Raw genomic sequence first — 288,358 nt, forward strand, 5'->3', positions numbered from 1 at the left:
ACAATGATACATGAGTCACTGAGCACCTTACCTTCTTCTCCGAAACGATCATAGATGTCTTTTTTCTTCGGGTCGCTCAAAACGTCATAGGCTTCTGCAATTTCTTTAAATTTCTCCTCAGCTTCTGGCGCTTTGTTTTTGTCCGGATGGTAGCGTAGCGCCTGCTTACGATATGCTTTCTTGATGTCGTCTTCCGAAGCTCCTTTCTTAATTCCCAAAATGTCATAATAGTCTTTGCCCATCTTGACCATGGACCAGGCTGCCGTCGACTGTCACCAACTTCTAAAGTGCGTCCTTGCCGCTGATAAATATTACAAGTCAGTCCGCAGCAAGTTGTCGTGGTCCGTCCTCCTCCTCGGCACTGGGCGCTTCTCCTCCGTCTCAGTGCCCGGCCATTTTATTTAGCAGCAGCGTGGAAAGTTCCAGACTTTTCCATCAGCATCGCGAACAGTTTGAACTGTGACAGCCCGAGTGACGCTCCGGCCCACAGACCAGCACGCCTATTGTTGTGTCATGTGCCGCCTTCAGGTGCTGTCGGAACTGTCACAATGAAGTCGTAAAAGAGCACATAAAGTACCCACAAGAGGGTAAATATAATATTTCCACGGGTTCAAAAACAGAGGCACAGTTGTCAATATGTGCCAAAATGACGAATTTATAAGGACAGTTTTACTGGCGTACATGCAGGTCTTTGGCACTGCAAATACGCTTTAAAATACTTTTAAATACGCAAGTTTCCATGTTTACTAGTTTTTTTGTTTCCATGCTTTTACGAAAACGTTTAGGCAATAATGTGGTGAAAACATAAGTTTTCACTCTCTTTGGCTGCCTTTGTAGCTCCGTGTTGCTTGATTTGAGTTAAAACAGTCACCAAAAAAAAAAAAAAAAAGTCGTAAAAAAAGAACCGAGGAGTAGCAAAGGCAGCAGTGCGGCTTTTCACAATCCGAGCTGCAGCCTACGCCCCTGGCAAGCAGCAGTCTACCTGAATGTCACAGTGTTGTAGGTGTGTTCACTCTGAGACCGGTGGGAAACAGCTAACACAACTGCAAAGACTTTATCAAGCTCACTACAGCAAGTGTTTCAGTGAGCATTTTTAGTGGGAATTACTTTATTTTATTTTATTTTATTATTTGGTTGCCTCATCTGGTGTTTTCACGCTTTTTACATGCTTCCTATCTGTCAAAATGCATAACCTGTTTTTCAGGTATGAGAGCGTGTGTTGCCAGTTTGAACAAGCCGCATGTATACATTTTAGACAGTAGAGTAAAAGTCAAAGTCAATTTGGAGATCCAGTAATGGCTTTTTTAAGACGTGAGGTCCAGGCATATTATCCCTGTATGGCCTATACCACTGCACAACGATTGAGAAAGAGGAGACGGAGATGTGCTTAAGTAGCTGTTCTTGAACTAATTTATAGCCTGACAGCTTCCATATAGACTCAAAGGACGCCACGTGGTTTGAGATATGGGCCTATAAAAGTCAACACCAGGCCTGGTATCTGTTGGGCTATTTATGCAAGGCTACGTGTCATTTTGTGTAATTAAGTAAAATGTTTTACGGTTTGAAAAGCCAGCAATAGGAAAACAGTACTCAAAATGGAAAAACTTTTTTTTTTTTTTTTCTTGTGGTGAGTGAACCTGAGGTGAATGCCCCGTCTAAGACAACACTTTTCCCCACAAAAAGTGCAGTTTTGGAGGAAAAAAATAACAACGCCATAGTTTATTGTCACCAATTGAATCCATGAGCCCGCACATCAGACAGAGCAACTATTCAAAGTCCATTAAATCCACTGAGCCTGTCCCAGGCCTCACCGTTTGCTCAAATCTCATTGGCTGCCATGCTGACATTTGGGGCGTGTTCGCCCGACGGTCGGCAGCTCTGATTGGCTGCAGCGCGACCGAGATAAACCCCTTAGCACGCTCCTCTTGTTCCTGCGATTGGAGGCTGCAGCCGTCACACCGCCTGGATGAGAGGAAGCGACTGCAAACTGCCAGGATGAAGCACTACGAGGTAAGTACTGTCCATGAAACTCTATACCGTCAATGGAAATTATCGTCTCCAGACGGATTGTTTGAATTATCACGGAGTTTCCTGCGCTCTCTCACGCATAAACACAGCCGGAGGGGTCAAACGAGGCGCTTCAGCCCTCGCAGTGTTGATCTCATGCTGTGGGCACTCCGCCTGTCCTGCACTGGATGCTAGGGTCTGCTTTTGTGGCCTCAAGCTCGGGGTTTAACTAGTTCATTAGTGCGGGTAACACAGAAGTAAAGCCGCGTCTGCATTTACCAAGAACTATAAATGCGTTGTGTGCTCGTTAGATTCTCGATATAAGCCGCGTGTTTTTGCCAGATAAGGAGATTCCTCTCTGTGTGTGGAGACAATGGATGTCATCATCGCCACCTCTGGTTAGAGCGAGTCACTAGCGCTCTTATCTCGTTATTACCCAATAATGCGGGTGAACAGTCAAGTGCGCAATCTTAACTTGTCCGTCTGTGATTTTGACCTTAGCTGCTAGGGTGTGATTTAATTGCACCAATCGCAGCCAGTTGTCTTGAGCTGACTGCTGAGCGGGGCAAAATTTAACAGGCTTCATCCCCCCATCTGAGAGAAAGACTAATGTCCGTGTTTTCCCCAAAGATGTGATTGTACGTCGACATGCACATCCCGTTTTGTTCTCCTCTTTTCCCTCACATGATCGTAAAAGCACTCACAGTTTCTGTGAATTTGAAAAAAAGCAAACAGAGTTTCATAACCAAAACCCATCAGACAGGATCTGAGGCAGCCTGACAGAAACTGCCCCAGCCAGTGGCTTCTTTCCACATTACCTCCAACTGCCTTTCAGCTTATATAAAAAGCTTATATCATGATTTGGAAAAAAGAGTAGTCTGTCAACGCATTAACAACCTAAAATCATTTATTTTCTAAAACACCCAAAGTTTTGGTCTTCTACACATTTTAAAGAGCAAAGCTGTTTGAGGGTGGAAAAGAGAAGCATTTATATTAAGAAGCTGGGCCTAAAGATATTTCTGATAAACAGTTATTAGTAATGTGGATATGATGACCAAGCAGGTAGATGCAAATAACAGAACAGCAACAACAGTTTAATAATAAGTTCAGGAAATGCCATCTCTTCACTGTTGCAGCCTGTAAAGCCAAGACAAGGGAACACTTATGTGGGATCAGAGTTGCAGTTTCCCTGTATGTACACCAGGCAGCGCCAGAGAGCTACATCACCTTGACAGTGACACTTGCTGCCTTGCGTACTAACTTGAGCACTGGATGGTGGTGTAGAGAAAATCTCCCTCAGAACAGAGATCTGTCATCTAATTGTCATTTGATCTATAAAAACTGAAAGGTCTCTTACCCCAAATGCAGTCAGGACACACAGGCGGCCACAGTGTTTTTCTGCCATATGGAAGCCCACTGTGAGAATAAGTTTTTGTCCTCCCAACTTCACTCTCAACTCAGAGTGCTTTACTAGAGCAGGCTGTCACTGCTTGCCCTGCTAGACAGGGGCTTTATATAGACAAGATGGGGGAGGTCCAGGGCAAATAGGTAGGACTGGCACTTAGAGAGGAGGGCACTGAGATGAGCACAGAAAATAGAAATGAACACAGGACACAGAAATGATCTCATTTAAAAAAAAAAAAAAAAAAAAAAGTATTACAAGTGCAATGGGTGTAAATCTCAAGTTGCCTCACTGATCATTAGATTGCTATATCTATCCAGATCGATGGATTGTTGCACCCCTAGAAAGTACAGAGCACAGAAAAACATGATGGAAATTACTTTGTTGGGCAGATGAGATTTTTCAAAAAGTAAATGAATAAAAAGGGAGTTGATGAAAACATATCAAAACAAACCGGAGACAGGAACATACAAACAAATAGAACAGAATTGTGTACATATATGTGTGTTTGTGTGTGTGTGTGTGTGTGTGTGTGTGTGTGTGTGTGTGTGGGGTTGGGGGGTCTGGCTTCACTGAGGGGAATGCCCTGACTAAGCCATTAGAGCCTTGAGTATTATCACCCTAGTGTGCAAGGAGAGACCGTCTCCCCATGCTTGTGGGAGAGTGATTGGGATTTTCCATTCGGTGTCAAGGCACCGCAGGCTGTAAAAGGCAGGTTGGTTCTGTTTAGGAGACCCTAACCTAGTTCAGTCCAGCGTCTCAGGACTGCAGCTGGAGCTATGGCGGGTACAGGTGACTAGAGGCCAGGGGTAGCACAGGGAGAGATGTTGAGGAAGTGCAGAGACAAGTTCACTGACTGAATGACAGAATGAGCTGATGACATCACTACCACGGGGCCAAGGGTGGGGGGAGGGGTCAGCAGGGAGAGGGCTGGTTGTGCCGAGCCAGCAGTAGATGTTTATATTTAGCCAGGGAGAGGAAAAGAGGGGGTCAAACTAGAGAGAGGTGGGGGATCTGTTTGTCATAATGCCTTACCTCCTGCGTCCATCAGGGGTTGAGGGCTCCTCAGGTATCTTTTTTGGGGTAGGGTCATATGTCAAACCAAGCTGCTGCAGCACTGAAGTGTAGATATTAGGGATCAATGTTCTAGAGATGTCCTTTGTCAGATAGAATAAGATAATCTGCTATAAATAATGTGCCAGCAGAATCAGACATTCCTATGTATGTGACAGTGCACACACACAGCGTGTTGCATGCCCCCACGCTGCAGGGCTCGGCTGGCAGTTAAATAAAGCAGCATGCCACAAGTGAAGGAATGAGAGAGAGGCAAAGAGGGAAGGGAGGGTGAGAGAATGACAGAAAGGAGGAAGAGGGAGGGGCAGAGGTGCGGGGGAGGGAGAGGAGATTTATTTCCACAGCTGAGTGCTGCCCCTCTCCTCTCTGCCTTTGCGTGGATCTGGGCTAGACGGCTGAGAGGCGGAGAGTGAGGAGACAACCAAGGTGAATAGTGAGGGGAAGAAGGGAATAAACTGAGTCCAGGAGGAGGAGTGCTGATATGGATGCTTTAGCTCTAGAGGCCACCAGCCCGAAGAAGGCGGCTAACGGGGCAGCGGGTGCCGCCCCGCCGCCGTCCGCCACCCCTGCCAAGCGTAAGCCTGCTAAGAAAGCTAAAAAAGCTGTTGTTTTCTTTGAGGTGGAGATACTGGATGCCAAGACTAAGGACAAGCTCTGCTTCCTGGACAAGGTAAGAACTCCCTTCACTTCTTCATTTGCCAGTAAGAACCTTCATCCTCATGTCAGATCAAGCATGCCCACAGACTCTACTAACATCTGCTCATCCAAAAGTCTTTACAGTGACTGTATGTGCACATTTAACTGTCCTTGGGCCTGTGCTGTGCGTCTGTATGTTTACCAAATGCAACAGGTGCAATTTGGCTGGGCCCAGGCCCTATAATACTGTAAAACATCTCCCAGCGCTGTGTGCATGTGAGAGGGGCCTTTTCTGGAACACGCAGAGCCGCTGCAGCTACGGCATTCGCTATCAGTCAGCCTTGTGAGTGGAGCTGTGCAACAGACATCTACACCGAGACTGATATGGAGAAGGCAACAGAGGCTGTTATGCAGATTTAGAACAACAACAACAACAACAACAACATGTCTGGCTCTTTGCACCAGAAGACTTTCAGTGAGGATAAATTTATACAGGCAGGGTATAAATAGAGCAAATAATTTTGCTTGAGTGTCAACCACAGTATCATTAGGTTGGGGTGCTGTCTATTATTTATTTTTTTGTTTGTTTGTTTGTTTTCTTTCCAGATAAATACAATAAAAAAAAAATAAAAATATTTGGTACCTGAAGAGTCAGTTGACCTGTAACGGTAGTGTCTGTCAGTGACTCTGGGTAATGGAACTCTGATTGCACATGGAATATCAGTTTTAGAACCTTTATCGACTCAAAATGTGTCATGGTGATGATGATGATCATTTGCGATTTATTGTAGTGCCAGCCAAATCAAAACTAAGCAGAGGGTTTACACTGTTATTTTAGTCAGGTGTATTTATGTAGTCGTAGGCCTGTTGCTGCATTAGGCCCCTTTGGTTTATTGTTAGTGCTTGGTCTGTAAATTGTGACTGTGGAGTTAGGCGGGCTTAATTTGTTAGTACAAGGCCTGTAAGTGTTGTATTAAGCACATTGTACTTAGTTTAGTGTCAGTGCTCAGCCTGTCGGGTGACAGCGCTGCATTAGCCAGGCTTACAGTGGTGTTACCAGGGCAGGCTCAGCCTATCAAAGGCTGCTCCTCAGGACCCTGAGATATCAGGTGCCATACTTCCTGGATTGCTGTGGCTCTCTACCCTGTTATCAGCTTGGCAGGGTTTCCATGGCGATGGCATTCGTGATCTTAACACCTGGTGAGATGCAATTTCACAGATTTGACAGAGAGATCTAGATCCGGACAGAGGCCTCTGTGGGGGAATGCTTTCATAAAGTAGGTTAGCTCGGCTGAAGTGGCACTTCAGTTAGAGTTAGAAATATCATGTCTGGGTCAGGTTTATGGGACAGACTTGATTAATTTCAACACTAAACAATGCATTTTATTGAGAAAAAAGAGGGCTGGAGAAAGCTTGAGGCTCAGTGATGCCATCAGCCTGAAAGGCTGAGTTACCTACCTGAACTATCAGCCCTGTCTGTACTTTGAGTGAGGCTGAAAATGGCCTGGGATGTCCTCATCAGTTAGCTACATAAGGTCTCCTCAATCTGCTAGATGTATACATGACATTCACACATCGTCTGTGAGGACTTTGTTTGGGATTCAGCTACAAGTTCCAGGTTAGAGACCAACAAGCACAGCATTTTGGGGTAGAGATCAATAGGAAAATTGTTCTAGCCTATAAAAATTTAATTCTTTCCAAATGCTTAATGACATTGCAATGGGGTGACCATGAACAAAATATCTGTAGTTCTTTTTTGTAGTTATTTTATTAGAGCATTATATTGGCGAACAAATGCAATTACCGGTGTTTCATTTCTTCTTTTTTCCCCTCTCCCTCCCCTCATAACAGCTTTGCCTCCCACAACTAAGCTGCGTGTATGTAGAATAATACAAGTTAAAATAATTTCTTGCATCTCAGTATGCAAATAGAAACATTGAGTTTCAATTTGACTGTTGGATAAAAAATAAATTATAAACTCAATCATGGAAAATTAAATTGAACTGGGTATGCTGGATGAAAGAAACCAGAACAAGAGCATCAAACACAACAGAAAAAAATATCTGTAGTTCTCTAGCTGGTTACCCCGACTTCCAGAAAGTGTCCCAAAATGGATATGCTTCTATTTTTTGTTGAACACAAGTGATAGGTAGATAGATAGATAGATAGATAGATAGATAGTTAAAATACAGTTGAATAGAACAAGATTATTTACAAGATTGTGTCACTATGTTCATTGGCACAGTGTTAAATAAATGGGTGACTTATTACTGGGCCTTCGATTATTCCACCTTCTGAAAGCTAATGCCCTCCTGCGAACATCAAATTTACAGATTCAGTCCTGTGTCTCAAATTCTCCTGAGGTTCAAAAGGTCCAGTGGTTCAATAACAGTTTGTTAATGAATGCATTAACCACAGTACATCGCCATTGGGGCCTTTACACACCTTGCATTGTAAGCTCAGCTGGACTGCTATAGAATAACACACAGTTATAATGCTTCTTCTTGGTTTAATCCGATCATGTGACATCACATTAGGGTATACATTTCCTAAAAGCATCTTTCTGCCATTCCATACTGACATACAAGATAAGCCTTTTGTGGAACTTGTCACTGAAGTCATAAATAACGAGGGCCTGAGAGAATTTTGATGCAGATGCCTGTGATGCTGTAACGGTCTCTAATAAGCACCTAACACAACGTATAGGATGTCATAATCTGAGGGTTTGTTTTCAGGTTAATAGGTTAGCACTGAATTTGTTCTGAGTTGTCAAACCCAGCACAGTTACCATGTTCCTGCTGTAGAGCTAAAGAATAAAATTAGTATTTGTTGATGAAATATTTTGCCCTTCAGTAAAATTGTTATATCAGTTGTTATTTGTGTATCTTCATAGTCTGTCATAAGATATACATGGATTGTGGGTTTGATAGCTCTGATACCTGTTAAATAACAGTAAGTCAGGCAGCCTTGTACTCCTTGTACTGCCTCAGAACGAGCGTCATCAGAGTTGAACTCTCGAGGAGGCGGACTGAAATGCCAAAAAACACTGGAAAGACAGCCTGATAATAACATATTAATCTGGTGATGTGATGATGTTGCATGTTTCAAGCAAAACAGCACAGGATGCTTAATTTGATATTTATTCATGGCTATGAATAGAATATGAAAAATTTCAAGTGTTTTTGATCCCAAGGAAATTGACAGCTTTAAAGAAAATGCTGCTGCTAATCATACTCATAACTCCCACATGCAAATCACCAAATGGGTCAGATCACAGCGGCTGCCAGGAACAGATTAATTTCTGATTAAATCAATCAAAAGTAGATATCCACCTGCTGGTAAACAGTGGTTTTGTTTGTCTCAGGGGAATGTTCAGTGTAAGCCACTTCAACCCACATGGACAAGGCCATTTGATCAGATAATGACGATGTTGTTATGACTTCAAATCACTTGACTCAACCACAATCCTGGGGGTTTCATTGCTCCAATTCCCCCTGCCTGTAATAGCTGTGTGTTTTCCTCTGTGTGTCTGTTTATGTGTCTATGTATGTTTGTGATTTGTTGTCATTATATTTGGGGTAGTTTTGGCAGTCCGGTGCAAGGTCGGGTGTTTTGGCTAAGTGTGGGCTCATGCATGCATGCTTAGGCACTCTGAAGCCTCTAATACCAGCTGTTAAATGTCTGATGTCTATGGGGTGTGGGCACAGCCAGAGCTAAATATACCGCTAATCACTGACATGAATGGAAAACTGGAGCATTATCTATTCCTTTGTGTGCAAGTTTATGTGCATGCATGTGTCCCCCGACTTATTTGCTTGTTATTTGCAGGTTGAGCCAAATGCCACCATCGGGGAGATCAAGTCTATGTTCCACAAGAGCCGTGAGTGTCATCTCTCTGCAGGCGTTCAGAACCTCATAAATAAGATTTACGATCATGCAAATCCTTTAAACATCACAGTCAACATGGAAAAATTGATTCAGTGTCCTGTCTTCTCTCTCCCAGATCCTCAGTGGTACCCAGCCAGACAGTCCATTCGCCTTGACCCCAGTAAGTTGGCTGAAGTCAGATGTTTTCCAAATGAGGACATTGTCAGCTCAGTGATTAGGGCATCATTTACTGTATACAAATTTAAATTAAAAAGTGTGTGTGTAAATGTGTTCCAGAGGGAAAGTCTCTGAAGGATGAAGACGTTCTCCAGAATCTCCCTGTGGGAACCACTGCAACCTTCTACTTCAGAGACCTTGGAGCCCAGATCAGCTGGGTCACGGTGAGTAAACACACAACCAAAGACAGGAAGATTAGGCTGAAGAGCTGCGGTCTCGACAAGGTAAATAAAATCAGCGTGTGTCTCGGGAGACCAGGTTGAGCTATACTGAGATTTCCCGCCGGGCAAGAAAAGAGTGCACTGGGGAAAAGTTTGCTCTTGACCCTGAAGTTAACTTGCCATGGAGAGTTGCACTGTCATGTTTACTCAAGTGGGAACTGGAGGAGGCACAGGAAGTGGCAGGTAGGTACCGAGGGAGAGACAGAACAAGGGCAGGTAAGATGGTGAGGGGACAGGACGAAAGGAAAGATTGCATGACAACGGGGTCAGAGCAGGCGTCTGTCAGAGGAGAGAAAGTGTTAGAGGGAGATATATTTATCTTTCTTACATGCTGGCAAGCCAGTTCATCAACAGCATGCCTGGATGGGTAGAGGGGGCCACTGAAAGCATAAAAGGAATACAGACATAAGATCAGGATTTGCACTTGAACCAACCTGAAAGTTCAAGGCTGCGGGAGGGGATACATAACAAACTGTTAACTGTAGCTTCTGTCCTTTGTTCTCTCTTTTTCTCAGGTCTTCCTGACAGAGTACACTGGTCCTTTGCTCATCTATCTGATGTTTTACTTCCGGGTTCCCTTCATCTACGCACCCAAATATGACTTCACCACCAGTAAACACTGGGTCGTACAGTGAGTGTCTCCGACACACTGGAATTATCACTGAGATTCTCCAGCAGAAGACTCATTTAAGCATCCAGGCTAATGAGTGCACTGCAGGATGTGTAAAACCGTCATCATCATGGATACTTTTTTTATGTGACTGCATCCTTTTTTTTCAATGGTTTGGATGCAGCAGTTGAGCATCTCTTTATTAACAGCTCACACTTTTGACATAGTACATTTTGGGACACCCCCCCGGTCTCTCCATGTTGAACATGTCAACTGTAGCCACATGGTGAATTATATGAAAGCAAAAATAGCCCTTGAAACCCTATCTAGGCAGCGTTCTTAGACATGATGACAAAGGTCTCCATGTTCTATTCTCCTTAGGAGGATGTCATGCACCCAGTCCACATTTCAAAATGAACTTTCTTTCGTCCGTTTTTTTACTTTCAACAATGTTATCCCTTTGTCACTTCAGGTTAGCTGGCTAAAGATAATTAGATAGTCATATTGTGTGCTTTTATCTTGCAAAGCTTCACATCCTTCTTGTTCTGATATATGATCATGGCCCAATGTAGCTGCTTCTGCTTTTTTTTTTCCAGTCTGGCTTGTATGTGTCACTCCTTCCACTACGTAAAGAGGCTGCTGGAGACGCTCTTTGTCCATCGCTTCTCTCATGGCACCATGCCACTGCGCAACATCTTTAAGGTGAGAAATGTTCTCTGTCTCTCTCCCACTCAATCTGTCACTGCTGCGCTCACTCTGACACACATGGCCTGTGGGTAAACCCTCCTTCCAGACAGTAATTCCAGCCTGACGTTAGCGGCCTAATGACTCCAATGACAGAGTCTGGCAGCAGCTGCTTTGAGGCACTGATTGATTCTGTCCCTTCCCATCCCACTCTCTGACTCAGATCTCACCTGGCTGAAACATTGTAAATCGGTGCTGTCGTGTGCATGCCACTGAGCTGACACAAATGCAGTCTAGGTCGAATGAAATAAAACTTAATAAGCTGAGTCTGTGACTGGAAAACCTAAATGTGGCCTCACAAGGAAGCTTTGGTGATGTGACACGAGCAGGTGATGTTGCTGCAGTTTCTTTACCGCCCTGAACCTTTGTGTGTTTCAGAACTGCAGCTACTACTGGGGCTTTGCTGCATGGATGGCCTACTATATCAACCACCCGCTGTACACACCGCCCAGTAAGTAGGAATGCATCTACTCCTGCCTGCACGCTCAGACACACATGCTGCAGCCACTTCTCATTTTATACTCCTTTTCATTGATATTTATGTTAACTGTGAGTGGTTTTTTTTGCAGTATATGGGGAGCAACAAATAAGACTGGCCCTCATCATATTCTTGGTAAGAATCTTTTCTCTTCTTGTGCATTATAAATAGATAACATGTGACTAAATATGCCGTTAGTGCTACATGGCCATTGCAATGGTTGTTGGCTACTGGTTTATATCTTTTTGTATCCTCAAAAGCAGGAATGCCTTGAAGAATGTCTCTGACCGAAAGCTTGCTTAATAAAATATTTACATAGACATGAGTGTGCGGATGCTCAATTCCCTTGAAGCTATTATTTGATTAGCTCCGGCATCTCAGCGAAGCCCTAACTGGGTGAGCGGTGTGTTGTTCTCATGTCATTCTCAAAAGCAGTCATTCAGCTGCTGTCAAGAGCTGTTTCAGGGAGAAGCTTTGATTTCCAATTTCAATATTTTACTCCGCAAGCACTCAGTATCTACCTCTTCACCGGATACCCAAAATTAACAATGTTTTCATCCTCAGTTCTGTCAGATCGGCAACTTCTCTATCCACATTGCTCTGCGGAACCTCCGTCCACCAGGTACACGCAGCACCTGTCACACATGCACATACAGTAAACACATAATCCTTTTGTAGCATACTTCCAGCCACATGAATTTTAACCCAGTTTCCAGTGGGCCCTTCCAAAAGTTAAAGTGGATTTTTGAATTCTGTTATCAGAGAAACAATTATCATACAACAAGTTTCCTTACTAGTAGACACCATTCACTTTCATTCAGTTCCAAACAATGTCAAAATGAAATTTCTAAGATGGCAATTGAAGTGTAGTAACAATGTGGGTGCCTGCAAAAGTTTCTCCAGGCCTTGACTCATCAAGCCTTGAACCGAAGGAAAAGTAGTTTCAGTTGTTTGGACATTCTTGAGTTAATGGTTATTTAAGAGGCCCTCCTTGGAGGAATGGGGCAAAAACAGACCTATAATTAAACCACAGTAACTCTCATCGGAACAATGTTGTCCCATATCAGATGGTGTAGAACAAGATGTCTTCAACATGTCAACAAACAAATCAGGTGGACCAAATCATTTCTTGCCATGAGAACTATTGTAGAATTTAGAAAATTGAGGTTACTTTTGCAGATGAAGGCCATCTGAGAAAACTAGATACTTCTTGCTGCAGTTTACCACAGGAATTTCATAAGGGAGAAAGGGCAGTCTGGAGAATGGGCTCAGGATTCGCCATGGACCTTCGTCCTCTCCCAAATCAAACACATAAATCAAAATTCTGACTCAGTGCGTCCTCACTCTCTGTAACTCTGTCCTTCCCTCTCACTTCATCTCTTCCTCCAGGTTCGAAGACAAGGAAGATTCCCTATCCAACTAAGAATCCTTTCACCTGGATCTTCCTCCTGGTCTCCTGCCCCAACTACACTTACGAGGTAAGAATCACATTACTGAACGTGGTGAGCAGCTGATAATTTGTTTTCTTTAATGGCATAAGGAGGACATAAATGCCTAGAGGGAAAATGGGAGGAGTGCACTGTTGTCACATTTAGTCCAAAATGGAGACACCAACACAGTTATGTGTTTTACCCAATTAACAGGAAATTGTCCCGCTTTGGTCTGCAACAGCTTGTAGTTGAAGTGTACACTGTAGGTCAGCGGTTCTCAACCTGTGGTCTTGGGAATCCCAGGGTTGATATTCTATTAGGGAAATTTTTAATTTCACTATTATTTCATTCGATAGAATTTAACCCTATAAAAGAATGTGTAAGAATACCTATTCAGTCTATAGGTTTCACACTCTTCACTGTTAATCTGCTAATCTACAGTATAGACAATTATGGAAGAACTAAATCTTATCAGATGGGGATCCCTGACACCTCACCTTACCAAATACACAGCCTGATATGTATCAGTTTGGGGGTACTTGACATCAAAAAGGTTGAGAACCACTGCTGTACACTTTGTTAGTGTTTGGTGCAGCTGCTGCCCTCTGGTGGTAACAGTCTGCATGTACCATCTCTCCTCTCTCGCAGCTGGGCTCTTGGCTTGGCTTCACACTGATGACCCAGTGCGTGCCCGTGGCGTTCTTCACCCTGGTGGGTTTCATCCAGATGACCGTGTGGGCCAAGGGGAAGCACCGCAGCTACCTGAAGGAGTTCCGCGACTACCCTCCCCTCCGCTCACCAATCCTGCCCTTCATTTTGTAGAGGACTACATGGCAACTCCCTTGTCCCATCTAATTTACCCCAGTTTATAGGAGCCAAGTTCACCAACCCTTCCACCCAAACCCCAACCAATCTTTTCCCCTCAAAAGGAAGAGCATTCCTTCACTTTTCCCTTCCCCCAGCATTTACACTGGAACTGATCAGACTGACTGGGAATGAATCCAACCATCCCTTTTTTTTCCTGTACCCACTTCTTCTGTACTTCACTTCCCAAGCCCTCAATCCCAGTCATGTTGAGGAGAAAGGTACAACACTAAACATTTGCTCTGATTATTATCATTATTATTTTTTTTTCCTTAAATTGCTAATGAAGAACCCCCTCTGATTGGCTGTAATGACTTATCTGTGTCTGAGCTTCCAGGAGTCTTTTTATCTCCCAGGCTTTACAATATAATTCTGCTCTTGAATGACAGGCAGAACAGAGTGGGAAAGATGTCCAACCACTCTGATCCCATCTAGCGCTGTTTTTTGTTTGTTTTGGGGCTGAATCTTCATCTAGTGAAGAAATAATCTATATGTATTGAGTTTTGTTGTCCACAAATCCAAATTTGAAAATACGACAACTTCATGGTTGTCTTTTCTTTTGCAACTTGAATTTTGTTGATGTCTGACAAAGTAATTTATTAAAAAAAAGTTAACCAAAATGCCGGCGCCTCACTCAGTTTTGTACTCACATCGTAAAGGAGTCAGAATCAGAAATACTTTATTGATCCCAGAGGGAAAGCTGAGTCAGTGTGGTTAACAGCAGTATCCTCTTCTCAAGGTGAGTCCTCCACTCTCAAACCAGCAAGTCCAGTAGCTGAACGGGACTGGGATCTTGAAATGGATGTTGAGAACACTATAGTAACAAAAAAAATATTAAATAAAAATAAACCTCTGTGTGTTGTCACATGTACAGTTGGTTCTTTGTGCTGTTCTGAATTTAGGGTTAGGGTTATTTAACCTTTTTGCTCTTGAGAAAAGTATTACCCCCAAATTAATAATTAAGCATAGATGTGCATGTCCATTAACTCCATTAATGGAGGCTTCTGTTGCAGACACAAAGAGGATTTTTACAAACCAAAGAAGAGAGTTTGAAAATATGGAAGAGGATCAGAGCCACGTGTGGAAAAAACGAGTTATGAGGGAAAAGAATCCTCACTTCAAAAGTCTGAAAGTGGACCTTTTCTCTGATGATAATAATAATGATGAAGAAAACAATAACTAAAAAAAAAAAATCTATTAACTGATGCTACTGCAAAGAAAACATAAAATTTCAAGTCTTAGTTGAGTAACAATGGGCACCAAGAGCAGAAAAACATGGCAAGAAATGACAGTTGTGAGTGCAGTATCTAAACCCTGCACATCTGATGGAATAAAACATGGTTTGGTTAAATTAGATTTGAGGATAAGTAGTGCGTCTTAGTTGCTTTGTCTGTTGTCTTCAGATAGCCTGTACATCCTAACATTCATGATTATCAGTTTCCGTTGCCAAATTTTTAAAATTGGCTCACACATAACAATATAGAAAAATCAGAGAAAATCTTAATCTGTTCATGAGGCCCAGTGTTTTAAAGAAATCCTAATAAAATGACTGGTGTATTGCAATGTGTTGATAATTCGTATTAATATTAGTAATACTAAAACACAGGACAACAATGGACAAACATTTTACTGTCAACAGTTGTTTTGTTTTGATTTTTAGCTTCAACTAACACCTGAAGTGTTCCACCTCATAGGAGGTGTGTGGAGCAGGTGATTTCAAGGGATGAATCAGTCTGATTTCTTTTTACGAAACAATTTGTTGTCAGCTAAGAGGTATTAATGAGCTCAATACTGCTTCCCTTAAATTTGAACTTTACATCGGTTGTGATGTCATGTTAGTAATTTCAACATTTCCATCTCATTGGCTCCCTCCACTGAAGGTTTTGGGAGATTGACAGACAAGAGGATCACTGGATGTCTTGACATCAATAAAACTCTGAGTGGTTGGGGTTCAAATATGACTGTTTATTGTGGACAGCAGCAGGTATATACAGAAAGGAAGAAAAGTCAGACATGGTCATGGTCATGATCATGCAGCCTGAGCCTGGGCCTCGATCCTCTTCTTCCTCAGCTGGAGCCTCCTCTCCCTCTCATACTCCTTCATACGCATCACATAACTGTGAACAAAAACACACATGGGATGTGATTAATAACACACACGGGACCTGAAGGTGGGTGCACATCACAGTGATCTGACCAGATTTAGCCTCAGCTAACCTTGAAAACTAAACTGAGGACCCTGGGTTAATTAAGTGACCTGTGGTTTGGTGATAGTCAAGTTACAATGCTTTTGGTCAGCTGTGGTCAAAAAACTGACATACAGAAAATTTTAAAAATCATAATTAAGCTTATGAGAAGATGCCAGCTGTTTTTTTCTCTTGGCCACTGGATGTCAATTATGTAGAACTCAGATTAACTAAGAGAGTGCCGGTCCTGTCAGAGGGCTGCTTGTGTCTCTGAGATTATTTTCCACAAAAGGAATGCTTTTATATGAGCATCTCTTACTGACTGACTTCATGGTGAACCACAACAATACCAGCAACTTCTGGAAGTCTAACGACTGAAAACCAAACCTGACAGACATAAGGCTGGGTATTGATATGAGTCAATAGGGTGTATATTAGGGGAGTAATGGAACAATAAATTCATGGTTGGGTTTGTATTGTGGTTTTTGCGTCATGATTTCAGTTTCAACTTGTTTTAATCTGTTTAATCATGCCTGACATGTGTCTCCCCTCTTAACAATACTTGGCATGTGCTTCCCCATCTATAATTCAGCCAAATCTCTGAGCGCTTCATTTTACTGAACTCCACCTTGTCTGTCTGTGCTATGCGTGCAGGTTTCCCACTTGCTGCTTGTCTATATAAGATCTGCATATCCATGTCAGTCAGGTCACATCACATGTGGACGCAAAACACAAAATATAATGACAAAACACAAACCTGAGAGTTGATTATAGCAACTGATAAGTGAAATGTGTTTCGTTGTGTTTCGCGATGTTGGAACCAGTTCTTCTAGTTCCATTTCTGCCCAGCACTGTGCACAAACACAAATCTGAAGTAAGATCCCACTTACTCCTGGTGCTCGCAGTAGTCCCAGTCATGTCTCTCATGCTTGCAGGCCAGGAAGTTGGGCCAGTTGTCCCTCTTACACTTCATGAGTTTGAGGAGGTAATGAGCGCAGTAGTCCCTCTGCTCCACTGGTAACTGGGCCAGGTTCATCTGCTCCTGGGTCGCCACCATCTCTGTAAGGCATAATTACAGAACATGCTGTAGAGGTTCACAATTACATTTGCAAAGGGGTCACAGCGCTGGAAAATAAATCACTGTCAGAAGTTGTGGCTGTAAGGAGATCATGAAAAAACAGGGCACTTCTGTGAGATGTCAGTGATGCTATTCATGCTGGCAGATAACAAAACATTGTAAAAGTCAAAGAAAGCGGAGTGTGATTAGTAGGGCTGGGTGATGTGAACAAAATCAAATACGATATATCTGAGCAACTACCTGAATATAGATTTTATTTCTTTATTTTTTGTCATTTATTTGGATCCCCATTAGTCACTACCAAGGTAAAAACTACTCTTGCTGGGGTCCACACAAGTAAATATTACCCCATAACACAAAACACTACATCCTAATGCAAAAAACTAAGTAACAATTGCTAAAAACACAAAAACAAACAATATAAACCCATAAAAGCAATGAATCAAAGACAATAAACCTCTCAGTAATAATTATTACAACAATAACAAAGCACCCACACTTCTTCAAGACCTTATCCATATTTAGCCAGTAAAACATCTGTTACAGCTCAAAAATAATATTTTACCACTAAAACATTGTTTACAGTGACCGAGAAAATAAAATGACCACACACGTTCCTTGTTATTGATCATATACCTTGACATTATGTGTATGTATGGAGAGGGGCTGGTGCTCTGAGCCATGAGGTATTTCTTTAACCTCTCTCTTCAAACTGTTTTGCTCATATGTGTAAAGTCTGATGGCAGAGCATTTCATATTTTCATTCCTCTGTACACCACTGTACGCTGCCTTGCATTACTTTTTGAGACGGGAAGTGGAAAACAACCTCTTGATGCATGCCTAGTATTAAAGTTATGGCCATTTCTACTACAAAGCATTGGAGATTTTAGACGATAAAACATTTCTTATAAAACAGAGCAGAGATATTACCGTCCTGCCCTTCACCAATGACCGAGCTAAGGTTGTGTTCTCAGTTATAATGTGAGACACTGTGACAACAGACTGACAGGATGACCAGACTGACAGGATGACCAGACTGACAGGATGACCAGACTGGATCTACAGTCATGGGTGATATGGATCTGGTGAGGAGGCGGCGGGGCCAATAAGAGAACAGCGAGGACAGTCAGTCCAGGAAACTATACTCCTTTACAGCAGTGCAGCCTTGCAAACAGGAGGAGACAACATTAATATTACACTTCTATCTGGCTGACTGAACACATTGACTTTGCCCAGCTTGCGGCAGCCTTGCCTTCAGCAGCTCGGGGCTGACTCCGCGGCTAGCGTGCTGCTAGCACCCATATGCTAGCACCGCTCGGCTAGCTCAGCTGTCACACCGGACAGGACATCACCGGAGTGAAAATATGAATTGAACACAGGTAGCAGTGTATCTGCCGACTCATTTAACCAGTGACGAACCTCTCTCTTTCCTGTCCGGGAAGCCGAACTCCGGGTCGAACGGGCTCTTCTTGGCCGGGTCAGGCTCCGTGTCCCGCTCCGTGATGTACCGTCTTCCGAGGTGAGCTCCCATGCTGCCGACGATAGCTACACACTGTTACCAGAAACTGTGATGGCGTATGCACCGTGCTAATCTGATATTTTCACAGTTATTCTGCTATCTGCCATTCGGTCACCTCCACAAGTTACCTTACACTGTTTCCGCTCCTCAGCGGAAATAAACAGTGGGGCAGTGCTGCCGAGAAACACGTCCCCTGCTGCCAGGTGACAATGGTTCCGCTGCTCGGCTCTTGGGGGGGCGGTGTTGTGAGATGTAAGACCGGGGTTTGAAGATTTTCATGTACCGCTGTGCTCTTAAATGAAGAAGTATTCAATACTGAATATTGACTGTTTGACTGTTTGACGTACTTTTATTTTAAAATTCTAATTCAAACTGTCACTATGTTGTTAATATCCTTATTCCCTTATGAAAACTTTTTAAACATATATAGAAATGTAGAAATTTAGTGGGTCATTCAATTTGATAAATATAAACTGAAAAAAAAAAAAAAATCCTAACATTAGAGGCTTCAAGAATATTAAGTTTTAAAAAAGAGTCAGTTTTTTTTTTCTCTTTTCTTTTTTTTTTAAATTTCTGCTATATTGTTTGTTTGATTGTGAAAGTTATTCTTCTGTTTTGAACATATTGTCACATACAGATTGCTGTGATATATATGTGTATATATATACAAGAAAAACGAGAGTCATGCCATGGAAAATTGACATGGTAAGTCAGAATGGCAAATGAAATGTAAAAAGCTCTCAATAAAATTATTAATTTAAAAAAAAAAATAAAAAAGAGTCAAAAAGTGTGTATTTATGTATTTTTTTTTCTTTTTTGGTTATTTGATGTTCTTTATTATTGTTCTTACTTTTACTTTCTCTGTCAGCTAATGGTACATAGCTAAGTGCCACTGTACTCTTTGTACTGTGGAAAAATGTTTTATAGCTTTCTTTGCCGTAAAATAAATAAATAAATAAATGCATAAAAAAAAAAAAAAAAAAAAAAAAATCATGTTCCGTGCTGCTGTGGAGCCTCTTGTAATAGCTTATGCTCTGATTTATGCTCGTGGATTTAGTGTTTTGAGGAGGCTCTTGAGTGGCCTACCAATGCAGGATACACAGTGCTTTTCATATTGAATGCATACTTGGGTTTTTATGGAGGCACACACATCCTTTATTCATACAAAAAATAGCATTTGCCATTACATGATGAGCCACATAACAGTTATTATTGTAACGGATGTCATACAAACCTCTCATCATATTTTTATTACACACACACACACACACACACACACACACACACACACACACACACACACACACATACACACTTATACAAGTTTAATACAACAAGCTATGCAGCTTACAGTTCAGCTTTGCAGGATAGAAATATAGAACTTAGTGCAACTGTGTTACATATTTAATGCTTTTTTTTTTACTCCAAAATTTTAAATATGACTAGAGCAGAATAGCCATAAATGTTTTCTCTTTCACTGTTCCTTTGCCTCCTGTGTTTTTCTACACACTATCTGTTTCCATTTGTTCAAGCAGGGCGGACGCAGCTGGGCAACGGGGATCTTGACTGTAAGTTTTTGTCACTGATAGAGATCATCCTCGCCTTCATCTCTGTAGAGGTTTGATCCGCCCGCTCCAGGACCTGACCCCTGACCTCCAGACTGGGAACCAGAAGGAAACCTAAATAGAGAGAGAAACTAGATGAGACTGACTACATTTTCAGCGGTGAGTTACTTCTATAAATGTGTTTGTGTACATACCTAAAGTTTCCGAAACCTCGGCTCTGCTGCAGAGTCTGAGCAAACATCTCATACTTGCGGATGTCATTATCGCTCACGGAGCGGCGAGCAAATCGCATGGCCTCTTCAAAGTGATCCCTCCTGATCTCTGGGACTGGATCATAGTCTTCATCCTGTGGACCGAGACCAAAATGATGTGAACTCATTGTGGAAACATATGGATGTGTGTGTGTGTGTGTGTGTGTGTGTGTTCCCTGTCCAAAGGCTGAAAGTTACAGAACACCCAGCCGCCCTTTAGGGAACTGTTTTATCTTCCACAGTCTTTTTCTGTACCAAGCACACACAGCCTGGTACCGGTTCAAGGAGTGGAATGTATGTGTGTGTTTGTGTGTGTGTGTGTGTCTCAGGGAGAGAGAGACAGACAGAGGGAGCCCAAAACGGCGTCCCATTTTTTATACTGTATGGCATATATACACAGGGATGCAGTGTAGTATCAGTAGCAGCAGAGGGAGCCGGCTGTCTGACCATGGGTATGCCCGGTCTGCTCTGCCTCTGGCGCTCAGCCTTGATCTCTGCCTCGATGGCCTCACGGATGGCGAGCTTGCAGGCGCGCTGGCAGATCTCTGTCAGGTCGGCTCCAGAGAATCCCTCCGTTATGCCAGACAGGTACTCCAGATCCACATCCTGCAGGGAGTCAAAGAGAGGAGGAGAGGAAAGAGGGCAGTGTGATGTGTTGCTGTGGAAAGTGGTGCTGCAGGACGGTGTGTGTGTTTCTGTTACAAAGGCTGGGAGTTAATGAACACAATGTCTCTTTTAAGGACTGTTGGATATTAAGCACACACTGCTTATTTCAGCCTCTGAGGAGTTGAATCTGCTTATGGACACGGACAGAACAACTTTACATCTTCTGTTCTTACTATTAAATGCAGGAAAGAGGGATGGAGGGACACAGAGAAATTGGTCTTTATCTGCATGTGCATGTCTTTTTGTGTGTATGTATCACTGACGCGTGCAACAGGAGACTTGCGCAGGTTGGCATTTAGGATTGCCGTGCGTGAGGGCTTGTCCGGGAGGGGGATGTAGATGAGCTGGTCCAAACGGCCCGGACGCAGGATGGCAGGGTCTATGATGTCTGGTCTGTTTGGACAAGATGGCAGAGGAAAAGTGAGATGAAGAGGACCGTGCACTGGCTGCACTGGAAACTTGTGTCTATTATTTCATCTGAATCGGAAAGACAACAGTTTCACTTCCCCAAAATGTGTTGTGTCCCTTTAACATTCCCCCGTGCACACCTGTTTGTGGCACCTATGATAAAAACATTCTTCTTGTTGGTCATGCCATCCATCTCTGTGAGTATCTGGTTGATGACTCTGTCGGCCGCCCCTCCTGCGTCTCCAGCCCCGCCCCCTCTGGATTTGGCAATGGAGTCTAGCTCGTCAAAGAACAAGATGCAGGGGGCCGCCTGCCTGGCCTGAGGAGGAGGACAAGAGGTCAGGTGGAAAACATACCATGAGCAGCAGATGAGAAGATAAATCCACTTTACCACCTAACTTTTGCCCACAACTCTCAGAGCCTGTCTATTACAATCCTTTGTTTAATTCCTCCATGCTAACCTTATCAAACACATCTCTGACATTGGCCTCTGACTCTCCAAACCACATGGTGAGCATTTCAGGTCCTTTAATGGAAACAAAGTTTGCTTGGCACTCGTTGGCAATGGCCTTAGCCAGCAGGGTCTTCCCACAACCTGGGGGGCCATAGAACAACACTCCCCGGGACGGGGTCATCCCAAACTTCAGGAACTTATCTGGATACTCGACTGGGTACTGGGGAGAGCAAGACAAAGATTCACGGATTGTCAATGAGTCTTGAGTTTGTGGTCATGTGAAGAGGAAGTGGCTTATGTGCTGCCATGCTGGTATGCATGTTTGTCGGCGCTTCTTCCACCTGCACAAGCTCCTGCAGCTCTCTCTTGACCTCCGACAGTCCTCCGATGTCGTCCCAGCTGACCTGAGGTACCTCTGCTGTGGTCTCTCTCAGAGCTGAGGGGTTACTCTGTCCTAGTGCCCACTGAGGGAGTGATAAGGGAGAGAAAAGGAAAGGAAATGCATCCTCCTTCATTCATTATTTTTTTTAAAAATACAGACAGGTGACAAATTGAAGGAAAAATCAGATTGAATGAGTGGAGACACAAAGGAAGTGTAACAAAGCTTCACTGAATGGTTTGATGAGAATGGAAATGATGAAAATCACGATGCTATGACCTTCACAGTCACCACATCTCGTCCCAGGCGAAAACCTGTCGGAGATTTTGGATTGATGTGTTAGGCAGTGCTCTCCACCACCATCATCAAAACATCAAATAAAGGAATATCTTTTGGGAGAATGGTGCTCCATACCTCCAATAGATTTCCAGAAACTTTGAGAGTCTATGCCAAGTAGCACTGAAGCTGCACTGGCAACTTGTGGTGGTACCACACTCTAATAAGACCCTAGATGTTGTTTTTTCCTTTAATTTGCCTCCTATCTTTATTTCTAATGTGTATAGGCTGTAGTCCAATGAGTGCAACAGGACACACAGCTGTCATTTTAGGGACTTTTTGCACCATGTATTTTACTTAACGCTCAGTCCCAATAACCAAGAACTTGTGTATGTGTGTGTGCATGTGTGTGTGCATGCATTTACTTTGAAGTCATCCATGGTGACAGCCAATGAGTTGAGCAGGTCAGCATCGATGGAGTCGTCCTCTAAGTCTATGAGAGTCATCTTCTTGCGGATGGCTTGCAGAGCAGCTTCTGAGCACAGGGCAGCTAGGTCGGCCCCCACATGGCCGTGGGTCTCTGCCGCGATCTGGGATACATGGAGAAACATAAATATTGAAATGAGTGTACACACAGCACACATGCATGTCAGGATTGTGCATATGACAAATTCTCATGTAACGGGGATCTGTGGCTTACTGTGTGCCAGTCTAGAGGATCTATAACATAAAGACCTTGAGAGTCCCTGATTTAAAAGATTACCACAGAAGTTAAACATTGTGTTTGGCTTGGCTCCTCCTCTCCTCCGCTGCCTCACCCTCTCCAGGTCCACATCTTCGGCCAGTTTCATGTTTTTCGTGTGGATCTGCAGGACTTCCAGTCTGCCAGTTGAATCTGGGATTCCAATGTCTATCTCACGGTCGAACCTGCCTGGATAACGACACTACACATGCAGTCACCATGTTTGTGTGTGTGCTTGTATGTGCGTGCATGCGTGTGTGACTTGGTACATGAGTGTTCGGCTGCCCTAACCAAAGCGTCTTAGAGCAGGATCCACGCTGTTGGGTCGGTTTGTGGCTCCCATGACAACAACATGAGCTCTTTGCTTGAGGCCATCCATCAGAGTCAGGAGCTGGGAAACTATCCGCCTCTCCACCTCACCGTGTGTCTGTACACACAAACACATACACACACAGTCACACACATTCATTTGACAGCATACACAGGAAATACACAAGTATAAAAGGAGGGAGTCATCAGCCAGATCTCACTTCATATTCCTGAGAGGCAGTTCAGTCTCCGCACACAAGTCTACCCTCATCTGACAAGATTAGACTGTTCACACACTTAATACTATAAATGTGACACAGTTATCATATAGTGTGTTCAAAACAATACAGCACCAACGGGCAAATTCTCCCTTTTCTCTGCAACTTGTTCTCTGTCCTTTACCTTCTCTCTCTTGGGTGCAATGGCGTCCAGCTCATCAATAAAGATGATGGCTGGGGCGTTTTTCTCTGCTTCTTCAAAAGCTTTCCTCAGGTTGCTCTCTGACTCTCCTGCCAGCTTACTCATGATCTCGGGACCTTGGCGGGGAGAAGTGCACAACATGAGAAAAAACATTTACACTGTACAGTTCAATATGAAAAGCAATTAGAAAATGAAAATTTCACTCTCATCTATGGACTTAAGTCTACAGATTGTCTTTAGATGTCTTCAGTTTCACTCATTCCATCAGAGCAGGCCTCAACTAGTTTCACGAATATGCTATTGTGTACAAACCAGAGGGCCTCACCATTGATAAGGAAGAAGAAGGCACCAGTTTCGTTGGCCACAGCCCGGGCCACAAGGGTTTTTCCAGTGCCTGGGGGGCCATATAGCAGGATTCCCCTTGGAGGCTGAGGGACAGGAGAGAGAGGGATGGGGAGAGACCAGATTGGTGACGGCACATTAATTGAACGATTGTTATGTGAGAATGGATGGACACAAGACTGGCAGATGGACGGATCTGTGAGTCACCTTAACTCCGATAGCCTTGAAGAGGGCAGGGTGTCTGAGAGGCAGCTCCACCATCTCTTTGATCTGGGCCAGCTGCTTTCGACAACCTCCGATGTCATCATAGCCGATGTCATTAAGACTCTCCTCTTCATCCTATCTCAGGACAAACCAGCAAAAAATGTGTGGCTAAAAATATGCAAACAGTGGATGGGTTCCACCTCATGATAGCCAAAACAGGATGAGTGAAGAGGAAGAATATTAATTGTTTCTAATTCCAGTTTCTTTTGCAACATGCTCATGGCACAGTGAGAATTTGCATTAATACGTGGACCCATTCTTTCTTGTGTCTTGTGTCTGCTGGTGGTGGTGTCATGGTGTGGTGATTTTTTCTTGGCACATATTAGGCTCACATTACCAAATGGGCATTGTTTGAATGCTGATTAGCCTACCTAAGACTTATTGCTGACCAAGAGAGCATCCCTTCATGCCCTCTTTGTACTCTGTCTCAAAAGGATTTCTTCAGAAAAGATAATGCACCAGCACCTCGGGACAAATCAGGTTCCAGGAACATGACAGTGACTTTGGTTTACTTCAATAGCCTCCATAGTACCTAGATCTCAACCCAACAGAGCATCTTTGGGATGAGATATAAGAGGATGTTCACAGTATGAATAACACTGCTGAAATCAACAGAAACTGTATCAAGTCAGTTTTGACTGAGATCACTCTGGAACCTTTCCAGCATTTTGTTTCATCCAGGCCACAGAGAATTCAAGGTGTTCTTCAGGCAAAGGGAGGCCCTACCCACTACTAGCTTGATTTGCCCAAAAAGTGGCCACTGAGTGCATTGAAACTGACAATATGTTCCTCATAAAGTTGTCTAAACTGCTTGGGACTGATGATTCCCAGCATAGGAGTCCCACTAAAGATTGCTTTGAACTACAGATTGCTTTGAACTACCTGGCCCCTTGTTGACTAACCTGCCTGGTGCACAAATGACCTAATGAATCTGTTCTCTCACAACACATCCATCTGTCACTCACTGACCTCTCTTTTGATTGGCTCTCCTTCACAGTGGATGATGGTGTCTGGGGCAACAATGCAGTGAGGGGTAGGGTCAGTTTCCACCACCTTGAATTCCACCGCTCGCATGCCCCCTCGCACCAGGAAGATGTCACCTGGCAACACAGATGACAAGCCACTAATACAGGAGGCTTAGACATCCAGTCATGTTCAGGATACAACTGCATTAGTGATGGAGCTTTTCTGCATGCCATTAAACCAAAAATAGTGGCATTTTTCCAGTGATAAAATGAGCAAAGGTTGGTTTTCTTTGTCTTATCTGATAATCATTAGGCCTTACTGGAGCATACTCTGAATAAAGCTGCTTTATTATGGAATGATGAAGCATTTCTGTGGCTGAGCTGTTGGAGTACCTTTGTGTACAGGTCGGTAAGCCTCCAGGAAGTACGGTTTGAGGAAGACCTCGAAGAGGTTCCCTGTCAGACCCACAATGGTGTCATCTATAGGGAGGACATGGATCCGCTTCCCATACTTCACATCAGGACAGGCATGGATACTGCAGTATCACACATGTAAAACACATAGGGACACATATTTAATACTTGGTTTAAGGTTCTACAGTTGTGGATAGACACACCAGCAGCTATCAACTGATTATTCTTGATTATTTTACATGATGAGCTCAACCTGATGATATCACCAAGCCGGACACGCAAGTTGTTGCGTATCACACGGTTCATGCGGATCCGCTCATCTGCACAGCTGTCATCAGTCAGAACGATGCACACTGTTTGGCGACGCTTCCGCCCCCGCAACACCACTGTGTCCCCCCGGAAGAGTTGCAGCTCCTCCGTCTTATTCTGGTAGGGACACACACAGAGACATGAACACACTCATTTTAGGACAAATTCAAACATGAGAGGAGTACATCTCGCACACAAACACACACCTGGGATAAGCTGACAATGCTGTTGTCTTCATTTAGAGCTTCATCCACAATAAGTCTGTTGGGCCTGTGTTTCTGCTTCAGGATAGCAGTCGAGAAATCTTCTCCCTTTGGACTTACAAACAAGAGCCACAATATGACACTCAAGTTTATCCACATCTAGATCTGATTTCCTCATGTGACCCCGGTCTGTATTTAGACCTTGTTTTGCTCTGCACATAGCAACGATCAGAATTTGTCACTGGGACAAATATATTTTAAACAGTTAGTTTACATTACCTACAATTTGGTGTGACTGAAAAAAATTAGGTGTGATTGTAACTTGACATTATCATCAAATCAAGATACAATTTGCACAATTTATTAAAAATACTAAAATTAAGATACCATGTTCCATCTCCAGCCATCTACAAAATGTACATGTTGGCATATGCATGAGGAAGCATGCACGCATATACTCTCTCTCACACACACAAACACACGTACATACACACACACAGGCATGCACAGCCGTTGTACTCACTCCGTCCCTCCTGAGGCAGGCATGTCGACTCTCCTTTGCGCCTTTCCAACAGCTCCAGGGGTTCGAGCTAATTTGGACTCTTCTGGTCCAAATAATCTGGTTTCTACACAGTCTGGATCTTGTAGCTCACTACCGTCTGCAGTTGTTCACAGAGGTGTAGCAGCTCTTGCACTGTATAATTTTCTCAGACCTGTGACAGAGGTTTCAGGTTCTGTCTGATCTCAGCTACCCTGCTGTGCCTTGTTGTTAACTGGAGCCCAGGAGGCTTCTACCTGGTTCTTTGAAACACCATGTCTGTGGATCCTGCAGCCTGTCTGTTTGTCTGTGTGGGTATAAATATAACCATCTGCTTCTGTGTCTTATTTACCACCAACACCACCACCCCGCCTCCACACAAACACACACACACACACACACACACACACGCACACACACACACACAGATACTGTACAGTCTAAGCCACTTACCCTGGAGAGCGTCCCAGTACAGATATAGTACGATACCTCCCCCTCCCCCTGCAGCTATCCCGCACACGTAAGCACAACCCTGTAGCTGGTTATGAAGAATAGTTCCCGACTTACCTGTTGTGCAATACTTACGGGTAAGAATATACACTGTAGAGAAAATTTTCCTGAAGAATATAGAAAATGTTGAGGTCATTGTTGTAACCGCTAAGTTCTGATTTGTCTCTTTCATGTTACGCCTTTCTTTTCTAAAAGATGGCGCAGTCTCTGTCCCTTCGACTCTGTCCTAGTGACTAAGAGGAGCTGCTGTTGTGACACTCGTCTTTCTCTTTCCTGCGCAGCTGCTCTCAACCCTTGGTGGATTCCATACATGCCGTCTCTCACACAAATTGCATATGCACATATGTGGCTGGCATACAAACACACATAAACACACAAAGCATGAACACAAATGTGCACACACTGACTACACTGCAAAATTAAAACAAGACTGACTAGGCGATCTCTCTGTCTGTATTGTATTTTCTGAAGCAACGTGTTTAAACTCAGGGCAAAAATGTTGGAGTGGTTTAATTTACACTTTTATTAGAAAAGTTATTCTTTAACAAACCACAGGAGACAAGCAATAAGGGCATAAATGTACAATCCCCTCGAGAGAATCCAAACACTAGACACTAAATACTGTGGTCTTCTCCTACAGAGTCAACAAATCTGAATTAAAAGGATGGGCAAATGCAAAACAGCTCCCTTTTGACCATTAGTGTGCCGAGCACCATAACACACACCTTTACCCAACTGTGGTAGACCTGCAAAATGATGTTCACATGTACAAACTATTTTTGTTTTAACTGTAGTTACTGAAAATGTATTAAAAAAAAAACCTTGATAGCCTTGATAGAATAAGGCAAGGAGGAGGATAGGAGGAGGAAATAAAGGAATAATAAAAAAGAAAGCAAAGAATTAGGGAGAGGCAAGACTAAAGGACAGGTCTGAATGTACATAAAAAAATAGTTGGGTCTGATTTATAATCAGTGTGCAAATATTCATAAAATGAAATCAATATTCTGGAAACGTGAACATATAAATACAAATAAAGTTATAACAGTCACTTCTGGAAATGCAGAACGAAGACCTGTAATGCTTACAGAGGAGACGAGTGACAGTACAGCATTGTCAATGAAGTATCGTGGAGCTACAGAGACGCCCTGGCCAACAAGTCATATTGTCCAGACGTAAAAAACATGATGGTTTGGCTTAGACCCCAGCAGAAATCACATCATTCTCATAGTACTAATTTTTTCCACTTAAAATGAAAATTATGACGGAAAAATGATCACTCCAATCGATAAAACTGCAAATATTATCACAACTGCAGTATCTGTCAAAATAATCTCAGTACATTTTCTACCACATCGTGCAACCCTAGTTGGGCAACATTATTTGGTTTCTAAGGTGTGACCAGTCACCATTAAAAAATGCTGGTGGTATGAGACTAATTGATTGATTGACTCAGTTTACCCTGCATTAACATCTTTCAGTTAAATCACTGTTTTTCAAGAACATTACAAATGTAGATTAATGTACTCGATGAACTATTTTTTCAGTCTATTTACATATTCTGTCTTCTGTAAGTCTATTTGTCAGTTGATTGTTCTGCTCAGTTCACTACTCCAGTCCATTTCGGTTCGCTGGTGTACAACAACAGTGGGCATAAACAGGAGCTGGTCCAGTACGCATACAGTGGCTGCAGAAAGGATTCAGACCCCTTCAAAATGGATGAAAAGTATTATTTTTGCCATCAGTCTGCACATAGTACACCATACTGTGAAAGCAAATACATATTTTGAGAAATTTTTAGCAAATGCATTTATAAAAAACAAAAAAAGTAAAGTCATTTGTAATGTAAGACCTTTTATTCAGTCCTTTGTAGAAGCACCTTTGGCAGTGATTAGAGCATCAAATCTTAGATATGCCTCCACTAGTTTTGAATACTTGGATTTGGTCAGTTTCTCCTGGTATTTCTTGCAAATCCTCTCAAGCTCTTGTCAAAATGGTGGGGTGCCTTGGTGGTCCCTGATCTTCAAGTCTCTCCACTGATTTTTAATAAGGTTCAAGTCCAGGCTTTGGCCGGGCCTCTCGATGACGTTCAGCAACTTGTCCCGAAGCCACTCCTTCGTTGTCTTTGCTGTGTGGTTTGGGCTGTTGTCGTACTGAAAGGTGACTCTCCTGTGGTGCAAGTCCTCTGCAAGGACCTTTCTGTATCTGGCTCTGTTTATTTGTCTTTCGGTCCTGACTCCCTGCTGCTGAGGAGTATCTTCATAGCATGATGCTGCCACCACCATGCTTCACAACAGGGATGGCGCCTTATTTGCCACGTGCTGAGCAGCACTTCATGTTAGCCAGACGTACCATTTGGTACTCAGACCAAAGAGTGTTTTTTTTCCTCATACTCCCCTGTTAACTTTCTCCTCTCTCCTTTCAGTGTACCTCAAGGTGAGTTTTCATAGCTTTTTACTCAGGAGTGGCTTTTGTCTAGCCACTCCATCATAAATTCATGATTGATGAAGTGCTGCAGAGATGATTACCCTTCTGGCAGTTTCTCTCATCTCTGCACAGGCACTCTGAAGCTCTATTATAGCCCTTTTCCACCAGAGGAACTGTTCCCAGAACACAGGAACTCTTCTGAGAAACCGATAACCCTCACCCCTGTTTCGTCTAGCGGAGTCAGTCCTTCTTTTGCCCTTGAGGTTGAGTTCTTGCGCCCCAAAATGGATCGTGAAACCATGGTAGTACTCTCCGAGTTTAATATTTTCAGGTCTTACTTTTCTAGCATTCTCATTTTCCACCTCTGTGTGTCTCTTCTACACAACCAAGTAAGAGGCACAGCAGTAGTCCTTGAGGTGTGGTGGAAAACACACACAAACACACTTGGAGTTTAGAGAACTAATTTTGCCCCCGGAGCCTCCCTCCAACGGCAAAACCCAAGACCTTTGCCCTTAAAAGTTTTGGTGGAGAACGAGCAATAAGAGTGGTAACCTCACTGATCAATGCCTTTCTTGTTAGGTTACTGAGTTTGGCCAGACCACCAGCTCTTGGAATAGTCTTGGTGGTTGAAAACTTCTTCCACTGTGCTCCTGGGAATTTTCAATGCTTTGGCAAATTTTTCACACCATTCCCCAGATCCATGCCGCGACAGACTTTCATTTCAGAGTTCCATTTCATGGCTTCATTTCTGTCCTGACAGATGTGACAGATGTATACAAAACAGATGTGTGACTAAATCATGTCCAATCGATTAAATTTTTCCACAGGTGGACAACATTCAAGTTCTAGAGACATCTCAAGGATGATCCACAGAAACAGGATGATTCTGAGCTCAGTTTGGAGTGTCACAGCCATGATTCTGCATACTTGTGTAAATTAGAAATTTTGATTATGATTTTTAATACATTTTCAAACATAGCATTGAATTTTCTACAACACAATAAAGTGTGGAAAAAGTGAAGGCGTCTGAATACTTTTCCAAGCCACTGCATTCAGTCTAATCAGAGATGGTGACGCATAGGACAGAGCAGATCGTGAATACCTCTTTGTGGAGAAAAAAACACCTTTAAACCTGGTATACACCAAAGATTTTTATCAGGACGTTCTGTAATATTATGCTGTTAGGCTGCGCAAAATCAAGCCGTCTAAATAACCAATGAAAAATTTTGGGACAGTTATCGCCTTATTGCTTTGACCAACAACCATTTGAAGAAGCCCAAGGTAGATGAACAAAACCTGCACTTTGGGGTTGCACAGTTGAAGCACAGGGTCGCTGTCTGAGAGACGACAGTCGAGACTACAGTGGGTCAGCAGCAGTTAAAGGGAATAAAATCATCATTCACACATTTTGGATTGCAGTAACCTGACCAACTCAGACTAAGAATGAAGACTAAAGTTATTTCCTGAATGTCCTTGCTGTCCTTTCCAAACTGCACTGTCATGCCCTCTCTCTCTCTCTCTCTCTCACACACACACACACACACACACACAAACAAACAAGCACATGGTAGTTACATCACAGCCTAAAAAATAAAAAACAGCATTCACACACACAGTCACTGCAGCCTCCGTCAAAGTACAGATGTGCATAAAGATCAACGCAATATAACCGTGCCAATGGGGAGGCCCATCTTGGAGTTTCATTGAAAAGTTGCAAAGTGCTCGCTCATGACTGTGGAAAAGACAAAATTGCATGACTGTTTTGAACCTCTGCAAACTTAAATGTCTGTTTTCTGTCGTTTTTCTATTGTTCACCATTTCTCCTTCAATCCTTTGTGCTCTATTTGGTAGAAAATCCATACTGTCCAGGAAATCAAGTCACTTTTATGTCTGTCCTACTGGGACCAGGGCAGATTAAAGAGGAGCAAGAGCAATAGAGAGGAATGGAGGTGTGTGTATTTCTTTGTATTGTATGACATGAGATGAATGAGTAGAGAGGTGTTCATCATACATGCATTATTTTACGCTTATTTAGCTATATCTGAATATAGGCATAACTGTGTGTGTGTTCGTGTGTGTGTGTGTGTGTGTGTGTGTGTGTGTGTGTGTGTGAGTGTGTGTTTTATGCATATGTGTGTAGTTAGCAGTCATCATCCTCAAAGTGTGTTTTCTGCAGAACTTTTACATGGCGCTCATAGATCTTGAGGGCGGGGCCAAGCCTGATTGACAGGCCAGTCAAAACATCATTACGCTGCATCAGGAGAAGAGACTTTCCATCAATTTCCTATTGGAGAAAGAATGAGAGAGTGTGTGTGAGGGAGAAGGGACGAGATAAAGGCAAGCCATGTAGGTAGGCAGATAACAACTGAGAGGCTTTCAGGAATTATTGATATGAGTGGAAACTGTTTAGTCATTAACCCTGCGTATGGCGCTCTCTTGTGGTCGTTAAAGGGGATGCAGGCTTACCTGAGTCCGGAAGGCAACGGCCTGCTCAGGGAATCCTGCAGCTGTGAAATAACTGACCACATCAGACACTGTCCAGTCCACTGGGCTTACACTGACCCCCTCAGCCTTCATAAACCTAAAGACATGGGAAGAAGGTACATTATCTGTGTACAGCTGCAGAAACACAGTGGCATGAAGGGAAAAGAAGTTGGGAGATGCTGAAATAGTCGATAAACCACTGATGCCTATATCTCAGTGGTGGTGTAGAAAAGGGTACTTTCATTTTCTAATGAATCAGGAAACAATTAATTAATCAGTTAATGAATTAATTAATTAAACACACACACACACACACGAACAATTGAGACATCATCAGTCTGCCACTAACTCTCCTTGTCTTCCTCTCTACCCCTCTCTTTCTCTATTCTTCTCTCTGTACCATAGTGGACACATAAAACAAGGTGGGAAAAACCTTGAAACCTTCAAACAAACAAACAAATAAAATAAAATGCAACAGACACCATAATGGTTGGGACCAAACCTCTTTCTTCTCCTACTTGTTCTCTGCTGTGCTTTCATTCTTGACAAAGTACATAAAATACAATAAAGTTTCCATCTTTTTCATTTTTACATGACACCAAAATGTGAAAAATGGTTCCCTGTAGGACTCGGACTCACCGGGTGAATTTTTTTTCTTTCATCTGAACATAGTCATAAAATGAAGATCCCATGTCTTCATTGCTTTCTAAAAAATATACTCTCCACAGGGATCATAATAATACATGTATGTATCTCTGTGTGGTCAGACTTATTCCTACATAAGCGTCACATGCAACATGAGGGCAGCAGTGTCCACTGGCGGCTGGCGACATAAGAAGACACCAGCATCAGCGACAAACAGCGTCAGAGTGACACCAAGCAAGGCCACCGGGCAAAGTTGGAAAATGTTAAACATTATCTAAATGTGCTGTGACATGTATGTGCAACAACTCAAACCAACCAATCAGAGCGCTTGTCTGTGACACAGTTTGATTCATGGCATGGACTGTGCTATCCTTCCTGTGTCTCTCCACTGTGCCTCTCTAATAAAAGCAGATTCCACCAAAAATCTAACAAACAAAAAACTGCATGCCTGGCTAGCTCCAGCTGGCTATCTGCTGTCTGTGAAGGCAATAACTTTAGCTGTGTTTTTAGCATCAGAAGCTACACGGCATCAGCACTTTACCCTAAGGGAGTTTGGGTAATGTACTCATGAATTCTCATGAATCCATCCACCACTGTGTGTATGTTAGCTAGTGTGTTTTCTATGGCATCCACATGAGACACAGGCATGCAGCAAAAGAAGTGGACAGGGGAAAAATGTAATGTAGGGAGAAATTTCTATTGATGCATGAAATCTTTTCATAGTTTCCTGTACTCAGCACATTGTTGCTTATTTACTAATGCTTTCCTCTCTCCTGTTTTTCTCTCTTTTTGTATAAGTCTCTCATTGTTAACATAATCAATTTTTCTCTAACCATCTCCAGGATCTTTGCAATACTCACACTCCTCTGTTAACTCCCCCATTTAGCCCTCGTTCTTCAGAGAAAGTGGAGTCTCTCGGGGAGGCAGTGGGTGTGAGCAGACAGGAGGACACACCTACTGCCTTACAGTCCAAAACTAAGAGGGGAAAAATGCATTTTTTAGACACACTATGCCTCAGAACCCAAATACACACACACACACACACACGCACAGATATATTTAGAAACCGAATGCAAAGTGGAACTCACTGTTGAAGCCTGAGGAGGTATGGCTCCTTCCCTCGTGTTGCATCTGATCCTGTGTCGGGGAGGGGAATCATGCAAAACAATGACATGAGAAAAGTAAGATCTGGATTCCCTGGAATGAGTTACTAAAAAACAAAACAAGAAGTGACAGGTACAGATGTAAAATCATTTTGCAAGTTCAGTGCATCAGGGTGATGCTACTTTTACCGCTGCAGCAGGACACCAGGAGCAATATGAGAGGAAAATCTGTGCCGTGACACATTATGACACAAGTGTAAAGGCTGCAAACATCCATGTTCATGTTCAGTCTCTCTCTCTCTCACTCTCACTCACACACACACACACACACACACACAAGTTGAATTTTAGATACTGGAAGAACACAGTCATAAGAGCAACAGCAGTCATTGTGAAAATGTAAATCGTGATAAACAGGATGGGGGTGGGGTGGGGGACTAAATGTGTGACCAAATTTATTAGTCACATTGAGACTCCCAATGTCATCCACTGTGTCATGGTTGTAGAGAATATTAGACAAAGTAAAATACAGTAACACTACTTGAACTGTTACTCATGAGGCCTTGCACAGCTGCGAGGGAGTAATGCTTACATGACATGGCTCTGAACCGTGGACACCTCAATGTCGGCTGCTTGCAATCCTGGCAATCTAGTGATTTAAGCCTGTTCTGATTTAGCAGTTACTTGCTTGGGACATGAGCTTTAAGTCCCCTCAAATGTCAATTACTGTCAAGGTGCAACTGAGCCGAGGCACTTCTGGCAATTTCCAATGTTGGCCTCAGTTTCCTCGTGTTTTGAAACCTGGACCACGGACTGTGTTCAAAATTTTGTCTGGGAATTTATTTTGCATTATCTGTAGTATTAACTGAAATGTGGTGTGCCTTTCTGACTTTGTCTCTTAGTCCAAAATATTAGTCAACAGAAGCATTTTTATTTAGAATATGGTAGGGCTGGGCGATATTGATTTTGACTTAACACCTCAATATCGATATTGTGATGATATTGTGGGTGATATTTTGACCACTGGTGCTTTTACAAAATATTTACTTAGTGAGATTTTGATAACTTATTAGTAAATCCTATATAATAACTAACAGGGTAAAGGCAAATGTGAGAACAGCAAGAACAGTCATTTAAGTTTTGAACTGAAGAAGCCTCTTGGATGAGAAGTGAAACGTCTTCAAGAATCTACAAACAGACCAGCTGACCACTCTATGCGGATAACCATGACCTGGATGTCTGAGAGCCAACACAGACAGTCATTTAAGTTCAGAAAATTACATCCCTTTACTGTAATGCAGCCTTTAAAACCAGGAAAAGCCAACACTTATCACAATAACATTTAATAACACTTATCACAAAGCCATATCATGATTACAATATCCAAAATCCCAGACGATATCTAGTCTCATATCACGACAGCGATGTAACACTGATACATTGCCCAGCCCTAGAATATAGTGGATTAAAATATTGTTTATGTGACTGTGGCATTGTTGCTGACAGTTTATGCTCAGTTTTGATGGTTAACCATTAATGTGCACATTGTAAAAATCAGCCATTATCAGGGTGATCTAACCAATCACAGTGGATCCCACAAGTACAACAGGTTAATCATGGGGGTGGATAAGTTGTGCCAGCTGTCTGTAGGTAGTTGTGTATCTCCATTTTTCCAGGTGAACAATGATTTAGTTGCAAAGTAGCGGAGGAGATATAATTCCACCTGTTGCACCATGTGAGGCTCATTTTGGTGATGATCACACATCACTGAACTGTTCTATGAAGAGCTCTGAAAACTCACATCATGAAATCAGTGGAGAGTGGTTTTAATTTTCATGCCTGTGGAAGTTATTTTTCCATACTGCACGGAAATCAAGGGCAGCAAATGGCTTCTTCCAAGGGAAGGAAAATAAGCCATATCACTAAGTATGCTGACTACGTGCAGACACCATCAGGAATAATGATGACTGATGATTTGCATAAAATAACAGAGAGTGATATATATGAAATTTTACACAAATGGCTTGAATGGCTTGAATGTTTTTTTGTGCATACTGCAACGACCTGCAAAATTAATGGCACCTGGTTCTCACAGTGGCATCAAGCTGCCAAAAATGGTCAGAGACAGGGGTAATAAGAGTTTGACCTCAAAATAACTGTGGGAAATATATCAGTCCTTTAATTAAAAGATTACAAATGAATCGATGTAGTCAAGCAATACAAAATCGTTTTTTTGTTGTTGTTTTTTTTTCTTTACTATTGAAGGATAAAAGCATGCAACCTCTTTAAAGATAAGCATATATTTATTCAGATGTACCATTTTAAACTTTTAAACTTTTAGTTGATCAAATCTACTACATAGTTCATTTGTGAAAGGACTGAGGAAAAAGGATTAGGCCTCTTGTCAGTTTTACCCAGAGGTCCCTTTCACTCTCCATTTTCACAGAAAAACAAGAGTGAATGTATTTCAGTAAGATTATTAAACTTTGGTTTAAGTCAATAATAAATAAACTGTATGTTTTCTGAGAAAAAAATTCAAACAGCTCTTGACAGCAGACCCAAGGCTTAGGTAATTCAAACCCACTGAATTAAAAATTTAATGTGATTTTAATGGGATTGAGTCTCTCCATCAGTTTAGATGTGGTGGTACAACTTTTAAAGCTATAGTTTAAGTGTTTGAGCTATAAATAAATGTTTGTTACATCTGTCTAATGCCAAACAAGTTCACACACTGATGTGTGAACTATCACCATCTGATAAAGCTCCCTGCATTTTTCATAATTCTGGACATTGCAAAGCTGCTGAGGAGCTGTCTGTGTTACGGCCACGGGGACCAGGGTCAAAATGTAATTCTGGGACAGGCTAGGGACTTTTGAAATGCCCAGGAACTCTGGGGTGGTTGGGCTTGCCGCGCAACATTTCTGATTGGTCAAACACACAGCGACGCCTCCTTCAACTTATGTGCCATTTCATTCAAGGGTAGTAATACAGTATGGATTTAGGACCAGTTCAGGACAAGGGGAGGACATTTCTCTTTGTTTGATAATATTATAGTAAAGACTGGCTTTGCTGTGGGCTTCCTGACTCATTAAAAAAAAATGATGAGAGAAAAAGTGAAATAGACAGCACAATCAGCGCAGCGTTGTGGATGAGAAGCCAATGTAACCATGTATGGGAGAAATAACCATTATTTTCTGATTGTTTCACGGCGGTTACGTTCTAAAGTACAAATGAACCATCAAACACTAAACAGATTTACTCTGGAGACAGACACTCTTAGTTTTGTCGTCTGCATCACTTTCAGACACACACACACAGCTGCAGGACTCGTCTTTTCTCCAGTAGTCAGGAAAAAGCAGGGCTGCTCGCCAGAGAAAACTGACACTGTAAAAAGTGTCAATAATCTGTCAACAAGGGGGTTAGAATAGGTTAAAGAGCCTGATGCTCATGAATGTAAAAAATAATGGGTGAAACAGCTGTCGCGGTTTGTCAGCCAACTATCGCGGGGTTTTAGACCGCTGTGGAAATGCAGACAGCAAGAGGTTGAGGGAACATTTTAGTTCATTGAAAAGTTACCCTGGTAATACTTTACCCAGGTAATTTGGGTGGAAAACCGGCTGAAGTGTATTTTTCAAGGAGGACTTAATTTACTGCCACAAGGAGTGAAATCGCACAAAACTGGAAAGACTGCAGGTTTAAAGGTTTAACAAGTAAGCTTTTAAAATGATGAAGTTATGACATTTCATAATCATAAGGTCAAAGGTCAACTTCACTGTGACATTACAATGGTCTGCAAAAAAGACTTTTCTGGCCATTATTGAACACCATAAGTCAGCATTTTCACTTCACTTGCCCTCACTGGAAATATTGCGATAACTTCCAATTTCTTCTCTCATCAGAGAAATCACATTTGTTTGTGGAGAGAACAAGGTGGCATGAACTCACTACAAGTCACCGAGGAAGCATTTAGCAGGAGGAGGACTGGTTTCACTCAAAGACTTCATGGTGAGAGACTGACTTGCACTATAATCAGCACCTGTCCGCTTTGTGAAACATGACTGCCATGTGCAACGTCTCCTTTAATGACACTTAAATTACATTACATGCAATTACCACCAGCATAGCCTCTCACTGGGTGCTGTTGCGCTTATCATAGGTTGAGGACAGCAGGAACACAGACAAGGAGGAGAGAGACAGACAGCCAAAGGAGGACAGCAGCCACGTCATATAGTACATGTTTTAAGGCATTTACTACACTGCACGCATATCCTACATTACAGCCTGTGTGTGTGTGTGTGTGTGTGTGTGTGTGTGTGTGTGTGTGTGTGTGTGTGTGTGTGTGTCTGTGTGTCTGTGTGTGTGTGTGTGTGTCATTTTTGAACCTACTTAAAAAATGATCTGCTGGTCAGTAAATTTGTGCCCAAGTTTACAATTCATGAATGATTGACTTTTGAGATTTGGTAGCCAGACTGCCACCTGCTGGCAAGTGGGGCCTAAAGATGTCCGTGTTGGTCTATCCATCCATTCCACCTTGAACTCCAAGGCAACATATCTTGACATGTATTGAGTGTATTGCCATGGCACAATCATGCTTCCCAAAACACGCACCCCACTTGATTCAGTGACCCCATGACCTCTAGCACCACCCTCTGGTAAAAATGTGAACTTGTATAAGTCTGGGATGTATAAATGTGTAAGTATATCTTTTATATTATACTTACAGACTTATACATCCCACAGAATGAACTCTGTTGATTTTGGTGAAACTGTATCCCTGTCCACCACAGCATGTAATTAAAATAGGTACATCCCCTTGGGGAACAATAAAGTATTTTTTGATTCTGATTCTGTATTTCTGATGAAATTTTGTAACTACATTCACACTCCCACAACTTGGTTTCCCCCTTCATATACCAGTGCAGCGATGTGATGCATGAGTAGTGAAAGCCGTGCTTGTTTAAAGCTAGAAGAAGCCAAACACACATCACCCTTTTAATAAACTCAACGTTTGCTTATTATTTTGTCGTCTGGTTTTGATTTTCGTACCAAGTACCATGAATGCAGTGCTGTTTGAGAACCAACTTTGAATTCTTGGATGTCAGAGCCTCCCACCGGCATGTGAATGCACCAGAGGGCATGTAGACTGTTTACTGAGATGGATTACCTATCTTGCCCATAGTTGGCAGCGTGGAAAGAAGGTAAAAACGTATTCAAAAAGCTAAAAAGAAGTACAGTATGCTTAGGAAAATGTTCAATAGTAATGTCGAGAAAAGGTGTTATGAAGTACTGTTTGCAAACATTTTTGGTGGACAATTTCAAGACATTTTTGATGGTGCTGTGAGTTTCCCCTCTTCAAAAAGGATTTATGATAGTTTTCAAGATGAAATTGGGTACCATGTTGGATTTAGTTGAAGGCTATCAAGGTGTTTCTTGTCACCAAAATTAATGTTGAGGCTGTACTCTCTGCTGTTACAAATAATGAGTATCAAAATTTTCATACGCACTGGGCTGAAAATGATCAAAACTGTCTTTCAATACCCAAACAAAAAAGGCTATTAACCAGTGCAACTGATGCACTTATATGGGATCAACTGGTTCACAACTATAAGCACTATGGGAATACAAAGCTCAAATTTTAAAGTCTAATATTGTTCAAAACTGTTTTGTCCTCTTTTCCTTTTCATATTTAAGCATTTTGTTATTTTATCTAATGGCTGAGTGTGAAAATATTGTCTTCATTTGAAAATCATGTGACTCTGTCATTTTGATTTAGGGTGCCTCAGGGCTGCCAATCTAAATTTGGATGCCCAAAAGTGAATAATCACTCCCACTCACAATGTTTCATTTTTCAGCATATCTTTACAAAACCAAAAAGCCAACCCTCAGATGATATGGTCAGCAACAACACAGGTAACTGTGTTAAAAATCTAAAACAAAACAAAATGCAAAAAAGAGCAAAACACATGCAGAACCTAATGGACTAGGACATACCCCATGGAATAACATCCAGAGGTATTAATCTTTATTTTGCCTACCACAGAGATTGTAACACTGTTGCCATGGAAATCACGATTCTGTGAATGAAACTGGAGTTATTTTGCTAGTACTGCATTCTGTAATTTTACGTACTACTACATCTCCCTGGAGTGTCCATGGAAACAAATTCAGGCATAGATGCAAAGAGCATAGAAGGAATATAAAGTAATGAAGCTCAGGTTTACTAAGACACCAGTGTATTCCCTTTCTCTCTCTCTCTCTCTCTCTCTCTCACACACACACACACACACACACACACAGATGAACATTTGATTATAGCTGTGCAGCTGCGCATTTCGACAAGTCTGGTAGACTACTGAATCCAATGTATAAAAGTTATAACTGAATGCAAGACAAGGTAAAAATTCAATAGCAGTGTGTTACAATGCAGCATCTAATGATGGTTTTTGTCTCTCCTCCTCACTCTCTGGATCTCCCTCTGCTTTTCTCTTCTATAACCTTTGCACTGTGTTGATCACTCTGCTGATCAGCCTCATTTGTCTCCCACTCCTTCCTCTCTGCAATGGTCATCAGCCACCTCTTCAGTGCCTGAGACTGGGTAGCTCTCTTCTAAAACAAACATTTGCTATGTCTACTGGATTCTTCTTCATGTTTCGCTTACATACACAAAACCAGTGATATGCCTGCATCAACACTGTTTTATAATCATGTTAAATAGCTTTTTTTTTGTTATTGTTTTTTATTTATGTATGTATCATTAAAAATTGAAAAACAATCAACACAATGATCTCCCTCCATACATAAAATACATTATATAGCAGACAAGAAACAAAAAAAAAAAAAAAAAAAAAAAATCAAACCAACAAACAAACACCCCCAACCCCCCTCCCTCTTCCTCTGGGACCAACCACACCGCAACATCATTCTTTGTATCACATTTGTGCCATACCAACATGTACACAGATGCAACACATATGCACATACACCTGCACATGCACATACACCACATACAAATACACATCAACACAGCCAAGCCTAAGAATAACACCCTACAAGGTCAAGCACCGTTCAAAATATGCTCTTGGAGCACCTCTATGACCTGAGACCATGCATTAATGTTCTTCTCACTTGCACCGTGTAGTCGGGCCATCGAGAGTTCCATATATGCAATGTCTAAGAAAGTAAGAGCCCATTGTTGAAATGTTAAGGTATGAGGGGTTTTCCATCTCATAGCCACAATTTTCTTCGCTGCTGTTAATCCGGCAAAGAAAATGCATTTCTGTGTACACTTCAAATGCAGTTGGGATATATCATTTAATAAAAATATGGTTGGGGATGATATAATGTCAATAGTTAGAAGCAATGAGAGTTTTGTAGCAACCATCCTCCAAAACTCTAAAACCTCTTGGCATTCCCAAATCATATGGAAGAAAGTACCAAGAGCATTGGACGTACACAGAGTGCTCATGTTAAATAGCTCTGTGATCCTACCACGCTTAGATAAGGTACTGGAAAATGAAATCAGTACTTTCTAAACATGTTAATGAACTAAGAAACAATTGTGAAATCACAAATTAAGTCACATGGTCAATGATCACCTCTGTCAAGGAGTCTACTCTGGTCAAGTTGGTAAACTGGCAGAATGTAGACAGTCCCACACTCTAAAGCTGCCTGTTTTACGTTGCGGTCATTTTATTGTAGAATTTGCCACTTAACAAGATACTGTTTTGCTGCTCTAAAAATTATTTTTACAGTGGCATGGCCAAGGTGGCTACCCCTGGCCGCCCACTTGGTCTGTGCCTGCAGAGCTCACAAAGACTCTGAACATGGAAAAATATGTACCAGTCCTTTTTAGCTTATATCAGTGTCACATTTGTTCACCAAGGAAAATAACATAACACATACATAACAAACAGCATATTTTATGTTCTTGTGCTTGAGTCATCAAATATATTTTTTTAACCTGAAAGCCACAACATGAAACTTTTTTACTTGAGTCAGCAAAGTCTATCGTTAGTCCTGCTCTCCTTCCTTCAGGTGAGCAAGTTCATGCCCCAACACTTGTCACTCATCTTGATAAAATGTCTGCCTTGAAATGGCATCTCGCCTGCAGCTGAAGTAACCAGCATCTGTGAAGCCACCACAGATGTTAAAGAAAGAAAATGCTCGCCTGTGTTTTTGTAGCGTTCTTGTCTGCTTAATGTTCAGGTTCACTGTTCATTTGTGTCTATTTTCCACTATGGTTGCTTTTGCCTTGACTTTCTTGTGCTGTGCCAGGTCTACCTCGACAGCCACAACTCAGCTTGCCACCAACAGCCCAAAACATCCTAAATGATTTAACAGGCAATTAGGGCAAATGGCTGGCGCAGGCTGATACAATATAATAAATCCTATTTATTTATTATTATTTAGATGTCAAAATGCTACAGATTGAATATAATGCATTTTTTAGTAAATGCTTAATAGCTGGATTTTCACTCAAGATTTTGTGTAGCTATTGATTACAGAGCCTTTTCATACTTTGTGCTCCCATACATCAAATTACATTCTGAAAGCAAAATCGCTGGAATATATGAATAGTTAATTACCCAAGAAAAATACATTTTACACCATGGAAATAAATCACTGCATCAAGTTTTTCCACTCCACATCTCTAAAATATAGAGGGTTGAGTCCATAAAAATGTGCTAGCATTTTATCAACCAAGGACATCAATATTTAGTTCAATGATTTTCATTCAATTAGGACTAACTTGCTTAATGATTTTCTAATGTCTGGAGTCCTATGCTGTCTTTTTTAAACAGTTCATGTTTTAGTGCCCTTCAGTAACTGTCCTTATGCAATCCTGTATTAAATTACGTGTCATGGTGAAAAGAAAACAACAACAACAACAACAACAAAAGATCACCTTTTACATGAGCATGCAACTTTATGATCTTAGAATATTATCAGATACTTGGGCTATGGCTGGGTATTACACACACACACACACAAACACACACACACACACACACACACACACACACTATATATATATATATATATATATATATATATATATATATATATAAATACATACATACACATGTATGTATGTATGTATATATGTATGTGTGTGTATATATATATATATATATATATATATAGAGAGAGAGAGAGAGAGAGAGAGAGAGAGAGAGAGAGAGAGAGAGAGAGAGATACATATACATATATATACACACACACACCGCATGTATTTATCCTACAGTAAAAAAAAGTAAAAAAAAAAAAAAAAAAAAAAAAAAAAAACAACTTACATGTGCATCTATGTGTAGCTGATCAGGAGGTGTAGCACTTTCCTCCAAGTGTGCACTCTTACAGTTTGACAGCGAACCTCCCTGAACTGGTGGACACGACACACTGGTGTGGGAGTTCAGCCCCGACACACCTGGGAGACAGACAGCACAAGAGGGGGAGGGAAGCAGGGAATATTGGTGAAATTAAAAGAGAGCAGAAAAACAGTTACTACTTAACTACTCAAAATGCACCAGGGACTCCATAAATAGCTACATCTATATCATCATTATTATTTTATATTATTATTTATTAGTGGTATAATCGTAATATCAGTGGTAACTAGAGCAGTAGTGTTTTTTCTTTCAATTTACAACCACTTCTTTCACACACGCACATATGCACACACACACACACACACACACACACACACACACACACACACACACACACACACACACCTTTGCCATAATGGTGCTGATGTTCGGGGCTCTCCTTTGATGCTGTCTGGATTTCAGCATCTTCTGTGCTTTTACCATTGAGGTCTGGTTCGGTTGTCATGGCTACCAGGGATAGTCCTCCCTCCTCATCGGAACTCTGGGGATCATCCTCCTCTTCCTCATTCTCTTCCTGGTCCTCTTCACTTTCTGTTTCCACTGGCTCATTCTCCTAGGAAGAGAGGAATGACGGCTGTACTGATATAAAGTTGTACCTCTCCTCACAAAATTTCATTAAAGGGGGGGTGGACGTGGCAATGAGGCAGTCACAGCTCATTCTTGCCTCCCCCTTCTGTTCATCACAAATGACTGGGCAGTAGCTGAATTGATCGGAGTGTATCACCAAGTTCTCTTTAAGCGCGGCTCACTGTACAGTATCTGAAATTGAGCTTTAAAGGCCATGTTAAACCTTTGGAACATCTAAGCGGGTCACTGAAACCTCCCACTTAAGAAAATACTACACAAATATCAGAAATAAATATAGCCGCCTACTAGCCTACCCGAGCCTGCACCCACAAGGGAAGCAGAGAGGGAGGAGAGTATGCTGTCAAAAATGATACAAAGGATTTAATGAGGCACGAAGCCTGAGAGGCGGGGATAACGAGGGGGAGAGAAAAACGACAGAAGTAACCTACTGGCCTATGCGCACTGAGAAACGCGACTAGGAACACACCAAATTTAATATCCATGACCAAAGTAAGCCATGGTGCTCGACTGTTTGGGCTTAGTCGTCCAGCCGGCCTGCACGACAGAGCTGCGCTCACAAGACAGCAGCACGCATTAAGTTTAGACAGACACCGCCTATTGGAGCGACGAGCCCGCGCAACCCTCGCTCCGTCCTAGACAGCTAAAGTTCCTGTGAGCAAAATTATATGTAAATGGCCCCAAGCAGTGATATGACGCTGAATCCAGAGCCTGCTCGTGCTCGCGCCAGAGTCGCTCCGATGGTGCGCGCACTCCTCCTGTGTGCGTGTTTTAGGAGCCGCTCCGGAGCTGTCTGCTCCCATAACCCGCACCTTTTGTGCAGGAAGCAAAGCCACACACACACACACACACACACACACACACACACACACACACACACACACACACACACACACACACACACACACACACTTGCGTACAGAGGACAAACGCAACGCGGGTATGTTCGCACCAAGCTGACAGCAACACAGAGAGAAAAACAATAGTTGGTCCCAAATGTGGGGAAATGTCCCCAGACACTTTTGCATTTGAATTAACGAGGTTAAACAAGAGACAATAATGTCAAGCCAGAGCCAGTCGAGTGCGTCCCGTCTGCGCGGCTTTAACGAATGATCATTAATTCATCAGTCAAGCCGTCAAGCCGACGCCGTTCAGCCCGCTCTGTAAAACCGGGACGTGTTGGAAATATTAAGTTAGCATCGCCCACCTTTTTCACAGTGTGCCTGTCCTGCAGTGCGCTCTTCACAAGTCTGTCAGCGGACGCATCCTTCGGCATCGGCTCATCCACCACCATCCCCCTCAGAGGAAGAGTGATGTTCCCGCAGCGGGTCCTGCGCAGCCTGCCCCTCGCCACCTCCTTCTCCAGGACCACTTTGACTTTGCCTCGCGTCAGCTTCTCCTCCGAGAGTCGCTCCTGGCTGCTCAGATAGCCCAAAATCTCCTTCAGCCCAAGCGGTTTCATGTGGCCTCTGGCCGCGGCAGCGCAGCCCCCCCGGAGGCTCCTTTCGGACAGGCTGCGAACAGAAGCCACCAATCTGTCGCCCAGGTCGGAGTTGGCTTGGTTCCCCGCTGCTCTGGTTCCCCCTCCTCCGACTCGGAGTTTGGGTTTGAGCGGCACTGTGTGCTTCTGCCTTTGAGGGAGGCTGCTGTCGTTGGAGATGACGCTCCCGGGGCAAGTTTTGTTCTTCGTGTCAGCCCCTGATAAGCCCGTTTCTTTTACTCCTCGAATCGCATTGCTTTTGCTTGATGTTACTCTACTGGCAACACCGTCGTCGTGTGCGCTTATTCTGTGACCGTGACTGGGCGACGGGCAGTCACCCCCTGCCTGGTGTCCTAATCCCTTGTCTCTCGATGCACTTGCTTTCTCCTCTCTACAGCCGCTCCCGACAGCGCAGCCCGTTGTTGCGCCACAACTGAGGCACCCGTTTCCGCTACTCGGGCTGGAGGGGAGCTTGTGTTTCTTGCCGGTGGTGCTGGCTGATGTTTGTGTCTGGGGATCTGGGCTGGGCTCCCCCTCCTCTCCCTCCTCTTGGTCCGTGAAGCTGTGCGCACTGTCGCCGTTGTTGTGCAGATGGTCGTGTTTGGTCCGCTCCCTCGCTGCCTCCGCGCCGCTGCTGCCAGCGGCCGTAAACTCACTCTTCTTTCTGCTTTTCCTCTGCACCTTCGCCGCGTTTCGATAGGATATGGACCCCTTGTAGCTAACTTTGAGCACCGTCTGCTCCTGAATCAGTTTTTCCAGTTCTGTCCTGGTTCGGTCCGGGTCTGACCCATGTCGTCTCCGGACCATTCGGCAAATTCTCTCGAGGTCCGGACGGGCTTTTCTTGAGCGAAGAGAGTCAATTGTTTCAAGGATCCAGTCTCGGTACTTGGGCTCGGACATCTTCTCCTAGTGCTGCGGATGGGTTTGGCCCAAGTGCGTCTTTTCCTCTGTTGTTTCTGAAGTGACGCTGTGTCAAAGCCGGGAACCAGAGTGCGAACCCCGGCTGGAGAATGAGGACGGAAGCCTGGCTGGTACGCTTGCGTTCGTTGGCCACATTGTGCGCTTAAGGTGGACCGAAGATGGCGCCCAGGTCTCCACTATAGACGCAAATGGCATTTAAGGTGGAATTGGCTCGCTTCTTGCGCATCAAAGCTTTGTTCTTTGTTCGCAGTCAATGACCGTTCAAGCAGCAGTTTAGAACATCCGCGTTTACTATAAATGTCGTTGGATACTCCGTACAGTTTGTAAACGAAATAAATCATTGTCCTAATTTAGGTAAGGCCTATATCATTATGGCGAATCACATGCAGGCTGTTTACAGGGCGGACGGTCAACAGATGGGTGGATGACGCTCCATTCCGCATCAAGCGGCACTGATGAATGTCTGACCTCTGGGTTGTAATACTCATTTCCACCCAGAGCACTACTGTTAAAAAGATCTTACATGCCTGTGCTCAGATTCAACTTACAGCCGCTGAACTTTCCAAGAAATGTACACAGCACACATTCATGGGTACATCAGCTGGTTAGAATTTTACAAGTAAAACTTTATTGGAATGATACTCATGTTGCAAAATATTACACTCCGTGTTTTCTCGTCACTGTCTCTGTGACTTCAGACGCTTCCCTTTGCAGTGTGTGTGTGTGTGTGTTGGGGGGGGGGGGATGGGGGGGGTAACATGGTTTACACTGGGGTCTCATTTCCCTAAAAAGTGCGACAGTATGTACCAGCATTGTGCCTGCATCAAGAGGAAGTTGTATCACCGCAAAAACATCGAGGAGACACAGAATAATATTGTATTATAACTTCAAACATTTGTCCATGATGATATCGTTAACATTAAACTTGACATGAATGAAATACAGTGAACGTGGAGTCTCAACAAGTGGTTTACAACAATACAATAATAATAATAATAATAATAATAATAATAATAATCAGTTGTTTGTAAATGAGTCCATTATAACCAGTAGGCCTGCTTCTACAAGTAGGCATGTAACCACGCTGCACTTCCTCCTGAACCACTATCTGTTCCATTCCCACGCATCATGCCTTTGTCTTGAGTGGTCAACAAAATTTTGAGTCTTTAAACCATTTCACTTCTTTGTGAATGAGAGCAACACTTGGGCTGACTCAACAGTCTAACACTGTTGATGATACTTGGTGTTGGCCAAGTAAATGTAATGGGCAGAAGAGAGGCAACACAGGGAGAGCTGGCAGGTAAGATGCACCCTTGGTTCATGTTTGTAACGTGGTTGCCTTGCAAGTGATATGAACTCCTTTCATAGGTACACAGTCATTGAGTGGCAACATCCTAATTAGCAGTGCTTACATGTAGGCTGTTTACAATGGAGGCGAGGTTTGACTAAAGGTTGCAGGTTTTTCATCTGAAAGAGATAATCTAGACCTACACTGCAAATTACTTGACGGTAGGGTACAGTATGTGCCATTTAGTATCATCCTAAATGTATAATTCTAACAAAAGTTCTAGCTGTATTTCCCAGTAATGTCTTGGAAACGAAGGACTCATTTTATTCAAAGACAGCTATAGAGGTTAAAATAATGAGAGGGAAAAACCAAGGCACCATTCATTCTGTACTAAACAAGTTAAAATACCTTATTTATGGTGGCACATTAAAATAAAGCTATAAAGAAGGCATTTTAATGTTTGAAACAGACACCAGTGTCACTTGGTTTATTTCATCAATTTCAAATTAACAATCCCTACACCATCTCAGGCTAATTGCCGCTATAGCTAAGGAGCTACAGAGGCACTGAACAGCTGAAGTGCTATGTACTGTGTGTAATAAACAGGCAAGTTGTACACCCTGCACAAAACAGTTTTGCCTCTTCCTTCTCATTACAAGCTCCATCTACCTCCAGGTGGACCACCTTTTCCAAACTCACTGAAAGGAATGCCAGTCATCATTACATCATTATCAATATCGCATAAAAATAATAAATAAAACAAAAACAGTGCAAGTGGTTGAAACACAGACATGGGGATGAATTTAACAGTAAGACTGTCACACGGAATGTGGTGTAACTGAGGAGGTGACATGAGAAGAGGGCTGGGTGCTGGGGAGATGAACACAGACGCAGGTTTCTATAAAACACCTTAAGGCCAAAGCACACCATACAGACCACCACTGATGACTGGTCAAAGTGCTTTGGTGACTGACAGCCGCAAGCAGTTTGAGGTAGTCTGCCTCAGATGGTCTCTGTCGATGGGAGTTGGCAAGGGCCAAATGGCTGATTCAACATGCAGAATCAACATCAGTAGTCAATGAACTCTGGGCAGAGCCAGCCAGTCATCCAAGTGTTTTTAAGACCAAACAGAGTTGTCGAGCTAGCAAAACCAAATCTACACTATGGGGGTGGGAGGAGGAGTGGAAGACACTAACAAAAAGTCTAAATTTTCTCAAAATTCCCTTTTAATTATGCCCATATGTTTATATTCCCAGATCTGTATCCTACGTGTGTTATGCACAAACTCTTTATCTGCTTTGCCTAATGCTTCATATATATGTAGAACGTCTATATTTGATATGTTCAAACCTGAGATACCATTTTGTTATGGTGTGCCATCACATCACCATTAAAACTGAGATATTTCGGTCCCCTATCCATGTTTCCTCGTTAGTAAGCGTAACACAATATCATTGGAAACACTGGAATCTCTAATAACATTTAAAAGTGAGCGCTGTAGGTATGCATAAAGTCTGGCTATGCTTATAGTGCCTTCACCGAGAATAAGTACAGACAGAATTAAACTGTAAACTTAACTATAATTGAATTTACTTTCCTCTCAAGTTTCCTTATAATTTCTTGAAAGGCAAGAAAAGTAACTGTCTGCATTTCAAGTCCTTTTCAGGTATATATTCTTTAACTGCAGACTGTAATGCTTCATTTTAGCTGTGGCATGTTCACGAGTGCTGTGTATGCACACCTGAGATGCCACTTTGTTGACTGCACAAGACAAGATGCCTGAAACTGTGGCAGCGTCTTTAAAAATAAAGGCCAACCTATAGATAATTTTCCTCAACTGTCTCTGACTGAAAATACTTTGAGCATACAATACATGACATCATTTGTATGTTGTTGTTTTTTTAACAGCCTTTTGGCTCAACTTGGCCAAGTGTGCCAATGAGGGCACTGTCTAGAGTTTATAAGGTAAAGGGTTAAACAGTTGATGATGGCAGATCAAACTGCTTTAGCAAAGGCCAAAGCAATTTGAACTCATGTTGGATAATGTTTGGTACATCAAACTGATTCACTTCAATTTTTATTTTAATGGGAATAGTTGCTCCCCTGGAAAGGAGCAAGCCAGCTTAGATCATGGTTTTTAATGTTGTCAAAAGCTTTTTGTGGACCGAGACCAAAACTCATATAAGAGTTGGTGGGCTTCATGAAACGACCGATCCATTGCAGCAGGCTGGAACAGATGGACTGATTTCCCTATCTTGTGTTGCAAGTGTGGATAAAAGAAAGAATAAAGGAGTAGGGAAGGTCTTGAGTGAAAAGATGTAGAGGCAACTCTAAATAACAGGGGTTCTCAACACCCATGAATCTCAAATACACCTTCATTGCAAAGGGATTCATAAATAAGACAGTATAATAAATAAAATACAAAAAATGCAACAGAAAAGGCAACACTGCTGGTTATCAGTCCCACCCCCCACCCCCCATCCCATTTTTCCTCTCTCCGTCGCTGGTGCTTGTGATTGGACAGGAGACAGCACTCTCTCCTTATATCTCCCTCTTGACCAGCCTTTCTCTGACTCTCCCTGTTTTCCTCCCCCTCTCCTTACACTCTAGAACTCAGCAAACTCCTTGGCACATTTCTCAGTGAAGGAGATGCGGATCTCCTCTTCCTCATAGTCGTCAAAGTTGCTGGTGTCGCCTGGACCTTTAAACTTGGGGACGAAGGGAGCCTCCACCTACACACAAAAATAACAAAAAATCTGTTAACATAAGCAGGATTAAACACATTCTTTTGAGGAATTCAAAGAAAAAAAGCGCTTCTGAGATATGGAGCAAGCAAGAACATATAGCCTGATCAGAAATTAATTTATTATCGAAAACTATGTGAAATATATTCTGCCCAAGAGGAAAAGTTGTTTATGTGCCAAAATTAGATCTGGCATACTGGCACTATTGGTAGTATGGGTCTGTCCTGTATAATTTTGAGATCTGGAAGTGAAATATAACTGTCTGTTGTAATGTTGTGTCATGTGGATAGACCACTAAGTGGTATGATGTAAATATTCGTTCATTCAGTCAATTATTCATTCATTCATTCAATAAGAAGTTTAACTTGTTGCAAAACACTCAACATTGGGGCAGTCGCAAATCTAAATCACACATACACACCTTTCTCTGGTAGATGGCAATCCAGTCAGTGGTTGCAAACCACTTGTGTCCCTTGATGTCGTTGACCCCATTTTTGAGGTTTCCATAACGTTTTGTGAGATCCACCTGTAACACCAATACACTTCCTTCACTTTTACATTCCAACAAAACAGAGCATAATGCTAGAAAATGGTAAGCCTTAAGTGAAAATGGCTGATATAAGACAGTGTTTGTTGGTTTGTTTTTTTCACCTGTAGCAGATTCCTCAGGAGGTCCTTCAGGTCTGAACTGAAGTGAGATGGGAAACGCACCTGAGAGAGAAAAGATGTTCAAGGAAAGGAAGGAGGCAGCATAACATAAAGGTCTGAGATAAGGCAATGTAACCAGCAGTTTGCTGTTTTTAACCCCAGTGCAAGCTGGAAAATCTCTTTTCATGTCCCTCAATCACAGGACAGTCGCAGGCTGTGATTGTGTGGAACAAAATCAATTTACTGATACTGATGCACAAGAGTAAAGGCAGTGCTGAAGCTTAGTTAATTTGTTGACTGACAGAAGATTAATTGATCAACTTAATTTTTTTTTTTTTGCTGGTTTCAGCTTCACAAATTCTAAGATTTGCTTGCTTTTCTCCATTTCATTTTCTCGTAAAATGAAAACTGTGGGAATTTTTTTGGGCTGCTGGTAAGACTAAGAAAGCATTTTCAGAATGTGGTGTTGCACATGGCAACTTGTAATAGGCATTTGTTCTGATTTATTGATGTAATCATTTATCACTTAATCAAAAAATAGCCAATAAGTCAACAATGAAAACACTTGTGACTTGTAGCCCTAGCAGAGCTGGAAAGTGACCAAGTTTATTTACTCAGGTATAGTAATGTAATTAAAGTAATTAAAGTACTGGAACTGTACTAGAATGTTTTTGTGGGACTTAAAACTTTTATTCTGTTAGATTTCATAGGGAAATACTGTAGTTTTTACTCCACTGCATTTATGTGACAGCTGTAGTTAAACTAGATACTTTGCAGAATAAGGGTTTACATGCAAAATGAAAAATATGATGCACCGAGTACAGAATAGCCAACAGTATAGTGCGTGGAGCCAGGACATTAAAACACTTTTTACAAGTGAATACATGAATAGTTTAACACTCTGAAACTCTGGCACCATTCTCCACAATGACTGCTTTTACTTTTCATACATAAGTATATTTTACTGGACCCTCCAGGCCTCTGCAATTCTGGAATCAGGCCACTCCACAGAAAAAGTTCAGTGGTCAATGAATTAGTCAAAGTTGCGTCTAGATGTCGCTTGGGTATTAAAGTAGTAGGACCCACTGACTGGTCTCACAAGTGCTGCGCATGATGGAGTGCTATTTATGTCCCTCAGATATAAATCTGGCCAAATTAGAAAACATCTCTATGGCTCAGAGGGCATCATCTCATAGAGACTGTCATGAGGAGTTCAGGTCAGTTTTAATGAACACATATAATTTATACATTTATTACCTGAACCCTTTAAAGATGCAAATTTATGTCATGAATGTTTTACTGCTTTTCAGTTAGGGTATAAATATGAAAAAGGGCATTATCAAAGAAGAACCAGTGGATTTATGGATCAATGGATCATCCTTCTTTTCTGATGTGTACTGTTTTCAATGGAAAACTTTGTAGACAGCAAGATGTGATCACAAATAATGTTACTGCTTGTTTACGTTGTACATATGCATACCTGCTGAGACCGGGAATCAAAATGAGCCATTTAGCTACATCTCTGTACAGGACGCCAAACTCCTTATTTGTTATATGTTTTTAACTGTATGCGGTCCCTATGAAATAAATGATGATGATAATAAATAAATAAATAAATAACCATGTCTAAAGAACGTATTCTGTTACATCCCCTTGTTTGGTCGTATATTATAAAGTATTACAAAGATGTTATGCATTGGCACACAGATTTTAACTGAATCAGGATACGGATGAATGAAAAAGGTTTTATTTTTAGGCTGTTTTTCCTCATGTTCAGAGAATATAAAATTAAAGTCACAGAATTACTGTGGGAATTTGGGATTTTAGTCCACTGAATCACTCCTTTAATTTAAGCAACATTTTTAATGCAGGAGGTTTACTTTTAATGTAGATTTTTTTTTTTATTGTGGTACTGGTACTTTTACTTCAGTGAAGGTTTTGGGTACTTTGTCTGCTACTGTAAAGGAGTAACCATGCTCAGTTAACTACTTCCTGAATTACAATATACAGGTAGGGGGCTGTGCTGGCCCGACCCATCCCTAGCAATGTTTAATGCTGCCACCTGGAGGATCCAGGATCTCATTTCTGAAAAAAGTCAGTCAGAAGCTGTGTCCCAAAAGCAAACTACAGACTGCAACTAAACAGTGTCTATAGTATACTCATTTCCATACTATCTTGATTTGGCAGTTAGTATGACAGAAGTTCAACATACTGCACTGTATTTTACTGGCAGGAAATGATGTAACATGTTAGCTGACAGTGGGGTCATGTGATCTACATCTGACCATCTTCTGCTGCCTTCCAACTTCAATTTTCCAAAACAGAGAGCGCTCAAACACAAAAAAATCTCAAGTCTATCTCAACTGATATTCCAGTTTGAATTTAGTTTTTATGAACTTCTGATTTACTGTTTCCCTTGAGTTGCTCCTCCCCTCCCACAATGCACTATATTGTGGGTAAATAGTCTGCTGACTACACCGTCAGAATACTGACCCAGTTGAGTGTGTATGTTGACACTCTTGAGTGTTGTGCATTTTCATATGTTTGCAAGGTGAACACACTACATAGTTAAAACTTGGCTAGAATGAGAGTGTAGTATGCTTTTGGGGCACAGCTGGTAAGTCATTCAGTCACTGAGTGACACCAGCTGTATGGTGTCAGTATGGTCTAGAGATATCTGCTCCTCACAGAGGAAGTTTGATTATGTAGACATACATCATTCTGATTTGATCTACAGTTTATAACCTGGACTATGAGATAGCTGCCTGGCAAAGCTGTTAGCCTGTTTACATCTGTAAAGCTTAGGAATTACATCACACTTTTTGCTAGTGTGATTTCTCTGGAATGATCTAGAAATTGCTGATTAATTTCTTTTGTATAATACACATAAGACACACTGGGACAGCAGCACCAAAGATAGTCAGACCACACCCAAAAATTGCAAAATTCAAAGCTGCAGGCGTAGTTCATGAGGCAGCAGAAATGAAAATGACACATGACCAAGGATGAAAAAAAGGGTTTTTTTTTGTTTGTTTGTTTTCTTTACACTCTTTTATCTTCCAGTATTCTGAAGTTCCAAACCAAAAATTGCAATGAAATACCTAAAGCAAGGTCCATGGATAGTTTAATTTTACTTTACATGCTCCTACAGAAACTAAAACTTTATCAACACATAATGTAAGGAAAACAATCAGAGTGGCAAATTAACCCTTTGGTTTATCTGTGTAGTGTCACATGGATGCTCAAATATTTTACCAGAAACTTTTCGGTATGAAGTAATTTTTTTCGATAATAATTGCCCACTTGGCACCCACTGCACTCCGGCTTGCTTGAAAGGGGTTTCCCTCTGTCTGTGATCCTTCCTGCAATTTCTTCCATTTTCACACTTTTTGGCTTTGGGGTTCTTTTGGTCTTTTTTCTTACACACTGAGGGTTTCAACAAAGGGTGCCATTTTGTTTTCTAGTGTGGACTTATAAAGCCCTTTGAGACTGTAACCGTGATTACGGGCTTTAAACAAATTTGAACTTAATAATAGGAGGCAGAATGTCTCCATAAGATGTTTTTAATGTTCAAGCACATAAATTCTGTGATTGTTATAAAAACTACAAATAAATCTGATGAATTGTTAATACAACTCTGAAAAATAGGTAATAGAAAAAAAGTCATATCTTCTACATCCCCACTCAGCTTTTCTGGTCTCATTGTTCGTACACAGGCCACCACCCTGAGACATTTTGTGGTCTTTAATTGCCTTTTGTTTCATGTTTTTGGTTTTTGCACAGAAATTGCCCACCCTTTCTCAGAAGTAAATCTATGACAAGTTGAACAGGACATTATGTCCTTCTGAGATACAAAACGGATCATTCTCAGGTTTTGTTTTTTCACCCTCTCTCATTAAAAATGTATCATTTTTTTGGCATGTATCTTTCATTTTTATTTATTTATTTATTTTTTTTACATTTTTTTTTTTTTTTGGACTGGTTTGGCTATTGCTTTGTTGGCTACCATTTTGGGGTCATACCCAGTCATTATCAATGATGGGGAATGTTATTTTCAAAAGGTAATATATTACTACTCCTTATTAATAGTAGTGTGATTATGTTATATAATTCTTTCTGTACACAGTAATTTGCGCCATTACTTATTACATTACTTTAATATTACATTCACTATTTGTGAGTTATATTGACAAGTCCAACAAGTGGAATGCTGTTGAAATTATACAAACAAACACAAAATAATGTTTATGAACTCTTTATCTTTAAGAGACAAAACAGTCTCTTAAAAAAACATATCTACGTAATGATTTTTAAAATAGCAGCATATACTAAAAGAAACTACTACTACTACTACCACCACCAATAACAGCAACAACAACAACAACAACAACAATAATAATAGCTGAATGCCTACAAGCTTACAGCAGAAACTGTTAAAAAAAAAAAAAAAAAAAATGTGTAGGCCAAATTATTTTTACAGCTGCTTATTGAAAAAACACAACCCATTAAAGTTAAATTCTGGCCATCATTTAAGACAAAACATCTTGCAGTCAGCGCTTCAACAACATAATGACCAGGCTCAGATGCTCAAAAATAATTAAATTAAGGGAAAAAACATCTCAATGTAGTCAACCTTGAGGATGAATAAATGTGCCACTTTCTGATCCTCAGTCAGTTGTATTGCAGTATCAGTTGTATCAGAGGCTTTTTGAAAATTTTGTCTGACAAGTACAATTACATTACTCCATTTTAAAGAATACTTTTTACACTACTGTTACTTAACTAATTAATAATATTATGTAATGTGTAAAGTTATGTAACTCATTACCCCTAACACTGATCAAAATTAGAAACAGGTACAGTGAATCTTGTTGTGGAACATTTTTTATCGTTTAATTTAACCTGCAAATACGGCAGAAAATGAAAGAAAAAAAAAAAGAAAAAAGAAAAAAACATGTATGTGACTGTCTGACCCCACAAGATGCAAATATTGAACAATGACCACTGTATATAAGAGATATATACAGCAGAGAATGAAAATGCTCTAAAAAGGACAATGTCACTGCCATGAAAATAGGTTTCTATTTAAGATAAGCCGATTCAAGTTAATATAACAAAAACCTAACAATCATTAAGAAGAATTTAATGTGGGACTGATGTAGACAGATATGCTTCCTGAAGAGGGAAAACTCCCAAGGCAAACAGGAGAAAAATATATATTACACAGGAGTAATTGGTAAGAGTAACACTTACCTTCCCCGATACGATCTTTTCATAGATCTGAATGGGCTGGTCAGCAAAGAAAGGAGGGTACCCTGCTGCCATCTCGTAGATGAGCACGCCCAGCGCCCACCAGTCTACAGCCTTGTTATAACCCTGGTGGACAGAGAGGTGGTGCAGAGGAAAAGAGAAGAGAGGAAGACTGAGATGTCTCACAACAACACTACCACTACTACAACTATCACTAACAATAATAATAATAATAATGATAAAGTAGTTTATGCACCACTTACAGTGCGTAACAAATTGGTACAATTTAAAAAACTGAGAAAAAAGAAAAAAGGCAGAATAAAGCATTTCAAGCCAAATTATGCAGCAGTTTTTGTATGTACAGATTTTTGGAAGAATGGGACCAGCTTTAAAAGTTGTCATTAAAATTCTGAAAGAATCAAAACCTGACACGCAACAGATGTAGGGATGCCGAGCAGGGTGTAATATGTTGTCTGAGTCTTGGTCAAAAGCCTTGCTGTGGCATTTGAACAATCTGGAGCCTTGCCATGGTTTGTTGGTTAAAAAAGGAAAATAGGGTAATCAAAATGAGAGGGTTTAAAAGCATGTATGATTTGCTCTGTGTTGCTGAAAGACAAGGCTGATCTAATTTTGGAAATATTCTTCCACTGGAGAAAACATGACTGATTAAGCTTTTTGGAATGTTGTTCAGGGCTTACACTTGTATCAAAGATGACACATTTTTATACACAGCCTTGGCATTATCTGCTGAAGAGGTAATCAACCTGGTACCAAAGATCAGTCAATTGCAGATGACAATTTCAGTAGCGTTTTTTTTAACCATTAGATGTCAGGCTTTACACAGATTTAGGTTTGGGGTTTAGGTACTCTTTAAAAGACCAAAGAACTGCTGAACTTGTCTTCAAATACAGTCAAGATCAATAAAAAGACCTTCAGTTTTGTCAGAGTTTAATTGCAGCAAGTTGCGAGACATCAGCAACGCTATCCTGGTGGCTGCGGTGCCAAGTGGCAAGAGTGTGTAAAGCTAAACTTGATATTCTTGATTCACACCACTTCAGGAGATCTTTATTGCTATGTTGCTGGAAAACTCTTGTTTCTTTTTTCATATATTTTCATATTTTTTTTAATCTTAACAATGTCGTTTTTCGTTTGTTTGTTTGTTTGTTTTGGGGGGGAGGGGGGGTTCGGAGGGGGAACTTCTGTGGACATCATATAGACAAACTCACCTGTGAGTGTATCATTCAGGTCATTATCACTTTGAGGCGTTGACAGATTTTACAGTAATTCAAATTATTTAGGGTGATAATAGCAATCCATAACTAAAAAGACATTTTTTTAGGTTTGGGGAACCAGACTAATTGTAGACATGGTCATAGTGCAGGTCCAGAGGTGATGTAAATTTTGTTGGCACCTGTTTTATGTGAATATTGGTGAATGTGGGAACTTCGCTCCTATGTGCCATTCAGGCACAAATTTGTTTGTACAAGTAATTCTTGCATGAGATCTAATGTCTCTTTCAATGATCATTAAGTGTTACTTTTTGACTACTTTCTACCAATTGTAGATAAAAGACAACTTTTAACTGCTAATTTTACAAGTGGAGAATATTACATTTTGAAAGAAAACACTAACATATTCTTATGGTCAGCTGGTAGTACACACAAATATAACAGGGCTTCAAAGGTTGCTCACTTTGCTGAGAATAATCTCCGGGGCCAGATATTCTGGGGTACCACACAGTGTCCAGGTCCGCCCCTTTACACGTTTGGCGAAGCCAAAATCTGTCACCTGACAGAGAAAAAAAGGCCAAAGACAAGCAGGGAGAAGGAGAGCGAGAGAGGGGGAGACAGAAAGACAAATAAGCAGACCTTCTCACATTCAGAGTGTTGTAACTGTAAGAGACAGACACAAAGAGACAATTTTGGCAGAACAGAAGAATCTTGAATCTTTCCACGTTTTGTTATTTCACTGTTCACCACTGGAGGCCAGCAGAGCCTTCCTTTAGTCCAGTGCCAGTGTGCCAAATGCTATTCTGCAAGTCCTGATAATATTGGAACAATCAAAGTCCCAGCATGACAGTTGCACTTTATAGTTGCTGGATAGATTTTGATAGATGACACGTATATGATGTGCAAACAGTCTTTTATATTGTTTTTGTTTTTTGGAGACAGTACTGAACATTCACCAGTATAGCCCACAATGTCCAAAGGCACAGCAACTGTGCATTTTAAAACAAAAATGTGGTGGGTTTGAATCTTAACCCTGTTCCTTTCCGTGCAGAGTTTGCATCTTTCTCTCTGTGTTTGACGCCTCCTACTGGCCAAAGACCTGCAGGTCAGGTGAACTAAGGACACTAAATCACACATAGGTGTGAGTAGTTGTGTGTCACTCCTTGTCTAGACCCCACACGTCTCAGATGCGTTTTTAACATGCATATGAAACTGATATGCTCTCATTTTAATCTATGGTACTGTCCACACGAATGTTCAACGTCTCAGCTCTGTCTCACACACGATGTTGTATTAAATCGAGCAGATCTACTCGAATCTCTAAAGTGAGGTGTGTTGCTGCACCACAGCAAGAGGCTCCACTGTCCGCACACAAAGATAGAGGCATAGGTTAAATCAACGTTATTTATTTATTTATTTTTTTAATGAACCAGCCCAATCCGACCTGCAGAAAAACAAAAAATTCCACTGGAACAGAATTGCGGAAAAATGATTTAAAAAATACAAGCCGATCCACCCCAAACATGACAGGCTGCAGCAGGTCGCGACTGGTCTGACGGGTCCCCTCGGGTTCAGGCTGACTATGAGAATTTTATACTGCAGAAAGATTAGCTGCTCCTTTCCTGCTCAATTCATGCTTTGAAATGCACCCAACAACCGGATGAAACTGGCATAGACAGTCGCTTCGGTCTCACACGGACTCTGTCTTGTGAACACAATGCTGACGTGACACTTGCAGTCTAGACAAGCGGTTAGGCATATGATGCGACGCATCCTGGGTGTTTCCCTGCCTTCTGCCAGGTGCATGTTTGGAGAGGCTCCACCCCCTTGTGACTCTACTGAGGGATATGTGGGTATGGAAGTTGGCTTGAATTTAGTGGTATTGCACCTTTGGTTTTTTGGACCATTTTGGCTAAACCTCTGAACTGGCGGTTATTTACCTGTATGTAGCCCTGTTGGTCTATGAGCAGGTTCTCAGGTTTCAGGTCTCTGTAGATCAGGTCCAAAGCGTGCAGGTACTCAAACGTCAGAACAATCTGAGCTGCGTAAAACCGAGCATGAGGCTCACTGCACACAAACAGAAACATGGACAGAGAAAGAGTAACTCAGTCAAATGTACAGAAGCAAATATAACAGAATATGGCAGAACAGTACAGAGAATAGAAGTGGAGAAAAAACACTAGAATACAATACAATAGAAGTGAACAGAACAGGATAGAATAGAAGTGAATAGAATAGAATAGAACAGAACAGAATACAACAGAATAGAAGTGCATAATAGAATACAACACAACAGAAGTGAACAGCATAGAAGAGGACACAAAGGAAAAGCACAGAATAGAATAGAGTAGAATGGAATAGAAGAGAATGGAGAACATAATGCTTGATACATAGTAGACAAGGCCAGCTGTAACCAGTTGACTTCTCTGTGTGAATACAAAATACTTCTGTGCTGTACAGTCCACTGCATACACACCTAAATCTGCCAATTCTCCGTAGATGAGAGAACATCTCTCCACCTGGGACATATTCCATCACCATGTATAAGTTAGTGTTATCCTGGGGAAGACAGAGGACCTGTTAGTGGCACACACACACGCACGCACGCACGCACACACACACACACGTACACACACATGCAAACAAAACCTGGGCAACTGTACACCTGGGATCACAGTGAAGTACACTGAAGGACGAAGGCAATTCCCAGGCAATTAAAGTTTGACTTTGAATTTAGAGCTCCAGTTTGGAACTCTTACTCATAAACAAGCATTTGTTCTTTTCGGTGAAATGTCAAATGAGTTGGCACAATGGGGATTAAGCCAGGTACCCACTGATAAAACTCCCTACATTTTATATTACTGCAGACATTGCATCACACATCCCTGTGCTGGTGCACAGTTGACATTTAGTGACACGTTTTATACTAGCCATGATGATTCCATGACACTCTCAGTATTTTTTATGTTTTTTTTTTTTTTTCTTTTTTCAGTTTTTCTTTGGAGGTAGTGAAGATGGAAAGATATTCCCCTGAGCAATCAGCATTTGATTTACTGCCAGAAGAGGGAGACAAATCATACAGAGTTGTAAAGTTTCCTCCTGCAGCTTTAAATATAATGTTCTATGACTATATTGCAAGGTATTTTAACCCTACTCCCATTTGTATAAAATTATGAATGAGTTTATCAGTAATCCATAAGACTGAAAAATCCTCAAACTTTTTTTTTTATAAATAAAAATATTTATTATTTATATAAATGAAGCCCATAATGTCAGCTTTTCATTTTATAAAGGAGAATACCATTCTTAACCTTGTTTGCCAAGCAACCTGGTTTTAGGTCAGCATATGTACTGTAAACAGGCAAGCACATAGTGTTCTTGTTTCCTGGTGAACTGTTCCATCTGCAGGCAGGATCACACAGGTGGACAGGAAAATTCTGTTAATTGGTTTACTTGTGGTAGCAGGGATACTCAATCCCAGGGCATCAAAGGTGAATGCAAACAGCTTAACCTGAATAAGGCCTTAACTGGAGTATAGCCAACAGCTGGATTTCTCTGTGTAGAGAAATATAGCCATGGAAGAAGTTGGGACTTGAAAACGGGCAAGGGTGGCAAGGTTTATGTATGCATGACAGAAGTGTGCATAAAAAAGCTTTTCCTGTAGTTAGTCTCTGCCCCTAAAAGCACTGCTTTGTAATTCTCATACTTTCTCAGTTACGAAGTTATAAAGTAATGCTCCAGTCAAGTCTCTTTTACCCAGTGTAATGCATATTTGATACGACATAAAGTTGCAACACTTAGCATGTTAATGCACAAATAACACAGATGTGAGACATTTTAAAGCCAGCCATCACAACACACTCAATGCGTCAACTGCGCACTTGCAGTAGAAAATTAAATAAAATAAAAAGGCCATTTGAAAGTTAGTATTGGTAGCTTGTGTTGAATTTGGTGATGGAGAGGACGATGATAAGTGGATGAGGTGAATCCAGCCAATCACTCATTCTTTACACACACCCACACACAGGCCTGTACACATAGTTTAAAATCCTCAGTACCTTGAAGGAGTACTCTACTCGCACCAGAAAAGGGAAGCTGACCGCCTGTAGGATCCTCTTCTCATTCAGAGTGTGTTCTATCTGCTTGAGCTTCACCACCTGAAAGAGAGAGAGAGAGAGAGAGAGAGAGAGAGAGAGAGAGAGAGAGAGAGAGAGAGAGAGAGAGAGATCAATTTAGAGACAAGGTGAGAATGTGTCTAAATATATATCTAAAATAAGTATGTGTTCTCCCAATTCCAACTGCAATTTCAAAATGCTCTGAAATCTTACAGTTTGTCCCCCATCGGACACAACAGTGCCTGTATACCAATCTTTCACAATATTCATCTTAGTAGCATATAGCTCATGGCCAGCAGCTGGTAATCAGTGATCAAATGTTGCATTTTTTGGTGAGTAGCTCATCGTTATTTATTTAGCATGGTACTGTTATGACTTGATCTTCCAGCAGTCAGACTTCACATTAGACACTGAAGATAAGATACTGAACAGACAGCCATGACATTTCCACAACACTCAAGACATGTTTCATTTTCCATAAATGTCTCAGGCCTGGAAAACACAATTTTCAAACCGATGACATTTCCACATTCCATGGCCACAGGCACAGTGATTGTGCCTGTTACCTTGGTAGAGTGGTGTTGAGTTTCCAGTTCCTCACAGACATCTTTTAATCACCCCCCATCCCACTGTGATGACCTCCTGACCCGAGCTGACCTTCTGCTTGTTGAGGATCTTCATGGCATAATGCTGCCCTGTTTCTCTGTGCTTCACCAACATGACGCGGCCGAACGAGCCAGTGCCAAGGGTTTTCAACCTCTCAAACTGTTCCAGGCAAGCAGTGTTCTGAACACACACACACAAGACAAAGAGGGTTAGCTTATTTTTGTGAAATTGGGTCAGGTGGCGAAAGGGCTCTGACACTCGGTCCAAGATAACATAGTGAAGATTGGACTTAACTTTTCATGTCTATGTATTTGTACATATCCATCTGTGTGTATATTTGTGTATACATGGGTGCACAATTAACTGTAATGATAAAGTGTATGATACATATGTTCAAACACATAAATAGTAGGTAATATATGCTATGTGAAGGGCATATTCATAGATGGATGAATGGATGGATTTATCCATCCATATGGATGGATTTCATGGATTTATCGTTAATTTATACAAAATACTGATATACTGAAGACGACATCCCAACCTGTAAATCTGGCATTCATATCCACCCTTGTGTGGAGACATACAAAGACCTATGAGCAGGCTGCATAAGCACACATGATGAAAGAAAACATGCTACATGCCTGTCCCCCCTCGCACATGAATCTAAATGAAATTGTCATCTTTGGTCAAATTATCCTTTTCACATTAAAGTAGCCTGTATACATTACAACACATGCAAAGAAGCTGATTATTACACAAACATGGTGAGTCTTCTCACTTGTTTTTAATAATTACAAATAGAATCTATTTTCTAACACCTCACACAGTGCCAAAAGCTCACAATGCCATCCTACTGGATGCACAAATGCCTTAAGTCACACACAAACACACACACAATACACACACTGACCTGTGCAGGGTTCTCCCACTTCTTGAGGAAGTCCTCTTTGGCTTTAGCAAGGAACTCCTTGACTGTGAAAGAAGCGCAATGTTTACAGAAGACAGTTTATCAGTGTGTTTGTGTGCATGTGTGTGTAGGAGGAAAGTGACGAACAGACCAGAAGATTGTAGAATATTACCTACATTTTGTGGACTCCATTGTAGAAAACTGAATATTAGGCCTAAGCTATTTAAAGGGGAAGTCCACTGTTTCCAATCCCTCATCAGTTTTGCAATACACACCGACATGTTTTTTTTTTTTTTTAAGATCACTTTGGGGGATTTTTTTCCTTTATTTGACAGATACGCTGATACAGTAGACACAGATGGAAAACAGAAAAAGAGAGCCAGTGAGAGATACTGTATGTGGGTGTGCAGGGGAGGGTGACAATAAAGTTTGTAAGGCGACATTTTTTTTGAGCTTGGCCAATTTTCAAGTCTGTAGAGGTTGTTTTTCATACTGTACAGGAACAAAGTGGCAAATTGCTTCTTCAGAAAGTAGGAAAACAGAACCTACCAATATTTTTCAGTGTGCAAACACCACCAGGAATAATGTGAGGAAGACACTGGTTCTTTTTTTTTTTTTTAAACTTAACTCATATGAAGTGAAAGTATGAGGTCTGGGCTAATAGTCAGTCCTCCAACTTTACTCTGACAGTTTGCCAGTTCAAATGGTAAATGAATGAGTTAACACTCTGTCCTCCCTAAAAAACTACTTGCCTTTAAGCAAGGCACTAAATCTTCACTTGCTGCAGCAAGCAGCTTCCAATTCTATTATTTTGTGTATCTCTTCCTCCATCTCTATCTCTCCCTCCATCTCTATCTCTCAACACAATACTTTCATAAACTTTCTTATTGTCTCTTTTTGGAGTCCATGTAACAAGGGTCAGCCTGAAAGGACATAGTAGTCGTGCTGTTACAATATACACAAACGTATACAAACTAACATGGTGACAGTGGCTATATTCTGGTTCATTTGAATGTGAGATACACATACAAACACGCAGATTCATGCAAATGCAAGACGGAATTAAGAGTCTTAAAATAGCATTTTTCTGTGTAACTGAAGCCAGGAATGGAAGATAAGTCTGTATTCCAACACAAATCCTGGTCAAAAGCAAAAAGCTAAGCAAATAACTCCACCAAATGGATAAATCCGATGGCCTTTGACATCAGAAAACTCCCAGGCTTCTACATGACAGATTCTCCACTAATGGTGTAGCCATCCTTGTACTGGACTCACAGTGATTTAGACATTTTCAAGCAAGTTCTGCACAGATGATTTACTGGTTTGGGACGCCCCGCCAATAAACTCCCAGTTACATGTCCCCACTGCCTCTTGGTTTAAAGTTCACCCACATTAAGTTTCAGAAACAACTCTGTACAAAGCAGTGGCACAAAGGGCCTTGAGTGCTTTGAAAACGCGAGACAGATGCATTGTGATCTTGCCATTATTTCAATGAATGGAGTACAGTAGGCCTGGGCTTCTTACCCAAATAAAGTGATTCTGGATTTTTTTTTTAAATTGATTTTGTTATTATTGTTATTATTTATTTATTTTAGCTCAGAGTGATGCCATGCCATTTCTACGATGAACAAAGACTCATTTTACAACTATACATCTGATGTGACTGCTAGGCCTGTTATAGTAGCCTTGTACTTCCCACTCGAAAATATGTGCGCTATTGCATTTGACTTGATGATATCCAGGTTCTTAGCAGTGTGAAAAGCCCAAGCCGGACTGTATGTACGAAGCAGCAGCCGTGGACAGACACAAATGGATTTAAAGTAATTAGGAAAACCAGACTACATATAAACAGAGCTCTTTACTTAACAGTCTTCAGTGCATGACTTAGTACTGGCTGTAATGAAATGAGGGCATTGCAATTGGTGCCGTAATAGATCTCATACAGGTTACGGCATTCCTAAGGGGCTGTAGTGTCGTGCCGATGCTGCTCTGGTACCCACCGCTTTCCATCTCGCTGCCCTTCCTGGCTGTGGGCGCGTTGCCCATGATGACAACCTGTCGACGGGCGATCCGTGGCTCTCTCACCCGCCCTCCACGCTCCACAAGCCGGTCCGTGCACGATCTGCTGTGGACGTGGTTTCCTAAATCCAAGCGGTGTGCAGCGTTTGAGCTCTGTATTCCTTAACAGGCTGACAGCTGTTGTTGATGAGACAAGGAGGGCGAGATGGGATACCGTGCAGTGGACTCACTCAACCGCTCGCTCGCTCGCTCCCTCACTCATTCCACAGTCACCAACAACCGGCTACTGATTCCAAATTTTTAAAAAATGGAAAAAAAAAAAAAAAAAAAAAAAAAAAAAAAGCAGAGTGACCCGAGCTCGCAATCATGCGAAGGTACCAGGGAGCTCCTGGTATCTCGATGGCTGGGGCTCCTCTGGACTGTCAGGCCGAGTTCAGCGGAGCTAGCCTGACGCGGATCCAGCCTTCGCCTATCCCTCCTTGCAGCCCCCGACGAGGCCCCCCGGCTGCCCACCTCTCCCCAGCCCAAAAACACGTACCGACGGCGGGAAGGCAATGCTCTCTACTGAAAGCTGGCCACCTTACACTCCGGAGCCAGGCTTTAAAAAATTAAATGTCAGAGGGCCTGACGACGGCGGTAAATCGCCTAAATCAACACTGGCCCCCTGTAGCCTCGGAGACAAGCAAGATGACGGAACTACAGCCGACCGTACGTCCCGCCCCCCATCCAAAAATCGGTGCTGACTGACGGTTGGAGCAAGAGCACGGATTGGCCGCTTATCCACAGAGGTGTTCGACGGAGCGCTGTGATTGGCCATTGGCAATCTATCAACAACGAGAGCCTCCCGCCCAACAAAAAGGAAGCAAGGGACGTCACCGATTATTTTCCCCCCGACGACGTACGCGCCCACTTTCTTGTTCTCTCCTCCATTGGCTTGGCGCGACTGAACCGTGGGAATCTCGGCGGATGCGAGGATGTCTATTGGCTGTCCGCGGTTGACAGGAATGGCATCGAGCGCGACAACCCCCCCACCCCCCCGACACACACACACACACACACACACACACACACACACACACACACACACACACACACGCCATCACCACCACCACCACCACCACCACCACTCCACCTCCCCAACTCGAGCGACTGATACACGTTTGGGTGAGTGACGTCAACCGCGAGCTATTTTTAGGAATGTTGGTCAGAATGTAATGCATGCCCGGTGTACTTCCAAACAGAACCGAGACAGGGATGCACGGAGGAGTTCGTCTGGTGCCGGTGCGAAAGGAAGATGCATTACAGCAAGTGAGACGATCAGATTCAATCGGCGTTGGCTGAAAACACACAAGGCCACAGTCTGGCTCTGCACGGTCAGAGTCCTTACATAGTGGATGGAAAAGGCTCACCCATCCCACTGTAATATGCAATGGACAAGTGATTCATATACTGATCCTTATTTGTTGACATATAAGGGTGCACTGTTTACATGCCACTACAACCACGAGTGGTGTATCCTCAGCTGTGGTCATGACCATTTACTCAACCAGGGGAGAAGCAGAACCTGTGGAGAAAGATGGAGGGAACAGATGGATGGAAGACTGGAGGAGTTGGTTCCTTCAAATGAGAAGGTATAGGATGAGAGAGCAGACAAGTCCCCCTGCTTTTCTCACTGCAGTTGCCTAGCAACATGAGACTAGAGTGAAAATGGTTGAGTGATGCTGCTGCATTTTATGAATGAAATTGAGAAAAAAAAAAAAAAGCCAGAGAGGAAGGGGGGCACACACACTAACAGTCTCACCATTTCTGAGCTTCCTTCACCACCTTCCTGACTAGTCAAGGTAGAAGGTAGTTTTAGGTAAGCTGTAGTAAGTTAATTGCAAACAGCACAAGTTTCACAAAAACAAAACAAACTTTATTATCACCACCACCACTGTTACAAATATTTTGAGGCAGTTAATATAGGGAACGTACAAAAAGAATATAGGACCTAATCTTGAATGCAAAATAAGTGCGAGAGAAATATTATTTACAGATGGTCTACGTTGTCAGTTCAAATGAACTGCAACTTTACCTTTTGTCTCCCTTACCCACAGCTTCTGTGAGCAACTGGATGATTAGAGCCAATGCCATTTATGATGCACATCCAGTGTAATGCTGTATCAAATCCTACCATGCTGAATACAGTCAATTCGAAATGCATAGCACTGTTCTGGTTAGACAAACTGAGCAGCACAGTATGGTACCATGCAATTCAAAGACATGTGATTAGGAGTTGTAAGCTGTTGGATATGGAGGTCATGTCTGATGTGCATCCCCACACCAATGAATCAGGCGTTTTCTTGGCTTAGCTTATAGATCATCCAAGACAGAAATTATGGTAAAGTAAGGCAATACTGGCGTGTGTGTGTGTGTTTGTGTGTGTGAGAGAGAAAGGGAGTATGAGAAAGTTGGTATACCATTCCAGATCCAAACCATTTGTGCATTCATCACAAAGAGTCTGCTGTCCATGTCCACATTTTAAGTATGTACATCCATGCATTATTCTGCGTTGTGTCCTTGTTCAAGTGTATGTGTGTGTTCATATGTAAGAAGCGATTCTTGTCCATGGGCAGGTGCATGTGTATGAAACTCATGACTCCTACATGCAGTCCATGGAGTTGTCTGGCATCAGTCCGAGAGGCGGGACCTTTCCTGGTATGCAGGATGGTGGGAGCATGCCACTGATGTTGGGGGCGGGGTCGACGTTCTCACTGTCCTCCATCCTGTCTGCAGAGCCCTCCCAGTTGATATGGAAACGGGTGACACGGGGGTTGGAGGCCAAAATATTCCTCTGGAGCTAAGAGAAAGGGAGAAGGGAAAAGTAGCACAAATTCGTCTGAAATCAAAAGTGCATGACTTTTCTTTTTATGTTTTAGCACCATCTACTGGACTACAAGAGAGGCTGCAAAGGTAGAGCTATTTAAAGCTTAGAATGGATTTCTTGGGTTCTGCGGGTGTGGTTACAGCAAGTGTGCAGGGTTGGCATGGCCTGGGATGGTGGAGCCTAATGATATATATTTGAATGAGGCCCAAAGTCACTGGCAGTGTCCCTTGGATAGGTGTGCCATTTGTTTTAGCCTGCTAACAGCAGACTCTGTCACCTCACACTGCCCAATGCAGGCATGACGGGGAGAGCAGCCAGCCCCAAAACAAAACAAAGCACCAGACCGGGTTGGCTGTTTTCAAAGCTTGAAATCTCAGCAGTAATCACAGTAACAGAAGATTGAATAATATTGATCGGCAACACTTGTGAACCCCTGGTTCTGCATTATGATCATTTGTACATTTGCACAAGGAAAATACTGCATATTGTGCCTTTAAAGGTTAACATTTTGTCCTGGAAGGCATATTTAGAAATTCCTTAAAGAAAGAGTACAGCAACATCTTTTACATTCAATCTAATGCCAAACAAGTTCACACAATGTTGATCAAGCCTAAGAGCAACCATTAAAGCCGCCTGCATTTTGCATAACCCCCGGACGATGTGCCTGTTGTGACATTACTGTGCTGGTGCACAACTGACTTTCAGCATACATCTTCAGCATTAGGCTCACTTGAAATCAGAAGACTGACAGTGGGGAAAAATAAAGAAAAACAAATAAAAATAAATGAATAAATAGAAACAAGTCGGCCAAAATGGATCTCTATCAGGTGAATATTAAGTGCACTTCCTCCTATGCACGGTACATACTGTTTGAATTTACAGTCATATGACCACTGCAATTTTGCACTGAAAATCTAGAGGCAAATTCAGGTCAGACAGTCAAGTCTGGGGCACCTTCCCTCTCTGTACCTGTGCACTATAACATCTTGTCACCGTCTGTTCCTTATTCCAATAAAGTATGTATAGGAAGTTGATGAGGTATATTGTAAAAGTTTGACTTCAACTATTGCTCTTCACACATTGGCTGCATATATTCACAAAATGTACACCACAAAGAAATGCCATAGAGTTGCAACTTGGAATCTAGAGGAAGGGAAGAGAGTACTATATGTAAAGTGCAGTCAACTCTGAGTGTGTGTGTGTGTTACCTGAGTGTAATCAGGTTTCAGAGGTGGGTTCTCTCGCAGTTCAGGGTCTGTGTATTCATTGTTGACATAGTAGCCAATGCGGATGAATTCCTGTCCGCGGTAGGTGCAGGTTATAAGAACTACAGTCACCCCGACAGCATCACTCTCTGGAATCAGCCCTGTGTTAGGAGCATCGGCCTGATGGCAAAGACAAGAATGCAGAAGAGGAAACGAGATCAAAATATAGCGGAAGGGGTCGATGATAGTAACAACAACAGCATGACAGAGCCAAAGGAGAGCTGTACAACAATTGTGATTTGGTAAGTGTACCTTTATGCCCACTTAAATCTGTTCTGATATTTTAAATATATTTTGCCTTGATCTGTAACGGGATCACCTAGATGAAGTGGAGGACTGATGTCTCATTTGAAATTGTATTAATTAGTTCATGTAGATTTTAACTTTTAAAATAAAAATATATTAAGAAATAAGTGAAAAGTTCAGCATGAGCTTATCTGGTACCATGGCACCAGTTGTGTCCAATAAGCACACATCCTGATTTATTGATAAAAATATACAATTTCAGTGACTCCAAATGGTTTAAAACGACAACAAATACATTCCTTAAAATGTTAAGTACACAAAATTAACATTTGTCCCCTTTACCATCATTTTTAGTACAGTACCAGCTCTGTTGTTCCTGGTGAGCCTCTCCTCTGACCTCAGCCTTCACCTTCTACCTCAAAGATTTTCTGTCCACTCGGAATTTCTTTCAAAGTCCAGATATGTTTTTTTCCCATTGTGCCCTCATTTTAAAGGCAACATGCCTCTGACATTTTTGGACAGGCGGTGTTTTTCTGTCTATTGTCATTTTTCTCATTGAAAACAAAAGCTAATGATGAACAGTAGCTGATATTTATATTAGATGCAGCAGTCATTAAGAGTATCTAGTCAATAATGTATAGGGTAAATAACATATGTATCTAAATATAGTTGTAGATATCAGTGAAGTAAAAAAACTACAACTAAATGTTATTATACAACACCTTCACCTAACAGTGCAGTGAAAATGGATCAAAGTTCATAATGAGAACTCTTCATTGAAACACATTGAAGTGGACTTAAAAGAACTGGGCTTCAATCATACCACAGCATTTAACAAAAAAGTAAGAAAGTATTACTTTCTACATTCTCAAAAATCATTCATGAGTTTAGGTATAACATTTAGACTGAACTTCACACTTCACACTCACAGCATGCTTTTTGTAGTGTGGTGCTATTTAAGCCCACCTGAAGAAAAAGGCAAAAAAAATTCAAATATGAGGTTCTCTAAAACTATTTATTTTTATAATAATGCAATATGCATCAGAAAACATTCAGTGCGCACACTTTGCTTGTGGAATTTATGGAAATGCACCACTCACTGACCCTGATGTTAGCTCTGTCCACTAGCTCATAACACTCATCGACATACTGTCATTTCCAAATATACAAAAAACCAAATGATAAACACCAAAAAAAAAAAAAAAACAAGTTTTCCTGTGACTTTGTGTGAGGTCCCCTGTGACTGCTTGCGCATCAGTGGGCCTGACTCAATATTGTCTACAATCATGATTAGCTTGCAATATAATTGTTTTAAAAAAAACATTTAAGTAACAAAAAGCTGTATTGTTTAGATCAATTGATGGCACAAAATACTGGTCTCTCTTTTTTCTCTATTTCACTTCAGAAAGTGGGCTCATGGGTTTAACTGGTACACCTACCCTGTATTATTAAAGTGTGTCATGCTGTCAGTGAAAACAGGGGCCTAGAACAACCAAAACCAAGAAATGTCCATCAAATACACACCCAACCTTTCTGTCTGGTCCTAGTGTTTTGTAGCTTCTCAGGTTCTATTTTGTAGCATGTCAGACGGTCCTTTGGTAGACTCATACAAACTGCTTTATAAATTATCCATGAAGGAAAATGTAAATGCAATATGTTGTATGTGTGTATGTATGTGAAAAATAGCCTTCTGTGTATGTGTAGTGTGGGCTGACGGTGAGTGTCACTCACCTGGAAAACAAACATGTGCCTTCCTGCCGGTACCGGACCAACGAGCACAGAGTCGAGGGTCTGGTCGTATTCCTCACTCTCGGCTGAGCCCACATAGATGATCTTCCACTCCAGATCTAACCGCACGCAAGGGAACAGTACCAACTCACTTCAAATATTTTCCGTAGACAAAATGTATTACACTGAGTAAGAGGTGGTTGTTCAGTTTGTTTTGCCCTTTTCACATTTTTTTTAAACAGCCTCTGATGTGGCTCTTTAAGGAAAAAGCAAACTAAATATATCCTGCACAACATAACCTGAACCTGGTAATAACTGTGAGGCAACCAACCACAAATACAAATACAAGTTAAGTTCCTTAGTAAAGCAGTGTTTTTGTTTACACAACCGGCAATGCTCTCATACAGCTGTCAGTGTTTTGGTGCCATTTAGTAAGATAAATGACAACTATTACTGATCAGCAAATAGTAAGTGAGGGTAAAACGAGCATTTCTGTCCATAAATAATTTCAAGTTATTTCCATTAGTCAATGCATCGCCTTTGCTGTCTCGGGTTGAACCCAAATCTTTATTTGAAGGCATAAACATCGAGGATAAGCTTGCTTACAGATACATGATGCATTAACACAAAACATAAAGTAGTATAAAAGAGAGAAAAATACAGCTAAAACAAACCGAAGCTAACGAAAACAAACAAAAAACGCCAGTGTATGGCATTACTCACTTAAAGCCCTCGAAACTATCGCACATATTCATTGTTTTGGTCGCTTCTCTTGTTTTGTGGGGAGGAAATCGTTGACGTGTACTGTTCCATTTCCTTTATGAATACAAAGAATTGAGTTTTTTGTTGTTGTTGTTTTGTAAATACTTTCCTGCTGTAGAGTCACAACCCGCCGCGATTTCCCGCAACGCACTTCGAGCTTGCCTGTTGCTACAGTAACATGTGACTAACCAATCGGCGGCTCGCAAAAACGCCGCAGAACGCCCCGGGCATGAAGAACGATCCAATCCGCGGAGGGAGGAGGCGGGGCGTCCAGTGCAAACCGCGGCGCCAAATTTCAACAACTTGTCAAATATGGCCATGTTAGCATATCGTTCACCGCCTTTATACTCGATCGAACCTACGCGCCACCGTTAAATGTGAGCAGTGTGTACTATTAAATCAAAGTGCAAACAGAAAAAGTAGCGTTTAATGGCTAAGATAGCATAAATACTAAGGTGGCAAATTAAGGAGGATGTTATCGTGAGCTGCTAACAATACCCACCTTCAGGCAAATCCTCCATGCACTCAAACGTGATCTCAAATTGAAAGGGGTTTCCAAACGGGCTCGGATTGTCCAGCACGGCGACATTCAACACTTGCACCTTGGCCATCGTGTTATTTCCCGCGGTGGCTCAACCCAGTGAAGTAATTCGCTTAATCGCTTTTGACAAACCAAGTGTTGCAAGTTACTCCGCACGTTCCTGCCGTGATGTTGTCCAGCTGCCGTTCTCCACAGATGTAAGTTAAAGTCAAACTCTTCACAGACAGCTCCGAGACGACACCGACATTACTCTGTGGTGGTGCTCTCAGGCGGAAGTACGTCACCACAAAGGGGACTCTCTTTTTCAGCTGTGGGGTTTAGCTTTCGAGCTGTGCTTTTTCGCCATCTACTGCACAACAGTAGGTATTACGCTGAAATAGATGTTAATGTTCAACCAGTGTCTTCCAGATACACCCTGTGATGACCATCAAGCGCACATCCACTGCTATAAACAAAAGACAACAATATTTTCAGTTTATATAATATTTTCATTTATAAATATGTGCTTTCCTCATGATTTACAGCAGCTTGATATTGCAATTTATGATGTACACTAAATTATTATACATTTGTGTTAAACAGGTCAGGGTTCAGTGCCAGTTTTAATCCGTTCAAGGTGCCTATCACAAAGGCAATTACAGACTTTTTGAAAATGTTTTTCCAGGCCAGAGAGACTTTGTAGCTTCAACCCGACAACAGTAACTTGAAGTTGTCTCCAAGAGGGGGTGGGGGTTTTGGCTGTTGGGGGCTGGAGGGGGTTTGGCTATGAATCAGTGAGCGTCTATCACACAGTGGCATAACTTCCAAAAAGAAGCTCGATTTTACACCAAATTTATAGGAAAAGTAGGTCGTGGGCTAAGGAATAAATATTGAAGTTTTGTCCAAAAGGTGGCATGGAAGTTTGTCATGCCATGTCATGTCATGGCCACAGAAGACATGAAGAAGAAGACATGCACAGGCCATTCAGTGAAAAGGGGGTGTGGCATACCACAAAATTGAATATAACTTCCTAACCGATAAGTGGACCACCACAAGGTATGTTTGGGCTACGGAACAACAGCTGTATCTCAATTCAGAGTCACTTCAGTGGATGGAATTTATGAAAATGTGGCCCTTGGTGGACACAAGGTTCGACAGGCTACACCTCCCAGCAGGGTTGCTAATTGGGATAGTCGACTGAGACAGTGCAAAATGAATTATGGAATACGGAAGGATGGCAAAGGATATAGCCTACCTGTGGTATCCTCCACATTTTGCTAAAAAGGAGGCTGCAAATCTGGGCCGCATTCAGAGGACACTTTCGGTTGGGACAGAGTTTTCAAGCGAGTATGACAATTGCAGTCTGGAAATGCAACCTGCAAAGGAGGCAGCCCCTGAATTGAGACACAGCCATTAACTTCTCCCACTGATTGGGTCATGCCCACTTCTCTCTGGTTGTACCTACTTTGTTTTTTGCAGTGAAGGGGCACCGTGGGTTACCACTAAAGCATTCAGCGTCTTCTGCTGAATCTAGCAGTCCTAAGTGTTAAGCAAACTTACGGGTACTTTTGACGTAAGCCAAGGAGGCCCCTTTGCGCAATACAAAGTCAGTTGAGAGGAGTGAATTGTTTTCCCTTTGTGGATGGGCGTGACTTCATTGCACTCTGTCTCTAGTTTACACACCCACTTCTGGCTGTGATCTAAAATGACAGATTCAGGAGCAGAAACATTAGCTCTACTGAGTTTAATTACATTCCTTCATTTATTTATGTGTTCACTCGCATCATGTATTGCACTTCACTACATTTTATATCATATCCATGACAGAGAACAAATGATCAATGACAGATTGTGGAAAGTTTCACAGTGAACGCCCAGTCAGTAAAGATGAGGTCCATAGCATCTCTTTCCAAAAGCCGGCAAAAAGTGTGTCGATGTCGAAGTGTGTGTGTGTGTGTGTGTGTGTGTGTGTGTGTGTGTGTGTTTACTTGTTTTAGCTCAGTAATCTTCTATAGACAAGCACTATGAATTAAGTAAAATGTTATCAAAATAACATGAGTGCAATAGTCTTTCTATTTTTTCATAGGCCAACAGCTGCTTCAGAGCACTTTTCATAAATATTGCACTATTCCTCAATTTTACAGTATAAGTGAGGAGGAGGATTTTACATTCTATTCTAGATTTTACAGGGAGCCAGTGCAGAGAGGCTGATATCGGAGTAATATGATCGCTCTTTTTAGTTGCAGTCAATACACATGCAGCAGCTTTCTGAATCAGCTGCAGAGTCTTTAGAAACTTGTTGGGGCAGCCTAAGAGTAAGGAGTTGCAGCAATCCAGCCTGGGAGTAACAAATGCATGGACTAATTTCTCTGCATCTTTTCAAGAAGGGAAGTCCCTGATTTTTGCAATATTGCATGGGTGAAAAAAGTCACACTTAGAAGTGTGTTTAATGTGGGAGTTAAATGACATATTCTGGTCAAAAATAACTCTGAGATTCCTTGTGGTGGTGCTGGAGGCCAGTGCGATACTATCTAAGGTAACTGTATGATTAGATATTGCATTTCTAAGGTGTTTAGTTTTAAGCAGTTTATTTAGTATTATTTAGTAGTAGAAAATTGCAGGTCATCCATCTTTATGTCCTTCAAGACATGCTTGAAGTTTAGCCAACTGATTGATTTCATCTCGTTTCACTGATAGATATAATTACATATCATCTGCACAACAATGAAAATGGTTGTTTCCTGATAATAGGCATACAAGATGAATAGTAAAGGCATACAAGATGAATAGTAAAGGTCCAAGCACGGAGCCTTGTGGAACTCCATGTAGAACTTCTGTGTGCATGGAGGATTCATCAACATGTACAAATTGAAGGCAATCTGATAGATAGGAAGTGAAGTCAATCCTATCCATCTGTATTTCCTGTTATACACACACACACACACACACACACACTACTCACAAAAAGTTAGGGATATTCGGCTTTCGGGTGAAATTTCAGGATGAACCTAAAATGCATTATAACCTTTACAGGTGAACTTAATGTGACCTTCTGTAAACTTTTGAATGCACATGTCCAACTGTTCAGTGTTTCAGTACTTTTTGCACAAGTTGCTGTTCTCTAACAAGGAGTTTAACGGCAAAATTCACATCAGGTGTTTGATGCTCCAGCTCATCGAGGTCGTATCATTAGGGAATGGCTGCTCCCATAGAATCCTATGGGATCAGCTGAGTCGCCGTGTAGAGGCTCGGAGCTCTGTACCCCAGAACCTCAATGTCCTGAGGGCCGTCCTTCAAGAAGAGTGGGATGCCATGCCTCAGCAGACAATAAGTCGACTTGTGAACAGCATGAGACGTCGTTGTCAAGCTGTAATTGATGCTCAAGGGCACATGACAAGTTATTGACACTGACATTTTTTGTTGTGGTATACCCACCACTGTTGTTGGCTTTTGTTTCAAGAAATTGTTTGAGATGAGGAAATCACCAGTGTATGCTTCTACTTAAATGCCCTACTTTCATGATATAATATCACTGTAGCGTGAACATTTTACATTTTCCATAAATTTCACCCAAAAGCCAAATATCCCTAACTTTTTGTGAGTAGTGTATATATATATATATATATATATATATATATGTGTGTGTGTGTGTGTGTGTGTGTGAATATTGGTGTCTTCTCGTATATGTGACGTCTGCCTTGGCAATACAAACGCGTAATTTTCATGAGGTGCTTTCACGGGGAGTCTGACCGCGGAATACGCCTCTTCTAAATTTGTAACCATGGCGATAACGTCGTGCTCACGATGTAACCTCGGCAGTTAGCAATTTTGTAATGAGGAGGAAATTCTTACTTTCTTTTATGGAAAATACTAAGGAAGAGAGAGTCCATTTGTCTGAGCTGAAAAGTCGTGTTGGCGAGATTTTATACATGATACTCTGACATCCCAGTCATATGAAGGCAGCATAGAGCCACGCTAACGGCAATAGCGTGTGCGATTTGTGTTGGCGCTATTTGAGTTTGGATACCCTCAGTGACAAGGAGAAAGATCGAGAAAAGGCCAAAAAAAAAAAAAAAAAAAAAAAAAAAAAACAGTCTAGTTTGTTGAATTTCTTAAAGCCAGTCAGATCCTAAGCAGCCAAAGTCATGTCGGCGGATCAACAGGGTGGCGATAATAGCAGCACAGGTAGCAAAAACATGGATAGTAGCAGCGATGCTAGCACAGTGGCACCTTTTAGCGAACATAACCAGCAGGTGGAACAAGAGGAGAGGTGCGAGGAGAACTTGGAAACCGAGGGAGAGGATGATGGAGATGAAGGGGACTCGAGTATAGCTCGTGAGGAGACTTGGAGTGGGGAAATTTGGGTCCACTTGTTGGACCACCACTGACCCAATTCAACTCCATTTCATCCAAATTTGGTCCACTTGTTGGACCACCGCTGACCCAATTCAACTCCATTTCATATGTGAAGTCTGGGATTACCAAAGGACGTAGAATGGCCCGAGACTCGAGAAGAGTAAAGTAAGAAGCAGGAGGCTGGAGCTCTGTGGATGTTTTGTGGGCTGCTGTGGATAGATAAACAGAAAGGTAAGCACGTGTTTTATTACTGTTCTCCGCTGTGTAGTGCTAATGATTGATTCGGAAGGTGGTGACGTGTGACGATGATGATGATTAATAGGTCAGTTAATTGGGAATGCCAGCCCCACATATACCGATAGATGCACTGTATGCTGGCAAGTGGTTTAATGTTTTTGTTTCTAATATTTTGGCATATGAATAGTGTAAGTCCTCACAGCACAAAGGCGCCCTAAGCAAGGGTTAGGGTTAGCTCAGGAGCTTTATAGTTCCTATATTATTTTCATATTCTCATGTCATATACATTGTACATGAGACACAGACCATATAACAAGGTCAACTGCACTTTAATAAACAATGCTGCATTATGACATTTGCAAAACTCTCATCCTGAATACATGTCACATTTACAGCCTTCAAATTTTGACATTTGCAAAAAAAAAAAAGAAAGACAAAAAAAAAATCATGTTCTTTGAGTACACTACTGCTGACATCCAAAGATTGTGTACTGTTCGACCAGCTTCTCCATGCCCAAACACACTGGTCGGTACTCATCAGTCTGGCACTCTGCCTCTGAGGGCCAGTGCTCAATCCACATCCTCTCACCTAGAATATACCGATACCTAGACAGAACAACACAGAAAAAAAAACGATTGGTTTAAATGTCACCAGTTACCTGAATGTAGGGAAACATACGGTAGTTCTTTGAATCTACATCTTGACAGTCAGTGTATTCCCTTAAGCAATTTTACATTGTTAAAATGTTTGTCAAGTAAAAAATAAAAAAAAATAACAAGAACATTATGACAAGCATACTCTGAAAAGATGTATTGTGTAATTTTGAACATCACACACACACACACACACACACACACACACACACACACACACACACACGTGCACAACCAAACAAAACTCACCCTCCAGTCTCGTCATCTCTATACATATCTCTGGACGTGCCCATGATAAGGTAGGTTTTGTCTTCCTTCAGATTTAAAGACTCCCTACAGTGCTGATAACTTAGGAACTCACGCAGGCCCCCCTGTGCACCCACATCATAACTTCCTGTAATGAAATATGAAAAAGACATTTAAAGATATCTGCAGATATACAGATGTTGCTGCTGTACATCTACACATTTGATGCGAAGATGGCCACCAGTTGCAGTTACTATTTTCCCATCTACCTGGAAACACTGTGGGAAGGATGGGGTTTGTGTTTGGGTTAGGGTCAAAGTTCCTATATGCACGAGCACACAATTCCAACTGAGATACATTTGTGTCAATAAATAACAAACCACATTGTCTTATTACTTTTAACAATTTATTTTAGTTTATTTTTAGTTCTGAAATTAAACCGTAAATGTTGTCAACTTGAAGGTTTTTGAGCGGAAACATGAAGGGAAAGTTTAAATTCAGTTGTTCAGAATAGTTGAAGGTATAAAGGAGATGAATACCCACCTTCCTTGATGACCTCCTCTATCCGCATCTTGTAAATGTCAGTGGCTATATCAGCTTCAAATTTTTCCAGTCTCACTTTGTACACTGAGGACAGACAGGTTGTACGCTGTTAGCATGATTTGTTTGTATGCTTAATCTCACACACGCACACACACGCACGCACACACACACACAGATTTACCGTAATCTATTTTGCTGTCATGTTCAACCTCACAAGCCTTAGCAGTACGCTCTTCATTGTCAATTTTGCCCTTCTTCTGCATGCTGCAATTCTCTGGAAAAACACCATAGAAAAGCACAAAATCAGTACACTGCAAATGACTGAATCAAATAAGCATTTGTGTGTGTGTGTGTGTGTGTGTGTGTGTGTGTATGTGTGTGTGTGAGAGAGAGAGAGAGAGAGAGAGAGAATGGGTTGGTGGGTTGGTGTAGCTTTACATGATTCTGTGGGGGGCTTCAGCCTTGTGCTCCACAGTTAGTAAAGAATCTTTTTCTTAGTAATTTAATCTGTTGGGATACTTTTGATCGTTGCTGTGGTCCTAAAGTGAACACCTGTTTCCTGAGGTGGAGAATTCTTGACACACAGTTAAGATGTGGCTCTGGGTTTTCTTGGAATGAGATCAACTCACTCCCTTAGATGGCAAGGTAAAGATCAGTGACTATGAAGCCATTCTGAGTGTTTGACAGGAATCACAGTCGGATTGACATCTCCCACAATGATAAAAAAAAAAAATCCATCTTCAGGATATGATTGATCAGTGAGTATCTTGATGAGCATGAAACCAATTTTAACCATCTGATTCACTAAGTCATAATCCGAATGAACACTTCCACACAGCACATGACAAGTTGTACCAATACAACTCAGGAATCAGGAGAATGTAATACTGTTTACCTTCGGCACATATGCATTCGTCCTTTTGACAGAGTTGAAGCAGCTCGCCACCTCTCCTCTGTGGGTGGTAGAATTTCACACATGGTGTCTCTACAAAAAGAGGGAAAAATATATTTGCAAGCTATTTTGAGCCAAATAAAGGCAGGAGTAGAGTATTTAGGCCTATATGAAGGTGCATCCAACACCCTCAGCTTGATTGAGGGTGTTGCTAGCAATGATGAATAAATCCTCAAGCTAAAGGATGGAAAACCTAGATCCCCAATACACCTGATACTAACACGTATCTTAGGTGGTTGCATAGCAATAGGATAGTGCTTGACCACATAAAAATAGACATAAATGATCCAGTCGTCCAAGCCACTTCTTTTGGTGATTTGTATGTGCGTGCATGCGTTTTGACTGCATTGAACATAAGTGTAAAAGCAGATGTGTCTTTAGGTAGGTAGGTAGGTAGGTAGGTAGGTAGATACTTTATTCATCCCGCAGGAAATTCACATTTTTTCAGCAGTATCCACAGATTACAGATTAAGTAAATAAAAAAATAGAAATAAAGAATAAGATCTAAGTATAACAGAATAAGATCTGAGTACAACAGAATAACCTAAGTACAACCCAGTGTGCAAAAAGCAATGTGCAACAAAAAAAAAAAAAAACAGAAAAAACCGTGTGCATGGGTGTATAAAATGTGCATAGAGGTAGGTCAATGTGCAAATTTAGAAGAAATATACAGTATACACATGATAAATAGCAGTAAGCAATATAAACACTATGAACAAGGATTATAAAAGGAATCCACATCCTGCAAATACGTAGGTGTAAATATGGATGCTAACAATCTTTAAAATAACCGGCTCACTGGCATGCAAAGTAAGAGCAGGAGTCACTGGGTAACTCGCGATACAATGCTATCACAATATTTTACCCCCAAAAAACAATGATATCAATATACAGACAATTCTGAGTTGTGTTGTAAGATCATCAGCTATGATACATCATGATATCTGTAATTGAAGAGGAAAAAATACCCTGGAAAAGGCCACATTTTATTGAATAAGCAGGAAAAAAATCATGTTTTCCAGTGTTTTAATATGTACGGCTCCTGCATCATGTATAGGGCCCTATAAAATCCGTTTTATTTTTTCCCAAATTCCGTTTTTTCTGTGTTTTTTTTTTGGAAATTCCGTTTTTTTCTGTTTTAATTTTTGGGAATTCCGTTTTTTACCTTTTACTTTTATTTTACTACCAAAAAAGAGTGTGTTTTTAATGTTAATGACTAAAATGCGCACAAATGAAATAGAAATTACCTTAAATTAATTGAGGTAACAAATAAACAACATTTTATTTATTTATTTAACAATTACGTTGTTATAGCAATAAAGGGTGAAAATGATATGTTATTAATGATTCAACAATATGTTAAATTATTATTTGCTTTAAAAATGTAAATTACTTATCAAACAGACCTAACAATTCAGCTACCAATGAATGAGCAGCAGTACGCATGTGATAACATAGATTGAAAAATAAGCCGAAGTGATACCTCTTCTCTCAACAGACAAGCTAAGTCAGTGTGCTGCTGTTAGCCAGTGAAAATAGAGCAGAGTGGCAACTCTTCGCTTTGTTACACAATCTATGTCAGTGCGCTGCTGTAGCTGGAAAGTTCTCTTTCTTAGCATTCGTTTCGTGTCTCACATTGGGAACGCCCTCAGCGTGACCTCATCAGAAGCTCCTGTAGCACTCTGCCAGCCAGGATTGGCTGGGACTGAAGCGTCAGTGACTAGAGGGACAGAGACCCTCCTCCTATAAGAGGGCTTGTCACTGCGCTGTTGGTCATTCAAAAACCTCTTCTCGCTACGAGCAGAAGTTCATTCACTCTCTCGAGTACTTGCGTCCCGAAACAAAGCTCAACTGTCCACTGACGCGAGCGAAACCTCGGTCACCGGACGCTTTGCTGTCGGTCCGCACAGCTGCTCGAGAGCTACGGCTAACTGTCCGAGTAGCAATACTCCGAACAGTTGGCTAGCTAAGTGGCAACACTTCCCGGTAGAAATACCACATCTAGTAGAAATACTTAACACCCTACCATGGGCTTGCTAGTTAATGTTAGCTCTTCTTCGAGTAGCAATCCTCCCTATACATACCACCTGGAAGTCGCAAAACTCCCAGTCAGTATAGCTAACTTCCCTGCTTGATTGTCCCACTGGCCATCATGACCGATGCTAAGGCTTCAGCAGAGGAAAAGATATCAGCGCGAGTGTGTCCCTGCGGGAATACTATCTCAATCGGAGACACTCACCTGTTGTGCACCATGTGTCTGGGGCTGGAACACGCTCAAGCCGCCTTTGAATCGGAGGATTGCTCTCACTGTAGCAAGCTAACCCTCAAGGCGCTTCGCCGTCGGCTGACTCGTTTGTCTAATTTGTCGGGCAACGATCCAGTCCTGGCATCCTCGACTACGACCCAGGAGCCCATGCAGCTCTCTGAGGTGATAGCCTCCGCCGCCCAAGCCGTAACGAGCTGGGGGGATCAGCCCGATCTCCTCGACCCACTGCACCCGGTGTTTTCCGGCACAGCGGGTCCACTCGATTACCTGACTGAGCAGGAGGACTGTGGCTCGGTGGGTGGGTTGGAACTCCTCATGTCCGACGACGAGGAAGACGACGACACTTCCTTGTCATGGTTGCACCGGGTTGAAAAACCCAGACTCCCAACGGAGGCTGCGGCTAGCGGGGACCAGTCTTCCTCAGGTCAGGACCTGGACTTGCTGGAGGTGTGCAAATGCGCAGCCGAGAAGCTGCAAATTCAGTGGCCTGAGGTCCAAGTTGAGGGGACGCGGTCTCTCTTTGATGGGAAGAGGCTTCCCAAAATGAGGAGGACGGGAAAACAACTCCTGCCGGTTCTCCTGGAGTTACTGGAGGAGCTGTCTTTCTCTTGGCGCAGCAAGCCATATAGGGAGAAACACCCTGTGGCGGGCAGCTCCATCCTGGATTGTGAGGGCATGGAAAACAACGGCCTCCGCAACATCCCAACGGTGGAACAGGTGGTGGCTGCGCATCTCCACCCGAAGACATCCCTGGCTTCGCCGGGCGCGGGCGCGCTTCCATCCAAAGCGGACCGTTTCCAGTCCAGCCTGACTGAAAAGGCTTACAGGGCGGCTGCTTTGTCAGTCCGGGCTCTCAATGCCAGCACCCTCCTTATGGCATATCAAGCCGAGCTGGAGGAGGGAATGTCGGCTCCACCGAATAGGGTGTTATGGGACGAAGTGTGTGCTATCACCAACCACTGTCTCCATTTACACAAGGTGGCAATCCAGGCACATGGCAGAGCCATGGGGCTTATGGTCCTGCAAGAGCGGGCTCGGTGGTTGAACCTCACTACCTTATCGACCAAGGACAAGGAAGACCTCCTTGACACCCCCATAACGCCTCAGGGCCTCTTCGGTACGGCGGTTACGTCTATGCAGGAGAGGTGTGAGGAGAAAAAGAAGGGAGACGAGGCGCTGAAGTTGTGCCTTCCACGTAAGGCTCCAGCAGCCCCCCCTCCGGCCCAACGCCAATCTTTTGCCCGGGCGGCGACACGAGCCCCGCCCTCGTTCAGGATTCTCACGTTGGCCAGAACTCAAGCAGCATCCCAGCCTCCTCCGAGGGCTTCTGCTTCGAGGGGCCCGTGGCTTAAGAAGTCTTCTCCTCAGGAGGCGACTCGGACTGACCAACCACCTCCCACCTCCACCCACAGGGTGAGGGCGAAAAAGCGGTCGGCCTAACAACCTCCCTGGACGAGGTGAGCGTGATGGCACTGCCCCCCACTCTGGCTCCGCTCACCCCATCGTTCTCGTTAACGAGCAGGTTCACACAGCTGGGTCGTGTTTGGCGCATGGACAGCGGGATATTCGACCCGTCCCAGAGCCCCCTGGAGAGAAGCAGAGACAATGTTCAGCAAACGGTTTGCCCCAGCGGCACCGGGGAATGTCTCATAAGCACTTCTCTTTATTACACAAAAACAAAAGTTCTCACCGCTGTTGCATCCAGGCAAATTGCCAAGGACACAGCTAAGTGCAATGAAAAACAAAAACAAAATGTTGCAAAACAATTTGGTTTCCTACTTCCCAGAGGGATTAACACCTCTCTCGGGAATGAACCAGGTGTGTCGTGTAAACGTCATGTCCCCCGTGGCTGTGACGTTACGCGCACGCGCAGTAGCCAACAGGCAGTGCTGCACTCCTCTACCAAAAGAGGGTGCCCTCACTCCATGTATCGACTGGCCTGTCAGTCCTCTGTCACTGAGACTGGAGAGCTGGTCAAAATGCACAGCATCAGAGTGGGTGTTAAAAACACTAAGCAGGGGGTACAGACTGCAGTTCGCTGCAAAGTGACTTGTGACTGTAATTCAGTCACAAGCTGTAGGCGAAGCCGCTCATTTTTTACAGGAGGAGATTTCCTCTCTGTTAGAGAAGGGAGCGATAAAAATTGTCCCCCCCTCAGACAGCAAGAACGGATATTATTCCAGATATTTTCTGGTCAAAAAGAAGGGGGGGAAACGGCATTCGGGCGATTTTAGATCTCAGAGATCTAAACAAGCACCTCAGGAAATACAAATTTCGAATGCTAACACATGCGTCTCTACTGCGTTTCCTGCGCGCGGGGGATTGGTTCACATCAATCGACCTCAAGGACACTTATTTCCACATCCCAATATATCCGCCACACAGAAAGTATCTCAGATTTGCCTTTCAGGGGACCAGTTACGAATACTTAGTGCTCCCCTTCGGCCTCTCATTAAGCCCAAGAGTGTTTGTAAAATGCACGGAAGCGGCAGTTACACCGCTCAGGAGGCAGGGCGTCAGAATAGCGACATATATAGACGACTGGCTCATTGCGGCATCCTCCCACCAGGAGGCAGCAGACCACACGAGGTTGCTCACAGAACACTTGGGGAATCTAGGTTTCAGAATAAATCTAGAAAAGAGTGTTCTTCTCCCTTGTCAGACCATCTCCTTCATAGACTCAGCTCAGGCCAGAGTGAAGCTGACTGGAGAGAGGTTGCAGGCCTTCAGGGACTGTTTAGACCTGTTTCAAAGGGGAAAGTTTGTGTCCTTCAGACTCTGCCACAGGCTGCTGGGGTTGATGGCTTCAGCCTTGGTGGTGGTTCTGATGGGACGGTTATACATGAAGGGAATACAGCGTTGGGTGGCTTCTCACCGATTAGACCCACGCCGTCAGGGATCTCACAGAGTGAGGGTTTTGGTGGATTGCACAGCAGCCCTAATCCCATGGAGGAAGAGGGGTTTCCTAACACAGGGAGTGCCTATGGGAGTTGTTCTGTGCAGGAAAGTAATCACAACAGACGCCTCCTTAGTCGGCTGGGGGGGCGTGTGCGAAGGGAGAGCTGTGAATGGGACCTGGGAGCCCCACATGCTCTCGTTCCACATAAATTATCTGGAACTGTTAGCGGTCTACCTGTCGCTGAAACATTTCCTACCTTTTCTGACGGGACAGCATGTGTTAGTTCGAACAGACAACACCACAGTAGTGGCTTATATCAACAGACAGGGGGGCCTGAGGTCCCTTCAATTACACACACTGGCACACAGACTGATTGTCTGGAGCAGCAATCATTTTCTGTTCCTGAAAGCCACTCATGTGCCTGGGGTTCTGAACCATGGAGCAGATCTTCTGTCCAGGGGAAACCCCCTTTATGCAGAATGGAGACTGCATCCGAGTGTGGTGAATCTGGTCTGGGAGCGGTACGGGCAGCCATCAGTAGACCTCTTTGCAACAGGGGAGAACTCTCAGTGTCCCCTGTTCTTCTCCCTTCACGATCAGAATGCACCCTTGGGGGTGGATGCATTTGCTCATCAGTGGCCTCACGTCCTGCTGTATGCATTTCCCCCCATAGCATTGATATCTTCGACTCTAGCCAGGGTACAGAAAGATGGCCTGTCGATGATTCTTATAGCTCCTTACTGGCCGTCGAAGCACTGGCTGGCAGAGATAACTCGGCTCCTTTACAGAGAGCCGTGGCCTCTGCCGATACGCAGAGACCTGTTGACACAGGCGCACGGACAGATATTTCATCCTCACCCAGAGAGGCTGGCTCTGTGGGCCTGGCCCGTGAGTGGTTTAACTTAAGGTCTGTGGGTCTCCCTCAGAATGTGATTGAGACCATCCAGAGCGCTAGGGCTCCCTCTACGAGGTCAGTCTATGGGAATAAGTGGGCAGTTTTTGAAAAATGGTGCTCAAACTTACAAGAGGTTCCCTTTCAGTGTTCTGTAGCCGTGATTTTGGCTTTTCTGCAGGACATGGTAGAGAAGAGAAAGGCTTTTCCTACCATTAAGGTGTATTTGGCGGCCATCTCGGCATGCCATATTGGTTTTGAGGGCAAAACTGTGGGACAGCATCCCTTGATTTGCCGCTTCATGAAGGGAGCACGTTGCAGGCTTCCGGTATCTAAATCCTTGGCTCCATCGTGGGACCTTCCCACTGTGTTGGATGCCCTTTCAGTTTCACCTTTTGAACCAATGGATCGGATAGACTTAAAAATGGTGACTCTTAAGACGGTTTTGCTGCTGGCTCTCGCCTCGGCCAAACGGGTGGGGGAGATCCATGCTCTTTAGTACACCAGGCGTGTACGAAGTTCTCTTCAGGGGGGGAAAAGGTGACTTTGCGTCCTAACCCCGCCTTTACACCTAAGGTGTTAGGGGCATGTTCTCCTATTGACTTGGTGTCCTTCTATCCACCACCTTTCTTCTCAGAGGAACATCAGCGGTTGCATATGTTGTGCCCAGTCCGAGCCTTACGTATCTACTTGGATAGGACTGGGGGCTGCAGGAAGAGTGACCAGCTTTTTGTATCATGGGCCAAGAACAGTCTGGGAAAGCCAGTCTCAAAGCAGCGGCTCTCATGCTGGATTGTAGGGGCTATCGCCTTGGCCTATAACTCCAGGGGTCTACAGCCACCGGAGGGACTACGTGCACATTCCACTAGAGGTCTTACCACCTCGTGGGCTCTTTTCAGGGGGATCTCTATTGAGGAGATCTGTGCGGCGGCGAGTTGGGCTTCCCCGCACACCTTCACCAGGTTCTATAGGCTTGACGTTACAGCCCCCCAATTAGCCCATTCGGTGCTTAGTGTGGTTGCATCCACATAGGTTTAATTGGTTGTGTGGACATTTGGTCCCTTTGTAACATCTGCACAGCAATCCGGGAGTCAGTATTTTCCCAATGTGAGACATGAAACGAATGCTATGAAAGAGAACTTTAGGTTACTTGCGTAACCCCGGTTCTCTAAGTAGCATGAGTGAGTGTCTCACCAGACCACCCTCCTTGCTCTCTCGTAGCGAGGAAGAGGTGCTCGTTTTTTGAATGACCAACAGCGCAGTGACAAGCCCTCTTATAGGAGGAGGGTCTCTGTCCCTCTAGTGCTATAGGAGCTTCTGATGAGGTCACGCCGAGGGCGTTCCCAATGTGAGACACTCACTCATGCTACTTAGAGAACCGGGGTTACGCAAGTAACCTAAAGTTTCTTTGCCTTTTGGACTACGGTGTCGGTGCAGTTGTTGTAATTTTTTTTCTTGGTGGTGCAGGTGCAGGTGAAACAACTGGAGGGCCACCCAGATTTGCTTCCCTCCATGTAATTTTCCCCAGACATACGTTCATATTCCACACAAAAACATAATTTCATTCAAATTATGTCAAATTCTGCGATATTCCGTGTTAAAAATACATTCCGTTTTATTTGGCTAATTCCGTGATTCCGTCCGCGATTCCGTGATCGCGGAAATTATAGGGCCCTACATGTACATGTTAAACAGGGGCAGAGCTACGTGGTCACTCTCCGGCCATCCCCATGCCTGGGGGAAATTTGACAAAACGCGGCTCTGTGGTGCAGAACTTTAGTTCCGCCTAACCGCCGTTTCCGCACGGATGCATTTCACAGCAGGACACAACTTTCCGTAGAATAGAGAGCAGAATTAGCAGAGCTGCCTAATGTCTGGAGGAGCTGTGATTGAAACCGCGTCTCACCCTGGCCACCCCAATGAAAAATTTCTGGCTCCGCCACTGATGTTAAATGTCTAAAGACAGGGAAGAACTATACTTCATCGTACCTCAAATGTGTTATCTGTGCAAATTAAGTTGAAAACTCAAGTAATGACACTTGCCACAATCATATGTAGATACAATCTGGATATGAAACACATTATCAGGTGTAAAAGGGGTCTTATAATCTGTTTGTGTGTGTGTATATGTGCAAAGCATGTTTGCATGTCTGTGGCACAGGGTGCGTCTTGAGGTCTCTTTGGGACTCACGGTCGTAGTACTCATAGACAGACACGGCTGCTGGTTGTAAGACGCCCACTTTCATTGTCTGGGTGATCCTAAAAGCGATCTCATCTGGCCGTTTGTGGGACACCTATGGAGGGTTGACAAATCAAAGTGAATCAGAGATAGACAGAGACAGGTGTGAGACAGAGACACACACACAGGAGTGGCTTTACCTTGTCCAAGTAGATGATGAGTGAGCCTCTTTCTGACAGGACTGTGTTCATCTCATACTTTGAAATAGTGCGGTCACGACCTTTGGATAGCTACACAAACAGAAAAGATGCATACACAGATTGAGAAAACTAATCACAATATCAAATATTAAAAATGCATCTTTTTTCTAAGAAACTTGAACATTGGTCTTCACAGTCTGTATGCATGGGTGGGAGTGTTTAGGCTCTTACTAAGTCCAGGTCATCTGTATTAACAGTGAAGCCGGTTAGCAAGCCAATATCCAAGATTGACATGGTTGCATCTCTGTCTTTATCCATATACCTATATACAGAGAATGGACAAAATCAGTAAAAGAAAATTAAGGACAACAAGCAGATCAAGAAGAGTTACTTGCCCTCTGTCAAATATTGAATTCACTAACTTTTATAAAGCTTTCATACTTTTCAAATACAGCTGAACCAAAAGGAAAATGAGGGCAAAGTGGAGGACAAGGACTCTTTGCTACAAGGAATCATTGAGTACGTTTACATGCAGACCATATTCCTGTTTTAACCAGAATATTCGCAATATTCCGGTTGTGCATGTGTCATGTAAACATGTACCGAACCCGATTAAGGTCATATTCCGGTTGGAAAGAATTCTGAATCAGACCTCTGGCATATGCCTGTTCCTACCGGAATACTGTGGCATGTAAACACCTTAGTCGGAAAATGCCCTGAACTGGAATATTCAATCGTGTCTGCACATGCTCGACTCACAATGAATCCTGGGGTGTCTTTGTTGCTATGGTTACTGCAAGCGGGGAGAACGACGTGGCGAACAACATAGCAAACAGCAGCAAGAGTCAACATTTTTGGAGTGAGGAGGAGACTGCAGTCTGCCTTCACCTAATGAAAGATTTTAATATCATGGAGTATATCAATGGGAGAAAACACTGAAATAGTGAGAGCTTCTTCTTCTACTGCTCCTTCTTCTTCTGTGTTTCCGGCAGACCAGACGCATACACGTGTGCTGCTGCCCCCCGCGGCTGAGTGTCGCATTACGTAAGAGAGTGGAATACGCCGAAACACGGGAACGTGCCAAGTGACATGTAAACGGAATATTCCAGTTGCTGCAGCGCAGTTACCCGAACCGGAATATTCACCCAAACCAGAATATGGTGTGCATGTAAACGGAATCATTCAATCATTCACTCATTTTCATTACTGTTCATCCTAATCAGGGTCACATGGGGCTGGAGCCTATCTCAGCATGCATCAGGCAGAGGGAAACATCCTGGACAGGTCACCAATCCATCAAGGAGCAGATATTCAGACTAAATACAGTCACACACATTCGCACCTACGGGCAACTTAGAGCCTGCTCACATTGGCAAGTTTGATCCACGGCCAAGCACGTTTGCCCCTAAAATCCGGATTCTTTGACCAGTGTGATCGCTCCGTATCGTGCTTGAATACAGTACTTCCCCCGCTCTGGCACGGTTGGAAGGGGTGTGCTTCTGCACGGTATGGGCGCGTACATGAGCACATGCACGATCACGCAGGCAGCGCACGAATGTGGATACGATGTAAATCATGCAACTTTCCTCCTGCCTCTGCAAAATTGTTTAATGTGCGCAGCGTGATTACAGGTGAATGGCCACGTTGCACAATCAATAATCAACCATGTTGTCTGTGTCACTGTCCGTTGTGCTGCTGCAACCGCATACAAACAAGTCGGTTTATAATGAAAGTACAGCAGTCTGTGTGCGCGGCGCACTTCAGATCCGGCAGACCGGGTGCCACGGCTGGTGCCAGCACTTGATCTGACAAGTGCGCGGCACACTTGTCAGATCCGGCAGCTCCGGCCAGCACCGCGCAGGCACCGGCTGCAGCACCAGGGGGTGGGGGTTTGGCTTTAGCACGGTAAGGGGCCAAACTTGCCAATGTGAGCAAGCCCTTAGAGTCTCAATTTCCCAAACTTGCATGTCTTTGGACTGTGGGAGGAAACCCACACAAACACGAGAACATGTTAACTCCATACAGAAAGGACCCTGGCCGGCTGCGGTTCAAACCCTCTTGCTGTGATGCTAATCACTGAGTGCCACCCAGTATGTCAAGATACTGAAATACATTTTAAAAAAGCATGACTTATGTTTTGTTATAACGCCAAGCACATCTTGTGACAAATGTGTGCAAAGGAGCACTGAGTTACAATGTGTTGAAGGTGAAAATCACGGTAATGATTGTTAGGATGACATCTTGACATCTCCAATACTTACAAAATCTCTATTTTAAGCTTGTATATCTTCTCATTTTCATCCGTTTTCTCTGGAGGAGCAGAACATTGGATGAACAGAGCATTAGGATTTAATAGTATAAGAAAAAAATATAAACAGGCTCTGAGATTGATAGATAGACAGATGGATAAACTGACTTGCAGGCAGTTAACCAAACAGATACACACAAAATAGACAAGTAGAAAAAGCAACAGATAAAGGCTAACAGAGTCAGTGGAAGACAGACGGATGGCACCAACTCACCTGGGAGCATCTGAACAGAGAGGTTAAACCTCTGACAGTCACTCTCCTTTTCTTTAGGCAGAGCATAATACAGCGACACCAGCTGCCACATAGACAAAGACACAGAGTCCATAATATTATTACATACTGCCATCTGCACTGCGTCTCTTAAAAGCATAATTTGTCACAGCTCATATACATCATAAATTGTGAGCAATGTTGAGAGCCAGGTAACAAGTTACAGATTACTTTTCTGACATAACAAGTAATGAAAACATTTGTTCAGTCTCAGCCTCAGTTGCATCAATAAACTGAAATGAAAGTTTTAACTTGCTAATGAATTCATGTAACAGGGATCACATACAGTTAAAACCCAAAACAACAGAAGTTTAATGCATTGTACAGAGATAAAGGCTAGCAAAGCAGCTACTTTTCATCCCCAGTTCTTTGGATGGCAAAAGCAGGTGCTGTACACACCCAAAATTATATTTTTATGAAGTTTTCAATTCAAGACAGTATATATTAGAAAATAAGGATGATCTGTTGGTCCATGAAATATTTAGAAGATAGCTACAGTATGAGTATTTTGCCAGTAATGGTTTTGGGTTGAGTTGATACTGCATGCAGTAATGGTTTCTTTCTCAACAGCAGTGATGATATCAAATGCATATTTAAAAAGCCTTCTTTAATGTACTTAAAAGTATTCCAATGAGTTATTTTTAATAAGGAGTTACTAAGTAACCAATTAATTGCAATTCAATTCAATTTTAGCTGTGTAGAGTCAAATAATAAGAGATGTTAGCTTCATAGAGATCCAACAATTTTTGTAGCTGCTGTTAGAGGCAGTTATCAGGAAATTCATAAAGTTGATAACATGTCAAAAGGTTAAAATTAATTTTATGTTTTGATTAAAATAGAATAATAAATAATGTTGACAGTATTATATTTCTATTAAAAGTGTAAATGAGTCAATATCAGTATAGAGTGCCATTGAGACTTCCCAATGTCACACAAAAAAAGATGAGATTTTCCACTGAACTCCATATCCATTGTATAAAGTAGACCTTAAGCTGTTAGAAATGCATGTTGGTCAAGCTCCTGCACTTTTTATAAATTGACTGCAAGCATAGAAAGTACAAGCAAATTGCAAAATGTGTCCACGCTGTCATGGGACAATTTCTAAATAGAGTAAATATGTTCTAATCATATATTGATTACAAAATGTACATTTTCAGAAAGGTATTTGGTCCCTCGTTCAGGAATATATTTTAGTTTCTGGAAAACATCTCTCAAAAATACAGAAATTATGGAAAAATATGTTTGTATATGTAAAATCTGTGAAAGTTGTACTTTCTTTTCTGAATAAACTCTATAAATAAAGGTATCTGGTCAAACTTTGAAATAATACTGTTTGGCCCTAATCTCTTCAGAGCAAAATCACACAAAAGGTTTTGATAACTTGTGAAAATAATTATTTATTCACATAAAACATGAACATGACGGGGTGGACAATGACATGACGGGGTGGACCTTGGCATGACAGGGTGGACAATAGTGAAGTGCCTCATATATATTTAAAGGAAACAATGTTATGGTTTTCTCAACAAATGTTTTTTGTCAAAACATGACTTTTTTCACCTACTGTATTTTGAATTGTGCACAGGTAGGCTACATCTGGAAATGACACTAAACAACAGCAAAAATAAATAAATAAAACCTTCAACTAGACGAAAAAACAAGATTGATATAAACAAAACAAAAACCATTGGTCCCTAAATGTAGGCCTACCACAAAAAGTAGAAACATAGGTATCCTTTCAAATGGTTTCTTTCTCTGCATATGTTTTGTACTCCACTTGATGTCTGAAACACTGAAAAACTTATAAAACTGTTATAAAACTAGACTTGATGACGGGGTGGACAATGACAGGGAGGACGTTTCTGGCTGAAGTTTGCATTTAATGAGCACATGTTGGGCCATTAGCTAGCAACATGTATCAGTTAGGAAGGTGACTGTGTATACTTTAACAAACATATTTTGAATTTCTGAAAAGCATTTATATAGATTAATATTTTGCAATGACAGGGTGGACACATTAAGATTGAACACATTCAAGTTCAATCATAAAATGATGAAAATGTCAAAATATAAATGTTGATATGTACTCTCTCTGCAGGAGCTATTCTTCACTCCATTTGTAAAAGACAAAGCAGTGGTAGTGATGTCACTGATTACAGCAGGTGGTTTCTTATAGTGGCAGTAACCACCTAATGACGGGGTGGACAGCAAATCCAGGGACACATGCAAAACGTTTATTATTATTATGAAATTAGACCATAAATGATCCAATTGACTCATTTTATTCAAGTACTTGATGAGAGCAACAAGAGCATGTAAAAGGTTTGTACATTGTATATCATTTATCTACTTATTACACTCGGTGAAGTTAGTAGAGAGGAGTTTGGGACATGGCAAAATCACATGCATCTAATCATAGAACATTTTTTTAAATATGAAAAACACCCTTTTAAAAATGTATCTCTGTACCAATGTGTGTTTAAATGTTTGGCCATTTATAATAAACCCTCAGAGTTTTGTTATTTTGCAAATTTTTCATGAAAAGTGAGTGATTTCTGCCCGGGACACCAAATGGTACCCTATATTGATATTGACTCAAATAGAATTAAAAACATGGTTATAAGAGGTTCTAATTACAGGCAGAACTTATATTAAGGCGCTGCAATGCGGTACGACCTCTTTTTTATTGCTACACCGCTAGTCACCCGAGAGAGCACAGCGCATAGATGCCTGCTAGAGCCACGGAGGAAGTTTGTTGCTGTTTTTTGTTTGTTTTTTCATCAAGATACAGAGTTGTAAGCTGCCGATACAAGCATTCTAAGAGCTGAAGAAAGCTGAAGATTTTTTGTTCACTCCGCGAGTTAATGCGGCCAATGAGGTATGCTGTTAGCTGTATGCTTTGTACTGACTTATCATTTATGTAGTATGCTAACAAGCGAGCATGCGGCTACTATGCTTCGGTTAACAGTAATTAAATGATAGACCCATTTATGTTGCGGTGAATGTTATATGCTGTAAGGATAATTTTTTCCTATCAGAATAAGAGCTTATAGCTGCGAAGATGGTTTGTATTTTTGACCATTTTGACCAATTGTATTTTGTTTATTTAATTGTTTGATACTTTTTGATACTCTACGAGAATCCATTGTATGGGACTAATTTAAGTTTGTATTTATTTATTTGTATTCAGTTCTCACAGCATTGGAAATGAAAGTAAATGCCCGTTAAAACCCAAGAACGCCTTGTGTCCGTGATTCAACTCCGGGGAGTTACAATTTTGGCACATCCCATTAAGCAAAATTTCCCCCATGAGCTAGCACATAGCAACAGTGGTGAGGAAAAAGCCCTTTACTATTTACCAGTTACTATTTAGGAGAAGTAACTTAGTAAAGTAACTAGTTACTCTTGACAAGTACACTGTTTGGGAGTAACTATTACAAATGTGTAGTACTCACTGTCAGTGTTGCTTCTCCTGTTCCTGTGGCATTTATTTTCACATCCTGGTTTATATCATTGACCTGTGGGTATTCACACACACACACACACACACACACACACACTACCATATAAAAGTGATCAATCCTGTCCATCTTTGTTATTTCCTGGGTACATACAAGCATACGTGTGTGTGTGTGTGTGTGTGTGTGTGTGTGTGTGTGTGTGTGTGTGTGAGCGAGAGAGAGTTTGTGTGAGATCTCACCTTGGACGTTCTAGTAGCATAGTAGTTTTCCCTGTTAAAATGGTAACGGTCAGGTTTGGCTTTGCCTGGTAAAAAGATGTCCACGTTCAGCTCATAATCTACTTCTTTAGCATTAGTCCAATACTCAGATATTGCCTGGTACACAATCATGGTAGCCTAGAGAGAGAAAGTGAGAGCAAGAGTGAGAGAGAGAAAGAGAAAGAGAGAATGAGAGTGACAGTGACTGAACCCACAGTACCAAAACCAACACATAAATGTGAGCTTGGTTGAGATTAGGGATGTCACGATTATAGATTTTCTTGGTACGATTATTGTCAGAGAAATAATCACGATTTTACGATTATTATATATTAATTACTTTCACACTATAAATGTATAAAATCACACGAACACTCCTTATAGATATTCACGTTTCATTTATTTCCATGCCAACATAACAAAAATAATATTTAGCTGCCCTTTGAAAAATAAATAACACTGTAACAGTGAAAATAAATTACAATGTTACATGCTTTTTATGGTTGTAGAATTGTGCAATGAGTGAGTGCTTTCCGATGCACTCCATCGGAAAGCTCCGGTTCTCTGCTTTCAGAAACTGTCTGAATTTTTTCGATCGCACCATTGGTTCAGGAGTTACGGTACTGATTGGACGGTCGAAGTGTCAGTAGTCCTACGGAGTTACCGTAATGGTACTGTATATAGGCGCAAAGCTCCGTTTCTCCGGTTTCCGACGTTTTTTTTTTAAGTTTCTGTATGTCATAAACGGTCTAGGAGATAAAGATATGTAGAGTAGGCATGCCGAATCCTGTCGGCTCCGACATCATCGGTTTAAGAGACATCTTTGCTGTCTTCCCCGGGCTTCATTAACCTGCAGTCCATCCTGTGGGTTGCAGTGCGTCACCATAGACATACCGGTATATGTCTGTGTGTGTCACTGAAGGCTAACGAGGCTCACTTTCGACGGCACATGAAGCGCCTGATTGTCAACAACCAAGTCCCGCCCCCGCCCTACTTCTGATTGGCTAGTAGGCCTATGTTAATGTGGTTGAGAACGAAAGCTGCACTTCTATTGGATCCAGAGAAATGTCTGTTAGATAAATCTGGGCGGACCCAGATTTTTTTTTTTCGCAGTTTGCAGTTGTTTTGGTTCCGTGCGACTTGCGCTGCCTTTGGTTCCGCGTCCGGCATGATCTTAGGAAAGTGACGGTGTTTAGGAACCTTCACGAATAATTAACCGTGGCGTTTAAAATCGCGGATATTCGTGAAATCAAATAATCCTGACATCCCTAGTGTATTACCTGAGTGGATCCATAGCCGCCGCCCACTTTCTTCTGTTTGTTGAACCATCTGACAATAGGTCTGGCATCTTCAAAAGCCTTTGATCACACAGTCAATGAGATACAATGGATGGTAACTGTATTGTACATTTTAACTGTGCTGCATAAGCTAGTGAATCACGTGAAGTGGATATTCTCACCTTCACCTTGACCAAGGCCAGAAGAGCATAAGCTGTGGCCTCCAGTGTGAAAGCATCTCCTCCAGCAGGCACAAGCCAGTGGGTGTCTAAGGACCACACACACACACACACACACACACACACACACACAAAGTTAATAACCTTCAATCCCTGAGCACAGTTATATTCATATGGCTGCATCTATAAATGTGCAGTATTTTTTTTTTTTTTTTACTTTTTATCTATTGACTCTGCATGTAGATATTCTGATTATGTGTAGGAATGAGGTCATATGCGAAACCTGAGGTTGCAAAGCGGTCGAGGATCTCCCGGTTTAGTTTGTTTTCATTGGCCAAGGCATAGGATGTAATGGCAACAGCATATGGGTTGGTGAGGCTGGGCAGACGCCTTTCCAGGTAACCAACTGATTTGTCTATACTGCCAGGAAGACTCTGGACACATGGAAAAGATACATTAGGAGACTTTAACAGTGTGATTTTATTTATATTATATGTAATTTCTGTTGAGAATTGAAAATGTGTGGAGAAAAAGAAAGAGATGGGATGTAGAGCAAAGATCAAAACACGGGCATCACAAGTTAGAAAGGGGGTCAATAAAAAGTCCCATTAAAAATTAAAGTGCATTGACCTTATGCACGTCAACCATTTTCACCTTATAGCACAGATACAAACTACTGTGGATAAATCCCAAACTAAATAAACGAATACATGGGCAAAAACGAGTACCCTGCTTATTGTTCTTGTAATAAAATTAACTCATTAACTTTAAAGAGAAAAAAAGTGACTGATTTTTGTTACTTTGTCCTGTTTTTCTGCATGACTGTGATGTATAGGCTAGGCCAAGCTTCATTAATCTTTATTAATATTAGAGGGGAGAGGGCAGCTGGCAAAGCAAGGGGAGAGATGGAAATGAACAGATGAAGAAATGAAGGTAAGAGACAACAGTGTGTGTGGGTTAGTTATACTCACATTAACAGTGGCAGCACATAGAGTGCGTGACTCTTGCATAGCTATGACTATGAAGGCTGTCAAAGAGACATCAAAATCTCTGCCATCTCCCTACACACACACACACACACACACGTCACCCTCATCAACATCATCAATCACTTATCTGCTTTTCTTTTAAAAAAACAGGAAATGTTATCATCTTCATTAGTTTTTTTGGCATTGAACTTACAGTCATCAGTCCATCGTATACAAATCCAAGTTCATTAAAAACACCATCAGGCTGTTGTCTTTTGAGAATCAGCCACTTGATGGCATCACAGAGCACATTGTTTTGCACTGCAACCAGATTATTGGCCATGGCAAACACCTTGGCTACATAGGCTGTCAGCCTTGGAGAGGAGAGGAGAGGAGAGGAGAGGAGAAGAGAGGAGAGGAGAGGAGAGGAGAGGAAAGGATGTGCAACAGTTTCATTAGCTTTGATTTAATTAATTACCGCATGAGATACATCCTAAATCCTTGCATTGACTTCTAAGATAAAAAAGTAAAAGACGTGAGCAGGAATGCCTCACCAAGTGCTGCTTTTTCGGTGTTCCCACACAGCAAAAGACCCATCATCCTTGCGGTAGTTAAGCTGGTTCTGGTAACCTGGCCAGATTCAAAAACACACAACCTGTGTATTTACAGCAAGACATTTCTGCACTGAATCTTATCCAGTATGAGCCAGTTTGTAGACATGGATAGAACCCTTTAAATGGGTCTCCTCAAACTAAATTTAGTCTGGGACCTCAGTAAGGCTTTAGCCAGGCCAAAATGTGGCTGTGTTTGTCTACCTGTCTTGATGTGTCGAAGGGCTTCATCACGTTTATCAAAGCCCACAGCTTCCCACTGGTTGGTTTTGTCCAAATATGTGGCAGCAATGACAGGTAAGGCTGTGCTGTGCATGTTCTGTTCTCCACATCCATAGGGAGTTCGAATCAGACTGCCCATAGAGTTCCCACTGACCGCACTCTCCACCAGCGTGCCCATCTGTGTTCCTCCTAGCATGCACACACACGGAAACACATGAACACACCCACACACACAAACGCTGACATTTGGGGTCAGACAGTGGTTAATTACAGTAATTATATTTTAAAGCTGCAAAGGCACTTGTAGAGGCACTCAACACACTGACATGTGAAAATATAAAGTTGTGTCTCACCATTCACAGAGATCTCTGTGCTGGTAGGTGTGTTTGGGACCAGATCTTTTTTAGGAATTGCACTGTTGATAGTTTCCTCTTGTCTACCACCTGAAACAAAGTGGTAGTTAGCAAATCAGAGGTTAACAAAAGAAAAATTGTACTTTCAATAATTACTGCTTTTTCATAATTCAGTTATTAATGTATTAAACTCACCGTGTTCACTGGGGTTTAAGGTTACATTCTTTGGAGTTTTTATCAGAACTCCTTCAGGCTGATGAAATAAATAAGTAAACAAACAAACAAACAAATAAGTATCATAATCATCACAACTACTTTTAATTATGCCATATGTAGTTCCAATCTCATATTTTTATGAGACTGATGAGTGCCAGTTTCACGTTGTACTGGCTCTCAGGCCACACCTATGTATATGTATCACTGTGCCATGTTTACTTTAGATATCTCTACAGGAGCTAACTCAAAGTGACGGTTGATGACTGTAGCAGCTGATACTCAGTAACAGTCATATAAATGGAAGTATTTTGCTTTGTGGAGTAATTTTCTAGGCAGCTAACCGTAAAAAATAACTATAAACATTCAATAAAGAAGCTGTGGTATAATCACAATAATACACCCAAGGTCATGCTACAACGTGCAATATTAGCTCTGGTCTGCCATATTATAGCTTTTAAAGGTGCAATGTGCAAAATTGAGGGCTGATCGAAGTAAGGACGTGTTTAGACTCAACTGACAAAAAAACATGGCATACAGTCAGTGTGATATTTATCAGTGAGTTAGGCTGAATCACCCTCTGAATTTTATGCTTATTCAGCTTTTGTTTTTTTTCTGGGTTAGTTCATGGGTCCGATGATGAGGACCACATAGACTCAACTATCAATTTTCATGCTTAACCCATGTTTGTTATTTGAGTGTAAAGGGTTTTCACTTTCACAAGTTTTCACAAGTCTACATAATGTAGCTTTAAGTAAATGTAAATGTTTTACATTCTTTTGCAACACATGACTTATTATCAGCTCTATTTGAGAAGCTCTATGCACACAGGAAACAAATTGAGACAAACACCAAAAAAAATCAGATTGTAAATTATTATCATTACAACTATAACTTGAATTTCACCCTCAAATTAGTGGCTAACTAGTCTTTCTTATATGTATTCACTGCAATGGGAGACCAACAGTGTACAAACTACAGATTATCTTTCCTTGATGTAATCCCATGATAATAATCCACTATTGGAGTCTGTCTCTCTTACCACCACTAGCAGCATCTTCATGATTCCATCGTTGAGAGATGAGTCCTTGACAGCTGCTTTGACCTCAATACGAACTCTCCCCTCCTTCATGGGAATAATAATAAAGGGCACCGCCCGTGTAGAGTCAGGTCCAACTTTGATCTCCTGACGATATCTTCCACGCTTCAAGGCTGAACTGCACACATGCTCTTCCTCAAGCAGATCAACACGTACCTTTAAAAAGTGACAGAGATGGAGAGATGGCAAGAGAGAGAGTGAAAGACAGAAAGAGATAAGAGTGGATAAGATTTTCATGAAATACATTGTTAATTCTAGGGCCAGATTTACTAAGAGAGATGCATAATTAGCGTAAATTACCTATTTAGCACCCTATCTAGGCAATCTATTTTAAGTGAGTGTACCCTCTACAGCAGGGGTGTCCAATCATGGGCCAAGAGGCTGCAGATTTTCATTCCAACCAAGACCTTTACCAGGTGATTTCACTGATTAGTTCCTCCTTTCTGATACAAGGTGAGGTGAAGTCACCTGGTGGAGGTCTTGGTTGGAATGAAAACCTGCAGCCTCTTGGCCCTCTGTGGCACATGATTGGACACCCCTGCTCGACAGATTCTGTGTCTGGTGGAGTGCCTCATGGCTCAGCCTTTGGCCCCCTGATTTTTCTATTTACTGCTTGGTTACAATACACTTTACACAATATTAGCTTCCATTTTTGTGCGAATGGCACACAGCTTTATTTCTCTTTTGACCTTAGAAGCAATATCCAGTTTGTCATTCTCCAGACATGCCTAAATGAGGTTAAAATCTGTTTGATGTACCGTTTTGCATTAACGGCGTTGACAACTTTTTGATAAAAAAACAATTTTGTATTCTCAAAAAGGCTTTATATGAAGAATGAAATACAAATTCTTTTTACTCCTGACAGTAAGAAAGAGCAACAATATCTAATACAACAAGCTCCATAGATCAGTCATGACAGAGCTTGATGGACCTCAGCACTGGACAGCACTCATTTCTGGCTTATTCTCCCTATACAATTGTATTAACTGATGAGGGATAAAATCATTTTTAATTTGTTTCTTCTTTATTTTGGTATTATGTAGGCCCACTTAAATCACCTTTTTTTAAAGATGAGTCTTTATTAAAAGTAATGTGTGTTTGGTTTAAAGTAAAAATGTGAAAAACAGAAAACATAACTGTGTGCAGAGGACAACATCTGTGAGACAGATCAGACATGTCCTTAAGACAGATGCCACCATATTTGCAAAGAAGCAAAACCTCAAAACTGAAGCTTGGTCAAGATCTTTGCTGCTGCAGCAATTGCATGGCTCCTTTTAGGTGATAAGTTTGCACAACATTTTGTTTGGTGATCATAAATAACCTCTCTGTTCTGAAAGGCTATCTCTATAGCCATGCATGTCTCACGTGTGCAATGCAGCTGCAGCTTTCTGTTCCTAAAATAAGATATAGCTTTTACAGGTATTAAATAGAGCCTGCAATTACCAAGGCATGAACTACCGTCAGGTTTCATAGAGGTCATTTTGACTCACTCACTCTCCACCCAGAATTTTTTCTCTTTTAGATAGACACCTACAAATGCATATATATTAAGATCAAAGCACAAAAGATGAGTCACCCCTCCTTATGATGCACATAAAAGTAGTGCTGGGCGGTATACCGGTTCATACCGAATACCATACCCCAATACCTGTGTGTGTGTGTGTGTGTGTGTGTGTGTGTGTGTGTGTGTGTGTGTGTGTGTGTGTGTGTGTGTGTGTGTGTGTGTGTGTGTGTGTGTGTGTGTGTGTGTGTGTGTGTGGAGCACACATAATGTTGGGAACAGCACGTGGAACGTAGCGCCGCGGGACATCGTTGGAGGGGTAACTGTTTTTGCAGTTGCACTCACTAAGCAGTGGGGACTCAGAAAATGTGAAGCTGAAGAACTTTTACCAAAAAGAGGAGCTGTATCGGCTGTTTGGAAGTTCTTCGGCTTCACAAAATGCGTCTGACAAAAGCAAAGAAAACTTTCCAGGCTACAGCAGCGCACTGACATAGATTGTGTAACAAAGTGAAGAGTTGCCACTCCGCTCTATTTTCACTGGCTAACAGCAGCACACTGGCTTAGCTTGTCTATTCAGAGAAGAGGTAACACTTTGGCTTATTTTTCAATCTATGTTATCACATGCATACTATTGCTCATTCATTGGTAGCTGAATTGTTAGGTCTATTTGATAAGTAATTCACATTTTTAAAATAATAATAATAATTTAACATATTGTTAAATCAGTCAAATCAGTCTGCATATTAATGCAAGTGGCCTTAAATTTGCATATTAAAAATGTTCTGTATTTTGAAAGCAACTGTCATACATTCTGATTCCTTCACTTCATTATAATCATGAGTGCCACCTCTCCGCATCATTTTATGTTGCCATGTAAACCTGTATTAATACTAGGGTGGACAACTTGGACATTAATGTCCAGTTGTCTGGACATTAATGTCCAGTATTCATTCCTCATGACAGTAAAATAGGTCATTCTAAGTTAATTTACTGCAGTAATTCTTCTCTAAATAATTAGAAAATGTGGTTAACACCCAGTCGTGCATGAAAAAAGAAAATACCGTCATATACCGTGAAACCGTTATAATTTTGAAAAATACCGTGATATACATTTTTGGTCATACTGCCCAGCACTACATAAAAGAGCCATTGGAACCCATAAATTGATCAGTACCAGTGCTAAAACAAGGTTTGTTATACCGTGAAACATGAGTAAATCTGGCCCACAGTGGCCAGACATTATTGTACTCAATGTAGTATCATTTTAAGTGTGGAAAATTTGCATCAACTGAAAAATAAAACAATATCACCAAAAAACTGCAGCAACTGGAACAGTTTTTAATTGGCATTTCAGTTTAGCGCAATCTAATTTGTGGTCTTTTGCAAATTTAGTTTCTTTGGCACCTGCATAGAAAGGTGCAGACGTGTATAGTTTTGCTAAAATTTACAACTTTTCTTCTGTTGTGCTTTGTTCAATACTGAAAAGTTACGTTCATATTTAGGTAACAACCTGTTGCCAGCTATTGTTGTCAGGGACAAAGGATTTGTTGTGTAAGGCTAAGCTATGTGAAAACAACAACACAGAAATCACCAACAGCACTGTGAATAACTTCAATCACTTGAACACACATCACCAAGTAAGAGGTGTTGTGTTGGCAGTGCGCTCTGAATAGCAGGAGTCGATTAACCCAGACTTACAGTGGCAAGATCAGGGCTGTAGTTGTGTAGGATTGCCTTAACTTCCAGTTGCTCTCCACGGACAGCTGAGTAGGGCAGCCTGAGATCAATGAAGAACTGTTTCCGAACGATTACCTCTAATGGATCGGCCACACAGATACCTTCAGGACAGGAGGAGAGACACAACCAAGGGGTGAGACAGAAGAGAGGAAAACAGGGCAAAGGATGGGTGAGGGGACAGGGGAAAGGAAGTGGAAATATAAGAAAACAGAAGAGGGTCGATTTTCAGAAAAAGAGGCACACGCAGAAGCTCTTCCACATAGAAAAGTCCAAACTGCCATGGGTAATGTGTGAGATTTTTTTGTCGTGCAGAGAAGCAGAATCCTCACCGTTAGTGCTAGACAGGCTGATGCCAGTGAATTGCCAGGTTGTGATTGAGTCTTGCAGAGGGATGTTTTTCACTACTGATGTGGTTTCACTGAAACAGGGAAGCAAAGGCAGACAGGTAAAATGTAGCTTTTAATTCTAGTGGTGGTGTGAATACAGTATCTTTACGTTTATGTTTTTAAGTTTCAGTTGCCTCACCAGTTAGGGCAGTTTGGCAGTATGACATCCGACCACAGCCAGCTCTCAGGAAACTTAGTACGAGAAACAATCTCACTGCTGTCCATGTAACTTCTATCATCTTCCTCACCTAAAGTTTTAAAAGGAAAAGTGTGAGTTGCAGTCACCATTCTAGTTTCTCTCTCTCCTGTCCACTAAACCTCTCTCTTCTCCTTCCAGATCTCTCCTCTATTGTGCCTTCAAGCCTGTTATGGTCAGCAGCTCCGCCAGTTCCTCTGGTATTTCAAATTCTTCTCTCAAAACCTGCAAACTTTCAGAATTTTATGTCAAAAACTGTTTGTGAAATTTGTGAAAATGATTTGATTTCTGCCCTTATGGAACAAATTGCAATCAGTGGTAAGCAGAGCAACTTTGAATATCAGTGTTTGGTTTATGGAGCATTTAGTCTTTATCCAAAAACAAATTTCTATGTTGTCTCATAAAATACACAAATTTGGGAATTTTATCTTGAAATTGCCTTTTGACATGAGTTTGAAACCAGCGATAAAGGCAGTTTCAAATGGGAGGACACACCACCTTGTTTACTAATGTAAAGAATAGGATGGTAGAAGGATAATACTTAAATGTCTACAAAATCCTGTTATATCAAATATACACAAAAAGATAAACAGTGGAGTAAAATATCCTTATATTTTTAGTCATGATGGGGTAAAATAGTTGTTCTAAATGGATAAGGCATTTATAAGTTATGTTCTTTTACAACATCATTATACAGTAGTGGGCCCTCCCCTTTGGAAATAGGCTACATAGTCTGACTTAAATATGACTAGACTATTGTTATCATGCACACAGGTGGCTGCCTTCCTTGTAAAGCCAAGCCACTCAGAAAAAGGATCATCAAGATCTCAACTTAGCATTGCCCTCCAAAAACTGACTTCAAATGCATGAAAAGACACAACACTTGTCAAATAGTTTCAGTCAACAACACTCACAAAATTTGGGAACAGATGGTCCAGATAGTGGCACAATAGCAGTGATTTATAGTTTTAAATCATAAAAAAATCATCAGTATGCTGAAGCTATGTTTTTGCCTCAAACAAGACAAAAATTTCAACAACTTTCCAATTTCACACTTGTACCTCTATTACTAATTACAAGGTCAACTATTCAATTTTGATTGAAAACATTTTTGTTGGTCAGTCTCTTTTAGCTGGCCGAAGATAGCACCTCACTTTAATACCAACATGGGCACTCAGATGGGTACAAGTCCTTTTGCTATTTACACAGTGTACACACTGGATGGGACAATGACAACTGCACCAGGTGGACAGTAGCAAAGACACCCAGGTCTTTGCTACTGTCCTTTGACGCATTAACTCTCAAATTAAATACATTTGTACAACACGGTTTTTGGTATATCTACTGTAGCTTTAGTATATGTGATGTCATGGGCATAATAAATCTGTTTGCCTCTTCTTCTCTTCTTCCTCTGGCCATTCATGACTGCTTGCAGTTCTCGTTCTACTTTGGTTCTTCCTTTCCTTTCCTTTCTATTTTTTTTTTTTTATTTAGCATTTCTGCTTTATTTGATAGTGCCAATAGAAACAAAAATGGCAGAGGAGAGAGAGGGGATGATATTCAGTAAAAGGCTCAGCTTGGCCACTGTGGTAAGCACTTAGCCTTGATATGTGGTACAGTAAACGCTCTACTGGATGCCCCTGTTTCTTACTCCGAGCCAGGATGAGACTGTCATGTTTCATTTCAGCTCGTTGCCTGGCCAGCTCCTGGCAGCAGTGTAAGAACGCCTCAACGCAGGCTGCGCCGTCCGTGATGTACTCGCTGCGACGCTCGCAGTTGTATGATAGTGGGGTGTCCTTCATGCCATCCACACAGCACTGGCGCTGCAGCTTCTCTTGGAAGTGACTCGCTAGAAGAGACAGGGAAGGGTATTTAAGATTTTTCCTGATAAGATAAGATATAAGATAGCCTTTATTGTCATTGTACAGTCGCCCTATACAACGAAATTGGAGGTGCCACAACTGAGGGTGCATTTGTATAAGAAAAAAACAACAACACAAAGACAAGAATAAATAAATGTTATGACAAGACAGGCACAACAGATGTCATAAATAAAAGTCAGTGCAACACTGTTTTAATATAGGACTACACTCCTGATCAAAATTTTAAGACCAGTTGAGAAATTGCAAGAATTTACATTTTGCACTGTTGGAGTAGAGCTTCAAAATGCAAAAAGAAGAAATGGAAGTGAGACAAAAAAAAATTTTGAGGAAGACATTTATTGCAAACAGCCATTAAACTGAAATAGCCTGTTCATCAGCTGATCAAAAGTTTAAGACCACAGCCTTTAAAAGCCCAAATCTTCGCAAAAATGTGGATTCAGTGTCATTTTCTGATAGGTATCCACACTGTCATGACCTCCTGATGGCAAAGGCAAAAAAGCTAAAAATACAGTCAGACACACTACATTTGGTACATACATTTTGGATAGGCGGGGCTGTGAGGAGTTATTTGATGGTTTGAGCTCTTACCTAGGGTGGTTCTGACATCCAGAATAGTGGTGGCTCGTCTTCTCCTGCTGACGACTGGACACTTCAATTCTGGAGACAAAACACAGCAAGGTTAGATCCAGACTTGGAAGGTCAGTTGAATAACCACAGATGGTCCTGATCATATTCCAGTCACACTAATGTGAACACAGCAGTCACATTTCTAGTTTAACAGCTGCTTCAGTCCACATTAAACCAAATTTCAGATAATACAGGTATGCGAGATCTTAAATTAATTTTAATTTTGTAATATTGTAGTTACATACACATGCTGATATCAGTGATATTGTGGTATTAAGTGTGTGGATGATGTGGCTAGTTTGATGCAGGGAGTGGGTGTAGGCAGAATTGATCTACATGAAATGGCACAGATTTTTTTTTTGTAGTCATTAGGGCTGGGTTAAAAAAAAACAATGTAATTGATTTTCATCGATTTCCATTTTAATGGTGCGACATGAATTCATAAAATCAAAAAATCAATCTTTTAATTTAACTATTTTTTTTCTGCTTCGGATGTATGGTGCAAAGAAGCAGCCTGTGGTATCAACCCAGCTAGTCCCGTGTGACCGTGATTCTCTCCGTTTCAGTGGAAATACAAGAGATCTGACGTTAATTAGTCCTTGTCAGCCAGCCAGCTTGGGCTTATCATGCTTTCTAGACATTGTGATTCCCCAAAACTGAATAAATACCACAAATAGCAACACAAAACTGCTTTGCTAGCTCAATCATGTTGTAACTACAATATCCGCTGGAAAAAATATTTTTTCATGGACTGATAGTTACACTTCTGCCGACTTCTCAGTCATTTTTAATCTAACAGGTTCCGTGACAGCGACTCAGCAGCACAGCTGATCTTTATCTACAATGAACTTATATTTATATATATATTTAAATATAGGCTACTGCTTTCCATTGTTGGCACCAGAAAAAACATATATTTTTTAATATTTGATGACCCAAGATGTTGCCCGGCCGTACCGGCTTCATTTCCTGACCTCTCCAGCTCATCCAGCACTTCACTCGTCACTCTCACATATCTCGGCTTTTTCTGTTCTGTCTTGTCTTCCTTGTTCAGCCATTTATGCAAACTTAGGTCGCCAAATAAATCAAAATTGACAACAAAACAGTCCATTATGCAGGCGAAAAAAGTTGACCGCGACAGAAGATCACTGAGGCTGTTGCTATTTTTATATGAAGGGACATACGACCGTACAGCGTTGTTGAAATCGATGGTTTCCGAAGCCTCATTAAAATTCTGGAGCCATGCATTATTTCTCTGATTTTTTTATATCCAAGTAAAACTGGTATTTTAACTGAAATATCCCTGAATGAATCGATATCGAATCGAATTGAATTGGAACCTTGTAATATTGAATCAAATCGATCTGGAAAATCTGAATCGATACCCAGCCCTAGTAGTCATGGCAGAGCCCATTTTGCAACTGCATTTAAAAAAAGAAAAAAAAAATAGCTGAAGTGAATTCTTTAGCCCGCTTGCCACAGGATGGGACCAAAGCCAGCACAAGACTATACTGTATACACAGGAAATGTTTATATGCCTTAGCAATTGATATATTCATGCAAATAAAAAGAGACATAATTAACTATCAAGTATGCTCTTCATGAGTTGTTGAAGCTGAAATCATCCTGTGCCAAATGCAAAATTAACTAAGAGTTCAACTGATGGGAAAGAGAAAAATTAAGAGACATTATTGTATGTTTTTCATTGGACATTTAATATGTCCAATGAAATAAGACCAGTACGAGTAGAAAAATGGACAGAGGACAGGAGTGAAGTGTTGTCACCTAGTCTGTCGGCAGTCCCTGAGGCCATGCTGCTCTTAAATATCAGCCCGGCATCATAAAACACAGCCATGCTGTCCTGCCCTCCACCTGGTGTGCAACCTGTGTCATACTGCTCCACTATGTCCCATACCTGAGTGAGTGGGATAACACACATAGACATGCATACAAACTGGTGAGCACAAATACAGACAAATTGGTAACTCACATGAAGAATTCCATCATGAAATGTCAGGAGCAACTTCTGAAAATAAACATCACCTGCCTGTTCTAACTTCTGTTGAAAAGACGAACATAATGTGTTGCCCTGAGAGATACTGCTACATATAGCTTTTTGACTGAACCCCCAACCAAAAAACTAAAACAAATAAAGGAAATGCCTTTTTCTGAGTGAGGCGATGCTTGTTGTTGAGGACGTAGACGCCTTTGTCAACCGCCACCAGTCCCACTGTGGCACCTGGGTCTCCTGTGATCCTCAGACCAAACAATTTCCGAGGCTCAAAGGACGGAACAGCTCTGGTTGATTCCAGCTTCAGCTAAAAATTGAGGAAAAGCAAGTGTGTATCAGATGCCAGGTGCCATAGTAAACAAGAATTTGTTCTTAATGACTTGCCTGGTTAAATAAAAGTTAAACATAGGTTAAATAATGTTGTGTTGTCAGGGTTGTGTGTCTTACCGAGCCCATACAGGAGTCTGTGACATCCACCCAAATGGAGTCTGATACCACCTCTTCATTCACATGGTAATAGGCTACAATGCGGAATGATGGTAGCATCTCCTTGGTAACGAGCTCTATCAGGGTTATCAGTACTTGCCCTTGTGCCCTGTGATGGCCAGATTTCACCAGCTGTCCTCTGCTCAAGATCTGAGAGAGATTTCCGTATCAGAGCCCATTCAATATAACACATACCACACATACATACACACACTATACACTTGTGTGGGAAGCAGCAGAAACACATGCACACACTAGGGATGAGCGAGTACACCACTATGTGTATCTGTATCTGTATCTTTTTAACCATCTACATTATCCGTATCTGTATCCGTACTCGGAGTGAGCGGGGCCGAAACCAGAAGTTGGTGGTGTTTGACCGGAAATGGGTGGGGCTTAACCGGTATGTTATTTTAAGCCTGAAATTGATACGAGTTGATCAGAAGTTGCTATATTTATTGTTTGCTGGAAAACTATTTTCAGAACAGCCTCAGACTGTGACTCTGCACCACGTCTGGTATGAGCAAAGTTTTCCAACTGACTTCATAGCAACACAGTCGGTTGATATCAAAACAGTTGGTAAGAGCTAGCAGATGGTAGGAAAAAAAAACCAAAAGCGGTGTGTCAGCGGTGAGAGACGCGATGCAAGTCGCATTCAGCCTGTCTGTTCAAAAGCACTGCGTCTGTTACCACTCAAGTTTAGCAGAAACTCTACTGACTATCAGTGATTACAAAGGTAAGAGCTAGCTGAAAAAAACCTGACAGGTACTGAAGAGAGACGCGACGTGATCTGCCACACCTGTGTGAGTGACAGCTGAGGTTGTCCCTGTGTGCGTGTGTGTGTGTGTGTGTGTGTGTGTGTGTGTGTGTGTGTGTGTGTGTGTGTGCGGCGCACACGGCAGAGGGGAGGGGCGCTGTGTGTGACTAGCCTATCACACAATGTGGACACAGTCAGCTACCCAATGAGGATTTTCATTCATCACGAGCACAGATATTGACTCATATTACTCGGATCATACTCATACTCGGCAAAAGTGCTTTATCCGTGTAGTAGTGTGGCAGGGTCTAAGCTGCAGGCCAGGTCACCTACTTGTTTGGGCGCCAGGAAAAGTGTAAGAGGCAGGCCATCGTGACCTGTAGCCTACTGGCACCGAACAAGGCAAGTACAGGAAAGGTGTGATAGCCAAGCCATTGTGATCAGTACTGTCACCAAAACAAGGCAAGTATAGGCTAAGAACATGAGTAGGAAACTGGAGATTCTGGGAAATAGGCAAGCACACCACACACAAACTCATGATGTGGAGTAATCAGAGGAAACTGGTTGGAGTCCAAGTTAAGCGAGGTCGAGAGATGTTCCCACATTAATGAGAAGTTAGGTCTGCCAAAATGTTATGAGATACTGTCCAAAACAACGCATAACCAATACACACCCAGGGTATAAAAAGTGATGGCATGATCTGTAATGGGGGCTTTTTGGAAGAATTGTCTCTGATCTACGTTGTTAGTAGAGCCGCTGTAAATGAAGAGATTCCCCATCTGAATGCCTGTGTCCCGACCATCTGATTCCTTTTTGAACCACCACTTTCTGCCACGACATCCGTACCGGATGCTCGTTTCAGCCGAGTATCCGGCTCAACCCTAGCACACACACACACAAAGCTTAACTCACCAGGTATGTGATGTCGTGATTACCCTGCTTGTTGAGAATGAGGTTTATTTTCAGGTTGTCTCCTAAGTTCACCTCAGATGTGTCCACCCCTGTAATGTCACAGCCCTCAGTTACTTCTAGATATTGAAGAGATCTTGAGCATGCATCAGAATCAGAGATACAGGAACTAGCACTACAATCAATAGCCAGTGTTGATGGTAATGCGTTACTGTAATTTATTACTTTTAGCAATAACAAAGTAATAGAAGGAGCTTCTAATATGATTTGAGTAAAATTATTGCAGTTACCATGTCAAGTAACATGTACCTCTGCCACACACAGGAAAAGCTAACTAAATGGGGAAGACAGACTCTCACTTTTCTGTTTGAGCTTGAGATTCTATATTTTAATGCATAGTTGTATTCATGCGTTTATTTTGGTGAAAGTTATGCAGAAGTTATGTAATCAATAACACACTACTTCCCACAGATAGTAATAGTGTAAAGTAAGTTGTTACTTTCAAATGAAAGTAACTAGTAGCCTAATATGTAATTCATTATATATTTTAAGTGAAAGTAACTAGTGATATGTAGTTACATTTTGAAAGTAACTTCCCCAACACTGTCAATAGCATCATCAGCAGCAGTTAAGATTTACATATAATAGAGTAATTTTATTTAAAAAATTCATTACCTATGTGGAGGTAGTTGCTGCTACTGGTGGCATATGGCTTGGCAGTCATAGTGGCTACAGCCTGCTTATCTTCTGCAATGTTTGGATCATTGGTCTTTGCCTGGAATAGCACACACAAACAAATGCACATACAAACACACATGCACACACCCCCACACACACACATATACGCACACGTTATATGTATGTGTATGTACAGGTTATTTGTATATACAGTCATGAAAACTGCTTGTCACATTGCATCTTGTCTCAACTCAGCATCACCCTACCCATTTATTGTGCCATAAGAGAAATTTGGTTTGCAGACTGGATAAAATAGTTTTAAAGAAAAAACAACATATGCACAATGAAATGAAAACAGCTCAAACTGCTCTGTGAGTGAGAAAGCATACCTGTCAGTGCCTGTCAGAGATTACCTCTGCTGGTCTGTTATTATCATCTATCCTCATTCTGTTTTTGCTGCATGAAAGGACCATACCAGTTATCTTGATTGTTTGGCCCATTTACTACAGTTTACCCACATTTTACAGTACAGCTAGCCATTTTGCAAGTCTTGTTGCGATACTAAAGATTTCATAACAAATAACCAAAATCCCTTGATTTTCAAACATGAATTTTTTGGTTGAAATACCCACCTTAGCCCTCACCTGTGGCTAACAAAGACATCTCCATTCATAAACCACAGAACTGATTAGTGGTCATTATCTCCTGGCAGAGGGGCTGTTTCACTGCACCCAGTTGCAAGTCATCAAAACTCAACAATTGTACTGTTTTTAGGAAAACTAAGATTGATGACTTTGTTATGGTGATGGAATATTGGTGTGAAGAAAGTTTGAAGTCTCTCAATGTTTTTTTTTTTTCATAACATAGTACAATATACAGTTAGGTCCATAGGCATTTGGACAGTGGTACAATATTTATGATTTTCTCCTTGTACACCACCACAATGGACTTGAAATGGAGCAATCAAGACATGATTGACGTGCAGCCTTTCAGCTTTACAAGGGCTTGAACAAACATTTACAGCCAGTTTTATATCTTTTCGCGCCATTTTTAGAGGCTCAAAAGTAATTGGACAAACTATACATAACATATATAACTACATTTATAAGGATTATATTCAATATTCAATATTTGCAGTCTATGAATACCTGAAGTCTGGAACCCATGAACAACATCACCAAATTATGCATTTCCTCCATTGAGATGCTCTGCCAAGCTTTTACTGCTGCTGCCTTCAGCTGCTGCTTGTTTGTGGGTCTTTCTGCCTTCAGTTTGCTTTTCAGCAAGTGAAAAGCAGCTCAGCTGGGTTGAGGTCTGGGCACTGACTTGGCCATTGAAGAATATTTCACTTCTTTGCTTTCAGTAACTCTTAAGTTGCTTTTGCAGTATGTTTTGGATCATTGTCCATCTGCACTGTGGAGCGCTGTCCTATCAGTTTTGTGGCATTTGGCTGAATCTAAGCAGATAGTAGAGCCCTATAAACATCAGAATTCTTCTTGCTACGTCCATTTGTAGTCACATCATCAATAAACACCAGTGAGCCAGTTCCATTGGCTGCCATACATGCCCATGCCATAACACTGCCTCCACCATGCTGGACAGATGAAGTGCTCCGCTTTGGGTCATGAGCTGTTCCTTTCATTCTCCACACTTTTCTCTTCCCATCATTCTGGTACAAGTTAATCTTCGTTTCATTTGTCCATAGAATCTTGTTCCCGAATTGGGCAGGCTTTTGTCTTGCAAAGTCTAATCTGGCCTTCCTGTTCTTGAGAGACACCAGTGGTTTGCACTTTGCTGTATACCGTATTTATTTATTTGCAAACATCTCTTGACTGTAGATTTGGACAGTGATACGCCTACTTCCTCGAGAATGTTTTTGACTTCCCCAGATGTTGTGAATGGCTTTTTCTTCACCAGTGAAAGAATTCTTCTCTCATCTACTTGAGATGTTCTCTGTGGCCTTCGGGTGTTTTAGTGTTGCTGAGCTCACCAGTCAATTTCTTCTTTTTCAGGATACAAATTGTTGATTTGGCTACTCCTAAAGTTGTTGCTGTCTGTCTGATAGATTTTTTTCTTGCTTTTTGAGCTGAATGATGGCCTCCCTCACCTACACCTGAACCTCTTTGGATCACATGTTGAGGGTTCTGAGAAACAAATGCAAAAGCAAACATTTGAAATTAACTCCAGACCTTTTATTTTCTTGATTGGTCATGTAATAATGAGGAAAAAGGCCACTCCTGGCCATGAAACTTCTTTTCAGTCAAGTGTCCAATTACTTTTAAGCCTCTGAAAATGGGGTGACATTGTATAAAACTGTCTGTTATTCCTTAACAGTTAATGCCATATTTTTGTGCAAGCCCTTAAATTAAAGCTGAAAGTCTGTACTTCAGTCACATCTTGATTATTCCATTTCCGATCCACAGTGTTGGTGTACAAGGGCAAAATTATTATATTGTGCCACTGTCCAGTACTTATGGACCTAACTCTGTGGAAACCAATGACTCAATAAAAGGCAGGAAAAATTATATTGGAGGTGTAAAATATGACTGCTTGCCTTGAACAAAGATGAATATATATATGAAGTATATTAATTTTGTAGATATTAGGCTTAACATACAAAAACACTAGCATGGGTGTAGCCAGAAATTTTTCACTGCAGTTGCTTAGTAGTTGCTATACAATTGTACGGAGCTGCTTGATAATTTACTACAATGCCAATTAAACAGCTTAAATAAGGATATGGATGTCATTATTGGCCTACTTATTCAAATCAGGGCCGTCTGGGAGAAATGTGCGCACACCATGAAACAGATAAACATTATGGTGTAGGCCTAGGCCTGTCAAAATCAATTTGAAGTTCGTTGTTGATAATTTAACTGCTGGTATATGCCGCTTTTTCATGGCAGTGAGAAATGCACATAATAGCCCTAGCCTACAAACCATCTAACAATAACCTGTTTTTGAGTTAATTGAATGGCAAAATGCGAAAGAATAGCGCACAGAAAAGAACTGCATTATAAAACATGCCTTATAAAACAGGTGCTTCCCATCCTTAAATGTGATTGGCTGAGCCGCGTTCCATGCCGTTGTAAAACCAATGTAACCCACTGCATTCTGAGGCAGACCGCAGCACAAAATATCCCCGTGCCAGTGTAAATAGACAGCATTGCTTGGCAACCAACTACTCAGTAGCGGTTTTAGGCACGGGCGAAGTGGGCAGCCGCCCGGGGCGGCATTTTTTCATGTCACGTGGGGGGCGGCATGAGAGCAAAAAAAAAAAAAATCATCCTCGCTGCAAAGCAGTTTTCTATTACCGTATTCATCTGAATATAAGACGATATTTTTTCCATTGAAAAAAAAAAAAAACTTGCATATGTAAACCAGTAGGTAGGCTCGCCTGATGCCACGATTACCGGCGAATGGCCGCATTGCGCAGTCAATAATCAACCATGTTGTCTGTGTCATTGTCCGTTGTGCTGCTGCAGCCACGTATGAACAAAAGTTGATTTATAATGAAAGGTATATATGGCAGTATGTGTGCGCCGCTCACCTGTCAGATCCGACAGACCTGACTGGGTGGGCGCGGCACCGGTAGGCATCAGGCCGGTGCCACGGCTGGCCCGCCTGATGGCGGCCGGTGGCTTTTTTTTTATGCAAACAAAATTTTGTATAAGAAGTATTTTTCCCAAAAGGTATTTGTGCAGGTGCTGGAGCCCCTGCTGTGGGAGGGGCTCCAGAGGGGATGGGTAGTAACATGGAAGGGCGCAAGGCAGTAATTTCGCCCAGGGCGGCAACATGGGCAGAACGCCACTGCAACCCCTATGCACTCAACTTGATCATTACATTTGGAACTTAATCATTACATTTGTTGCGAGAAATGAACTGTGAAACAAACTCTGTGGTCTGTTCGCTGCTTTCAGAGCTGGTGTGAGGAGAAGAAAGAGACTGTTGATTTTCACCCAATCACAACATCTGTGTTGCTTGGCAACTAGGGCTGTGACAACGAACTTCGAAATTCGATATTAATTCGAACTGGAGGGAGGGATATAACGTTCGATTGCTGAAATTCACGTTCGAATGTGTGTGTGTGTGTGTGTGTGTGTGTGTGTGTGTGTGTGTGTGTGTGTCTTTGTTTACGTTGCGTAACGACGCAAATCAACGTTACGCGTGATCGTGCGCGGGATAAAAAAGTGTGGGCATGCATCAGTGCAGCGCGCACCTGTAGGAAGTTTACAGCATGGCTGAAAACAATGCAGCAGCAGAACCGGTCCCGGAGACTGAAATCACAGCTCCTGATCATCTCAAAAGTATTGAGTGAGAGTTGAAGTGCATTAGTTATCTTGCGTGCTTATTAAAATACGATCGTAAATACATCCAGATTATCATTATTAATGTTGTGCCTTTCAGAAGGAAAGCGCTTGTTAATATGGTTGAAACGCCCTCTGGCGGACAGACCGTAAATGACACCCATATTGTACATATCAATAGGCTAAACAATAGACTAAAATTGACCCTAAAAATTCGAACATAATTCGATATTTGACATTATAGGGCAATCGAAATTCGAAATTTATTTTGGAGGAAAGTCACAGCCCTATTGGCAACCATAACAAAATAATACAAATTATAACAAAAACACATGAAATGTTTCATTAAATGGTCACCATTTTTTTTTTAGAACACTACTAAAAAAAAATAGCATTTTAGTTTTCAGCCTTGGGGTTGCTTTGCGGTTGCTGGGCCACATTTTGGTATTGCAGCAGCAACTGCTACGCGCCTGATCACTAGTGTTGTCCTTTAAGCTTCAAACCTCTGAATATTCAAAAAGAAGATTTAATAATACATTCCTACAATTCCAGAAACTTACGTTGATATTCAGGTTTGAATCTCCTGCTACCGTGTTGATTGTAAGCTTGGCCATGCCGTTGGCTCCAGTTTGGCCCGCCACATCACCTGGACCCACCACCACTGGAATCCCAGATGCCGGAGTATCATCAGGATTCAAAACATGGAGCTACAATTGAGGAGATAAACAGCCAAGCCTTCACATTACATCAAAATATCCCAATAAAAACATGTCTAAGAGCCAACGAACTCACAATCTCTGAGACCAAGGACCACCTTTTATCTCTGTGAGCTAATTGGCAAGGGTCAATTCATGTGAGGCTTCACAAATTGACTAAGCCAGTCACATGATAGCAGCCACCTATACACGGAAAAGCAGATTTCAAACTGTAAAAAAAAAAAAAAAAATCAGTCATCAAGACAAAATTCTGAAAATACACATACACTCCTGATCAAAATTTTAAGACCAGTTGAAAAATTGCAAGAATTTACATTTTGCACTGTTGGATCTTAAGAAGGTTCTAAGTAGAGCTTCAAAATGCAAAATGAAGAAATGGGAATGAGACTAAAAAAAAAAAAAATTGAGTAAGCAATTTATTGCAAACAACCATTAAACTGAAATAGGCTGTTCATCAGCTGATCAAAAGGTTAAGACCACAGTCTTTAAAAGCCCAAATCTTCGCAAAAATGTGGATTCAGTGTCATTTTCTGTCAGGTATCCACACTGTCATGACCTCCTGATGGCAAAGGCAAAAAAGCTTTCTCTCCTTGAATGCGGTTGGATTGTTGAGCTGCATAAGCAAGGCTTCTCGCAGTGTGCCATTGCTGCTGAGGTTGGACGCAGTAAGACAGTCATTTTAAACTTCTTAAAAGATCCTGAGGGTTATGGAACAAAAAGCTCAAATGGAACAAAAAGGTCAATTTCACCGGCCCTGAGCCGGAGGATCCAATTGGCTGTAATTTGTTTTTAACAATGATTGAGTTGCTCTACAAAGGTTTCTTTGGTATTGGGGCTACATTTGGATGAAAGTTGCAAAGCTGTAGCACATATGGTTGCTTTATTATAAATTTTCAAAGTTTTGAAATTTAGAGGCTTGCTGTAGTGCCACCATCAGGACTATTGGCTTGTGTTTGCAGCTGAGGAAATCTGGCATGGGACTGGACCTTTGTGCAAAGTTTGGTGATTTTTCGCACATGGGAATGTTGCACAAACTGAGGCTTGAACTTGCAATTTTCGACACCGAGGACTGGCCTTTATCTCACTGAGCTAAAACCTCACATGTAGCTTCACAAATGGACTAAGCCAATCGCTGACCTGCAGGACAGCAGCCATCCATGCATGGAAAGGCAGATTTTAAACAACTGTCAAAAATTAAGACAAAAATCTGAAAATATACATATTGCATCTAGACAGCATGGAGATGTTGATCTTTTTTTTTTTTTTTTTTTTTTTAACAATGATTGATATGATTGATTCCATAAGTGAAAAACTGATGTTTAAAAATGCCAGTCTTGCATTGACTCCAATTGTTCATATGAGAGCAAAATTCAAAATGCTGTCAAAAATTGAGCTTTTGAGATAATCATCATCTACCATGTCCTGCAAAATTTTGTCAATTTTTTTCATGAACATTGAAGATTTATTTACCAAGAATTTGCAAGTGTATGTTTACAGTACCATTTACAGTCAAACATTTTGATGCACTGTAGGCTCAATTTTTGATAAATCAAAAATCTGTGTGGATCGTTTGTGTAGGACAGTCTGAAGATGCTCTGTAGCAAGTTTGGCGACATTTGAGCAAAAGTTGTGGGAGGAGATAGATTAAATAAGTTTTACAGTTTTTGAAAAAACAGAGTGATGAATTTCATAATTTGCAATAGGTTTGCAAAAGTGCACAAAACTTTCTTCAGTATTGGGGCTACATTTTGGTGAAAGTTGCAAAGCTGTAGCACATATGGTTGATTTGTTATGAATTTTCAAAGTTTTGAAATTTAGAGGCTTGCTATAGGGCCACCATCAGGACTATTGGCTTGAGTTTGCATCTGAGGTAATCTGGCATGGGACTGCACATTTGTGCAAAATTTGGTGATTTTTGACGCATGGGAAGTAGGACTTCCTCGGAAGAAAGATAGAAAGAAAGAAGAACGTGCAGGAATACAAGAGGCATCTGGCAGCTTAGGCTCCCTGGTCCCTACTACTTGGTCTCAACTGCTTTGATGTAGTTAAGCTACATTTTGTCATTGTGGGGAGCTTCAGTGCAGTGAAGCTTCATTTAATGTACAGTAACTGGTAGCTTAGCTCACTACATTTTACAAGTAGCTTGCCCAACACTGCATCTTGCTAGGGATATCAACAGTTAAAATAAAAGCCCTGTGTGTATATATATAAATTAAAAAATGTACTTTACCGTGACATCAAAGGACATTCCTGGTTTGAAATATTTGGGCGTCCTCTTGAAGTGGATGGTGTAAGGAGATGTGACAATTTGGATACCTCTCAACTCTGCCTCCACCATTTCACTGCCTGTAAGAGGACATGCGCACACACACACACACACACACACACACACACACACACACACACACGCACGCGCACACACACAAGTGCGCACACACACAAGTGCGCACACACAAACCAATAATGATACATGCATTTTCACATCACTACAAGGTCTTACTCTAACACCTCCCCCTTGCATCCACATGTCCTGTATAGAGAAAAACAGACCCTAACCCTCTGCTTACCGGTTTCTGTCAGCACACTGACAGCTACAAATATGGAATATCCCTCTAGTTCACGGATGTTACTGAAGGTCTTTGTGATGTGCTCTCTCAGCAGTTTGACCTCTCCAACACCATTTCTCACCTGGAGACATGGGAATCAACAAATATTCATTCAAAGGCAAAAGTTGACTTAAACTATTTAAAACAAATATTTTCAGTATATTTATTAATTTACCAGCTAAGTGTGTGGGTAGATGGTTCTCATACAGTAGATGTATGAGAACCATAATCATTGTTACATTTCTTAGATATCACTCGATGCTTTAGGTCTATGTGCTGAATTAATTATATGAACGGTATCAAGAGCCACACAGCTGTGCATAATAACAGCTGGTATGGCTGTTGGAGAACACAGCACAATCTGTAAAACAGTTTTTATTTCCCATTTATTTAACTGACAAGTATAAAGACTGGTAGAGCAGGTGGCAGACTGATATAAAAACGGCTGGTTTTGTCTTCATACATTTGTGGTCAATTGTGGGAGTGGAAAAGAGGCTGCTACACCATATACAAGTCTTCAGTGACCAAGTTTGATAAAACACAATGATGCGTATGCACAGTTAAATATTTTGTCACTTTGGAAAGGCAGCCTATAAGGTCCTATAGGTGTTTCTGCAGGTATTTGCACGTGTTTGTGTGCATGTGACTGAAAGAAAGAGAAAATAAGTGTGAGAGAGGAAAGAGAAAGATCAAGAAAGCCAGTGAGAAAGAGAAAAGAGAGGTGAAGACAGAAGACTGACCAACCAAGTGCCCAACAGATAGACAGAGATAAAGCTAAAATGTGCTGACCGGTATTCTCTGAAGAGAGGCAGGAAAGCTTTTCTTCTGATCCTTGTGCACCATATGCACCACCCCAAATACCACATATGCAGTCCCATCCACATTTTCACCAAACAGATACCTAAAACCACAAGTAAGAGGATTCTTAACACCAGAATAAGGTAGACCATAATAATCAAAAAGGGAGTGGCGAAAAAGCAACACCACCACCAGAAAACATCACCTACGTGGCTTTGATGTTGATGATGAGCTCTTGGGTGTCCACATAGAAGAAGGCTTTCTGAGAAGTTAGTTTAACTTCAAAACTAGGCAGCACTGGAGGATGGAGGTAATTTCATTTAGTGACAACCTTAAGATGGTAACCTTTGTTGTACAGGCTTTTATTAATAATTCAGTTACCAAGGGCCTCTTACTTACCATATTCTTTGACCTCAACCTCAGCAGAGTAGCTCAGCTGTGGGTTGCTTTGGAACTTGGCCACCACCTTCCACAACCCAGGACTGCACACACACACACACACACACACACACACACACACACACACACACACACACACACACACCAACTCATTGATTTAACAGAACCATAGTAAATCTATGACCACTATAGTTAGTTTGTTAGTCAGTGGTTACTTACACAGTGAGAAAATCTGTGTCTTTAATATTAACATCAGTTGCTTTGCCAAACTGCTTGCCAGCTTGGCTTTGGCTTAGTTAGCAACTAGCAAAGCCAGCTATAGCCGATGTCTTGGGATTGAGCCTGCTCTTTTCAGGGACTAAGATCAAACAGTGCTCACGTGTTATAGGGTGGATTGTTCCTTTAAATGTACATCATCCTAGTTGCTGTGTGCAACTCCAGGATTGGAATTAGTGGTGAGGAGTTGTGCAGGTAAAAGCACATACTCAGAGCAGCAGAGTCAAGGTCCGAATCAGGCCCCAGGAGAGTATAATTACAAAAAGCTGGCAAAATAAAAACTCACCTGGCAATTTCAGGAAGTTTGTAATGTCCTGAGTGGATCCCTGATTTCAGAGATACCGTGTCATGTGGAAAAATGATGCCATCAGGGGTCTAAAAATAAACAATATTGAAAAACAGACATCAACTGTGAATATTGCCAATTAGCCCAACCAATTAACAGCAGTCCTTAAATGATTATCTTCTGTCTATCATCAGTTCATTTCTTTGGTTGTTCAACATCTTATTTTATTGTCCCTCTCTTCCTGTCAAGGAGGAGGACAACATTTACAAAAATTGCACATATTTTCACAGTGGTCCCCTGGGAAAAGTGTCCTGTGTGCAGCCTGCAGTATTCAATAAATGAAGCCGTGGAGTGGCCATCTCTTGTACTGTTTTGGGTGTGTGTTGCACTGTGGGGGCATGTTGTACTTCTCTGCAGGCTGCCATCAGTAGTGATGAATGTGGACTGAGCATCCAAGAGACCAAGGTGTAGCAAATCAAGCCAAAAAGGTCAAACATGGGAATCAATTAAGGAGCCAAATGATGAAGAAAGAAAGAAAAGGATCATCAATGTAATTTCCTGTGAAGGATTAATAAAGTACTCATCTCATCATCATCATCTGTTATGATTTCACAAATGTCCCAGGAAGCTGATTCCTTGTAATATTACTTAAATAAACATAAAAGCAGCCAGTAGTGCTGTGACTTTGACAGTGCTTTTTTTTGGCAGTTTGTTCATTGGTGTTTCCTGCTGTCTCCTAGTATCCTGTTGCATTACTACCATTCTGTGTAAAATCTGTCTCTGTTCTCTAATAGCATACAATGTTTTGCCTTTGAATTATGCTCTACCTGAATCTCAATAGCAATGGAAGCATCATGTTGGCCGTCATCATTCCTCTCAACAGGTTTCATGCCAGGTGTCACAGCAAACATCCTATAATGGACTGAGTGTGAGAGAGAGGGGGACATGATTTTTTTTGTTGTTGTTGTTGTTGAAGGTGGTGGTTTGGTCATGTGACAAACATATCATGCCTATGTCATACCCTCTAAAATTCTACTCTTGTTAGATAATATCTTCCAAATAGCCAAATAGCTACAATTATATAAGGCAAGGTGTCAAATTTTTTAGCAAGCCTTTTTGCTTGATGGATTTCTGGACTCACTTTTGCTGTTTGGAGTGTACAGGGTCTTGTCGGTCTGTATGAAAATGTAACCAGACTGGAAGGAGACCAAGACCACCTTCTCCAGCACCCGGTCAGGGAATTTAGCTTGCAGGTACACGTACTGCTTCAGGGTAGGATCCCTGTCAAAGTCTGCAGCAGGGAGCTGAAACCAATAAGGCAAAACAGGAGGGGTGCAAGGGGAAGAGCATTTAAAAATACATAAAAATCTGGATTTCTATACTTAGAAGGTATATTTTTAGACAAGTTTAGTAATAGTTTATCTCCAAATTTAGCTCTCCTGATGATCCAGTCACTGTAACTTTAAATTTGATAGCAGTTTTTATGGATAAGTCTGCAGTATTTTTATCGTACCGTGATTTCGCTGAGTGCCTGGAAGTTATTTTGACTGGTAAGGGTCTCAACTTTGTGGGCCAGCCTTTTGGATTTAGTTGGATGGTTCATAACACTGATTTCCACATTGATGTCTGAACCAGAGCAATCCTGACATTCCACAAAGATCTTCTCTGGTGTTCCCACCCGCAGCAAGTTAGGGGCAGACAACACCTGCCTGGAAAATGGTAGTGATGGGGAAAGACATTCATGTATATCCTTGAACAGCTCACAGAAGGAAATGCACTGCTGCTCATTATACCAGTATATTAGTATATCAGTATTTCAACACTATAAAAAACATGAGTATATACAGATGAACAAGGTTATATCAATTGAAGTATTTTTAGGTACTTGCATATGATGATATGCACACTGATATCTTACAATGGCTTTCTTATGGTCTAAGGGCACTATCTTACACCCAGTGCAAAGAAGCACATTGCATGTGTCTTTGCTAGTTTACAACTAGTGGAGTTGTCATTTTCTCTGCCACCAAACTTTCTATGCAGGAAAAACCCTGTTGTTATCTAGAAAATGTGCTGTCATAATCTGCCATGGTGCAAGAGCACAGCTTTTAAAGGGAAAGGAAGTTGGCACTCTGATTCATGGTGCAACGACCCTTTTCTCTGCTGTTAAAATCGCTAGAATAGACTTGGAAACACCCTAAATCCACTTGCACCATGCCCTTCAGACTGTGTGCTTAGATCATTAAAATAGAGCCTTTTATGTTAATACACCAAAGTGTAGGGGTGGAGAGAGTAAATCAGAGGAGAGGAGGAAGGTCATCTGTGTCTGATCTGCATGAACCTTACACATAATGACTAACCCATTGATTATCTTGAACAAGATCCTGTTTTGGTTCAATGAAATATTTCAACATTGCTCTGGATTCTGTTTGTCATGTCTGATGCAATGTCTTTCTGTGTAAACCCAGGACAAAATTAGGACCAACTAAATGTCCTGATTTAAAAGGTGAAAGGTGACCCACTGGTGGACTCAAAAGTGGCAATAAGCTGGGCTAATGTCTTATTAGGCCAACTTATTGCCACTTATTGACTTTTTACTATTTTGATGTGATGTCTGATATAATCTGCACTGTCCCTGTTATTGTATTTTTCAAAGTAGCCTTCAGATTAGTTGTTAAAACTTCCATCAATTCCACCTGTACAGGTTTTCAGTTTTAGCCACAGCCCCTTTCCACTGTTCAGAGCTCAGAGATGCTCACACAGTCTGAGCTGTAACCCTGCATCCTGCTGCAGCACACTGTCTTCAAGTTGGAAACTTCCACCCATTACCAACAGTGTTGGGTACACGCGTTACTACTACCACCAACATCAAAATCCGAAATAAATAAGCTTGTTGCCTCGTACGTAGTAGAATAAATGTTACCTCTTTCTACCGTCGAATCGCCGTCTTTTCGAAAGATAATCGGCAAAATACTGATAGCAGGGAGAGACCAGCTGTTTTCCGACAGGAAAACCTTTGCGATGTACCTGGATAAATGTTACGCTATGATTGAAAGTGAGCTGAAGAAAATGTTTATGCATGCAACAAATACACTTGTTGCATGCATACCTATACCAGTATTGGCAAGGCCAGTCTGTTGTTGGTGTAATAAAAACTTTAAAGAACACTCCTCCTTTGTCTGTTCTCCCTCCATCTGATGCATCTCAGGCAAATATAGAGTAATTAAGAAAAAAAATGTAACTAGTAATATAACTAGTTACTTTCTCCAGGGAGTAATAAAGTAACGTAAGGCATTACTTTTTTTGAGAGTAATATGTAATATGTAATGTATTACTTTTTTGAGTAACTAGCCCCAACACTGATTACTAATTACCAAAAAATGTGCACTGCAACTGATTTTATAGATAGCTCTATCACATTTTAGCCTAGATGCTTAGCTAAGGAGCTAACTAACTCATCAGGTACCTACAGGGTTCGTACGGGTGCTTGAAAACCTTGAAAATGCTTGGATTTTAATGTTATGTTTTCAAGGTTTGAAAAATGCTTGAATTTTGGGTAACGTGCTTGTAAATGCTTGAATGCTTGAAATTGTTACCATATTTCTGGTCTGACTAAATGGACCACTTATTAAATGGAGAGAAATAAAATAAGTCGGATTAAAAATGACGCCTTCACAGCTCACGCTCTGATGGGTTTCTCAAGAGCTGGATTGATTGTCATGTGTCACGCCCCCAACAAGAGGGCAGTGCAGCAGCATTCGACCAACGTGCCGGGAGGTTGCCGTTTTAATGAACGTTGGCTGGGTAATGAAAAGTAGAAACAGTGGATAAAACATGGACCAAATCCACGTGTAGCATGCTGCAAAATATGCAAAAAGAAGCTTCAACTTTTCGCTATGGGAGAGTCAGCACTCTCGAGTCATGAAAAGTAAGTCACAGAGATGACTAGCCCTACATGTGTGATTTGTTGGCTAACCAGTGGTGTAGTCTACGTGATACGCAGGTATACTGCGTATACCCACTAGAAAAGGTCCCGCATTTCCGTATAACCACTTAAAATGCGCAAAGATACGTATCAGTATGTTTTTTTGACATAACGTTCACTTTCCCGTTCATAATGTCGCCTTCTCTGTGTTACGAAGCGGCTCTTTTTGACCATTTTTCGGGGGACACTACAGCTGGAGCTAACGTTAACATTTCAGAAAGGGAGCCTGTGTGTGTGTGTGTGTGTGTGTGTGTGTGTGTGTGTGTGTGTGTGTGTGTGTGTGTGTGTGTGTGTGTGTGTGTGTGTGTGTGTGTGTGTGTGTGTGTGTGTGTGTGTGTGTGTGTGTGCGCGCGCGCATACCCACTAGAATAAACTAGACTACACCACTGTGGCTAACCATTAGCTGCATGCTAGACCTAAATGTAGAAGCACTATGTGATGTGTCTGAATGGCAGTGTCAATTAGTGACAATTATTAAGGGCTAAGTTAAGAACAAAGCCCGCGTTTCTCAACAGTAAACTGCAGGAACTTCCCACAACTTAGAATTGAAGCACAGCTGATGTTAGCCCATAAGATGATAGACATAAGAGTAGACCGCTTGGCTACTGGAGCGCAAGACGTATACCAAAGCAGCAAGCTCTCTCTCTCTCTCTCTCTCTCTCTCTCTCTCTCTCTCTCTCTCTCTCTCTCTCTCTCTCTCTCTCTATTTTTATGCTATCTATCTATGAACCATATTGATACAGTATATTAATAATATATATGAATTATATTGACATATTTATTGTTGTTATTATTATTATTATTATTATTATATTCTTAAATGGTTTTCTTGTTCATTTAATGTAATCTATTTTTTTTAATCTTATTTTACTTATGCAATTGTTATGTCAATTTTGAATTTTCCCTTAGGGGGATCTACCTATACCCTACATCTACTGTATAAGGAGAGGGCAGACTAAATACTTCTAGCTGTAGAAGCTGTTTTCTTTTTTCCCTCTGTTTTTTTTTCTGTTTTTCTGATTTTTAATACTGCATACCTGTATTTCCTGTATGCAGTATTAAAAAAAACAAAACAAAGGATATATATATATACCGGATTTCTCCTTTAATGGTACTGGAAAACCTGAAAAAATTTACCTTGAAAGTCCTTGAAAAGTGCTTGAATTTGACCATGAAAAAAGTGTATGAACCCTGTACCTAACTTAGCTGATTCTATGCTAACCTCAATTTGGAAATCAAGCAGAAATGTGAAAATCCCTTCCTAAGGGAAGGAGTTTTACATTCCAAACAAAAGTGCTGTCAAGTCAACTGTTGTTCTCTGTGCTGCATTGCTGGTATCAGTATGGGTTCTGGTCAACTCACGCACTTCTCTCTCTGTGGATTGACATTGGCATCGTGTGTTGTGTTGCAAGCATGGGTGGACTGGCCATCGGGCACACCGGGCATTTGCCCGGTGGGCCGATGTGCTACGTGGGCCAACAGTCCCCCGACACTTTTTTTTTTTTTTTTTTTAATTATTATTTAAATAGCTGACCGGCCCATACAGCCAGTAGATCAGTGCCCAATCACATTGCTAAACAACCCTTTTGCGTAGTTTGGTCTCACCTGCATAATGATATCGGCAAATAAAGTCATTGCAAGAGTTTGTTTACTAACCACCGGGCCGGCCCTTGAGACACGCTGCTCTGCGGCCCATTGGCTATTTTTCTTCACTGACATGGGGCTGGCCCAATCATATCACGAGCCTGTGGCTCGGTGCGCCGGTGTGCAGTGCAACGTGGGTCGAACGTTATCTCATAGGATCTACTGAGATGGAGAGAAAACGCAAAGGTGGTGCAGAGAAACTGCGAGAAAAAAAAAAGCAGCTGTCAATTTTCAAACCGATCGGACTTTTTCACTTTCGGAGTTTTTCGTAATTTATGAGCATGAATGAAGCATAAGCCCAGACGATTCAAAAGGGACACAATCCCCAATAGCAAAGCGGATAGTGTCTCCGTCTGCCATGCAGGAGACTAGGGGTTCAATTCCCCACTAGACAGGAGTGCAGTTTTACTTTAATACCTTACTTTGTTGTTAACCATGACAATGAAGTGATTCTTATTATTCTGCCTGTCACTGGCTAGATGACACACACAGTGGCATTTAGGGTTTCTGTAATTTTCATTTCTGTACTCTTTGTGAATTTGTTTTGTAACCCAGGTGCTAAATTATTATTATCATTATTATTATTGTTATTATTATTTTGCCTTGTTTTGTTTGTTTGTTTGTTTGTTTTTGCCTTTTTTAATGCCCTGTTCTAACTTTATGGGGATATATATATATATATATATATATATATAAATATATAGATAGATAGATAGATAGATAAATAGATAGATAGATATATACCAATCGAATCAGATTCAGATTTAAACAAGGATTTGTGTGGTATACTTTGTTTGTCGCCATGACCTTCCTATGTGCAGTCTGGGCTGATTCTCCATTCATGTTGATAGGCGTGGGCTGGTCTGGTCCAAAATGCCCGGGCCAATTTTTTGTCCCAGTCCGCCCCTGGTTGCAAGTGACACAAAAGACACCTGAAATCTTATTTGAGTGGCCAGAATGTCTGAAGTGGCACATCTGTAGAAATCTGATTGGAATTGCATTTTGAACCATTTTCAGATGTGGGTTGGAGGATTTGATTTGGGGAAAAAAAAAAAAAAAAAGTGTCATGTGATTTTTTTGCTCTCCAGACTTTCTAAAATCTATCTGGATACAATCTGAATATGACAAAAACTGGATTTGGGCTGGCAGTCTGAACAAGGCCCCAGGGATGCTAACCAGCACAAAATCCGTGACATAATTAAGTTGGTCATCATGATAAATTCTGATGGGAATGTTTGAGGCATTCTGAAATCATTTTTGTAGTGCGCTTTATTTTGAACTCAGCTGTGTTCATTCATATCATGTTCACTCTTTCCTCTCATTATCAGCAACTTTCCTGCAACAGCTGCTTTTCCCTGCCTCCCTCTCTCTCTCTGTCTTCCATAAGCTACTCCACCTCATCTTATCTCTGATATGAAAGCAGAGTTTGTCATTGTGTTTTCTTTTGTTAATTTGATTTGTGTTTTTTGTCATGTTTTGTTATTGTAGTTGTGTTTAGTGAATTGTTGCTATGTTTTGCTATTTGCTGTGTTCTGTTTATTTGTTGTTGTGATTTCTCATATGCCAATGTGTTTTCCTATTTGTCGTTGCAGTGTTTTCCAGTGTTTGAGAATTTACTTGTGGTGGGTGGTGCAGCATGGCAAGTGAGGAACAGGTTCATTAATAAACTAAGCAAACAAAAAGTTATCAAATAATCCATTTATTGCAAATTCATCACCACTCAAAAGAAGTATCTTAAGTCAACATAAGTAACTATTAAGAAATAGATAAGATATAAGGTATTTACAAATTTAAATAAATTCTCATTTGTGAACGAATAATCACTCAATCTTATTTCAACATAAATAACTCTTAATAAATAACTATTTACATAGTAAAATACATTTCCATTTTAAAATATATTACAGTATTTCTCTTTAATACCCTGCTTTAGTACCTGCCCAGGTACTCTCCTTTAAGCTTGCTCCTTTGGTCAGTTTCGACCTGAGGCAGAAACAAACTTACATAACAATTTTGAAAGACAGCGCAACAGAAAATTTACAGAAAATTTACACATCGTGCCCTCTTTCTTGGTTGAAAATCTCTTACCCTGTTCATTGCTTAGAAGTCTCTGAGTATTTGCATGTCACCTGTGCAGCTCCGTGGCTCTCTTCATCTTCCTCGTGCTTTCTTTTTTACTGAAAATTATGTTCAGTTGGCTTCATGGCTAACGAAACAGGGAAAAAAACATTAGTTCATCTGATTATGTTCTACGAGGGGACTGCCTGCAGTTCTGACGGCCCATTATGCTGAAAGGCCAGTAGTCCAAAAAATGTCCCGTTGGACCGAAAGCCCATTGCTCCCTGTTGTCCCGAAAAAGAAGGCCACTGTTACGAAATCCCATCAGTCCGAAAGCCCGTTATGGTTATGACTGGGGTTAGGGTGGCTGTTGGATTAATGGGCATTGGGATATTGGGCTTTTGGTCCAGCAGGACATTTTTCGGAATAATTGGCCGTCAGAATCGACATGCCGCCACATGCGGCTTTCCGATCGGTTAGCTAGCTAACAGATGTATCCATACACCACTATAAGTAGCCAGTCCAGCTAGCTACACACCATTAACACATATGCTTTACTTTTATAGGTTTAATACAAATCAAACTGCAAGGATTGCTGATTTTTACTATCGAGTTAGGAAAAAAATTACTTACCTCAGAAACTCAGACGTGGCCAGTCTCCTTCAAAATCAAGCTTGTCTACTGAATTGCCGCGTTACGCACGTCTAGCCTGCGAATTTTCCTGAGAAGGCTCCATCCACTGGTCTGCAGATTTGTGTGCATCCCCCACCACTGAGGGGATGCAGGGCTGGCTATGCAAGACTACTGTGTTTTTTGAAAAAACGATTTTGCGTATTGCTTGTGAAAAAAAAATAAATAAATAAATAGAAATTCTACCTGGGTGGGCCTCCCAAGCAGAGCCTATGTACGGCAAACACTGCGTTGAGATTTGCTCTTCACGGCCACCTTACACATGGCTACTTTTTGATAATTCTGTGAACTGAATACAAAAGGCACTTTCTCTTTTCTCCTTACTATTTGGAAGAGACATTGAAAGTTTGCTTTTGCTTTCAACACTGCCTTCCATGTAGCTCATATGTTATTGTCACTCCCGTCAGAGTTTGAGCAGCAATAATGTGCATATCATAAGACAAAGGTCAATATTTCAACTGTTTTAGATCTGAACAGATCCATAAGTTTAGGAACAATGTGTGCACATAAATTAGATTTACTTACAGTGGAGCGCCATCAGCCAGAGAAGTTAGAGAGGAAAGGGCCAGAGAAGCAAGGCTAAGCCACAGCAGGGCCCTGCGCTTCCTATCACCTGATCCCATGTCTACTGTCAGTGTGGTGTCTCCACCACTCTACCTTTTATCTACCTCCCTCCTTTGGCATGTAACACACTGACACATCCCCCTGCACTTTTACTTCTCTATCACTTCTATGTCATCCATTCTCTTCCCGAAAATTTGTGTTGAGTTAATCCCTATCTTGCAGACTTGTTTGTGTAAACATAAACACCGTTTCCCGGCAGCAGTTCAGGAACTGTTTGCTCTGAAAAATTTACTCTAAGGACAAAGGTAAACAGCAGAAAATCAATGAGGTAGGTTTTGTGTGTGTGGGAGATTTATAATAGTGAAACGGAATAACTATTATCTTAATTATAAATTCTGCATTTATAGTGTACTTTACCTCATAAGATGTACTTTACCGAATAAGGAACTTTTGGTTTTCCTTCTCTTTATTATTCAGCATATTTTTGATGCTCATGGTACTAACTGTTACTTTGAGGCTTTCAAAAACTTGGTTCAAACATGCTCAACATGTGCATACTGTGACTGTCACCTTTTGTTTTTATCAGTCTTGCAATGTGGTAGATTGGACTTAAATTCTTCACGTTGTGCATTTTGTTGTCAGTGTCTTTTTTGTTTGTTACAGCCTTTGTGTCAGGTTATAACAAACAGAGGCTTGTCCATCTGATGAATTTGACTGAGGCATTTTTGGTTTTGCAGGATTGTGAAGCCTTTTGAGTCAGGCTGTGTTGAGGTTAGACTTGCTGTCGCAATTGGCAATGGTTTCTGTAAAAAATGTTTGCACCTCTGTTTATTGCTGTTTCTCTCTTGAACAATTGGATTAACTAGATATAACTCAACTTTAAATTCTCAATGCTGAAGGAACTGTGGTCAAAAGAATGCAAATTTCCTGCATGTTTTCTTTTCATGTAAAACTCTAAATGAATTTTGGTTGGAGGTTTTGAAATTTATACAAGAAGTCTTTAAAAAAAAAAAATTCTATTTGAAAGCACAGCATATTACCGTATTGACCCGAATAAAAGACGACCCTGATTTTAAGACGACTCCTCTTTTTCAAGACCCTTTTTTGGAAAAATACTTTTTATATGGACATTCTGCCAGGAGCGGACTTACCATTAGGCAAAACTAGGCGGTGGCCTAGGGCCCCAAGTTCCTGAGGGCCACATAAAACTCCTCATACACTTATGGTTAATACAGTTATTACTTATTTGCGCACATTAATTATGTTTTTGATTAAAATACTTTTGCTAAAATGCCAGCATAATGCTTATCGTATTATGTGTGTCTCGGGGCCCCTGTTTTGTGTGTTGTCCTCTCATCTCAGAGGGCCCCATGCCTGCCTTTGCCTTGGGCCCCAAATTTCTTAAATCCGCCACTGCATTCTGCAACACCAGCCCATGCTAGCTTTAAACTCAGTGCGGGGTATATGAAAAACATATTTTTGTATTAAAGAGACTATTACTTTAATAATTCAACAGCACCAAAGAAACATATTGTAAGCATATTCATTTAAAACCAATATAACTGCCTCTGACGGTGGTGACACTAATCTGATGGTGGTGACAGTCGCCTCATTAAAACATACATTTCCAAAATTTATACTTCTCAAGTCAATGGCTTCTTGCTTAACAACTTTATTTAACTATTTGGTACAAAAAATAAGAATCCTGAGCACTGTTATAAGCATTTTACAGACTTCATTCCTCACCGGCAGACAGAAAACCTGACGGTGGTGACGTCTGACAGTGGTGACAAAAACCCACTCTTTCACATGATAAGCATGAGTTGTTCACATTAGCCAGCTTGTTTTCGCCCTGTTGCTACCTACATCCGACCTCTTCTTAAAAAGTATACATTTATGCCATAATCTAATCTAATATTTTTTTATACAAAAGTGACAGTGTTGACATGTTATGGTTGTGACAGTAGCAGTGTCCAAAAATATGAAGAGATTTAAGAGAAAATAGCAAAATTACAGGAACCTGAGCGGTCTTGAAGCATGCAGTAGAGCTGAAGGTTTGAAAAGGGGTCCTCAGGAATGTAATTGACCTTGTATTTGTAGAGTTGTTTTTTAAATAAATATCTGATGGTGGTGACGAATATGTGGGACAGATTTTGAGCAACCACAAAATAATAGTAAATATTGTTAAAAGCTCATTGTTTGTAGTTTTTAATACATATTATGATGTACTCCTTCATGTGGTAAATATATTATTCAATGAAATTATTACTTTTTGTTGTTTTAATCAAGCTGAAATGATTATCTCCTATCTGAGGACAACTGGTTTTGTAGGCCATGGGCCAACATATATTCATTAAATTAATAAAAATTAAAAATAAACCTATAAAAGAACCTTATTATTTGACAGTCACAGTAGAGATAGACAGGAAAGGCAGGGGAGAGAGGGGGGATGACATGTAGCAAAGGACCTGAGGTCGGATTCAAACCCCAGTCTCTGCGATCGGGACTAAGCTTTGGTACATTGTACACGCTCTTTGCCGGTGAGCCAACAGTGCGCCCCCAGGTGAAATGTTTTTGAATTGGTTTCATACCTGCAAATATCTGTAAAAATTAGACTTTGGTAGCCTATATCATGTGCTGTAACCATGCGTTCAGTAGAAATAAAACTGTTACTTTGAGATATGTAACACATCTCAGCTCCTTCCTGAACCTTAACGTAAAGGTTGGATCTATTTATGAGGGATGGAAAAGCCCATTGGACCTAATAGCTAGCAAAAAGAGCACAGGTCATGGTTTGGTTAGGCAGCTGAGAAGCTGCCTAACCAAAGTAGCCTAATTGGCTACTAAAACATTACAACCTAGGCCTAATCAACTACTGGTCAGAACCCTGTGCCATCAACAACTATTCTAACCAAGGGAAAGGCGAGGCCAATTCACTGAAGTGTAATCAGTAACTTTGGGGGGTAACTGCCCAGCTGAAACAATGGAATGCCCTTGCCCTTTTTTTTTTTTTTTTGGAAGGTACACAAGTGTTCTTTTCAGATAGAGGGCTCTAGTTTCGCAGACCAGGCGAGGCGGGGGCGTAGCGCAGATGCGCTTCGCCAACTGGGTGTGGCCAGGCGGATTTTCCAAGTTTGGCACGCCATGCTCGGTGGCGCAAGTACTCCGCCGTCCCTCCTACCGGCGCAAGGGAGGAGAGAAGGCGTGGAGTGGGTTTGACACAGCCGATTCACATTTAACCAATCAAATGAGCCCCTGTCCTCGCCTTTAAAATGCGCTGCGCGAAGGCGTAATGAAAGTTTACACATCAGACAAGGAACTCTACTGCCGCAGGCGGAGCGGAGCACAGGAGACAGGCGCGGAGCGGAGACCGGCGAGCAGTGCGGACACGTCACCAAAACCTCACAGGCAGGCTTCCGGAATGTCAGGCACATGAACGATGCAATAAATACCGAAAAAAACACTATTCGATGCTACGATCACAATCAGCACATACATATATCTCCATATCAACTGTCCCGTCACAACTGATGTCAGATCAAAGGAGATTGGCACTGTTTATGCTGATTGTGAGGTTTTGGTGATGTGCGCCAGCCAGCCAAACTTCCACTGCGCCAGCTCCGCTCCGCCTTGCGCTGAAAGTAGACGTGGTTTCAGATGGCGAGCTTTTGGCGCACCTCGGCGAAGCCTTTTAGCACGAAACTGTCACTGCGCCAAGTTGAATCTGTTGACACCTCCCCCCGCTGCGCCGCCACTCCCATCTCGGCGCAAGTCTGCCTGCGAAACTTGGACACTGTCCGCCTCTCCCGTTTCGCCGGTCGAAACTAGCTCTGCGCGGGGTTCGCCTCACTGCGCCACCCCGCGCTGCGCCGGGAAACTAGAGCCCAGAGACTAAAAGCAAGTCTTTATATGTTTTTTCCTTACATTAAATTTGTACTGTTTCTTACCTAAGGGTCCTACAAGACATTGTACATTGCACTCTTTCTTTGCCTCAAGTGCGCTGTACCACCATATAGGCCCTGCAATGGCCCCCTTTGCCCCAGCTACCCGAAATGTAGCACAGATTCCGCTCTAGCCCTCTGCTCTGAGTGTCCTGAACAGGAAAATGGCAGACAATGGATTGTACAGCACCACTGGCCCCATTCAGCTAGAAATACAGTTCGCCTTGCTCAAATTGGTGCCCCAACAGGATGAAGCCCATTCCTTTTTGCACTCAAAGTCAGGGTTTCCGCTACATGTAATTGATCGTGGCGCACCGCCACGGCTAAATAAAAGCCGCCACGGCTTGGGAATGATGATTTTTTTTTTTTTTTTTTTTCGGGTGTTAACAATTTAAAGTATATTGTATGAATGACCTGTGAAAACGACCCTACATACACACATAGCATATATTTGCGCACATATACTTACTATGATCAGAGTTTTAAATGATAAATTAAATATCACGACATGTTACACTACGCCGCAATTAATTTTATTTTGAAAACGCACCGGAGTTATCACCCGCCTGCTTTGTCCTACTGCTGCGCGCTCAAGAGTAGAGGCGGTAACAAGCAGAGGGAGAGAAAAGGGCGAGAGCAAGGTACCTAAGCAAGATTAAGTTTAATCCATTTTTTGTTCAAGCCTGTGAAAACGACCCTAATGTTATTAATGTTAACATTGCATTGCGACCGACAGTAGGGCTGGGCGATATGGACCAAAAGTCATATCCCGATATATTTTGGCTGAATATCGATATACGATATATATCCCGAATTTTTTTCCTTAAAGTGAGAGCAAATGTTCAGTCATAGTCAAAGCCAAATATGACATGACGGGGCTGGAGCTTTTTCGGGTTGTGGATGGCTTGTGGCTGGGGCTTCTGCAGTGTTCCTGGTAGTATCTGGGGGGCAGGAGCTGCTACAGGAACGTCCTCTGGCTCTGCCCTCTCACCTGCCATGACTCCACTGAGAGGCCGAGGAGGAGGAAGGTTCCTGTAAAGTTACCGGGCGGTTGCACGACCATGACCGGGGCATCAGAATGCCTGTTGTTAAAAAAGCCTGTTGTTAGCGTTATCTAACGTTCCCTAAAGCAAACGTTAGCGTCCCTAAAAATGCCAGCTAAAAAGTGTGTTGTTAGCGTTAGCTAACGTTAGCTAGCACGTTAGCGTTAGCTTGGTAGTGTTGGCCGTGTTGCTAGGGACGCCTAGCGCCCGGCTGTTTGCTTTCTGTTGACACCACATCGCGCCGTGAGTAAATCCAGTCAGCACCAAGTAAACCCCAAGCCCCACCCGGGAGTTTTTCGGGGCCGCTCCGAGTCCCTACCTCGAGGCAGGGCCGTTTTTTTTAGCCATTTGGTTAATAGTTACGGAAGCCCTAAAGGGCCATACATAAATATATTTTATTTCCTCCGTTTTCCCGTGATAACGAGATAATTTTCCTCCGTTTTGAATGAATGAATGAAACGTGATAGGCCTGAGATTTCCATCATACGTGACATGTCATGCTGACTGACGTCTCCTTGGACACATAAAGCAGGGGTCACCAATCACGTGCCATGGAGGGCCGAGAGGCTGCAGGTTTTCATTCCAACCAAGACCTCCACCAGGTGATTTCACTGATTAGCTCCAGGTGATCAGTGAAATCACCTGGTGGAGGTCTTGGTTGGAATGAAAACCTGCAGCCTCTCGGCCCTCCATGGCACATGATTGGTGACCCCTGACATAAAGCATAAAGCTATTTCAGCCTGTGTCAGGCCTTGATTGAACAGATAAGTGATGCAGTGATCAATATTCTCCTGCTCCTCTGACATTGCTACACTGACTGATGTTTCCTGCAATAATTTAATAAGACAATCGCTTTGTTTTCTCGAGATCTCGATTTAATTATCTCGTTATCACGAGAAAACGGAGGAAAATTATCTCGTTATCACGAGAAAACGGAAGAAAAATATCTCGTTATCACGAGAAAACGGAGGAAATTTATCTCGTTATCACGGGAAAACAGAGGAAAATTATCTCGTTATCACGAGAAAACGGAGGAATTATCTCGTTATCACGAGAAAACAGAGGAAATAAAATATATTTATGTATGGCCCTTTAGGGCTTCCGTAAATAGTAAACTGTAAGTCAGAGATGGTTTGGTTTTTCTCAATTTACCAAGTTCCACTCACTTTAAATTGTATTTATGTGTAGGTGAAGACAGACCTGAGGAACAGCCTGCAGGGGGACCTTCTGGCAGCATGCATGCTGCTCAGCATCAATGGGCCACCTCTGGCTGAGTTGAACTACAATAGAGCCTTAGAGCTCTTTTTTTTTAAAAAAAAAAGAAAGATGAAGTGCTCTCAGCCAGGCTGCACACTGCCAATAATACAGTCTTGCAATATGTAGCAATGTAAATAAAGTGTGTATTGGTCCGAACCAAACTCTGTGTTTCTGTTACATTCTAACACATTTGGTCCAATGTATGGATCTACTTGAAATTTAGTTTGCTAATATGTATCCCTTATTTATCACTTGCAGTGATGGGATTCAAAAACAAACAGATGAGGCAGATCAATTTGAGCCTGCTTAAAGCCCTCCTCCAGATGTGTTCTAAATCCTAATAATAATGCTGATGTTAAACACTGTAGTTAATTTTTATTCCACAAAATGTTTCATACACTAATGAAAATGGCTTGATACTCCCAGACCCAGGACTTCCTCCCCTAGTAAACTACTTGCTAAACACTGTACCTCATAGGGTCATGGCAACAGACAACAATGGAGCAGTACAGCTCTACATGCTTGAGCCTCAGTCAGACTCTGATTCTGAATAAGAGCATAGTGTGCATGAAAATCAGACTTGTTGATGTCTCAATTTATTGATATCAAGCCTGCAACTATCAAGTGAACTGTAACATTATCATGGTAACTGAGCGTAACAGCATGTCTAATTTGTATTTTGTGTTTGTCATATCTTTGAGTTAAACATTTGAGATATAAGTTTAGGTTCACAAAACTCACCTGCCTCTGTGCAATTCCAGAGGTCTGGGAATGGCTGGCATTTGTCTGTTTTCTCTTTCATCGCCAAAATGCTGACCTGAGCTAGTTTCATCATCAGATGTTTCTGTCTAACTAACATGTATATTCTAGCATAGTAGACATTAATAGGTTCTGTTTATTTGTGATGTCACAAATTGTGCTTATTAGGGCCATTGTTAAGAATCTTGGAATTCTGGAATTTCCCATTGTTTTCAGTTATTATAATGTAAATAGTTTGGCAGCACCTACTGGTGGTTTTTGGTGCTGAACCAAAGACACAGCATATCTCAGTGACCTCATATCTCAGGAACCTCTTAAGGAAGGCAGAAGTGCTTAAGTTAAGGGACTGTGGAAGATGCCTCTGAGATTCAACTGCTATATATTTTTTGTGAATTCTTTTAACCCCACTTGTTTGATTTATATAAAAAGGCCTATTTATTTTGGGTCATCGTACTGTGAGTAACCAACAGTTCCCCCAAAATACATTATGTTAATCATGTTGTGGAATCTGTGAGCAGCTATTCCCACTTAACATAGAAGCTGCACCAGTGCATGTGCATGCACAATACCAGATTTCAGGGAAGTAAGGACAGGCTACGCCCCTTCAGTGAGGGAATGTGAAAATGGTGCTGCAGTGGCAGATTGCCAATCTGTAAACTCTAAGTCAGCTTTGCCCAGAGCATTAAAATAAAAAGAAAACTCTTTTTGAGTGGAGAAGGTCTTTAATGAAAAATGAGCAGGGAAAACACAAGACCTTAAAAAAATTCTACAGCATTACAAATTTGATATTTGATTTGATTTGAAAAAAAAAAAAAAAAAAAAAAAAAAAAATCAGCAGACAAATATAACACCCATGTTCTTTGAGTACATTACTGCTGACATCCATAGAGTGTGTACTGCTGGACCAGCTCCTCCATGCCCGCACACACTGGTCGGTGCTCATCAGTCTGACACTCTGCCTCTGAGGGCCAATGCTCAATCCACATCCTCTCACCTAGGATATACCGATACCTAAAGAGAACAACACAGAAAAAACAATTGGCCTAAATGCCAATTGCCTAAATGCCACAGTTCTTTGAAGCTACATATGTACAGTCAATTTATTGCTGTCATCAGTTTTACATTGTTAATATCTTGGTGTGAAGGAAAAAAAGAACACTGGTATCAGAAACAGCAAACAAGGTAGGCACACTTGACCTGCAGGTGAGTGCATGGCATAGCCTTGTCCAGGAAGGTGTGAAACAGCAAAAATGTTTGAGACGGACAATTTTACATGCACAGCAAACTCACCCTTCCCTCTCGTCAATTCTATACATATCTCTGGATGTGCCCATGATGAGGTAGGTTTTGTCTTCCTTCAGATTTAAAGACTCCCTACAGTGCCGATAACTAAGGAACTCACGCAGCCCCCCCTGTGCACCCACATCATAACTTCCTGTAATGAAATATGAGAAAGACATTTAAATTGATATCTACACATATAAAGACCGCTGTACTCTTCAAACTATACATTTCATGTCAAGTCATGCAAAGAAAGCTGTCTACCTGGAACAACTGTGGGAAGAATAGGGAGGATGGGGATGGGGAGCACCCGCCCCTGCTTCTCAATGCTTTGAGCGCCAAAGCATTCTTTTTTTGATTGTTTCACAACTATTTAATCACACCAGGGTCATGCCCTAGTAGACACTTTCTTGCTTAATTTTTATCCTAAGGTGGGAAACAAGTATGTATGCATGTATTTCTTCTTGTTCTTCTTGTTTCTACCATGAAGGTACCAGAGGGCCCTTGAGTAACTCAGGCACCCCTCTGATGTGACCCCAGGGTAAAATGAAGTGTGCCCTGAGAGCGCAATGCACTGCAATGTAAGAAAACACATGCAAAAAGGCAAAATGCAAGCAAATTAAGAAAACAGCATTTTCAGGGTCTTTAAATTAATTTTGGGAGTCACTGTTTACAGTAAACAGAATGTTCATCAGTTTTAAGTGTCCTCCTGAAACACTGCTGTTGTCATTTGTAATTGCAGTGGAAATGCTGTGCATGTGTTCTTGATTTGCTTGTGTTTTGTCTTTTTGCATGTTGTCTGAATTTGCAGCATGTTTTCTAAATGCTGCATGTGTTCTAAAATTGATGAAGATGTTTTCTTAACTTGCTTGTGTTTTGTCAGATTGCATGTGTTTTCTTATGTTGTTGAGCTCTCATGGGCACCGTACTAATAGGATACATGGAACTTGAGGGAAAAACTAAGCTTGCGTTTTCTGCCATAAGGGCAGAACACACAAGTAAACACAAGAAGAAAGTGTAATAGCTGATTTATTGACTCTGTGTTGTCTGATCTCACAGTGGAACACATCAACTGAATGTGACAGTCGTATTACAGGGGAGTGGAACACAACTGGATTCCAACCCACTTTTTTGTCTGTTTTCCCTCAAATTCTCGCTGATGACACACACTTGGGTAAATGAATGACAAATTGCATTCTCTTATTATTCATGACAATTTACTCCAGTGTTAATTCAGAAAAAATTAAACAGTTAAAGTTGTCAACTTTAAGGCTCCTGAGAGGAAACATCAAGGGAAAGTTTAAATTCAAGGGAGATGAATACCCACCTTCCTTGATGACCTCCTCTATCCGCATCTTGTAAATGTCAGTGGATATTTCAGCTTCAAATTTTTCCAGCCTCACTTTGTACACTGAGCACAGACAGGTTGTATGGTGTTAGCATAAAATATTTGTTTACACGCTTAATTACACACACACACGCACACACACACACACACACACAAACACAGTCTTACCATATTCTATTTTGCCGTCATGTTCAACCTCACAAGCCTTATCGGTACGCTCTTGATTGTCAATTTTGCCCTTCTTCTGCATGCTGCAATTCTCTGGAAAAACACCATAGAAAAGCACAAAATCAATACACTGCAACTTACTGAATCAAATAAGCATTTGTGTATGTGTGTGTGTGTGTGTGTGTGTGTGTGTGTGTGTGTGTGTGTGTCTGTGTGTGTGTGTGTGTGTGAGTGAAAGAGAGAGAGAGAGAGAGAATCACTTCTATCTCAGTTGGATTAACATCTCCCACAATGATAAAAAAATAAAATAAAACCCATCTTCAGGATATGGTTGATCAGTGAGTATCTTGATCTTGATCATGGCCATCTGATTCACTAAGTCATAATCCAAATGAACACTTCCACACAATACATGAGAATGTGGAACCGATACAACTCAGGAATCAGGGGAATGTAATACTGCTTACCTTCAGCACATATACATTCGTCCTTTTGACAGAGCTGAAGCAGCTGCCCACCTGTCCTCCCTGGCTGGTAGAATTTCACACAAGGTGTCTCTACAAAAGGAGGGAAACATATTTGCCTGCTGTTTTGGGATGAATAATTGAAGGATTATGGTATATGTGAAAAGGTGCATTTAACACCACTTCACAATTTAGGCTGCAGTACCACTTTTATTAGTGGAAAAAAACTCTGCGTTGCAATGCCTGTTTGTGCTTCGCGCTCAGCCCAGTGGGGCTCAGACCCTCATGAAACTTCAGTTCTCCTCAAAACCGATACTGCAGCATAAACCAGAATGGTGCACACATGGCACACACCAAAATGGCACATGTCCACTAGCAGGCTCTACTTGAGGCAAGTGTGTCATGGCCTGTAACACCCACACCACACACTGCACATTCAAAAATGCCTTCACATCTAAACATGCAGGTAATCCTCAAATTGAGCTGAATCTTGCAATACAGGCTGTGTGTATGTGACAAACGAAAACATTGCAACAAAGTAATGTAAGTAATATATCAATCAAGTAAATAGGATACATCTTTAGTAAATTAACCCATTAAAAATGACCACAAAACAAAACACTGAAATCTTACCCATTACCAATTGACGCTTTTTCACAAATTATGAAATATCATTCTGATTAACATGAATATGTAGTAACCTTGGATTAAAAGGTTACTATATAACAGTGAATTAAAAGGTTACTATAGATATAGTAACCTTTTAATTCGCTGTTTAAATATCTGTTCTGGCATTTATTCCTTATATTCCTTATTAGCGCATATCAAATCAGATAATGTGTGATATGCATGTGTAAAAAGAATAATTCAAAGAACTTGTAATTGACTTTTTTCTTGTCTTTATGTGTGTAATCAACTTGTGAATTTTTATAGTGATATAGTGATATCTGAAAGTAAAATTTTGAACCCCTTTAAAAACAGTGTTTTTTGGTAATATGTGATCATAAGTAGGTGATTTTCAAAACTTTCCACCAATGGGATTTCTTGGGACTTTTTTTTCCCTCACTCAGGACAAACTGAGGATACAAAATCAGTTGAGTTTGCTTCTCTTGCAATTTGTCCTAGGTTTTTTCATAAAATGACTAGACTACTGGTGCTCTGAACAAAGTCTATTTTTGTGTAACGTATAACTCCCAATTGTATAAGTTTGTTCATCTATTGGTCATCATGGATAAAAAAATCCTGTAAAAGACTGAGCTCTGCCAAAATTTGGATGACATGCATCTTCCTGCTAGTTGTATATCTCAGGAGCTGCTGCCATCCGCACTCAATCAAAAGACATTCCATGATCAAAACCTTGCAACCACATAAAAAACAGATATAAATGCCCCATTGAGGACAGATTGTGATCTGATTGCCCAAACCATTTCTTGAGGTGGTCAGGGATACACTGTGACCACAGAAGTGTAAATGCAGGTGTATTTCCAATGCACATCCATGTATATGTGTGCAAAGCATGTTTGCATATGTCTGTGGCACAGGGTGTGTCTTGAGGTCTCTTTGGGACTCACGGTCGTAGTACTCATAGACAGACACGGCTGCTGGTTGTAAGATTCCCACTTTTATGTTCTGGGTGATCCTAAAAGTGATCTCATCTGGTCGTTTGTGGGACACCTATGAAGGGATGAAAATAAAAGTGAGGCAGAGATAGACAGAGACAGGTGTGAGAGAGAGACATACACACAGGAGTGGCTTTACCTTGTCCAAGTAGATGATGAGTGAGCCTCTTTCTGATGGGACTTTGTTCATCTCATACTTTGAAATAGTGCGGTCATGACCTTTGGATAGCTACACAAACAGAACATATGCATACACAGATTGAGAAAACTAATCACAATATCAAATATTAAAAATGCATCTTTTTCTAAGAAACTTGAACATTGGTCTTTACAGTCTGTATGCATGGGTGGGAGTGTTTAGGCTCTTACTAAGTCCAGGTCATCTGTATTAACTGTGAAACCAGTTAGCAAGCCAATATCCAAGACTGACATGGTTGCATCTCTGTCTTTATCCATATACCTATATACAGGGGGTGAACAAAATCAGTAAAAGAAAATTAAGGATGAGAAGCAGACCAAAAACGGATACTTGCCCTCAGTCAAATATCGAATTCACTAACTTTTACAAAGCTTTCATACTTTACATACAAGGAGTCATTCATTCATTCAATTATTTTGCACTATTGCTTATCTCAGTAAAGGTCGTGAGGGGCTGAAGCATATCTCAGTATACATTAGGTGAAAGGAAACAACCTGGACAGGTCACATGTTGTAACAGTTTGGGTCCATGTTTCAAGGATGAATTTAGCTTGGAGAGCGTGGAGGGAGAAGATACAACTACTGGGATTCTGCAAGGCCTGACATTGATCACTACATATCAGCCTTACCAAGCCTGGTTGTGCTGTTACTATTTTAATATACATGAACAAAACAGAGACCATGTGTAACCTAAATGTTACTCTTGAATTGAAAGGCGGAAGTACACGTCCATCCATAGCATGTACACCGCCCAGCTAACACAAACTCCTATACAGAAAGGACCTTAGCCGGCTGCGGTTCAAACGCCCCGGACCTTCTTGCTGTGAGGCTAATCACTGAGTGCCACGCAGTATGTCAACATACAACAATACATTTTAAAAAAGCATTTGTTTTGGGTAACACTGAACAAATCTTGTGGCAAATGTGTGCAAAGGAGCACCAAGTTACAATGGAGTGTTGAAGGTGAAACCACAGTTATGATTGTTATTATGACACCTTGACATTTCCAATACTTACAGAATCTCTATTTTCAGCTTGTATATCTTCTCATTTTCATCCATTTTCACTGGAGGAGCAGAACATTGGATAAACAGAGCATTAGGATTTAATAGTCGAAGAAGAAGATAGCTAATGTGGTGACAGACAAACAGGTGGATAAACAGATACAAACACGGCAAACAGTCAGCTGAAGAGAAAAATCAACAGATAATGGCAAACAGAGGCAGTGGAAGACAGACAGATGGCAACAACTCACCTGGGAGCATCTGCACAGAGAGGTTAAACCTCTGACAGTCACTCTCCTTTTCTCTAGGCAGAGCATAATACAGCGACACCAGCTGCCACATAGACAGAGAGACACAGAGTCCATAATATTATTACATACTGCCATCTGCACTGTGTGTTTCTCAAGGAAACTGGCCATACCATTTTGTAACTATTAAAAATGTGTAGTACTCACTGTCAGTGTTGCTTCTCCTGTTCCTGTGGCAGTCACTGTCACATTCTGGTTTATATCTTTGAACTGTGGAAATTCAGACACACACAACACAACACACACACACACACACACACACACACACACACTTCATTCCTACCCCATGAAGTGTCCATTCCTACCCATGTCTGTATGTTCCTATGTATCCTATGTAGGTACGTGTATATGCGTGTGTGTGTGTGTGTGTGTGTGTGTGTGTGTGTGATCTCACCTTAGATGTTCTAGTAGCATAGTAGTTTTCCTTGTTAAAATGGTAACGGTCAGGCTTTGTCCTGCCTGGCAATAAGATGTCCACATGCAGCTCATACTCTATTTCTTTAGCATTAGTCCAATACTCAGCTATTGCCTGGTACACAATCATGGTAGCCTAGAGAGAGAGAGAGAGAGAGAGAGAGAGAGAGAGAGAGAGAGAGAGAGGGTGGGAGAAGGTGGGCTGGAAGTTGATATATGCTTTCATTTTTGAAATGATCAATTCTCAGCGATACAGTAGCTTTTCACAGTATATTAATATATTTTTTCAGAACATGTTTCCGTTTGTTGGCAATGCGATCACGTTTTATGAAAACAGAGCTTACGTTTGATTAACTACTCAGTGCTATACCGCAAACCAATCAACAACAAGTTTCGGCGTCACCTGACTTGAAGTCTGCCAATGATACTTGTCCAAATAGGAAGTAAATACGGCTACAGAGATACTGCTGTCTGGTAAGGTTTAAATTTCTTTTTAAATTGATTATTTCATGTTGTAGCAATACTCAGCATACTAAATCTTTGTAGTCACTACTGGATACCCGCACAAAGCACTTTCATTGTATTTAAATAGCCTACTATACGTCGTCTAATGTGGCGATAGCATGCTAGCATGTTGTAACACTAGACTGTAAATTAGGCTCTTTGGTTTGTAGCTCTGTGGAAATAAACAGTGGACATGTTTGTAACCCAGACGAAACCCAAGACTGTATTACAGCAAAGTTAGTTTTATCTTCACTTATGTAAGTGACCAGACAAGACAGAGATTGAAGTGGTAAAGATCTTAACTGAATCTTACTAATTTATCAGTCTTAGTTTAGACAGTTCCTTTTTTAACTTGCCCAAAGGCAAGTTTGAAATGTTCTCACAGTCTAAACAAAGACACATGTCTGTGCATGGTAGCCCGTTCATTTTCCATGTACATCTCCCTTCCACACATTGTGTATTTTTTACAGGAGCAGTACACGAGCCCCAATATGCCAACAGGGGCTGGGTGTTGTGTCATCCAGTCAATCCCAAAGAAGTCTCCCTTGATCTTCGAGCCATTGGCTGTTGGCAGGGGTATATCTGGCTGACTTTGCAAGCACCTCCTGTATATGGCTGCCTGGTAGTTTGCCCACTGTAGGGATGGCGAAAATGGAAAATTTTCTTGGTCGACTGCCGGGCCTCATTAATCAATTTATTTCGGTTAACCGAGAATATTATTTGACTGTCTGTAAAGTTTACAGACAGTCAAGAACGTGACCGTGTCCGTTCTGTACCACGGATGTCCCCCTCAGCAGGCCCAAAACCAATTCAGACATAAGATAATATGGAACACCATTCATTCCGAAGTCAAATATTGTACATAGCTTACATGATATCCTACAAACATTATGTAATTTACACATGTTGCTTGTGTAGAAGAAATCTCTCTCTCGTCGTGAAAAATATTGTCTCCAGATTCCTCGATGAGTCTGCTTGGTGGTTTTATGACTCTTGCAGACTTTGTTCAAAACTATATGTGATCACCATAAGCTTGGCTCGTTTCTCCGGTCTGTCCCTACCGAGCTGAGCTCTGTGCGTAATGACGTAATCCAAGCCCGGCAGAGCTGGCACATGCACATTTGTGTCGGCGACGACACGTTCGGCCTTAAAATTAACCGACAAGATTATTCGGTTAAAGTTCAAATGGTCAACAACCAGTCAAACGGCCACCGGTTAGCATCCCTAGCCCACTGAGAGTGTTTCGGTAAGGCATCCCTGTTTGGTGGTATACTTCTGTTTGTGCACTTTCTGCTGTTACAGATGAACCGGTTTTCATGTTAACTGGTTACCTTTGTTTGTAAATGTCAGGGGATCAGAAATCTACTCCATTTTTTGCCTTATTTTCTTCAAAATAAAAATTGTCCACCCGGGGTTCGATACCGGCTGTGAAACCTAAATGAAGCATTATGAGCCATTTGCTTAGACCACCAGGTTAGCGTGCCTACTACAAGGTGGAGTCCAACCACTTAGCAAATGTCAGGCAACAACAACCACACAGCCTCTTGTGGGACCTTAATACTTTTGCCAGATTAACTTGTGACCGCTGTTACTGCGATGATAACTGCCACACACACACACACACACACACACACACACACACACACACTTTGTAGCACCTCTGAAGCTCCACCTTTTTCAAGGATCAGAGATTTTGTCTGCTTGGAGAATATTTAGGGGAAAATTAACTATAGTGACTACAATAAATCTGTCACATCGCACGCCTGACACCATCTTCACATCATTATGCATGTTAACTAATGTACTATTTAAAATGTTAACCACATTACCACATAGGTTTATGTTGGTTTTCTTTCTTACAATTATCCAATTATTCCATTACCCACAATCCCATTAACAGAGAGATTGGAAACATGGCTCAAGTGATAGTGGTGAACCAGAAATGGACCCAAAACGGAGCTGGTGGATTTTACAGTCCATAATAGATTCCCCACAGGATCCAACAAACAAGAACGTTTCGTTATAAAAAAGGAGAGCTAAAAAATTCATTGTTAAGGGTAAGTAATCCCATAAAACCACAAAAAATTGTTTATCAATGACATTTTGGTCTACAGTAATTCATAAGCTACACCCTCTCCAGATGTAGAGCTGTTCTACATGTGCAGGAGGCAGAAAAATAAAGATTAACATCTTGCCAAGGTGGTCCTTTCAGCAGAGGAGGCAGATGATATTTTCAAGACTTTCCACTGCAGCACTGTTGGGGCATGAAGGTATTATTGGCCTGGCATGGAAGCTGACATCCGCAAATGGGTAAGTGAACAAAGGATTCTACACTACCATTCAAAAGTTTGGACACACCTTCTCATTTAATGTTTTTTCTTTATTTTCATGACTATTTACATTGTAGATTCTCACTGAAGGCATCAGAACTATGAATGAATACATATGGAATTATGTAGTAAACAAAAAAGTGTGAAATAACTCCAAACATGTTTTATACTTTAGATTCTTCAATCAATTACTTTGATTACTGCTTTGCACACTCTTGGCATTCTCTCGATGATCTTCAAGAGGTAGTCACCTGAAATGGTTTTCCAACAGTCTTGAAGGAGTTCCCAGAGATGCTGAGCACTTGTTGGCCCTTTTGCCTTCACTCTGCTGTCCATCTCATCCCAAACCATCTGGATTGGGTTCAGGTCCGGTGACTGTGGAGGCCAGGTCATCTGCCGCAGCACTCCATCACTCTCCTTCTTGGTCAAATAGCCCTTACACAGCCTGGAGGTGTGTTTGGGGTCATTGTCCTGTTGAAAAATAGATGGTCCTACTAAATGCAAACCGGATGGGATGGCATGTCGCTGCAGGATGCTGTGGTAGCCATGCTGGTTCTGTGTGCCTTCAATTTTGAATAAATCCCCAACAGTGTCACCAGCAAAACACCCCCACACCATCACACCTCCTCCTCCATGCTTCACGGTGGGAACCATGCATGTAGAGACCATCCGTTCACCTTTTCTGCATCGCACAAAGACACGACGGGCGGAACCAAAGATCTCAAATTTGGACTCATCAGATCAAAGCACAGACTTCCACTGGAAATTGCGTTTCTTGGCCCAAACAAATCTCTTCTGCTTGTTGCTTTTCCTTAGTAGTGGTTTCTTAGCAGCTATTTGACCATAATATAAAGGCCTGATCCGCACAGTCTTCTCTGCACAGTGTAGAGATGTGTCTGCCACTAAACTCTGTGTGGCATTTATCTGGGCTCTAATCTGAAGTGCTGTTAACTTGCGATTTCTGAGGCTGGTGACTCGGATGAACTTGTCCTCAGCAGCAGAGGTGACTCTTGGTCTCCCTTTCCTGGGGCGGTCGTCATGTGAGCCAGTTTCGTCGTTGCGCTTGATGGTTTTTGTGACTGCACTTGGGGACACAATTCAAAGTTTGGGATTAAGAGGAGGGGCCTGGAGGTGTGTCCGTGGGCGTGTTTTATGTGCTTTCCCTACAATTGCTATCTTGAGCACACACTTTAGGGAAAGCGGATAGCAGGTGCTCAGGACCACCTGCTATCCCATTTGGGCTTTTACAAGAGCACGCCCAGGAGACTTCAATGCGCGTATACTTGGACACATGTGGACGTGGAAGTGCACATGCAGCTCCACAAAACTGCACCTCCCATCAGGCAGTGACGGAATTATGTCACCTGGTTGCAGATGATGTAGACACCGCTGCCAGCTGTCCGTATGCCTTGCCCATTGCTGTTAGGGTTACTGTGGCGCTATTTTTCTATGCTAGTGGGTCATTCCAACACCCACTCAGCTCAATTGGAGGCATGACCCAATCTGCCATCACAGGTTTCGGTTTGCGGATTTAGGATAGCGCAACCTGCCCTTAAAGGCAATGGCACCTGGCACACTGATCGGTTTAATTGGCGTAACGCCCAAACCACGCCTATGCATAATATAACGGGTAGCGCAGGTGTTTTACGGATAACGGCAGGTGCGCAAGATAGCAACTTTTGCAGGGGAACGCCTCTTGCGCAATGCTAAATCCCCAAATAACGGGTTTAGGGACTCTGGCGCAAGATAGCATATCACAATACTAAGTTACTTTAGTATAGTTAGTATAGCTAATTTTGAATATATGAAGTTAATATGTCACCAACATATAATTTAATATTTTAGATGTCTGAGCAAGCTGGCCAAGGATCAACCCCAAAAATGGGACCAGTATCTGGCTGCGACCATGTTTGGGATCAGGACAAAAAAACATTTGACAACTAAATACAGTCCATATTACCTGATGTTCGGTAGGGAGGCCAGATACCCCTCTGAGGTACCATGCAATTATGAGGTAAGAGGGGCAAAGAATCTTTTGACACATGTAGATGTAGCAGTAGATGTGCTGACTTTATATTAATGCACTTATATTTTTGCTCTTGTAGATAAATGAAGACAAGGTGGAGGCCCTGATTATTGAGGAGGGCGTATGTCACGGTTTACAAAATCAGAAAGCTGTTTATGAGGAGGTCCAGGCAAAACATAATAAAATCACAACAAAAATAATGAAAAGGAAAGCGGAGAGAGGTCAGGATGACAATTTTAAAGAAGGGGTTTTAAAAAATATTCAAGAACAACAGTGAAAGGGGGGTAAAATGGAAGCAGATATGATTGGACCATTTACTATCATCATCCTTGAAGACAAAAAGGTCATACTCCATAGCAAAAACACAACAATCAGCACAACCGCGAACATTGACCACCTTATTCATTTTGTTGATTCAGAGGAGAGGGTTCCTGCTCAACTCAGAAAAGTTGAAGGGCCCTCTCCTCTGGAGTCAAACCACATAACAGCAACCCAAAGGACTCCCCCCGGTAATTTGGAGAAAGGACTTGATGCTGTCTCCCCTGTAATAAATTCTCCAGCCTCCTCATCCATGATGTCCTGCACTGGTACCCCTCCCATCACACACTCTCCCATCTCCTCAGCCGAAACATGCAGCCACATAGAAACGACATTTACTGTCACACCCCCAACGGTTTTCATATGTAAAACTTACAAAATATTGAACATAATGTACTGTATTTAATTTATCATTCCGCTGCCTGAAACTGAAATTTTCCTTCCAGTGACTGACATCTGGGATCAGGGGAAAGGGGAGATTCTGTGGGCCAAATTTGTCCCTTACAAAATTTTTACTGCTGACCTCGAGAGCCTTGCCCCGGGAAAATAATAAGAGAGTGAGTATGTATTCACATAGGATATGTATTCAGCTTTAAGCAAGTTGTTCAATTTTGTTGAACCACATTAACCCATTAATGATGAAGTTAGCTCTTTGCAGGTGATAAATTCCTACTTATCTCTGGTGCCAGCTGACATCTTTGTGATAGACACGTTTGAGATGACAGCGGTTTGGAACGGCACATCCCAGGGCTTGAGAAAAGTGAGCACCATTATTGTAATCCTCATCATTCGTTATTCAGGATGTTTACAGTATTTTAACAATTCAAATTTTTGTAGCTGGATGACTTGAGGTATAACATCCTCATTGGTGCAGTTTGCAAGGACCGACACTGGACTCTGGTAGTAAGTGCTCTTTTGTCCAGAGTTACATGCCCATCTTTAGCACACATAAAGCTATGCTACAGCGAACATGTCAAGAAATCAAGTACTGTCTTGATGTGCTTTGTGCAACTAATGGTGCCTGTATGGAGGTGTATTAAATGAGGCAAAAAAACTTCAATATCTACTCCTCATTTTGTAATAATTTACACAGATTTGTCTATTCATTTGCTTTTGTAATAAATTTGTTAAATTGTTAAGAGAGTTTATGGACACCCAGTACCTCTATACTTGTGCTAATTTCTTTTGGCTGGATAATGATGAAAAACTTGAGTTGTACTTAAGGAACAGAGCCTCTTTGTGGCAGATTGTATGCCAAGCTTGGGAGAAAAAGCAGAATATCTTGTTTAAGAGCAAGCTGTATGGTGGTGTGCAATTTTGTGATGAAATAAAATGTGATGAGACACTGCAACTGTAATTTTGGTGTGCCATATAGTTCATGTTCAAGTTTATTGTTTCTGTCATTTCAGCCATATATATGTAAGATACATACAAAGGGCCACAATCACGTTTCTCTGGATCCAAAGTGCAGAGTGCAATACGTAAAACACACACATGACATAAAGTTGCACAGTTCTTGAGAGGGATGACAGTGCATGCCGCCATACGCGCCATAAACCCATGGGGGCTGGGCATTTTTAGTACTTAACATGTAAATAATAGAAATCAATCAATACAACTCATTGAAATTTAAATTGAGAAAAGGAGAATAAGACTGAATGAGAGACTTTGACCATAGCTAGGTAGTCCCATAGTACTAAAACAGAGACCTACAAATATATTGCCAAAGAAAGACAAAGAGACGTGTGTATTACCTGAGTGGATCCAAAGCCGCCGCCCACTTTCTTCTGTTTGTTGAACCATCTGACAATGGGTCTGGCATCTTCAAAAGCCTTTGATCACACAGTCAATGAGATACAACGGATGGTAACTGTATTGTACATTTTAACTGTGCTGCATAAGCTAGTGAATCACGTGAAGTGGATATTCTCACCTTGACCTTGACCAAGGCCAGAAGAGCATAAGCTGTGGCCTCCAGTGTGAAAACATGTCCTCCAGGCACAGGCCAGTGAGTGAAGCCTAAGGAACATGCGCACACACACACACACACACACACACACACACACACACACACACACACACACAATAACCTGCAATCCCTGAACTATATAGTCATTAGGCAGCATCCATAATCCATGCAGTATTTTTAATCTATTGACTATGCATGTAGATATTCTGATTATGTGTAGGAATTTGGTCATATGAGAAACCTGAGGTTGTAAACCGGTCGAGGATCTCTCGGTTTAGTTTGTTTTCATTGGCCAGGGCATAGGATGTAATGGCAACAGCATATGGGTTGGTGAGGCTGGGCAGACGCCTTTCCAGGTAACCAACTGCTTTGTCTATACTGCCAGGAAGACTCTGGACACATGGAAAATATAAATCAGAAGACTGTATGATTTTATTTAAACCATGTGTAATTTGTATTGTGGGTCGAGAGATAAAGAGTGGAGAGAAAGAAAGAAGGAGAGCTGGACAGATAGGAATCTGAACGAAGGCATTAGAAGTAGGAAAGGGGGGTGAGAAAACTGATGTTTGGCCCAGATCCTTAAGTTATGTCTTCCTTGATTTCATTCATGGATTAATTTTGAAATACTTACCTTTTCTGCTTGTTACGATAACTCAGATAACATTCCAAGTCCTTTCCTGCATTTATATCATTTGGTCTATTGATTCCTATGGAAGAAGATGGGCCTCAGTACAGGTTATGACTCATTTTTATGTCCCATGTTCACTAAAGGAAATTTTGGACCTGTTTTTCACAAGCCACTGGTCCTCCAAATATTTTGAAGCTAAATTGATATTTTACAAACAAAACAAGGAGAAAAGTGAGCTTGTTTGAAACTTGCTCTGTTTCAACTCACTGCTCTCTGTTGGCGCTTTTTGCTGCAGAGATGCTGAGAGGCAGAAAGTGCATTCCATTTTCTTACCCTTTGCGCCAGTGATAATGGATAATCTTCTTTATATCCTGTATCTTTGCCTTAACTTCCTGGTATGTGTTCTTGCCTTGCTGTGTGCTACCTATATCCCCCCAGTTGAATCCCCATATTTTAAAGACAACATGCTCTCCATCCTGGAGGAGGAAGTTAACCATTTCCAGGCTCATGGCCACATCATAGTCTGTGGGGACATGAATGTCAGGACAAGATAGGAACCTGGCACACTCAGCGAACAGGGAGACAAACACCAACGAAGAGGTGGAAAGCCTCAAATAAAGATGCCAAAAAACAAGCAGGTAAGGAATCTGTCAAACCAAAAACACGGAGAACCAGACATCCAAAGCATGCATCTTAACTGTGGTGAAACATTAGTAAAACTCTCTCTCACTCTAAAACAAAGACATGAGGATCTACCCATCCAAAATGAAGATGTATGGGTTAAGGACCTCTCCAGTCTTTTTGGTCAAAGAGAGAAGAATAAACAGTAAAAACACATACAAGACAAACTACAAAGTTTATAGCCAACCATGAACAACTATCAAAACCTGCTAGACTCCCCAGTTGCACTAAAAGAACTACAGGCCAAAATAAAAACACATGTAAACAAGGCCTGTGGTGTTGACAATATCCGCAATGAAAATGATACAATTCACAGACCTCATACTCCAACTGGCTATACTAAAAGTGAGTCAGCTTTAAGACATTTTTTCAGTCAGCTTTGTCATTGATGTATTGGATAATTTCATTTGATAGGAGAGATCCTGAAAATTTGTATTGTGTTGTTATCAGAAAAAAATCAGATTTTTTTTTTTTTTTAAATCAAATTGGGTAGATTTTGAGCAAATATTGAGCTACAAAAAATCAAACCAATCCGGCAACACTGGTGTAGTCTTGTCCTGTTGGTTCTCCCCGTTTACACAGATATTGATTCAGCTTTGTGACTACCTCTGCTGCTGGGTTAACGCCGTTCTGTGTTTGAACCTACAACACAGCAGGGCAAGAAACTTTGCCTTGAACAGTCTATGTAAGGGGCTACTGCCATATGAACTAGGCCTATATCTCTCTTCCCTTGTCAAATTCCAACCTTCTCTCATACTGTTAAAGCACATCAACAACTTACACTGCTAGGAAGTCACCAATCACATGTAGGGACACTACAGCCACATAGCCCCTTGTTTTGTTTTAGCCTAGTTGAATAGAGGATAATGACTGATTTTTCTTTACTAGTCCCCAATCCCCATCTCTAGTCCCATCTTATATATGATATATGGAGATATATGGAAATGAACAGATGAAGAAATGAGGGTAAGATAGAAAAAGAGATAACAGTGTGTGTGTGTGTGTGTGTGTGTGTGTGTGTGTGTTCAAGTTACTCACATTAACAGTGGCAGCACATAGAGTGCGTGACTCCTGCATGGCAATGAGTGTAAAGGCAGTCATAGAAGCATCTGAATCTCTGCCACGCACATTTCCCTACACACACGCACGCGCGCACGCACCCACAGACGCACGCACAAACACACACACGCACACATAAAACATGCAAGCAAGTCAGTACTGTAAATATCAGCATCATCGATTACATTTGTCTTCTTTTCATGTGACTTGGAAAAGTCTTCATCTTCATTAGCTTTTTCGTGGCATTATACTCACAGTCATTTCTCCATGGTATACCACTCCAACTTCATTAAAAACACCATCTGTTTGTTGTGTTTCGAGAGTCAGCCACTTGATGGCATCACAGAGCACATTGTTTTGCACTGCAACCAGATTACTGGCCATGGCAAACACCTTGGCTACATAGGCTGTCAGCCTTGGAGAGGAGAGGAGAGGAGAGGAGAGGAGAGGAGAGGAGAGAATGTGAAAAACATCCTATATCCTTGCACATTCATAAAAAGTGAAAGAAGTGTCATAATGGATTCTTCACCAAGTGCTGCTTCTGTGCCTTTGAAACACAGCAAAGGACCCATCTTTTTTACGGTAGTTAAGCTGGTTCTGGTAACCTGGACAAAAACAAACAACTTGTTTACTGGGTCTCCTCAATAAAACCAAATTTAGTCTGGGACTTCACTAAGGCTTTAGCCATGACTAAATGTTGCTGTTTGTCTACCTGTCTTGATGTGTTGAAGGGCTTCATCACGTTTATCAAAGCCCACAGCTTCCCACTGGTTGGTTTTGTCCAAATATGTGGCAGCAATGACAGGTAAGGTCATGTGGATCATGTTCTCCTCTCCGCAGCCTGAGGGCTTGTAGATCAGCCTGCTCATAGAGTTCCCACTGACTGCGCTCTCCACCAGCATGCCCATCTGCGTTCCTCCTAGTATGCACACACGCACACACACACACACACACACACACACACACACACACACACACACACACACACACACACACACAAACTTTGACATTTAGGGTCAGGCATTGGACATTTAGAGTAAACATATTTTAAAGCTGAAAAGTTGAGGCTATGTGTCCATAAGATTTTCTTTGCCACCCAGTTCCAAGCATCAGCACAGCCACGTGGACTCACATTACCTTGTTTGCCAGGCTTAACCCACTGTGCTTAGTACAGTACATACAACACAAGTAACAACTGGTGCACAAACGCTGTGATAAGTGACACTTACTCCTCCCCAGATGTGGAGTTTTTGTCAGTAAGATGTCTGCCATGGGAGTTTACAGTCATTGTAATCACTGCTTTTTACATTCCCCCTGATGCTAACACCACAACAGCCTTGGGCCATTTACTAACTGCCATTAGCAAACAACAGCAGACCCATGTTGGTGGAGTTTTTGTAATAGCAGACAATTTCAACAAAGCAAATTCCAACAACATTCCCAGTGTCACATGAGAGTGAAAAACACACTCAAATACAGTTCCCAGATATTTGTATTGATCTACAATTTCAACATCCTGGCTGTGTATAACTCACCCTAACTCGAATCTAACTCATGAGAGCTCTAACCTAGATTTGTGAATCAAGGGTTACCATCTAAACAGGACCCTTTTAGAGGCACAATACACTGAAATGCCCAAATATAATGCCTCACCATTCACAGAGATCTCTGTGTTGGTAGGTGTGTTTGGGACAAGATCTTTTTTAGGAATTCCACTGTTGATAGTTTCCTCTTGTCTACCATCTGAAATGAAGAAGCAGTTAGAAAAATGATTAGGGATTGTAGAATTTTACTAATACTAAGTAAATTGTTGTTGTCGTTGTTTTCATAATACAGCGACAAAGGTATTAATCTTACCGTGCTCACTGGGGCTAAGGGTTATATTCTTTGGAGATTTTATCAGAATTCCTTCAGGCTGAAAAATAAATAAATAATTAATTAGGGTAAAAATCATTTTTTTAATTATGCCACACTTAGTTCCAATCTCACATTTTGATTGGCTGACAGGCATTCTGATGAGTGCCAGTTTCACCCTGTACTGGCTCTCTGGCCACACTTATGTATGTATCACTGTGCCATGTTTATCGTCGGTATCTCCACATGAGCTGACATAAAGTGATGGTTGATCTATCAAACTGTAACAACTGATACTCAGTAACAGTCATGGAAATGGAACTATTTTGCTTTGTGGAACGATTTTCTCAGCCACTAATCACAACAAACATGTAGATACAAAGATTCAGTAATGAACCTGTGGTATAATCACAATAATACACAAAAAGTCATGCTATATTGTACAGTATTAGAACTGGTCTGCCATACTATGGCTTTTAAAGGTGCACTGCGCAAAACTGAGGGCTGATTGAAGTAAAGACATGTTTAGACTCAACTGACAAAAAACATGCAATAAGCACAAATTAATAAAGTGAGTCAGGCTGTGCTTATTCCACTTTTTTTTTTCTGGGTTGGTTAAAGTCTAAAGGACCCCCATCATGGTTCCAAGGATGACAACCACATAGACTCAACTATGAAATGTTGTGCTTATTCTGTGTTTGTCAGTTAAGTCTAAAGGGTTCTCACTTTAATACAATTTTACATAATGCAACATAAAGTAAACTTTTTATATTACTGTGTAAAAGTTTAAGTTTAATCTGAATCGCTTCTATAATGAAAAACAACAAACTTCAGGATGTATTTAAGGAATAAATTAACTGTCAGATTATCATGACTATGACACATGAAACGATAAACAAAACTTGTCATTCAGTAAAAATTTCACTTGAGTGAATTCATTTACCGTGACCCCAAAACAGATTTCCAGGTGGAACTTTGCAGTAATATGGTGTTGAACAGTACGCGTCCAGCATCCCTGATGCATTAAAATCTGAAAGTACGCAGTAAACTCACTATCGCATCCAGGGGACCTTGATAATGCTAGCTCAATGCCTTTTCTCTCGTTCACTGAACAGAATTCAATGATTCAGTGAAAGAAGCTGATTCAAAACAGAGCGACTTGGCCGGTGAAGGCTGCGGCTGCCACTGAACTGAAGACAGCGCACCAGGCTATTTTGGAGTTAAACAACAAGTGCACCCAAGATTGCAGGGAGATGCGCGACTTGAGCTGGAAACTTAAGTGTGTGTTTTAATGCAAACAAATGTGCACAAGAAGTCACATGAGTCACAAAATGGATTATCTCTGCATAGTTTGTGTGAGTTGAAGGCATCAGGTTCCTGGGACTGAACTGGCAGGTAAGCTAGTTGAGTTGCTCCGTTTTGAATCTGCCTCCTTCACTGAATCAGTCCTCAGTTACCACTGAGACTCAGGTGTATTAAGTTCGCTTACACAGCTCTCATGCAGGACCCAAACTAGTGACCGAATCACTGAGCAAATCATTTTGGTGATGGATCGAAATGAAGTGAATCATTCAAATGAAAGATATTTCCCACTCTGGCAAAAGCAGCCAGACAGATACTGTCATAGCAGAGGAGTGGAACAACATTATTATATGAATAATGTTTTCAGGTTTGGGATTGTATTTGTTTAATTTTTAGATTGTTTAAAAGTTACAACACCAGTGGTGGAGTGTCAGAAATTGCTACTCAAGTAGAAGTACTGTTACTTTGCTGATATTTGACTTCAGTGAAGTTCCGCTGTGAAAAATCTACTGAAGTGAAAGTAAAAAAATAGCTCATTTAACATGTACCCAGAGTAAAAGTTACTGAGTTACTTTTTCAAAACAGCAACTGTGTTAGGTGTGATCTTTTCCATCCAGTTATAAAAAGATGATAGTATGTTCAATGTTCAAACTACATTCTTTAAAGGGGCTGGAGTGACAACGCTGTAGACTCAACTGACAAATGCACAAAAAGCACAGAATATGATCGTTGAATCTACATGATTCTCACTTTCATCGACCAGCTGCAGTTTTTCATTGTGCAGCTTTTATTGGAAATTTGGAAATGACAAAAAGTAGAAGCAGATTCCTCTTTTCATCTTTGCTGACTGCCTGGTCATTTTGAAATTTTTCGTAATCTGTCCTTGATCATTTGTTCTCTAACGAACATGTTTAAAATGCAATGAAGTACGATACTCAAGTAAAAATGCTCTCAAGTAAAAGTAATAGTAGTGATCTTAAAAAATACTCAAAAAAAAAAAACCAAAACACACACACACACACACACACACACACACACACACACACACACACACACACAAAGCTGCTCAATTACAGTAATATCAGTAAATGTAATGTTACTTCTACCTCTATACAACAAACACATGAATATAACTATAATTATAACCATATAACATGAAACATACGTTTAACACTACAGTTTGTCAAAACACCAATTGGGGACCCACTCAATTTCCCTGAGACCCACTCAAATGACCACAATAACTCAGTACATTGAAAACTGTTCAACATAAATGCACATGATTTTTTGCAGTTCTGGTAAATGTTCTGTGTTGTGCATGCTGATGCACTTAGGCATATCAGCCTTGTATGGGCTCAGAGAAAATCAGTGTGGTACTTTTGTACCATGTTACTTTTTTAACAGCTCTACCCTAAGTATGCACTGCAGTGGGAGACTTACAGTGCACTAACTACAGATTATGTTTCCTTATGTGATCCCATGCTAATAATCCACTCTTGAGGTGTGTCTCTCTTACCACCACCAGCAGCATCTTCATGATTCCATCGCTGAGGAATGAGTCTTTGACAGCTGCTTTGACATTGATAGGGAATCTCCCTTCCTTCATGGGAATAATGATAAAGGGCACTTCCCGCGTAGAGCCAGGTCCAACTTTGACCTCCTGACGATACTTTCCATGCTTTGACCCTGAACTGCACACATGCTCTTCCTCAATCAGATCAACACGTACCTTTTAAAAAGCAAGAGATGGAGAGATGGGGAGAGAAAGAGTGAAAGACAGACACAGAAAGAGTAAGAAAGTAAGAGAGACAGAGAGAGTGATCTACAGTACATGTGAGACTGTCTTCCAGGTTGTTTGTACAGCAGTTTATTTATTTATTTATTTGTATGAGTAGTTTACTTTTAAAATTAAGAGACCTCTCTCTTGGTCCTGTAAATAACAACAGAGTGGTGTAGTATCAAGGGAGCCATGAAAGGAGGTCAGTGGGGTGATGCACAACTTTCACTCAGCTGACCCAAATTCAACTCCAAGTGAGAGCAGTGTTACTTTTTCTGTAGTCAACCTTCACTGCCTAATATTAGCGAACATCAGCTAATATTTTGTAACCTTAACCCTGACCTTTTTCCAAACCTTAACCATTATGACAAACCTTACCCTATCCTTAACAATAACCTTTTCCTAACCTTAACCAAGCATTTTAGCAGCCAGAGAGGTAGCTCAAAAAGTAGTTTGTACAGGAAATGGTCCTTTGGGCCGTATGAGAGATGATCTCGTGGGTCATATTAGGTTGGAAACAACCATCTAACAACCAGCCTATATGGTTATATGGGTTGGAGTGCATGTAGCTGATCTCAAATGAATACCCACTTACAGAGTGTATAAGATTTTGATTAAATATATTGGCAATGTCTAAAGTGCACAAATAATCTCTTCACAACTAAATAAAACTTTGGCACTTTTGGCACAACTACAATAATAAAAAAAAAATGTTAATCCTGTCTTAAACCCCAAACCCATTGTCAATCGCACCAGTGGCACCAAGTGAGCTGCTGAGGCACTAGCTCAGTTGGCAAGAGCGTGGACCACTTGTTAAGGATAAATCCTGACCGTAGCATTCTGGGTCTGAATCCGACCTCAGCTATTTGCTGCATGTCATCCCCTCTCTCTCAAGTGCCTTTCCACCTTTCCTGTCTCTCTCTACTGCAAGCATCAATAAAGCAGAAATGCTAAACAAAAAAACCTTTAATATCCTATTATGCCCAGATAACACTGAACACAGCACAGCAGTATCAGTTTGAAAAGCACAACTTTTTTCTGTTGTGTTTTAGTAAGGTGTCAACTTGTTGGCAGTTCTTGTTTTCAGGGATAAAGGATGTAGTTCTCTAACTACACTAAGCTAAGTGAAGACAACACAAACCCACAATCATACTATCATAACATTTTGAATAGCTTCAATCACTCCACTGTAAGATGCTGTGCTGGCAGTGTGCTCTGAAAAGCAGGAATAGATTAGCCCAGACTTACAGTGGCAAGATCAGGGCTGTAGTTATGTAGGATTGCCTTAACTTCCAGTTGCTCTCCACGGACAGCTGAGTAGGGCAGCCTGAGATCAATGAAGAACTGTTTCCGAACGATTACCTCTAATGGATCAGCCACACAGATACCTTCAGGACAGGAGGAGAGACACAACCAAGGGGTGAGACAGGGGAAAGGAAGTGGAGATAATAAGAAAACAGAAGAAGGTCATTTTTTTTTAGATAAAGGGCCACACGCAGAAGCTCTTCCACATAGAAAAGTCCAAATTGCCATGGGTAATGTGTGAGATTTTTTTTGTCATGCAGAGAAACAGAATCCTCACCGTTAGTGCTAGACAGGCTGATGCCAGTGAATTGCCAGGTTGTGATTGAGTCTGGCAGAGGGATTTTTCTCTTGAATGATGAGGTCTCACTTAAATGGAAGGGAAGTGATGGCAGATTGACAGTTAGGTAAAATGTAGCTTCTAATTCTAGTGGTGGGGTGAATACAGTATCTGTATGTTTATATGTTTAAGTTTCAGTTGCCTCACCAGTTAGGGCAGTTTGGCAGTATGACATCCGACCACATCCAGCTATCAGGAAACTTAGTACGAGAAACAATCTCACTGCTGTCCCAGTAACTTCTATCATCTTCCTCACCTAAAGTTTTAAAAGGAAAAGTTTGAGTTGCAGTCACCATTCTAGTCTCTCTCTGTCGTGTCCACTAAACCTCTCTCTTTTCCTTTCAAGTTTTCTTAAAACAAACAAACAACAACAACAACAACAACAACAACAAAAAAAAACCTGCAACATTTCAGAATCTGATTTCAAAAATCTAATTTTTGAAAATAATTTGATTTCTGCGCTTATGGAAAACAATGTTGTCTGTGGAAAAAAGAGCTATTTTAAATGTCAATTTTTGGCTTTTAGACCATCCAGTCTTTATCTAAATATTACTAGAACTTTGAAGAAATACACAATTAATTTTTTTTTTTTTAAAAACTGAATTTTTGGCACTAGTTTGAAATATGCCTCTATATGATTGGACAGTCATACACCTAGGTGGTTGCCTTATCTGTAATTTCAAGCCACTGAGAAGAAAGATCAACATGATGACAACTTAGAATAGCTGTAAAAGACTGTGGGTGTCTTAGTTAGTGTTCTTTCTTTACCTCTTACTTTCTCCTGTCACTTAATTACTTGCTTAATTACTTACTTTGGTTACTGATTTCTTTCTTTCTTACTTAATTATATAATGACTTGCTTTTTTATATACATTAACATTACTATTTTCATTAAAAACTGTCAAACAAAATACATCTAACATCTCTACCTCCTCTAGCATACTGCATGGTAATGAGTCTTTCCTCAGTGAGTCTTTCCTCCCCACTGTCTCTTCACTTCTAAAAAAGACTGAGGCCTCGCCCCATCCTTTGTCCCTGTTTCTTACTCCGAGCCAGCATGAGACTGTCACGCTTCATTTCAGCTTGCTGGTTTGCCAGCTCCTGGCAGCAGTGTAAGAATGCCTCAACGCAGGCTGCGCCGTCCGTGATGTACTCGCTGCGACGCTCACAGTTGTATGATAGTGGGGTGTCCTTCATGCCATCCACACAGCACTGACGTTGCAGCTTCTCTTCGAAGTGACTCGCTAGAGGGGATAGAGAAGAGAAGGTTTGAGAAAATTAATGTATTGAAGATTTTTGCTGATGTCAACACTGTTTTAATATAGGAATAAATTAAAATATAAATTGTGCTTCTTTTGTTCAGCTGTCAACAGTATGACAAAGACATGTATTTGTAAAAGTTGGACATACTACATGTATTACATACATTTTGCACAAGCTGGACTGTGAGTAGCTATTTGGTGGTTTGAGCTTTTACCTAGGGTGGTTCTGACATCCAGAATAGTGGTGGCTCGTCTTCTCCTGCTAACAGCTGGACACGTTAATTCTGGAGACACAACACAGACTGGCTCTTAGACAAAACCAGGTTATATCCAGACTTGGTCAGGTCTAGAAGTTTTCACATGTCAAAAAATTCATACAAAATCCCAAAGGGACCCAGAGATGTATACTCAGAACTGAACCAGACACAGCTATTATTTGAAAGCTGGTTCTGGACCCATGCAGAATAGAAAAATATCAGACTTCAACCCAGCCAGGAGACACAGGCACAACAGTCCTGGACGTACTGCAGTTTTTTGAGAAGACTGAAGGGGATTCCATAGAGAATAGCAGTAGTAAAGTCTTGAGGTGATTGAAGAATAAATGAGAGTTTCAGCAGCAGGAAAGGAGAGCAATGGACAAAGGTGGAAAATGTGTCTGAGTTAGACAAAGACAGTTTGTGGTTATTGGAGAAGGCAGAATTAATAGGAATGTTAATAGGAATGACTTCTGATTTGTCATTGAGGTTGTGGTTGTCCACTTTTTTATGGCAGAAAGGTAGTCGGTAACAGTGTACTGTGTACAGTTATGGATTTCATGGTGATGTATAGCTGGAAACCATCTGTGTAGTGGTGGAATTGAAGACCATGTTGATGAATGATTTGACTAGAGGGAGGATATATGGGGGGTTAAATCCGGGCTTCTTGAGGATGACAGTGAGAACAACATTGAGAGGAGTGGGGGCATAGCCTGTGGAGAGGGATGGATGGAGTTAACAAGTGGACTGCTGATTGGAAGGCAGGTCTTACAGAAGGAGAGGATGGGGTCTAAGGCACAGTTTGCAGATTTCATGTTTGAGAAGATCCTGTGGAGGTCAGTGGAGGTTGTCTTGGTTAACTATGCTGATTTATACGAGAGGTAGGAAAGTTGGTAGGAGAAGAGTTTGTTGTGAATATATACTTTTTTGGATCAGAAGTAGAAGCAGAGTGATTTGTATTTTTCAACAGTGAATGATTGTAAGATATTATCAGTGAGATTGTTAGTGTGTTTGTTAATTGTGGTGAAAAGGTTTTTGGGGTTTCCAGAACCACACTGAATGACAATGACATAGAAAGTAGAGTGGGTTCTGTAAAGACCTTTGTTGTAATTTTGGATGTGTTGTTTGTCTATGTGTTTGAGTTGAGAGAGGATAGTTTATCTGTCCTTAGGATTTAGTCTGTCAGTTGTTCAGAATTGTACCAAGGAGAAGAGAAAATGAAAGACACAATTGTTTAAAAGGGGATCAAAACAAAATCAAGGCAGGGGGAGCGTATTCTGCTCTACTGAAATCCAAGCTCTGGCCGAGCTCAGCCGAAAAAAGTTATATGAGGCCACCCTCTCGTGGGCCTACCACCTACGAGAAGAGTAGTTGGGGCTGGGTGCATTTTTAAAAAGGGGGACCAGAGAGTTGGCTCTCATTGTTGAGGTATTACACTGCTTAGCCTCCCTGGGAAAGCATACTCCAGGGTGCTGGAAAGGAGACTCCGGCCGACTGTCAAACCTTGGATTCAAGAGGAATAATGTGGATTCCATCCTGGCTGTGGAACAGTAGACCAGCTCTTCACTCTTTCATGGATACTGGAGAGATTGTGATCATGGGAGTTTAACAATCCAGTCTACATGCGCTTTGTGGGCTTGGAGAAGCCTTATGACCGTGTCCCCTGGGGGGAGGCGGGGAGGGGGGGGTCCTGTGGGTGGTGCTATTGGAGTATGGAGTACCAGGTTTGCTGCAGCACGCCATTCAGTCCTTGTACTCCGTAGTGAGAGCGGTGTGCACACTATTGGCACCAAGTCAGGTTCATACCCTGTGTTGGACTCTGCCAGGGCTGTTCCTTATCTCCAGTTCTGTTTGTGATCTTCATGGACAGGATTTTAAAGCGCAGTTGGGAGGGTGTCCAGTTTGGTTTCCACAGGATTGTGTCTCTGCTTTTTGCAGATGATGTGGTTCTGTTGGCCTCATCAGGCTGTGACCTTCAGTACACACTGGGGTGGATGGCAACTGAGTGTGAAGCGGATTGGATGAGGATCAGCACCTCTAAGTCTGAGGCGATGGCTCTCTGCCAGAAAAAGGTGGCTTTCCCTCTCTGGGTCGGGGGTGACCCGCTGAGGTGTTTTGCTACCTCTAGTAGAGGAGTTCAAGTATCTCGGGGTCTTGTTCACAAGTGAGAGTGTCCTCCTCAGCCTGCTGCCACTGCAACCCGGTTCCAGGTAAGCGGCGGAAAATGAAGATGAAAATGAAGACGATGTGAGAGATCAGAGAAAAGTGAAGTGCTGTCACCTTGTCTATCGGGAGTCCCAGAGGCCATGTGGGTCTTAAATATCAGGCCGGCATCATAAAACACACCCATGCTGTCCTGCCCTCCACCTGGTGTGCACCCTGTGTCATATTTCTCCACTATGTCCCACACCTGCGTGAGTAGTATAACACATATGGACATGCATACAAACTGGTGAGCACAAATATACACAAATAAACAAATGAAGAAATCCATCATGACATGTCATAAGCAACTTTTGAAAATAAACATCACCTACATATTATAACTGCTGCATGAAAAATGCCAAATTGAAAAGTATTTGAAATTACTGGTTATCTTAAAGCAACATGGAAATTTAGCCAAACATTTAACTGTATATGTTCTTGAGCGCAGTATTATACTGCCACTCAGGTGCAGCTTTAGCTCAGCTGTAGAATGCAGACTTTCTGTTTTTGATATCTTCATGCGTATTGCATTCACAAAACAAATCTTGGCAATATAGTTCAAACTAAAATATGAACATGTTAAAAACATGATTCAAATAGTATCAAAAATAAGGAAGCTATGGTATAATTTATTATGTACCGCTAAATTTCAATAGGTTTAACTTTTTGAATGAGAAAGTAGATCCAGTTTACAGGATAGACTTTGTCTGGATAAACAGATTTACTTTCTCTACCTGAATGGCAGTACATAGACTTAGAGTGAGCTCAAGAACATATACAGCCAAACTTCCATATCACTTTAACACTTTTGTATTCAGAACCACTGAATAACAAACATAATGTTTTGCCCCAAAAGTTAATGCTATGTATAGCTTTTTGATTGCACCCCCTTTTCAAATTGTCAGAAAATGAAATAAAAGAAAATGCCTTTTTCTGGGTGAGTCGGTGCTTTTTGTTGAGGACGTAGACACCTTTGTCAACTGCTGCTAGTCCCACCGTGGCACCTGGGTCACCTGTGATCTTTAGTTCAAAGGACCTCCCAGGCTCAAAGGAAGGACTGGGTGCGGCTGATTCCAACTTCAGCTAAGGAAGGATGAAAAGAAAATGGGTGGCACAGAGATCTGTTACCGGGTTAAAGTAATTAGATGAATTATGTAATTGTGCATGTACACATTAGCTCAAGATACATAACACAGTAGATCAAATCAAATCAAATCTTCTGCAATAACACTGTACACCTTGCCTGTCTACCTCTCGTGTCCACTACTACTGTGTTGATTAGTTTGGTTCTCATTTAGTTTCGTTTGTTAGTATTGTCTGTCGCTATGTTGAACTGCGCAAAGCAATCTGGATTGTATTGTTTTGCATATGTGAGACACTGTACAGATTGGTGGCAACACATTTCTTGTTAAAGGACACTTAAGAATCTAATCTATCAGGCAAATCTGCATCCAATTATTTGTACACTCCTGATCAAAATCTTAAGACCAGTTGAGAAATTGCAAGAATTTACAACTATTTTTCAACTGGTCTTAAAATTTTGATCAGGAGTATATTACTTATCACTCTCATCAGTGTAGTACATCATCAGTACATTAGTATCATCAGTACACAGTCTCACCGAGCCCATGCAGGAGTCTGTGACATCCACCCAAACGGAGTCTGATACAACCTCTTTGTCATTTACATGGTAGTAGGCTATGATGCGGAACGATGGTAGCATCTCCTTGGTGATGGGCTCTGTTAGGCCTATCAGTGCTTGGTTTTGTGCCCTGTAATGGCCAAATGTCACCAGCTGGCCTCTACTCATGATCTGAAGACACAGAAAGATTGAAACATCAAAGCCCATTCAATATCACACATCCTGCATACTAGTTATGGGAGGGCAGCTAAGTGAACTAATTTAATTCGCTGTCTAGGGCCACTCTCTCCCCCCATTCACAGGCACTCACAAGTGTGTGCTGGAGAATGAACAGAGAAAAATAGCAGAAGGTCCCCAGTGTGGTCCTTGATGACAGCCAGCCCAAGTGGCTTGTGGTTGGTCGGGGACTTCAGTTTTGTGAACTGATTAATTGATCAGTCTGTAAACAAAGAATCAGTGGTAGTTGGCAAGGAAAATGGGTCGAAAAGCCTTGAAATAAATGACAAGACCTTCAAACGGCATGTCAGACTAGACCGATTAAAGTTCAACTGTTACCTCCAACTGTTGGCACAAAGAGGCTTAGATGCTATTGATGGTGCTTCAGCTCTATTCTAAAAATTCTAAAAACATTACAATAATTTCAGGCCACCTCAGAATCACCAATACTACTCTTGCGCCATGTTTCTGAAAGAGCCAACATATCTGGATCTGTTTTAGAGACTAATGTATTTAAGTGATCAAGTATCTGCTGGGGCAGATTTACACCCATTTATACCTTATACCTTTTTCTGGTGTTACATGTAGATGGATTATTTAGACAGAATGGAATAGATTCAGATAGACACTGAGAAGAAGCAGAATTACAGTGAACAGACAGGATTGGAGCTCGGAGAAGCAGCTGGCACAGATTCATGTATACAAAAGGGATAAAAGACAAGACCACTGTTTTCAGGTGGGGCACACTGAGGTGTTTGTTAGAAATAATTAAAAGCAGAATTTGTAGGATTTTCCTAAAAAAAAAAACCATGTCATGAGTTATGCCTGGATTTTCTTGTTTTGCTGTGCTCAGGACTTTTCAGGGCATTGGCCTTTGGGCAGTAGGTGTGTAGCTCCCAGCCAATAACAGCACAGTGCCAGATCAATAGCATGACATCCAGTTGGACACTCCATTAAAATTGCAGCTGTGACTGTGGAAAAAAGTAAATAAAGCGAACAAAAACACCAATCAGACAAAGTTCATTCCACAGTGAGAGTGAATCTGGGGTTGCCTCTAAGCCCCTGGTGAACACTGAAGGAGAGGATGCCTGGTTTCTGTTGGACAGGGAGGTGCCAGCAGGCAAATTTTTTTCCTAGGACGGTAACATTACATTCATTCTTCGCCATCCTAGAAACAATTTGTTTGGTTCCGATCTTATTTGCATGAAAAACGTACATTCTGCGTAAGTCCTGCTTAGTCCATAAATCAAAATTGCTGATAGAATTATATCCTGCTGCTGAGCAGAAATTTTGCAAATACTGGTGGAGGCTAAAGTGGTGACAAAAATGTTCAGCGCTCTTTGAAAGATTACAGATGGGGCCAGACACTACACAGCATATTCCTAGACTCTTAACTGTGCAGCATAGTGATTCAGTGTCCTGGTGCAGCTTGGCTAATTGTTGAGACATGATGTCAGTAGGTCCAGCGTGTACTATTACAAGTTTATATTTGCCATTGAATTTGAGTTGCCATTGGCTCCAGTGAGGCCCATCACATCATCTGGACACACTACCACTGGAACGCCACATTCCTGAGTATTAACGGGATTCAAAACATGGTTCAGTCTTACTATTGGAGATTTCATCTGACAATCGTTGATGAGTCCCGCAGAAAGTCAAGTCGCAGTCCAGTCTCTCAAGTGAAAACCCACGAATGGGTGAATAGTCCATTTAAACTCTCCTATCTCAGGATTAGGGTTAGGGTTATACTCCTCAACTTAAAGTCACTTATAACTTAAAAACTAAAACTCTGGTGGCTGAAATGTTTCATCTTGTCAAAACACATAGGTAAAACAACCAGGATCCAAAGTGTAACGTTAAAATGTTGGTTAACATCTAGATAAAAATGTCAATTTTGACAGAGCTAATGGTGGGCGAGCACAACACTGACGCATTTGCAGACGATTTCACTACCATTTAAAAATGGTCAAATACACAGAAACACATGTTTTCTGAAGAAAATTTTCATAAGAGATAATGTTTCTCTTAGAGTCCATAAAATATAAAATATAATTCACATCTTTGCTAATATTCAATCAAAGACATTGACTTGTTCCTATAAAAAACATGCTAATTGCTCCAAACAATACATGAATGGGGTGAGAAATCATGACTGAGCATATATGTTACTGAAGTTTAAAGCACTGAATCAGGCATAATGAGAATTTCTGGTAATGGTTTTTGTATATACATATTCTTTTTTGATTTTCCATATGAATTTGAAAAACAAAGATTTAACAGCCTTGTGTTTTGCCATTAACATATAGAGACTGGTCTGGGCACATGAGTCATGAAATTCCTTCAGTTTTTGAAAACAACACTTAATAGCCAACAATTTACTACATTTTTAGCTTTTTGTAGTTTGGGAGAAAAAAAAAACTTGCAACAGCAACAGTTTGCGTTGTACTTTCTTTGGTTCTATATTGTAGACAAGGAATGTGAAGAACAGAAGTTGCATAAACATGCACATGCACAATAAGTGATTTCAAGCATTTTTTGGTGTTTCAGTATGGAGAGCAGGCTTTTGGAAAACAGTATGAAAATGCTACTGCCGTGTTGTGTGGATGGAAGGCCAAAATGGAGTTTTCCGATTTACCCAGCTTAGAGTAAACATCTGTACCTATCATTCTAACACACTACACACTTGTGTGGGAAGTAACACAAACATGTGCTGTGTCTGGCTCACAGGAAGGGCAAAATGTAGAGATCACACATGACTTAAAAGTAAAAGGACAGATTTATTCAAATTAAGTGTGTAATCAGTAATCAGTAGTGTGTGAAATGAGTGGATGAGGAGGTATATGAGGAGGTATATGTGTGGAAAAACTCTCCGTGCACCAATATGTAGGACCAGCCACACCCAATCGCACGTGCCAACTATCCCTCTGATAAGCCACTCCCACCAGCAGCCATTCCCCAGCATCCTCACACAAAGAGAGATGATCTAAAGGCCAAAGACCCCTCACAGCTGACACACACAAAGCTTAACTCACCAGGTATGTGATGTCGTGATTACCCTGCTTGTTGAGAATGAGGTTGATTTTCAGGTTGTCTCCTAATTTCACCTCAGATGTGTCCACCCCTGTAATGTCACAGCCCTCAGTTACCTCTAGTTGTTGAATACGCTTGTCAGAATTAGAGACACTAGGCACCACAATCAATAGCATCATCATCACTAGTTAATGTGAACATATAATTGTAGTTTTCTTTTAAAATATTCTTTACCTATATGAAGGTAGTTGCCACTACTGGTGGCATATGGCGTTGCAGTCATAGTGGCTAAAGCCTGCTTATCATCTGCAATGGTTGGGTCATTGGTTTTTGCCTGGAATAAAACACACACACACACACACACACACACATAAAAGAAGCACAATAATCCACAAAATTACTTGCCACAAATATCCATATAATCAAAAATTAGTTGATAAGACCAGACAAGGTGTAAGTGGCTTGAGGTAATGTGGTAATAAATGTGTCATTTTGAACGCAGATGCCTCATTGGGCCTGCCAGTGGCGCTAGAGGATAGATTGTGGGGTTATCAAAATCATCACTTTTCATCCTCTAGCCAACATCACCTAATTCTACACCAGTCCACCACATAGATTTTGAATGTGTCACTCTAGACCTGACTGCTGACAGATTGACCAGCATGGTGATGTATAGGTCCCTGGCTCCCAGAAGGACAAGAACTTGCTCATCAGTGCAAAGTACAAAATCCTTGTACAGTCATAAAACAGTACATCATTTCATTTATTAAGTGCCAACCCAATGCAGTTGTGAAGGTATTCCAACTCCAGTCTAGATTTTCATTTCTGCCAAGCAGTTTCACATCAGGATGCACACATGCTAAAGACTGTATCCAACATGGGACAAAATCAATGCCTGTTGAAATTCTAGCTTTTTAAAAGCAGTTTAGGCAGTTACCACATAAGCAAACCACATGACCAATCATCACTGTATTTGTTCAGCGGCCACTGGGGCTGCCCTTCTTCCACTAGACTAAGTTAACAACAAAAAAAAAGTATATATATATACAGTACAGGCCAAAAGTTTGGACACACCTTCTCATTCAATGCGTTTTCTTTATTTTCATGACTATTTACATTGTGGATTCTAACTGAAGGAATAAACACATGTGGAGTTATGTACTTATCAAAAAAAGGTGAAATAACTGAAAACATGTTTTATATTCTAGTTTCTTCAAATAGCCACCCTTTGCTCTGATTACTGCTTTGCACACTCTTGGCATTCTCTCGATGAGCTTCAAGAGGTAGTCACCTGAAATGGTTTTCCAACAGTCTTGAAGGAGTTCCCAGAGGTGTTTAGCACTTGTTGGCCCCTTTGCCTTCACTCTGCGGTCCAGCTCACCCCAAACCATCTCCATTGGGTTCAGGTCCGGTGACTGTGGAGGCCAGGTCATCTGCCGCAGCACTCCATCACTCTCCTTCTTGGTCAAATAGCCCTTACACAGCCTGGAGGTGTGTTTGGGGTCATTGTCCTGTTGAAAAATAAATGATCGTCCAACTAAACGCAAACCGGATGGGATGGCATGTCGCTGCAGGATGCTGTGGTAGTCATGCTGGTTCAGTGTGCCTTCAATTTTGAATAAATCCCCAACAGTGTCACCAGCAAAACACCCCCACACCATCACACCTCCTCCTCCATGCTTCACAGTGGGAACCATGCATGTGGAATCCATCCATTCACCCTTTCTGTGTCTCACAGAGACACGGCGGTTGGAACCACAGATCTCAAATTTGGACTCATCAGACCAAAGCACAGATTTCCACTGGTCTAATGTCCATTCCTTGTGTTTCTTGACCCAAACAAATCTCTTCTGCTTGTTGCCTCTCCTTAGCAGTGGTTTCCTAGCAGCTATTTGACCATGAAGGCCTGATTCGCACAGTCTCCTCTTAACAGTTGTTCTAGAGATGGGTCTGCTGCTAGAACTCTGTGTGGCATTTATCTGGTCTCTGATCTGAGCTGCTGTTAACTTGCGATTTCTGAGGCTGGTGGCTCGGATGAACTTGTCCTCAGAAGCAGAAGTGACTCTTGGTCTTCCTTTCCTGGGTCGGTCCTCATGTGTGCCAGTTTCGTTGGAGCGCTTGATGGTTTTTGCGACTCCACATTTAAAGTTTTTGCAATTTTCTGGACTGACTGACCTTCATTTCTTAAAGTAATGATGGCCACTCGTTTTTCTTTAGTTAGCTGATTGGTTCTTGCCATAATATGAATTTTAACAGTTGTCCAATAGGGCTGTCGGCTGTGTAGTAACCTGACTTCTGCACAACACAACTGATGGTCCCAACCCCATTGATAAAGCAAGAAATTCCACTAATTAACCCTGATAAGGCACACCTGTGAAGTGAAAACCATTTCAGGTGACTACCTCTTGAAGCTCATCGAGAGAATGCCAAGAGTGTGCAAAGCAGTAATCAGAGCAAAGGGTGGCTATTTTGAAGAAACTAGAATATAAAACATGTTTTCAGTTATTTCACCTTTTTTAGTTAAGTACATAACTCCACATGTGTTCATTCATAGTTTTGATTCCTTCAGTGAGAATCTACAATGTAAATAGTCATGAAAATAAAGAAAACGCATTGAATGAGAAGGTGTGTCCAAACTTTTGGCCTGTACTGTATATATATATGTATATATATATATATATATATATATATATATATATATATATATATATATAACTTCAAATCAGGCTAGAGTGGAACATGTTTAAACTTTCAGAAACTTACAATGATGTTCAGGTTTGAGTTTCCTGCTGCTGTGTTGATTGTAAGCTTGGCCATGCCATTGGCTCCAGTAAGGCCCATCACATCACCTGGACCCACCACCACTGGAATGCCAGGTGCCGGAGTATCATCAGGATTCAAAACATGGACCTACAATTGAGGAGTGGCAAGAAGAAAGCCATTGTTGAAAGAAAGCCATAAGAAGTCCCGATTGCAGTTTGCCACAAGCCATGTGGGAGACACAGCAAATATGTGGAAGAAAGTGCTCTGGTCAGATGAGACCAAAATTGAACTTTTTGGCTTTTTTAATGCAAAACACTACATGCGGGGCAAACCTAACACTGCACATCACCCTGACCACACCATCCCCACTGTGGCAGCATCATGCTGTCATGCTTTTCCTCAGCAGGGACAGGGAAGCTGGTTAGAGTTGCTGGGAGGATGGGTGGAGCCAAATACAGGACAATCCTTGAAGAAAACCTGTTACAGTCAGCAAAAGACTTGAGACTGGGGCAGAAGTTCACCTTCCAGCAGGACAACGACCTTTAACATACAGCCAGAGCTACAATGGAATAGTTTAGATCAAAGCATATAAATGTGTTAGAATGCCGCAGTCAAAGCCCAGACCTAAATCCAATCGAGAATCTGGGGCAAGACTTGAAAATTGCTGTTCACAGATGACCTCCATCCAATCTGACTGAGCAAGAGCTATTTTGCATAGAAGAACTGGCAAAAATTCCAGTCTCTAGATGTGCAAAGCTGGTGAGACATACCCCAAAAGACTCATTGCTGTAATTGCAGGGGAAAGTGGTACTACAAAGTATTGACTCAGGGGGATGAATGCTTGTGCATCCAAGAGATGACTGCTTTGTTGTCCTAATTGTTATTCGTGTCACAATAAAATGTATTTTGCACCTTCAAAGCACTGTGCATATTGTGTGGATCAAATGGTAAAAGACCATTTAAGTCAATTTGAATGCCAGCGGGTAACACTACAAAATGCTGAAAAGTTCAAGGGGGTGAATACTTATGCAAGGAACTGTAGACAATAGATGTGCCTCATTCCTTCAGCTCCAGCTTCAGCTTCCTGCTTCATCATTGCCCTCATTATACAAAAAACAAAAAACAAAAAACAAAAACAAACAAACAACAACAACAAAAAAAAACGTAATGCATGCAAAAACAAAAATGTACCTTACCGTGACATCAAAAGACATTCCTGGCTTGAAATATTTAGGAGTTCCCTTGAAGTGGACGATGTAAGGAGATGTGACAATTTGGATGCCTCTCAGCTCTGCCTCCACCATTTCACTGCCTGTAAGAGGACATACATACACACACACACACACACACACACACACCACACATAGACACACCCACCCACATACAGACATACCAATAATGACAAAAGTCTTTTTCACATGTCTCCCTGCATGACCCAACCCTACCCAACCCCCCATGCCCCCTACCCACACACACACCTACACACACAAGGCAGTCACTCTGCTTACCGGTTTCTGTCAGCACACTGACAGCTACAAATACGGAATCCCCCACTAGTTCATGGATGTTACTGAAGGTCTGTGTGATGTGCTCTCTCAGCAGTTTGGCCTCTGCAACACCATCTGTGACCTGCAGATATAAGAATTTTACTTACAAATATTCTACAATAACTGTCTGGCTTTATCCCAAGCATTCCAAATATTCATACAGAGAGCCTTTATTTATAGTTTGATTTGAATACGTTTAGGCAAATACAAGGGAAGAAAAACTGTTTAAATTGATTACATATGCTTTGACACTGGTCAAGGACAACCTGTAAAGTGCTGTAAGTGTCTGTACTAGTATTTGCATGTGTTTGTTTGCATGTGACTGAAATAGAGAAAAAATAAGTGTGAGAGAGAAAAGAGTGAGAGATCGAGAAAGCAAATGAGAAAGAGAGGAGAGGCTTTGACATAAGGCTGACCAGCCAAGTGACCAACAGATAGACAGAGATGAAGCTTAAAGCAACACTGTCTAACATTTTTGCCTTAAAATAACAGCCTCAACATCATATTAATGCTACACTGACATGTAATAAGTACAGCGGTGTCTCTGGCACTGCCACTTGCCCTGAAAGCCTGTCCTTGCCCTATGGAAGTTTGAGGGACCAGGCCGGAGGCAGGCGTAACGCTTTACAGCAAGACGTCATCATGTCACCAGCAACAACTGCTGAGAGCATCTCCCTAGCTGCTCTCAGTACAGATTATGGCAGAGCCATACACAAAACCGAAGAAAACTTTGACGAGGGAAACAAGGAAGATAAAAAGAAAGAGTGACCGAGCATGACTGGAGTAAATGTTGGATGGCTTTTAGTCACTGGTGAGAGCTTCATGAAGTCAGAGGCTGCAAGACAGACGCCGAGCTCATGGACTGGTAGGCGATATCAGCTGGCCTGCAGTGTCTTGTGTCAACTTGCTAGTTTTTGATCATAAAGAAAAACTTGCGAGTCGGCAACTTTGCCGACACAGCCAAACATGGAGAAGCATGCCATGCTCAGCCTAGCATACTACTGTTCTGAGCTGCTCCATGCGGTGATGGCTGTGATGGCAAAGTTGTCGACCTGTCTGTTAGTATACCCCAGCAGGTGTTGGCAGCATGCTGCGTAAACTTTGACTGCCACACACAAAAATAGTGTCTAAGCATGTATTTTACTTCAAAACATGAGACAAAACAAAGACAAAAATCTGTTATGATGCTGCCAATGTTTGTTTGTAATCAGCACATACATCAGAGAAGATTATTACAGAAACCTGGGATGTTTTTTTTCCATGTTTTTTTTTTTTTTTCAAGTTATGGAGCTTAGCGTAAGTTCAATCAAGAAGACCATCTTTTGCCTGCTTTCATCAATAATTCTATTCCTCTGTTATTATGCCATTCACTCTTCTCTCGCATGCGCACTCATAATTTCCCGGCTGTCACTGTGGGGCTGTCAACTGAGCTCGATCAGCTGTTCTCGTCAGCTGTTCTCATCTTCCAATGGCCTAGCGCCTCACCTTCCTCGTTAGCCTATCAGCTTACCGCGGCTTTTTTAAATATGCCTCTCTCTGTGCCTCTAGATTCATGCTGCTGTCGTGCGCGCTCATCAGTCTATGTGCAGTTGTGTATGGCGAGTTCGTATTTTGCATTTTTCGTGGTTCTCGGGCTGTCATCTTACCTCATGATGTCAGCGTCGGAATCGGAGTCAGGTAGTGCTGAGTTACTGGATGCGACTCCTGCTGCTTCAACCTCCCGGCGCAGCAACCGAATCGCAGCCCAGAGTGAGTCCGCCTCTCAGATCAGGGAGACGCTAAGGGCTAGGGGAATTACTCCGGCCCCGGGCCTGGAGCTTTCGCAGCTCCAAGATCTGGCCAGCAACGGTGTGGTCTGCGAAACTCCGGTTCGGGTTCAACGCCCCGCATCCTCTGGCCCCGCAGCTGCTCCGGGTCGGAAACGCACGAGGAAAACACACCATCTTGCTCCTCAAGCCAAGCGTAAGCGAGCCTCGGCTGTCTCTGCTCCTCCTGACCATCCAGATGCTGCTCTCCATGCACCAGATGTCGCCCTCACATCTACCCTTCAGTCTCTGGTAAACAGCATGAATGCAATTGATGCCCGCCTCCAGTGCCTGGAGAACGCCCAAGCCTCATCCTCCTCCTCTGCCATGTTTTCTGTCCCGCCATTGCTGCACCCACCGGCGCCGGTAATGGCCCCGGCACCGGTTCCTCAGCCATCCTCATCCTTCGCAACAGCCCCTGACGTGCCTCAGCATTCCCTGGCCTCCGCTGTCCCCGCACCGACAATAGGTAGGCCTTACGTTCCATTTGGGGCAAACATCTCTCCTCGACTAAGGTCAAAAATCTTGCAGGGGAAAGACATAAATCTCATCAGCCTAATTCTCCCATCTCCAGAGTGCGGTAACAAAATTTCCTCGGGCGAAAATTTCACAGCAGTCATAAAATCCGCCGACCCCAGACTGGCGAGAGATTTGTCTATCGGTGAATTTGTTGTAGCCTTCGGGATTTACCGGGACGTAATATGCTCAGTCTACCCGGAGCGCAGACAGGAACTGGACTCACTGGCACTGATAGGGGATTTAAATTTGAGATATGGGAAAAACATTTTCTACCAGTATCACAAAGGCTTCTCCAGCAAAGCAGCGCTTTACATTGCCCAAGCGAACATTCGGCTGAACTGGTCCGTTTTGGATACGGAGCTCCTGGTTATGCTGGTGGGTGGCACGCAGGCCGTGGCATGCAAAAACTGCGGCAACACCGGCCATTCCGAATCTCTCTGCCCTCTGGTCCCCTTTTTCCCCCAAGAGCGCTCAGCCTTCCCAGCAGCTAACAACGAACCATCTTCTCTTCAGAAAGAGAAAACCGACAGCCGCGGCCGAAAGGTGCATATGTTCAACAATCAGCCCATTTGCAACAATTTCAATGAAAATGTGTGCTCTTACCCCAATTGCATTTTCCTTCACATCTGCAGCAATTGCAAGGACGCGCACCCCCGCTCTGTGTGCCCTCGCAGGTTTCGCCCTCCGCAGCAGAATCGCCGTGGTTCAAAGACTTATTAAAAATCCACCCATCAACTCCAATAAATGTCCCAGCTCTTGCATCAGAATTGTCCTCGCATCCTGATTCTGTGTTTGTTGATCATTTGCTCTCTGGTTTGTCCCAAGGGTTCCGGGTGGGGGTCGTCTCGTCCCTTTCCTCCTCATACGTCTCCAAAAATCTTCAGTCCGCGATCCAAGAGCCAGACTTAGTATCTCAGTTACTTAAGAAAGAGCTCGATAAAGGTTATCTAATTGGCCCATTCAACTCGTCTCTGTTTCCCGTGTTTCGCACTAGCCCAGTGGGAATAGCCACGAGAAAATACTCCGGCAAAAAACGTCTAATAGTCGACCTCTCGGCTCCTCGCTCCGGTCCAGTCCCAAGCATTAACAGTCTCATTCCTCCCGCACCTTTCTCTCTTCACTACTCCACTGTTGACAATGCTATCAAGCTTATCAAGCTATCCGGCCAGGGCGCATGGCTTTCAAAAGCCGACATCACCGATGCTTTCAAAATCTGCCCAATCCATCCCTCGCAGTGGCATCTGTTCGGTCTCAAGTGGGAATCCAAGCTGTATTTTGCAGTGCGCCTCACGTTCGGTTGTAGGAGCAGTCCTTCCATTTTCAATCAGGTTTCCGAAGCCCTCTGCTGGATATTTTTAAACCGAGTCAGAGTTCCCTCTTTGCTTCACTTCCTGGACGATTTTCTGCTAATAGATCCCCCGCATGACAATTCCGGCTCCTCGCTGTCCAAATTGAAACTCCTGTTCCAATATCTGGGCGTCCCCCTCTCCGACGAGAAAACCAGTGGTCCAGCTACGCGCCTCGAGTTCTTAGGCATTACTCTAGATACAGTGGAAATGAAAGCTTCTCTTCCAGCTGAGAAACTCGAACGCATTCGCGAAATAACCCACTCAGTCACGGCATATCAAGAAATAACAAAACAGCAAATGCTCTCTCTCCTCGGCCACCTAAATTTCGCGATGCGCGTGGTCCCTCAGGGTCGCTCGTTCATTTCCAGACTGCTGGACATGGCTGCGTCCGTGCCAAATCTGCGTGACAAAATCCTATTGGATGATGGTTGCCGCTCCGATTTGAAATTTTGGTCGCATTTGCTGAACCACTGGAACGGCGTGTCATTCTTCTATGATGATTTAGTATATTCATCTGACTCGCTCAAATTCTTCACAGATGCCGCGCCCTCCGTGGGTTTTGGGGGCTATTTTCAGGGCCAGTGGTTTGCCAGCAGATGGCCCAAGTCCTTCCCTAAGGTCGATTCCTCTTCAGCCCTGTATGAAATCTATCCCATTGCGGTAGCATGCCACGTGTGGGGGAAATCCTGGAAACGCAAACGCATCGCTGTTCAGTGCGACAACGAGGCAGTAGTAGGCATCATCAATAAAGGCCGTTCAGCCAGTCGCGAAATCATGCCATTCATGAGATCCATTACCTGGCTGTCCGTCACCCACAATTTCATTATTACTGCCCGTCACGTGCCAGGCCGTGCTAACGTCATTGCTGACTCCCTATCCCGTTTTAATTTCCAGGTTTTCAAGACTCTTTGCCCAGAAGCCAGCCCGACACCCACTGCAGTTCCTCCTCTAGAGGCACTAGCCCTCCACTAAACCCTCTCTCCTTGCAGCCATATTTAGATTCAGCTAGGTTTTATACGAGGAAAGGTATAGCGGCCTCTACCCTGAAATCCTATGATTTTGCTTGGAAGATTTTTGCTATGTTTTGTGCTTCTCTTCATCTGCCACTAAAACCCGTTACAATCAGTGCTGTTTGTGCTTTCATTTGTCATTGCATGGATGTACGTCAGTTCAAGCCCCAATATATAAGAGGTCTGGTTGCCGGTATCCAGTTTAATGCAAGATGTTCTGATCCCTCTTTCCCCAGCCTTTTCTCCAATCCATCCATTAAACTATTACTCAGAGGCATTTCAAAAGTTTCCCCCTCCAGCCTTGATAACAAACGTCCCATTACTCTTTCCATTTTGCATAAAATGCTATGCGTTCTGAGACAGGGTTATTTCTCTCCTTACGCTGACTCCCTGCTGGATTGCTCATTTTTAGTAGCTTTTTATGGGTTTTTAAGGAGTGGCGAGTTCACTACTTCTTCAAATTCATTTGACCCAACAAGAGATGTTTCATTTTCAGATTTAACTTTCCACCCCGATTTTTTCAGTCTATTCCTTAAGCACTCTAAGACTGGCGGCGCTTGCTCCGTTGTCATTGCACGCATCAATTCTCAGTATTGCCCATATAAATCAATGTGTAAATTTCTAAAAAAACGGCCTTTCTCTGACCCTAGCGCTCCTCTTTTTCTGACTCCAGATTCCAATCCCATGTCCAAATCTTGGTTTAGTTATCACTTAAAGCAGGTTCTTCTCAGGTGTAACATTTCTCCAAAGCATTATTCAGGTCATTCATTTAGAATAGGCGCGGCAACCTCTGCAGCCATGCAAGGTCTCCCATCAGCATCCCTCCAACAACTGGGCCGATGGTCGTCTTCTGCCTACGCTTCCTATGTCCGTCCCGATGCCTCTTCAATCATTTCAGCTCAAAGATCCCTAAAGCCATAACAGCTTATGGTAAGCAATTGCATATAACTGGTGGCTGGTGGTGGTGATTGTTTCTCCTAGATAACACGGCCTTTAACTAACAATTCCATGTATGCCGTTCATAATTGCTGAATCGCTTTTGGTGTGTTTTGTCCAAGCTTTATCATTCAGTCTTTTCCAAGTCCCCTATACTGCCGGTTAGTCCCTCTCATTTCAAGCAGGGCATCACTGTCTAATAGCCATTGCTGGCTAAAGCCATTCATTGCAAGCAGATCATAGCCGTCTAACAGCCATTGCTGGCTAAAGCCATTCATTGCAAGCAGATCATCGCTGTCCATTAGCCATTGCTGGCTAAAGCCATTCATTGCAAGCAGATCATCGCCGTCCACTAGCCATTGCTGGCTAAAGCCATTCATTGCAAGCAGATCATCGCTGTCCATTAGCCATTGCTGGCTAAAGCCCATTCATTGCAAGCAGGTCATGGTCGTCCACTGCCATTGCTGGCTAAAGCCCATTCATTGCAAGCCGGTCATTGCTGACCTTAGCCACTGCTGGCTATGCTCCTAATTTGGTCAATGCTGACCTCAGTCAAGCTTTATAATTTTCTGCGTTATGCTCATTATCTTGTTTTATCTTTTATCAGATTAAGCCATCTTGTATGAATTTTGAGCCTGTTTCATCCCGGTTGGTAAGTAACCTAGCATTCTTGGGGGTAAAGTGTCGGGCTGTGTTTAGGGGGCTCGCGCCCCTTTATTTTGGGGGGATTTATGTAGATGCCGCTCAAGGCTGTCGCCCTTCGGTTAAATCTCCCTGTAGAGTCTATGTGTCTCTTGATTGAAATGGAGCTTAGCGTAAGTTCAATCAAGAAGACCATCTTTTGCCTGCTTTCATCAATAATTCTATTCCTCTGTTATTATGCCATTCACTCTTCTCTCGCATGCGCACTCATAATTTCCCGGCTGTCACTGTGGGGCTGTCAACTGAGCTCGATCAGCTGTTCTCGTCAGCTGTTCTCATCTTCCAATGGCCTAGCGCCTCACCTTCCTCGTTAGCCTATCAGCTTACCGCGGCTTTTTTAAATATGCCTCTCTCTGTGCCTCTAGATTCATGCTGCTGTCGTGCGCCCCTCCACCTCCCCATCGCCTCCTGGTCTTCCCAGATTCATCAGTTCAGCTCATCTTCAGCCCCATCAGTCGCCACCCCACCACCACCAGTGTCTGGACTCCATGGGGGGATTTATTTAGATGCCGCTCAAGGCTGTCGCCCTTCGGTTAAATCTCCCTGTAGAGTCTAAGCGCCAAAGTCTTGTCATTTAATAATTGCTCATCCGTTATAATAAACCACTTTCATTCTTGATTCGTCTATGTGTCTCTTGATTGAACTAGTTTCACCCTCACATTGCTGTTGCACACTAAATGTCATGCTTTGTACAGCTGTAGCTACAAACAGACTGATTTGGCCCTTTTTATGCATTTCCTCTCTCAGGTGTAGACGTCCTACAATAATAAGTCCAGGACCTGGAGGAGACGAAGGACTACAGCTCCATCCCAGAGCTGCAGAAAGCCACACACAAAGCTGATGTGGCCGTAATGAAAGAATATAACCTTATGACACCGTTATTGTTCCATATTATGTAATCACAATTCAACCTGCCTATATTATGATGTTTTACATTTGAAACACTTTTGCAAATTTTTATCAGTTTATACATGTAAGTATTACTTTTGTCTAGCAGGCAAATAGATAAATTCATCTCACAGCAAAAACGTTTTGTCAGTAAGTAAGCCTTGAGACATTACAACCTTTTAAGCCTATCTGAGCTAGCTTGTAACAGAGCTGCCAACTTTTCAAAAAACTTTGGAGTGAGATTTGATGCGGTATGTACGTCATCACGTTGAAATACGACACATGCATGGCCCGACGTCATCATAAATCAATATAGGCCTAGTTCAAATACATTCAACATGTCTTCCTTTTAACTAAAAGACGTTTTTGTACCTTGTAAATAGACATAGGGATGTTTATTTACCTTAAGTTTCAGAGGTAACTTCATCCTTCAGAAAGGTCCAACTGACAGCCGGAGCGGCACCTTTCAGATCCGGAAGACCTGACCTGACTGGGTGGCCGCGCACTGTATGGTGCCGCGGTCGGTGCCGGCCCGTGCCGGCGCTATGCCGGCGTGATGCCGGCTGGCACCAGGTCTGCCGGATCTGACAGGTGCGCCTCGCACACAGACTGCCATACTTTCATTAAAAAAACGACTTTTGTTTATATGCGGTTGCAGCAGCACAACTGACAACAACACAGACAACATGGTTCATTATTGATTGCGCAACGCAGCAATTCGCCGGTAATCGCACTGCGCGCATTAAACGATTTTGCAGAGGCAAGAGGAAAGTTGCATGATTTACACCGTATCCATGTTCGCGCTGCGTGCGTGACCGTGCATGTGCTTGTGCCTCGTGCATGAACGCTTGGGCGCAGTACAAACTTTGTAATGTGAGTAGCCTCTAACTCATTCATTTCATTGGATCATATGCCGGTGGGGTGAGGTGGAAGTCCCTGATTGATCGTAAAGATTCTTCTGATTGGCTGAGCCCTTGTAAAAGTGGCCCAGCCGCCGCCACCTCTGCTCTGCAGGCATAACTTGTCGATCACAAGTGGCTTTTCTCTGGCTCAGCAGATAGATAGACAGAACCGTTTTAGTCAAAAGAAAAAAAAAGGCTCTTGATGAGCACTTCAGCGTGAGAAATCGGAGGTGTGGCGTGAGAGCGTGTGAAGCCAATCAAATGTGTGAGTCTCACGGCCAGTGCGTGAGAGTTGGCAGCTCTGTTGTAATAAATTACACTGTCCAGTTATGTGCCATGTAGCATATATCATGTTGCTAACATTTTATTCATTTTAACATTACTTTACATTCAGAGGCTTAGCATACAATGTAGGCTGAGAACGCAAGCAGCATTTCAGCAAACTAAGACTTTCTGTGATTCTTTTTTGCTGTTCATTTCGTTATGTCAGTGTTCATCCCCAACATCACAGTAACTAAAAACAACTATTGTCTCATTTGTGTAAAATCCGTGTAAAAACAAATTGTAATACTCTACCTTGTCAGTCGACATGAAATTTAGCCTCTGGTGTCTTCTTTACCCGTTTTTAGTCCTTGAGCTTGTAAACAAATGTGCATGTTCTGGAGTTTATGAAAGTGGTGAATGAGGGAACTGCACTCAGAACCTGTAGGGGCGCCGTTTCGCAAAAATGTAAAATCTTACATAGTGGGGCTTTAAGTGTGAATATGTGCTGACCGGTATTCTCTGAAGAGAGGCAGGAAAGCTTTTCTTCTGATCCTCATGCATCACCCCAAATACCACGTACGCAGTCCCATCCACATTTTCACCAAACAGATACCTAAAACCACAAGTAAGAGGATTCTTAACACCACAATAAGGTAGACCATAATAATCAAAAAGGGAGTGATGAAAAAGCAACACCACCACCAGAAAACATCACCTACGTGGCTTTGATGTCGATGATGAGCTCTTGGGCGTCCACATAGAAGAAGGCTTTCTGAGAAGTTAGTTTAACTTCAAAACTAGGCAGCACTGGAGGATGGAGGTAATTTCATTTAGTGACAACCTTAAGATGGTAACCTTTGTTGTACAGGCTTTTATTAATAATTCAGTTACCAAGGGCCTCTTACTTACCATATTCTTTGACCTCAACCTCAGTAGAGTAGCTCAGCTGGGGGTTGCTGTTAAATTTGGCCACCACCTTCCACAACCCAAGACTGCACACACACACACACACCCAAAGCACAAATTTCAATCAGGTATTGGATTAACAAAATTCATAATTAAATTTATGTCCACAATAATTAGTTGTTTGATCATTTGTAGAAAATGGGCCCAATTCGCTCTAAGAACTGACAAAATAAAAACCCACCTGGCAATTTCAGGAAGTTTGTAATGTCCAGAGTGAATTCCTGATTTTAGAGAGACGATGACATGTGGAAAAATTATGCCCTCAGGGGTCTGTTAATAAATAATATTAAACAGCAGTCATCAACTGTGTGTATTACCAATTAACCAATAAACAACAAATTCCAGTCCTAAACTGATTATTTCCTATTCTATTTTCTACCCTCAGTTCATGTGGTTGTTCAGCTTCTTATTTTACTTTCCCTTTCCTAGTCTCAAGGAGGAGCATATGTTCAAATGTGCAACTTGTATAAAACATGACCACTAGAAAGCGATGTCCATACATTTTCACAGGGTTCTCCTGGGAAACATAGTACAGCAAGAGTGGTTTGTATGCAGCCTGCGGTACTAAAGCCAAACACATGCTCTCCCTTCACTTGCCCTAACCTCACCTCTGTGGTGGGGGTATTTCTGGTGTGGCTGTATGTTGCAGTGTTGGATGTGTTTTGTACTATTCTGCAGGTCCACTTGAGAACAGTTAATCATTAACTGGCTTGGGTGGTACTTAAAATGGCCCAGGCGCCCAAGAGAACAAGATGTAGCAAATGTGAGGAATCAAGCCAAAAAACAGTCAAACATGGAAATCAGTGGTGGAGCCGTATAAAAATAAAATCAAGGCACAGATCTTCTGCTATGACTTCACAAGTGTCCAAGCTAGGAAGCTGATTCCTTAAATAAACATAAAAGCAGCCAGTAGTGCTGTGACTGTGTCAGTGCTTTCCAGTATCTCACACAAGCTCCACTCTCTAACAGACTCTTTGGGTATTGCTCTCCTCTAATCATGTGCGTGGGCTCTGAAATTCTGAAATTTGCATGAATAACTAAGGATGGTGCCTACTGAATACACGTCTCTATGCTTATATAAAAAGGCTGTCAGCACAACAGTTCACATTCAGTTCTCTTCAGCCCATGGTGAGTTTAGCCACTGAAAAGACCAGCTCCAAGGATGGACTTGCTGCAACAGGAAACCCAGAGTGCCCATCATCCTCTGGCCTCATCACTGCCACCAACCCACACTCTTACTGTTTCATGTGCCACACAGGGACTACACTGTTGACTGCCAGATGCTGCTCCAAGTGGGAAGACAACAGAGGTGGGATCACTTCAAACTGAACTTGCTCCCCACTGTGATGAAAGTGAGCTGAAGATTGACAAGATGGACAAGACCAACAAACTCCATGCTCTGACCATTCCAATTCACCGCCACTGCCAGCCCACCTTCCAGCATTGGAGCTGGCTCCCCCTATCATGGAGGATGACAATAACCTGGGTTCAAGGTGTTGAAGCTGCTGCCTTGTGGGTGATGGCATTAGCCACAGTGGGCTCATACCACGTGTGGCTAGGCCTCGCCACCATCCAGAAGGACAAGGATAATCTCCTTGGAATGGCCATCACCAATGAAGGCCCCTTCAGATCCATGTCATTTGCTATCCAGTGCTTCAAACACCCAGAGGAGTAGAACACTCAGCTGAGTCACCATCTGCCACTTGTCCCTTCTCCTGTTGAGAGTCAATGTGACGATGTGCCACACGGGAGTGCCACAGTGAAGAAGGGACCTCCTACCCAACCGTGCCACTAGATTAAAGCTCAATACTCTTTACCCAGCTGTGCACAAGTCTCATGTAAGATGTCCTGTCACCCACACAGTGTCCCGGTCACTTCTTCCATGAAAGTGATTGAGAGACATCAAACCGCTGCACACAGTGGTGATGTGAAAGTATATATCACTGTTTTCAAGAGGATTGAGAGAAACCACAATTGGCTGGTGACAACTCAGTCCCTATTTTTGAGTTTACATAACTCAACATGCTGTTCGCACACATATATTGTCTGTCAGAGTGGCAAGGGTTGTGCCTGCCTGTTTTTCTCCTCTAGCGCTGGAAAATACACCATGTATGTATTGGAGGGAAGACAGAGTGAGTGTTCCTCCTTCAGGTTTTTTCATCAAGAATAAGAGGAGAGATGATCATGGACACAGAATTAACCGAAGCTGTGATGAAAGCGTCCTCTGTCTTCGTGGACCTCCTCATCTGCTCTGCTCTTTTCAGACTGGCCCTCCATGGGCAAATTGTCACTTTATGATGGGATTTGCATTGGAGAGGTCTCGAGAAATGCCACAACTTTCTGGCTGCACCGTCTCAGTTCGTTGCCTATGCCCAACAGCTTTTTTATGAGGAATGGTGATAGTTTTGTGATGATGGAATAATTAATCAGAATACTAAAACTGGGCTATTCTTTCTAGTTCTGCTGTCCTTCCCCATTCAAGGGTGTGAAGGAGTCAAAACAATCATCTCTAGAGGAGATCGATGTCCTCTTAGAGATGTAAGACTATTCTTGAGCTGCTTCCGTCCTATCTATGTGATCTCATTGCAAAGAAACACACCGGGTTGTACTCTTTGCGTTCACAGGAACTCTTTCTGCTCTCTGTCCCAAATGTCCGGACTGAAATTGGGAAGAGGGCTTTCAGTTACTCTGCTCCCTCGACGTGGAATTTGTTGCAGAGTGAACTGAAACTAAAGGACTTGGTGTCAATTAATGTTTTTAAATCAGTAATGAGAGATCGTGAATTGAGGTCCATTGAATGTCGTTGTTTTTAGCACATCAGTGTTTATATTAGTTTCCCCGAAAGCACTGTTTTATTCATCTTTTGACGCTTGTATTGTATTTCTGTGTTGTTGTAATGTTTATTGTTTGTTTGTTTGATTGTTTGTCTGTTTGTTTGTTTGTCTGTTTGTTTGTTTATCTGTTTGTTTGTTTGTTTTGTAGTGATTTTCTCTTGTGATTTTAACTCTTTCTGCTGTTTCTCTGTCTGTAACTTAGTGTTTTTGCTGCTGACCGTCTTGGCCAGGTCGCCCTTGAAAAAGAGATTTTTAATCTCAATGGGATTTACCTGGTTAAATAAAGGTTAATAATAATAATAATAATAATAATAAGACGTGTTACAGAGTCAGGCAGTGTCTGTTGTTCCCACTCACGACACTCAGAGAGGGTTTTACTCCACATACTTCCTTGTCTCCAGGAAAACGGGAGATTACAGACCCATTTTGGATCTCCACATTCTGAGCCAGTGCATTGCCCACAAAAAGTTCCAGACCCTAACTATCCAAAGGTTGCTGAAACCAGTGCAGCCAGGTGACTGGTTCACCACCGATCTGAAATCTGAGGGCATCCACACATTCACCAAGTGCCTGGAGCTCATCTGGATGACCTCATTACATGGCCAAGTCCATGGAATAGGCAGTCCTACCTGCATCCCTGTTGAAAATAGTGGAGAACTTGTAACTGTGAACCTTAGGTCATCTGTTGTCTCTGAAGGCTCCTTACATACCACACTTGGAGAACAGGAGTGCCTACCTCATGTTGAGGGGCAGCCTGCTGTCAGATGAGTGGACACTTCATCCTGATGTGGTACAGCAGATTTGGATCCAGTTTGAGAAAGTGGACGTGGATCTGTTTGCCAAGAGACGCAGCAGCCAATGTCTGCTGTGGTTCTCCCTGATGGAAAGAAAAAACATCCTAGAGGCTGGATGCATTTGCACACATGCCAGGAAAGCTGCTTTATGCCTTTCCTCCTCTGCATTTCTTTCCTCCACTGCTGGTAAAAGTGAGACAAGAGAGGCTGATGGTCAGCCTTGTGATCCCAGACCACCGCACAGTTCCATGGTGCACAGAGGTGGCACAAATGTTAATATCCTGACCCTGGACAATCCCCCAATTCTGGGGAGCTTTGTCACAGGAAATGCGTGCAATAGGTGTGCTGCTCGCAAAAGGCCAACCTCTCCATGCTTGGCTCCTTAGAGGGACAGGCTGATATGGGCAGGATTATCTAAATAAGGCATTCAGACAATCCAGGGGGCGAATGTGGGATCCCCCGCCCCCCCTCTCCCAGTGAGTCAGTCCACACATATAATTGGAGAGCAATACCCAAACAATCTTGTAGAGGGCTCCGTCTGTGCTTATAGAACTGAAGTTATACTATCATAACCTTTGTTTCAGTAAAAATATGCAGTCTGTTCATTGATGTTTTCTGATGTCTCCTTGTATCTTATTGCATTGTTATTATGCTATGCAAAATGTATCCATGGTCTCTGATATCATACAATGTTTTGCCTTGAATTATGCTCTACCTGAATCTCAATAGCAATGGAAGCATCAGTTTGACGGTCATCATTTCTCTCAACAGGCTTCATGACAGGTGTCACAGCAAACATCCTATAATGGACTGAATGTGAGAGAGAGGGGGAGATAACTGTTGTTGAAGATGGTGGTTTGGTCAAGTGACAAAATTAAAAGTAAAACCCAAGTTGCAGTACAATCAGTGTTGTGGCAATCGCTCAAAAACATAATCACATAAAGTTACTCATTGCTTTCTACAAACTGTAATCTATAAAAGCTTTTACATTACTAAATTGCTTTCAAAACCCAGATCAGCTCTTATCAGAAGGAAAATACAAAAGTGGACACCAAATCATATGGTGTATGGGTACACATCGAGGATTAGTTGAATTGATATCTTCAAAAAGCCATGTGTTCAAGCAACAGAATTAATAGTAAGTGTAATGTAATTACTTAAAATTAAAACATGATTCCTTACATTACCTGGTTACTAGAAATGTAATCTAATTACACCAATCTGAGTAAAAGTAATCTACTTTGTGCACAATGTGTACAGTGTGAATACTTTCTAACATTTTTCTCTTGTAAGGTAATATCTTTAGAAATATTCTTAAGATTCTGAAATAATCAATATTTAGCCAAATAGCTATAATTTTTTTAAGGTAAGGTGTCAATTTTTTTTTTTTTTTTATTAGAAGGCCTTGTTGCTTGATGGAGTTCTGGACTGACTTTTGCTGTTTGGGGTGTACAGGGTCTTGTCTGTCTGTATGAAGATGTAACCAGACTGGAAGGAGACCAAGACCACCTTCTCCAGCACCCGTTCAGGGAATTTAGCTTGCAGGTACACGTACTGCTTCAGGGTAGGATCCCTGTCAAAGTCTGCAGCAGGGAGCTGAAACCAATATGGCAAAACAGGAGGGGTGCAAGGGGTACAAGACAGTATGAGCATTTAAAAATACATAAATATCTGTATTTCTATACTTCCAAGACATCTCACTTTGGTAGATTTGATTTCCTTTTCACCATGAATATGTCCAGACAAATTTAGTAACACTTCACCTTCACCTTCACATTTGGCTCTCCATTTGTAATTATGGATCAGTCTGCAGTATTTTATACTGTACCATAATTTCGCTGAGTGCCTGGAAGTTGTTTTGACTGGTGAGGTTCTCAAATTTGTGGGCTATCCTTTTGGATTTAGTTGGATGGTTCATCACACTGATTTCCACATTGATGTCTGGACCGGAGCAATCTTGACATTCCACAAAGATCCTCTCTGGTGTTCCCACCCGCAGCAAGTTAGGGGCAGACAACACCTGCCTGGAAAATGGTGGTTGGGAAAGAGTGTGACAGTTCTATATGTCCTACAGCACACAGAAGGAAATACACTGCTGTTCAATATGACTCAGTGTGATCATTTAAATGTTTTTCATTTGATATGCAAAAACACAATTACTTACTGATGTGCGAGGTTTAGTTTATACACCAACGTGTAGGAGTGGAGTGAAAAATTCAAAGAGGAGAAGATGAAGGTCATCTGCTTCTGACCTGCATGGACCTTACACTTTAATGACTAACCAAGATCCAGCACTGGTTAAATGAAACTTTTCTACATTGCTCTGGATTCTGTTTGTCATGCCTGATGCAATGTCTCTCTGTGTAAACTCAGAATATAATTTGGTCTAACAATGCCCTGATTTGTATGGTCAAGTTACCTTTACTTATGTTACACAGGAAACCTCTGCAGCTCTGCGAATTTCACTATGAAGTAAGTGCAATGAAAGTAAAATCAAGAGTCTCTTTCAATCCTCACATATGCACTTCTGAACAGAAATTCTGCAATGTCTGGAATGCCTCCCTAACGTTTTTTAACCAAACCTCCATACAGGTACAGGAATAAGCCCTTTTTTCCAGTCCCTCTGTCTGAGCCATTTGATGTCATAAATTTTATTGCACAGTACTGCGGACATGACATACCAGCTTATTAGGTTATGTCATGTCAGCTGGTAGTAGTTTAATGACTCTCAGGTGTTGAATCAGAATGCTAAGCCAAAATCTTCTATCGCTACAGCTTAACTACTGAAATACAGAAAATAGAAAAATTTCTATTGTTATTCAAATCTTTTGGTTGAGCTTGCACCATTTGTTTAATTTTGCCCTTTTTTTTTTTTTTTTTTTTTTTTTTACACAGGAATTCTTCAGTGGAATTTAGCTCATAATATCACACAGTGCCTACATAACACACCACCCAGACGATCATCAGTCAACATTCAGCAAAAGTAAGTGCCATAATGATATTTTGTGATATTTTGCAACAAAGTAATAATACTGAAGCACTTACAGTCCCAATGTGTTCTGTAGATGGCCTTTGTTTCATTAAGCATCTAGAATGTCAATGGCCTAATACCCTCCCCCCTTCCCATCTTCCTCCTTGTTTTATTTAAATATATGAAGCTTAGTTGTGCCTTTAGGATGGCTGCCCTGGGTTTAGATGTGTGACCTGTGTCTTGTCTTACCTTGTTCTATTTTTTGTTTGTTTTTCCATACTTTATTTTGTCATAACTTATTTCATCTTAAGTAGTAAAAACCTGACCTGACCTGGTGTATCAGGAGAATTCTGCCAGCCCACATTTAAAAAAAAAAAAAAAAAAAAAAAATTAGCTACTGATAGCAATGACTTTTTTTTGACGAAGCCCAATATTCCAGATAGTGGGGCGGCATAGCTAAACTATCGTTCATTTTGTGATAAAAGCACCAAATTTGGTAGATGTGTTGGTGGATATATTTCAAACAAATCTGGATATTGGGCCATCACAAAAGCGCCCCCTAGTGGCCATAGCAGGCATTTGATTTGTTAAAATGAATAAAAATATAAAAAATGATTCATTAAAATATTTTAAAAATGTAAATACACATTAAATTAAGAAAAAATACAGTTATACACACTCAGTATCTCAAACACTTTCTGCCCCCCCCCACCACAACCACCACCACAACCACCACTGCAAGCCAGCTAGCCAACGAGCTGGCTAGCATATATTCAGGACCGAAAATTGAAAAAAGCCCCTTAGAAAACAACATGGTAGGCATTTTTGAGGAAAAGCACTTTATCTGTTGTTTCTGTATGATTATTTAATGCTGAATCCATTTCTGCTGTATGCCAAGCTGTAAAAGTTACAATTTAGTCATAATTATTGATTAATTAGCATAATTATTGATTAGTCGCCCAAAGTCAGAAATGGCTATCAGTTTCCTATTTGTCGATATTCTATATATGATTGTTTGGTATCATTGTAAAGGGGACCTTCTCAGCTTTCATTTAAGCCCATGGGTGTCTCTTTCTGACAAACACAGAGGTCACATGACCTCCTTAAACCATAAATTACACACATTTTCCCACATTTTTCGCCTAAACTATATAGTTTTGTTTTATCCCTGTGGGATCAAGGGATATCAAGGACCCAAAAGACAACATCCACAATACCTAATGGACTTTGAGGATTCAGGAAATGTATGATATACCCATACTATTTCTTTGTGAGAGGTTATTGTGAGCCTTAAAATAGCAGTAATCGACTCAGGCCCATTCACCTCCATTCATTCTCCAGCATTACGTAAAAACGACCTCACCAATTGTTTACTGTAGATATAATGATATTATTACTAATACAAATGTAATAATAATCAAAGGCCAGGTAGACATTTTTCATCAATTTAATTAATTAGTAAAAATTAACTGAACGTGGCCACTAATTATTACAAATATGGATGATAATGATTGGATCAAAACAGTAGTGCATTACAATTTTTTTGTGATCACATTTTTTCTTCTCCAGTGCATTACATATTCATGCAAAGGTCACTTGACTTTCGGCACTGACAAGACCTGCTGGAATGTGTTTAGGCAGCCCAGTGATCTACTCAACAGGCTTGGTGAAAGTCAAGTGACCTTTGCATGAATATGTAATGCACTGGAGAAGAAAAAATGTGATCACAAAAAAATTGTAATGCACTACTGTTTTGATCCAATCATTATCATCCATATTTGTAATAATTAGTGGCCACGTTCAGTTAATTTTTACTAATTAATTAAATTGATGAAAAATGTCTACCTGGCCTTTGATTATTATTACATTTGTATTAGTAATAATATCATTATATCTACAGTAAACAATTGGTGAGGTCGTTTTTACGTAATGCTGGAGAATGAATGGAGGTGAATGGGCCTGAGTCGATTACTGCTATTTTAAGGCTCACAATAACCTCTCACAAAGAAATAGTATGGGTATATCATACATTTCCTGAATCCTCAAAGTCCATTAGGTATTGTGGATGTTGTCTTTTGGGTCCTTGATATCCCTTGATCCCACAGGGATAAAACAAAACTATATAGTTTAGGCGAAAAATGTGGGAAAATGTGTGTAATTTATGGTTTAAGGAGGTCATGTGACCTCTGTGTTTGTCAGAAAGAGACACCCATGGGCTTAAATGAAAGCTGAGAAGGTCCCCTTTACAATGATACCAAACAATCATATATAGAATATCGACAAATAGGAAACTGATAGCCATTTCTGACTTTGGGCGACTAATCAATAATTATGCTAATTAATCAATAATTATGACTAAATTGTAACTTTTACAGCTTGGCATACAGCAGAAATGGATTCAGCATTAAATAATCATACAGAAACAACAGATAAAGTGCTTTTCCTCAAAAATGCCTACCATGTTGTTTTCTAAGGGGCTTTTTTCAATTTTCGGTCCTGAATATATGCTAGCCAGCTCGTTGGCTAGCTGGCTTGCAGTGGTGGTTGTGGTGGTGGTTGTGGTGGGGGGGGGCAGAAAGTGTTTGAGATACTGAGTGTGTATAACTGTATTTTTTCTTAATTTAATGTGTATTTACATTTTAAAATATTTTAATGAATCATTTTTATATTTTTATTCATTTTAACAAATCAAATGCCTGCTATGGCCACTAGGGGGCGCTTTTGTGATGGCCCAATATCCAGATTTGTTTGAAATATATCCACCAACACATCTACCAAATTTGGTGCTTTTATCACAAAATGAACGATTGTTGTGATATATTGAGCTAAGCCGCCCCACTAAGATAAGAATAGAACAGAACAGTACAGAATAGAATAGAATAGAATAGAATAGAAACAACTTTATTGATCCCACAAGGAGGGCACTGAGAGGCCCAATCTGAATAGGCTATCATCCCCCAGTCTTCCGCTCTAGCGACAGTCTATTTTCAGTTACGTCGCCCTTCTTCTTCTTCTTCTTCTTCTTCTTCTTCTTCTTCTTCTTTTTAAGAGTAATAATAATAGTGATTGATGAGGACTGGCAGAAGCTGTATCTTAAGTTAACATGGATATAGTGATTGGAAATCTGGCTATTTTAACTTTAACTTTTAACAGACTGTTCATTAGTACAGAGCAGACTCTGAATTGTTTAAACTGAGTCACTTAAAAAATAAAATATAAACTACAAAAAAATGTAGCACTGCCTACCACACATTTGCTGCGCCTGCCCCTCTCCCATGTACACAATTCAGTATAAATGAGTTTTCTCAATCAAAAAGGCAAGTGATGTTGTGGATTTTTACTAAGCTGCTGTCATGACTGCTACAGTCCACCAACTCTGTCTCCTAAATATTACATTCCCATACAACTAAACTGCATTCTTCATTACATTTAGGGGGAAATGTATTTTGTTGCAGATTAGTTTCTGACATATCACAAATGTGTTCAACATATCTTGATCCCATGCTGCATTTTCTATTAGGTTTTGAGGGAAACATTCTCGTTGTGGATTACAACTCTTTCTGATGAACCACAAATACATTTCTATTCAACATATCGTTTATATCATGTCGAGTGACATTTTAGCCAGTTTTGTTACCTTTAGCCACCAAAACTACATGGTCAAGGTTAGAAAAAGGTTAGGTATAGCCATAAAATGGTTAGGAAATTTAGGCATAAAACACACTTGGTTACAACAACGTAATGTAACATAGGCTATGTCATGTTTGTAAAAATAGGTATCACTGTTGCTTCACGCTGGACTTAAAGTTGGGTTGCCTGGTTGAAAGTTGGTTGTCAGCCACTTCACCTGCCTCCTAGTGCAAACTCCAACTAAGTGATTACAAACAATATGTTCCAAACAAATGTAATCCAATTACAAAATATCCTATGAAACATAATTGTCAATGCAGTCTATGAGAATGTGCTTTTTAGGAGATAGGGCTCTAGTAAAATAACTAGTGTGTTACACTTGCTAGATGCTAGCAGTTTTTAAGAAAAGTTGTTGAATTAGTAGCTTGATATAGTGTTTACTGACTGCACTCAAACTGTATGCCACCCATTGTTAACAATGGGTGTGATGAATGATGAGGATATTGAAGCTAACTTTCTTACTTTGAAGTTACTTTTGGAGAACATTCCAGGCATCTTTGCCATTGTCCTGGTAAAATGTCATTGATCTAACTCTTGAGCAGAGAACATTTTTATATGATTTTGACAAGTCTATTATGCAGTCAACACTGAGATGAAGTTATGTAGCTTAATGAGTTACATAAAGTTATTTATTGGAATAATGGATTAGTGTCTAGTTATTGTTTAAAATAATGCAGTATTATAGCTTCAGGCTGTTGTAATGTTGTAAATTACTGGTCACCATTGTCATGTGAATTCAAAGCATGAATTTAGTGACTTTCAGTGACTAGTATAAAAAAGGCCCTGTCAATGAAATACAGATGATACTTCAGTAGGTTATATTAAATGCAGTGTTGTAGAGAGGGTTATAGTTAAGTTTTCAGTTTAATCACAGTTATAATGATGTTCTTTTCCATTATTTCTGAGTGCTACAGCCTGTTTATAGCCAATGTAGTTGAAGCACTCAATGCAAAATGCTTCAGCTGAAGTGATGGTTGGTTGATATTAATTTTTGTTATTGTCTGTTTTAATAAGCAGACCCCAAAATAATTCATGTAGGTCTATTTGAAATCCTTCTCATCCTGACCTAATATGTGGCATTTTAGGGAAAAAAATCGGGGGAGGGCTTGCTTTTACTCGCAGTTCAGTAGGTATTTGGTCCATCAGCACTGACAGTTCAGGTGTGCTCATCAGAGTCAGAAAAAATTTCTATGGGTAAATTGAAAGGTCAGTCTTGTCTATGGCCCTGAAACTGTCAGGGCTGGTCTATACACTTCAGATTGAACAGTCCCTGAATTTATTGTCACTCTCATCAGAGTTTGAGCAGCAATAATATGCATATTTTAATTTCATTATACAGCCTGTTGTATAATGACCGATAAACTTCCTTGTATCCTTGTATCCTTGTACATCATAAGACAAAGGTCAGTATTTCATCTGTTTTAGATCCATAAGTTTAGGAACAATGTGTGCACATGAATTAGATTTACTTACAGTGGAGCGCCATCAGCCAGAGAAGTTAGAGAGGAAAGGGCCAGAGAAGCAAGGCTAAGCCACAGCAGGGCCCTGAGCTTCCTATCACCTGATCCCATGTCTACTGTCAGTGTGGTGTCTCCACCACTCTGCCTTTTATCTACCTCCCTCCTTTGGCATGTAACACACTGACCCATCCCCCTGCACTTTTACTTCTCTTTCACTTCTCTGTCATCCATCCTACTCCCAAAAGTTTGTGTTGAATCTTTCACTGTCTTGCAGACTTGCCTGTGTAAACACAAACACCGTTTCCCGGCAGCAGTTCAGAAACTGTTTGCTCTGAAAAATTTACTCTAAGGACAAAGGTTAACAGCAGAAAATCAATGAGGTAGGTTTTGTGTGTTTGTGAGATTAATCATAGTGCAACTGAATAACTATTATCATAATTATAAATAATGTAATTTGACATTTATGATGTACATTACTTAATAAGATTTTTTTTTCTTTCTCTTTATCATTCAACACATTTTTGATGCTCACTGTACTAAATGTTACCTGGGGTTTTCGAAAACAGGGTTTACACATGCTAACATTTTTGCATACACTGTATGGCCAAAAGTATTGGGACACACCTCTTAATCACTGAATCATTGTACCTGTTGTACATTTGGTGGGCAGGAGTGAACACCAGGGGGCCTCATAGCAAAATTTGTTTAGGGTCCCAGTTTGGCCAGGGGCAGCTCTGAATGTCAGACAACAATGTGTATGAATCTGGAACCACTGGATTGTCTGCTTCCACAAGGGCAGTGACAGCTCTTAAATCATGAACCAATCAGTAATCATTTTACATATGACTTTTTGATTGAAAAAATTGTGTGTGAGTGAGTGTGCATGGACTTTGTTACTAACGCTCCCACCTTAAGCAAACCATCAATTTTAGGCTTTATTCTTCCTATGGCTTGTTGCCTGAGCGAATATTAAGATTTACATACTAATTGCTCATGTGCTTTTAGTCGTATTTTCACTGGGGTTGCAGATTTTTACTTACCTCTTATGTTGTGACCAAAGCTGTTGTGGAACCTGCTCTAACATAGATGTAGCTCTCTCATCCAACTCTACCATTTGTCTGACTTTGACCTATGCTGGTTTGTCTACCAACACTCTCTCAGCTATAGATTGATCCTACGTTTTGCATGAAATCTTAACATATTGCCCATTTTTGGAGACATGTATCAGAAGATTTTCTATTTGAATTCAACCTTTAGTGCTGAGTGCTTGCTTCACCATGGGCCCCAAATCATGTGATTCATACCCTATAATGTCACATGCAGCACTAAGTTTTGGACCTGAAGCCATTGTTGAAGATATGCAGATAACGTTACATGTGCTGCTGCTCCTTGAGGTCCTAAAAAGGTGTCATCTGTCACTTTTTGGGAGCTGCTTTGGCTGAGGTATTCATTCCAGAATTTTTCATAGTCTCTGCGATGCTGTGTTTCATCATACAGCATGGTACAGTGCAGTGGCAATGTTGGATCAGTTTTTCTCCCAACTGCTGAACAATCCATGGTGTTCATTGCTGCCAGAGGCGACAACATTGTGCTTTGTGGTAGCAGTCTTAACCAATATGCCACTGTTTTTTCTGATACATCAGTTTGTTCTTCAAGTTGTGACAAATGCATCATATATGCCGATTCATCTGGCATATCAGTGCACTGTTGGATTTACAAATACATAAGTATGCTGCCTCTGTGACCACCATAAATTTGTGCATGCGGTCATATTAAGATTGCTGGTAACAGTAACTGCCTCTCAGGCTTCTCTGGGCAGCCTCACTGAGACATGCTTATTAGCTGGTCAGGCGGTCCTGTGGTCCACCTTGTCCTCTTCCTGCTGGTGGCTATTGTCTCTCCCCAGGCTGATTGCACTACCTGGTTTTGCTCAGCAATTGGCTTGGTTGTCTCTTACTTGAATGTCCTGCTAAGAATGTCCCTGTTTGACATGGGTTGTTCCTTCCAGGAACCATTCATTCATCACCTGCTTTGATTTATCTGCCTTGGCTTGTTTTGCTTTTTCAACCTTGGCCTGCTTGGTGTTATGTGTGGCATATTGTTCCAGAGCCGTTTGTACTGTATCTAGTCTCGTATTGTATCTTGTCTCATCTAGCCTCCTCACTCTTGTTTGAACCCCTGTCCAACATCTCATTTTCTTTGTCTTTTGCCAATTTGTTTATTGCTTTTGTCTCCAGCTCTGTGATATTTAATAATTGTTTCCACTTCTTCACAACAAGCCACATCAAAGGTGCCCTTCAACAGCCACTGTGGTACACCGCTAGTTCGTTGGTTATGGTCTGAGTGTCTCTTTATAATTAGTTCCACAGGAGTGACTTCTCCTCTATTGATAACAGCCTTTGTCATTGTGCCACTACAAGCACCCATATAGCCTCGTCTCACTCTCTGGCCTTCATCTAAGGATTTCAGGTTCCTTGTCTGACTTCCTTGTTGTTATCAGCACAATTATTTTCCCTTATTTCTGTCTCTAAGATCTTCACCAGAATCCACCCGAGTCAGCTCCAGAGCAGACTGAAGCTAGTTTGCTTGTACACCTCTTTATATACTGTTACAATGGAGCTGAGAGACAGCTCTCTGTCTTGTACTTGTTTAACCTCAATAAGATTTATTGCTTATGTACGCATACTTTGTTATTTTAGTGTCCACTAAAGAAAACTAGAGAGGATAGCAGCAGGATAGTACTATCCCTATTATGATCCTATTCTATGACCTTTATGATGATACATTTTTCAGGCTTCTTTTTAAGCCTAATTATGAAACGTGCTGATTTAAAACATTAACCTCTGAAAAAGACACTCTAACATACTTGGACACAACTGTGGACAGTCATCTCTATGCTGATGGTATTAGTCTGTTATGAAAACCTTACCTTCATATATGACCATGTTTTAATGACAATCATTCTATTTCCTCCTTCCTGTTAAATAATCTCCAGATTACAAATACCCCTGGGGGTACGTGGAGGAACTCCAGGGGGTACGTGAAATTTAAAAAAATTATACAACACGTAGATCCAACCGAGCAATTGGTGCTGATTGGTCAATCAGACGTTTAGAATGTGCTCAAATGAGAATGACAGCAGATTCCGCACCATGGACAGTACTGGCAGGGGCTGATTCAGCACCATGGACAGTACCTGCCGAGGCAGATTAAGCTCCATGGACAGTACCTGCCGAGGCAGATTCAGCACCACAGACAGTACCTGTAAAAATTTCCATGGCAATGTGCAGGCTATAACTTTGTTCTTGTTATTAATGTGTTAATGTTATCAGTTATTAATTTGCCTATTAATCGTTATTAATTTGCTTAGTCTTTATGAGTTTCCTAGCCCATTGATTTAATTAATTTGTCAATTTGTTTGCATCTGTAAATTGAAATGAACATTTAATAAATCAACACATCTGTGACAATTGTCGTCTTTATATGTTTGTTCTGGCACCGACACTGGAAAGCAGTAGCCTATATTTAAATATAATTGTTAATATAAGTTCACTGTAGATAAAGATCAGCTGTGCTGGTGAGTCATTGTCACGGCACCTGTTAGATTAAAAATGACTGAGAAGTCGGCAGAAGTGTAACTATCAGTCCATGAAAAAATTATTTTTTCCAGTGGATATTCTAGTTACAACGTGATTGAGCTAGCAAAGCAGTTTTGTGTTGCTATGTGTGGTATTTATTCAGTTTTGGGGAATCACGATGTCTAGAAAACATGATAAGCCCAAGTAAGCTGGCTGACAAGGACTAGTGAACGTCAGATCTCATGTATTTCCGCTGAAACGGAGAGAATACTAGCAAAGAACTTTTACATTTTGAGAGTGAAATGCCCACGGTATGAATGCGTTTTGATTATACATTTTATTTTGTTGGTAATAATTGTACATACCTAACCAGGTTTGTATGTGACAAGTCTGCCATCCAAAATGCCCCTTAGCAGACTTTAGCTCTTGTCTGAAATCAGCCCCTTAATGAGTTTTATCTGTCTCCTGACAGATCATTGCCTCCTGGCAAATTGTCCACCACAAAACAAAACAAACAAAACAAGACAAGACAAGACAAGACAAGACAAGACAAGACAAGACAAGACAAACCAAACCAAACCAAACCAAACCAAACCAAACCAAAACAAAACACACACACACACACACACACACACACACACACACACACACACAAAAAAAACAAAACACAAAAAGCCTTTGCACATGCGAGAGTGAACTTACTCCTTACACTAAAGCATCATTACCTTATTTTATAATCAGACTGTCACCATCCCAGTGGCTAAACTTGCTACCTAACAAGCTTTCTCTGCTACCTAGCAGATTTCCTTAGTCTGACACTAACAGGACTAGTCTCGTTCTCATGTAATGGCACTAGCAAGACTGCATTAATACACACCACACAACAGAGAAACACTGTTTTTGTACACACCTTGAAGTAACCTTTTATTTCTTCATATTAGAAGTGACTTCACCTCATCCTCATGTTATTTTAGTCCAGCACATACTAACAAAACTGTGTCCCTAGACACAACACAGCCTCAACAAAAACACAGCTCTGTGTCTCCTGACACTGAGATACAACCTCTGTGTGCACCATGAATAACTTTACTTTCTCTGGGAGTGTCCTTATCTCGTCTAATGATCGGATTGTCACCTTCTTAATTCGTCATCAACAAGATTAACCCCGTCCTTATGCAAGCGAATGTAAACTTATTCCCCCTCTGATGGGACTACCCTTAGCTCAGCACACACAGACAAGACCATGTCCAAACCATGATCATGACCAACTCACAAACAAACCAACACACAATCATCACCCCTAATGTCCTATTAGACACTATTAAACCATCACCAAACAATCTTAGATATACCACGCAGACTCAACACAAAACATATAATCTGCATCAGATTTATTAATTTTATTTTCTAGGTTCTAGGTCTGTTGCTTGAAATGGATGTTTAGTAAGTTTAACTGTTTATATGCTGTGTGTGATATACTTGTGCTGAAAGCATTGGATTTACGCTGCATATTAATCCTGAGTAAAATTTGAGTTAAAATAAATTTGTATTTGGAAAATACTGTTTAAGTTAAGAGATGAATATAAGATAATGTAAAAAAGGTAAAAGATACCCATCATAAAGGGTCTGAGATTGAATGACACTTTAATATGTTCAGATGTAATTGTTATGTGTCAGCAGTATCAATTAGGGGCCACAATGTAAGCGCCATTTACCATTCAAGTTCATTTTATTGTTATATAGTATTACTTTGGTTTAGAGTAAGGACATATTTCAGTATAACTTCAGGAAATACTGTTGAGAGTTTGTATGACTGCATAAGCCATTTGAGTTGCAGTGACGTTCTATACAGCTTACAGAGCATTGTAACAAAGGAACAGAAAGTGGAATTTGTGGTGCTGTTGAATGAATTAACATGAGGACGGCAGAGTGACACAGTTGTTTTACCACTGACATTGCCATCTAGCCAACTCATCGTGTAACTCAATCTCATGTCGTCCCTAAGCATGTGAACTTTTGAAATTAAGTAATTATCATTTACTACTGAGAAACTGGCCATTGTGTTTTGATTGTGGACACTCCCAAAACTTCTATTTTAGTAGCAATACAAATGACCCCAGCATATCACAGGCCTAAGTATTACTTATTTCTCCTTCCATATTTGGCTTAAGAATTAATGCTTTATTCTGACTGACATTAATTTGGATAGTAAGCTTGTACATTAGACAAAGCAGGTCAGGCGCTGTGCATCACTTTAAAAGAGTTGACCAATCACATGACACTCTCTTTTGAAATGGGACTGTGTGCACTAAATGTGGGAGTTTTGAAGAAGGGAAAGGTATAGTATTGTAACTGTTCTGGTTAAAAACTTTCCAGAAAATCTTGGCATGTTTGTGTAAATGCTATTTACAGTTGCTGTTTGCATTTGTCCCAGCCTTTGCACATGGATTTAAGGTTTAGGTCTATAGCCCCAGTCTTTACTGTCTAAAGGAGGTGACAAACCTCAACTTTTGAGGGATGCTCTAACCCCCTGTGGTAATTGTCTTAATCACCAGCAGCCCTAATCAGTTGCAAATGATTGCGACAACAATGGAGAAATACAGCTCTACATCTCTGAGCCTCAGTCAGATTCTGATTCTGAATAAGAGCATAGTGTGCATCACTTGTTGATGTATCTAAATGGTAGTTATAGCTGCCTGGTGGTAGCCTGGAAGAGATTATGTATTTGGTCCTGTGTGCATGTGTGCATGCATGGGTGTGTATGTGTGTAAATCTGTCTGTCTATCTACCACTAATCTTGTAAACTACTGAGTCAATCAGCCTACGGTAATTATTTTATGCAGTTGTGCCTGTATAATAAGGAACCTCTCAAGGTTGTGCTGTTTCAAAACCTTTGCAAAATAGTAGTTTTTCCTACCTCCGCTCTCTCTCTTCATTTATCATCTCTTCACTTAGTCCACAGTCACTACACCCTAGTCCCTCAATTTATTCATCCATATGATTTCTGGCAAAGAGCCAGAAATGTCTCTAAACTGCCTCTGTGTCGTACCAGAGTTCTGGTAATGGCTGGCATCTGTCTGCTTTTTCACATTGCCAAAATACTAACCTGCTCTGGTTTCAGCTGTTATTTTGTTATCAGAAGTTAGTGTCTAACATGTATATAGTAGACGTTGACAGGTTCTACTCATTCATGATGTCACAAATTGTGCTTGTATGTGAATGGCACAATACCAGATTTCGGGGAAGTAAGGACAAGCCTCTCCCGCTCAGTGAGGGAATGTGAAAATGTCCAGCTTCCAAGAGTATAAATATAAAAAAAAAAAAAAAAAAAAAAAAAAAAAAAAAAAAGAAATCTGCTTTTGAATGGAGAAGGTCTTTAATGGAAAATGGGGAGGATCATAGGATGCCTTTTTTAAAACTATTACCTGCAAATCACTGTACTGGCTCCTGGAAAAAGCTTCAGATTTCAAATAGTGTTTTCATATACCAATGTTGTATACACTGTACATGAGACATAGACCATTTGTTAAAGATGTACTCTAATAAAAAAATGTTATCATTATGACTTTTGTGCACCATCTGATCATTACCACACATGACATTTCCTACAGCATAATAATTTTGACATTTGCATGAAAAACAAACAAACAAACAAACATGTTCTTTGAGTACACTACTGCTGACATCCAAAGAGTGTGTACTGCTGGACCAGCTCCTCCATGCCCAAACACACTGGTCGGTGCTCGTCAGTCTGACACTCTGCCTCTGAGGGCCAAAGCTCAATCCACATCCTCTCACCTAGGATATACCGATACCTAGACAGAACAACACAGAAAAAAACAAACAAACAATTGTCCTAAATGTCACCAGTTACCTGTATGTAGGGAAACACAGTTCTTTGAATCTACATGTTTACAGTCAATTTATTCCCTTAAAGAATTTTACATTGTTAATATGATGGTGTGAAAGGAAACAAGAACACCATTACCTGAAACATTAAGGCAAGCACAGCCTGAATGGTGGTTTCATACAATACACACACTCATACACACACATGTGCACAACCAAACAAAACTCACCCTCCAGTCTCGTCATCTCTATACATATCTCTGGACGTGCCCATGATAAGGTAGGTTTTGTCTTCCTTCAGATTTAAAGACTCCCTACAGTGCTGATAACTTAGGAACTCACGCAGGCCCCCCTGTGCACCCACATCATAACTTCCTGTAATGAAATATGACAAAGACATTTAAACACATATCTGCAGATATACAGATGTTACTGCTGTACATCTACACATTTGATGCGAAGATGGCCACCAGTTGCAGTTACTATTTTCCCATCTACCTGGAAACACTGTGGGAAGGATGGGGTTTGGGTTAGGGTCAAAGTTCCTATATGCACGAGCACACAATTCCAACTGAGACACATTTGTGTCAATAAATAACAAACCACATTGTCTTATTACTTGTGACAATTTATTTTAGTTTATTTTTAGTTCTGAAATTAAACCGTAAATGTTGACAACTTGAAGGTTTTTGAGCGGAAACATGAAGGGAAAGTTTAAATTCTGTTGTTCAGAATAGTTGAAGGTATAAAGGAGATGAATACCCACCTTCCTTGATGACCTCCTCTATCCGCATCTTGTAAATGTCAGTGGCTATATCAGCTTCAAATTTTTCCAGTCTCACTTTGTACACTGAGGACAGACAGGTTGTACGCTGTTAGCATAATGATTTGTTTGTATGCTTAATCTCACACCCACCCACACACACACACACACACACACACACACACACACACACACAGATTTACCGTAATCTATTTTGCTGTCCTGTTCAGTCTCACAAGCCTTAGCAGTACGCTCTTGATTGTCAATTTTGCCCTTCTTCTGCATGCTGCAATTCTCTGGAAAAACACCATAGAAAAGCACAAAATCAATACACTGCAAATGACTGAATCAAATAAGCATATTTGTGTGTGTGTGTGTGTGTGTGTGTGTGTGTATGTATGAGGGAGAAAGAGAGAGAATGGGTTGGTGGGTTGGTGTAGCTTTACATGATTCTGTGGGGGGCTTCAGCCTTGTGCTCCACAGTTAGTAAAGAATCTTTTTCTTAGTAATTTAATCTGTTGGGATACTTTTGATCGCTGCTGTGATCCTAAAGTGAACACCTGTTTCCTGAAGTGGAGAATTCTTGACACTCAGTTAAGATGTGGCTCTGGGTTTTCTTGGAATGAGGTCAACTCACTCCCTTAGTGGAGTGGAAAAGAGGGGTTCTAGTCAGCCTTTAGGCTTGTGGACTTCAAATAAAGACTTTTACTCAAGTAGTGGAAACAGTGACAGAAAAATATTACGACGTCATTAATAAACATAGATCTAACCCTGGACTCCTCTTCAACATTGTTAATCACACATCAAGCACATCAGCCTGTCTTTCAGGAAAGTCATTCTGCGTGGAAATTGGAATTTTCAATCAGCTCTACTCTTAAAATACGTTCCACAGGGATCCATTGTTGGACCCTTACTAGTCTCCATTCTATTACCATTTATATCATGATAATACTCATTTTTCTGTTTTGTTTGACACTAATGACACCAATCGATTAAATAGCCTTCACTTGTGCACTGTAGTATCTCTGTGTAATAAATGGATGGTGTCAAATTTTCTATGGTTAAACTCCGAGAAAAAAGAGATTATTATCATATCACCAACATATTAATTAGGGTTGTAAAATTCCGGGAATTTCAAAGCGGAAACTTTCCATAGGAATTAACAGGAATATATGGGAATTAATGTGAATAAACTAAAAATTTGAAAAATTGCAGTTTAGCCTATAAAAGGGAGCCTAAATGTAGTTGAAAAAACATCTTTCAGCATAATCTTGATAAAAACAACCAGATTTAATTCAAATTTAGTTGAATTTCAACCCTGCACACAGTACACTACTAACTGCAGGGCTGATGAGGCCACACCCCCTGCATGAGGCCACACCCTCTGCATGTGGCCATGCCCCCTGCGTGCACTGTCCATTCCTCCATCACATGCACACATCATTTCTAGGGTCCTGCACATTACAGCAGGACTACTGAAGTCACTTGACTAGATCCAGTCAAGTAGGTTTTGATGATATTACTGGGGTAAATATATTTGATCTATGGTATTCAAGTTTAACTAGCAAAAAATAAATCAAAATGTTTTGTACAAACACAGACCCACATATGTGTGTGGCCTCTATTTTCGCAGACTGGGCAAGGTGGGGGCGCAGTGCAGCTGTGCTTCGCCAACTGTGTGTGGCCAAGTGGATTTTGCAAGTTTGGCACGCCGTGCGCCGAGGTGCAACTACTCCGCCGTTCCTCCTACCGGCGCAAGGGAGGAGAGAAGGCATGGAGTGGGTTTGACACAGCTGATTCACTTTAAACCAATCAAATGAGCCCCTGTCCTCGCCTTTAAAATGCGCTGTGCGAAGGCGTAATGAACGTTTACACAATTGACAAGGAGGTCTACTGCCGCAGGTGGAGCGCAGCCGGTGTAGTGCAACTTTGGCAGACAGGCGTGCAGTGCGCACACGTTACCAAAACCTCACAGGCAGGTTTCCGGAATGTCAGGCACATTATCAATGCAATAAATACCGACAAAAAACACTATACCACATAAATTTATCTCCATATCGACTGTCCCGTCACAACTGATGTCAGATCAAAGGAAATTGGCACCGTTTGTGCTGATTGTCAGGTTTGGTGACGTGTGCGCACTGCCAAAATTGCACTACGCCAGGTCCGCTCCGCCTTGCGCTGAAAGTAGATGTGGTTTCAGATGGCGAGCTTTGGGCGCACCTTGGCGAAGCCTTTTGGCACGAAAATGTCACTGCGCCAAGCTGAATCTGTTGACACCTCCCCCTGCTGCGCCGCCACTCCCATCTCAGCGCACCTCGGTCTGCCAAAATACGAAACTGTGCGCCCCTCGGGTTGCGCTGGTCGAAAATAGCTCTGCGCGGGGTTCGCCTCACTGCGCCACCCTGCGCTGCACCGGGAAAATAGAGGCCTGTGTGTGTGTGTGTGTGTGTGTGTGTATAAATACATATATATACGTATATGTGTGTGTTTACAGTATGTTTGAAGGGTCATAGAAAATAAATTTATTTTATTTAACATTCATGTTTTTTGTTGTTCAATGAAAGAATCAATTTAATTCTACTCACAAATAAATGAAAGTCAAAAATGGCATTTTTTCAGTTTGTATTAGTTTGCACACAACTCCTTATGACAACACTAAATGTTTACAGTTATGTTTGCATATGATACAATTTGTATAAATTACCCCAAATTTCCAGTTACTTCCCGTTAATTCCTGTTAATTCCCATATATTCCCTTAATTCCCATTGAAAATTTTCAACTTGGAATATTTCCAAAATTCCCAGCTATACTTCCCATGGAAAGTTTCTGGAAAGTTTCCGGATATTTTCTGGAAATTTTTGGCCCCCTTGTAACGCAAATATTAATTCTGTTGTCCAATTATGCTTCTTCCAACTAAGGAAAAATTTAAAAAAAATCAGGTCATTTTAATCTGCCAAGAATTTTGAAACAATAATTTAGCATTCACCTCATCCAGGTTGGATCACAACAATGCACTCCTCTCTTGCCTCACACAACAAAATCTCAATAAACTTAAGTTGATTCAAAATGCCGCAGCCAAATTCATAACCAGATCCAACACAGCAGATCTCTTTTAAAATCACTTCACTGGCTCACAGTCCATTTTAAAGTGAATTTTAAAATTCTAATGATTACTTTTAAGGCTCATAGAGGGTTGGCTCCAGCAGATAGAGCTGAAATCCTGTCCTCTTATGAGCCTGAATGTGACCTGAAATCCACTGGATTGGCCATTCCTGGCCATTCCTTGATCAAACCTCAAAACTAAAGGTGACTGGGCCTTTTCTGTTGAAGCCCCTCAGTTGTGGAATGACCTGCCAGAGGACATCTGGGATGCTAATACACTGCCTTATTACATTAACGGTTTGCTTTATGACTATTATTACTATTATTATTATTATTGTTATTGTTGTTGTTGTTGTTATTATTATTTATTATTTTTATTATTATCATTGTTATTATTATTATTACTAGTAGTAATAGTAGTAGTGGTAGTAGTATTCTTTGATGGTAAGATCAGTGACTATGAAGCCATTCTGAGTGTTAACTTTGGGAATCACTTCTACCTCAGTTGAATTGACATCTTTCACAATGATAAAAAATCCATCTTCAGGATATGATTGATCAGTGAGTATCTTGATGAGCATGAAACCAATTTTAAAGCATGTTCCATGGCCATCTGATTCACTGAGTCATAATCCAAATGAACAATTCCACACAACACATGACAAGTTGTACCAATACAACTCAGGAATCAGGAGAATGTAATACTGTTTACCTTCAGCACATGTGCATTCGTCCTTTTGACAGAGTTGAAGCAGCTGCCCACCTCTCCTCTCTGGGTGGTAGAATTTCACACATGGTCTCTCTACAAAAAGTAGAAAATACATATTTGCATTATTTTGAGCCAAATAATGGCAGTAGTAGAGTATTAAAGAGAACGTGTATCCAACACCCTCAGCTTGATTGTAGCAGTGAATCGTTAATCCTCAAGCTAAAGGATGGAAAACTTAGATCCTCAATACACCTGATACTAACATGTATCTCAGGTGGTTGCACAGCAATCAGATAGTGCTTGACCACATAAAAATAGATGTAAATGCACCCACTGAGGGCAGATTGTGATCCAGTCATCCAAGCCACTTCTTTTGGTGATTTGTATGTGCGTGCATGTGTTTTGACTGCATTGAACATAAGTGTAAAAGCAGATGTGTCTTTAATCCACATCCTGCAAATACATAGGTGTAAATATGGATTCTAACAATCTTTAAAATAACGGGCTCATTGGTATGCAAAGTAAGAGCAGGAATCACTGGGTAACTCGTGATACAATGTTATCACAATATTTTACCCCAAAAATCAATGATATCAATATACAGGCGATTCTGAGATGTGTTGTAAGATAATCAGCTATGATACATCATGATATCTATAATTGAAGAGGAAAAATACCCTGGAAAAGGCCACATTTTATTGAATAAACAGGAATCAATCATGTTTTTCAGTGTTTTAATATGCACAACACCTGCAACATGTACATGTTAAATGTCTAAAGGCAGGGAAGAAATATGTTTCATAGTAACTCAAATGTGTTATCTGTGCAAATTAAGTTGAAAACTCAAGTAATGACACTTTCTACAATCATATCTAGATAAAATCTGGATGAGACACATTACCAGGTGTAAAGGGGGTCTTATAATCTGTTTGTGTGTGTGTATATGTGTGCAAAGCATGTTTGCATATGTCTGTGGCACAGGGTGTGTATTCAGGTCTCTTTGGGACTCACGGTCGTAGTACTCATAGACAGACACGGCTGCTGGTTGTAAGACGCCCACTTTCATTGTCTGGGTGATCCTAAAAGCAATCTCATCTGGCCGTTTGTGGGACACCTATGGAGGGTTGACAAACCCAAGTGAATCAGAGATAGACAGAGACAGGTGTGAGACAGAGACACACACACAGGAGTGGCTTTACCTTGTCCAAGTAGATGATGAGTGAGCCTCTTTCTGATAGGACTGTGTTCATCTCATACTTTGAAATAGTGCGGTCACGACCTTTGGATAACTACACAAACAGAAAACATGCATACACAGATTGAGAAAACTAATCACAATATCAAATATTAAAAATGCATCTTTTTTCTAAGAAACTTGAACATTGGTCTTCACAGTCTGTATGCATGGGTGGGTGTGTTTAGGCTCTTACTAAGTCCAGGTCATCTGTATTAACAGTGAAGCCGGTTAGCAAGCCAATATCCAAGATTGACATGGTTGCATCTCTGTCTTTATCCATATACCTATATACAGAGAATGGACAAAATCAGTAAAAGAAAATTAAGGACAACAAAATCAAATCAAATCAAACTTTATTTGTAGAGCACTTTTCATACATGAAATGTAGCACAAAGTGCTTTACATGTTAAAAACACCCCCCTCCCCCCCTCCCCACCCCAACCTCTAGACCCCCACCCCACGATTCTCTCTTACATACACACACACACACACACACACACACACACACACACATACACACACATAATGTTTGTTTGGCTGAGTACAGAGGAACCAGGTCAGGAAGCGCTGCCATCTGCGTTGGGGGCTGCCCACGACCCAGGCCAGAATGCCGCAGCTCAGGGGCCCACCAAACTACAGGTAGGCAGAGGACCCATGGCGCTGCAGCGGGGCACCGCCACAGAGCCACAGAGCCCCCACCCACCCCAGCCGGTGAGCCCCACGAGAAGAGACATCCCAGCCCCAGCCGAGAACAGCCCCCAGCGCAGAGGGCCCCCACTGAGGAAACACTGGATATATGGGATAAAAATATGAAAACATATAAAATAAGAATATAAAAAGTATATATAGAAATAATGACATATAAAGTAAAAATATATAAGAACATTAATAAAAGCTAAAATAGGCATGTGTAAACATATAAGAACATTTAGTTAAGAGCCAAAACAAAAGGTATAAGGTATAAAATAAACATTAAATAAAAGTCAGGTTAAAAAGGTTAAAAAAGAGTATATTAAGAGCATGAGTTAAAAGCCAAATTAAATAGGTGGGTCTTGAGCCTATTTTTAAAAATATCAACATTCTCTGCAGCCCTCAGGTCCTCTGGCAGGCTGTTCCACAATCGGGGGCCATAAAACTGGAAAGATGCCTTACCGTGTGTTCGTGTTTTAACTCTGGGAATACATATCAGGCCGGTGTCGGAAGACCTGAGGGTCCGCAAGGGTTCATAATGTAAAAGCAATTCAGAAAGATAAGAAGGCCCAAGACCCCTAAGACATTTAAAAACTATTAAGAGAACCTTAAAATCGATCCTGAAACATACAGGGAGCCAATGCAGTGATTCTAAAACCGGTGTAATATGCGCCTGCCTTCTGGTCCTCGTTAGCACTCGTGCAGCTGAGTTCTGTAAAAGTTGTAGACTTGTGATGTTTCTTTTAGGAAGACCAGAAAGCAGGGCATTGCAATAGTCAATACGACTGGAAATAAAAGCATGCATCAGCATCTCTGTATTTGCCCGAGAGAAAAACGGGCGGACTCTGGCTCTGGCTATATTCTTTAAATGATAAAATCCTGTTTTTGTAACAAGCAGATCAAGAAGGGTTACTTGTCCTCTGTCAAATATCGAATTCACTAACTTTTATAAAGTTTTCATACTTTTCAAATACAGCTGAACCAAAAGGAAAATGAGGGCAAGGTGGAGGACAAGGACTCTGCTACAAGGAGACATTCATTCATTCATTCATTCATTCAATCATTCATTCATTCATTTTCATTACTGTTCATCCTAATCAGGGTCACATGGGGCAGGAGCCTATCCCAGCATGCCTCAGGCAGAGGGAAACACCCTAGACAGGTCACCAATAAACATCACAGAGACATTCAGACTAAATAAAGTCACACACATTTGCACCTATGGGCAATTTAGAGTCTCAAATTCCCAAACTTGCACGTCTTTGGACTGTGGGAGGAAACCACACAAACACGAGAACATGTTAACTCCATACAGAAAGGACCTTAGCCGGCTGCGTTTCAAACACCCCGGACCTTCTTGCTGTGATGCTAATCACTAAGTGCCACCCAGTATATCAAGATACTGAAATACATTTTAAAAAAGCATGACTTATGTTTTGGGATAACACCGAGCAGGTCTTGTGACAAATGTGTGCAAAGGAGCACCGAATTACAATGGAATGTTGAAGGTGAAAACACGGTTATGATTGTTATCTTGACATCTCCAATACTTACAAAATCTCTATTTTAAGCTTGTATATCTTCTCATTTTCATCCATTTTCTCTGGAGGAGCAGAACATTGGATGAACAGAGCATTAGGATTTAATAGTCTAAGAAAAAATAGAAACAGGCTGAGAGATTGATAGATAGACAGATGGATAAGCTCACTTGCAGGCAGATAACCAAATTGATACACACAAAATAGACAAGTAGAAAAACCAACAGATAAAGGCAAACAGAGGCAGTGGAAGACAGACAGATGGCACCAACTCACCTGGGAGCATCTGAACAGAGAGGTTAAACCTCTGACAGTCACTCTCCTTTTCTTTAGGCAGAGCATAATACAGCGACACCAGCTGCCACATAGACAGAGACACAGAGTCCATAATATTATTAAATACTGCCATCTGCACTGCGTCTCTTAAAAGCATAATTTGTCACAGCTCATATACATCATAAATTGTGAGCAATGTTGAGAGCCAGGTAACAAGTTACAGATTACTTTTCTGACATAACAAGTAATGAAAACATTTGTTCAGTCTCAGCCTCAGTTGCATCAATAAACTGAAATGAAAGTTTTAACTTACTAATTAATTCATGTAACAGGGATCACATACAGTTAAAACCCAAAACAACAGAAGTTTAATGCATTGTACAGAGATATAGGCTAGCAAAGCAGCTAATTTTCATCCCCAGTTCTTTGGATGGTGAAAGCAGGTGCTGTACACACCCAAAATGATATTTTTATGAAGTTTTCAATTCAAGACAATATATATTAGAAAATAAGGATGATCTGTTGGTCCATGAAATATTTAGAAGATAGCTACAGTATTTTGCCAGTAATGGTTTTGGGTTGAGTTGATACTAGACTCAGTAATGGTTTCTTTCTCAACAGCAGTGATGATATCAAATGCATATTTAAAAAGCCTTCTTTAATGTGCTTAAAAGTGTTCTAATGAGTTATTTTTAATAAGGAGTTACTAAGTAACCAATTCATTGCAATTCAATTCAATTTTAGTTGTGTAGAGTCAAATCATAGGAGATGTTAGCTTTATAGAGATCCAACAATTTTGGCACATCCCATTAAGTAAAATAGCAACAGTGGTGAGGAAAAAACCCTTTACTATTTAGAAGTAACTTAGTAACTAGTTGCGAGTAACTATTACAAATGTGTAGTACTCACTGTCAGTGTTGCTTCTCCTGTTCCTGTGGCAGTCACTATCACATTCTGGTTTATTTCATTGACCTGTGGGTATTCACACACACACACACACACACACACACCTTTGTTATTTCCTGGGTCCATACGAGCATACTTTTGTGTGTGTGTGCGTGTGTGTGTGTGTGTGTGTGTGTGTGTGATCTCACCTTGGACGTTCTAGTAGTATAGGAGTTTTCCTTGTTAATATGGTAACGGTCAGGTTTGGCCCTGCCTTGTGATAAGATGTCAATATGCAGATCATACTCCATCTCTTTAGCATTACTCCAATACTCAGATATTGCCTGGTACACAATTATGGTAGCCTAGAGAGAGAGAGAGAGAGAGAGAGAGAGAGAGAGAGAGAGAGAGAGAGAGAGAGAGAGAGAGTGGAAGACAGAGTGAGAGAGAGAGAGAGAGAGAGAGTGGAAGACAGAGTGAGAGAGAGGAATAGAGAGGAAAAGAGAGTGAGCGCAAGAGTGAGTGAGAGAGAGAGAGAGAGAGAGAGAGAGAGGGAGAGAAAGAGAGAAAGACAGAATGAGAGTGACAGTGACTGAACCCACAGTACCAAAACCAACACATAAATGTGAGCTTGGTTGAGATGTGTGTATTACCTGAGTGGATCCATAGCCGCCGCCCACTTTCTTCTGTATGTTGAACCATCTGACAATAGGTCTGGCTTCATCAAAAGCCTTTGATCACACAGTCAATGAGATACAATGGATGGTAACTGTATTGTACATTTTAACTGTGCTGCATAAGCTAGTGAATCACGTGAAGTGGATATTCTCACCTTGACCTTGACCAAGGCCAGAAGAGCATAAGCTGTGGCCTCCAGTGTGAAAAGGTGTCCTCCAGGCACAGGCCAGTGAGAGTAGCCTAAGGAACACGCACACATGCACGCACGCACGCACGCACGCACGCACACACGCACGGATACACACACACACACACACACACACACACACACACACACACACACACACACAGACACACACAGACACACACAGACAGACACACACACACACACACACACACACACACACACACACACACACACACACACACACAGTTAATAACCTGCAATCCCTGAACACAGCTATAGTCATTAGGCAGCATCCATAAATGTGCAGTATTTTAAATCTACTGACTAATTATGCATGTAGATATTCTGATTATGTGTAGGAATGAGGTCATATGAGAAACCTGAGGTTGCAAAGCGGTCGAGGATCTCCCGGTTTAGTTTGTTTTCATTGGCCAGGGCATAGGATGTCATGGCAACTGCATAGGGGTTGGTGAGGTGGGGCAGACGCCTTTCCAGGTAACCAACTGCTTTGTCTATACTGCCAGGAAGACTCTGGACACATGGAAAAGATACATTAGGAGACTTTAACAGTGTGATTTTATTTAAATTATATGTAATTTCTGTTGAGGATTGAAAATGTGTGGAGAAAAAGAAAGAGCGATGGGATATAGAGCAAAGATCAAAACACAGGCATCACAAGTTAGAAAGGGGGTCAATAAACTCCCATTAAAAATTAAAGTGCATTGACCTTATGCACATCAACCATTTTCACCTTATAGCACAGATACAAACTACTGTGGATAAATCCCAAACTAAATAAATGAATACATGGGCAAAAACGAGTACCCTGCTTATTGTTCTTATAATAAAATTAACTCATTAACTTTAAAGAGAAAAAAAGTGACTGATTTTTGTTACTTTGTCCTGTTTTTCTGCATGACTGCCATGTAAAGGCAAGGCCAAGCTTCATTAATCTTTATTAATATTAGAGGGGAGAGGGCAGCTGGCAAAGCAAGGGGAGAGATGGAAATGAACAGATGAAGAAATGAAGGTAAGAGACAACAGTGTGTGTGGGTTAGTTATACTCACATTAACGGTGGCAGCACATAGAGTGCGTGACTCTTGCATAGCTATGAGTGTGAAGGCAGTCATAGAGGCATCTGAATCTTTGCCACGCACATCTCCCTACACACACACACACACACACACACACACACACACACACAAAAGCATCATCATTGGCTACATCAAACACTATTGACCTACTTTTCATTCAAGAGGCCAGAATTTGTTTTGGTTTTTTTTAAATCTTGTTTGCAGTGAACTCACAATCATCTCCCCATGGTATATCGGTCCTTCTTCATTAAAAACACCATCAGGCTGTTGTCTTTTGAGAATCAGCCACTTGATGGCATCACAGAGAACATTGTTTTGCACTGCAACCAGATTATTGGCCATGGCAAACACCTTGGCTACATAGGCTGTCAGCCTTGGAGAGGAGAGGAGAGGAGAGGAGAGGAGAGGAGAGGAGAGGAGAGGAGAGGAGAGGAGAGGAGAGTATGTGCAACAGTTTCATTAGCTTTGATTTTATTAATTGCCACATGAAAGACATACTAAATCCTTGCATTGACTTCTAAGATGAAAAAGTAAAAGATGCGTGAGCAGGAATGCCTCACCAAGTGCTGCTTTTTACATGTTTCCACACACCAAAAGACCCATCATCCTTACGGTAGTTAAGCTCATTCTGGTAACCTGGACAAAAACACACAACCTATGCATTGGCAGCGAGCCATTTCTGCACTGAATCTCATCCACTTTGTAGACATGAATGGAGCCCTTTAAATTGGTCTCCTATAAATTAAACCAAATTTAGTCTGGGACCTCACTAAGGCTTTAGCCATGAGTAAATGTTGCTACCTGTCTTGATGTGTCGAAGGGCTTCATCACGTTTATCAAAGCCCACAGTTTCCCACTGCTTGGTTTTGTCCAAATATGTGGCAGCAATGACAGGTAAGGTCATGTGGATCATGTTCTGCTCTCCACAGCCTGAGGGCTGGTAGATAAGACTGCCCATAGAGTTCCCACTGACCGCACTCTCCACCATCGTGCCCATCTGTGCTCCTCCTAGCACACACGCACGCACGCACGCACGCACACACACACACACACACACACACACACACACACACACACACACGTACATTTGGGGTCAGACAATTTTTTAAAGCTGCAAAGGCACTCGTAGAGGCACTCAACACACTGACATGCGAAAATATAAAGTTGTGTCTCACCATTCACAGAGATCTCTGTGCTGGTAGGTGTGTTTGGGACAAGATCTTTTTTAGGAATTGCACTGTTGATAGTTTCCTCTTGTCTACCACCTGAAACAAAGAGGCAGTTAGCAAATCAGAGGTTAACAAAAGAAAAATTGTACTTTCAATAATTACTGCTTTTTCATAATTCAGTTATTAATGTATTAAACTCACCGTGTTCGCTGGGGTTTAAGGTTACATTCTTTGGAGATTTTGTCAGAACTCCTTCAGGCTGATAAAATAAATAAGTAAACAAACAAACAAACAGACAAATAAATAAATAAGTATCATAATCATCACAACTACTTTTAATTATGCCATACGTAGTTCCAATTTCATATTTTGATTGGCTGAGAGGCATTCTGATGAGTGCGAGTTTCACCTTACACTGACTCTCAGGCCACATGTATCACTGTGCCATGTTTAGTTTTGATATCTCTACAGGAGCTAACTCAAAGTGACGGTTGATCTATCAAACTGTAGCAGCTGATACTCAGTAACAGTCATGTAAACAGAACTATTTTGCTTTGTGGAATAATTTTCTAGGCAGCTAACCATAAAAAATAACTATAAACATTCAATTATGAAGCTGTGGTATAATCACAATAATACACCCAAGGTCATGCTACAATGTGCAATATTAGCTCTGGTCTGCCATATTATAACTTTTGAAGGTGCAATGTGCAAAATTGAGGGCTGATTAAAGTAAGGACGTGTTCAGACTCAACTGACAAAAAAACATGGCATACAGTCGGAGTTAAAGTTAAACTCTGACTGTACTGTAGTTAAAGTCTAAAGGACTCTCATGGGTCCGATGATGAGGGCCACATAGACTCAGCTATCGATTTTCATGCTTAAGCCATGTTTGTCATTTGAGTCTAAAGGGTTTTCACTTTAACTCAAGTCAACATAATGCAGCTTTAATTAAATGTTTTAAATGTCTTACATTCCCTTGTAACACAACATGACTTATTATCAACTCCATTTGAAAGGCTCTATGCACACAGGGAAAACCTCAAATCACTCTCAAACTGGTGGCTAACTAGTCTTTCTTAGCTCAGCTTTACTTGTCATTTGTGGTCATATGCATTCCCTGCAATGAGACTACAGATTATGTTCCCTTTATGTCATCCCATGCTAATAATCCACTATTGGAGTCTGTCTCTCTTACCACCACTAGCAGCATCTTCATGATTCCATCGTTGAGAGATGAGTCCTTGACAGCTGCTTTGACCTCAATACGGAATCTCCCCTCCTTCATGGGAATAATAATAAAGGGCACCGCCCGTGTAGAGTCAGGTCCAACTTTGACCTCTTGACGAAACTTTCCACGCTTCGAGGCTGAACTGCACACATGCTCTTCCTCAATCAGATCAACACGTACCTTTAAAAAGTGACAGAGATGGAGAGATGGCGAGGGAGAGAGAGAGAGAGAGAGAGAGAGAGAGAGAGAGAGAGAGAGAGAGAGAGAGAGTGAAAGACAGAAAGAGATAAGAGTGGATAAGATTTTCATGAAATATATTGGTAATTCCAGGGCCAGATTTACTAAGAGAGATGCATAGTTAGCTTAAATTACCTATTTAGCGCCCTATCAATTTTAACTGAGTGTCTTAAAAATGGGTTTGCATCTCCAGCACTGTATATTAGACTGGCTTTACTTGTATTTCCGACATAGTACTTTTAGTGTTGCCATTGGTGATTGCAAACCCTCTACAGCAGGAGTTCTCAAACTTTTTTGGCCCAGGGACCCCCTGGAGGGGCCAAATTTTCCAGGGACCCCCTGACACTCGCAGCACCGATAAGCATAATACTTATAACCACATTTGTACTCTTAGCTCGTTGATTAGCTGCATTAGCGCATAGCCTCATCCAAGGGTGTCAACCTGATCTCACAGAAATCCGTGAAATGAGCACGACCTCTTAATAATGCATTGCGTGCTCCTCACACGTTATCTGTTTTAATTCTGTGTGGTCATCATGCAAACAGTGTCCACTGAAAGTCAATTAGGATCCGTGTCGTGGCGAACACACGGATTCTCAGCTTCAAAGACGTCATGCTGTGGGTAGTGGTTCATAGATGCCGAAAGTGCAAATTTAATCGATATTCTGAAAAAAAGATCTGATAATTAGCCAGTGACAGTGGCAATCACATGTTAGCAAGAAACGGCAGAGCCAATCGATGAGAAATATTAGGTTAGAGGCAGGACCTCTAGCAGAGACCGACTGTTAATCCTTTGTGTACCATAAGAATTGACTACACACTGACGGACTTGAGTGTTTGTTGTTGCTGTTATTTGTGAAGCCCTGCGAGTGCCTGTGAGGTGTCATACCAGATTGCCTGATGTGTAATCACATAAGTAAGCTCCCCATTTTTGTGCGAATGGCACACAGCTTTATTTCTCTTTTGACCCTAGAAGCAATACCCAGTTTGTCATTCTCCAGACATGCCTAAATGAGGTTAAAATCTGTCTGATGTACCGTTTTGCATTAAAGGTGTTGACAACTTTTTGATAAAAAACAATTTTGTATTCTCAAAAAGGTTTTATATGAAGAATGAAATACAAATTGCTTGTTCTTTTTACTCCTGACAGTAAGAAAGAGCAACAATATCTAATACAACAAGCTCCACAGATCAGTCATGACAGAGCTTGATGGACTTCAGCACTGGACAGCACTCAATTCTGGCTTATTCTCCCCATACAACTGTATTGACAGATGCTGGAAAAAAATTATTTTTAATTCTTTATTTTGGTAATATGTAGGCCCATTTAAATCATCTTATTTTTTAAGATGAGGCTTTATTAAAAGTAATGTGATTACTGTTTGGTGTAAAGTAAAAATGTGAAAAACAGACAACATAACTATGCAGAGGACAACATCTGTGAGACAGATCAGACATGTTCTTAAGACAGATGCCAAGTGAAGTGTGGCATTAAAAAACACCTGAAACTCACTCACTCTCTATCCAGAATTTTGCACTTTTAGATGAAGACACCCACAAATGCACATACCGTATATTAAGATCAAAGTACAATGATGAGTGATGAGAACAGATGAGTCACCTCCCCTTATGATGCACATAAAAGAGCCATTGTGACTGGGGATGCAAACAATTAATCGATTATCGATTAATTATCGATAAGAATTTATTCGATTAAATTAAATTGTTGGCAATTAATTAAACATTCCGAGGTCCATTTGAACAGGGGTAGTAGTGCCCCGCCAGTCCACGCGAGGGCGCCTTTGTACTAAGTGCTGATGCCGGACGTACTGGGACGCACACAAGAGAACAAAACAGACATGAAGCAGTCAAAACAGAGTGTATTGTGGGACCATTTTAAGTTGATAAATGATGACAAAGATGCCAAATGCACGATATGTGGTTGTACTTTTCCTGGGTTTTATTTTAACTGTTGATATCCCTATCAATATGTATTTGTGGTTTTGAGTACCTGGGGTCTGCTAAATATAGTTTCACAGCTCTCTTGCCTTTCTCTGGCAACACGGTTTGTTTAGCCAATCAGAAGAGAGAATCAGCACCTCTCCACTGATTGGCTGACTGTTTTCAGAATGACATATGGTCAGGCCAATAGGCAAGTAACTGAAACCTACGGTGCTCAACGGTAAACAGGAATTATCATCTTATATACATCTATATTATGTATGATTGCCATGACTACCGCTGAGCGTGATGTTATACAACCGTACATGTTTGAGCCCGACTCAGATCCCGAACCACAGATGGCAGTATCCTTTACCAATAGTTTCTTTGCGAAACCAGCATTGTATTGTGTCAGGTTGATAAAACAGTCGGCACTGAAATGAGCCGAACAGACAAGCATATTTGGACTAAACTCCTGTGGAACCCGGGAAAAAATTAACATCAGCCACTGGTCTCTAACGTGTGTTTCTTTTCTAAGACTGTGCAATGAAACATTAGTCTCCTTGCATCCATCTGTGGTGCAACAACGTTTTTTCGACATGTCGCTAACTTGTTACCTTGTTACCTGGGGAGCGGAGGCGGGCCAGCTAGTTTGAGTGGGTGGAGTAGCCTTATGTGTGACATCACAAAAAGGAGGAAGTGCTGTCCGCTCGTCTTAAAGGGAGAGTTTCAAAGAATGGGTTGTGTGTGTTCTTTCATTTATCACAGGTTTAATGCATAGGACAGTATTTATGTGGCTCCAAGACCTATTCCTATCATGAAAAAACAACAAAAATTGCATTTTTCACGCCATGGGACCTTTAAAGTACAGCAACCCCACAACTTCGCTGAATTACCACCTAAATACCTCACATTCAGCCGTACTGCAAGGAGTGAGTGGATCAGCATCAGAGCCTACAATCACTGCAGTGTTGGGACGGAGGGTATGTGAGGGAAAATTGCCACTTATCAATTAATTGATAATCGATCGTTAAGGTGGATCAACTATCGATTAATGAATTAATCGATCATTTGCATCCCTAATTGTGACCCATTAATTGACGCACAACCAGCGCTAAAAATAGGTTTGTGATACCGTGAAACTTTAGTAAATCTGGCCCACTGTGGCTAGACATTGTTGTACTCAATGCAGTATCATTTTAAATGTCGAAAATTTGCATTAACTGAAAAATAAAACAATATCACCAAAAAACTGCCGCTACTGGAACAGTTTTTAATTGACATTTCGGTCTAGTGCAATCTAATTTGTGGTCTTTTGCGAGTTTAGTTTCTTTGGCACCTGCATAGAAAGGTGCAGACCTGTATGGTTTGTTGTAAAGGTCTAAAATTTACAACTTTTCCTTTGTTGTGCTTTGTTCAATACTGAAAAGTTAGGTTCATATTTAGGTAACAACCTGTTGGCAGCTGTTATTGTCAGGGATAAAGGATTTGTTGTGCAAGGCTAAGCTATGTGAAAACAACAACACAGAAATCACCAACAGCACTGTGAATAACTTCAATCACTTGAACACACATCACCAAGTAAGAGGTGTTGTGTTGGCAGTGCGCTCTGAATAGCAGGAGTTGATTAACCCAGACTTACAGTGGCAAGATCAGGGCTGTAGTTGTGTAGGATTGCCTTAACTTCCAGTTGCTCTCCACGGACAGCTGAGTATGGCAGCCTGAGATCAATGAAGAACTGCTTCCGAACGATTACCTCTAATGGATCGGCCACACAGATACCTTCAGGACAGGAGGAGAGACACAACCAAGGGGTGAGACAGAAGAGAGGAAAACAGGGAAAAGGATGGGTGAGGGGACAGGGGAAAGGAAGTGGAGATACAAGAAAACAGAAGAGGGTCATGAGTTTCAGAAAAAGAGGCACATAGGGCCCTATAATTTCCGCGATCACGGAATCGTGGACGGAATCGCGGAATTAGCGAAATAAAACGGAATCTATTTTTAACTCGGAATATCGTGGAATTTGACATAATTTTAATGAAATTATGTTTTTGTGTGAAATATGAACGTATGTCTGGGAAAAATTACATGGAGAGAAGCAAATCTGGGTGGAACAACCCCTCCAGTCGTTTCACCTGCACCACCAAGAAAAAAAATTACAACAACTGCACCGGCACTGTACGAGTCTAAAAGGCAAAGACAATGTCCAGGCTACCCCAGCGCACTGACATTGATTGTGTAACAAAGTGAAGAGTTGCCACTCCGCTCTATTTTCATTGGCTAACAGCAGCACACTGGCTTAGCTTGTCTATTGAGAGAAGCGGTATCACTTCGGCTTATTTTTCAATCTATGTTATCACACGCATACTACTGCTCATTCATTGGTAGTTGAATTGTTAGGTCTGTTTGATAAGTAATTTACATTTTTCAAACAAATAACAATTTAACATATTGTTAAATTACTGGAGTCAAGCTTACTGGTAAACATCTACTCCTTCAAGAAAATGTATTATGTTCTACAACTCATAAACATACACTAATACTACATACCGAGTGTTAGAGCAACATATCTCCTCTGGGCAATAAAAGATCTGTGGTAAAAAGTACTCTGTAGTTGTGGATGAGACCACTGATGCAAGAGTCTGCAGCGTCCTAAACATTGTTATTTGTAAGTTAATGTGAATTGCCTGTACGTACAATCGTCAACACTCAACAATCTTTTAAGTTAAATGTGTGCATGCAATGACCCAACATCAACCCTCAGGTGAAATAATTCATGGTGCATCCTCTTGTCATTATTGTTCAGTCATTAATAACATATCATTTTCACCTTTTATTGCTATAACAACGTAATTGTTAAATAAATAAATAAAGTGTTGTTTATTTGTTACCTTAATTAATTTAAGGTAATTTCTATATCATTTGTGTGCATTTTAGTCATTAAAATTTTAGTCATTAACATTAAGAACATACTCTTTCTTGGTAGTAAAATAAGAGTAAAAGGTAAAAAATGGAATTCCCAAAAATTAAAACGGAAAAAACAGAATTTCCAAAAATTAAAATGGAAAAAATGGAATTTGGGAAAAAATAAAATGGAATTTGGGAAAAAATAAAACGGATTTTATAGGGTCCTGAGCACAAGCAGAAGCTCTTCCACACAGAAAAGTCCAAATTGCCATGGGTAATGTGTGAGATTTTTTGTCATGCAGAGAAGCAGAATCCTCACCGTTAGTGCTAGACAGGCTGATGCCAGTGAATTGCCAGGTTGTGATTGAGTCTTGCAGAGGGATGTTTTTCACTACTGATGTGGTTTCACTGAAACAGGGAAGCAAAGGCAGACAGGTAAAATGTGGCTTCTAATTCTAGTGGTGGTGTGAATACAGTATCTGTACGTTTATGTTTTTAAGTTTCAGTTGCCTCACCAGTTAGGGCAGTTTGGCAGTATGACATCCGACCACAGCCAGCTCTCAGGAAACTTAGTACGAGAAACAATCTCACTGCTGTCCATGTAACTTCTATCATTTTCCTCACCTAAAGTTTTAAAAGGAAAAGTATGAGTTGCAGTCACCATTCTAGTCTCTCTCTGTCCTGTCCACTAAACCTCTCTCTTCTCCTTCCAGATCTCTCCCCTATTATGCCTTCTAGCCTGTTATGGTCTGGCCAGGTCTGCCAGTTCTTCTGGTATTTCTAATTCTTCTTCTCTCAAAACGTGCAAACTTTCAGTATTTTATGTCAAAAACTGAATTTTCAGCAATCACCTATTCCCTGCTTGTGTCACTCTACCTCCTCAAGCACCATACTGTGAAGTAATTAGACTTTCCTCCCCTCTGTCTCTTCACTTCTAGAAAAGACTCAGGCCCCGTCCCATCCCTTGTCCCTGTTTCTTACTTCGAGCCAGCATGAGACTGTCATGTTTCATTTCAGCTCGCTCCCTGGCCAGCTCCTGGCAGCAGTGTAAGAACGCCTCAACGCAGGCTGCGCCATCCGTGATGTACTCGCTGCGACGCTCACAGTTGTATGATAGTGGGGTGTCCCTCATGCCATCCACACAGCACTGACGTTGCAGCTTCTCTTCGAAGTGACTCGCTAGAGGGGATAGAGAAGAGAAGGTTTGAAAAAATGTATGTATTGAAGATTTTTGCTGATGTCAGTGCAACACTGTTTTAATATAGGAATAAATTAAAATACAGTCAGACACACTACATTTCCTAAATACATTTTGGATAGGCTGGGCTGTGAGGAGTTATTTGGTGGTTTGAGCTCTTACCTAGGGTGGTTCTGACATCCAGAATAGTGGTGGCTCGTCTTCTCCTGCTAACAGCTGGACACTTCAGTTCTGGAGACAAAACACAGCAAGGTTAGATCCAGACTTGGAAAGGTCAGTTAAATAACCACAGATGGTCCTGATCCTATTCCAGTCACACTAATGTGAACACAGCAGTCACATTTCTAGTTTAACAGCTGCTTCAGTCCACATTAAACCAAATTTCAGATAATACAGGTGTGTGAGATTTTAAATTAATTTTAATTTTGTAAGACTAGTAGGACAGAGGACAGGAGTGAAATATTGTCACCTAGTCTGTCGGCAGTCCCTGAGGCCATGCTGCTCTTAAATATCAGCCCGGCATCATAAAACACAGCCATGCTGTTCTGCCCTCCACCTGGTGTGCAACCTGTGTCATACTGCTCCACTATGTCCCATACCTGAGTGAGTGGGATAACACACATAATGGACATGCATACAAACTGGTGAGCACAAATACAGACAAATTGGTAACTCACATGAAGAATTCCATCATGAAATGTCAAGAGCAACTTCTGAAAATAAACATCACCTGCCTGTTCTAACTTCTGTTGAAAAGACGAACATAATGTGTTGCCCTGAGAGATACTGCTACATATATCTTTTTGACTGAACCCCCAACCAAAAAACTAAAACAAATAAAGCAAATGCCTTTTTCTGAGTGAGGCGATGCTTGTTGTTGAGGACGTAGACGCCTTTGTCAACCGCCACCAGTCCCACTGTGGCACCTGGGTCTCCTGTGATCTTCAGACCAAACAATTTCCGAGGCTCAAAGGACGGAACAGCTCTGGTTGATTCCAGCTTCAGCTAAAAATTGAGGAAAAGGAAGTGTGTATCAGATGCCAGGTTGCCATTGTAAACAAGAATTTGTTCTTAATGACTTGCCTGGTTAAATAAAAGTTAAACATAGGTTAAATAATGTTGTGTTGTCAGGGTTGTGTGTCTTACCGAGCCCATGCAGGAGTCTGTGACATCCACCCAAATGGAGTCTGATACCACCTCTTCATTCACATGGTAATAGGCTACAATGCGGAATGATGGTAGCATCTCCTTGGTGATGGGCTCAATCAGAGTTATCAGTGATTGTCCTAGTGCCCTGTGATGGCCAAATTTCACCAGCTGTCCTCTGCTCAAGATCTGAGAGATTTTAACATCAGAGCCCATTTAATATAACACATACCACACATGTATACACTTGTGTGTGAAGTAACTGAAACACATGCACACACAAACACACAAAGCTTAACTCACCAGGTATGTGATGTCATGATGACCCTGGTTCTTAAGGTTGAGGTTGATTTTCAGGTTGTCTCCTAAGTTCAGCTCAGATGAGTCCACCCCTGTAATGTCACAGGCCTCAGTTACTTCTAGCTGTTGAAGAGATCTTAGGCATACTGGTCACAATCAGAGACACTGGAACTAGCACCACTATCAGTAGCATCATCACCAGCTAAGATGAACATGTTATAAAGTCATTTTATTTAAGAAATTCATTACCTATGTGAATGTAGTTTTGGCCATTGGTGGTATATGGCTTGGCGGTCATCTTGGCTGAAGCCTGCTTATCTTCTGCAATGTTTGGATCATTGGTCATTGCCTGGGATAACACACACACGCACGCATGCACGCACGCACACACACACAAACACACAAACACACACATATATATATCTATATACATGGATAAAGTGATGTAACCAAAACTAACCGGTTTCCTCCTCTAGCCAACATAAATTCTGTGGCAATCCACCACACAGATTTTGAGATAAGCCACTCTGGGCCTAACTAATCGACCCACACGGTGATGTACAGGCACCTGGTTCCCAGAAGGACAAAAAGCTAGACACACAATTATTGTACATTTATAAAAGAATACATTTCTTTTGAAAGATATTGATATCTACTACCCTTCTTGTCCTTTCTATGGTTTGTATGAATTGCATAATGTGATTCTACCATGTGCATGTATAGTCTATCCTCCTGACTGGTCTCCATGGTGATGGTGGTCACATGGCTCAGGTCCTAGGCTGCTACATTGGCGCCTGGCACAACTTGGCATCCTCCTCATCACATTCTTTATATATCTTATAAATCTATTATAATGTTGTTATCATGTTTCACACAACATCCATTGCATGTCTGTCCGTCCTGGGGAGGAATCCCTCTTCTGTTGCTCGGTTTCTTCCAATTTTTTCTCCCTGTTAAAGTTTTTTTTTTTTGTTGTTGTTGTTGTTCCTCATCCGATGTGAGGGTCTAAGGACAGAGGATGTTGTATTGCTGTAAATTTTGACCACTTGACTCCAGTTGAATTGACGTGATTGATGTACTGTAGATTTATAGCACCTGTATCACTTTCTTACATCACTTTCTTTATTAAATATAATCTGAGATGTCTTAAACTGGGCAAAACATCAAAGTTGAGTGTAGTACAATCAGTGTCAATAACTAGTGCAGTGGCTGGATAAAAGGCAGGAAAAATGCTATTGGAGTTCTAAAATATGAATGCTTGCTTTGGGAAAAGATTAGCAGATATATGAAGTATATTATTTTTGTAGATATTAGGTTAAACATGCAAAATCATTAGTTTTGTCCTTTAAGCATCAAACCAGGCTTGAAGCTATAAAAAAAAAAAAAAAAAAGTTAAATAAGATTCAGAAACACATTTCCACCAATTCCAGAAACTTACGTTGATATCCAGGTTTTGATTTCCTGCTATCGTGTTGACTGTAAGCTTGGCCATGCCGTTGGCTCCAGTGAAGCCCTTCACATCACCTGGACCCACCACCACTGGAATGCCACGTGCTGGAGTATCATCAGGATTCAAAACATGGAGCTACCATTGAGGAGATAAACAGCCAAGCCTTGACATCACATCAAAATATCCCTATAAAAACATGTCTAAGAGCAATCTGTCAATGCTATAGCACAAAAAAAGAAAAATTCAGACCAGACTGCAGTAGTTGTGCAGCAAATATAAAATAAGTGAATTTATGTTGGTTACCTCAGGAGTGTGTTTATGTGTGTCACAGAATGACATGGGAGAGCTTCTACTTTCTTTCTGTTTGCTGGCATGAAAGTAAAGCCTATAATGGGTCATTATTGAAACAAGTGTGGACCCTCCACTGCTGGTGTCCCTGAGGCTTAGTGCATGTCCACAAAATGCAAGTACTTTTGTAATGGAGTTTAGCATTTTGGCCTGTGTCTGCCAACATGGCAAAACTTTGTTTACCTGTTAGTGACTTTTTAGGCCAGAATCTTTTTTTTTTTTTTTTTAGTATCGGCTTATCATTTTCAGGTGATGTTTTTTTGCTAAAATCTTAAATATGTAATAAGAAGGTTTCTAGACTGAATCTCTCAGGAATTTAACTGTATTCAAGAGCTGAAGTACTTTTAAGTAAGAAAAGGCAAGAGTAGACCTATCATAAGTAATGTAAACATAAATAAAAATGTACTTTACCGTGACATCAAAGGACATTCCTGGTTTAAAATATTTGGGCGTCCTCTTGAAGTGGATGGTGTAAGGAGATGTGACAATTTGGATACCTCTCAGCTCTGCCTCCACCATTTCACTGCCTGTAAGAGGGGACACACACACACACACACACACACACACACACACGTTTACTTAGGTCACTTTGGGGGAATTTACATAGACTTACATTCATTTCCTGGAGACCTACCCTAGCCTCATCCATAACTACGTGCCTAACCCTAACCCTTCCACTAACCACTGACTCCAAAGAGCAGCTTTTTCCAAATGGGGACATGACTTTTGTCCCAGTTAGACAAGCCATCCTCAATTAACTGGTCTTAAATCTGGTGTGTGTCCCCAAAAGTAGTCAAAAACAGACCCACACCATATATGCGTACACACACACACACACACACACACACACACACACACACACACACACACACACACACAAATATTGAAAAGTTTATTTTCTAACACCTCTAATGCCTCCCCTTTGCATCCACACGTACTGTATAAACAGACACACACAAGGCAGTCACTCTGCTTACCGGTTTCTGTCAGCACACTCACAGCTACAAATATTGAACCCCCCACTAGTTCATGGATGTTACTGAAGGTCTGTGTGATGTGCTCTCTCAGCAGTTTGACCTCTCCAACCCCATCTGTGACCTGGAGACACAATTTTATTTATGGGCATTTTAATTTGCATGTGTAGACAACCTTTATAAAACAGCTGAATTGGAGAAGGATTTGGCAAACAGAAAAAAAAAAGCTGTTTGGATTGCTTTTGCATGTTTTGACAGCGGTGCAGGCTAACCTGTGACGTGCTATAGGTGTCTGTGCTTATTTTTGCATATGTTTGTGTGCAGGTAATCTCTGTAAACAGATGATGTAAATTGTCATCAGCCAATAGCTGATGGGTTCTGATATTGATGTGTATGTGGCTGATAGAGACAGAAAGTAAGTGTGAGAGAGATCAAGAAAGAAAGTGAGAAAGAGAAAAGAGTGGTATAGACAGAAGACTGACCAACCAAGTGCCCAACAGATGGACAGAGATAAAGCTAAAATGTGCTGACCGGTATTCTCTGAAGAGAGGCAGGAAAGCTTTTCTTCTGATCCTCTTGCACCACCCCAAATACCACATATGCAGTCCCATCCACATTTTCACCAAACAGATACCTAAAACCACAAGTAAGAGGATTCTTAACACCAGAATAAGGTTGACCATAATAATCAAAAAGGGAGTGGCGAAAAAGCAACACCACCACCAGAAAACATCACCTACGTGGCTTTGATGTTGACGATGAGCTCTTGGGCGTCCACATAGAAGAAGGCTCTCTGAGAAGTTAGTTTAACTTCAAAACTAGGCAGCACTGGAGGATGGAGGTAATTTCATTTAGTGACAACCTTAAGATGGTAACCTTTGTTGTACAGGCTTTTATTAATAATTCAGTTACCAAGGGCCTCTTACTTACCATATTCTTTGACCTCAACCTCAGCAGAGTAGCTCAGCTGTGGGTTGCTTTGGAACTTGGCCACCACTTTCCACACCCCAGGACTGCGCGCGCACACACACACACACACACACACACACACACACACACACACACACACACACACACACACACACACATACACACACACACACACCAAAAGTCTAAATGGCAAAATTTTAAATCTAGCATTGAATTAACAGATGACCACTATAGTTAGTTTGTTTGTCAGTGGTTTCTTACACAGTGAGAAAATCTGTCTCTTTAATATTAACATCAGTTGCTTTGCCAAACTGCTTGCCAGCTTGGCTTTGGCTTAGTTAGCAAAATGGCAAAGCCAGCTATAGCCAGTCTCTTGGGATTGAGCCTGCTCTTCTCAGGGACTGGGATTAAACAGTATTCATGTGTTTTAGGGTGGATTCTTCCTATAAATGTGCAACATCCAAGTGGCTGTTCATCCCCAAGCGTAGCCTGACTCACAGGTTGTAGACTGCAGGTTTAAGCCTGCCATCGGACTAATTCAGTCCAAATTCCCCTCCCATTCCACTATCTGCATGTTAGTGTTTGAAAGGATGGGGAAGACTAAATTGACATACTGGATGCGCATACACTGTCCTACCCTACTCTGATGAGCTTGATTAAGGTTAGGGTTAGGGTTTGGGGGCCAGGGTTAGCCAATCAGAGGTAAAGTAGAACTAACTGTTCCCACAACATGGATGACCAGTGTTTCTATTTAGTCTCTCGCTGGGACCTCTCTTTAGTCTCTCTCTTGTCAGTGCACCATTACTGCATCCTTGGCTTAGTGCCGCCCAAGATGATTATGATTGGTTTAAAGAAATACAAACAAGCCGGTGCATTTTTTCTCTTATACCAGCATGATAATGAGCTCAACCAGACCTTTCTCCATGCTAGCACAGTACTAAAATGAAGTGTGGAGATAGGTCTGGCTTTATCAGACTACCCAAAGCACAACTACAAGGTTGGAATCAGTGGTGAGGAGTTGTGCAGGTGAAAGCACATACTCAGAGCAGCAGTGTCAAGGTCTGAATTGAGACAGTACATTCATAAAAAGCTTTCTGAGAACTGACAAAAACTCACCTGGCAATTTCAGGAAGTTTGTAATCTCCTGAGTGAATCCCTGATTTCAGAGATACCGTGTCATGTGGAAAAATGATGCCATCAGGGGTCTAATAATAAACAATATTAAACAGCAGTTATTACCAATTTATTACCCATTAACCAACTGACAGCAACGTCCGGTCCTTAATTGATTATCTTCTGTCTACCAACTGTTCATCTGTTTGGCTGTTCAGCTTCTTATTTTACTCTTTTCTTTTAATCTCTTTCTACCTCCCAATGAGATAATGTACAGCTGTATAACTTGAACACTAAAGGGAGACATGCACATATTTCCACAGCACTGCCCTGGGGAAAAAAGCACAGCAAGAGTGGTCTGTGTACAGCCTGCAGTACTAATAAAAATTAATTAAAGTAATACGCCCCCTTGGAATGGCCATCTCTTGTACTGATTTGGGTGTGTGTTGCACTTCGGGGGCGTGTTGTACTGGTCTGCAGGCTGCAAACACACCCACTGGAGTATAGTAAGGTTAAATGTACGAATCAAGGAGGAAGCCAGATGAAAAAGAATGAAAGGAAAGGATTTTTTCCTATAATTTCACAGGTGTCTCAGCTAAGAGGCTGATTCCTTGTAATATTATTTAAATAAACATAAAAGCAGCCACTAGTGCTGTGACTTTGACAGTGCTTTTTTTTGGCAGTTTGTTCATTGGTGTTTCCTGCTGTCTCCTAGTATCCTATTGCATTACTACCATTCTGTGTAAAATCTATCTCTGTTCTCTAATAGCATACAATGTTTTGCCTTTGAATTATGCTCTACCTGAATCTCAATAGCAATGGAAGCATCATGTTGGCCGTCATCATTCCTCTCAACAGGTTTCATGCCAGGTGTCACAGCAAACATCCTATAATGGACTGAGTGAGAGAGAGAGGGGGACATGATTTTTTTTTTGTTGTTGTTAAAGGTGGTGATTTGGTCCTGTGACTATAACTATAGCCTGAAGTGCATATATCTAACCACTGAACACTGTAGTTAAGACAATGTCTCAAGAAATATTAGACTTAGATAACTTTTAGAACCAATGAGCTACAATTTTATGAGGTAAGGTGTCACATTTTTAGAAAGCCTTGTTGCTAGGTGGAGTTCTGGACTCACTTTTGCTGTTTGGGGTGTACAGGGTCTTGTCTGTCTGTATGAAGATGTAACCAGACTGGAAGGAGACCAAGACCACCTTCTCCAGCACCCGGTCAGGGAATTTAGCTTGCAGGTACACGTACTGCTTCAGGGTAGGATCCCTGTCAAAGTCTGCAGCAGGGAGCTGAAACCAATAAGGCAAAACAGGAGGGGTGCAAGGGGTACAGTACAGTATATATTATAAGCATTTAAAAATACATAAAAAACATGTATTTCTACACTTCAAGACATGTCTCACTTTGGTAGATTTTTTGCATGCCTCCAGACAAGTGTAGTAATAGTTAAGTTCCATATTTAAAGGATCAAATGTCACTGTAACTTTGAATTTGAAACAGCTGTGACAATGGATCAGTCTGCAGTATTTTTATTGTACCGTGATTTCGCTGAGTGCCTGGAAGTTATTTTGACTGGTGAGGGTCTCAGGTTTGTGGGCCAGCCTTTTGGATTTAGATGGATGGTTCATCACACTGATTTCCACATTGATGTCTGCACCGGTGCAATCCTGACATTCCACAAAGATCTTCTCTGGTGTTCCCACCCGCAGCAAGTTAGGAGCAGACAACACCTGCCTAGAAAATGGTGGTTGGGAAAGATGTGTTACATTTGTCTCCAGCACATACAGAGGGAAATACAGTGCTGTTCATATATTTTTTTTAAACATTTGAACACTATCAAAAACATGAGCACATACTGATAAGGAGGGGCTCTCTTTCAGTCTTTATTTTAGTAAATCACAGTGTGGATGAAGTGAAAAATGGATGAAGGTCATCTGCCTCTGATCTACCTGGACCTTACACATAATGACTAACCCATTGATTATCTTGACCAAGATCCAGTGCTGGTTCAATGAAACATTTCAATATTGTTCTGGAGTCTGTTTGTCACATCTGATGCAATGTCTCTCTGTGTAAACTCAGAACAGAATCTGGGCCAACTAAATGGCCTGATTTGAAAGGTGAAATTATTTTGACTTATGTTATACCGCAAACTGTTATTGTAATTGTTATTGGCTGAGGCAATGTTATACAACACTGTAGTCTGTTTGCTGAAGTGAAAAAAACAGCAATAATGTGCATATCAAATGACAGTGCTCAGCTGATTTAGATCTGAACATTAGTTTTGGAACCGTGTGTGCAGATAAATTGGGTCTACTTACAGTGGAGCTCCATCAGCCAGAGAGGTTAGGGAGGTCAGAGCCAGAGCGGCCAGGCCGAGCCACAGCAGAGCCCTATGCAGCCTATTGCCTGATCCCATGTCTGCTGTCAGTGTAGTGCCTGGCTCTCCAGCACTCTGCCTTTTATCCATATCCCTCCCCTTTGGCCCATTTCCCTGCACTGTTACATCTCCTCATGACTTGTTGATCCATCCTCTTCCAAAAATGTTGTTTATTGAATATATCCCTGTCTTGCAGACCTGCCTGTGTACACACAATCACCATTTCCCAGCAGCGGTTGAGAAACTATTTGCTCTGAAAAAGCCGCTCTAAGGACAAATATTAACAGCACAAATCAATGTGGTAGGTTTTACATGTTTGGAAAATTAATGAACATGCAACTGAATAGATACTTTTGTAATTACAGATAAAGAGGAATTCTACATTTCTAAATTCTCTAGTATGAAATATTTACTTTCTTTCTTGCTCTCTTATTTGTGGTATTTGAGACACTAGTAACAAATGTCACTTTGACTCTGATGAATCAAAGCTAGGTTCAAACATGCTCAAACACTTGCTTACACAATTTCATTACTGTAAGAGTATTCAATAAGTGTATCCACACACAAACACATTGATAAGCCTACTGGGGTGAAAGGTGGGATTGAGTAACCTCTGGGTAAATTTTCTGACAGGGTTTATTCACAGTTGCATAACACCAGCATTTACAGTGACTCAAAACAAAACTGATTAAAAACAAATCTTTATCCATCCTTGAAGTCTCTTAAGAGAAAAAACTAAACCAGATCATGTTAAAAACTTGAGACTGAAATTTATAAGATCTACTAAAACATGAACGGCAGCATATTGCTGTCATGGTTAAACCACATTGTATGTTATTGTGCACTTTATACATGTTACATGTTATACTGAGAAACTTTTCTTGTTAAAGCAAGATATTGCTCTCAATGTTTTCAATATCAAACCCATATGTTTTTTACAAGAAAAAGATGTTCTATCTATCTATCTATCTATACAGAAAGATGGGTCATGGGTCAGTGGACACAGGTCAGTTTGAGGATGAGCCAGTAGCACCTCCTCTTCAAATGGAGAATAGCTGTTCTCCCTAAAACTGGACTGTATGCTCTTCACCAGACTGAACAACACGACATACTATTAAAATGCTCAGAAAATCATAACAAAATCAGGCTCGCTTGGAGGAGCAATAAGATACACCGAATAAAACTACACAGGAGATATGGACTTGGACTATGCTATGATTCAATGTGCCACGTTTGGTATCACTGTGTTGCTTAGGTTGAGGTTAATCTCAAGGAATATCTACAATGACCTGACTGTCAGTGCTCTGTGCTCCAGCTTGTAGCAGGAAACCGTAAGACAGTAAAACTGTAACTGATTCAGATTTCACTGTTAACAGGACCTTAGCTTAGTTAGCTCGCTGTATTGTTAACCTTAGATCAGACAAGACCTCAAGCCTTCCGTTAGTGTCAGCTAGCAAGCGCGACCTATACATAGCTATATAAATAGGTATACATTGCTGTAGATCACGATGCTAGTTTATGCGAACGGTTAGCGCGCTCCCAGGCTAATTAATAATTTGCGTTATAGTGTTTTGGCACGAGCTGTTAATAAATATTAATAGCTATTTACCGCTATAGATACCGTGATGCCAACTGTGCTAACCGTCATGCTGACAGCTAGCACGAGCCAACCGTTAGCGTCATGCTGACAGCTAGCGCAAACTAAAAACAAGGGAAACTGGCGCATTATAAATAGCTATAAATACCTTTAGCTCACTCTGAAGCTCTTGACGATAAAAGCAGCACATTCAAGCACATTCAATTACTGCTTACTTACTATGTTTGCTCAATAGTGTGGAGACGAATACAGAAATAAAGCTTGGTGAAGCAAGACGTTTGTGTGGGCAGAGCTGCTAGCTAAACCTGCCTACAACATGGTGTTTTTGAATGAATGCCTAAAATAAACCCAGCTAAACTAGCTTTACATACTCTGAATTCAGTGTAAAAAAATGTCATACTAATGATCATATTTAGCAGCTGAGCAGATTGCCAGACTGCCCTTTCTCTTGGATGGAAACAGCCTAACCTTCATGATGCCACGGCTGAAATGTCAGCGTCACGTAAAAAGCCGCTTCAGGTACACCTGGAGAAGGACTTGACAAAATGAATGATGTTTGCTTCAAATATAGAAGATTGTTAGGCCATGACATAAGAATGTTTTTCCCCTCTGAGAGTGACACATCGCGTTTTTTTTTTTTTTTGGCACTCAGCGACATGGCCAGGAAGAATTTTGTACATTTTATGTGCAGCAATTCTTCAAGTAATTGATTGAAAATAAATGAGTAACTGGATTGGACCGGATCTATAAACGCTGCATAGGCCTACACACAGAAACATGCTCTTTTCTACACAGAAATTGGTATTTATAAAAATGAACGTGCGGTGCGGTGTAGTGCGGTTGCACAGAGTTTTGGCTGCAGGCTGGTGGAGTAGTGTTGGAAAATTACCGGTAGATGAAACTTAAGTTTATGCGACATTATTGTTATAACTTCATTATTTCAAGGTACAAAGTTTCCTTAATATCCAATTTCACTGTGCATGTATGATTTTGTACTAGCCTATTCATCTGCATATTTTTTAAAATTCTTATTATGGGTGAGAATATGTCTGTTGCACTGTGTTAGAGAAAAGAGATGGATTGATGGGGTGGATTTATTTACACACACGTAATCAATTAATAGTCAATATGATGAGCCTGACAAATAGACATGTGTTATGACATGCAGCAGAGACAGCTCTGGCGCTGTTAAAGGACCTTTCTTTTCTTTTAATTGCGGTTGATTGTGGAAGTGGACATTAGGCTTGTGCAGAATTACACAAAGACTGAGATTTATGAAACATGAGTACGCATACACATGGCTTCATAAATCTGATGAAAAGAATGTGTATGCACATTACTGTCTTTGTGTGTACACACATGTGTAGTCATGAATCTATACGAAGTTTTATGCATCTAACCTGTGGTTTAGATGTGGCAATATATTTCCTTGAAATGAAGGCCACTCACTCCTGCAGATGACAAGGTCAGCACCAGTGAATATGAAGATGTACTGAGCGCCTTAATTGTACTATGAAGCACTTACATCAAGGTAAGATTTTCTTGCCCACAACACAACACACCTAAAATCCCTGATCAGTGAGTATTTTAATGGTAAGTATGGAAACAATTTCCTGCACACACAGACCATACAGGAAAAGTTGCATCAGTCACAGCTCAGTAATCAGTGAAGTTGTGTTAATTTTAACTTCAGCACACGTGCATTCTTCATTTTGACAGAGCATTAACCGCCGTTCATCTTTCTTCTCTGGGTGGTAGAATTTCCCACATGGTATCACTGCAAAGAAAACCTCAAGGTGTATGGAGAGCAAGGAGTAAGTTTATGTGTGTATATGTGCGTAATTCATATTTTGCGTAATTATGTCTGTGGCACAGGGTGTGTCTTGAGGTCTCTTTGGGACTCACGGTCATACTACTCATAGACAGACACGGCTGCTGGTTGTAAGACACCCACTTTCATTGTCTGGGTGATCCTAAAAGCAATCTCATCTGGCCGTTTGTGGAGGGATGACAAACCCAAGTGAATCAGAGATAGACAGAGACAGGTGTGAGAGAGAGACACACACACACACACACACACACACACACACACACACACACACACACACAGGAGTGGTGCTTTACCTTTTTCAAGTAGATGATGAGTGAGCCTCTTTCTGACAGGACTGTGTTCATCTCATACTTTGAAATAGTGCAGTCATGACCTTTGGATAGCTACACAAACAGAAAATATGCATACACAGATTGAAAAAGCTAATCACGATATCAAATATTAAAAATGCATCTTTTTTCTAAGAAACTTGAACATTGGTCTTTACAGTCTGTATGCATGGGTGGGTGTGTTTAGGCTCTTACTAAGTCCAGGTCATCTGCATTAACAGTGAAGCTAGTTAGCAAGCCAATATCCAAGATTGACATGGTTGCATCTCTGTCTTTATCCATATACCTAGAGAGTGGACAAAATCAGTAAAAGAAAATTAAGGACAACAAGCAGACCAAGGAGGGATACTTGCCCTCTATCAAATACCGAATTCACTAACTTTTATCAAGATTTCATAATTTTCAAAAACTTTCTTGACTCACAGGGAAACAGAGAGTGAGGTGGAGGAAATGGACTATTTGCCTCCTGGCTACAAGGAAAGAGTGAGCTAAATTTAAAACAATCTTGTCTGGTGTTATGAGATAACATTGAACCAGTTTTTGCATCAAAATGACATCCTGGAGATGAGCTATCATTGTCAAATCAGATGTGTGATGTAGGATGTATCTTTTATCATCTAAATATGCCTTTTAAGAATGAGAAAGTGCAGTATGACTGGAGTAAGCAAAAATGAAGTGTGTAAAGTATAGTATATAAAGATGGCAACAAAATAAAGAGAAGAGTGGAGGAGAAAAGGATGCAATTATATGGTGGGGGAAAAGGAGAAAGAATGAATCATGCCATGGCAAGTCAAAAAATACAGTGAATCATACTAGTCCAGTTACACTTGGATGACCTCTTGTAAATCGGCACACTTACAAAATTTCTATTTTAAGCTTGTATGTCTTCTCATTTTCATTGTGTTCTCTTGAGAGCAGAACATTGGATGAACATAGCATTAGGATTTAATAGTTTTAAGAAAAAAACACTGGTCAGACAGACAGGTGGATTAATAGATATGCAGGCAGATAGATAAACATATCAAAGAGAGAGAAAAAAAGAGAAAAGAGAAGAGAAAAAGCAACAGATAAAGGCAAACAGAGGCAGTGGAAGACAGACAGATGGCACCAACTCACCTGGGAGTGTTAGTGCTGCTTCTCTTCCTGTTCCTGTGGCAGTCACTGTCACAGCCTGGTTTATATCTTTGACCTGTGGGTATTAAAATTGTAATGGTCAGGTTTTGTCCTTCCCGGCAAAAAGATGTCCACATGCAGATCATACTCTATTTCTTTAGTAGTAATCCAATACTCAGCTATTGTAAATCATGGTAGCCTAGAAAGAGAGGGAGAGAGAGAGAGAGAGAATAAAAGACTCTAAATCCACAAACACAGAAATGTACTGAATGGATCCAAAACATCTGCCCACTTTCTCCTGTTCACTCAACCATGTGACTATAGGTCTGGGATCATCAAAGGCCGTCATGGAATTAATGAGGTACATGGGATAATAGCCATACTGTACATTTTAAACCTCTAAATGCATAGATGTTTTGCCAGACATTTCTACATACATCAAGTCATTAGAAACCCGATAGTTACGTAACACAGATTGAGCTTCAAATTAATATGTTTGCTGTCCTACTGGTGTACTTGCCCTTGTACACCACCACAGTGGATTGGAAGTGGAGTAATCAAGAAATGACTGAAGTACAGACTTTCAGCTTTAATTCAAGAAATTGGACACTTGTCTAAAAAGCAGTTTCATCGCCAGGAGGGGCCTTTTCTCTCATTATTCCATGACAATTTAAAAAAAATAAAAGGTCCAGAGTTCATTCCAAGTATTTGAATTTGCATTTTGGAAGCTGTTTATCCGAACCCTCAACATGATAACCAAAAAGGTGCAGGTGCAGGTGAAGAAGAAAGAAAGTAAAGTAAAGAAAAAAATATATATCAGACAGATAGCAACAACTTTAGGAGTAGCCAAATCAACAATTTGGTATGTCCTGAAAAAGAAGAAATGCACTGGTGAGCTCAGCAACACTAAAATACCCCGAAGACTATGGAGAACATCTCAAGTGGATGAGAGAAGAATTCTTTCACTGGTGAAGAAAAAGCCATTCACAACATCTGGGGAAGTCAAAAACACTCTCGAGGAAGTAGGCATATCACTGTCAAAATCTACAGTCAAGAGATGTTTGCAAAAAAATAAATACAGATGGTATACAGCAAAATGCAAACCACTGGTGTCTCTCAAGAACAGGAAGGCCAGATTAGGCTTTGCTAGACAAAAGCCTGCCCAATTCTGGAACAAGGTTCTTTTAACAGATGAAACGAAGATTAACTTGTACCAGAATGATGGGAAGAGAAAAGCTCAAGGTAAGGTGTCCCATTTTTTTTTTTTTTTTTTTTCAGAAAGCCTTGTTGCTAGATGGAGTTCTGGACTCACTTTTGCTGTTTGGGGTGTACAGGGTCTTGTCTGTCCGTATGAAGATGTAATCAGACTGGAGGGAGACCAAGACCACCTTCTCCAGCACCCGGTCAGGGAATTTAGCTTGCAGGTACACGTACTGCTTCAGGGTAGGATCCCTGTCAAAGTCTGCAGCAGGGTGCTGAAACCAATATGGCAAAACAGGAGGGGTGCAAGGGAAACAGGACAGTATATATCATAAGAATTTAAAAATACATAAAAATATGTATTTCCACACTTCAAGACATGTCTCACTTTGGTAGATTTTTTTTTTTTTTGCATGCTTCCAGACAAGTTTAGTAATAGTTATGGATGGATCAGCCTGCAGTATTTTTATCGTACCGTAATTTTGCTGAGTGCCAGCCTTTTTCAGCTTTTAGTTGGATGGTTCATCACAGTGATTTTCACATTGATGTCTGGAGCAATCTTGACATTCCACAAAGATCTTCTCTGGTGTTCCCACCCACAGCAAGTTAGGGGCAGACAACACCTGCCTGGAAAATGGTGGTGGGGGAGGAGTGTGAAACAGGGGAAGGAGTAATGATTCCTACAGCACATGAAAAAGGAAATGCAACGTTATGCCATATGTTTTTGCTACAATTTAATTATTTTGATCTTTTTCATTTTGATACACATTTTTACAATATTTGAACACTGTCAGAAATACTCACCCATAATGAGAACAGGGGGTTATCACTGTCAACTATTACTTGCATTTGATGATTTTCACATTGATGTAATGCAATGGCTGTCTTACAGCCCCAATATTAATAATATTAATAATGAATCAAAGAGTAGGGGTAGAAAGAGAAATTTCTGGACAAATGTATGCTGCTCCTGACCGATATGAACCTTACACATAATGACTAACCCATTGATTATCTTGACCAAGATCCAGCGCTGGTTCAGTGAAACATTTCAACATTGCTCTGGAGTCTGTCACGTCTGATGCAATGTCTCTCTGTGTAAACTCAGAACAGAATCTGGGCCAACTAAATGGCTTGATTTGAAAGGTGAAATTATCTTGACTTATGTTATACCGCAAACTGTTATTATAATGGTTATTGGCTGAGGCAATGTTATACAACACTGTAGTCTGTGGCCCTGAAGCAGCAAAAATAATGTAATATCTGCCAATAATGTAATAATTTTTCTATTCTTAATGTTATAAAAAAGAGAATGTAACCACTTACCAATAATGTAATAAAATAACATAAATAAATAACTTCTTTGCCAATAATATAATAAGGTTTTACATTATAATAAGGTAATAAGGTATTACATTATTGGTACATAGGTAAAAAAAACAAAAAAACAAAAAAACAAAAACAAACAAAATAATAATAATAAAAAAACCCACTAAAAACTGTTGCCAATAACATAGTAATAAACTTATATCACTGTATTTAGGTTTTATTTTTTGGCTATAAAGTGTCACACTTCCATGACACTTACCCTTACTGTTGTCTCTTTCAAACAGTTGCTCAAAACCTTGACCACACACACACACACACACACACACACACACACACACACGCACACACACGTATGCACGTACACACCTACTCTCTGTCTGGGAATTATCTGTTTGTGCTACTTGATGGTTAGACCTCTCTCCAGCCCTGCCTTCTACTCCTTAACCATTTGAGTGCAACCACACGCTTGCAGATGCAGACAATAACTCTTATGTTGTATAATATGAAATCTATACCTCTTTGAAAATGTTTTGTCCTTGAATACAAAGAATACTACTTTTTCCATTAATAATGTCATCTTTAATTTATTATCAATTTTTTTTTTTTTTAATTTAAATCACTATTTCAAGGGTTAGGGTTTCAACTACACTACTATAGCCATTCAGTGCTCCCTCTCTCTGTGTGTATATACCATGCCTGACTCCTGAAAGGTTACATGGAAATGATAATACCTCTCTGTGTAAAGCCACAATAAAATTGGGTCCAACTAAATGTCCTAATTTTACAGGTCAAGTTACCTTGACTTATGCTATGCAGCAAACTTGTGCATGTCGTTGTATTTCACTGTGAGGATTCACGTTGAGTTCAGGCTGCATGGCTGTAGCCCTGTTTTTCCACTTGCAGACAGATTTTGGAGATAGCCAACAACAGACCTAGATCAGTGGCAGATCGGTGTTTGCTCTTGTGAATGATAATCTCTGCGTGTGAACTATTGCATAGCACATGTCCACAAGCCCCAAACTGGGACCCTGACGTGCTGCATGTTTATACACATGTACATGTAGGTGCTTTATGCATGCACCATGGATGTTTTCATCAGGATGGGAGAGAATTATTTCAGTTCTCAGCACAACTTCTGAGCGCACCTTTCAATCATCATGGACAGCACCTCAGCAGATGAAAAATTGTTGATTTCAACCAAAATCTGCTAAAACCTAGTTTATTTAAAAATGTAGAAAAAACAGTAGTAAACACAAAACACAAGTACTGCATTGGTGTAATGAAACATGTACTGATCGTCCTTTTAAAATAAACCACAAGGTGTGCACAAACACAGGCTCTCAGCTAAATGGCTGACTGACACATTCTCTATGAGCTATTTTTGTAACTGCTTTGACATTGGTATCATTAGATTCAACAGGGAACGCTGAACATTCTTGATGTATAACATGTCTATGTTTAAAAATGTGGGAATGGCGACACACAAAGTGCCTGTGGAGCACTGCAGAAAGTAGAGGTCAGATTCTCTTGTCTCTGGCATCATTAGATTCAGCAACATGTTTGGTACAGAATATGTCTATGTTCATTATGAATTGCGGCAACATAAAAAAACAGGATAATTTGGTAGTGAATATTGAAAGTTTTACAGATATTTGTTGGGACTTGGGACAAAGAGCTTAAAACTGGGACAGTACTGGACCAATTGCGACGTCTGGTGAACGTACAAAGAGAAATCTGTCAAACTAAACTATCTGGACGTGTCAGGAAGTCCAAATTCTGTAGCGGTTTTGCAACTAGCAATGAGAGCAGCGATGAACTGCAGCCAACAAGTGCAAGACACAGAGTGAGGGGAAACCATGGGGCTGAGTCATTATACCTGCAACACAGCAACTGTGTCACAAAAGCACACCACATACTAAACGTAATACCAAACAGTGCCTACAGTATCTTCGTTTACATAGTATAATGATTTGGCAGTTAGCATGATAGAAATTCGGCATACTTTTGTTGCTTTCCAACTTCAAATTTTAAAAACATGTAGTGCACAAATACAAAAAAGTTTATTATTGTTTTTTATGAACTTCTCATTTTCTGTTGCCCCTTGAATAGCTCCTCCCTTTCCACAATCCACTGCACTGTGGATAAATAGTGCGCAGTTACTGCACAATCAAAATACCAAACCAGTTGAGTATGTTTGTTGAAATTCTTGAGAATATTGCATTTTCATACTTTCACAGTGTGAATATACTCAAAACCCAGTTAGAATGAGTATGTATTATGCTTTTGGGACACAGTTAACATCTCACATGGTCTTGCGCCATTTCCTGTGTCATGTTGAGTGTGTTTTGACAACAAGACATAAATAGGCTCATCTGGGATTCCTCATTATGAAAGGTTTGTCATTTGTGACCCCCTGTCTTCAGTCAGTCATGTACTGTGCAAATCACAGTGACTTCAAGATACTCGATTACAAGACAGAAGATTGTGTAGCAACACTACAGCAGCACAGCGATTTGATGACTTTGAAAGTCAGGCAGTGTGTGCTTCTTATAAATGCAATAAAAATGAATTCAGTTAAGTCTCTCTCAATTCTCAAAATCCTATAAGCGCAAAATTTACTCCCATACACTCGACACTACACTGACTTCAAGTCCTGGACTTACTGTTACTCCCACCATAGTTTAATCAACCATAATGTGCAAATCATATGACAGAGGTCAATATGTCAATGTGTGCAGGTAAATTAGGTCTACTTACAGTGGAGCTCCATCAGCCAGAGAGGTTAGGGAGGCCAGGCTGAGCCACAGCAGAGCCCTATGCAGCCTATTGCCTAATCTCATGTCTGCTGTCAGTGTAGTGCCCGGCACTCTGCCTTTTATCCACTTCCCTCCCCTTTGGCCCATTTCCCTGCACCACTACATCTCCTCTAAAAGGGTCTGGACAGGAGAAAAAGCTGCTGTTCATTCCTTAGTGCCCAGTCTTAAAACAACAATGGTGAGAGTAAAGTCAGACAGAGAGTAAAGAAAAGAGCAAGTAAAGTAAGTAAAGTAAAGTAAAAACAGCTTCACTGGATTGCTGTGAAATTGGGTGAGCACATGCTTGCTCCCCAGAGGACAAACCCTGTCAATTTTGGTGGCTTCATGAGCTTTCTTCTAGTGCCACCATAGCCAGAATTCGGGCTATGCACACAAGAATTCACAAACTGTAATCAGTGAATTGCCATCATATCTGGTGGTGAGTGCATTCATGCTCAACAAAAGAGGATTTTCCTTGACTGTGGTGACCCCATGACCTTTCCTTTAGTGCTCACCTAAGGCCAAACATTCCCCTTGTTCACAAATAATTTGCTTAATGTCTCATGTTGTTTTTAATGCAAATTCAATCAGACAGACTACCTGCACTGTCTTCATAGGCTCACTCACTGCTTTTCCTCCTTCCAAACCAGCCAGTCAGAAGCTGCCTCATTTTCTGTGAGCTCTTTGTACTCTATCAGAGATAGCTTCATTTCCGATGGATTCATAGTTTTTCTATTCCTTCTAGGCTACCTTCTAAAGAGACCTATCTGCTCATCTGGCCATCAATGTCCATCATGCAGAGCACCAATAAGAATATCTGCTTCCCACTCACCCAGCTGTTTTTCTGCATACCTCATTTTGTGTTTGTGATGTTGTTTCAGCTGCGGTTTGTTCACTTGCTGCACTGCCTTCTCACCACCACCAGTGTAAAGGCTCCGGAGGGTTGCACAGGGGCAAAGTCCCATTCTTGTCATTGTCGCAAGTATTGGTAAAAGACTTTATATCACAGAAGAGTGAAGAGTGAAGAGTAATTAGCAACCACTAGCAGCTAAACTATAGGACTTAGTCACTACATGAGTGACACTGCTGGTTGATTTCGCCTGTCCTCTAACTATCTCAGAATGTAGAGAGCGGATTCCCATGAGATTTGATGAGCACATGCATGCTGTCCAGTGCATGGACCATCTCAATGTTGGTGAACTCATGACTTTCACTGTAGCACCACCGCCTGGCCAAATTTCAGATTTGCATACAGTATAAAACTAAATCTAACTTGTGGACTGCCATGATAATTGGTGAGTGCATTCATGCTCTTTTGAGATGATTGCAATGGAATTTGGACCCTGTCAACTTTGATGACCTCATGAACTTTCCTCGAGCACAAACCTTAGGCCAAAATGTTAAAAAATCCATTCCATCACTACTTGCCTTCCTCCATCATGCACCAGTCCAGCAGAGCACCAGTGGTAGAGGGCCTGTTCTTGTTTTTAGAGAAAAGTTGAGCTTACTGAAAGACTGCGTCACTAACATTGATGATGTTAAATGAACTGAATGATAGTCTGGACCATTTGCAGTCTGAGCAGGTTGTTTTACATTATAGCCAATATTAGCCTCACAAGGAATACATCAGTAAATACCCATCAAACACCAGTTTAGGCAGAAGTGGATGGGGAAGAGAAGCAAGAGGAGGGGTTAAGAGTTCAGGATGGAAAGGAGAAGGTGAATGTTAGGGGTGGCTGGCCAGTAGGGGGTGCATTTTTGGAACCCCACCAAACATGTTCAAAATGTGTTTTTAAATGTATCTGTGATTTTTAATTATTATTAAACATTTTAATATTACTATGACATAAATTATTAATGCAAAATCAAAATTCCAACACATGATGGTATCCGAAACTTAAGAGGATAACTGATCAACACACCCTTTTTGGAGGCATATCTCTATTTTAACTCAGTCCTACCTCTTTTTTGCACACAATGTTCTCTTTTTTTTTGTGGACCACTGTGACATGAATGATCAACTTGATACGAGTTGATATCGACTGTAGAGGCCACAGTGTGTCTTTGTGTAGCAGCAGCAGGACCTGAGCTATCTGGACATGCACAGGGTTTGTTTGGTCTGTAATCCTGATCGCATGCCACACTAAAGGCTCCCAGCTAACAGACAGAGCCCTCTCAGCTCACACAAGGCCTTGTCTCTCTAATTATTAAACCTAGCCCTGTGAGCACTCCACATAATAGGGCTGTGGACTGTTTGTACAGGGTGACACAAAAAAACGGGAACTTTTTAACAATCCAATAAAACCAAGAGTGATGGAAGAAAAATATTTTATTCATAGTAATTGAAACCTTAAAACATGCCATTTAAGAAACAATGATGGAATATTCATTTTTTAAAAATTGTGCTGCCACTTGCTCATGTCTGCCAATACGCACTTCAAAGATTCCCGTTTTTTGGGTCACCCTGTATTTGTCTGGTAGTGCTAGATAGACATTATGAAATGCACTATTCACTATTCACTAAATACGAAGGGAAATATAGGAAATAAACACCTGTGCTTATTTTGTGTCATTATTACAGGTTTAGGGAAGGGCAGGAACTGTCAATAATAGGAGGGGGGGTGGGGGGTTGCTGATTGGTGCAGGTCGTTCATGTGATCAGCTTAATTTGCATATGGACAGGTCGGTGAGTGTGCAAGTAAGTAGTTACACCTATGTCGGATCCCACGGATCGCTGAATGGACTATGAGTGTTCGTCGGTTTTCCGGAGCTTCGTCCTTTGTCTCTCCGGTTATCACAAGGCACACCTGTCCTCGCGGCGACTCCCACTAACAGGTAAGTCTCAGTTGAGTGAACTAGTTTATGTGACAGTCCCTAGAAAGCAGACAACGTGTGTCAGGTCCACCGACAGCGAACGATGGCTGTAACCGGGCGCGCTTCACCTGTATCAGCGGTGGAAGTGGTTAGGACCGGGGCGCGGTGGGTTTGCTGGCTCACCTCGGGTTTCTCGACAAACTGTGGTTTTCCTTGTCATTTCACAGCAGCAGACTGTCACCCGATGTGAAAGCAAGCAGCGGTCAAACAGGTGTAACAGGATCTGTGGCATTCCGCAATGCAGCGACGTGCATCCGTCTGTGGCCGTGTGAAACATGCAGGGTGTGTCAGGATTTGTGTGTTATTGCCGCTGGGCTTTAATTTGGACATTCAAATGGTCAGAGTGGCCTATCTTGATATTTGTCTTTATCCTAAAACAGAAAAAAATCTTTCTTTTCTTGTCTATTATTTACTTTTTGGGGGTATTTTTAAAAGTAGTTTAAGTAAAGTTACGTTTACATGTATACATTTTTACTTCACTGCAAGATTTGCTTCACTAGGTTATTTTAAAGCCCGTCATTAGACAGAGCAAATTTTGTCGACTCTCTATCAGCAGAGAAACTGGATCAGAATATATTGTACAGCCTTTCATAGTCACAGATGAGAGGAATGATCTGAATCCACTTTGCTGGTGCACTTTTTTTGTAATCTCCTTATCACCATCAGCTGATACTTTCTTTTTTTTATCTTTTACCTTTTTACTTCTGTTAAGTATACTATATCAGTTGTTATTGTAATATATAATATAGTAAAATATGGGGAAAGCAATACCACTTGAGAGGTGATTTCCAATAACCTTCTCTTTCCAGCACTGCCTATGGATGCTTGTGTGTGGTGGACTGTAGAGTGAGCTTATTTCTTTTTTCCGCATTTCCTGTTTCACTGACCTATAGGCCAATATTCCTGCAATTTTTTTCTGGTTAATGTTAGTGTGACATTTGCATGGACCTACAATCTAAGATTTATCACAGAATTACTGCAGGTCTTTTGCAAAAGGGGTATTTTTTTCCCCCCACACTTCGGTTTAAACAACATGTGATACTGACTGTTACAGTGGAGAGAGCATATTTGAAGTTGGATAGAGCAAGCTATATATTGTTGTAGTCGTCTTGTTTTTGAATTAATGCTATTTTCACTGAATAAACCAAAAGGAAAAGCCAACATTCAGGCAGTAATTCATTATGCCAAATTATTCCATGCTGCCACTTTTTACCAAGTTTGTATAAGGTGAGCTTCTTCCTCTATTCACATGAGTCACCCAAAGTTCTTGTTTTTCTTCTTATCCTTTAGTGTTTTTGTTTTGTCTGATATAGATGAAAATTTCTGTGCACATTTGCTGAACTAGATTAGACCTCATTGACTGAACTGTGATCTGTCCCTGTTTCCAGATGCCTCACTGTCTGTTGTATGCAACTGATGCTTTGTGGGACCAGATGTAAGAGCACACATCTAACAGACCTGATCAATACTTTGTATTCCTCAGGGAGGTGAGTTTGTCAGTACAGAAACCATACTGTCATATGATCGAATTTATTTGTTGCTGTTTATGACTGCATAGACTTGACATATTGCTGGAGGTCAAATTTTACTGCCTTTCTGACAGCTGGACTTGTTTGTGATCCCCAGAGTTGGTTGTCATGGCAATACAGGTGTTCCTTCCACCCACACTGTCAGTGTTTGTCTCTGGGGCGCTGTCCCTGTTCAGCCTGGGCCTGGTCCTGATGCTGTGCGTGATCAGGAAGAAAAGAAGGCTGGAGGGAACGTATCGCCCCAGTGCCGAGGAGAGGAAACAGGCGATGGCAGCGGGACCGGAGAAACCTGGCCTGCCGTTGCCGCTGCCCAAGGAGGAGCGCCTCATATGATGCATAGACATGGACACCCATACCATCACGCTACACACGCCCTCAATCCATATTCAAAATATGGTATTTGTAAACCTCCTGAATGGATACCTCCTGTATTCTGATGTTACTGTGTCTCTCGGTTTTCCTCTTTAAGTGCCTGGATTTTCTCTGTTTCTATTTTGTACCAGCTGCCGTAAGACACACTAACTGTGGGCCCTAAGACAGCACAATCTCCCTCTTGCTATAAATGAATCTAAACTGATCGGGCTATGAGTTCTATCAGTGGTGGCTATTTATGATGAAGGAAATAAGTGTCACTTTTAAAGGGTTATTGAAGGTGTACTCACTGTCTTGAGGTCAGCATTCTCTTTCACTCTGCCATATAAAGAACATATTTTGTACTTGTACAGATGTAGTTAGCCTATATTTTTTACAATGCAATTATTCTGTATGTATATGAAAACCACATGTATTGTACTATTTCAAATTATGGAGAGTATTGATTTAAAAAAAAAAAAAGTGAACATTACTGTGATGCACTTTGATGACAAGCTCTGATAACTCTGATGTCATATTAAAAGCTTAAATCAGTCGTATGTGTGCGTGTGCAAGGTGTTGTTACAGTGAGCCAGGATTGTGCGAATACTCTACAGATGCAATCTCTGTGTTCTGCAGGGGTTGTGCTATCATTATGTAAGGCCCAGTTGTTTTCAGTTTTGTTTATGGTATGAAATGAATCTATTCTCTCATCTGATCCTATGTGAAGAGTTGCCTAATATATACATTGTCCATCCTTCAGAATGTTTACTTCATCATGTTAGTTTTTTTGTTGAGTAGCATTTGTACATGGAGCACTCAGCACATACACATATCAATAACAAATGGTTCAAGTTGTCTATGAAGATAAACCCTCAGGTAGCTCAGTGTAATGAAATTCATTTATTTCCTCAGCCATACTGCCCAGTGGCTTTTATGTAAACTGCAACTCACTAGTCATTGCATGAAGCACATACAATCGACAGAATTCAATTTTAAATATTTGCAAAATGCCAGTCAGTTGCCCACAAATCAAGCTTCAAATCGCTTCTTCAGTTCAGAGACTTTGATGGGAGGTGTCTCTTGCGCCTCAGTTGGTTCTGAACGGCTGTCCACATCTGATGGGGTATTTGAGTCATTTTGTGGGTATGGCCGAACTTTTTCCAAGTTGCATAACATGCTGCATGGTCTACCTGGTTCAGCCAAGCTCTTGGTTTGGGGGCCTTGTTTGGGGGCCTGTGACTGAAACCGAGCTACCACAGACAGCACTTTTGGAGGACGAGGTGTCTGTCCTACTTCTGGCTCCTCTTTCCCTCCTGCTTCTTCGTTGCTTTTTTCCTGACCTGCCTGAGGTTTCAGATCAGTGTCAGCTGGTAGCATCTGAGACTCAGGAGAAGGTGGCGGTTTTGCACTGGCTGTTTCGTCCTGTCTCTGGTGTTCGTCCACCACCTCTGCACCGTTAGGATGACAGTCAGATTGGGCACACAATTCCACAGATCTGTTGCTGTGTGAAGATCCTGTCATCTCCACAGCTTTCCTCTCCTGCTGCCTCTCCTGTCCCTCTCCCTCTCTCACCAGATCTTTCTGTATTTCAGCGGCTTCTTCTTTTACTTCTCTTATCACAATAACCTCATCACTCTGATTTCCATCCACCTCTTTTTCTCCCAACTCATCATCCTCTTGCCTTGCGACTTGTTCTTTCGCAGTCATCTCTTCCAAACCTAGTTTATTTTCCTGATCCTCCTTTGTTTTATCTTCTGCTAACTCAACTGTCTTGTAGTTTATTTTTGCTGTTACTTCTCCTTTGCTCCCATTCATTTCCCCCTGTTGCTCTCCCTTCTCTCTATGCTCTCTCAGTTCACTTCCTTGTTCCTCTACATCACATGGCAGCAGCAGACTTTCTGATACCTCCTCTTCCAGTATGCTTGCGTCCATGCTCAGCCAGTCAGAGTCCTCTGCCAGTTCTGACACCTTGTCTGTGGTTTGCAGTCCCTCTTCCAGGTTCCAGCTGTGCAGGCTGTCACTGCCACTGATGGACAGAGAAAGACTCTCCTGGCTGGGATTGGCGAGTCCACGCTGGAATACACAACCACAGCCTGTGATGCACAAGAGAAGACCATTGCAGGGATATAAATGTGTGTGTTTGTGTCAGTTTCTCCCTGTTACCTTTGTGATGTAGTCATGACTGTCAGGTCCAAACAGGTCCAGGCTGCGTGTGCCGTACAGCAAGCCACGTTCATGGGAGCTCCGGGAGCTGAGCGTGTCAAAGATCTCCCCAAGCAGGTCCATCTCCTCTGGGTCGCACAGCAGTGCCTCTTCTTCCTCTTCATCCTTCTGGAGCTCAGAGTCAGGCTCAGTTGCAGGCATGGACACAGCCCTTACACAAATATAGAGAGAGACAAACAAGAATATTCAGGCTGCATATTCTTCTTTGAAATTCCCAACTCCTCCCTCATCTGTTATTCTTTTTATTTTTCTCACCCATCCCAGGTATGTGTGGTGTCCTCTGTGTTCTCCTCCTCTCCAGGAGCCCTGTGTTTGTGAACAGGCCGACGGGGACGAGACTAACATGAGGCAACATCGCACAACAAAGCCAGGCATACAAACAAAGCAGCCCCCCCAAGTGGAAGCGATAGATGTCACAACACACAACACAGCATTGGGAAGAGAGCAACAGAAGATGCAGCACAGCACAGTCAAGCAATATTACACAGCAGAACAAGCAAATTAAGCAGTGATGAGGTTAGGTGTTGGTTTCATTTAATCAAAATCACATTTAAGAGACTTAAATGTACATTTTCTGAATATGAAATGGGTCAGGGGGGAATTTTTGATGGATTAGTAGAGAGGCTGTGGCAGATCTCACCATTCCAAAATGTTGTGTGATTGGTAGACGGCTCTGTAGGCAGTCAGACTGAGCACGACGGTGTGATACTGATCCACCTCTCTGAAGGGCGTGTGCCTCACTGTGGTCCTGCACCACACATATAAATACACACACAAGAAAAGACAGTTACAACTATTGCAGGATTGGCATCCATTACATATAGGCAAACATACACCTACCTTGTGTATCAGCAGGTTCTTCAAGCCCATTTTGGTGAGACCTTTGGCCTGAGAGAGATTTCAAATATTAATGAATGTGTTGTTCTTGTGATACTGATAGCATAACTCTAACCTGCTTCTCACAGGGCCAAAACACACTTTGGCTTGTGCTTACCTTCATGTTTGCCTTGGATTTCATATTGAGAATGATTGCTCCTCCCCCTTTCTGTAACAAGGACAAGTGTATGCCTATTGGCCAGTTCTCAGCAAGGGGTGCCATTGTGTTTCAATGGTATTAAAACAGTCTTACCTTCAGGTTACCAACTAACTGTTGATAAGATGTGCCTCTTCCTACAAACAGAGATAAAGAGGAGGAAGAGATAAGTGAGCGATAGAAAAGTTTGAGATACACATGCTTCTTACCCCCCCCCCCCCCCCGCCCCCCCCCCACCACACACACACACAGAAAGAGAGAGAGAGAGAGAGAGAGAGAGAGAGAGAGAGGCATACCCGCAGTTGCTCCACACTGCAGAATCTCCTCTTCAAAGAGATCATCTGGTTCCTTCCCTTTGTTCAGAATCTCCATGCGGTCATCAATAAACTGAAAATCAACAGCATGGTAGATGTAAAGCTGTGTTTAGTCAGGCTTTCATATGGACTGTGTACAATCAACAATACATATAATTCTGAGTAAATGAGAACCATACAAAATCTGTCACAAAATGGTGTCCAAATTTGTAGAAATTCAAAATTTATTTGAATTGCTCAGTGGAATCTTTTTCAGTCTTTGAAACAGCATAAAATTACATAATTCTAGTAGAAATCATGAAGTGTGTTTGAAGTTTGTTTTTTTTCAAACTTCATTTCTGCTTTATTTTTTGATGGTGACGGTAGACAGACAGGAAAAGAGTTTTATCATTGGTTGATCGGCTTAATCAGCATAGTTAAACAGCATTGTGTGAACTTGGCTGGCATTAGATTTAACAAAATAATGTATTTATATGTAAGAGTTGCATACATTAGCTTTTCATAATATTGTAGACCACCATCCAAAATTTTTGCTTTAATAGTGCAGAAACCTCTGACCACTTTTTTTTTTTTTTTTTTTTTTGCCTTGCAGCTTGTAATATCCTAACATTTCATGTCAAAGATACCGATACATGGTGCAGCACTTTAAGAATTTTATGTTGCCAGTGACAGCATCAGAGTTTGCCTCACACTGTCCTAAACATCTTTCTTTTATATATTTTCAAAAAGCAAATGAACACACAGATACTGTAGATAACAGAGTGTGTCCTGCAGGGGGCAGTGTGCTGCATGATTTAGGACTGTGTACCTGCTTGAAGAACTGCAAATGAATGGCACTTTGCAGGAACTGTCTCATACTGGGTGACCTGTGATGCAAAAACAGCTCCTCATTGAACCACATCTCACCCGTCTGCGAAGAGAAGAACACAGGAAGAGACAAGATTGAGTCCAGACTGAGTCCAGAAAAATGTAGGTAGTCCCTCTTGAATTTTATAAAAGAGTACACAGTCTTGTGCAGGGCTGAAGCTTTGAGGTGCTCATTTTATTGCCTTCATAATCATTCACAATTTTTTTCTGGTATTTTTTTTTTCATGACGCATGTAAAAAATATATATACACATTTTTTGTTACTTTTTTTTTTTTTTTTTTTTTTTCCCCCTCCCCCCCCCCCTAATGGGGACCAAATTTTATTTTCTTTATTTTTTTCTTTTTCTTTTTCTTTCTCTTTCGTTTTTATATACACCCACATATATATATATATATATATATATATATACATACACACATACATTCATTCACATACACACACATCCATCCATCCATCCATCCATCCATATATATACATACATATACATACATATATACATTCATACACCCGTACACATATACATATATATACATACATACACATGCACATGTATACACATTTTTTTTCTTTTGGGGAAAAAACCAACAAATAATCAGGTGGCAGTAACAGGCAACCATCCACTTCACAAGCACAAAGGCAGACAAAAACAAAAACAAGACAACATAAGAAAAGTATCCAATAAGCGAATGACACCAAACAAAAAAACAAAACAAAACAAAACAAAACAAAACAAAACAAAACAAAAACAAAAACAAAAACAAAAACAAAAACTAACAAGTACAAACACTGTAACAAGGGGATCCTGTCTGTAATGCTAAACACTGCAATGGCTCAGCATTGATCGTTTAAATAATCAAATTAGTTTGTTTGTTTTTTTTTCCTCTCCTCTTTCCCCTTCCTCCTTGTTTCCTTTCTTTTCTTTTCACCACCCCTCAGCTTCAATGAACTGTCTCCATCTTTCCATGTGATACTGTCTATCTGTGATAAAACTCTCCAAAATAAATTGGTATTTAACAAAACTTTTGAATCTATGAACATTTAAGAACTCGGCATTGGATGCTTTATAGATGAACCTTTTCCCCAGTAAGATTATTAAGTTAATAATGTAATTCTTTTCCTCCTTAACTTTTTTTTTTTTCCACATTTTTTGTTACTTTTTTTTTTTTTTTTTTTTTTCCCCCTCCACCACCCCCCCTAATGGGGACCAAATTTTATTTTCTTTATTTTTTTCTTTTTCTTTCTCTTTCGTTTTTATATACACCCACATATATATATATATATATATATATATATATATATATATATATATATATATATATATACATACACACATACATTCATTCACATACACACACATCCATCCATCCATCCATCCATACATATATATACATACATATACATACATATATACATTCATACACCCGTACACATATACATATATATACATACATACACATGCACATGTATACACATTTTTTTTCTTTTGGGGAAAAAACCAACAAATAATCAGGTGGCAGTAACAGGCAACCATCCACTTCACAAGCACAAAGGCAGACAAAAACAAAAACAAGACAACATAAGAAAAGTATCCAATAAGCGAATGACACCAAACAAAAAAACAAAACAAAACAAAACAAAACAAAACAAAACAGAAACAAAAACAAAAACAAAAACAAAAACAAAAACAAAAACAAAAACTAACAAGTACAAACACTGTAACAAGGGGATCCTGTCTGTAATGCTAAACACTGCAATGGCTCAGCATTGATCGTTTAAATAATCAAATTAGTTTGTTTGTTTTTTTTTCCTCTCCTCCTTCCCCTTCCTCCTTGTTTCCTTTCTTTTCTTTTCACCACCCCTCAGCTTCAATGAACTGTCTCCATCTTTCCATGTGATACTGTCTATCTGTGATAAAACTCTCCAAAATAAATTGGTACTTTTGAATCTATGAACATTTAAGAACTCGGTATTGGATGCTTTATAGATGAACCTTTTCCCCAGTAAGATTATTAAGTTAATAATGTAATTCTTTTCCTCCTTAACTTTTTTTTTTTTCCACATTTTTTGTTACTTTGTTACTTACTACTTTTGTTACTGACCTTGTCTCCCTGCACTGCGTCCCTGTAGCCTCCAAACAGCAGAGCCTGAGCTCGCAGGAAGGCCTTGGCGACACCGCAGCCAGGAGACACCGCCTGGCGCTTCAAACGCACCTTCAGCCCTGACATCTGGGGACAGACAACAGAGGCCAAGAGAATGATTTGTATATATTCACAGGTGCACAAGTGAACGAACATACCCCTATAGACACACACACACAATATTACCACATCTGAAGGAATCCTCTTCAGGTCATCAAAGGTGGTCTCTAGAGTGTTTGTGTCCACATTCAGAATCACGACTTCCTCCAATCCGCGACTCCTCACCTTCTGTCATGGACAGACACAGAGGCAGTGACACACACTGGTCAGTGCTGTTTGTTAGTAACTCACAGCGGCAGACGAATAGGTTTGGTAGTATCCTTTGGATAATGAAAGAACTGTATGTTGATGGAAATTGGAGCTTGTTGCATTATTTTGCATTATTTTAATCAGCACTCTACCTCACTCAGACTGGAGTGGACCCCTATGAGGTAGGGCATTGGTGCACTGCAATCAAATGAGACATTGGTATTAGAAAATGTTAAAATCAATTGTCAGAGAGATACAGAGACAGAGAGAGAGCATCTACTCACCAGCAGTAGTCCAGTAGGTGAGGTGGCAGGATGGGGATGAAGATGTGCTGCCAGTACATGGGGTAGATCACAGCACTTAGTGCATGGACACAGGCCGTCAGCTGCACACAACACAATGTAGGGGTGGTTTCAGAGTGTGGTGGGGAAGGCTCCCAAGGCAAAGGTGAACTCACTGTGTCCAGTGTTGGTGAACGCAGCCCTAGGCCCAACTCCTCCCCTAACCAATTCCCTCATCAGGGCCACACTACATGAAGCCTCTGGTGCTTTATTCACTCTCTGTTCCTGGCTGCCTCTGCTGTTGCTGGTTTGGTGTTCAGTTTTGTTGCCTTGTTTTGCTGAGCTTATGTTTTCACTCCTTCAAGGTATGTCAGCCAAATCTTATGGCAAATTACAGTTAAGTGAGAGATTTTGCCTAATAAATGAACTTGTTTGTTGTTCTCTGTCCTCTTCAGTAACGAGTCTGTGTGCATGATCAACACACCAGATACCCAAGCTTAAGGAGATTTTAATTCCTGGGGCGAAACTCCCCAGGTGGCGTTGTTGGTGCTGTGTTCCTTAACTTATAATCCTCACCACAAGAGCATAAAACATACTTAACACTCAGGCTACACATTACGGACAATATTTCACGCCTCAATTTATGCCAGATATCTCAAAAGCAATCTAATATAACTATGGGTTAACACTTATTTGAAATTTTAAGTGGAGCAACAATGAACATTAAGCATTCTTCAAACAGTATAATAACAATTGGCTGTAGAATGGCTGACCAGAACAGACTGATCAGTGTATTAGGCTAATCCTAAATTTGATATTGTGCATATCATTACCTTTTGAGATTTATATATTACATGTTCATATCTAGATAATGATATACCAATATAGTGTTCAGTCCTACTTAATGTCCAAACTAGTGTGTGTGTGTGTGTGTGTGTGTGTGTGTGTGTGTCAGGTGTGGAATTAACTTTACAGGATTCATGTCATATTGATTGAGTAACTTTTTGATTTTTATAAGTCATGATTTTACTCTAACATAAGTTTTTTCTGTACTTTCTGTAGTAAGTATTGTACTTAGCTACTTTTTAACCAACTCCATCAGCTTACAAATGCAGCAAGGCTCTCTATAAGCATCGTAAACTCATTTAAGCAATTTCCAGTGAAAAGAATATAGTTTGAATTTTGAATTCTTGTCCTTTTAGAATTTCATGGACTACATTGCATCGAATAAACCTACTTTTTTCTTTTGCTATCAGCAAAGTGACAATACTTCTACTTGAATAGCAAGTACTACTCTTTCCACCACTAGTATGTGTGTGTATGTGTGTGTGTCTTACAGTGCTGAGTTTGCTGGCAAAGATGAGGATGCGTCTCTCAAACAGCATGCTGGCATAGATCTGGAGCAGGTTACTCATATCCACAGCTACAATCAGCTCCGTCAGGTTTCTCTGGAACACACATACACACTGATGTTGACTAATTTATCAAATAGATACTGAAAATAAAAGTGGCGAAGTTTCATTATGTGGCAAAATAAAGAAGTAATTAAGTAAATAAATAAATAAAAGCAGTGGAGGATGCAAATCCACAGTTGAGTATTCTGACACACTCACACTCTCAGGGATGGAGGGAAGACTCCTGGGATCTGGGGCAATGAAGTAAGGAACCTGGGGAGAGAGACGGAAACAGCACTGTATTAAAGGCTCTGAGAAAGTCACCAGAATTAAAGCCATACTTCACCCATTTTGACATATTTCATATGATTTCACTTGCCCCCACAGTGGTATGTGGGGCAGTAGTGATGTTATGCGCTTGTGTGCTGGATAATGGTTTGATGGCCCGAGTGCCAACTGTTTACCTCCTACCATTGTTTGGATTGTTTGGTTAACTTTTAGCTTTCTTTCAAAATATTCACCGAAATCCACTCAAATAATCACTTTTACAAATGTTTTTGTCCAGAAAGAAAACGTACAAATGATTTTGCATACACAAGCACAATATGAAATTAAAGCTGCAAGCAGCGTTGGTCGGCCCTCGCACCGGTGCCGGTCCGCGACGATGTTTGTGTCATTGAAGTGCAGACAATTTATCCATTTTCCCATTTGTAAGGGTATTTTTCAGTGCTTTCAGTTGGAAAGAGTTTTGGGCTTTTATTTTGAAAGGCCCAGGATGTCCTAGTGTGTGAGTGACATGAGTACTGAGCTAATACATGAGTACTGGCAGCTGTGTCATGATCAGACCAAAATGCAGGCAGACAGAAAAATCCCCATGCAATCCAATGGAAAAATCGATCAAACCCACCCATGTTTGAGGTAACGCCGCTCGGACATCGTTTGAGTTACAGACTTTATTCAAAGTTTAAACGAGACACAAGACTCGGCTCTATAAATCTTGTATTTACACGATTTTGTTATCTTATACCGTTTTTGAGTTACGGCAGTTTAAGTTTGACTGTTTTCAGTTTATAATGGGTGTGTCCGTTACCTAGAGTGAGTCACATGACCGGGCAGAGTGCAGAGGAGAGGACACCAGGGTCCAAAATGGTCGAAAAGTCTTGACAGCGGCCACAAACTTGTTCCAATTTAAAAATTAATTAGACATTTACTTTAGACGGTAGGTGGCTAAGTAGTGCCAAGTGTGCGCCTGGCGCCTTCGAGGGCGTTTATTCGAGGGCTGACTTCGAGGGCGTTTATTTTAAAAACTAAGGCCGGAATGACGAAATCCCGAACAACTTTTGTTAAGCACTGTATCCTCTTTCATTTATTAGCTTTTCAAGCCAAGATTTACGGCCTCAGAGGAGATAAATTTTGTTCAACGCGCAATTTCGGGGCCCGACTTTTACTTTGAAAGGCAAATTGCGGACTTCCTGTTGATTTTAGGTGGGGGGGGCGGCACGTGAAATCTCGGCCTTGATGAGACCTACGTCTCGGCGCTGGTTTGGTCTCTCTATCACATTCCTGTGGGCCGCAGCAGCCGATTTAGTGTGCCTAGGTGGCGCTAGAGAGCCCATTTTTGCACTTCGGGGGTCCGAGTTGCCATTTTATCGAATTTTTCGCCAGACCTGGGGTGCGTGCCAAATTTGGTGAGTTTTTGAGCATGTTTAGGGGGTCAAATTAAGCGTCAAAAAAACGTACCGATAATAAAAAGAACCGGAAAAAACAGTACAAAAACAATAGGCCCTCTCTCCGATGGAGGGCGAGGGCCTAATTAGTTTAGGATTCCTCTGTGTCTATGCTCTGATTCTGTCTCATATAAGACTTCCAGTTTGGGCATTCAGTCTTCAAAACAGAATTTCCAGAAACACTTCCTTAAACCAATTCATTTATATTTAACTGTCAAATCCAGTGAAGTTACAAATGAGATTCATATTTAATGTCATAATAATAAAGAAAAATGCTATAATATTATTCCCCAATTGCCTAGGTCCCAACTAGATGAAGACAGCCATCAATATCCACAAAATGTCAAAGTATATCAAAATCCTCACTTTACTGGATTTGATGAGTAAATATCAATGAACTGGTTATGTCTGGATGTTGAAAATTCTGTATTTTTATGTAGAAGGCTGATCACCCTAACCAAAAGTTTTATTTTCTGTTTATTTGAGTCAGCAAGACACACTGCAACGTGGCCACCACAGAATCACAAAAAATAGCTTAAGAAAAAATATTGTGCTCGTGCACTCAGTAATCATAGGTGCATTTTCTTTTCAGACAACAGCGCTTATAAAATGTCTGTTAAACCTTGTTGGAGTTGATTTAGACAGCTATTTTTAAACAAAGCTGACCGGGAGGATATCAACCCAAAGGCAGGGGGCTAATAGTTAGCTTTGGAGCCGTCCATCAGTAGTGCAGCAACTGACCTATATAGCACTTAGAGGGTAAGTACAGTACAGTACAACAATTTTTTTCAAAATGGGTGAACTATCCCTTTAATGTATGTTTTCTTTGTTTTCAAATGTATATTAGTACATTTAGGATCATACAGAAACTGGTTACAAGACCAAATTATCAAGAGTTTCATTCCAAAATGCTATGCATCCTGTTTAAAAAAAAAAAAAACTAAATCAGTGATGACACTACTGATACTATCTGCCAAAGCACAACTACTTTGAAAGCAAAAGTGTTAAAATGACTAATAACTTTAAGACTAAATCATATCGATAGATATTTTACTTGTCACATTAGAGATCATTTTCAAAAAGTAGGCATCACTTTTTCCCCTCCAAGTGGTGGATGTCTCATTTTGGAATCAAACTTCAGATACAAAATCAACATGAGCAAGGAATTGCATCTGGCACCAAATCAGCCATCTCCTCTAAGCAGACCAGTCAGAGGTAAGTATTTCCCTATGTTAGTTCAAGTTCAAATTTATTTGAAGCCCCATATCAGTTTTTATAGCCTCAGTGGGCCACAAGTTTAAAACAGACAACAGGACAGCACTCCCCAACTTAAATCTCACAGCAGGTAAGAAAAAACTCCCCCCAAAACCCAAAGATGGAACAGGGCAAATGGAAAAAATCTTGAGGACTACAGAGAGAAGAGAACCCCCCCATAGCCAGACATGGAGTTATGCACATTATTTATTATTCCAAGGATCACACTCAGTGTTAACAGTTAGTCCACATAAGGTTCATTTTAAACAGTTGATTGCATAGGAGGGTAAGTGAGGACGATGTTTTAGTCAACAGACATGAGGTTCAGCACTTAAGCACAGACACAGTGGATGTTTTTTTTTTTTTTTTTTTTTTTTTTTGCAGATTAGCCTGTATGCGGCTTCGGTTGTCAGTCCAGACATGGACCGCTGGGACTCACCCCCTCATGTCCCTCTTGGTGTCCAACAGGGTGGGACACCTCTGTGCTGACCAAAAGCTGCTCTCCCTCAGAGAAAACACAACACACTAACCATTCACAGAAATGACCATAAAGTCAAGTCTGACTCCTGCTTGTCATCGGCTAATTTAGACTTACCATCTGCAGAGTGACAGATCCAGCTGCCAGCGGGATGGGCTGCTTGTACAGAGCAGCCAGCAGCAATTTCATTTCATTTGTCTGTTGAGAGAAGTATGGTAGAGATATTCATTCAAGATGGTGTAGATTAATGGATTAAAATGAACATGAGAGAGTCCAGGAGACACACACACAGACAGCATACAGAAACTCACCTGTCCTTTTGTAAGGTAATCAGCCAGGTTGTTGAGGAGTTTGTAAAACACTTCAAACCATGGAAGATAACTGTAACCAAATGGATAAAAAAATGCTTTACATCATAGTATTAAGTGTATTGTAAAGCTTCCTATAGGGGTTACTCTCTCTCTCTTTCTCTCTTATACACACACACACACACACACACACACACACACATACCTGAGCATGCAAAGGCAGGTCTGTGTGCTGTTGGTGAGGCGACAGAAGCCAAAGCGCTGGCATCCTTCAAGGTCAGTCAAGACGAAAGTAAAGTGCTGCACTGCCACTCCATCCCTCACTCTGGAGAGACAGACGGATGCATGGATGAATAGTAAATAAGTAAGTAAAGATTATTCATATAGCACCTTTCACAGATACAAAATCACTTTACATTAGTGAAAAAGGCAATATAAAAGGCATGTGAAAAACAGGCTGACAAGTTAAATCACAACAACAACAAACAAATGAGGACAGAGGCACAAAAATAAGTACAAAAAATCCAAAACATAGAGAAAGAAAGAAAGTAATTAATAAAAAAGACAAATAAAAAAGACACACAGGTAGACGGGCGGTCAGGCCACAGGAAAGATGAACTGGAGGAAGGAGAGGCAGTGATGAACTGATAATGAGAGATCTGGCTTTGCAAATGAGCGGTGACTGTGCTCACCTTTGTATGTCGTAGGGGAAACAGAATTTGGGCAGTGTTTTACAGGACTCCTACGCAGTGAGAAATACCCTTTTTAACCAGTGTCATTCCAATATGACATTACATCTGTAAATATTATACACTGTAAAGAAGAGCAGACATGAGTGGATACCTCATCACAGAAGTCCTCTGGAAACTGAAACAAAACACCAGGATCTGCAAAACAACACAAAACCAAACAAACAAAATAAAAAAATACTAATATAACACTACTATTAATCATAAGCTTTGTTTGTGAATAGCTCACAGAAGAGCAGAGTTTTCAAAGTGCCCTGTGAAAAGACATAATAATGAGCCATATAAACAAAAATAGGAAACATTCAAAAGAAAAAAAATGATAAAAGACATAATGCAGGCAGCATGTCCATAATAGTGTTCCCTCTTTTTGGACCCCCAGCTCTCGACCCAGTTCCCTCTCTGGAGTAAAAAGCTGCTGTTGTTATTATGATAGCTATCATAAGAAGTTCTCATATGAATTCTAGTGTGACTAGAAATGTTTTGTGGTTTCTGATCACATGACAGGAAGTATGAGCAACTCCCAGTTCAGCAAAAACCTATTCTTTCATGCCCTCATCACACTTTCCTTGTAATGAATGTGTAATAGCTATAGTAAATCAAATAGTATTTAAAATTTATGTTTTTTTTTTTTTGTTGTTTTTTTTTTAACAAGTTAGGTCTCAGATGGGTGGGGTTTGTTTCATGGGACAGCACAATGAGTAGCAGAGAGTTAATAAAATCATGACAGAGGATGTGAAGGACACTTTTGATGACTCATTTCAAAGGTTCTGCAGTAAACCCACACAAATGGCTAAAACAAAAGCTAGGAAACATTTGCGAATCCCAACTGGCCCAGATTTGCTGCTGACAGGAAGGCAAGGACAGATTTTGATGCAAAGCACACAAGTGTCACTCACCTTTGTCTCTGGCGATGGGGCCAGTTGCTTCAAAGAACCAGTAGAAAGTTCGCTCAGGGTTTTTTCTGACAGGAAAGAGCACTGATGGTGAGGGGAAGTCCACATGGACTGCTTACCAACAAGGTGTCACCTACCAAACTAATGCTGAGGTGTTTATTTGGTCTCACTGTGAAGCTGGACAACATTTTTCACATCAACATTACTCACAATTCCCCAGACTTCCCCTCCAAATAGATATTGAACTGATTAACTTCACGAAAAAAAGGTAAATTGTAGTATATTTATTACAGATACAGAGGCAGTCTGTATCTGTAATAAATACACTACAATTCTATTTATATTACAACATTCATGAGCTGGCCTTCTCTGGCAAACACAGAAGGCTATTTTCTGGGTTTTGAGCAAGACATACCGTGCAGGGTTTGGTAACTCTGCCACAGAGGGCAACAGAATTATTGTAGGAAACTTCCTGTGCAGTTGTGAGAGGAAGTAATAAAAGCCGCAAGAACAGAGAGAAGGGCAGAGATGATGGAGGTAGAGCAAACAAGGAGATGTTAAACTTACTTCAGTCTGGAGCCCATGCTGTCTGGATGTGTCTGTGTCCATGTGGTTGACCAGGAGAGAGGGGGGGACCTCAGCAGGTGTGTTGGATCGGAGACATATTTCGATTGCACTGACGGTACAGACAACCACAGACAGCAGCGGCAGCAGCAGCAGCCTGTGCGATCAGCACCAGAGTGAACGACACACTTCCTGATCTGTCTGTGTGTATGTTGTGCTCTGCTGTGTGTGTGTGTGACGTCTTCTGATCTCTCAGACCATCTCTCTAACCTCTGAGCATCTGTCTGTTTTTCTCACTTCCTCATCCTTGTCTTTTGAAGTGTCTTCAAAATTTAGTTTTTATGTGTGGATGCAACACACACACACACACACACAGCATACATTGACACGTACACACACACACCTCTTACCTGAATGTGCAGCTAAAAGAAGTTAGTAATAGACTTCCTGTGCAGTGACCTCAGGGAGGTTTGCATAAAACCAAACTAAATGATCCCTCCATTCCTTTTTCCTTGATTTGATTTTTCATGGTCTCTGTCATAACCGTTGGAGCTATTATCCATTTATGCATTAAAGACAAATCAGCTTACAGTAAATGGACAGAGACATTTGTATGCATGTATTGTCAGGATTTCTTTGGCAGTCCAGTGGACACATCAGAGCTGCCATTGAAAATCTGTTTTTTCATTGCCAGATTTGAATGTAATATATTCACATTTCATACATTTGATACATTATCTACATAAAATGACTGAAATATAGGCTATGCATCGTATAAGAATGCTATTGAAGAAGGTGTTCAATTACAAAGGCTTTGAAAAGAATGCTTAAGGGTACGTGTCAGAGCTTTTCCTGTTGCACAGTAAATTTAAATGTGGGAACAGGACAACAGTGTCTTGGCACGAGACAGCACCATGACCTCAGTGCTCGCCAGAGGCTCTACAATGACTAGAATTCATACTGCCCCCTTGTGGTTTTCTAAAATAATTGACTCATTCACAGACATTGCAGGTCTCCTCCATTTTGGGCTGCCTTTGCAACAGTGCCAGTAAACCTGGAGGCCAAATTTGGGCCTCCACAAAGTTGTGTTGACTTTCTAAGCAAATGATTACGATATTTTGATTGGCCTGTTTCAATTGATATTAGAGCGTCTCAGCCAGCATATCAACAAGCATTTTAAACATGCCTTGTAAGGATTACTCTTCAACTGCATTTTTGTTCATGATAAATCATAACTTTTTGACTAAATAACTATGGAATTATGAAAAATGTGCGACACAGACACACTCCAGAGACGAGGTGATTTTTTCCCCACAACTTTATTTCAATCTGTGCCAAATTAGACATGTGATCAAATTCTTGAAGTTAATTGAAAGCAACGGCTTTTTAGAATAAGTGACCAAGTATGGGAATTTTTGAAATGGAATAAGATAAATAAACATTAACAAAAAGCTACTGACCAAAGACCACAAGCACACCTGTGTTTTAAGCTACCTCTATATGAGTGCTGAGATGAGAGAGTGAATTTAATGTTTGGAGCCCTACTCTGGTTAGAGAAAGAAAAGGGATCTATGAACAGTAGAGAGAAAGAGAGAGAAACAGAGAGGGGGGAGCGAGAGAGAGAGAGAGAGAGAGAAAAGAGAGAGAAGGGTTTGGAGGAAGCATCAAAGGTGATAAAAGAGAGAAACCTGAAAATTAAGAATAAGAGGAAAGTCAGAGAAATAGAGCAGAGCAGGGCTGAAGTAAGTGGATGGATGATTGGATGGAATTATGACTAGAGTGCAGAGAAGTGGATGAAGAGGAGAAATGAGAAAAAGCGATAGCCTTAAGCCACCTCCTCTTCTCCCTCCTCCTCAAACTCTCCCTCCTCCGCGGTGGCATCCTGGTACTGCTGGTACTCAGACACCAGGTCGTTCATGTTGCTCTCCGCCTCGGTGAACTCCATCTCGTCCATGCCCTCGCCGGTGTACCAGTGGAGGAAGGCTTTGCGGCGGAACATGGCGGTGAACTGCTCGGAGATGCGCTTGAACAGCTCCTGGATGGCTGTGCTGTTGCCGATGAAGGTGGCAGCCATTTTGAGGCCGCGTGGTGGGATGTCGCAGACGGCCGTCTTGACGTTGTTGGGGATCCACTCCACGAAGTAGCTGCTGTTCTTGTTCTGCACGTTCAGCATCTGCTCGTCCACCTCCTTCATGGACATGCGGCCACGGAACACGGCAGCCACCGTCAGGTAGCGGCCGTGACGTGGGTCGCAGGCGGCCATCATGTTCTTGGCATCAAACATCTGCTGGGTGAGCTCGGGCACAGACAGGGCTCTGTACTGCTGGCTGCCCCTGCTGGTGAGGGGGGCGAAGCCGGGCATGAAGAAGTGCAGGCGGGGGAAGGGCACCATGTTGACGGCCAGTTTGCGGAGGTCGGCGTTGAGCTGGCCGGGGAAGCGCAGGCAAGTGGTCACCCCGCTCATGGTGGCGGACACCAGGTGATTGAGATCTCCGTAGGTGGGCGTGGTGAGTTTGAGGGTGCGGAAACAGATGTCGTAGAGGGCCTCGTTGTCGATGCAGTAGGTCTCATCTGTGTTCTCGACCAGCTGGTGGACGGACAGGGTGGCGTTGTAGGGCTCCACCACTGTGTCTGACACCTGGTGGAAGCGGAGGCAAAAGGTCAGGGAGATGACCAATGAATAATGAGGAGGCAGGCAAGAAAAAGGTTTTAGAGGTTACATGATAAAGTGCAACCTAAGACGTGGCACCTATCGCACCTGGCCAGGCTGGAACGGGTTCCTCACTCTTCATGATCTTTTCCAGCATTTCCTACCCTTTTGGTTTTAGGGTTTTTTTGGGGAAGTTTATTCTTGCCTGCCATGAGGATTCGGGTCAGGGGCAGTTTTTTTCTATAACTGTCAGCCTGTAAGGCCTTTTGTGATCGTAACAAGTGAATAAGGGCTCTAAATAAAGTTTAACTTGAGCATGAAAGACATGCACGTAACTTTACCTTGGGAGAGGGCACAACGCTGAAAGTGTTCATGATGCGGTCGGGGTACTCTTCGCGGATCTTGCTGATGAGCAGGGTGCCCATACCGGAGCCGGTACCACCACCCAGAGAGTGTGTGAGCTGGAAGCCCTGCAGGCAGTCGCAGCTCTCAGCCTCCTTCCTCACCACATCCAGGACTGAGTCTACCAGCTCAGCTCCTTCAGTGTAGTGGCCCTTGGCCCAGTTATTTCCTGCTCCACTCTGGCCTAGGGGCAGAGGATGAAGTTACTCAGAATGTGGTGTACTGAGAGGGGACCAGCGGCATACTGAAGATCTAAAACGCCTCAAGGAAAGCCCACCTTACAGAATGTACCCCTCATCATTAACTTAACCAATCTCTAACATAATGCCTAACACATGCCTAACCTTGAGAGGAGAATGAAATGGGTGTTTGGAGACATCTTTGTGTCTTCCACACAAACCTCACTGGGTGTACCACAGAGGGCTGTCTGCCCTCTGAACAGTAAATCTTTACATGTCTGATTGTAACTGCATGAAATCTGTTTTCTTTCTGTCTTTAAGCCAAAATGTCTTAATTCATTTTGCAGTTTCAGATACAAATGATTACCTCATGTGATATTGCCCTCTACAACAATTCGCTTCGCTTTACCTTTGCTGTTTATACGCAGTGAGTTATACATTTATATGTGACTGGACATGTCCATACCGAAGACAAAGTTGTCAGGTCTGAAGATCTGTCCGAAGGGGCCGGAGCGGACAGAGTCCATAGTGCCAGGCTCCAGATCCACGAGGATGGCCCTTGGCACATATTTCCCACCTAGAACACGAATGCATACATATTATACATTTTTATTTAAAAAAAAAAAAAAAAAAAAAAAAAAATCAGTGATGTGTGTATGATGGCAGTCTGGACTCCTGACCTGAGGCCTCATTATAGTAGACACTAATTCTGTCCAGCTGCAGGTCACTGTCTCCGTGGTAAGTTCCTGTTGGGTCAATGCCGTGTTCGTCACTGATCACCTCCCAGAACTACAGAGAGAAAGTAAGAGAGGGAGAGGGAGAGAGGGAGATTTTTTTTTTAATTTTACTAACTCCTTTATAATAAGCTCAGTGCCCTTGGCCAGCTCCAAACGGGCAAGGTTTTAGTCCTTCTTACAATGGGGGAGGGGCAAGGGGGTTTACATGTAACCAGCAAAATGAAGACATGCATGAAATGGCATAAATTCACCTACTGACGTTCAACGCCAACACAAGCTTTCTAATCTGGAAAATGTTTCAGGTTATCAAAATCGACCTCTCAGAGACACTGACAGACAGGGACAGACAGACAGACAGATCCTTGTTAAAGAGACACCTCGCAGGGCTGCTGTCTGAAAACGACTCAACTCAACACCATTTTAATTTCCAGCAGGCTGGTCTGTCCTCCTAAGACTGTAATTACCGTTAAATAGTCTCATCTCTACCAGGGAGAACCGTGAAAATGGACGCCATGGTACCGGCGTTCCAGTGCATTCTGTGTCTGAGGCTGAACCACACCCCTCTCTCCCTCTTTCTGTCGGGTCGGGCCGGCCACACACACACACACACACACACACACACACACACACACACACACACACACACACACACACACACACACACACACACACACACACGGGGGAGGGGGCGTCTGTTCATTCATTCCTTCTCTCCTTTCCTAAGAAAACAGATCTGATTTTCGAAATGAAAATGCTGTGCCCTGACACAGTGAGTGTCGGTCATGGTGATACTTTGTTTCAGGTTTCGGCTCATTCGCTCGAGGGAAAACCGACAGAAAGTAGCGGCGAGCGTCGGCGATAACAGCGGGGATGTCTCGGCTCGCCACCGCCCATCCTAAGGATGCTATTGTGGGCTCTGCTGCCTGCATCAGACTCTTACACAACGATGCCCACGGTGCTGACCTATTTCAGAGTTTTATTTCCTGTGGCGCGCTCAGCCTCTCTGGCCGAGAGCGAGGATCCGCTTGCGTGCAATCACAAATCCCGTCGTCAAATTAAGCCCTTCTGGCTTGCATTGGGAACGCCGGTGGGTGTGTGCGTGCGGGCGTATCTATTCATACCTTCGCTCCAATCTGGTTCCCGCACTGTCCGGCCTGCAGGTGCACAATCTCACGCATGTTGATGCTGAGGTGTCGAGTGGCTCGCTTGAAGCTGGAAAACTGTGGTGAGGATTGCAGAGTCCAATCTCCGGCTGCTCGCTCCTAGCCCTGCCAGCTCAGTCGACAGTCTGAATGGCGGAGAGCTGCGTATTAAACTGGCTCGCCTGTCCTCGCTCCGCGGCTGCGCTGTTCCCACCGTGCTGCAGCATGACGTCATCTCTATGGCAACCGGGCACGGCCGCCCGGAAAGTGGCAGGAATTCCCTCCAGTGGACGAGCAGACCCGAGGTTGATTCACATCCATGGGTCAAAAGCCTCTCTCTCTCTCTCTCTCTCAGTGTGTGTGTGTGTGTGTGTGTGTGTGTGAGTGTGTGTGTGCGTAAAAACATGTCAAGTGTGACATCTCATGTTATTGTGAAAATACATGGACATGGAACAGACAGGTAGAAAACGACACCTGCACAGTCTATTGAAGTGTAGGCCCATCTTATTACTATTTTAATATTAATTATCCAGTTAATAACTAATTGACTGTGTTTAATTTGAACTAATAATGGTCCTCTCAATCAGCATGCATTGCTCTCCTGGCTGGGCCGGGAAGGGGCTTCCCTCTCTCTGTAGTCCTTCCCTAGGCTTGTAAAACCCGTTGAGACTGTAGCTGACAGTGACTGAGATGAACTTGAACATGTAAGGCCTACGTGGTGAAGTATGTTTATGTGTAGGATTCCACTAGGCATTTGGTTTGTAGGACAAATATAATGAAGGTGGTCCAAGGTGGCTTTAAGTGTGACATGGCTTGGGGAGTAAGTCAGCTTTATTTTAGCCTTGATGTCCATGATTTCTGAACTTGTACGGCAACCACCTGGTCACCACCCATGCCAAGCAATGAAGCCCCCATAGCTCATTAGATCTTTAAACAGTCACCGGCCCAAAGGCAGAACTTAAATTATGGTAGAAGTTGACTGTGTCCTGTCATTCCTGTCTCCCAAAATTGCGGGCGTCTAAAAAACAGTGGGGGTAAGGGCTTCCAGAAATGTCCCAGAATGAACAAAACAAACAGTGGACGTGCTTGAGAATCAAAAGGTGAGCATTTATTCCAGCTGAATGAGGAGCTGCAAATCAGTAAAACTACATGAAACAGCAAAAGACTCTGGAAAACACTGGACAGGCTTATATAATAAATGCAAGCTTGTGCTCTTCGTCTGGCAGCCAGACCAGAGGAACCTGATGACTTCAGAGCGGTTGCCCAGATGAATGCTCTGAACTACCTGGTGGGATAGAAAAACATAAGTATGTTGGTCTGCAAACTCTGAGGCTTGATGCTTCTTCATGTTGATCAAACAAACAACTGGTGCTGTATTTTTTGTTGACTGGTACAGTTTTCAAATGCTTCTACTCTCTTGGGAAACCAGCCACATTCCGAGGTGATAAGGAAATGATGACCTTTTTAAGGCTAGTCAGAAAGATAGATTTAATTGTCTTCAAATTCTTCCTCACAGTTTGTGCATACATGAAAAGAGGTAATACATTCAAAAGGCACTGAGAGACATTTTCAGTATTGTTGGTATGACTAACTCGGGAATTCACCAGAAAAAAAGAAAAGAAAAAGGAAATGTATGTAGTCTCTGCATAACAGGTAGCCTTAGTATTAAAGAAGGCATAGTAAGAACTCTGACCTCCAAGGAACAAGTGTATGGTTATCTCTCTTTTAATTTTTAATGTCTTCACCTTTTTACTGACTAATGTGTTGCTGTTTCATGTGTTTTGCAGTTTGAGTTTGAATAATGATAAAGGAATGTGCATAAACCCACAATCTAACCAAAAACCAACCAACCAACCAACTACCCAAACAAACAAACAGAGGGCATAAGCTGCCAAACAAAACTTTTGGCAGTGTATGCCCTCCAGAGGCCTGTATCACGAAGCAAGCTTAGTTTTCCCTGGATTGCTCAGACCTATCCAGCTACACTAATCGAGAACATGGTGATCAGGGATAACCGGTATCCCGACGCTGGTTATCAACTCGCTCACTCGATCCAGGTTTGCGTCATGAAGAGCAGTGAATGCACACGTGTAAGGGGCGGGTTCCGAGGCAGCTGACCAATCACAAACATGAGCGACAAGGAAAAACGCACAGCGTGTTTCACGGCAGAGGAGCAGCGTATTATACTGGAGAAGTATGAGGAGGAAAAACAACATTTACACACTACATCGAACACCGTGGCTGCCGCGAAGAGAAGGCAGAATGCTTGGCAACGAATTGCCGACTGCATAAATGCGCAAGTTACACATCAATGGCTCAAGTTTCCACATCTGACGCTGAAACCCATGAACTCACTGCACTGCACAGATGTGCTGCGTGTATGACAGGTATAGTTGAATTCCCCCAGGTATAATTCCCCTCAGCTGTCAATCAGGCCCATTCTCTCACCCAGGAATAATTTGCCCCCCCAAAATATTTAGAGCTTATCAATTGTGCCATTTTAAATGTCCCTAAAATGTTGTGAAACGCCTCTAAAATACTTTAAATTATCAAATTTCCTTTAATGATCTCTTATTTCTGTTTTCCTCTCCTACAGAGTGTCAGCTCTGTATATCAGGCAGCTGTTAGCCAGGCTGAAGCTGCTTCACATCAGTATTACAGCCTCATACAGAGAGTCGTCGGCAAAATCTAACGGGTTTGATCGGTCAAGGAAAATCCTTTCACGTAATACTTTCCTCACTATTTGGACTCGTTGTTCAAGGGGATCCTCAGTGATTGGGCAGGCCACGTTTTGGCAAACAGCTGATTGGCCAGGGGGCGGTGCTTTATGTAGGATTCAATCTTATCCTGAAAGCTACCCTGCCCCGGAGCAGGCTAGCTTTCAGGACAGGTTCAGGATAGATTTTCTATCCCGATCAGAGGTTAACCAGCTTTGTGATACAGAAAATCCAGAGTTGAGCCTGAAGTTATCTCGCTAACGCCTTAATCCCGCTTCGTGATACAGGCCTCAGGTTTGAGTCATTAGTCATGGTGTGACTCTGCAGTACACAAACTTGTAAGCTGTGTGGCCTCTCCACTGTCAAACGTGAGATCAGAGCATCAAATAGAAAGAACAAAAGAACAAGAACAACAACAACAACAACAACAACAACCCCTCCTCAGGTTGTGCTGCAGGGTGTAAAAGGCTCTTTAATCATTGTGAGGAGCCAGACTTGTTGCCTGTCTCTTGGTCCCTGCCTACATAAATACCTCACCTCTTCTGTTTGTTCTCTGAATGGGAGGATAATCAACACAATGTTGTACATATGTTTTTTTTTTTCAAAGTATTTAGAAAGCTCAGATGACCCAAACATTGACAAAATAAAGGTGCAGAGTTAAATTTTGTGTGTATGGGAGTATTTTGAGTTTCTTCTACAATGTCAAACTGTGATCCTGCCACTGAACAGAACATGGTGTTCATTAGTGGCGTGTTCATGTTGTCTGTGTTGTGATTCAGTTTGACTGGAAGTAACCATGGTGATGTGGTGAGGGGCAGATGCAGTGACCTCTGACCTGTCCACCGGCAACACCGGACAGGCCGTACAAGCGGCATGTCCTCAGCGCCCTCCTGCTGGAGCACTGTGATGATGTCATTTATGGCCTGCTTTTCCTCTCAGCTCGGAGCAAGGTGGGCGGGATACGCTTCCTTCCTGTCATTATTCAATTCTGGCCGGCATCACCGGCACTTCCCATCGTCCTTTGAACAGCCACCGTCTATCTCTTTCTCCAGGTGGGCCGTTCTTCTGTTGTGTATGTGTAGACATAACACTATTATTATTAATAATTACGACGACAAAAACAAAAACAACAATAACAACTGCACCTGCACCTGCAAATTGTTACAGTTAATCCCATCACTAAATAGTAAACCCATGTCTCATCCTTTTTTTGGCAATTAAAAACAAAAACATCTTAGCAAAAAAAAAAAAAAAAAAAAAAGGAAAAAAATTCATTTACTCAGAAAGTATTTTTTTAAGCAAATACTATTTATAAGACAGTGAATTCTGTAAGGGGTGACACAAAATTTTTCAAAAACGAATACCCTGGGTTTCAAAAAGTGTGTACATACATACGCAATATCAGGGTCACTAACCTGTTTTATTTTTATGTTTTAAAAAAAAGAGAAAGTTTTACTCCTGAACATTACACCTCGCTCACTTTTCAAATGTTGGCTTCGATTCTTCCCTCACTGCTGCCCTGACACATGCTTGGACCGTGGCTTACTAAGGGGGAGTGTCACGTTATAATGGGAAATATCTCTAATTCTAACAAGGTGTTTTTCACATTATATCAGGATAATTTCATTTCAATGACATGTGCAGTATACTACAAATCATCTCTTATTATAGTGGGAGAACGCGTGTTGTCCTGATTTAAATGTTGCACAAAGGCAACTTGATGCTGCAGGTTTTGCTGTGTTGAATGGCCTTAAAAGTTCTTTCGAATAAGCTCTTTATATCATATGACCATATGAGCAGGATTATGGATATTAATATCTGTTGTATTCATGTGTAGCCTAGCGCTGTTGAACAACATGGCAAAACTTTGACTCAGTGCTTTGCATGTGTAAAGCTGCTGGTGTCCACACAGGGGCAGCAGAGATCTGCTGTTGTTTGGCTAAAATCAACCCCTGTGGTGGTTTCCTGTCTGTCCACTCCAGCTCAGTTTGTGTGCTGAAAGTAGCGTGAGTCACACAGCTCAAGGGAGAGCAGTGGATGTGGTGTGAGAAAAAAAGCCTAATCTGGGCTGCACAATGTGGCTACTCATCTCAAAACAAAGATTTCAAATCATACCTGAAATACAACGCTCTATAACACAGTCCAACTTTGAACAAAAGGTCCTGCTGCTGTCACAGTCATACATTTTGATTGATTTTTTTTTAATTTCAGCACTGTTTCAAGCTGAAGACACTCTATTCAGTATACATATATAATATTCATATACAGTGACATGTATGTGAATATGCCAGTGGGAAGTTCCTCATACTTGCCTCATCAATTATTTGCATTTCTGAGTAATAAGGAAGGTTTTATGTGCATCGCGCTCTGAGGCTGAATCATCCGTGAAAACGATAGTGAGAACCGTAGCCTCTGGTTCACTTCTATGTTCTCTAATTATTTTTAATATATGGATTTTTCCCTGGTATCTTTTTTGCAGCAACACAAACAATGATTTGCTTTTACAGAGTTTTTATAAATGCCTGAGGAGAACAAGAGAGCAATTAAAGTCATGCGCATATGCACACACTCACACACACACACACACACACATTTGACATTCTGTGAACAGTGCTGCTGTGACTGCTCCTTCGTTTCTTTGGTTGAGTATCAAGCATGAAAAACATGTTGTCCTGGTGGAGCCTTTTTGTATATTCAGCAATCTATATCAAGCACATAGCGCTTCCCCCCAGGTTACATCCCACTAGTTTCATATTTCTCCACCTTTCTTACAACCACAACACGTTATTATTCTCAGGTCGTCAAATACAACGGCTCGGTTACGCCCATTTCACGTCTGATTCTGACGCCAAAGGGACCCATTGGAGTTACGATGAGATGGCATAGGCATGAAAAACCACTTTTTTTAAGGTTAAGGAGAGGTTGGGTTTAAGAACCACTTGGTTAAGGTTAAGGAGAGGTTGGGTTTAAGAACCACTTGGTTAAGGTTAAGGAGAGGTTGGGTTTAAGAGCCACTTGGTTAAGATTAAGGAGAGGTTGGGTTTAAGAGCCACTTGGTTAAGGTTAAGGAGAGGTTGGGTTTAAGAGCCACTTGGTTAAGGTTAAGGAGAGGTTGGGTTTAAGAACTACTTGGTTAAGGTTGGCTTTAGGCAACCAGACTGAAATAGGACATGGTCTCGGTCACACATAAAGGGTCTTGCTGGAAACTGGATTTGAACTCTAGTCTCCTTCCCTGGGTGGACTTTGTCGCTCTTTATACAACATCATCATCCCCCTACTGATGCCACAGGGTTGCATTGGCTTCTAATGAATGTCTTTGGTGTTGGGATCAGACGCCACAGGGCGGTGACCGAGCTGCAGCATTTGAATGAGAACGGCCTGACGAGCAGTATCATCATCACTGTATCTCCTGCTTTTTGTCTCTCTAACCTGTCCTCCGTTTCTGCTGCAATACGCTTTGCTGAAATTTCACACTTGACAAACACACGTGCATCTCCTTACTGGTGATAAATTCCATGACTATTTTAATATTCTATTCGAGGTTAACACTTGACCAGTGGTTTGTCATTTTCTGCAAGAGCTGGCAGAAATATTCCCTCTCATTAATGAAAGTCATAAAACCACTCAGCCTGTTGGAAACACCCAGATCACTGAAGAGGACACTCAGCACTTTCAAAGGACATACACAAGCATGTGTATCCACTTGTGCACTCACACACACACACAGAATACACAATAGAAAAAGAAAGTAGAGGAACTGACTTTCCCCGTTAATAAGGGATCAGAAAAGGAGAAAAGGAAGGAATGGCATTGAGAGGAAAAGAGAACCGCATAATTAGCTGTGTGTAGCGTATCACAGCGATATTTACAGAGTATATTAAACCCCAAATCCTTCTGCAGGTTGCTCTTTTATTGAGCACTTTGGATGGACTTAGCATTCACTCGCCGTGACTCAGTGCAGCTGTTACAGGGAAATACAAGTTAAGAGAGACATTATTGCGACACAAGACAGCAGGAGCATTTGTTTACTCTTTTGTCTAAAGGATTGGAAAGAATTAAATCAATAAGAGAGGAGGGAGTGATTTTTGCAGTTGGACACTGTCGCTGATCAATATGATAGCTCTGGAAAAGACAATGATGTGCTGGGGGGAGACAAAGAGAAAGAGAGAGTTTGAGGATGAAAGTGTGTATAGAAGCATTTGCATTTGTTCATGTGTAATAGCCTTGGCATATGAAAGTCTCAAGAAGATATAATAATATAATATAATTCCATATTGTTGCAGCAAAGTATTCAACATTTTTGTTTGCAGGGGGAAAAATGAAAAAAAAAAAAAAAAAAAAAAATCAATGTCTTGCTAATGCAATTCATACATAGTTTGTAATATTTTTTGTGCCCCTCAAAACGCCCCTAAAGCCAATAAAGCCAGTCCAAGTTGTCTTCCCTCCTTCTCTCTCTCTCGGATATGGACACACATCCACACACATGTGAGAAAAGGTAGCATGAGATTCCCCCACAGAAATGGGAAATCAAGCAAAATATGTCTCAGCAGAAATGTGAAGTTTATACATGTTGAAGATATGAGGCTACACATGTAAAATCACTGGTCCTTTAATACAGTGTTAATGTGTGGAGGCTGGATTTTAACTCAGTTTTAGCTGCCCTGGGAAAATCTTGACTTATTTAATATTGTCTGTGTTTGGCCATTTCTCAGCAGTAATAAGGAAAATACATCGCAAATCAACAAAATGGGCTGAAGTATTTATCATATATTTCATTTGGAAACACAAATGCTTCACGAACACCAAGGTTAGTGGTGTAAATGGGCATTTCCACACAGGGGTGGCTATGCAGCGATTTATCCTTGAGAGTGGAACATGTCTGAGGTATAAAGAAGATAGAGCAAGGCCAGAGTATATCTTACAAAGTATTATGTGATTATTTATTTATTTATTTATGGTTTAAATCGCGAAAGAATGAAGCCAACACACATTAGGGTTTTACCTAGGACGAAATTAATACGTGATTAAATAGTATTACATAGAATAAAACATTTAATTGATTTCACAGACTATTTCACTGTGCTGATTTAGAGACTATTGTGTTCTTTTTGAGCAGCTGTCTGCAGTGTACGTTTGTACACCACATTTTGTTTGTATAGACCACATTATGCTATATTACATTATTTGGACAATAAATTTGAGGAAGACGAGGATGAACTACAGAGGAATGATCTATTACACAATTATCAATCATAAGTAAATAGAAAAATATATGAAAAACTTCTGAGAGATGTTATGTGTAAAATATCAATGAGCATTCTACTGATTAATGCACATGCGCATGCGCATGCGCATGCGCATGCGCACACACACACACACACACACACACACACACACACACACACACACACAAACACATTTTTATATTGTGGTAGCATGCCTTGTTACTTGCTATAACCATAGCAACCAAGGGTTGTAAAAGTAGTAATTTAAAACAGTTTGCCAGATGCTTTTCTTCACACAAGGTTACCTTTACTTTTTCCTGCAGAAAGTCTGAATAAGTTTATTGTCCGTATGATAAAAGATCATCTCCTCCCTGATGGAGCTGTGCAGGTACCTCTGAGAGAGTTTCATAGTGTCTGTTGGCCAGGGATTTGATGTTGAGCAGATAAGTTCTGTTTCAGCAACAATCTGCTTCTGTGGTTAAGTGGTTACAAATGCATTGACCCTTTACATCTAGTTAGGAATTAGTTGGTGAAGGAATATTTTTGCCTGCGACGGCTTATCATGCTCTCTGCTCCCTAGTCTCTCTCTCTCATTCTCTCTCTCTCTCTCTCTCTCTCTCTCTCTCTCTGTGTGTGTGTGTGTGTGTGTGTGTGTGTGTGTGTCTGTGTGTTAGTGTGTGGTCTAAATGCAGAGCTGGAGTCAGGAGCGGGTCTGCTCGGCCGCTTGTCATCACCAGTCACCCAGCTACTACTTAAGCCCAGTTCTAACCTCCAGATCTTGCCAGATTGTTGACGCAGTTACCCCTGTCAGTCTCTTTCCAGCCATTCAGTCTGTTTGCAGCTCCATCCTGCATTTCACAAATTTAATTCTGTCCTCTGTGTCCAGATCTGGACCTGACTCCTGCTGCCTGCTCCAGCTCTGGATCTACTGTCCATCTTCCATCTAGCCCACTGACTCCTCTGCCACGCTATCCAACCGTCCTCGCCAGCCCTCTACGCCCCCCCCCAGGCCGCTCTCATGCCCCCACCTCTCACCACACCTGGTCTTCCCTCACCATCTCCACTCCCGACTCTCCAAAATAAATCATGGCAAGTGACACGTGTCAAACAGTTCTCCAGTTTGTTTTTAGGCAACTGCTTCCATGATAGTCTCCAGTGAAATTAATGTCAGTGTCTAACATTCATCCACTTTCTTTACTCGCTTTTTTTTTTTTTTTTTTTTTTTGAGAGTCATGGGATCTGGATCTCATCAGTCCATCCAGGGCTAAAACCACTCCAATACCAGGGTAAGGGGAAATATGAAGGCACTGCCTGTCTATCTCCCCTTCACTGGTGCTCAGTTTTCAAAGGTTTTGAATCAACATAACAGTGAGAGGTCCTTGGTCATACAATCATAACTGTGCACAAAAAATATTAGGTTGACAGGCCTGGTTGTATGCAAGATTAAGTGCAGAAGGATATACACATGGGCAGAAAAAACAGCCCTGAACTGCCCACTGGTCCAGTCCAGGGTTAAGATCTACTAGCAAATGTCAGGTCCACCTGACTTGCATGTCTTTGGATTGTGGGATGAAACACATTTGTAAATCCAAATGTATCCCAATATTTCTTCATGCAAATGGGAAATTTTGGAGCATCATTGAAAATGCAACGATGAACAACTGCAAACATTTAGCCAACCAATCATTTAAAGGCAATTTAAGGTATTTAAGGCAAAGGTATGTTTATGTGTAGGCTCATGCTGTGTGTGAATTTGGTGTCATGTAGATGTGGCAGTGCCCCCCTTGCTTTTGACAGTAAGATTTGAACTGTGGATTAACACTCTTACATCAGGCAGATTTCACATTATCTAGAGTGAGAGCGAGTTAGTGCTAACTGCATTTCATTTAGCAATTTGCTTGGTTTGATGATAGTTCATTTTGATTGCTGATACCATTACACTAACATTTTAGTGCCATCTTCCCAAGAATCTCCCTCTGTGTTACACAGCCATGTGTTGTTTGCGTGTGCTCACATCTCCTGGCAATTATCTCCAGTTCCACTCTGGCAGTAATGATGAACAAGACAAGACATTCTTTCAGTACTGTAACACTCTCTCAGTGCTCAGAGCATGGCCCACAAGAGGTCAGACTTTAGAGTGAACAGATAATTCCCCTTCTACTCTAGTTGTGTCTTATTTGTTTGTGGCATCTCCTGCTCTGGTGATTTTCCAGCAGGCCAAGGCCGTTTGCTGCATCTTCACGCTTTCTGTGTACACACGTGCTCCACTCAGTATTTTTCAACTTCCTCGTTCAGACCATCTGATGTGTACTGATGTTTCAGGTATACTGACGTTTCTAAAAGACTGTTTATGTTCATCCATCAGGCATAATTACTGTAATACATCCTTTCTCTCTAAAAAACTAAACAAGCAACAGATATTCTTTCAAACCCTACGACTGGAAGCTAATGTTAACAAGACTGATAAATAATGCATTTAAAACAACGTTTTCACTGTAAGGCCAATCAAATTACAGAACTGCACAGCACCTAATCATAAAACAAATTGAAACACACCACACCTTGTTCCCATCTTAGCTTGGTGCTTAATTGTCAAAAGGCTGGGGCTTTGTATTGCAGGTCATTGACATGTCAACCTTCCTTTCATCTGTATTCAAGTCAGTTGGCTGACTTTTAAAAGTGCACTCCCTTTTCCATTGGAAGGTTTCCAAAATAAAAGCCTGTAGTGTTAAAAAACATTTGTACAAAATAAAGGCTTGCAGTGATTAAAGTGCTTACCTTATTAAGAGACCTTCCCAAGAGGCAATGGCAACTGCCTTGGCCTTTAGTAAGCTGCAAGTTAATAATAATTTACTCAGTCACATGTAGAGAAAACATAGTATGACGGTGCCTTTGTTCACATCACATCTGTCACATCTGCATTTGTGACATCTGTTTAAGAGATAAAAGATTAGGGTTAAACACAATAAGGGTTAAATGCAGTAAAAGATTAAGAATCAACAAACTTGATTATATCAGCAAAGGAATTCCTCTAACAACCTTATGCTCTAATATTGTTTAAAGTGTGGCGTGAGGCCACACACACACACACACACACACACACACACTGCCAAATTTTGTCACATACAGCAGCAGCCATTATCATAATTACAGCCATTAGCCATTAGAAGTAAAAAAAACAAACAAAAAAAACAACAAAAAAAAAAACTACATCAACATGCAAACAAAGCAACAGCAACTAAATTGAAATAATTAGGCCTATAGTGGAAAATATGCTTCAGGGAACTACTCGAGTTTGTATAGGATGTGGATACCAGTGCTGCCACTCTCGCCTTGTTTTTTTAAATTTATTTCTTTATTTAATTATGTATTGATTCATTTATTTATTTATTTCTCTCCCACTCACTCTCTCTCTTTGTCATTCCCAAACAAATGTTTTCAGATCATCTCAGGGATTATCACTAACATGAAACACAAGCAACACGTGTCATCATGAAGAGGATAATGTGTGGAACAGACTGGTGGTATAGAGTGGGTCTTTTAATTTCTTGTGTGTGTATGTGTGTGTGTGTGTGTGTGTGTGTGTGTGTGTGTGTGTGTGTCATTTTATGGCTGAAACGTCAGTCAGCCTAATATAAATGGAGCAATATCATGCATATCACACACCCACACACACACACACACACACACACCCACTCACCCATCCACACACACACCCACACAGACACGCACGCACGCACGCACGCACGCACACACACACACACACACACACATATTTGATTTCAAATTCCCAAAGCTCAGACTTTTAATGGATTTGCCCATTATTAATTCATATGTACATTAATAATTGAAGGAGTGGTCAATGGAGTGCAGCAGTAAACCTGGTGACTCACGGAAACACTAAACCCAGATGAACAGACTCCAGAATGAGGGTCGTTTTACATAAGCAGGTCATTTTCTGTTTTGAGAGGCTTACTTTCCTTTCTTTTTTTTTTTTTTTTTTTTTTTTAAATTTTTTATTTGTAGGATTTCATTCACAAATGGTACACATTCATTTTGTGGAGTAAAAAAGGAAACAAATGATTAAATTCTCTTAAAAAAGTGAAGGTGTGTTTCATTACAGAACATCAGCAGTGAAGTCTCTGTCTCTCTGTGTCTCTTTCTCTCTCTCTCTCTCTCTCTCTCTCATAAACACATGGCAGAGATTAGCCTCAAGAAAACTGTTACATCCTTCTAATAAGCTCTATTTCTCTCTCCTCTCATCCCCTCTCTGTTCCCTTTCAGCTTTAATTTCCTCTCACTTTACCCCCCACCCCCTCTTGCTCTCTGTGGCTTCTCTCCTTCTCCATCTGTGCAGTTCTTCTTTTTTGAAATCTTTTTTTTTTTTTTATCTTCTTTCATTCCTTCTCTCTCCCTCTGTCCCCTCTATTACTTGTCTTGGCTCTGTTTTAGGCCAAACAGCTACTGAGGTCAAACACGCCTCGGAGACCCTGCAGTTCCTTCCGTCTTTCCTCCAGACATGCAGGGCCAGGCACATCAACAGATGAACAAACAAACAAACAAACAAACAAACAAACAGAAGAATGGTCAGACAAATGCACCGAGGAATGGTTGGATGGACATACTGAGGAAGAAAGACTACAGAGGGAGGGTGACAATCTTTTATCATGATCACAAATTTTCTGCTGTAATCCAGTGGAAAAAAAAGTTATTTATGATGAACTGCTGCTTCTTACAGAATAGCCCAGTAAAAACTCCTGGGACACATTCAAACATCTGGACTGGTCTCTCTCTCTCTCTCTCTCTCTCTCTCTCTCTCTCTCTCTCTCTCTCTCTCTCTCTCTCTCTCTCTCTCTGTGTATGTGTGTGTGTGTGTGTGTGTGCATGGTATGTGAGAGGTTAGAGTTGTCTGGTGGAAGAAGAGGTAAAGAGGAACATGTGATGCAGATTTAGGTAATGGGCTGGCAGCATGCACATGACAGTTTGATATGGTGATATATTGTTATTATTATGTAATTTATTCCCACCGAAGACCAATGGGAGGGAGCGTTGGTCAACATGAAAATCACTTTGATATAGCTAACCACACAACAGTTTGAAATGTATTTCACTTTTTGTACTGTCTTATATAGATATTTTTCAGTGCTATGTCTGTTCTCTAAATGTAAATCGCTTTCTTTACTGAAATCACATTTGTTTTCTTTTTTCTTTTCTTGAAATGTGCAGTGAAATGTGAACTGTTTCTGTTCTATACAAGCCTTCCACATATTAGCTGAGAGAAGCTGATAATAACCGTCACCTCAGAGTACCACAGATAAGAGAAGGTGTTGCTTTATTTAAAACAAGGTATTGTTTTGATTTAAAATGTGTTATGTATCCTATTTGTAGGAAAGGTCTCAACAAACAACAGGACAGCTACACATGAACTTAAAGATTTTTAAAAACTAAATTAACTCAGGTTGTGGCTGGCTCTGCCAGTAAGATTACAGGAGACCATGAAACCATGATAAAAGCTAAATTTTAAAAGACGTACAGAATCAGCATCTGAAGGGTGATCCAGAGACAAGGTGTGCATCAGGCGAAACGCTGCCATTCACGGTTCTAGATACCCTGGGAACAGCTAAATAGCAGAGTGCACATAGACTTATATGGACTTATAATATCACACAAGTCTGACGGCACAAGGCCATTTAAAATGTTGTCAGATAAAAGTAGGACTTTCAAATATTATTATCATGAATATATATATATATAAGTATATACTATATTATGTAAGAAATTTATTGCCATGGGACATATAAAATACACTCACAAAGAACCCAAAAAAGAAAAAAAAATAGCCTGAAGAGAAATGGCAACAGAGAGAGTGAGAGAAAATGACAGCATGTACTTTTTAGCCTGAAAATCAGCTGCAACCGTTGCCTTGCAAAGATCTCAGACATCTGCTCACTTGGATCTGTGGTCTCTACATGGCCACAAATATGAAGACAGATGCTTTGAAATGGAAAGAAGTCCCTTTTTTGGAGTAGAGACAAGATTCCAAGATTCCAGAAACAATTCCTGTTGCCAAAACATGAAAGTCAGCTGCCAGGATGGAGTTTTAAAGATTACCGCTTTATTGCCGCTTTAGTCTCACAACTAGAAAATGGCAAGACAGTCAGCATCACTGCAGATGTGCAGCGTTCTGTTCTGTGTTGAAAGTCAACTCAGTCTTCATGTTTGTCACACTTTCTGTCCACACAGTAGACATGAAACAGAACACACTGCCTCTGAGTGATCACAATGACTGGTCTGTCGCAGTGATACCATCAGCAATAATCATCATAAGTGCAACAAATCACAACCATGCTGAAGGTTGTGAAAGGGCCTAAATTTTGGTCTGCTTAAATTGCCTTTGGTCTGCTTAAATTGTGTTTTTTTTTTTTTTTTTTTTTTTTTTTCTCAGATTTTTTTTCAACTTTTTTTTTAAATTCAAAATGAGTGATAAGACAAATTGGAGACAGAGAAGAGAGTTTATCATTAGCAGAAGGAAACAAATCACAGTTAGTGTTGCAGCAGCTGATAATCAAAAATGTATTCATGGAATACAACAACTCTGCAGAAAACATTCCTTTTAATTTGCTACATTTCAAGCCTAGGTATTACATTATTCAGTCCTCCAGTCGTTAAGACCATATAGGCTGTTTGTTCAGACCCTCTAATACGACCAGCAGGAGTGTTTCCTAACACATACAGCCCACCGGGGCGTCTCCAATACAACCCAAAGGGCCGTTTCCTGAGCTCTCAGGCTTCACTAAAAACACTTGGCTAAGGTTAGGAAAGGTTGAGGTTAAGGTAAGGAAACGTTAGCCACCTAAAGACGAACACTGCTTTTGCTTAAATTTAACTCGGGTCAGCTGAGTGATGAAAGTCGTGCTGATCGACCCCACCAACCTCCTCACACAGACTCTCACTCCTGTGCTACGGTGTTGTTATTTACAGGACCACTAGAGGTCGCTTAATTTTAACACATATCTATATGTCGTAATAAGCTGCAGTACAAATGATCAACGGGGTCATTTTTTAGTCAGAGGACTGTCACCATAAAGTGCAAAAAGGCATAGCAGTGTGTGCAGTAAGCCATCCATCCACCTCTGTTTATGCTGCATTTTCCTGATTGCTGTTTTGTTTAGGGGAGAGTGGGGTAAGTAGTGCCAATTTTTACTTAAAGTGCCTTTAAAGCAAGGTGATTACAGTAATGCCTCCAACTAAAATATGCACATACAGTTTAGGATGTTGTGCATCCCTAGGAACAATCACTTTGGATCTTATATAAACTGTTTGAGAAATATAGCTTTCGAAAAAAAAGTGGTTTTGTGGCACAACTTGCCCCCAGTGCGGGGTAAATTGTGCCATTAGAGAGAATGCACTGGGGTAAATTGGGCCATTGATAATTGAAGTAAAACAGATCATTTTATTCTCACAAATGATAATGCTATATAAAAGCAAAACAAATTCAATGCAAAATTATTTATTTAACATTTATTTATTATTCTAACAAGATCACAGGCCACTTTTCTATAACAAGGCCGAGCGCCACATGAACACATACCCAGAACAAAATAAAAATTCCAAAATGAGCACCTGCAAATCATCTTCATCTGAATCTGAATAGTTTTAGTGATCAAAGGTAAGAAGACAATGTAGCCTACAATAACAAAAAAATACAATGAAGTAATATATAGTATATAATCAAAAGTTGTTCCACTGGCACAACTTACCCCAGGCCCTTTGACACAAATTACCCCAAGCCCACCATTTTGAAAAAAAATCCATCCCACAGCTGTTTTGAGCTAACATCATGCTAACTGTATAGACTCATGGTGTAGCTCACTAAAGCACTAAAACCTGTGTGAACTGTTTTCAGAGTTTTCTATAATTGTTCAAACACAGCAATCAAAAAACCTTGATCATAGAAATTTTACTTTGGAGGGCAAAAAAATGTTTTTTGAACTGAAATGTGCTTACCTCTCAAGCCATGTGTCTCCCTTCTTTGCAGGATGCGTGAAATGGATACCTCTTCAAAAATATGTGGTCACATGACCAACTTCTTCTATGGTTTTCTAGACAACAGGGGTGGCACTACTTGCCCCTTGGCACAAATTACCCCACTCTCCCCTATATGCTGCTTGTACATGTAGCAGGATAGCTGTCACTTTGTTTAATCAAAGATACATTAATGGCTTTAATTTCAGGGTCTTATTTTTAGAATGCTCCAAATATCAACATTTATAAGAAGTAAACAAAGATCAGAGCTGAAATGCAGTTGCAGTAATGGAGATCCGTGCTTCCTCTGACCGGTTGTCCCAATTAAGCACCAGACTCTGCCTTTGCCTCATTATCTCTGCCACTCTGTCTTCCACCTACATTTTACATGCATTACTGCACTCTGGCCATTAACTGCTCGTTGAAGCATTTTATGGGAGACTGAGAGAGAGACTTATGGAGTTAGGAGAGGGAAAGTGAAAGGATGAGTGAAAAGGAGTAGAGCAAAGTTAGAGTTCATGAGTGAGGGAAACACTGAATAGGTTTCGGAAAGTCAGTGAATGTCATGCCCAGTCCTCATTCGTAGCATTTAGCCTATGTAGATGAACAGTCTAGAGAAAAAAAAAGTATTCTGGTGGAGAAAAGAGTGTGACCTGCACAGAAGACATCACGACCTGTGTTGGTTCATGCTTCATATTTATACTTTGCTTTTACATATTTTATTCATGTGTTCATTTATTTGTTGTTAGTTTGCTTGTTTTAGTGAAAAGACCCTGGTTGTAAGTCAAACTCTCAGTCCTCATGTTTGTTGCATTGAATAAATCACAGGTAATATTGTTTTTCTTTTCTTTTTTTTCGGGATCCCAGAACATTTTACTCAGGAAGCACTCAGCATAACACAATTTTGTGTGTGTGTGCGTGTGTGTGCGTGTGTGTGTGTGTGTGTGTGTGTGTGTGTGTGTGTGTGTGTATGTGTGTTTGAGTGTGTACATGTGTGTTGTGTGTGTGTACGTGTGTATGTGTGTTAGGGGTCAGAGTGAGGGGAAAGGAGACATGCTGAAATATTGAATAGCATTGCATTCAATATGAAAAAAAAAATCAAAGATGAAACACAAAAGAACAGCACGTCCTGTCTTTTTAGATATTCCTGTTCTTTTTTCTCTTTTACACCACGCCTTTACTTAATACACAGATAGATTTTTTTTTTCTCTAGGGTGTAACTCTCTTTTTTCCTGATCATTCATTTATTCATTCATTATTCTGTGCCCTAACAGTGTCTTCAGAGGCAGACGGATATTGGCACCGCAGCATCAAAGAAGCCCAGCAGTCGAGCACGGACAGAAAACTCCAATGAAGATTTATGGTTCCTCTGCTCTCATTCTAATTCTCTTGTTTTCATGAGCAATACACTGATCTACAAACACACAGACACACACACACACACACACACACACACAGCGAAGAAAAAACATCTTTACAAGTAATTTAGTCTCATATTCATTGTTGAAATCTAGTTTTTCTCAAAACAAGAAAAAATAGTGAGACAATCCAACCAATACAGTTTCACTTGTCTCAGAAATGTCTTTGGGATTAAGTATAATATGCACAGGCAGTGGAGGTGCTGATTATGTTAAATTCAAGCTGCTCTTTTATCAAGTCGTTCCTTTCAGCTGGAACTGTGGTTTCTCCTGTGAGAGTTGGGGAGAGCGGAGTGAGAGGATGATGAGGGAATGGAAAGAAGAAGATGACATGATGGCTGACTCGAAAGGAAAAAGAAAACAATAACAATCAAGTGCAGTGCAGTGAGAGGAGGGAAGTAGAGGGAGATCACTGAAAGAAACTGAGGCATCATGGATGAATAAGAGGGAGGACGTACAGATGGAAGTGGGAGCAAGCAGCCGACGTGATGTTTTCCTGCGCTCCTGGCTGTCCCTGCTGAGAAAGGCTGTGCATAAATGATGCTGTGGGGAGCCGCTTGGGGTTCTCTCCTTTCTCCTCATGCATCAGCGATTCCCCCCGGACAAGGAAAGAGTGAAGATAGAGATTGTAAATGCTGAGTGAAAGGGCTAAAGAACAGAAAAGCAACAGATGTAAGTGGGGAGGGGGGAACAGAGATGAGGGGGTGAGGAGCACGGCTGTCATTTTTGCTGCAGTGAGCTTCAGGTTGAGGATGTCTCGCTAACCGCCTGCTCTGCCCAGCACACTGTTCATACGCTTCATTCATTCAGGCTGATTTCACTCATTTGTCTCAGCTCTTACACCACAGAGCCTTGTTCTCTTTGTGTGAATCTTTCACCATTTTTCTTAACGACAAACTCCACTAAAATTATACTTCTATGTTTCCTCTTTCATGATGCAATTAGGACTGCATTAGGATCACCAAAACATCTTTAAAAATCTTCCTTTTCCACTTGCTGAACTACTTGTTTACTGTGGCTCCACTCCTGAAGCCTGCATCCTGCCTCCTGTGAAGACGGATGTGATGCCCACCCCACGTTTGACTACCGGATGACCAACCCACCATTTGAAACCAAAAGTTTTTTGTTGTTGTATTTTTGCCCTGTTCATGATCAAGCCTGAAAGCTTGCCATATTAATTAGGCTTACAAAATGCCTCCAGTATGTTTTCTTATTTGTTTTTCTTTGGGCTTTTATGAAACACAGAATAGATTGTAGGCCAATAAATGTCTTTAACAGAATAAATAGAAAATATTGATCATATCTGAAGGTTTTTCTCTTAATTCAAAAGTTTCTCAGAGGAGCATTGTAGAAAATATTTATGATGGAAATGAAAAATGATGACAATGTGAAATAAGGATTGTCAAGCTTTATGTAATTAGAAAAGTTTTTTGCAACTTGCTGGAACTGTTTTACTTTGTTGCTCTTAACCATGGCTGGTCTGTGTCAGTCCAATGAAACAGCTATAGCTACTACTAGCATTTTATATATTAGATAAAAAAAACAAAAAAAACAAACAAACAAACAAAAAAAAAAAAAGACGGAAACTTTAGCCTGTAACCTGCCCAAAGTTCACCAACAAGATTTGCTGAAGTGCTGCAGGCAAAACCAACGGGCCAAAAATAATGAATGAACTTTTGCATCACTAATGTGGAACCACAGAACATGAATGAGGTACAAGAGTCACTGAACTGTTTCCTTTTGTCATCTGGATGGTACAGAATAAAACGGCGATCATAGGTCTTACCTATAGCAACGAGTCAGTATTACCTCCACAAATATTCACTGTAGCATAATTATTTGAGATCATAGGAAAAACATGAATTCTGGGGGGATTTTGGCTTTCAGCATTTGCTTTAATCAGTATAGCCTTCCTCACACACACCAGTGCACACAGTTTATTAAGCATAACCCTGATAAATCTGTGTTTATGCGTAGGCTACATGCTGATGAGCCTCATTCATTTTCTTCCCACGCAGCACTATGGCTCCCACTCCTACACAACAGCTACATATTGACAATATGTAATGCTCCTTGCTGCACAGTTGCCAACAATATCTATCTTTGTTGCACTGCAGTGATGCTCTTTTGACCCTGGACCTTGGCAGAGAGTATTGGTGTTTCGGTGGTGGGCATGGAAGGAAAAACTGAAGAAAAAGGAGAGGAAAAGACATTGGGTTATTATGGGATTTACGATGCAGTCGCAATTATTGTATTTGAGCGCGGATGCCGTTATTTATTATTCATGCTGTCGCTTCTCAATGAGATACTGCAAGAAGAGATGAGTCTTTGTGCAAGTATGCCTATTCACATACAGGAGTGTTCACATACTCATGCACACACACATACACACACTTCGGTGCCTTCGTTTGTGAGTGGATTTTCAGAGACAATCGCAAAATCACTGAATGTGAGATGAGAGGTGGGAAACACTTGCATGCCGATGGAGTGACTCTACTTTGATTCTATATACATTCTCCTTCTCAGATTGAAGCGTCTCTCAATCTCTCTCTCATACACTCTGACCCCCGTCTTTCCATTCTCTATTGATACAAGATAAGGTCAGAAAGTCCTTACAACAATGACTGGCAGCGATAGCTTTGATGCCGTGAAGCACTCTGTACTGGAATCTGAGCTATGTCTGAGCAGTTCTTTATATTTGACAACGAGTGAAATTCAGATTCCACTCGTTGTCAAATATGGCTTTGCATTTCAAAATATGGAATTTCCTACATCCATGTGTATATCCAGACACTCGCTGTCATTCCTAATTTAACCATAACCTTTACCCTGATGCCTAACCTTAAATTTAATCCTGGCCCTGAACACACACACACACACACACACACACACACAGTATTTGCTGAATGATGAAGGAGATGTTTGACAGTAAAGTTGAGGCAGAACAAATTGTTTATCATTAATAAGGCCTTGAACAAACACTGCAGAGTCTCTGTGGACACATTTCTCCCTAAATGTGCTACTGTTTATGTGGCCCACAGTAGCAGAGAAGAGATAAGAGCTGTGATGTATCATAGCAGAGGCCTTCGGGGGGGTCCATATGCCACTGACGGCTACTACAACACATATGGACAGAGTGTTAATGAGAACATATTATCTGATGTAATTGAATGGAATACAGCGTTTGAAAGGCCGTGGTCATGACCTACTAGATAGAATGGCAATGGCAGGGAAACTGTGACAATCATGATGGTTGTGATGTCAGAAATAATACATCACCAAACAGAGAGAGAAAGCATGTGATGTCATACTGGTTCTACTTCAGTTTTACAGTGGCTATATGAAACTGCTCTGTTAATACTAGTAAGTATTATGCATTCTATAGTTATATATATATTTATCAGCTGTGTTAATAGTAGGGTTCCAATACCCTCCAGTGTCCCACTGTGCACAGTTAATGAACTGGAAGAAAATGTAAATAAATAAAGCATGACACTGTTTAGATATCACAAAGATATTGGCTCATATGTTGTTGAAAATGGGTCATTATTGTATTATTGCTTGTATCCAAGCAACACCAATGTCAAATCGCAAATTTAGATCATGATATTTTTATGAGAGTAATTAATTGATGAATTCATTTTGGCCAACATGGACAACATGCATTTTACTGCTCTTTTCTCTTATGTTTCTACTAGTACGAAAGCACAGCCATGTGATAGGCAACCGTAATGACATTGTCTGTACAGCCACTGTGTCGGCCATCCTAAAGAGCACAATGTGTGCAGGGAGGTGTGTGTCACGTAAGGCAGCGCATGTTACTGGAATACTTGGTGACAGAAACGGTTCTGGTCTAGGGATCGTTTTTGAAAAAAGGTTAAAAACTGGGTTATATCTTGATGGAAACTGAGCCAAAGATGAATGTTCAGGACACTTGACAACAGTTTAAAACCTGTGTGTAAAGGATCGGACACCAGTAATTATCTAGGTCTAATTTCAAACAAAATGATTATATCCTTTCGGAGACTGGATCAATTGATATTAACACTGCTGTCTGTTCTGACTAGTAAGAGCTAGTTTGAACCGAAAGAACCAGTTTTGGTCGCATAGCATTCTGACAACTTTTAGCATTGTTAAAAAGTCCAAATTGAAATGCATAACACAAATGCCACCAAAATATTCAGTGGAATGATTTTCAGATCAGCCTTTTCAAATATCAGGTTTCTGGGTTTCTTGGTTCTGTGCCAGTGTTAAGTTCCATTATGCTTTCTATGTTTTAAAATAATTAGATTCCAGCTCTGCGGTCAGAGCCAGAAAAACTTTTGATGACACATCAGATAAAACATCAAGCAACCAAGCTGATGTACAGTACCGCCCCAGGACTGATCCATGACATGATTTTTTGACATCACAAAGGAGCACCTCTACCATCATAGCCATTGTCACCCTAAGAAAGATTATTTCATGTGACAGTGAGCTAAACGCAGATAGCATTTCTATCTTGCTGCCTACTTCAAATGCAAAAAGAACACAATTTATTCAGACTAACAGTAACAAATATGAAATTGTTTACAGCTCTTGTTACCTTAGAAATATTGTATAGAGTCCAACTGGACTGGTTTAAGTGTAAGCGGTAATGCATGCATATTACCATACATACCATACAATACATAGAATATATCAGTAATACAAAGCCATATTTACCATTCTGACCTACGTATGAATGAGCATTTTCATTACCTGTATGAATGTATTAATTTTACATGTGAAATGGTTTCATTCATTCATTAAACTTTTGCAAATATTTTTGCTTTTGTAAATGCTTTTTTATGGGAAGCTTCTGCCATCGTCCCGTCTCCTCCCACAGTCCTCCCACAGTTGGGTAATTAGTGGCAGCACTGGTCAATGTTTAAGGCATTACTCAGATGTCTGGGAAATAAAATAGTGGTCGAGATAGTGATGGAAAAATGCTTCCAAAAACGGCAAAAATAAAGAGACTGAAAGCACCATAAATGCCAATGTGGAAATAGTGCAAAAATGGAGCAACACACACACGCACACACACACATACACACACACACACACACACACACACTCACGCACACACACACACACACGCGCACATGGCAAAACATGAACATAAGATAGGCTTGTATGATGCATGCAGTTAAGTGCAATATATTTCAAGCTTAGCACTTCAGTCTCTTTATTTTGTGGTTTCACCCTGATCTTTTACGTGCATCTATTCTCTCCATGTGGTCATGATTCTGACTGTAGTCCAGTAGAGATGTGGCAAAAAGAAGTGCAACTCATCCAGACAGACAAGTGTGTCAGAGACGAGGGGAAAGCAGTTAATTTGATAGAGCAATAGAGCAAGGTCTAGGAGAAATCACTTGACCGGCGAGAGGTGCAGCGACTGCATCTTTCTGGCAGATGAGCTGACAAGTCATTAGGGGTTATGGAGTCTGAGGCTCCTGAGCCAAGTGTGAAAGAATTCAGCATCTATCTGTGTCTGCTTCCATTGCTGTTGCACATATTAAGAATTAATGAACCATCATTCATCCAGTTCACAATATCTGCTCTCTCTATCAGCCACAACACCAATGCTCTATTGTTAAAGAGGATTCAGGACCATGGACAATGGGAAACGTACATTCACTGTTTATTACCAAATACCGTCAAAAATAAATACACCCCACTGCACTTCAGCATGCACATTTCAGAGGAATGTACTGGAGAGCCATGTGCCCAGTCAAGCGAGATGTAAGTAGTCAAGATTTTGGGAAAATAGCTGAAGTCCTGCTCTAATGGAATGGAGGAGCTACTCATCATGTCAGTCCTCATCTCTCTCCACCTCCTGAATAACACCTCTGTTTGCCTCAGAGCCTGGTTATTTTGTATCTGCTTTAAAGAGATAGCAAACCATTTATTCTTTCGCATGTTTTTATTGTCATGACTGGATGGAAAAACCTGAATCTGAGGTCCCTTCTATTCAGGAAGAGGCCTATCAGTTGAATTTTTCTGAGTTCAATTCAATTTTATTTGTATAGCATCAAATCACAACAAAAGTTATTTCAAGCCGCTTTACAGAAACCCAGCAGATACTGGCTAAATCCATGGACCAATATCACCACGACAGCGGTGAGGAAAAAACCCTTTTAACGGGGCCAAAAGTGGTTGCAACGACAGTAGTAATCATCTTAACGATAATAATATGACTAATGACAACTAAAATACATAATTTAGGGGCTTCAAAGCTACTGTCACATATAAGAGTGCATTTCAAAAATGTATTTTTAATTATGTTTAGAGGGAAATGTATTGTCGCAGATTACATTTATTTCTTACATATCACAAACATGTTTCTAATCAACATATCCTGGATATCATGTTGGAATGTAGCCAGTTTTGTTACCATTAGCCACCATGACTACTTGGTCAAGCTTAGGTAAAGGTTAGGTTTAGGCATTAAAACTACTTAGTTACGGTAACATATGTAATGTTTGCAATAAATGAACACCTCTGTGGCCTCGAACACTGGATTACAGATGTTTTTGTGATACGTTACAAACGTAATCCAATTCCAAAATACATTCCCTTTGAAATTTAATTGAGAATGCAGTTTAGTTGTATGAGAATGTAATTTTTAGGAGACGGGGCTTGATTATTTTATCATTCTACATCAGAAGAGTGGAGGCCGAGTGAAGCCTTCAGTCTAATAGATGGAGCTGTGTCCTCTTTAGCTAGCAAGGTCGTCAGCTGTAGACTTTCTCACATCAACTCTGCTACTATAAGCCTCCAAAGTATAACTTTTTAATCAGGTAAGCTCTACAGCAATGTTAGCTATGAAAACATTTGTTCACATATTGTTGCAGTGCTAGTAAGACCTTCAGCTATTTCAGTTCCAACAAGCAGGATACTGTCACTTTGTTCTGTCACAAGGCTGAAGGTAGCTGAATCTAAACGCAGACCAGGCAGGCAGGGATAGTGAAACACATGCGTTTACTGATAAATTGGGGAGGTGAGGAGATGGCAGGCGCAGGTGGAGTGGTGTGACTGGATGGCATGGCTGATGAGGCTGCCTGGTGTAGTTGAAGGCTTCGTGCTCGGCAGAGAGGACAGAGCAGTGATGCAGCAGGGACTGGCAGGGCTTAAGGAACAGGGTGGTGATGGCAGAGGTGCTGATGAAGATGGCTAGTAGCTGTGCAGGGAGAGAGACAGGGACACACCCACACCACACACAGAGAGACAGGAGGAACATTAAGCCTGATAGGGCTCCCCACGTGTTCATTGCTGGATAAGCTGGTTGGTCTTATCAGGGTCAAGACACTACCATAGGCAACGAAAGGCCACTGGGATGTATTACTGTAGATCAGTGGCTCTCAATCTCAATCAAATCAAAAAGCATTTGCAATGTGCAAAATTATTTTGATTATTTTTGATATATTACTCTTTTTTTTCTGTTTTCTTGTGAAATAGTGAATGGTTTCAAAATGTGACCCCTCCTCTGATGATGAAGCGATGAATCAATCTGAACAGGTGGTCGTTCTGTAGCTGGACTGTTCACCACTCTGCATACGCAGCCACGACAGGGGGTGGTGAGTAGGCATTGGTTTGTTTTAAGGGATCACAAACCAAACGGATTGAGAACCACACGTATAGATAATGTTCCTAATGCTCCAAATGCTCCAACTCCATTTTATTACAGTGATTGACTTTTAGGAACTCTCCGATCTTGATGGATGATGAAGATAGTGCTCAAGCATTACTAAATAAGGCAAAAGGTTGCAGCTTAGAGCATAATGTTGCAGTGTG

General features: G+C 41.3%; 13 protein-coding genes across 15 annotated transcripts in view; 2 read left to right on the forward strand and 11 right to left on the reverse strand.

Annotated features, from left to right (window-relative positions):
- The window catches only part of dnajb1b (DnaJ heat shock protein family (Hsp40) member B1b), a 3,726-nt gene extending 3,243 nt beyond the window's left edge, over window positions 1-483 (reverse strand). Inside the window, exon 1 of the mRNA XM_030061654.1 lies at window positions 32-483. Coding sequence (XP_029917514.1) covers window positions 32-251 — 220 coding nt within the window. The 5' untranslated portion in view covers window positions 252-483. The remainder of the gene's footprint in view (window positions 1-31) is intronic.
- Window positions 484-1,890: 1,407 nt separating this feature from the next.
- tecrb (trans-2,3-enoyl-CoA reductase b) lies at window positions 1,891-14,190 on the forward strand. Of its 2 annotated transcripts, XM_030054347.1 has the most exons (12): window positions 1,891-2,010; window positions 5,103-5,153; window positions 8,948-8,999; window positions 9,123-9,167; window positions 9,284-9,387; window positions 9,960-10,075; window positions 10,651-10,756; window positions 11,177-11,249; window positions 11,368-11,411; window positions 11,841-11,898; window positions 12,666-12,754; window positions 13,355-14,190. In XM_030054347.1, the coding sequence occupies exons 1-12, from the start codon at window positions 1,996-1,998 to the stop codon at window positions 13,526-13,528; spliced, it is 927 nt and encodes a 308-aa protein (XP_029910207.1). In that variant the 5' UTR covers window positions 1,891-1,995; the 3' UTR covers window positions 13,529-14,190. The 2 variants fall into 2 exon arrangements, with proteins under 2 accessions (XP_029910207.1, XP_029910198.1); XM_030054338.1 differs by lacking the exon at window positions 1,891-2,010 and having other exon boundaries at window positions 3,968-5,153.
- A 1,324-nt stretch (window positions 14,191-15,514) lies between these two features.
- On the reverse strand, window positions 15,515-18,538 carry ndufb7 (NADH:ubiquinone oxidoreductase subunit B7). Its single transcript, XM_030051985.1, has 3 exons — window positions 18,254-18,538; window positions 16,647-16,815; window positions 15,515-15,687 (listed from the first exon to the last, which is right to left on the reverse strand). The coding sequence occupies exons 1-3, from the start codon at window positions 18,363-18,365 to the stop codon at window positions 15,600-15,602; spliced, it is 369 nt and encodes a 122-aa protein (XP_029907845.1). The 5' UTR covers window positions 18,366-18,538; the 3' UTR covers window positions 15,515-15,599.
- Window positions 18,539-19,666: 1,128 nt separating this feature from the next.
- On the reverse strand, window positions 19,667-27,195 carry LOC115360079 (transitional endoplasmic reticulum ATPase). Its single transcript, XM_030053136.1, has 18 exons — window positions 26,844-27,195; window positions 26,324-26,435; window positions 26,062-26,234; window positions 25,788-25,930; window positions 25,399-25,529; window positions 24,373-24,504; window positions 24,149-24,251; window positions 23,806-23,939; window positions 23,386-23,521; window positions 23,171-23,283; window positions 22,778-22,942; window positions 22,039-22,161; window positions 21,705-21,917; window positions 21,384-21,562; window positions 21,099-21,228; window positions 20,617-20,775; window positions 20,113-20,264; window positions 19,667-20,032 (listed from the first exon to the last, which is right to left on the reverse strand). Exons 1-18 carry the CDS (start codon window positions 26,864-26,866, stop codon window positions 19,933-19,935), a joined length of 2,421 nt encoding a protein of 806 aa, XP_029908996.1. The 5' UTR covers window positions 26,867-27,195; the 3' UTR covers window positions 19,667-19,932.
- Window positions 27,196-31,413: 4,218 nt separating this feature from the next.
- Window positions 31,414-46,447, reverse strand: samd1b (sterile alpha motif domain containing 1b). The gene is made up of 7 exons (XM_030054352.1): window positions 45,203-46,447; window positions 43,756-43,963; window positions 43,318-43,448; window positions 34,010-34,058; window positions 33,782-33,896; window positions 32,259-32,373; window positions 31,414-32,076 (listed from the first exon to the last, which is right to left on the reverse strand). Exons 1-7 carry the CDS (start codon window positions 46,373-46,375, stop codon window positions 31,933-31,935), a joined length of 1,935 nt encoding a protein of 644 aa, XP_029910212.1. The 5' UTR covers window positions 46,376-46,447; the 3' UTR covers window positions 31,414-31,932.
- Window positions 46,448-47,071: 624 nt separating this feature from the next.
- On the reverse strand, window positions 47,072-66,101 carry prkacab (protein kinase, cAMP-dependent, catalytic, alpha, genome duplicate b). The gene is made up of 11 exons (XM_030055526.1): window positions 65,187-66,101; window positions 63,190-63,251; window positions 62,328-62,456; window positions 61,614-61,712; window positions 60,032-60,114; window positions 59,496-59,622; window positions 58,019-58,114; window positions 56,330-56,452; window positions 51,080-51,139; window positions 50,850-50,954; window positions 47,072-50,416 (listed from the first exon to the last, which is right to left on the reverse strand). Exons 1-11 carry the CDS (start codon window positions 65,230-65,232, stop codon window positions 50,291-50,293), a joined length of 1,056 nt encoding a protein of 351 aa, XP_029911386.1. The 5' UTR covers window positions 65,233-66,101; the 3' UTR covers window positions 47,072-50,290.
- A 997-nt stretch (window positions 66,102-67,098) lies between these two features.
- Window positions 67,099-72,894, reverse strand: LOC115362407 (histone chaperone asf1b-B-like). Its single transcript, XM_030056713.1, has 4 exons — window positions 72,575-72,894; window positions 71,314-71,429; window positions 69,280-69,456; window positions 67,099-68,044 (listed from the first exon to the last, which is right to left on the reverse strand). The coding sequence occupies exons 1-4, from the start codon at window positions 72,681-72,683 to the stop codon at window positions 67,847-67,849; spliced, it is 600 nt and encodes a 199-aa protein (XP_029912573.1). The 5' UTR covers window positions 72,684-72,894; the 3' UTR covers window positions 67,099-67,846.
- A 4,754-nt stretch (window positions 72,895-77,648) lies between these two features.
- LOC115368903 (complement C3-like) lies at window positions 77,649-185,992 on the reverse strand. The gene is made up of 41 exons (XM_030065340.1): window positions 185,950-185,992; window positions 120,621-120,715; window positions 119,794-119,882; window positions 119,232-119,314; window positions 119,042-119,129; window positions 118,824-118,935; window positions 117,996-118,116; window positions 117,659-117,774; window positions 115,273-115,419; window positions 110,403-110,502; window positions 109,731-109,819; window positions 108,023-108,211; window positions 107,727-107,882; window positions 107,350-107,479; window positions 105,526-105,594; window positions 104,706-104,903; window positions 102,998-103,106; window positions 102,802-102,890; window positions 102,434-102,573; window positions 99,178-99,390; window positions 98,118-98,175; window positions 97,923-98,012; window positions 97,552-97,758; window positions 97,291-97,366; window positions 96,951-97,110; window positions 96,740-96,829; window positions 96,052-96,202; window positions 95,772-95,857; window positions 95,593-95,670; window positions 94,295-94,450; window positions 94,050-94,112; window positions 90,538-90,619; window positions 90,277-90,325; window positions 88,247-88,337; window positions 88,016-88,105; window positions 87,828-87,930; window positions 79,523-79,612; window positions 78,809-78,901; window positions 78,628-78,711; window positions 78,088-78,232; window positions 77,649-77,790 (listed from the first exon to the last, which is right to left on the reverse strand). The coding sequence occupies exons 2-41, from the start codon at window positions 120,702-120,704 to the stop codon at window positions 77,649-77,651; spliced, it is 4,506 nt and encodes a 1,501-aa protein (XP_029921200.1). The 5' UTR covers window positions 120,705-120,715; window positions 185,950-185,992.
- On the reverse strand, window positions 136,604-171,304 carry LOC115362281 (complement C3-like). Its single transcript, XM_030056142.1, is given in 35 exon segments — window positions 136,604-136,745; window positions 137,025-137,169; window positions 138,343-138,426; window positions 138,532-138,624; window positions 138,999-139,088; window positions 140,567-140,669; window positions 140,754-140,843; window positions 140,984-141,074; window positions 141,830-141,878; window positions 142,068-142,149; window positions 142,272-142,334; window positions 142,519-142,674; window positions 149,471-149,548; window positions 149,650-149,735; window positions 149,927-150,077; window positions 152,033-152,128; window positions 152,309-152,468; window positions 152,583-152,658; window positions 152,766-152,969; window positions 153,707-153,796; window positions 153,911-153,968; window positions 156,726-156,938; window positions 158,235-158,374; window positions 158,569-158,657; window positions 158,776-158,884; window positions 159,675-159,872; window positions 160,106-160,174; window positions 162,425-162,554; window positions 163,277-163,432; window positions 163,971-164,099; window positions 164,101-164,151; window positions 167,240-167,355; window positions 167,472-167,571; window positions 170,001-170,147; window positions 171,197-171,304. Coding segments are annotated over 35 exon segments (3,942 nt in total).
- LOC115362289 (uncharacterized) lies at window positions 173,200-176,192 on the forward strand. Its single transcript, XM_030056154.1, has 2 exons — window positions 173,200-173,821; window positions 174,697-176,192. The coding sequence occupies exons 1-2, from the start codon at window positions 173,200-173,202 to the stop codon at window positions 176,190-176,192; spliced, it is 2,118 nt and encodes a 705-aa protein (XP_029912014.1).
- A 13,676-nt stretch (window positions 185,993-199,668) lies between the features above and the next one.
- LOC115368895 (complement C3-like) lies at window positions 199,669-227,353 on the reverse strand. Its single transcript, XM_030065328.1, has 41 exons — window positions 227,311-227,353; window positions 226,975-227,069; window positions 226,176-226,264; window positions 225,060-225,142; window positions 224,870-224,957; window positions 224,661-224,763; window positions 224,133-224,253; window positions 223,567-223,682; window positions 222,796-222,942; window positions 221,607-221,706; window positions 221,361-221,449; window positions 221,058-221,246; window positions 220,761-220,916; window positions 220,381-220,510; window positions 220,074-220,142; window positions 219,695-219,892; window positions 219,232-219,337; window positions 219,033-219,136; window positions 217,449-217,588; window positions 213,596-213,808; window positions 212,599-212,656; window positions 212,404-212,493; window positions 212,030-212,236; window positions 211,789-211,864; window positions 211,442-211,601; window positions 211,202-211,297; window positions 210,514-210,664; window positions 210,101-210,186; window positions 209,922-209,999; window positions 209,478-209,633; window positions 209,293-209,355; window positions 208,384-208,465; window positions 208,124-208,172; window positions 206,073-206,163; window positions 205,842-205,931; window positions 205,654-205,756; window positions 204,646-204,735; window positions 201,031-201,123; window positions 200,831-200,914; window positions 200,295-200,439; window positions 199,669-200,030 (listed from the first exon to the last, which is right to left on the reverse strand). Exons 2-41 carry the CDS (start codon window positions 227,056-227,058, stop codon window positions 199,889-199,891), a joined length of 4,515 nt encoding a protein of 1,504 aa, XP_029921188.1. The 5' UTR covers window positions 227,059-227,069; window positions 227,311-227,353; the 3' UTR covers window positions 199,669-199,888.
- Window positions 227,354-244,400: 17,047 nt separating this feature from the next.
- Window positions 244,401-258,233, reverse strand: dennd1c (DENN domain containing 1C). 2 transcript variants are annotated; one of them, XM_030062974.1, is made up of 23 exons: window positions 258,052-258,233; window positions 257,488-257,552; window positions 256,686-256,729; window positions 256,535-256,584; window positions 256,048-256,167; window positions 255,846-255,915; window positions 255,652-255,732; window positions 255,496-255,561; window positions 252,295-252,348; window positions 252,019-252,129; window positions 250,685-250,785; window positions 250,553-250,598; window positions 250,278-250,379; window positions 250,053-250,178; window positions 247,894-247,995; window positions 247,068-247,158; window positions 246,868-246,908; window positions 246,733-246,783; window positions 246,579-246,626; window positions 246,379-246,486; window positions 245,994-246,076; window positions 245,679-245,889; window positions 244,401-245,588 (listed from the first exon to the last, which is right to left on the reverse strand). In XM_030062974.1, exons 1-23 carry the CDS (start codon window positions 258,066-258,068, stop codon window positions 244,545-244,547), a joined length of 2,832 nt encoding a protein of 943 aa, XP_029918834.1. In that variant the 5' UTR covers window positions 258,069-258,233; the 3' UTR covers window positions 244,401-244,544. The 2 variants fall into 2 exon arrangements, with proteins under 2 accessions (XP_029918834.1, XP_029918842.1); XM_030062982.1 differs by lacking the exon at window positions 255,496-255,561.
- A 1,115-nt stretch (window positions 258,234-259,348) lies between these two features.
- LOC115359906 (tubulin beta-4B chain-like) lies at window positions 259,349-263,343 on the reverse strand. Its single transcript, XM_030052604.1, has 5 exons — window positions 263,138-263,343; window positions 261,960-262,068; window positions 261,746-261,856; window positions 261,040-261,284; window positions 259,349-260,686 (listed from the first exon to the last, which is right to left on the reverse strand). Exons 1-5 carry the CDS (start codon window positions 263,192-263,194, stop codon window positions 259,874-259,876), a joined length of 1,335 nt encoding a protein of 444 aa, XP_029908464.1. The 5' UTR covers window positions 263,195-263,343; the 3' UTR covers window positions 259,349-259,873.
- Window positions 263,344-288,358: the final 25,015 nt, after the last annotated feature.

The sequence above is a fragment of the Myripristis murdjan genome, chromosome 1 (assembly GCF_902150065.1).
Source record: "Myripristis murdjan chromosome 1, fMyrMur1.1, whole genome shotgun sequence".
Taxonomy (NCBI): Eukaryota; Metazoa; Chordata; class Actinopteri; order Holocentriformes; family Holocentridae; genus Myripristis; species Myripristis murdjan.

Excerpts from the sequence above, each read along its gene's own strand:
- tecrb (XM_030054338.1), top strand. The coding sequence starts at position 4,965 with ATGGATGCTTTAGCTCTAGAGGCCACCAGCCCGAAGAAGGCGGCTAAC. Across the intron at positions 10,076-10,650 it reads AGTAAACACTGGGTCGTACA|TCTGGCTTGTATGTGTCACT; the intron begins GTGAGTGTCTCC and ends TTTTTTTTCCAG. Across the intron at positions 11,412-11,840 it reads TGGCCCTCATCATATTCTTG|TTCTGTCAGATCGGCAACTT; the intron begins GTAAGAATCTTT and ends TTTCATCCTCAG.
- ndufb7 (XM_030051985.1), bottom strand. The coding sequence starts at position 18,365 with ATGGGAGCTCACCTCGGAAGACGGTACATCACGGAGCGGGACACGGAG. Across the intron at positions 16,816-18,253 it reads CCCGGACAGGAAAGAGAGAG|AGATGGTGGCGACCCAGGAG; the intron begins GTTCGTCACTGG and ends TATGCCTTACAG. Across the intron at positions 15,688-16,646 it reads GACTACTGCGAGCACCAGGA|TTATGTGATGCGTATGAAGG; the intron begins GTAAGTGGGATC and ends TTTTGTTCACAG.
- LOC115360079 (XM_030053136.1), bottom strand. The coding sequence starts at position 26,866 with ATGCCTGCCTCAGGAGGGACGGA. Across the intron at positions 25,931-26,061 it reads CGGCTTGGTGATATCATCAG|TATCCATGCCTGTCCTGATG; the intron begins GTTGAGCTCATC and ends GTGATACTGCAG. Across the intron at positions 23,522-23,805 it reads TTGCACCCAAGAGAGAGAAG|ACACACGGTGAGGTGGAGAG; the intron begins GTAAAGGACAGA and ends TTGTGTGTACAG.
- samd1b (XM_030054352.1), bottom strand. The coding sequence starts at position 46,375 with ATGTCCGAGCCCAAGTACCGAGACTGGATCCTTGAAACAATTGACTCT. Across the intron at positions 43,964-45,202 it reads ACAGGCACACTGTGAAAAAG|GAGAATGAGCCAGTGGAAAC; the intron begins GTGGGCGATGCT and ends CTCTCTTCCTAG. Across the intron at positions 43,449-43,755 it reads TCAGCACCATTATGGCAAAG|GTGTGTCGGGGCTGAACTCC; the intron begins GTGTGTGTGTGT and ends TCTGTCTCCCAG.
- prkacab (XM_030055526.1), bottom strand. The coding sequence starts at position 65,232 with ATGGGCAACGCGCCCACAGCCAGGAAGGGCAGCGAGATGGAAAGCG. Across the intron at positions 62,457-63,189 it reads AGTGGGAGAACCCTGCACAG|AACACTGCTTGCCTGGAACA; the intron begins GTCAGTGTGTGT and ends GTGTGTGTTCAG. Across the intron at positions 51,140-56,329 it reads AAAAGATCGTATCGGGGAAG|GTGCGTTTCCCATCTCACTT; the intron begins GTAAGTGTTACT and ends TTTCTCTCTCAG.
- LOC115362407 (XM_030056713.1), bottom strand. The coding sequence starts at position 72,683 with ATGGCCAAGGTGCAAGTGTTGAATGTCGCCGTGCTGGACAATCCGAGC. Across the intron at positions 71,430-72,574 it reads CATGGAGGATTTGCCTGAAG|ATCTGGAGTGGAAGATCATC; the intron begins GTGGGTATTGTT and ends GCGTGCGGTTAG. Across the intron at positions 69,457-71,313 it reads GGCACATGTTTGTTTTCCAG|GCCGATGCTCCTAACACAGG; the intron begins GTGAGTGACACT and ends CTTTGCCATCAG.
- LOC115368903 (XM_030065340.1), bottom strand. The coding sequence starts at position 120,704 with ATGTTTGCTGTGACACCTGGCATGAAACCTGTTGAGAGGAATGATGAC. Across the intron at positions 107,480-107,726 it reads ATCGCCTCACTCAGAAAAAG|GTATGGGACATAGTGGAGCA; the intron begins GCATTTCCTTTA and ends CCACTCACTCAG. Across the intron at positions 104,904-105,525 it reads GGATGTCAGAACCACCCTAG|CGAGTCACTTCCAAGAGAAG; the intron begins GTAAGAGCTCAA and ends TGTCTCTTCTAG.
- LOC115362289 (XM_030056154.1), top strand. The coding sequence starts at position 173,200 with ATGTCAGCGTCGGAATCGGAGTCAGGTAGTGCTGAGTTACTGGATGCG. Across the intron at positions 173,822-174,696 it reads TGTCCCCGCACCGACAATAG|GGTTCCGGGTGGGGGTCGTC; the intron begins GTAGGCCTTACG and ends GTTTGTCCCAAG.
- LOC115368895 (XM_030065328.1), bottom strand. The coding sequence starts at position 227,058 with ATGTTTGCTGTGACACCTGGCATGAAACCTGTTGAGAGGAATGATGAC. Across the intron at positions 219,893-220,073 it reads GGATGTCAGAACCACCCTAG|CGAGTCACTTCGAAGAGAAG; the intron begins GTAAGAGCTCAA and ends TATCCCCTCTAG. Across the intron at positions 212,494-212,598 it reads CTTAAACCCCAGCGAACACG|GTGGTAGACAAGAGGAAACT; the intron begins GTGAGTTTAATA and ends TCTTTGTTTCAG.
- dennd1c (XM_030062974.1), bottom strand. Across the intron at positions 255,562-255,651 it reads GATCTGTCACTCTGCAGATG|GGAGAGCAGCTTTTGGTCAG; the intron begins GTAAGTCTAAAT and ends GTTTTCTCTGAG. Across the intron at positions 246,909-247,067 it reads GCAGTGTGGAGCAACTGCGG|GAAGAGGCACATCTTATCAA; the intron begins GTATGCCTCTCT and ends CTCTGTTTGTAG.
- LOC115359906 (XM_030052604.1), bottom strand. The coding sequence starts at position 263,194 with ATGCGTGAGATTGTGCACCTGCAGGCCGGACAGTGCGGGAACCAGATT. Across the intron at positions 261,857-261,959 it reads CTACTATAATGAGGCCTCAG|GTGGGAAATATGTGCCAAGG; the intron begins GTCAGGAGTCCA and ends TTCGTGTTCTAG. Across the intron at positions 261,285-261,745 it reads ACCTGACAACTTTGTCTTCG|GCCAGAGTGGAGCAGGAAAT; the intron begins GTATGGACATGT and ends CTCTGCCCCTAG.